Source organism: Stenella coeruleoalba, assembly GCF_951394435.1.
Source record: "Stenella coeruleoalba genome assembly, chromosome: 2".
NCBI classification, from domain to species: Eukaryota; Metazoa; Chordata; class Mammalia; order Artiodactyla; family Delphinidae; genus Stenella; species Stenella coeruleoalba.
This window is the reverse complement of record NC_137147.1, coordinates 7,924,016-8,212,373: the sequence shown is the minus strand read 5'-3', so window position 1 is coordinate 8,212,373 and position 288,358 is coordinate 7,924,016. Positions and strand designations below refer to the sequence as shown.

The 288,358-nt window shown below is 41.2% G+C and overlaps 6 protein-coding genes and 1 pseudogene across 22 annotated transcripts; 5 read left to right on the top strand and 2 right to left on the bottom strand.

Annotated features, from left to right (window-relative positions):
* Nucleotides 1-13,012: 13,012 nt before the first annotated feature.
* BDKRB2 (bradykinin receptor B2) lies at nucleotides 13,013-15,743 on the top strand. Its single transcript, XM_079913832.1, has one exon. It carries the CDS (start codon nucleotides 13,824-13,826, stop codon nucleotides 14,874-14,876), a length of 1,053 nt encoding a protein of 350 aa, XP_079769958.1. The 5' UTR covers nucleotides 13,013-13,823; the 3' UTR covers nucleotides 14,877-15,743.
* A 21,608-nt stretch (nucleotides 15,744-37,351) lies between these two features.
* Nucleotides 37,352-38,715, top strand: BDKRB1 (bradykinin receptor B1). Its single transcript, XM_079913831.1, has one exon. It carries the CDS (start codon nucleotides 37,360-37,362, stop codon nucleotides 38,476-38,478), a length of 1,119 nt encoding a protein of 372 aa, XP_079769957.1. The 5' UTR covers nucleotides 37,352-37,359; the 3' UTR covers nucleotides 38,479-38,715.
* Nucleotides 38,716-60,862: 22,147 nt separating this feature from the next.
* On the bottom strand, nucleotides 60,863-139,524 carry ATG2B (autophagy related 2B). 5 transcript variants are annotated; one of them, XM_079915017.1, is made up of 42 exons: nucleotides 138,886-139,524; nucleotides 131,386-131,548; nucleotides 127,800-127,952; nucleotides 126,723-126,825; nucleotides 124,843-125,005; nucleotides 123,903-124,082; nucleotides 121,674-121,770; nucleotides 120,573-120,758; nucleotides 119,437-119,591; nucleotides 119,239-119,344; nucleotides 118,222-118,483; nucleotides 116,544-116,694; nucleotides 115,475-115,567; nucleotides 115,142-115,330; nucleotides 113,069-113,342; nucleotides 111,592-111,694; nucleotides 108,190-108,385; nucleotides 107,761-107,903; nucleotides 103,195-103,352; nucleotides 102,638-102,810; nucleotides 102,002-102,152; nucleotides 94,647-94,846; nucleotides 94,399-94,479; nucleotides 93,120-93,226; nucleotides 92,862-92,954; nucleotides 91,927-91,997; nucleotides 91,448-91,524; nucleotides 90,999-91,202; nucleotides 89,095-89,236; nucleotides 86,674-86,876; nucleotides 85,713-85,939; nucleotides 84,184-84,292; nucleotides 83,044-83,238; nucleotides 82,122-82,223; nucleotides 77,113-77,191; nucleotides 75,788-75,995; nucleotides 73,220-73,289; nucleotides 72,846-72,928; nucleotides 71,678-71,799; nucleotides 71,281-71,435; nucleotides 70,432-70,581; nucleotides 60,863-65,907 (listed from the first exon to the last, which is right to left on the bottom strand). In XM_079915017.1, exons 1-42 carry the CDS (start codon nucleotides 139,045-139,047, stop codon nucleotides 65,677-65,679), a joined length of 6,270 nt encoding a protein of 2,089 aa, XP_079771143.1. In that variant the 5' UTR covers nucleotides 139,048-139,524; the 3' UTR covers nucleotides 60,863-65,676. The 5 variants fall into 5 exon arrangements, 4 of the variants coding, with proteins under 4 accessions (XP_079771143.1, XP_079771145.1, XP_079771144.1 ...); XM_079915019.1 differs by having other exon boundaries at nucleotides 90,999-91,169; XM_079915018.1 differs by having other exon boundaries at nucleotides 119,437-119,588.
* A 90-nt stretch (nucleotides 139,525-139,614) lies between these two features.
* GSKIP (GSK3B interacting protein) lies at nucleotides 139,615-158,562 on the top strand. 2 transcript variants are annotated; one of them, XM_079912798.1, is made up of 3 exons: nucleotides 139,615-139,693; nucleotides 154,171-154,439; nucleotides 156,776-158,562. In XM_079912798.1, the coding sequence occupies exons 1-3, from the start codon at nucleotides 139,666-139,668 to the stop codon at nucleotides 156,935-156,937; spliced, it is 459 nt and encodes a 152-aa protein (XP_079768924.1). In that variant the 5' UTR covers nucleotides 139,615-139,665; the 3' UTR covers nucleotides 156,938-158,562. The 2 variants fall into 2 exon arrangements, with proteins under 2 accessions (XP_079768924.1, XP_079768925.1); XM_079912799.1 differs by lacking the exon at nucleotides 139,615-139,693 and adding an exon at nucleotides 139,846-140,431 and having other exon boundaries at nucleotides 154,181-154,439.
* A 3,216-nt stretch (nucleotides 158,563-161,778) lies between these two features.
* On the top strand, nucleotides 161,779-216,228 carry AK7 (adenylate kinase 7; the record flags this gene model as incomplete). Of its 4 annotated transcripts, XM_079913102.1 has the most annotated exons (18): nucleotides 161,779-161,941; nucleotides 164,727-164,915; nucleotides 170,093-170,201; nucleotides 176,855-176,949; nucleotides 181,408-181,518; nucleotides 185,100-185,180; nucleotides 189,259-189,347; nucleotides 191,461-191,551; nucleotides 192,379-192,456; nucleotides 193,577-193,726; nucleotides 197,330-197,458; nucleotides 199,527-199,659; nucleotides 205,102-205,230; nucleotides 205,664-205,732; nucleotides 210,003-210,200; nucleotides 212,624-212,844; nucleotides 215,740-215,898; nucleotides 216,190-216,228. In XM_079913102.1, the coding sequence occupies exons 1-18, from the start codon at nucleotides 161,837-161,839 to the stop codon at nucleotides 216,226-216,228; spliced, it is 2,175 nt and encodes a 724-aa protein (XP_079769228.1). In that variant the 5' UTR covers nucleotides 161,779-161,836. The 4 variants fall into 4 exon arrangements, with proteins under 4 accessions (XP_079769228.1, XP_079769229.1, XP_079769230.1 ...); XM_079913103.1 differs by lacking the exon at nucleotides 192,379-192,456; XM_079913104.1 differs by lacking the exon at nucleotides 205,664-205,732.
* LOC307181832 lies at nucleotides 167,726-169,092 on the bottom strand (annotated as a pseudogene). Its single transcript has 2 exons — nucleotides 169,028-169,092; nucleotides 167,726-168,112 (listed from the first exon to the last, which is right to left on the bottom strand). The product of its transcript is annotated as an uncharacterized misc_RNA (transcript).
* A 10,479-nt stretch (nucleotides 216,229-226,707) lies between the features above and the next one.
* PAPOLA (poly(A) polymerase alpha) lies at nucleotides 226,708-287,460 on the top strand. Of its 8 annotated transcripts, none has more exons than XM_079908172.1 (22): nucleotides 226,709-227,635; nucleotides 242,036-242,221; nucleotides 242,738-242,804; nucleotides 247,218-247,299; nucleotides 248,942-249,051; nucleotides 249,508-249,561; nucleotides 253,187-253,298; nucleotides 254,005-254,094; nucleotides 254,185-254,323; nucleotides 255,827-255,899; nucleotides 257,223-257,343; nucleotides 258,301-258,385; nucleotides 262,955-263,008; nucleotides 263,546-263,665; nucleotides 264,954-265,063; nucleotides 268,348-268,469; nucleotides 271,894-272,036; nucleotides 274,131-274,228; nucleotides 274,442-274,662; nucleotides 278,606-278,668; nucleotides 280,537-280,611; nucleotides 282,711-287,460. In XM_079908172.1, the coding sequence occupies exons 1-22, from the start codon at nucleotides 227,628-227,630 to the stop codon at nucleotides 282,804-282,806; spliced, it is 2,229 nt and encodes a 742-aa protein (XP_079764298.1). In that variant the 5' UTR covers nucleotides 226,709-227,627; the 3' UTR covers nucleotides 282,807-287,460. The 8 variants fall into 8 exon arrangements, with proteins under 8 accessions (XP_079764301.1, XP_079764303.1, XP_079764298.1 ...); XM_079908171.1 differs by having other exon boundaries at nucleotides 226,711-227,635; nucleotides 274,128-274,228; XM_079908173.1 differs by having other exon boundaries at nucleotides 226,713-227,635; nucleotides 242,048-242,221; nucleotides 274,128-274,228.
* The last annotated feature ends 898 nt before the right edge of the window (nucleotides 287,461-288,358 follow it).

Here is a 288,358-nt window from a genome sequence, read left to right as displayed (position 1 = left end):
GATGATGCCAGTCACCCAGCAACAGCGTCATGCTTTGGCTGTGTCAGGCGTCCTAGCAGAGAAGCCAAGGAAACAGAGCTGTACATGAGCGCTGCACAGTTGAGATCACCTGGTGCTCTTGGGCAGGGTCCAAATCTTCCCCAGGAATCCTCCCGTGCTCCCACCCTTGGGCATACTCCCGGTCACCTGGGAGACACCTGAGGGCAGGTGCCAGCTCTCGTTTACCACTGTCCTCACACCACAGAGACAGTGTCGTGAGGTTCCAGTGTCAAATCCCAGCTCCACCAGTTACTAGCTGTGTGACTCTAGACCAGTCACTTCACCTGTCTATGCCTCTGTTTTCTCATCTGTAAAATGGGGATAATGATAGTACCTCCATTTAAGATAGGTGTGGATCACCTGAATTAATTCATGGGAAGCACTTAGACTGCTGCTTGGCAATCAGAGTGAGACAACTGGAAACTGGAATAGTTGCCTGGATAGTTGATGCTGCTAAGGATTTATTGTTGATTTCTTTTAGATGGAATAAGGGGTATGCGATTATGCTTTTTGAAAAAAAGAGTCCTTATCTTTTAGAGATGCACCCTGAAAGATGTACAGGTTAATGACAGGCATGTGAGATTTGCTTCAAATCATACAGAAGAGCTGGGGTGGGGTTTGGTATGGAAGAAACAAGATTGACCGTGACTTGACAATTATTGAAGCTGGGTGGTAGGTACGTGGAGTTTCATGATGCTAGTCTATCTACTTGTGTGCATATTCAAAACTTCCATAATACTAAGCTAAAAAACAAAATCAAAAATCAAATCTGGGGGTCTGGCCTAGACCACCTGGGCTTAAAATCCCAGCTCCACCATGCAGGCTATGCCTCGGTTTGCCCATCTGTAAAATAGGGATGATAATAATAATAGTTCCTACATGCAGAGGTCACTCTATAATGTACTTAGAAACATGCAAACAAAGTGGCAGGCACTTTACACATTGCTGCCAGTCTTCACAACACCCTTTTCAGGGGAAGCTATGCCCATTTTACCAAGAGGCTACGTCGGCTGCCCCAGGTCGTCCAGCCAGACAAAAACAAAGACACATCCCAGGCTTGTGTAGCTCTTGCGTCCAGGCAGGATGTGAGTGGCGGAGCTGGGGACATGGGCCCAACGTTTCCCTTCCTCTCTACTTCTCTGTTCTTGGGGAATTCCAAGCTCTGCAGATCAACTCTAAGAAATATGTACCTCTCCCACTCTTTTCTAAAAAACGTATCATACTGACAGAGCCCAGAGCTCTGGAATTCTGAAGGTTGACTCCCTGGATTCCAAGGAGATCAGCCTCCCTCAGTGGAATTGGGCAGAGGGTAGCAGTCATGTGGCTAGGGCAAGGCTGGGTTTTTTTTGGAAGTATAGTTGATTTACAATGCTGTGTTAATTTCTGCTGTACAGCAAAGTGATGCAGTTATGCATATATTTCCATTCTTTTTCACATTCTTTTCTATTTATCACAGGATATGGAATATAGTTCCCTGACTATTCAGTAAGACCTTGTTGTTTATCCATTCTATATATACTAGCTTGCATCGGCTAATCCCAAACTTCCACTCCATCTCCCACCCCCCTCCCCCTTGGCAACCATAAGTCTGTTCTCTATGTCTGTGAGTCTGTTTCTGTTTCATAGATAAGTTCATTTGTATCATATTTTACATTCCATATATAAGCAATATCATATGGTATTTGTTTTTCTTTTTCTGACTTACTTAACTTACTGTGATAATCTCTAGGTCCATCCACGTTGCTGCAAATGGCAACATTGCCTCTGCTTGCATGCTTCTTAGAATGGGGAGCTCACTGCTTCCCCACAGCAGCTCATTTTCCCTCTAGGGACATGGTTCTACAAAGGTCTCCAGAACCACCTAGTACAATCTCTCATTCTCTCAATGAGGAAATGAAGTCCCAGCGTTGTCAAAGCATTTGTCCAAGATCACATGTGGCACTCAGTGATGGAGGCATGACTAGAACCCAGGGCTCTGATGCCCAGAGGCTTGCACCCTTCCATTTCTTTGCTATAGAGTCTCGGACAAGGGAGAGATCTCTGCTGGCTGAGAGGTCAAGGAAGGCTTCTCAAAGGAGGTGACATTTGAGATGGTCCTTGAAGGACGGCACTAGGTTGTGTCTTGATGTCCAAATTCTTTTTGTCCTGCCCACCATGCCTGTACCCTTCCCATGATATCTTACACTGAGCATGGCAAACACATGGGGAATAGAAGTTTGTTGACTGAATGAATGAATGAATGAATGGGCAGGAAGGCCACTCCCGGGAATTGAACAGGTACCAGTCCCTTAGGAGCCAAGTGCATCTTGTGGGGACCCTGTGCAGGAAGGGATAAAACTCCACCTGCCTCAAATATGGTGTTCACCACTCCTTTTGCACGCATCTTAGGCAGGACCCAAATCCCTTCATGCCACGAAGGAGTCTTTTCTCTGTGGTTGGCTCAGAGGTTCCATGGTGTTTTCCTCCCCCATGTTTTATAAACTGGGCTGGATGGGAAGACAGGTCATGGCACACACTTGCATGTGGCCAAAGCCCCAGGTCAGCCACCCTCTCCTCCCGCCCCAGCAGGGCCAGGGCCACCCCCGGGGCCACCAGGACATTCAAGGAGCTGGAGTGTCTACGGGGAAATGAGCATCTTCAGCTCACCAAGTCCGAGCCGTTCCTGAGCAAAGGCTTTTCTGGAAAACACACTCCCGCTGGACCCTGAATGGTTTCTCCTTTACCCTTTTGCAAAGATTTCTATTTCTTCCCATTATAAATTATTTACATGCTTGTAACAGAAACCCCAGAACATACAGGAAAGTGGGAAGAGAACATCATTCTTTCAAAACATTTTTAATTGGAGTATAACTGATTTACAATATTGTGCTAGTTTCTGGTGTACAACAAAGTGATTCAGTTATATATATATATACGTATTTCCTTTTCCAGATTATTTTCTGTTATAGTTTATTATAAGATATTGAATATCTGTGCTATACAACAGGACCTTGTTTATCTATTTTATATATGGTAGTGTGTGTCTGTTAATCCCCAACTCCTAATTTATCCCTCTCCCACTTCCCCTTTGGTAACTATGAGTTTGTTTTCTATGTCTGTGAATCTGTTTCTGTTTTGTAAATAAGTTCATTTGTATAATTTTTTAGATTCCACATAAAGGTGATATCATATGATATTTGTCTTTCTCTGACTTAATATGATAATCTCTAGGTCCGTCCATTTTGCTGCAAATGGCATTAGTTCATTCTTTTTGATGGCTAATATTCCATTGTATATATACACCACATCTTTATCCATTCATCTGTCAATGAACATTTAGGCTGCTTCCATGTCTTGGCTATTGTAAATAGTGCTGCTATGAACATTGGGGCACATGTATCTTTTTGGATTAGAATTTTCTCCAGATATATGCCCAGAAGTGGGATTGCTGGTTCATATGGTAACTCTATTTTTAGTTTTTTAAGGAACCTCCACACCGTCGTCCATAGTGGCTGCACCAACTTACATTCCCACCAACGGTGTAGGAGGGTTCCCTTTTCTCCACATCTTCTCCAGCGTGTATTATGTGTAGTCTTTTTGATGACGGTCATTCCGACTGTGTGAGGTGATACCTCATTGTAGTTTTGATTTGCATTTCTCTAATGATTAGTGATGTCGAGCATCTTTTCATGTGCCTATTGGCCGTCTGTAGGTCTTCTTTAGAGAAATGTCTATTTAGGTCTTCTGCCCATTTTTGGATTGAGTTGTTTGGTTTTTGTTATTGAGTTGTATGAGCTCTTTGTACACTTTGGAGATTAAGCCCTGTCGGTCACATCGTTTTGCACATATTTTCTCCCAGAAAGACATCTTTCTAATCACATAAAGGCAGCAGCTCGTAATGTTTTGGCGTGTGCCCTCACCATTCCTTTGCATGGGCTGTGGGTATGAGTTTGGGGTTTTGAACATGTTCACAATCAGACATTAGCACACAGCCCTGTCTCTACATGGGATGGGAGCAGCTGTAGGATGATAAAAACAAAAACAACAAAAAAAACACAAAACAAACAAACAAAAAAAACACAGGGGGCTTAGATACCGTAATTCCAGGACCTGGGTTCAAGGTCGAGCTCTGCCACTAACTGGCTGTGTGTCCTGGGATAATGTCCACCATCTCTGGGCCTCCGTGCCCACTTATATAACAGGGGCCTGATGAAGCAGTGTCCAAGAGCCCTTCCCACCCTAATAGTCCAGGATCCTGTCATGTTAACCCAGGAGGGGTTTCCGGAGCAGGAGAAGGAAGGAGGAATATGCTGGGTATAGGAACCCATGCTTCCATTAAGACGGCCACTTGGGCTCTGTCCCCAGTGGCCCCAGACCTGTGAGTGTGTCCCAACCCCTGGTCACCTCTGGCCTGGAAGAGACCCCTAAAAGGCCACTCCAGGAGGAGACAGGCCAGGCCGTGGCTGGCATTTACTCGCTGTGTGGCTTTAGGCATCTCCTCACCTCTCTGAGCCTCAGTTTCCCCCTTTGTCATGAGGGGTTGGAGGTAGACTGAACATTTTCTTTTTAAGTAGAACTTTTTTTCCAATAAAATTGTTTGCATAAACCTAATACAGAGCAGAGAGGAAGGAAACCGTGACATGCATAGAGCATTTAAAGTGTGTCAGGCATTGTTCTAAGCACTTAATATTCATTAACCTTCCTATCCTCACAGCAACCCCACAAAGTGGGTGCTCTTAGCTTCCCATTTGACAGATGAAGAAGCTGAGACCCTGAGGGGTTGGGCTGCTCGTCCAAGGTTATACACAGCTAGTAAGTGTTGGGATTGGGATTCTGAGCTGGTTGTATCTCAGTCATGAAACCCCAGGTCCCTTGTCTTTCCAACCCCTTAGGGACATCTCGGGGCACCCAACCCATGCTCTTACACACACACACACACACACACACACACACACACACACACACACACACACACACACTGTGTCTTGCCCTCTGCAGTTCCAATCAAGGTCCAAACCACAAGTGACTGGCGAGGTTGAGACACTGAGGTTTCCTGCCTCCAAAACCCGCATTACCAAAAGGTCCCAGGGACCGAGTCCCACGAACTGCCAATTTCTAGCCCTGTGCGAATCCCCCTGCCACCTCCACATGGCCAGCTGAGCCCTCGTCTGAGCTGCCCGCCTGCAGCTGCCTGCACAACACTTCTTCCCTTGAGGAATGAAGTCACAGTGCCCCCTCCAGGCCAGGGACAGCCAAGCCTGCAAGCCCACTTAATCCCTCAACTATTCCGAGGGTGGGGGGCCTCGCACCTGGACCTTCGACGACGGGGAGGGGCTTTCTGAGGCCTCGGGGTTTGGAGTCAGGCAGACCTGGGTTTGAATCCTGGCCCTGCCTAGCTAGGCCCTGCCTAGCTTCCCCTGGCTAGCTTTGTGAACTTGAACTATCTCAGGTTACCTAGCTAAACCTCTGCCTTCGTGTCTGGTATATGGGAATAATGATGTATCAACCACACAGTACAGTCTTGAGGATGTAGCAGGAAGGGCACACAGTAAGTTCTTCCATTTCCCTTCGCCTCTACCCTGCAGATGTGTCTGCTGGGGAGAAAAAGAAAAGTAGGGATCGCCCTGCCCTCTATCAGGTCAGTCAATGATCATTTATTGAGCACCTAATAGGCGTCGGGCACGGAACAGAGAAAAGAAGAAGCAACATAAGCACCTCTGATAGACCTGCCCTAAATGAATGTCACGGAGAAGGAGGGGGAAAGAGAAGGAAGCGAACTCTACTGCTCAAGGGCGTTCAGCAGAGAAGAAGAGCCAGTGGGAGAAATGTATTAACAGCTTTATTGCAAGGAGCTGGATTACTTAATTGCAGGGCTGGCTAGGCAGGTCCAGAATCCATAGGTAAGGCGGTCAGGAGAGGCAGGCCAGTACTCTTGGATATGCACTAAGGCTGCTGTCCCCAAGTGGAATTTCTTCTTCTGGGAAACCTCAGTTCCGCTCTTAAGGCCTTTCAACTGATTAAGCCAGGCCCACCCAGATACTGGAGGATAATCTCCCTTAATTAAAGTCTGATGAGGGACTTCAATAACATCTGCAAAGCCTTTACAGTGACACCTAGACCAGTATTAGATTGAATAACTGGGGGCTGTAGCCTAGACACGTTGACACATAACACCGGCCATTGTAGGGCACTTAAGGAGGAGGTTCCATGGAAGGATTGGGGACTCAGCTGGTGTCACCTTCAGGCAGAGGGCCGAGAAGGGCACTCAGGCAGGAGGGGCAGCCCCAGCAGAGGCAGGGGTGGTGGGAACCTAGGAAATATCCTTGGGATGATCCCGATGGAGCCCCATGGAAATACCTTACGTACGAAGGGATCGGAATCGAGGAACGGGTTCATAAACCACAATATACCAATACGATGCATTCCTTTAAAGGCAACCTTATGACAACAATGGGACAACATGGAAAAATCCCCTTGATGCGATATTCTACGTAAAGCCACAGGAGATGCAAAGCCTGTTGAGTGTGGATATAAAAAGAGCTGTTTGGGGATAGAACTCTGAGAGATTCTAGCATTTTTAAAAAATATTTATTTATTTATTTAGCTGCATGGGGTCTTAGTTGCAGCAGGCAGGCTCCTTCGTTGTGGTATGCAAACTCTTAGTTGCAGCATATGGGACCTAGTTCCCTGACCCGGGATCGAACCCAGGACCCCTGCGCTGGGAGCGTGGAGTCATCCACTGTGCCACCAGGGAAGTCCCAAGATGCTAGTATTTTTAAATGCTCTTTACTGTGGTCATATATCTTTTAAGACAAAAAGGGAGATGTTATTTTTTTTTTAAGGGGAAGGATTGGTATTAGGATATCAGATAAAGTTGCTCATTTCGTTAAAACTACAGAACGGCAAGGTGAGGGAAACAGGATGTGCTGAACAGAATAAGCGAACAGTAAGAAACGAGAAACAGATGAAGCCCAGCAGGAGCCCCGGGGTGTGTGAGGGGGAACAGTCAGGGAGGCACACCCCGTCCTCGGCTGCAGAAAGCAGGTGGGGAGAGGGGCTCCGCTTCTCAAGGCTCCCCCCCCCCCCCGCTTCCCGCCACCCCACCTCCGCTCCTGTAAGTGTTTCCAAAACGTTCCAGGCCCACAAAGTGTCCAAACGCAAGAAGGGCCCACGTGGATGTCTAAGGTTGAATGGATCTTCTGATTCAGCTCTTTAGGTGTTCCTGGAACCTAGGTTGAATTCCCAGAACCCCATCCTTCCCCGACAGACAGCTCGGACCTTTTCTCAGGGAAAAGGAGAAAAAGCCCCTTGGAAACTGAACTCAGGCCACACTTCTCCCTACAGACAGCATCCGTACTCAGTGATCACATAAAGGCAGATTTTAGAGGAAAACATTTATTCCGGGGAGAAGTCCAGGGAAGGGCTCTGAGCTGAGATTCGGGAGACCTTGGTTCTTTGTAGCTCTGGCCTTGACTCCAATTTGCTGGGTGGTCTGAGAGATTTTACTTATTCATGGAGTAAATGTTTTCCAAGAGACTGGGATGTGCAAAACACAGCAGCAGGCACGGCGGAGGGTGGAAAGACGAGCAAGGCAGGTGTAGAGTAGAGGCGGGAGGCTGCATGGGTCCATCCCCCCCGCCCCACCCCCGCTCCCACCCCCAGCTGTGTCGATGAGGACTCCGAGGCGCAGGGAGCTAAAGGGACTCCCTCAAATAACACCCAGAACTGCACACCTGATCGCCACCACCCTCAGCGCCGATGTGCCCGCCACACCACGCCCGCGCCCTCCCCCCAACAGTCCCTTAAACAGGTTCTCTGACATCTGAGTTTATAATCCCAAGATATATTAGTCAGCGTCCAGTAGGAAAGAGAGGGCACATTCAAACCAGCTAATACTGGTTAGCGGAAGAGAATTTTAACAGAGGGTCTATTTTCTGCCTGTAGACAGTGCGTGGGGACACTGCCAGGGCCTCAGAGCTAGAGCAGCAGAGGTCTCGGCAGACGACCCACTCGTCCCTCCCTCCCTCCCTCCGGGCCTGAGGCCTGAGTGGCAAGAGGAGGTGGCATCTATCAGCATCACTGGACAGCGAGTTGGAAAGGGCCCCGATAGGAGCTGTGAATCGGGCCAGGCCCAGCCAGCCCCTGGAGGCCCCCAAAGGAGGGAGCTGGGAGCCGGCATCCCATCCTCATTCTCCTCCCTCCCTCGGCCTCCTGCTGGTGCCCCCATGGGCCAAAACCCATGGGAAGCCAGATGGCAGCCATCTCATCCCCAGGGAGTGGTCCCCGCACTCCCGGGACAGGGCTGGGGAGAAGCAGGGGGTGAAGGATGCTCCCACACGTGGAGCAGATGCAGCGAATCTAGAGTCGCCTCAGACTCCTACCTTCTCCCTGGTCCTCAAACTGCCTGCTCTCTGCACATCTGAAAGAGAAAAGCCCTCAGCTTTGTTTTGAACGGGAGAGCAATGCTGACAGTCATTAGCAAACAATTAGGGTCCAGTTGGGCTGATCCTGCCAGATCTGGGGGCACCTGGCCGTGCAGACCCATGACAGAGGGCAGTGAGGGAGGGCTGCCACCCCCGCAGGGTGACCGAGTTGGGAGACCCTGGGTTAGCTATGCGGCTGTCTTGGTGGAAATGGTGACCTCAGCAGGCAGGCTGAGGTCCCTCGGCTGGACAGAGAGCCCCTTGGGGCAGGGGAAGCTCGGCTTCACTCTTCCCCACCTAATCTCCAGCACCAGAAAAACACTGAATAATTGCTGTTGAGGAATGAATGATCTGAATACATGACCTCTGACCCCTAGTTGAATTTTCTTTCCCTGGGCCCAGCTGGGCCCCTCAGAAAAGCATTCTACCAGGTCTTTCTTCCCTTCTCCTAACCCCCCTCCTCGAAAAATCAAAAGGACTTGCTGTGCATTGCGTCTGTTGCAAGTTCTAAATCCTGACCTCAGCTCAGCTTGGGGGTTTGGGGAAACCTTTTCTGGGCGTTAACTGAAGATCTTTGGCTTTATTTCCTGCTTACCAACCCAGTCTTTTATTTTATTTTTCCTAATGTGTTCAAATTTCCAGAATTGTCTGCTAACTGATCTCCACCTCCCACAACTGCATTGGGAGAGCTGGGCTTCTGGAAGCCGGGTGCGCAGGGTCTGCACAGACTCCTCTAGCGGAGAAGCTGCTGAAACCTAGGGCAGGGCAGATCCGTGGCTAAACACACGCACACACGCACACACACACACGTGCATGCGCCCAGCTTTTCACACCCTTCCCAGACAGCCAGAGGTCACGTGGGTTACTGGTCCGAGCTCCAGGTCTGGCACCAGAAGGGTTGAAGTCCCACCTCCACCTCTTACCAGCAACGGCACTTGGATAAGTCACCCCACCTCTCTGCACTTCGTTTCTTCCTCTGCAAGGCAAGCGTACAGCCAATGCCTACCTCCCTGGATGAGAATGCAGTTGAACTTGAAGGGGGCGAGGGAGGTTGCATCAGCGCAAGCCCCACGGGGCAGAAAGGCCGTCACTTTTCCCCGGGGCTCAGGTGAGGACCCGGCTCAGAACTTGAGAGCACGTCGCAGCACTGACCAGAGCTGTGGATTGGAAACACTCCTCTGTATTTGTCTGTTAGGCTCGAAGGCCCCGGAGATCCTGTGTCTAATTCATCTCCATTGCATCAGGGCGAGCCTGTCCTCCAGCCCAGCCCCCTCCCCTGAGCTCCAGACCCACGTGCAAGTCTCTACGCACGTCAAACCTTACAGGTTCAAGTCTAAACACATGATCCTGTCTCTCCAAGTTAGCCCTTCCCATTCATCCCCTTCATAGGAGACAGCAGCACCGGGACGGGGGTGGCAGCATCCTTGATCCCTTCCTTACCCTCATTTCCAACCTCTCCATGTCCCAATTTTGCTCCAGACATGTCAGTGTTCCTCCCTAAACACCTCTGGAATCGATCCTCTACAGTCTCCATCATCCTGTGCCTAGAAAAACAGGCAGCAACTGCCCCTGGCTCCCCCACAATCCAGCCACCAGGGCCTAACACACATCCGCACCCAGCGTCTTCCTGCCCCAGGGCCTTTGCACCTGCTGCTCCTTCTGTCCAGACATCCTCCACCACCATCCTTTCACCCAGCTTACTCCTGCTCACCCTCGGGTCTCATAATAAATATCCACTCAGCCCCTGCCTGTAGCTGGATTAGACCCCTACCTTCCATGCTGTCACGGGACCTTGCATTTTATTTCATAGGATTTATGTCAGTTTTCGGTAACTTAGTGACTGGGTCATGTCTGGCTTCTCCATGAGACCATAAGCCCCCGGAGGACAGACGCTGTGCCTGTTCTCACATTACGTCCTGGCACCCAGTGTGTGATGGACGCTTAATAAATATTTGTTAAGCGAAGGCCTCCATTTCTCTCCCCTAGTGGAGAATGCGTGTGTTTTATGGTCCCTGGTCCCACCACCTAACTGTCTTTTCTCCTCCAGTCAGCCTGGGCAGCCCGTTACTCACGTCCCCCTCTGAGTCCAAGTGTTCTCTGCCTGGAAGAGATCAATGATCCAATCTGTTCATGAGGACGCCGTGCCCACCACTGCGTCTTTCAGCTGAGTCAAAGGGATTCCTCGATTTACTATTTATGGGGCAGAGGGGAGGGGGCAAGCCGGAGAACACCTGGGAGAGCACGCCCTTCCTCTCCGGGACAACACGTGAAGCACCAGGCAACGTTAAACCCAAAGACAAAAGTTCTCAAGGGCTGGGGAGGCTGGCGTTCCAATCCCCAAAGGCCTGTCGGGGGCGGAGGGCATGGATTGTTCTGTTTGAGGGAGGGGTGTGCAGGAGGAGAAGCACACATTACACAGGTGGTCACGTGTGAATGGCCCCAGGTGAACGTGAAAAGAAAGATTGAAATTCTGAAGTCAACACAAGAAATCAGACAGAGATGTGGCATGTCTCCAATGGAGACGGGACGTCTCAACACAAGGCTGACCTCTGGGGAAGGTCTGAACACTCTAAAGAGAGAATGTGGGGGGAATTGATCCCGAGTGGAAGCAGAGGAAAGGGAGAGTCAGTCCTGAGGGGGGCAGTGTTAGGAAGACAAAGGGGGAGCTGGGCCCAGCTGGGCCTCTAGGTCCTGTGTCAGGTGTGACCTGCTATGGACATGACCAGATGGCCATCTCAGCTGGGGCCATAGAACACGAGCCCTATAGCTCCCAGTCAAGCACTCCCCAGGCCACCTTCTAACGATCCTGTGGCTTCTCAGAGCAGGTATGGGCCAGGTGCCATCCTGTTGGCTAGGGGCTACCTTGTGGGGGAAATTAACAAGCAGCATGTGGTGTGACACTTGAGTGTCTAGAGAGCTGGACCATGAGAGACAACAGCGCCCCAGGTGTGGGGCACTAAGTAAACAAGTTTTTTGTGCCTGCAGAAATCGGGCCAAAGCCTGGACCAAGGGGACCACGTAGGGGAGGTCTTACTTTCAGAGGCTCTGCAGAGAAGCCTGCAAGTTTCCATGGGTCAGAAATTTAGGGTCCAGTGGGGATGGCTTGTCTCTCTTCTGTGATGTCTGGGGCCTCAGCTGGAAGACTCACAGGCCGAGGGAACAGAATCTAACCGAAGGCTTCACTGGGGCCGGAGGCTCCATGACCAAGGTGGCAAGTCGGTTCCTCTCCATGGAGCCCCTCCATGTGGCCGCTTGAGTGTCCTCACAACATGGCGGCTAGCCTCCCCCTGAGTAAGCAACCCAAGAGGCCAAGGAGGGAGCTGCAGAGCCTCTTATGCCTTAGTCTTGGATGTCACACACTGTCACTGCCACCACGGGTGGGAAGCAAGTCACTAAGTCTGGCCACATTCACTGGAAGAGGAATTAGACTCCACCCTTTGAAAGGAGGAGTATCGAAGAATTTGTGGACATATTAAAACCACCCTCCACTAGGAGCGTATTTCCAATAGGGACAAAGCCTCACTTTCTCAGCACCCATTGAAGACTGTCCTTATCCCCTTATTCAACCCCATCACTTGCCACTTCCCACCTCCCCATCCAACATCTAGTCCACCTGCCAGGACACACCAGCGGCTTCCCCACTTCTGTGCCTCTGCTCAAGCTGCTGCTTCTGCCTGATCTGCCCTCGTCCTTCTTGGCCCCTGCTGACATGCTCTTCATCCTCTGAGACCCAGCTCCAGAGTTACCTCCAACCTCCTCCCCCGACATCTGTGTCCCTTGCCCCTCCTCCCACCCCTCGGCGCTCATCGCGCACACTGGGTGGCAGGTGTTGGGAGCTCGGGCAGGGCAGGAGACGTGTGGGGTTCCCCTCCGGGTCCCTAGAGCCAAGGTGGAGCTCAGCACAGAGGAGAAGCTCAAGAAGCATTTAAAGATAAATTGCATCAATGAATGAGTTCATCACAGTCTCCAGTCTGGCCCCTCAAAGCCAGCCAGCTGCTCCAGGACGTTTTCTGGGAAATCCCAGAGATGATCAGCAGATTCTTTCCCATGATCTATTGCTCAGCTCCTCCCCCACGAGCCTACCCAACAATCAATTGCCCAGGAAGAGCCCCTCCACCTCCACCTTCCTTCATCCACCCCACGGAGCACTAGGAAAGTGCCCAATTAGTCCTGCCCTTTGCATTGTGCTTTTAGTTTTTCAATGTGTCTTCATACCTACTCTTTGATTTAAACCTTGCAAGAGCCATGCAAGGCAAGCCAGGGAGAGAGCAAGACTCTACGACAATAAGGTGGAAGCTCAGAAAGGTCAAGCAATTTACCCAAGACAGCACAGCTAGGGTTGGAGCCAACGTCTATTGAAACCCCATGCCTCTTGGCTGAAGTCGGAGAGGAACTCCCAGAAAGTGAACTGCCCCCTGGGCTGAGTCTCACTGCTGGCCTGAGTCTCAGAGTGAAAGAGGAGCCAGTGGGTTAATGATGGAATCACCAATATAAGAGCAAGAATCTGCCAGCAGTGGTGCTGGAGTTTGACATTGGTTATTTTAATAAGTTCACAAAAAACAGGTAATTATTCATGTTTATTGAATCAAGTACAGTGCTTGGGGCTTTCTGCACCTTGTCTCAGGTCCCCACCACAACCCTGAGAAGATTTTGTTATTCCCATTTTACAAGGTAGAACATTAAGGTTCAGAGAGGTTAATTAACTTACGCAAGGTCACACAGCTAATGAATGAGCCAGGACTGAACCCAGAGGACTGTCTGGCTCCAAAGCCCCTTCCCCTCCCTTTTCATCAAGCAACCTCTGCTCATCATCAATGCTACGCTGATGGAAGGTATGGAAGCATGATGCTGCCCTCTGCCAGAAGGAGACAGGGAGTGGGCAGATGGACTGTGGTCTCCGAGCCAGGTTGGAATCTCCCTGTCTGACATGATATCACTTTTCTCTTCTAATAAATTGCTCACCCATGGCCAGGCCACAAGAGGCTGAAAGAGACCAGCGCCCTTGTGGGGGTGGGAGCCTGTGATAAGGAAGGAATATGCTGTGTATCCTCCCATCATGGAAGCTTCGAGGAGGTCCAGGGTCTAACGCTCACACTTGTTAGTCTGGGTGACGGATGCTGGTCAAGTACACATCCCAGTGGAGCCTGGAGGCGAAGAACAAGAGCTCCCAGTTTAAGTCCAAGGAGCAGAGACGCCTTTCTAAGCCCCTGGGGACACAGGTGTGCCTGAACCGCCTCTGAACACCGCACAGAAAGGGTCTGGGTTTCACCCCTGACTTTGCCTTCTGGAAGCATCCCCCTCTCCTTCTGCACCGGTTGTTTCTCCTTCCTCTTGTGACCTTGAGGTGTAACTGCCTCTTTTCCACTTTCTTGCAGCGCCAAAATGTTCAACGTCACCTTGCAAGCCCTTGAACCTGCTCTCAACGGGACCCCTCCCCAGAGCAGCAGCTGCGTCCACTCCGACTGGTGGAGCTCGCTGAACACCATCCAGCCCCCCTTCCTCTGGGTCCTCTTCATACTGGCAGCTCTCGAGAACGCCTTCGTCCTCAGCGTCTTCTGCCTGCACAGGAGCAGCTGCACGGTGGCGGAGGTCTACCTGGGCAATCTGGCCGCGGCCGACCTGCTCTTGGCCTGCGGGCTGCCCTTCTGGGCCATCACCATCGCCAACAACTTCGACTGGCTCTTTGGGGAAGTCCTCTGCCGCGTGGTGAACACCGTGCTCTACATGAATCTCTACAGCAGCATCTGCTTCCTCATGCTGGTGAGCATTGACCGCTACCTGGCCCTGGTGAAGACCATGTCCATGGGCCGGATGCGCGGGGTGCGCTGGGCCAGACTCTACAGCCTGGTGATCTGGGGCTGCTCACTCTTCCTGAGCTTGCCCATGCTGGTCTTCCGGACCATGCGGGAGTACGGGGCCGAGGGCCACAACGTCACCGCCTGCATCATCATCTACCCGTCCCGCAGCTGGGAGGTCTTCACCAACAGCCTCCTGAACTCCGTGGGCTTCCTGCTGCCCCTGAGCGTCATCATCTTCTGCACCGTGCACATCATACGCGTGCTGCGCAACAACGAGATGCAGAAGTTCAAGGAGATCCAGACGGAGAGGAAAGCCACTGTGCTGGTCCTGGCCGTGCTGCTACTGTTCGTCGTCTGCTGGCTGCCCTTCCAGCTCAGCACCTTCCTGGACACGCTGCAGCGCCTCGGCATCCTCTCCAGCTGCTGGGACGAGCACGTGGTCGACGTCTTCACGCAGATCGCGTCCTACGTGGCCTATAGCAACAGCTGCCTCAACCCGCTGGTGTACGTGATCGTGGGCAAGAGCTTCCGCAAGAAGTCGCGGGAGGTGTACGGGCGGCTGTGCCGGCAAGGGTGCTGCGGGGCAGAGCCCAGCCAGACGGAGACCTCCATGGGCACACTGCGGACCTCCATCTAGTGGAACGCCAGATTCACAAACTGTCGTAGTGGGTGGGAAGCAGCCAGTGAGCAGATGTCACCAGGGCTACTAACGCGGGTGACGATTATTGGACAGTGATTCTCAGGATGTGACCCAGGAGGAATGGAAGGAATCCCAAGTGTGACCTTGGACAGTGAGCCGGTGTCTCCAGTAAATTCCTTCCCGGCTCCAGTTGCAGATAACAAGGCTGTGAGGTTGGAGTGATCTGGTACACAGCCAGGGGCTCCAGAAACACAAGAGTATTATTGTTCTTATTTGCTGCCACCCCTAGACCAGTCTGCTGCTTCCCAGGAGTGGAGGGAGCCTGGGGGTAGGGACAGGAGTGACCGAGCTTCCCTCCCATGTGGTGTCCCACCTTGCCCCAGCACGACAGCTCAGATCTCCAGAAATGCCACCCAGCTTTGGTGCAGCTGCTGAGTGCCCATGCGGGGCTCAGCTGAAGTTCTGCCTTGGGTTTCTTTAATCCACTCAGCTAGGACTTTGGAGGATGATTTCTCAGGTCAATGAAGGTTAAACTCTGAGACATCCACGGTGTGAATCCGGAGACCAGGATTCTTTCATTCCCCTCATGGAAAGACAAGTGGTCTGTGCCAAAGAAGAACCCAATCAGCACTTATCCAGCACTTGCTGTATACGCAGCCTTGAGCACTGTGGGTAAGAGAAGAAAAAGAAAGTACAGCCTCGGTCTTGAAGGAACTTGCAGACTCATGTGGGGATAAGTCAGCACCTGAAGCCAAGGTCAAGCAAGGCACTGTGGGCGGGGCAGGGCAGAGGGGTGAGGAGAGCCCGCCCCAGCTCAGCCTATAACTGGTTGCACGGGGCTGTGTCCCTGTCTCGGTTTCCTCCTCTGTAACACGAGGCTGTTGGGGGATTAAAGGAGCTAACAGGCATAAAAGTACTTTGACAAATGAAAGGTGCTATATAAATGTGAGGCATTATTACGCCCACAGAACAGGAATAAATTTATTATAAGGAGAAAGACACAGGTTCAGCAAAAGGTCCGTAGAGGAGGATCGGTAGCTAATGGTGGGGTGTAAAGCACCCATCAGTGTCTGACACATACTAGGTGCTCGATATGTTAGCTCCCTTCCACCACCTGTCCTTCCCATCAACGTGCACACACACACACACACACACACACACACACACACACACACACGCGCGCGCGCGCGCGCACACAAGCATCTTCAGTGGAGGTGGCAGAACGCCCTCCCCAACCCGTAGATCAGAAGCAACTGCAGAGGGGTCCGCGGCTCTGCCTCCTGTGGGCGGGGCAGGGGCGGGTCGTTGTGCCGAAGGGCGGGGTGGGCAGTGATGGACGGGGCGGAAAGCCGGTACCAGGTGTCAGGCAGGATGAAGCTGGACCAGCATCCTTGGCCAGAGACTTAAGACACAGCCTTAGCCCCAAGCCCGAGGTCCTCCAGGCGGAATTCGTTTCTTCTTTTTCTACATGTTTTATAATCTGCCTTCTGTGGCCGGCCCACGTGGAGATAACGGAGAACGCACCACCCAGGCGCCAACATCAAGCCCTCAGAGCCAAGGCAGCGAGGCACGCTCAGTAGCAATGGAGTTCGGGACGCGTAGTGCAGGCAGCGCCCTGGAAGCACTCACTCGATCAGTAAATGGGTGATTTGTTAGCGGGCCGTCTCTGGAGAGCATAGAACCTGTGGGACCAGGAGGATTTAGATGGCAAAGAGCCCATAAATACTGCCCAATCCAGCTCTGGATTTTAAAAGAAAAAGAGTCACAGAAGATTTCTTCCCCATCTCAGCCTTTGTTTTCTGCTATGCATACCCCTCTGCCCAAATAAACATACACACTTCAAGCTGGAGAAAGAAAACAGAAGAAATAAGAAATAGGAACCATTTCGCATTAGAACGAAGTAGGAACCATTCAGTATTAGAATGAAGTTAAACCATGTGCATATTGTGAGTGGGGTAACACACAAGGAGGCTGGGCTTTGGAATGTGTACCACTCATTCATCAGTGGGTGTGTATGGTCTGAAGGTCTCCTATGAGCAGAGCCGCATCACAGCCCTGGGCCCCTAATGGTCATTTAGGGTCGACCCGTGGGCTAAGGAGCAATCGGTCTGTGGGAAGGGAGCTGCCCCGTGGGCTGTGTTGGTACCATGATACAGAACATCTGTCCTGTGAAAGGTCCAAAGAGCTACTACATTGTAAAGAGGGAGCATTTCACAAACAAGGAGAAATGAATGAACGGCGTAAACGTGTTTTTTCCAGCGTAATAAAGGGATGAGGCATTTTTGCGTAGTTCTTTCATTTGTTACAACTCCCGAAAACCTGTGTCTTGTCACAGACACTGCCGTGGCGGTTAGAAGTCTTTGGCCTGGGGGTTCCATTTATTTCCACTCAACCTAATTTAGGGCTTCTGTCCTATAAATCAGTGGTGTCCAAGCTATAGTAATTGCATATCCATATAAGTAAAAAAATTTTGATTATACGTACCCAATACGTACACTTATTTACATGTATTAAAAGGTACACTCTAAAATATACTCAAGTACAATCTAAGAAATTTCAACAGCGTTTGAATATTTTCTCCCATCCCATATTCCTACATTGGTGACTCATTACCAAGTACCCATCAGGTGTGCATGAGGTCCCATGAGGCCTTAGAATCATAAGGATGACTGTAATTCAATCATTCGTGCATGTGATATATATCTATTAGGTGCCTTCCATTTGACAAGGTCTAGATCAAACAGTTGTCTAACTACTGCTTGCATACTACCAGTGACGGGGAACTCATTACCCACTCCATTTTGAGGTTCCTTCATTATTCATGCATTCATTCACTCATTCATTTTAAAAAAACTTGCTTTCTGTGTCTACAGAAATGACACTGCTCTGTCTCCGCACCCATCAATCCATGCTAGAAACCTGGGGCTCATGGTAAAGAGAAATAACCCTCTCTGTTATTCCTTACACCTAGTGAATCAGCACCTCTTTTACATTCCACCTAAGTGTTTCCTGGATCTATCTGCTTCTTTCTATGTCTAACCATCATCTCTTATTGGTCTCCCCATCTCTGATATTAACTACCACCATCTCCCAATTCATATTCTCCACTATGCAGCCAATGACGTCTTTTAAGAAGGCAAAGACAATGATAGGGAAGCTATACATGTAAAGAACATGTAAAGAACAGTGTTTAAGAGCAAAGGCTTTGGGATCAGGCAGACCTGGATTCCAGTTCTGCTTCTGGCTCAGACTCATTTGCTGTGTGGTCTTGGGCATCTCAGTTATCCTTTCTGAGTCTACATTTCCTCATCTGTAAAATGATGATAGTAATGGCATCCACATCATAGAACTGTTAGCAGAATTAGTGTATGAAAGTGTTTAGCTTGGTACAGAGTTGGCAGTCAACATGATGAGCTGCCATGATGGTGATGATGTTGGTGATGGTGATGATGATGGTGATGATGATGGTGATAATGTTGGTGATGATGGTGTTGATGATGGTGATGATGATGGTGATGATGTTGGTGATGGTGATGATGATGGTGATGATGACGGCTGTGATGGTTATGATGGTGGTGGTGAAGGTGATGGCTGTAATGAAGATGATGGTGAGGATGATGATGGCCCTCTCTAACAGGAAGCCTTTCAGTAGTGTCCCACCACTCTTGGGATAAAGCTCCACTTCCATAAGGTGGCTCGCAAGACCCTTCACGAGCTGGCCCCTGCCTTGTCTCTTTCCCTCTCTCCAGTTCCTGGCTCATTCTCTACCCTCCAGCCGCATTGGACCCAGGTGCCTGGTAGATATTCAGTTCTCTGTCCAGTGCCCACACTTCCCATCCAGCCTGCACCCCACCAAGGCCTTGAGCTTGAAGAAAGTTGCCCACAAGCAAGGGAGCTAACTCATCCGAGGGACTTCGCTCACGGATGGGGCATGACTCAGGGAAGTCTGCAATCTGGAGGAGTCTGAGCGGGGCTCTCAGCAGGTGTAAACAGGCTGGAAGGCCTCCCTCTCAGCTCCCTCCCACCCCAGCCAGGCAGCACGAGCGGCCCTCAACTCCTGACCCTCCTTGGCCCCAGCGAGCTGGTGAGATGGGGAGAAGCCCAGAGGGGCCTGTGGTGGCCTCAGAACCAAGCGCTGGGCCCAGCTCCTGAGTCTGTCCTGGCCAGAGCGGGTGAGGGCCCAGTGCAGGAGTGCCAACTGCCCACCAGGTGCCCCAACGGGAGCTAGTGCTGGTGATGCAGGCTCCCGCCGATGAGGCAGCCGCTGATGAGTCAAAGGTGCAGTCTCCACCTGTGACCCGCACAGCACACGCCATATCTCCTCGTTACTCAACCCCCGGGCCCGCTGCAGAGCCCCACACAGCCCTGACCTCTGAGCAAAGCCCCTGAGAATGTTGGCGTCAGGGTTGAGCAAGGAGCACACAATTTGGCAATAGCCGTGGCTGAAAGTTTAATGGTTTGTTCGTGGGGTTTTTTTGGCTGAGGTCAAAGGGGCTCCATGAAAATATCTCTCACTCTGCTGAGCTCTAATTTATTTATTTTCTTTTCCTTTATGGTTAATTATAGGATATTGACTATAGTTCCCTGTGCTATACAATAGGACCTTGTTGTTTATCCATTGCTGAGCTCTTTTTGGAATTGACCCTCACGACCACTCAGGTAGGGAGGTGCCTGTATCATTGCCAGTTCGGGATGTGGGAACTTAGGCCCAGAGAGGGAAATAACCTGCTAAGGCCATGCGGTTCTGCAGGAGCGTGGTCAGAAGCCCACCTGCTTTCTGTGTGTTTGTGCCTTAACAGGGGGATGCAAATTGCCACAGAAGCAGCTCCCAAGGTGCCTTCTTGCAGGAAGAGCATCCGGCCTCAGCTTGGGCTGTTTCTGCCCCGATAGGCAGACTTTGCACCTTCTGGGGCTTGTGAGTTCTTGCTTCCTGAAGAACCGTCTCCAGTGGCGGGGGGCTGACACCTTCCAGTGAGATCTTTACTAGAGCGGCTTTATTGAGATAGGAGTTCTGTGCCTCGCCCCTTCCAGTGGCTTTTAGTGTATTCACAGGGTTGTGCAACCATCGCTGCCCCCTAATTCCAGAACACCTTCATCCTTCCACATCCATGAGCAGTCATTTCCTCCTTATAGCCTCTGGGATCCACTCATTTTCTCTCTGTCTCTAGGTCTGCCTATTCTGACCATTTCATAGAGATGGAATCACACAATATGTGTCTTTTGTGTCTGGCGTCTTTCACCTGACCCACACGGAGATATAATATTGAATTGGAGGGGAAGAACCATGGAGTCCAGGCCTTGAGTCCCTGCCATGCCACCTACTCACCGTCTGATCTTTACAAACCACTTGACTCATTTCCCCCACACCGGCCTTTGGCCTCAGTTTCCTCATCTGTGAAATGGGCAGATAATACAATAAGTATACCTGAGTCGCACAGAGCTAATGACTCTGGAAAGGGGGCTTTGTAAACTGTAAAGGGTGGCACCAGCGTGGCAGGGACTGCCCTGGACTTGGAGCCAGGTGTCTGGTTCACAGCGCTACCGCTTTCTGGCTGTGGGAATTTGGACGAGATCAGTTAACATCTCTGAGTTTCTGGGTGGCAGGGGTGTTGCCTATAAAGTGAGGATCCAGGCCTTGTGAAGATTAAGTGAGATAAAGGTGTTCTCATGGGTTGAATAGTGTCCCCTCCCTCCCCCAATTCACATCCACTTGGAACTTCAGAATATGACCTCATTTGGGAATAGGATCTTTGCAGAAGTAATTAAGATGAGGTCATACTGGATAAAGATGGGCCCTAAATCCAGTGACTGGGATCCTGATAAGAAGAGAAGAGGATGCACACAGACACAGAGACAAGGCCATAAGGAGATGGAGGCAGAGATTGTAGTGACGCTTCTACAAGCTGAGGGATGCCCAGGATTGCCGCCCAAAGCCAGGCAGAGATCAGACTCCCCCTCAGAGCCTCCAGGAGGAACCAGCCCTGCAGACACCTTGCTTTTGAACTTCTGGCCTCCTGCACCGTGAGAGAATAAATTTCTGTTCCTTTAAGCCACCCTGTCTGTGGTACTTCGATCCGGCCGCTCTAGGAGACGAATACAGATGTTGTAACAATTCTGAGTGTGTGCTCACCCACGAGGTGCCCGTCACAGTCCCAACACTCACTCCTTCCCCCAGCAATGGAGGAGGGAACCAGACACTTTCTTCACGCCTCCTGGGGTTTAGAGATGCTACTTGGTGATAGAAGGTGTCCTAAGAAAGAATGGGATACACCATCTTACAGAATTTTAGAGATTTCTTCACAGGGAAGATACTGAGGCCTCTCTCAAGGTAACATAGCGTGTTGGGGGCTGCCCAGGCCCCCAGAGTGTGTGCACCACAGGCCTCGACACACCATCTCTACCGACCCGGGGCTGGGGCTGCCCTGTTTCTCTCCTTCCCCCTAAGGCAGGCCAATTCCAGGAGTCTCAGACCAGTTTAAGAAGAGGCCACAGGGCCCAGCTCCCAGCTTCCTGACAGCTTCACCGCCAAGCCCACCTTGGTGGGACATTGTTTATAAACAATCCTGAAAAATGGCCCAAGATGGAGCTCTGAGGCTCCTCTGGACGCCCCCCTCCACGCTGAGTCACCGCACGGCCCACTCAGGGCAGTCAAGTATGCCTGCCTATTCCCCTCCCCAGTCCTGGCCAAGGCAGAGGACAGCTTACGTAACCCTGCTGTGCTCACACCACCGCCGCCTTGTGCAACGACCAAGTGATGAAACCTCTTGCTGGCTGCTGACCAAGGGCCTTCTCCATCGCCATCTCACCTGATCCCCCAACTCGGAGAAGAGGCCACTTCACAGATTAAGAGACTGGGTCTCCTTGGGGGGCTGGGGGAGAGATAAATTAGGAGTTTGGGATTACATATACACACTACTGTATATAAAATAGATTAAAAAACAAGGACCTACTGTATAGCACAAGGGACTATATTCAGTATTTTGTAATAACCTCTAAGGGAACAGAATCTGAGAAAGAATAGACATATTTATGTGTACAACTGAATCACTTTGCCGTACACCTGAATCTAACACAACATTGTAATTTAACTATACTTCAATTTTTAAAAGCGGTTTTAAATATCCAGAAAAAAAAATAATGAAGAGACCGAGGCCCCAGGAGATGGTATAAAAAATGGCCCAATGTCACCCAGCTCAACCGTGATGGAGCTGGGATTAAACCCCCGTGACGTGGTTCCTCGGCCAGACCTGCCCACCCTGACTTCCGCAACAGACCTCAAGGACCAGGGTCTTGCTTTGGAATCAGATTCTTTCACAAAGGACCAGTCCCCTTGAGGAAGACGAAGCAGTGAGACCGCTGACAGCTGGACAGCTGAATGGCCTTCTGGGCTAGTCCGACCCCTCCCCCTCGGTCTCCAGCGGGAAGAAGAGAACCTCTCATTTGGCAACCCCTCCCCACTCCATTAGTTGCCCAAATTCTTTCTCTTCCACTCAGTCCTGACCTCGTTTTCTTCTAGAGCTGCAGGGCTCCCCTTCCAATGTTTAAGCTCTTTTGATGCCATTATTTCCTTCTGTAGAGTTTCCGAAAGTTTCTCAAAAAACAAAAACAAAAACAACAACAGAAGAGTCTGGCTCCTGATTGCTCAAAAGAGTCTGAGAGGGCGTCCCTGGTGGCGCAGTGGTTGAAAGTCCGCCTGCCGATGCAGAGGACACGGGTTCGTGCCCCGGTCCGGGAAGATCCCACATGCCGCGGAGCGGCTGGGCCCGTGAGCCACGGCTGCTGAGCCTGCGCGTCTGGAGCCTGTGCTCCGCAACGGGAGAGGCCACAACAGTGAGAAGCCCGCGTACCGCAAAAAAAAAAAAAAAGTCTGAGAAATGAAACTACTACATCTTTCTTGTGGGGCTGCATAGATGCATATTAAAGGCCCTGGGAAGACCTGCAGGCAAGAGGTCAGTCACTCTGCTTTGTCTAATGCAAGGCTTTGTCTAACCCATGGGCTCCCGGACTTGATGGGCACAGAACCTGGTCTTCACTGCCTACTCCTTCCTACTCTGCTTGCCCAGTGTCTCCTTCTCCACGTGAAGTTGAAAGGTTGGAATTCCTCAGGCTTCAATCCTAAGCCCTCTTCTCATCTCTCTACATGGCCCACCTAACTAATCCCAGCCAGGATCATGACTCCAAATATCATCTGTGATGCTTAGTCTTATGTGTCAACGTGCCTGGGCTCCAGCACCCAGTTATTTAATCAAACACAAATCTAGGTGCTGCTGTGAAGGAATTCTGTGGATGTGGTAAACATCTCCAATCGATGGACTTTAAGTAAAAGAGATCATCCTCGATCACGTGGGTGGGCCTCCTCTAAGCAGTGGGAAGGCTCAGGAGCCCAAACTGTGGTTTCTTGAAAAAGAATAAATTCTGCCCCAAGACTGGAGCTTCAGCTCCTGCTTGAGTTTCCAGCCTGCTGACCTGACCTACAGATTTTGGACTTGTCAACCCCTACAATGATGTGAGCCAATTCCTTGAAATAAATCCATAGATAGATAGAGAGATAGATAGATGATAGATAGATAGATAGATAGATATGATAGGTAGATGATAGATATGATAGATGATAGATAGACAGATGATAGATAGGTAGGTGATAGATAGATAGATGGGTGATAGATAGATGATAGATAGATAGATAGATAGATAGATAGATGATAGGTGATAGACAGACAGATGGGTGACAGATGATAGATAGATAGATAGACAGTTAGATGATAGCTAGCTAGCTAGATAGATGATAGATGATAGATAGATACATAGACAGATGGATGATAGATGATAGATAGATAGAAAAATAGATAGATGATAGATAGATGATAGATGATAGATAGATACATAGACAGATGGATGATAGATAGATAGAAAAATAGATAGATGATAGATAGATAGGTAGATGATAGATAGATACATAGACAGATGGATGATAGATAAATAGAAAAATAGATAGATGATAGATAGATGATAGATTGATAGATAGATGATAGATAGATAGATAGATGATAGATAGATGATAGATAGATACATAGACAGATGGATGATAGATGATAGATAGATAGATAGATGATAGATGATAGATAGATGATAGATAGATAGATAGATGATAGATAGATACATACACAGATGGATGATAGACAGATGATAGATAGATAGACAGATGGATGATAGATAGATCTTATTTGTTCTGCTTCTCTGGAGAGCCCTGACTGATACACATCTATGCCAACAACTCTCTTCTGAAAAATCTTCTCTGATCCAAATGCCTACTGGAAAGCCATTTAGGTATTTCACATGCATCTCCAACTTAAGTCCCAAACCAGCCTTTTTGATTCTCTTTTTAAGAGACATATTCCTCCCTTCATCTCCCCCATCTCGGTTAATGGTACCACCCAGTTACTCCTAGAAAAATCTTTGACGCTTCCCTCTGCCCCATGCACCACGAGGCACTCCCGGCCCTACCTCCAAACAGCATCTCAGACCCATCCCCATCTCTGGCTCCTCTTCCAGCCTTGAACCCTTCCAGCCCATCCGCCACACAAGAGCTAGGCTGACCATTCTAGATGGTTAGAACACTTTGGTGGTTTCCTATTTCTGGTCGATGTGCTATCTGGACGCTCCTTAGGGAATGAGGGACCTGCTACCCCAGCTGCCAGGGAAGCTGCCGGCAGGTAGTGCTTACCTTAAGCGCTGCTTCTTCCAGGGCATCCTGCATCCAGTGACTGAGAGAAGGTAGGAAGCCCAGCCATCTTGCCCCAACTCAGACAGCTTTGAAGGGTCATCCCATCCAGGAATTTTCACAGGTCTTCGGAGGCTTCTCTTAAGACTACGCTGCAGCTCCGTTCTCCCTTTGCCCCAAATCCTTCCTTCCTTTTACTCTCACAGGTCCTGATCCCTTGGACCTCCTGCACCCTGCAATGCCACTGGACCTGGGAAGCTCCAAACTCCATCAGCCGCTGTCCCAGGCTCCGTCTGGTCTGGCCCTGCCCAGCGTCCACCTCCGCTCCAGCCCTTCCACCTTCTGTGTTCGCTTCTTCAGTTCCTCAGGCAGAGGGAGCTGTCACAGCCTCAGGGCCCTTGTTTATGCTGTTCCCTCTGCCCTCACTCAGCTCCTCTGGCTCTGCAATTGGTTTCTCCTGTTGCTCCCAGTTTTCCCTCTGCCTCCCTGACCTCCCTCGGTACAAGTCCTCACACCCTCTCCATTTTGTGGAACACTGCATCCTGAGCTGTTTCTTCATAGAACGCACCACAATTACAATCACAGGTGGTTTTCTCTGTTTGCTTGTCTGTCAAGGGTGACCCTGAGTCTTACAGGAAAGGTAAAAGTTATCTTCCGCATTCAGTTCCCCTGTACCCAGAGTCTGCAGCTCAAAGAAGCGTCCCCCATCATGGGGGCCAACATGATCTATGTTAAAGACAAAGGCTCACAGCATCAATTCCATCTCCATTAAATACACCATATGAGAACTACTGGTTTCAAAGGAAGAGGAATTTTACTTCATGGTCCCATTTTTTGTGGTACATGTGGGCCAGTTAGGCATCTAGGCTGACTAGAAAATGGGTACTTTCTCCTAGATTACACAGAGAAAAGTCATAAAAGTGGGAAAACTACATCAATCTATAAACATTCATCTTACCCTGTGAACATCTGTATAAAGTGATATTGACAGGTTCCATGCATATGTATGACCTTCAGAACTGCTCTCAAAGTAGGGCATGATCTCAGATAAAGAAACCGAGGGTCAGAGCATTCCCAGGGTTGTGTGGGTTACCCAGCTCCCTTCCAGGAGCATTGCAGGTGGACAGCCTCCCCCTCTGTACCCACTCTCTCAGATCTGAAACTGTTTAATTCCTTTCCTGCACCAAACCAAGAGCCTTTGGGGGCACACCTGCACAGGGCCTGCCCCAGGGTAGGAGCTATGTGATTTCACATAAAGAAAGACTAAATGGGGCGGGCTAGGGGAATGGCTAGAACCTGGGCTTTCTGACTGCAAGTTCCAAGTGAGTGTTCCACAAACACATCTGTGCACATGTGTGTTTATGGTATGCATGCGGGTCCTTCCATCTACAATATTTTTCTCAGCTTGCCTGACTTCCAAACTCCTATTCATCTCTCAAAACCCCACTCAAATATCCTTCCACCATGAAACTTTCCCAACTCTGCCTTGAGCAGAATTAAATCCTTTCAGTCTTGACACTCAGACAGAAGCTTGGCACTTCATTGCCACTTTGCATTCCACAAAGTATAGTCACTGGATGTCTGCCTGTCTTTGTGCTCAGCCAGACCAAGAGCTGCTCAAGGGGACAGCATTCACCTTTGTCCCTCCAGTGCCCACACAGGACCTGGCACCCACAAGGGGTTTGGGACATGCATGTTGATACAGAGACAAGCTGTTGATATTCTTGTATATAAATAAATAGAGTTATGAAGTCATTCAGCAAATATTTATTAAGCATGTGAGCCCTGTTGTAGGAGCTGGGAACATGACTCTAATCAAAAGAGATAAACCCTTTGCCCGGTGCAGCTCACATTCTGCTGGGAGAGACAGGAAGTAAAAGATAAACGGACGAACATATCCAGGTGATGATAACGGCTGTAACAAACAGTGAAGCTGGGCAGGCGGAGGGAAGGCTATTTCAGGGGAGGGCTCTCTGATAAGGGGGGGGATGTGTGGGAACCAGAAGGACCTGAGGGAGTGAGCGTGCAGGTCCCTATGGGAAGGGCGCTCCAGGCAGAGAGAATGGCCAGTGCAAAGGCCCTGAGGTAGGAGACAGCACGGCTTGTTCAAAAGAGAGCGAGGAGGCCAGGGAACAGGTGGAAAGAGTGAAAGGGGTGTTCAGAAATGCATCAGGGGGTGGGGCGCTGTGGCCTTGAGGGCCACTGTCCAATCTTAGTGTCCTCCTGGGCCCGAGACAGGACATGCCATGGTCTGACTTGGGCTGTAGAACACCGAGGAACATAGCTGACCATCCTCTGGCAGACCCCTTCTGAGTGCTGCCCCTGGGGGCATTTCCTGAGTGCCAGCATGTGCCAAGCTCCAGGCTGTGTTAGCTCATGGGATCCTCCCAGCTTCCCTAAGAGGAGGTTTCTAGTGAGCCCACTACCCAGCTGAGAAAACCTGATCTCCCAGAGCAAGACCAACGTGGGGATGGAGAGTTTTCTGTGGACTTTCTTAAACTTTCGTGGTCCATGGAACCCCTGTCCCAGCGGAGTTTTCTCTGCAGAGTGACAGGCCCCAAGAACCCTTAGCTTCTAAACGGCCATGAACTCAGGCCAGGGCAGTGCCTGCACCGCCTGAATGCCCAGGACACACTCAAGTTGGCAGCTGTCTCCCTGTTGATTTCTGGGTCTTTGCGTTTTGTTAAACTTACACGGAGGAGTTTATTTTTATTTCCCTGGCATCATGACCCGTTACTCCAGCCCCGCCCCGCCCTGCCCCCTTCGTGCTGCAGCTGTGCGGTGCTCTTCTGCCGTGGCCTTTGCCACACAGGGCTGCAGGTGTCTGCTTGCTCACCTGCTAGATCCACCCGAGCGTGAGTGGTCCAGCACAGATGCTGAGACGTCCTCTTTGCCCCCCGCCCCCAGTTCGCCCCTGGCCCCATGGAGCTGCTCCCCACGTGTTCGCAGAACAGGAAGAAAAACGTTCAGACCTGCGCTTACAAAGCAGCAGAGCTTACAATGGGATTTGAATGATGCATGCACGTGAAGCAGAAAGAGAGGATTGGGAGGGTGATTTCTAGCGAACGCTCACAGGTCGGTGAGTCCAGATGCATTAGGCCCATGGGACTTCCCTCTCAGCCAGAATGGAAGAACCAGGTAGAGGTGGCTCTGGGTGATACAGCAGGACTGCCAAGGAGTCTGTGAATTCCAGGGGGGTTGAAGTGACAAAATCCAAGTCCCTCGGGAATATTCATCTAGCCCAAGGATAAACTGAAGGGGAAAAAATCAGAAAGCAAGGAGATTGGTTTGGGGTTCTTTGTTGCAGGCTTATTTGCTGCATGAGTGTCTAAAACCAAGATGGGAAGGAAGGCTTGGGCAGAGGGGAAGAGCACTAGCTAGACGGAAACGAAAACGCTGCCTTTCATCCTGGTGGGAAGTCGCCCCGCGGTCATTTTCTTTCCTTAACTGCAGTGGAGGTTGTAAGAGAGATGCCAGCTATTTTAAGGGCTGAGTAGGACCCTCGCCCACACCCCCGCGCAAGAGGCTAGTCATATAGATATCATTCGTAGAGTTGCGCTGGATGAAATATACCAGAGTCTTTGACCTTGAAGAAGCTGCTGGATGTGACTAGAAAGGAGAAGAGACCAAGTGACTCCAGGGCTTAGCGGCTGGAGAGCCGGAAAGTGATTCTGAATGCCAGAGCGGGGACATAACCTCTTCGTCCCCAAGTTCCTACAACTCCGGCGCATCCTTTCCTTGAATCTGCATCGAGCATAGTCCGAGCCCAACCGTACCTGCCTGGGGTCCCGCTGCGTTAACACTGAGGGCGATTTCAGGGAGGGTCGGTCTGTCCCGCCCAGCTGGCCAGGCTGTCCTCTGTTTCTGGGTCTTCCACCAGCCACCTCTTTGTGCCTTATAACGGTCTCTGTTGTAAATCATTTTAAATTAGTTAAAATAATCATTTTAAATCTGTTAAAATAATTTTTAACGCATTAAAAAACAGCTTTAGGGGGCTTCCCTGGTGGCGCAGTGGTTGCGAGTCCGCCTGCCGATGCAGGGGACACGGGTTCGTGCCCCGGTCCGGGAAGATCCCACGTGCCGCGGAGCGGCTGGGCCCGTGAGCCATGACCGCTGAGCCTGCGCGTCCGGAGCCTGTGCTCCGCAACGGGAGAGGCCACAGCAGTGAGAGGCCCGTGTACTGCAAAAAAATAAAAAAGAATCAGTTTTATTAACTAACGTATATTAAGTTCACATACTTAGTGAACAAAGCACTTCACAGTCCACTGTACGATCCTCAATCAGAATACAGATTTCACAGGAACTCGGAGGCATTCTTCTTCTGGTATAATGATCGGAGAATTGTGATTTCTATGGTTCACAAAACGGGGCCTAATTATTTAGTAAACGTGGATGAACATTACTTTTACTACCTCTTAGGGATGGGTTACTATACTTTTCTTGGGTATCTATGAAGATGTCTTCATTTCAGCCATGTCAACTAATATTTGTGACTTCTATCTATTGCTTTTATGAATACCTATGCCCACGTCCCCACAAGGGTCCCAGTGCCCAGGGGACTTCCACCCAGAACAGCTCACACCAGGCCTTTGCCATGTCACTCTCAGCCTCCTCCCATCTTCTCCACGTTCCAGGGATCTGTGGTCCCTTCCTACACGTGGGGTTCCCTCACCCTGCCCTCAGACCCCAGAATTCAGGCTCCCACACCCCACAGCCCCAGAGGCAGAAGGAAACCCTCTCCTCCCTGCACCAAGGCCCACTTCCCTTTTCCCATCCCAGAAAGCAACAGTGGAAGCAACCATTTTCTTCAGAGAACTTTCCATTCCACCACAGGGTGGGGCTCCCCAAGGCCTCAGCAGGGCTGTCACAGTGCCACTTACTCAGCCCTCACTAGTGGCATGTGACATACTGACAGTCCTGGCCACGTGGCCCTGCCACGCACAGGCCACTTCTCACAGTCTGTCCTCCACGTGAGGCAAAGCCAAGGTCAGGCCTGTGTACCCCACCTCCCGGCAGGGCTGGAGTCATGATATCCTGTGGGTAAACCTGTGTTGGAGCCGGCAGACATCTCCTGAGAGCAGATACTTCTCAGAAACAATCCTGTGTAAACTCACATCAAAGGGAGAAAAGCCAACCACCTTCTGCAAAGGCGGGTCTGGCTGGTGAGACTCTGATCTACGTTACTAATTAGGAAGGACTGACGACCGGGATTTGGAGACATTTCTCCAGTTAAAATCTACCCCAAAATGATGGCAGGCACTCACCTAACATCTGCATGACTAAAAAGTCCCCGATCTCTCCTGATACAAAGGGCCCTTCCCCAGAGATAAATTCCAGCTTCCTCCCTAAAATACACATCTGATCCTTGGGGTGTCCTTTTTTTTTTTCAACCTGCTTCCACAATTTTAAGATGTCCAGCAATGGGAGAAAACTGCTAGGAAATTCAAAAGTGCAGTTTATCTCCAGTGAGGTGTTAGTAATAGAAAAGGGAAACACGGTGAGGAGGCCAGATTCTGAGGTCAAAGGGGACATTTTCTGCTCCAGACACGGCAGGCTCAAGGTGACATCAAGAAGTACAAGCAGAGCGTCCAAGAGGCAGGACTAGGGTGTAGGGAGGACTGAGGCCTGAGATCTGGGAGTCACTTTCCAGAAGCTGGAATCAAGCCCTGGTGTGGCAGCATTCTCCTGCACTTAGGGAGGGAGATTAGAACATCTTCATTTTTAAGGGCTAAGATAGAAAGTAGGCGGCATCCGGTCAAAGGCTCTTGAGGTCTGACTCTCAAAAAGGCCAGAAATGTCAGACTGTCCGAACACGAGGCCCTGAGTGGTCCAACTTGATATCCGCAGACTTACATCAAAAACAGACTTCAGAACTGCCGGGGAAGATGATGGAAAAGTGCATCTGACCTTACTCAGCTCTGCCTATTGCATGAGTCAAGCTCTTTGTGGCTCACTGTTTGTTTAATGGGGTCCACAGTGATGGATTCTTGGTGATGTACCCTTCGTGACCCAAATTCAAAAGTGGACATTCAAGTCAGCTCCCACAAAAGCTGCTGCAGAGCCCCAAGCGTTCAGGTCCCCAGTGCGAATGGGTAGAATCATCACTCAGGCTTGTGGGGACTCAGCGACGCCCAAATGTGTTTTAAGGGCATGTTGGTCACCATATCATTCTTGGGCAGGACCGCGGGACCTTCCCAGATGTTACGAAATTAAAGATGGAGATGGTAGTTGAGTAATCACTTTTCAGCCCTAAAGTGCAAAGTTGTTTTTCTTTCAAAATTCCAGCTTGTCTCCTCTGTCTGAAAGACTCATTTTTTCAGCAGTCCAGCCGATGACATCACTGGAGTAGGAGTTATGTAATTTAAGGCCACCACACTTCCACAGGGCTTCCCAGAACAGAAGATACCTCCAGAGGCCACTCTCACCATCAGAAAGCCCAGCTGAAGTTGCGACCTCTTTCACTTTGGGTAAGTAAATGACCATCTTTTTTTCCTCTCTTATCAGAGTAAAATATAAGAGAAGATTCATATCTCAGGGGAAAAAATTTTCCTTTTACAACTAATATTGGCAGAGTTTTCAGCTTTCTGTTTCAGCTGTCTGTTCTGTTGTTTCTGTTGTTGTAATCCTGAATCCATTGAAGAGACTGTGTTCCATGCCTACTTTGGGTTTTAGATGCTTTTCCAGAAGAGGAGGAGGAAGGATGTTTGAAACAGGAGAGTACATCCGGCAGCTCTTTACCTCAAGGTCGCATGAAACATGGAGAAGCTGAATACAGTCATCAGAGCTCCGTGTGGACTCTGACCAGTTACAGTCTACAAATTCCAATTTATAAAAATCAAATTGGTCTCCCCAGGATCGCTTACAAAATTTCATAATGCCAATAACTGGTTGGGTTATTTGTGGATTGAAAACAGTATCTTATGATGTGATTGGGTTGACATCCTTTAATATCTATGTCTGTATTTCAAATGCCTTTATCATCACCTCACTGTTGAAGTTGGAATTAATTTGAAGAAGGCTAATTTGTTGAAGAAGTAGCACGCACCAGTGTTCTAATGTGCAGAACTCAGAAAGTATCACATAGAAATTACAGAATCGATCATGTCTAGTAGACTTGCCCAATGTCACTCTTGACTTTTTCAGGTAAGATCAAATATGACTAATCATATCAATAGCTGCTGGGTTTTGACCACGTACTACGTGCCAGGCAAATATCAGAGCTAAGACTCGGAACCAACAAAGGAAGCTTTCTCCTCTCTGGCCAACTTTACGTAAACACAGGCAGCAGCTGGTAAAGACGACCTCCTGAAAATAGGCTCGGCTTGAGCAAACACGTGTCGTGGCCACGGACCCAGCCGGGTCCCATGGGATGGCGGGCAGTGTCTGCTGAACCAATCAGATTCAAGCTGAAGTAAGAGGTTTCTGCTGGTGGCATAGGTGACAGTTCCTGGTTTCCTGGGCAGGGTGAAGCCTTGACCCGTGTATTACTGTCCATTTGCTGTTGTAACAAATTAGCACAAAGCTAGCGGCTTCAAACAACACAAGTGTGTTATCTGATATTCCTGGAGGTCAGAGGTTCAAAATCAGCCTCACTGGGCTAAAGCCAAGGTGTTGGCTGGGGTTGTGCTCCTTCTGGAGGCTCGAAGGGAGAAGCCGTTCCTTGCTTTTTCTGGCTTCTAGAGGCTGCCTGTGCTCCTTAGCTCACGGCGCCTTCTCCACCTTCCAAGCCAATGGCATAGCATCTTCTACTCTCTTCCTGCCTTTGACCGCCCGCTACCTCCCTCTTTTACTTATAAATGAAATCACTTTCACTCGTGATGACGTCAAGCCCACCTCCATAATCCAGCATCATCTCCCCATCTCAAGATTCTTACCTCAACCCCATCTGCAAAGTCCCCTTTACCATGTAAGGGAACATATTTGCAGGTTCCAGGGACTAGGATGTGGACACCTTTGGGGACCATCATTCTGCCGACTGCACGGCTCTGGGGTACAGCCCATGTTTTTGTCTGGTGGTGCCCGGGCTGCCCCTGCCTCTTGCTGACCTGTGGTCCCTCAGGAGCACACAGGAGCCAGGCCCCCTCCACTGCCTCCCCAAGCCACCCTTTCCTGCCCAGACACCCACACTTCAGAGGGGACTCGACCCCTGTCTCACACGTTCAAGGTGACCTGGAGGAGGAAAGGGAGGGAAGCAAAGCAGACCACATCCGGGGTCTGTCTCAGCATCCACAACGAACTGCTCCCCTCCTTCCAGCTTCTCCTTAAACCTCCTGGTGGTGAAAGCTCCAAGGCTGGAGACGAACGAGAATCCCACTGCCAAGAAGCCAGGCCCTCCTGGAACTCGGCTCTCCGGAATTTTAGTTCCTTAGTTTCCTAGTGTGCTAGGTGCCAGGTAATCCCTGAACTGTTCCGCAGCTCAGGAAGAGCAGAAAAGGGGTCTCTTGGTACTTTCCAACCTCGTATTCTGACACCAGAGTAGCCCACATGAAGGAGAGGTTGCTTACACTCGGAGGGACCAGGACACATTATCATCACATTATTACTACCGTAGTCATCACCATTATTATTGTCGTGGTGGTCATCATCATCTGAGCTTCATGTTTGATGCTTTGCAGCCTACAAGGGGATTCTACAGGTATAATCTCCTTCAAGCTTCACCATGACTCTTTGTAATAACTGCCGTCATTCCCATTCTACAGACAAACAAACTGAGGCTCAGAGAAGTTATCTGACTTGCCCAGAATCACAGTTTGGTGACCCCAGGACCCAAGCCCAGGCTCCCTAACACCAGGCCCATTCTCTTTACGGTCATAGCACGCTAGGTAAAAGAGGCCTGACCCTGAGCTGGGCCTGGAAGAAGAGCCATGTATAAACAGACTGGCTCCTATCGCCGTATGAATGTAGGCAAGTCACTTCACTTCTCTTCACCTCTGTTTGCCCATCTGTACAATGGGCACAAGACAGCCATCCCTCCTCCCAGGCATGTTGTCAGGGTCAGGTTACCTAAAGCCCAGCACAGCCCACAGATCACAGGTGTGGCTGACAGTGAAGGGTCGGGTCTGGCACCAGGGGCTTACTCTGCAGCCCCAGCGTCAGTGGGAGATTGGGGCTGAGACGAAGATGCTCGGGTTTTCCATGGCACATAGAGCTTCCTTAGCACGTGCAGAGAAGCACACGGGAAGGAATGGCATGAGGCCCAACGGCAGTCTTAGGAAGCAGTTCCCACATGTGTGCGTAGTACAAGGGGGCTGCCAGGGGGAGGGGGCGTGGAGGGGCCCCCAGGTAGCTGAGTGTATTGCTTTCCTGTGGCTGTCAAAGCAAATTACTACAAGACACTTAAACCTGATTATATTATGTTGATGGAGTTACCAAGTAGTTCTAATCAAAAGCTATTTTTAAAAAATATGTATATTTAATTATATATACATGTATGCATATGTACACACCCCCCCCAACTGATTGGTTATATTACATTAATGGAGCTATAAAGTAGCTCTAGTCAAAAATATTTTTTCCAGAAAAGTCTAAATGTATTCATCCATCTACATATATTAAGGCAAAAGGAAAGATTTTCTTTATGCTAATTAACTGAACATTGAAAAATAACATAAGCAAAATAATTAGTTTGGGTACCTATGCAAGTGCTACAATTAGCTTCTTGGGCTTGTACCTGACTCTCATATGTCTTTGGCATTTTCCCGAGAATGTATTTTTCTCTCAATATGGTCTTATTATTTTTAATGGTTCCATATAATTGCCTGAACTTTTTTTCCTTCAAATTTTATGGTTAATAAATTTAAATTAGCACCTTCAATTGACTCTTCTCTTGGACCAGAAAATATTTAATGAAGAAAATGTTCTCTCTGCAGGTGTTGAGGTATCTGATAAACTCTGAGCAATTCTGCCAAGCAGAGGCTATTCTCAAGTCTAATTCTTTGCATATGGAATTATGTAAATATTTCAGCCCAGATATTTTCACGGGTGCTGTCTTTTTGCCTTAGTTCGAGTTCCTTCAACAAATATTTTCACCACATTAAACTCTTCAGATAAGTTGTAGCTATTTATAAGTTTTGATTGCTTTGTCAGATTTAGATGTGGCAGATCAGGGACTGTCCCAATTTCATCTCAATTTTGTACAAAATATGAACTTCTCCAATTGAAAAGATGCTTCCCACAAATTGAGACATTCCAAAGCTCATTATAAAATTCAACAATTAAATCTTGTGCACCATTTGACCACTCATCGCTCAGTTTGATCATTTTCTCCCTTGCCTTTTTAGCTATAAATTTCGATTATTTTCTGCATAAAATTTTGTTTTCAATAACTACAATCTGCTAAAAGCTGCTGCTTCAGTGCTCCACTCATCGAATACTTGTTCGAAGATTCCTCATCGATTTGGAATAAAATTCTACAAAATTTCTCAACTCTGCTGTAACAAATAGTTGAGTAACATTTTACAGCACTTAGTGTCTTCTGAAATTGATTTACGATGGGCGGCAGAGAAAGAAAATGCACGCTAGAGTTGCTTTAATTCCTCATCAAGGGAATTCCCTGGCGGTCCAGTGTGTAGGACTCTGTGCTTTAATTGCCGAGGGCATGGGTTTGATCCCTGGTTGGGGAACTTCACAAAGATTTCACAAGCCTCACGGCACGGCCAAAAAAAAATTCCTCATCAACTTCAGCACAAAAGTTCATAGCTCAGTAATTCTGAACTACAAATCTTATGTTTTAGGATTTTGTAAATCTTGTCAAATATAACCTCCATATCAATTGGTAAAATACTGAAACTCGTTTATATGCAATTACAAATTGTGTGTGCAAAGTTACACATTCATCATTGACTTCCCTGAGAGACAGAAGTTCAGGACTTAAATTGTCATTAAACGTTCTTTTTTTGCTCATTGTTGCCAGAAGGACTCATTGCAAAATTGAAAAGTATTGCCAAATAACAAAATAAATACTTCATTGTGGATTTATGCCCTGAAATCAATGACAGAAGAAGAGTGTCCTTTCTCCTCCATATGCTCTGGGTCAGAACCCTGTAAGCCACAGATATGTCATAGCCTCCTAACCCTTCATTTCCCGTGTCCTCTGCTGACCTGTCAACTGGCAGCCCAGCAGCTGATTCTCTTCTCTGCCTGCACTCTCCCTTGGTGATTTCATCCAGTCCTGTGGCTTTAAATACCAAATACCATCCATGTGATTACAACTCCCAATGATGTATCACTGTCTCAGACGTGGTCTCTCAACACCAGTGCTGTGTAGCCAACTGCCCCAGTATCCCCACCTGATGTCCGACAGACAGCTCAGCCTTCACACGTCCAGATGTGAACCCCTGATCTTCCCCGCCAAGAAACCTGCTCCACCGTCACTCTGTCGTCTCCAGTTCAGTTGACTGCAGCTTCCTATTTCCGGGGGCTCAGGCCAAACATCTAAGCATCATGCAATTCCTCTTTTGTCATAACCCATATCCGACTGGAAATCATGGTGATTCTATCTTCAGACCATACCTAGAGCCTGATCACATCTCACCGCTCCCAAGGCTGCCCCTCCCCGGCTAACAGGTTTATTCAGTATACTTATTGTCATCGCCTCTCTCCTCCCTAAGGCTAGAAGCACCTTGAGGGCAGGGGGTGTTGCTCATTTGATTCACGGCTATGTCCCAAACACCTAGAACAGTGCCTAGCACATAGTGTGTGCTCAGTACATACCTGTCCAGTGGATGAATGAATGGAGGGACCCGTGGATTTTACCCAATGTGAATGGCACAGTGTGTGGGTTAGAGTGTCACAGCGAGAAGGTCATCACGTCCTCCGCAGATGAGGAAAGTCGGGCTCAGAGACACAAAGTGATTGCCTAAGACTGCAGAGCCGAATAGATTTTCCCGAGATCAGCTCTCTTACGCGATATCTTGTGTTGGATGCTATGAGTTTCGCCGAGTTGAAGGGAAGGACTGTTAGGCATCACTAAGGATAACGATGATGATAACAGTAGCTAACGGGTAGCAAGTGCCTACAAAGAGCCAGGAACGCTTTGAAGCACTTTGCATATATTAACACATCCAGGTGGGAGGAGGGATTTTAGGTGTGGAGTGCCAGAAACCCCCCACCTTCCACTACTGCCCTCACCTCCTCCACCTGACTGGTCCCCGTCCCAGTGGATCAGCATCCCTGAGGGCCGGGCCTCTTCCTTGCTTCATTCCATCTTCGGTCATCGACCACTGTCTCCATGTCTGCCTCCCTCTAGATGGCGAGCACCTCCAGGGGGCCGGGCCCCGTTCCCCGGATCTCCAGCACCTGGCAGAGTGCTGGCGCAAAGTAGGTGCTTCTTCAATCACACACGAGCACCTACTTTGTGCCAGTACTTTGTGTAATGAAACACTGCTAATAACAACGGTATGGTTGTAAGTAAGACTCGTCCTCCCTTTCCACTGAGCGCTTCCTCTAAGCCAGGCGACCAGGCCAAGCTCTCCACAGATACACTCGCCAGTCCTTGCCACAATCCCACAAGAGGGATACAATTAGGTCCAATGTTCAAAAAGGAAAATAAAAGTCAGTTGGTCTAAGTGGCCCACAACAAGTAGTTACGTCAAGATTTGAACTCGGGTTTCAAAAGCCCTGGTCCTTTCCTTTATACCCGGGGTCAGCATACTTTTCCTCTAAGGGAATAGGGGGTAAGTATTTTCAGTTTGGCAGGCCAAAGGGCCACTGTTGCAACCACTCAACTCTGCTGTTGTAACACAAAAGGTAAATGAATGGATGCGGCTGTGTGCCAATAAAACTTTATTTTCCAAAACTGGGGACACACTGGCTGGGCTGCGGGCTAGAATGGCCGCCTCCCGTGTGATGCTCTGTGATGTTCATTGCAGGTCACCGTGGATGGCCTCCCGGACCCTCCTGGAGTTCCAGTCCTCCAACCAGAGCCAGCTCCCGCCTCCAAATGCCACGTCCTGCGACAGTGCTCAGGAAGCCTGGGACCTGCTGCATAGAGTCTTACCCACATTTATCATCACCATCTGCTTCTGTGGGTTGCTGGGAAACCTCTTTGTGCTGTCCATCTTTCTTTTGGCCCGACGGCGTCTGAACGCGGCAGAAATCTACCTGGCCAACCTGGCGGCTTCCGACCTGGTGTTCATCTTGGGCTTGCCCTTCTGGGCAGAGAACATCTGGAAGGAATTCAACTGGCCTTTTGGAGCCCTCCTCTGCCGCGTGGTCAACGGTGTCATCAAGGCCAATCTCTTCATCAGCATCTTCCTGGTGGTGGCCATCAGCCAGGACCGCTACCGCGTGCTGGTGCACCCCATGGCCAGCCGGAGGCGGCGGCGACGGCGGTGGGCTCAGGCCACCTGCGTGCTCATCTGGGCCATGGGGGGCCTCCTAAGTATCCCCACGTTCCTGCTGCGCTCCGTCCAAGCTGTCCCGGAACTGAACATCTCCGCCTGTGTGTTGCTGTACCCCAGCGAGGCCTGGCCCTTTGCAAGGATGGTGGAGTTAAACGTGCTGGGGTTCCTCCTCCCACTGGTTGCAATTGTCTTCTTCAACTGTCACATCCTGGCAGCCCTGCGAGGGCGGGGGCAGGTCAGAAAGACAAGGCACGGGGGGCCCACGGATGGCAAGACCACGGCCCTGATCCTCTTGCTTGTGGCTGCCTTCCTGCTCTGCTGGACCCCCTACCACTTCTTTGCCTTCCTGGAATTCCTGCTCGAGGTGCGGGCTGTCAGAGGCTGCTTCTGGGAGAATTTCACCGACCTGGGCCTGCAATGGGCCAACTTCTTTGCTTTCATGAACAGCTGCCTGAATCCAGTGATTTATGTCTTTTTGGGCCGGCTTTTCAGGACCAAGGTCTGGGAACTTTATAAACGATGCATCCCTAGATGACTGACTCCAATATCCACGTCCCATAGAAAAGAAATCCTTCAACTTTTCTGGCAGAATTAAAACAGCGGGGAGGGACTTCCCTGGTGGCACAGTGGTTTAGAATCCTCCTGCCAATGCAGGGGACACGGGTTCGAGCCCTGGTCCGGGAAGATCCCACATGCCGCGGAGCAACTAAGCCTGTGCGCTACAACTACTGAGCCTGCGCTCTGGAGCCGGAGAGCCACAACTACTGAAGCCCGCGCACCTAGAGCCCGTGCTCCGCAACAAGAGAAGCCACCGCAATGAGAAGCCCGCGCACTGCAACGAAGAGTGGCCCCCGCTCGCCGCAACTAGAGAAAGCCTGCGCGCAGCAACGAAGACCCAACACAACCAAAAATAAATAAATAAAATAAATAAATTTATTTTAAAAAGTAAGCATCAGGGAGCCAAGAAGTGTGACTTCCTCATCAACTATTACTGACGTAATAAATACTACTGTAATAAGCTGAATGATGGTCCCCCAAGATCACCAGGACCTAGTCCCTGGAACCTGTAAATGTGTATAGGGTAATGGGGACTTTGCAGATGTAATTAAGCAAAGGATCTTGAGATGGAAAATTATCCTGGGTTATCTGGGTGACCCAATGTCATCACAAGGGTCTTTATAAAAAGAGGAGGCAGAAGTGTCAGAGACAGAGACGGCTGGAGGGATACAATGAAGGGGCCACAGGCCAAGAATTGCAGGTCCCCTGTCGAGACGTGAAATGGCAAAGAAATGGATCCTCCCTGGAGCCTCCTTCTGGAACCAGCCCTGCTGACATCTTGATTTCAGCCCAGTGATGCCTGGTCTCCAGAACCAGAAGATAATAAATCTGTGTTGTTTTTAAGTCACCAAGTTTATGGTTAATTTGTCACAGCGGCAGGAAACAAGTTTCCAGTAAGCATCTCTTGTTGCATTTCCACTTGCCTGTCCATCCAAAATGTTCTAAGTTAACTGCTAGGACTACAGAGATGACCTAGCTAGAGAGCCTATCCACAAGGAGCTTGCGTAGATCGAAATAATTATAGTATAAAAAAAAAGTAAATGAGAAATCGCATGCGTGTGACACAGACCCAGTACCTGCAGCATTCAGAGGGAAAGGGGATGATCTCCTTCCAGGGTTATCAAAAAAGAGGCTGTGGACTCTACTCGGAAGATGGCGGAAGAGTAAGACGCGGAGATCACCTTCCTCCCCACACATACATGAGAAATACATCTACACGTGGAATAACTCCTACAGAACACCTACTGAATGCAGGCAGAAGACCTCAGACCTCCCGAAAGGTAAGAAACTCCCCACGTACCTGGGTACGGCCAAAGAAAAAAGAATAAACAGAGACAGAAGGATAGGGATGGGACCTGCACCAGTGGGAGGGAGCTGTGAAAGAGGAAAGGTTTCCACACACCAGGAAGCCCCTTCGCAGGCGGAGACTGTGGGTGGCGGGGGCGGGGGGGAGCTTTGGAGCCGTGGAGGAGAGCACAGCCACAGGGGTGCAGAGGGCGAAGCAGAGAGATTCCCGCACAGAGGATCAGGGCCGATCGGCACTCACCAGCCCGAAAGGCTTGTCTGCTCACCCGCCGGGGCGGGCGGGACTGGGAGCTGAGGCTCGGGCTTTGGTCGGAGTGCCGGGAGAGGACTGGGGTTGGCGACGTGAACACAGCCTGCAGGGGTTAGTGCGCCACGGCTGGCCGGGAGGAAGTCCGGGAAAAGGTCTGGACCTGCCAAAGAGGCAAGAGACTTTTTCTTGCCTCTTTGTTTCCTGGTGCGCGAGGAGAGGGGATTAAGAGCGCTGCTTAAATGAGCTCCAGAGATGGGCACGAGCCGCGGCTAACAGCGCGGACCCCAGAGACGGGCATAAGACGCTAAGGCTGCTGCTGCCGCCGCCACCAAGAAGCCTGTATGCGACCACAGGTCAGTCTCCACACCTCCCCTCCCGGAGCCTGTGCAGCCCGCCACTGCCAGGGTCCCAGGATCCAGGGACAACTTGCCCGGGAGAACGCATGGCGCACCTCAGGCTGGTGCAACGTCATGATGGCCTCTGTCGCCGCAGGTCCACCCCGCACTCCGTACCCCTCCCTCTCCCCGGCCTGAGTGATCCAGAGCCCCCGAAGCAGCTTCTCCTTTAACCCCGTCCTGTCTGAGCGAAGAACAGACGCCCTCAGGCGACCTACACGCAGAGGCGGGGCCAAATCCAAAGCTGAACCCTGGGAGCTGTGCGAACAAAGAAGAGAAAGAGAAATCTCTCCCAGCAGCCTCAGGAGCAGTGGATTAAATCTCCACAATCAACTTGATGTACCTGCATCTGTGGAATACATGAATAGACAACGAATCATCCCAAATTGAGGAGGTGGATTTTGAGAACAAGATATATTATTTGTTCCCCTTTTCCTCGTTTTGTGAGTGTGTATGTGTATGCTTCTGTGTGAGATTTTGTCTGTATAGCTTTGCTTTCACCATTTGTCCTAGGGTTCTATCCGTCTGTTTTTGTCTTTTACTTAAAAAATTTTTTTTTCTTAATAATTATTATTTTATTTTTAATAACTTTATTTTATTTTACCTTATTTTATTTTATCCTCTTTCTTTCTTTCTTTCTTTCTACTTTTTCTCCCTTTTATTCTGAGCCGTGTGGACGAAAGGCTCTTGGTGCTGCAGCCAGGAGTCAGTGCTGTGCCTCTGAGGTGGGAGAGCCAACTTCAGGACACTGGTCCACAAGAGACCTCCCAGCTCCACATAATATCAAATGGCGAAAATCTCCCAGAGATCTCCATCTCAACACCAACACCCAGCTTCACTCAACGACCAGCAAGCTACAGTGCTGGACACCCTATGCCAAACAACTAGCAAGACAGGAACACAACCCCACCCATTCGCAGAGAGGCTGCCTAAAATCATAATAAGTCCACAGACACCCCAAAACACACCACCAGACGTGGACCTGCCCACCAGAAAGACAAGATCCAGCCTCTTCCACCAGAACACAGGCACTAGTCCCCTCCACCAGGAAGCCTACACAACCCACTGAACCAACCTTAGCTCCTGGGGACAGACACCAAAAACAACAGGAACTACAAACCTGCAGCCTGTGAAAAGAAGACCCCAAACACAGTAGGCTAAGCAAAATGAGAATACAGAGAAATGCACAGCAGATGAAGGAGCAAGATAAAAACCCACCAGAGCTAACAAATGAAGAGGAAATAGGCAGTCTACTTGAAAAAGAATTCAGAATAATGATAGTAAAGATGATCCAAAATCTTGGAAATAGAATGGAGAAAATGCAAGAAACGTTTAACAAGGACCTAGAAGAACTAAAGATGAAACAAGCAACGATGAACAACACAATAAATGAAATTTAAAATACTCTAGATGGGATCAAAAGCAGAATAACTGAGGCAGAAGAACGGATAAGTGACCTGGAAGATAAAATAGTGGAAATAACTACTGCAGAGCAGAATAAAGAAAAAAGAATGAAAAGAAATAAGGACAATCTCAGAGACCTCTGGCACAACATTAAACGCACCAACATTCGAATTATAGGGGTTCCGGAAGAAGAAGAGAAAAAGAAAGGGACTGAGAAAATATTGGAAGAGATTATAGTTGAAAACTTCCCTAATATGGGAAAGGAAATAGTTAATCAAGTCCAGGAAGCACAGAGAGTCCCATACAGGACAAATCCAAGGAGAAACATGCCAAGACACATATTAATCAAACTGTCAAAAATTAAATACAAAGAAAACGTGTTAAAAGCAGCAAGGGAAAAACAACAAATAACACACAAGGGAATCCCCATAGGGTTAACAGCTGATCTTTCAGCAGAAACTCTGCAAGCCAGAAGGGACTGGCAGGACATATTTAAAGTGATGAAGGAGAAAAACCTACAACCAAGATTACTCTACCCAGCAAGGATCTCATTCAGATTTGATGGAGAAATTAAAACCTTTACAGACAAGCAAAAGCGGAGGAAGTTCAGCACCACCAAACCAGCTTTACAACAAATGCTAAAGGATCTTCTCTAGGCAAGAAACACAAGAGAAGGAAAAGACCTACAATAACAAACCCAAAAAAATTAAGAAAATGGGAAAAGGAACATACATAATGGTAATTACCTTAAATGTAAATGGATTAAATGCTCCCACCAAAAGACACAGATTGGCTGAATGGATACAGAAACAAGACCCATATATCTGCTGTCTACAAGAGACCCACTTCAGACCTAGAGACACATACAGACTGAAAGTAAGGGGATGGAAAAAGTTATTCCATGCAAATGGAAACCAAAAGAAAGCTGGAGTAGCAATTCTCATATCAGACAAAATAGACTTTAAAATAAAGACTATTAGAAGAGACAAAGAAGGACACTACATAATGATCAAGGGATCGATCCAAGAAAAAGATATAACAATTGTAAATATTTATGCACCCAACATAGGAGCACCTCAATACATAAGGCAAATACTAACAGCCATAAAAGGGGAAATCGACAGTAACACATTCATAGTAGGGGACTTTAACACCCCACTTTCACCAATGGACAGGTCATCCAAAATGAAAATAAATAAGGAAACACAAACTTTAAATGATACATTAAACAAGATGGACTTAATTGATATTTATAGGACATTCCATCCAAAAACAACAGAATACACATTTTTCTCAAGCACTCATGGAACATTCTCCAGGATAGATCATAACTTGGGTCACAAATCAAGCCTTGGTAAAGTTAAGAAAATTGGAATTGTATCAAGTATCTTTTCCGACCACAATGCTATGAGACTAGATATCAATTACAGGAAAAGATCTGTAAAAAATACAAACACATGGAGGCTAAACAATACACTACTTAATAACGAAGTGATCACTGAAGAAATCAAAGAGGAAATCAAAAAATACCCAGAAAAAAATGACAATGGAGACACGACGACCCAAAACCTATGGGATGCAGCAAAAGCAGTTCTAAGAGGGAAGTTTATAGCAACACAACCCTACCTTAAGGAACAGGAAACATCTTGAATAAACAACCTAACCTTGCACCTAAAGCAATTAGAGAGAGAAGAACAAAAGAACCCCAAAGTTAGCAGAAGGAAAGAAATCATAAAGATCATATCAGAAATAAATGAAAAAGAAATGAAGGAAACGATAACAAAGATCAATAAAACTAAAAGCTGGTTCTTTGAGAAGATAAACAAAATTGATAAACCATTAGCCAGACTCATCGAGAAAAGAAGGGAGGGGCTTCCCTGGTGGCGCAGTGGTTGATAGTCCTCCTGCCGATGCAGGGGACACAGATTCGTGCCCCGGTCCGGGAGGATCCCACATGCCGCAGAGCGACTGAGCCCGTGAGCTATGGCCGCTGAGCCTGCATGTCCAGAGCCTGTGCTCTGCAACGGGAGAGGCCACAACAGTGAGAGGCCCGCATACCACAACAACAAAAAAAAAAAAGGGAGAAGACTCAAATCAGTAGAATTAGAAATGAAAAAGGAGGAGTAACAACTGACGCTGCAGAAATACAAAGGATCATGAGAGATTACTACAAGCAACTCTATGCCAATAAAATGGACAACCTGAAAGAAATGGACAAATTCTTAGAAATGCACAACCTGCCAAGACTGAATCAGGAAGAAATAGAAAATATGAACAGACCAATCACAAGCACTGAAATTGACACTGTGATTAAAAATCTTCCAACAAACCAAAGGCCAGGACCAGATGGCTTCACAGGCGAATTCTTTCAAACATTTACAGAAGAACTAACACCTATCCTTCTCAAACTCTTCCAAAATATAGCAGAGGGAGGAACACTCCCAAACTCATTCTATGAGGCCACCATCACCCTGATACCAAAACCAGACAAGAATGTCACAAAGAAAGAAACCTACAGGCCAATATCACTGATGAACATAGATGCAAAAATCCTCAACAAAATACTAGCAAACAGAATCCAACAGCACATTAAAAGGATCATACACCGTGATTAAGTGGGGTTTATTCCAGGAATGCAAGGATTCTTCAATATATGCAAATCAATCAACGTGATACACCATATTGACAAATTGAAGGAGAAAAACCATATGATCATTTCAATAGATGCAGAGAAAGCTTTTGACAAAATTCAACACCCATTTATGATGAAAACCCTGCAGAAAGTAGGCATAGAGGTAACTTTCCTCAAAATAATAAAGGCCATATATGACAAACCCACAGCCAACATCATCCTCAATGGTGAAAAACTGAAAGCATTTCCACTAAGATCAGGAAGAAGACAAGGTTGCCCACTCTCACCACACTTATTCAATATAGTTTTGGAAGTTTTAGCCACAGCAATCAGAGAAGAAAAGGAAATAAAAGGAATCCAAATCAGAAAAGAAGAAGTAAAGCTGTCTCTGTTTGCAGATGACATGATACTATACATAGAGAATCCTAAAGATGCTACCAGAAAACTACTAGAGCTAATCAATGAATTTGGTAAAGTAGCAAGATACAAAATTAATGCACAGAAATCTCTGGCATTCCTATACACTAAGGATGAAAAATCTGAAAGTGAAATCAAGAAAACACTCCCATTTACGACTGCAACAAAAAGAATAAAATATCTAGGAATAAACCTACCTAAGGAGACAAAAGACCTGTATACAGAAAATTATAAGACACTGATGAAAGAAATTAAAGATGATACAAATAGATGGAGAGATATACCATGTTCTTGGATTGGAAGATTCAACATTGTGAAAATGACTCTACTACCCAAAGCAATCTACAGATTCAATGCAATCCCTATCAAACTATCACTGGCATTTTTCACAGAACTAGAACAAAAAATTTCACAATTTGTATGGAAACACAAAAGACCCCGAATAGCCAAAGCAATCTTGAGAACGAAAGAAGGAACTGGAGGAATCAGGCTCCCTGACTTCAGACTATACTACAAAGCTACAGTCATCAAGACGGTATGGTACTGGCACAAAAACAGAAATATAGATCAATGGAACAGGATAGAAAGCCCAGAGATAAACCCATGCACATATGGACACCTTATCTTTGATAAAGGTGGCAGTAATGTACAATGGAGAAAGGACAGCCTCTTCAATAAGTGGTGCTGGGAAAACTGGACAGGTACATGTAAAAGTATGAGATTAGATCACTCCCTAACACCATACACAAAAATAAGCTCAAAATGGATTAAAGACCTAAATGTAAGGCCAGAAACTATCAAACTCTTAGAGGAAAACATAGGCAGAACACTCTATGACATAAATCAAAGCAAGATCCTTTCTGACCCACCTCCTAGAGTAATGGAAATAAAAACAAAAATAAACAAATGGGACCTAATGAAACTTCAAAGCTTTTGCACAGCAAAGGAAACCATAAACAAGACCAAAAGACAACCCTCAGAATGGGAGAAAATATTTGCAAATGAAGCAACCGACAAAGGATTAATCTCCAAAATTTACAAGCAGCTCATGCAGCTCAATAACAAGAAAACAAACAACCCAATCCAAAAATGGGCAGAAGACCTAAATAGACATTTCTCCAAAGAAGATATACAGACTGCCAACAAACACATGAAAGAATGCTCAACATCATTAATCATTAGAGAAATGCAAATCAAAACTACAATGAGATATCATCTCACACCAGTCAGAATGGCCATCATCAAAAAATCTAGAAACAATAAATGCTGGAGAGGGTGTGGAGAAAAGGGAACACTCTTGCACTGCTGGTGGGAATGTAAATTGATACAGCCACTGTGGAGAACAGTATAGAGGTTCCTTAAAAAACTACAAATAGAACTACCATATGACCCAGCAATCCCACTACTGGGCATATACCCTGAGAAAACCAAAATTCAAAAAGAGTCATGTACCAAAATGTTCATTGCAGGTCTATTTACAATAGCCCGGAGATGGAAACAACCTAAGTGCCCGTCATCGGATGAATGGATAAAGAAGATGTGGCACATATATACAATGGAATATTACTCAGCCATAAAAAGAAACGAAATTGAGCTATATGTAATGAGGTGGATAGACCTAGAGTCTGTCATACAGAGTGAAGTAAGTCAGAAAGAAAAAGACAAATACCGTATGCTAACACATATATATGGAATTTAAGAAAAAAATGTCATGAAGAACCTAGGGGTAAAGCAGGAATAAAGACGCAGACCTCTTAGAGAACGGACTTGAGGTTATGGGGTGGGGAAGGGTGAGCTGTGACAGGGCGAGAGAGAGTCATGGGCATATACACACTAACAAAAGCAGTAAGGTAGATAGCTAGTGGGAAGCAGCCGCATGGCACAGGGATATTGGCTCGGTGCTTTGTGACCGCCTGGAGGGGTGGGATGGGGAGGGTGGGAGGGAGGGAGACGCAACAGGGAAGACATATGGGAACATATGTTTATGTATGACTGATTCACTTTGTTATAAAGCAGAAACTAACACACCATTGTAAAGCAATTATACCCCAATAAAGATGTTAAAAAATAAATAAATAAAATAAAGGAGAGATGATTAAAAAAAAAAAAAAAAAAAAAAACAAACAACCCAATCCAAAAATGGGCAGAAGACCTAAATAGACATTTCTCCAAAGAAGATATACAGATTGCCAACAGACACATGAAAGAATGCTCAACATCATTAATCATTAGAGAAATGCAAATCAAAACTACAATGAGATATCATGTCACCCCAGTCAGAATGGCCATCATCAAAAAATCTAGAAACAATAAATGCTGGAGAGGGTGTGGAGAAAAGGGAACACTCTTGCACTGCTGGTGGGAATGTGAATTGGTACAGCCACTATGGAGAACAGTATGGAGGTTCCTTCAAAATCTACAAATAGAACTACCATATGACCCAGCAATCCCACTACTGGGCATATACCCTGAGAAAACCATAATTCAAAAAGAGTCATGTACCAAAATGTTCATGGCAGCTCTATTTACAATAGCCAGGACATGGAAACAACCTAAGTGCCCATCATCGGATGAATGGATAAAGAAGATGTGGCACATATATACAATGGAATATTACTCAGACATAAAAAGAAACGAAATTGAGCTATTTGTAATGAGGTGGATGGACCTAGAGTCTGTCATACAGAGTGAAATAAGTCAGAAAGAGAAAGACAAATACCGTATGCTAACACATATATATGGAATTTAAGAAAAAAAATGTCATGAAGAACCTAGGGGTAAGACAGGAATAAAGACACAGACCTACTAGAGAATGGACTTGAGGATATGGGGAGGGGGAAGGGTAAGCTGTGACAAAGTGAGAGAGAGGCATGGACATATATACACTACCAAATGTAAAATAGATAGCTTGTGGGAAGCAGCCGCATGGCACAGGGAGATAAGCTCAGTGGTTTGTGACCACCTAGAGGGGTGGGATAGGGAGGGTGGGAGGGAGGGAGACGCAAGAGGGAGGAGATATGGGAACATATGTATATGTATAACTGATTCACTTTGTTATAAAGCAGAAACTAACACACCATTGTAAAGCAATTATACCGCAATAAAGATGTAAATAAAAAAGAGGCTGTGAAGGGAGTGAACTGTGAGCTGAGTTTGACAGGGGTTAGAATCTGGTACATGGAGAGAGGGAGAAAGGGCTGGTAGAGGCAGAACCGCATACACAGGTAAAAAGCGTAGGCTGCAGGTGAAAGGATATCTACTGAACACTTAATGCTTCAGTATCTTTCTTGCTGCGAGGGTCCCAGCAGTGAACCTGAGCAAGTCTGTCTTCCAGGAGGCCGTGGCAACAGGGACGATAATTAGGACAGTGTCACAGAGTAGGGTGATCCAGTGTCAGGTGAGAGCAGGTGCTCTGGGAGCAGAGAGAAGGGGTGTCCAGCCTGGGGTGCTGGGAGGGGACGGCTCGAGAGGGTTTCCCAGAGGAAGAGACATAGAAGCTGAGTCCCAAAGGACAAGCAAAATGGGGGAAAGGAGTGTTCCAGAGAAAAGAAACTAATCAGATCCGGAGACAGGATGGTTCATAGGTTAAGGAGGAGGATGAAGGAAGGAAGGAAGGAAGGATGAGGCGGCCCTGGAAGGATTCGAGGTTTGAGGAGGATGCAGGTGTTGGGAGGATACATGATGGTCAAGGGCAGGGAGGGAAGCCTGAAGGTCTTCCAGCGGCTTTGAGGGCCCGGCTGGAGCCAGGAGGCATGCATTTCTTATGTGAATTACTCTAGCCAAGCTCAGTGGGCCCGAGAACGGTAGACAGTGGATTGCTCCAGAGTTGGGGATTTGCCAGATGGGCAGCCAACGTTCAAGAGTGTTGGGGATTCTGGTTATACTACGGGAAATGGCTCAGTTGGGGAAGAAAATGAACACAGGAGATGAGGGAAGCGGATTACTGTTGATACGGTTAAAGAACAGGCGTAGCAGGCGTACCTAGATGAGAGGGCAAGAAAAATAGGAGGCTGTGGCCACAAGTAAGAATGTTTGCACAGAACCTTCCGAAGGTGGGGCCATCCCAGGAGATGACAAGGACCAAGGACAGCCATGGCAATGCACGGTTGGAATAGAAGGACAAGACGGTCAAAGACTAGCGAGGTGAGGGATGGGTTATCAGGCAGGCAAGATGATGGAAGGACCTGGGGAGGAGAGGCCAGTAGGCCAGGTGCCAAGGCCAGTCTCCACGGAGCAGTGCGGGACGGGGGAGGGGCAGCCTCTCCTGCTGCACGGGAAGGACTTGTCCTTATGCGATAGCAGCAAAGACCCAGATTCATTCAAGAAATGGAAAGGACGCCGGTGTTGCTGGAGCCTGGTGATGGAGAAGCTGGCGGGGCTGGGCCACCAGGCCCTCATAAGCTATCAGGGACAACACTCTGATCAGCGCCCCAGCCCCTGTAGGTTTCCTGGAGAGCAGAGAGAGGCTCAGGTGGCCTGGATTTAGGTCAACAAGCAGGATCCCGCCTCCACACGTACCTAATCTGGACCACACGGTGTTTAACAAATAGTTAAATTCCATACAAAAAATCCATCTTCGGGGCTTCCCTTGAACACTTGGAAGCTCTTGCAATGCTGAATCTGCCCTCATTCCTTCATCTGATATTTATTGAGCCTCTGCTTTTGCCAGGCACTTAAGTAGGGAACTTAAGCAGGAAACAAGACAGAGGAGCATCCCTGGTCCTCTTGGAGCTGACCTCCTGGGGCTTCCCCAGGGAGCCGAGGAGCAGCGCCCCTGCTGACAGATCAGCCTCTTCCCCAGGGGCGGAGGCTACACTCACTGGGCTTGCTTGCCTCCAGCGCAATGCAATTTCTGAGCCCCTGCACAGGAATCCAGAGAGCAAAGCCCCGTAACAAAGTGGCCAGAATAGGCAGAAGCATCCGGCAAGAAGAGAGAGTTGGAAAGAGAAAATAACATCGTCTCTTGCGCAGTGACCCAATATGCCCTCTTTCCTTCTTTCTCAGCCCCTGCTTTAAAGCTGTAGCTTACAACAATCCTTACAGGGCTTGCACGTTCTAGAAGAGTGTGCTGGCCTGAGAAATCAGAACATTGCTCGTCGGCCTGAAGTTCAACAGTAGACTGTCAACACGGGCTCTGATAAGTAAACACCTGACTTATGGAATGCCCGTCATGTTTACCAAAGCAGAGTGCACGGTCCTACAGCAGGACAGAAATTGGCAAACCCCACAATTAGGATTCTGTTCTTCTACTGGGAAGGTCAATTATTCATTTGCAGATGAGGAAATTCCTGCCTTGGTTAAGAGGATCAATGCTGAGGGAGACATTAATATTTTTGAGTTCCCATGAGTGGACGTGCCTGCCTGGAATATTTCACACCTGGGTCCAGGCCCAGACCTCACCTTGTAGGGCTAACGAACACCTGGCATGGCGGGTTAGCAAAGGGTCTCCTAGCATCGCCAGCTCCAGCGCCCCAGCTCCCACTCTCTCTCTCTCTCTCTGTCTCTCTCTCTCTCTCTCTGAAGGGCCGAGTACAGACATGGAGCTTCTTCTCCAATCCACTTCCAGCTTTGGGCCTGTCATGTGGGTCCACGGCTGCTGGCCTCCCTCCCCTGCCGCATCCACCATCCCATCCATCACGGGCACTGAGAAGTGCTAAGCCCCACTAAATCCCAGCCTGGGGAGACTCCCCGGTGTCACAGGCAGTTTCTTGTTCTCCGGAGGTGAGTCACAAGTTCGATAAAGAGCAGGTGGGAATTCCCCTCCTATGACCTAGAAGAGGCTTTAAATATCATCAATATGAGTGCATGTCAAACTGGTACCATCTGAATAAAAGCTGAACAGTTATATCCCGTCAGCTTCCTGGCTGTGACATTGTACCATACTGAGGTAAGACAGTACCACTGAGGGATACTGAGTAAAGAGTACGAGGGAGCTATGAATCTAATAACAAGTTTTAAAAAGAAAATATCATCAAGCTCAGCCCCTCCATTTCACAGACAAGGACACCAAGGCCCGGAGATGGGTGGAGAATTACCCAAGGTTACCTGGTGAGCTGGACTCCTGGGGCAGGGCTCTGTCCAGACCAGGGATGCCCACGAGTCTGGGAGTTCAGAGAAGAGACCTGAGTGCCAGGGACGCCACCATTTGAGTTGCCTTGATGGTGGCAGAGCTCCCTGTGTCTGGGGTTGGATTTAAGGCAATGAGCAAGAGGCCAGGCTTACTTTCCAGGAGTTTCGGGAGACAGAAAACTATCAGAAGGCCATGCCAGTCAATGGAGGCTCTGAGCAGGGGAGTGTCATATTCAGGCCTGCGTTTCAGAGAGATCACTTCATTAGAACATGGACGATAGCCTGAAGAGCGTATCGGTCATCTATCGCTGAAAAAAAACCACCCCCAAACTTAATGATTTAAAACAAGCACCTTAGCTCATAGTTCCGTAGTTGACCACTTGGGCTGGGTTCAGCTGGGCGGTTCTTCCGCTGGTCTTGGCTGGGTTCACCCACCCACCTGTGATAGGCAGCCAGTCAGCTAGTGGCTCTGCTTCTGGGGGTCGAGCAGGGGGGAGCAGTAGGCACAGAGCTGACCTTGGATAGAGTTAAAAACCACAGTGGGATAGGCGTAATGATGGTGGGCTGGGAGCACCCCAACCGTGACCTTCCCAAACTCAGATGGAATCAGAGCAGCTAATTCATTCAGTGCTTTGACTACACATACTGAGTGTTCAATCCAGGGCGGGTATTGTGCGAGGCATAGGGGTGCAGAGTAAATAAGACTTTTGGTCCCTTCGGAGAGTTCACAGGACGTGGAAGAGATCAGCCAGTGCAGCCTGTTTAATTTATTGACGGAAAAACTGAGGCCCAGAATGCTTTGCCCATCCCAAGGTGACACCATCCATGTGGGGTCTGGGATCAGGGCCAGCTCTTCTCCTGCCATGTCTAGTCCTCCAGCCCTGTCAAGTGGCTCCCTGGAAAACACTCCCTGAGATAACCTTGTCTTTCCAATGGAAGTGCCTTTGACCAGTGTTGATGGAGGCAGTGGGAGGGGCAGGAAACCCTTCGTCACTCTTCTGCGCGAGACATGACTGCTGCTCTCCAACAATTCTAGTTCCCTGTCCTTCTGGGAAGTGGGAGGACTGAACTTCCTCACCCTGTTGAAGCTAAGAGTTGCCTTCGCACTTCTTTGGCCAATGTGAGGGCACCCGTGTGTCACTTATAGGCAGGAGCACTTAAGAGCAGAATTCTTTGTGACCTCCTTTCCTCTGCCATAGCGAACCCTGGGGACTTGTGTCAAGACCGTGGTGTCATTAAGATGTACAGCCCATCAGCCTGGACCCCTGAAGGACTAGAAGAGCAGGGCCCCTGTGTTAAACATGCAGCATGAGTGAGAAATCAACCTTTGTTGCTCTTAAGCTACAGAGTTGGGGGATGTTTTTTACTGCAGCAGAACCTAGCTCATCCTCACTGATTCAGCAGGTTTCAATGAGGAGGGACTGCTCCCTAAACTCTGGGCCTCTTGCCCACCCCTTGCTCCTCTCCAAGGAAGAAAAGTGATTTATCTGATTGATCAGTTTCATAAAAAAAGAACTGAGCCTACAGAGTGCAGTTCCCTCCTCCGTACTCACTCTTTGGGAAGTGCTGTCTGCAGATCCCGGGCTTCTCTCAGCCATGAGGTTCCTCCTCAGAGGCGGGAAACTGTCAGCACTCTCTGGGCCTGTGTGGGTAAGTCAGCCTGATCCTGGGATTCAGAACTAAGAAGCCCATTGTTGTCACATGCCTGAGTGACACTGTCCAAGTGAGTTCTTCTCAGTAACAAAGATAACGGGCTTCCCTGGTGGTGCAGTGGTTGAGAGTCCGCCTGCCGGTGCAGGGGACGCGGGTTCGTGCCCCGGTCCGGGAAGATCCCACGTGCTGCGGAGCGGTTGGGCCCGTGAGCCATGGCCGCTGAGTCTGCGTGTCCGGCCATAGCAGTGAGAGGCCTGCATACGGCAAAAAAAAAAAAAAAAAAAAAAAAAAAAAAAAGATGACGTGGTGGCCCCATCTGCTGAGCCCTGTTGCCTCCTTTAGTTCAGAACTGAGGCAGGAAGACAGGAGTGTCCTCAAATCCCAGCTCCTACTACCTTGCCCATCCCTTACTCCACAGGACTCAAGTTCCAAACATCTTGCATAAAAACATGAAAGCCTGTTGGTGAAATGCAAATCTGATTCTTGAGTTTTCACAAAATACCTTAGCAAGGTTGATGCAGGGTTCTTGGCCCTGAGGACATTTGGGCCCAGATAGCTCTCTGTTGTGCGGGCTGGCCTGGGCGTTGTAGGAAGTTTAGCAGCATCTCAGGACTCTACCCACTAGACGCCAGGAGCATCCGCCCTCCCCCAGTGTGACGACCAAAATGTCTCCAGATACGACCAAATGTCCTCTGGGAGCAAATCATCCCCCATGCCCAGCTGAGAACCACATTTTGGCTGATCTGATCCAGTTACTCAACAAAGACTTCTAGGAAAGGCTAGTGATCTGGGGGGACTTCCTGGAGGTGGTAGAATTTCAGCCCTTGAAGGACTGAACTTAACAAAGGGAAGGGGAGAAGCCATGGCGCTAGGAAAGTGTGAGCAAAGGGAGGCTAGGAGGCCGGCACGCTTGGAGATGGGGCGGTGGGGAGTGGGGACTCTGCACAAACAACAGTTGGAATGATTAAATAGCCAAACACAGAGAATCACTCAGCATTGTACATGCAATAAATGTTTGCTAATATCAGCAGAAGCTCTCCTCCAGTCCGAACAGTGACATCGTTTATAGCAACTGGCCATCATTGATTCTGGCATCATTCCCAGTGTTTAACAATAAATACCCCTCACCTTCGCCCTGTGGCTTCTTCCAATGTTATTTTCCCCACATGATACTATAGCCAACCTTGTGATGGGGGTGGAGGGGCGGGTAAGACTGGGAAAGAGGGAGCAAAGGGAAGAATGTGATTCAGTCATAATGAGCAAAACATCACATTTTAAGGAAAGACAGGGTCCAGCAGACCTGGCCGAGAGGGAGGCCACTGAGATGAGCATGGAGGTGCATGGGTCATCCTGTCTTTATTTAAAATGTCACTCTTTTGTTCATCATGGGTGTTTGGCATTCATTTTGAGTTTTGAAAAACATTGCATTGAATTATTATCTTGATTACTGCTGTGCTCCTGTACTCACCCCGCCTTCCTTAAACTTTGTGCCCAAGGCGAGGGCCTCAGCCGCCACACCCTAGCCCCAGCCTTGAGTGGCAGGATTCAGGGCTGGGGCTGCATTCCCAGTAGAGGAATGAATTAGCAGAGAAGCTTAAATAGGCTTCTGTTTCAGACTCACCTTTACATACCGCCTGCTGGGAAAACACAACAGAAATCTTTATCTGGTGCTTCCATGGTGGTGCAGTGGTTGAGAGTCCGCCTGCCGATGCAGGGGACGCGGGTTCGTGCCCTGGTCCGGGAAGATCCCACATGCCGCGGAGCGGCTGGGCCCGTGAGCCATGGCCGCTGAGCCTGCGAGTCCGGAGCCTGTGCTCCGCAACGGGAGAGGCCACAGCAGTGAGAGGGCTGTGTACCGCAAAAAAAAAAAAAAAAAAAACTTTATCTGAATATAAAGCACATTTCTGTTGTCTCAGGTCCCAAATATTCCCTTATCAACCTGTTGTGAAAATTGCACCAGGGCAACTTTCACAAGCCTCGGGGATTGAGAGAGGGGCTGGCTGTGCTTTACCGCTCAAACCAGTATTTACAGGGAGAAACTAATTGTGAAATCAAATGACATTTTCATTTTAAATTTAAGCTATTTCCTCGACCAAGAGGACGCTGCCACAGACGAGCCTTGCGAAAGGGTAGGGATAGGATTTTTCCGAAACCTTCCCACCGTGCGCGGGGTCAGAATTTGCGCAGGCTCAGATGGGCTGCAGAGGCTTTGTAGGGGGCAAATGCTGGAAACCAAAGTTCCACTCAGGAGGGGAGCGGGCGTCCCCTGCTGGCCTCGAAGAAGAGTGCTCTTTCCCCAGAAGTGTTTCTGCACAAATTTTCAAAGCAGGTCCTTGAATGGGTTACAACAGATAGGTTACAAAGCTTAACAAAACATGGAAACGTGGAAAGGCAACAATTGCTCTTGAGCCCTGTTGGTGGGTACGTCAGAAGGTACAACTTCTATAAGAGGGCAATTGGCAAGAGCCACTCCAATTTTAAATGGGTGTTACGTATCGTTGATTCAGTGTTTCCCCTTGTAGTGATCCATCCAACAGATAAACTGAGACAGGCTGATCTTGGGTGGCCTCGGCCAGCAGCGGCTTGAAGCAGGGTTTCAGTTCCCAGCCAGTGCTTGAGGTCAGGTCGCGGCAGTGAGAGCACCGAATCCTAGCCACTAGACCAGTGGTCAGCGACAAGGCTCTGGCCCTACGGCTTTGCAGAAAAAGAATTCCCACAAAGAAGGAAAGTAGGGAAACAAGTAAATTATTTATTAGGAAAAAAAATGTACAGTACATGTGGATAGACACACAGGCAGGCTCCAAGAGAGAGTCGTGCCCTTGTGGCAGTTTGAATCACTTTTATGGGGCATTTCTTCTGGGTTTCCTTTTGCCAATCATTTTGATTTGCTTAGTTCAAAAAGTCCATATTTGGTGTATCTCAGTATCTTCCCACGTGTGCGTGTGCATCTCTTAGCCAAGATGGATTCTACTGAAGAGGACTATGGGTAGATTTAGCCACTTAGCATCACTTCCCTTTTGACCTCCAACGAGCCTTTCTGTTCATGTGTAGTTGGGGAGGTCTCCTGACTTTGAGAATGAGGAATATGTGGTCTCTTAACTTCTGTCTGGGCAGGGCCCAGCCTCCTCTCTCAATTGTCCTGTTATTCTTGTCTCGGAGTATAGGTCCACAGGACCAAACTCAGACTGTTCGCCCCGGGGGCCCATCTATCTCCTGCCTCAAGGCTGGAACCTGGGACCCTTTGCTGCAGTGCTGCAATGCTTGCACCTGGACAAACATCTCCTCGAGATACAAAATACAAAGAATCTATAACAGACTAAAAAATAACTGCGGGTATGCACAGTTGGGGCAAATTCTGGACAAAAGATACAAAAAGACCAAAAAACCCAACTGCCACTTCTGAAGAACTGGGAGCAAAAGCAGGGTACTGCCCCCTGCACTCAACACCACCAAAGGGGTGGGCAACCCAGCTAAGCCACCCTCTAGCCTGACCCTTGGACACAACCCTACCCTCACCGCATGTAAGGAATGAGCTTGCCTCCGCTCAGGGAGCAAACAAGGGAACCTGTTACTAGTTCGCAGTCCCTCCTGTGACCACATGGGCCCCAATAAACCTTGCCCGAATTTCTTGTCTGGCCTCTTGTCAATTTCTGTTGATTGGAGAAGGCCAAGAACCCTGATTGGTATCAAAACCACTGAGAAACTGAAGTGCAGCCAAGTTCAGTGATTTGCTCAAGGTCAATCCTTGGGGTAGTGAGTTGGCTGAAACCCCAGCTCAGCAAATAAGACATAAAGACTAAGAAGATAGCTTTCAAAATGAAATCTGGTATGAAGGATTAAGGAGGGTTTTGAAGAAAAGAATATTTTAAAGAAAATGGGGGTGGGGTGAGGGGAAGTAAGTAAAGCTTAAGTTTAAACTGAAATGGAGAAGAAAGGGAGGTATTTAATTGGCCTTAGAAGTGCTTGTTGTAAATGGAAAGAGGATGTCTAACTATAGAGCTATGACATTGATACTGATTTTTAAATAGCATATTTGGGGGGGGTGGTATTGTGCTTAACTTTTACTAAATGTTAAGTGTTTTTTGAGTTGTAGCCTTGAGGTCCATCACTCTAAAAATAAATGGGCCACATCTGGGCTGACAAATGCTCACATTAGGTTTTGGAAGCAATGGTAGTACTTGGCAACGAGCAGTCGTGTTTTCCTTTATACCTCAGTGAAATCTAAATTTAAAAGAATGTTTTACCCTCTTCTGACAGCCTTAGAAATTCTTACTGTAAGGTTGTGCTAATACTCATTTTTCTCAGCAAACCCAAAACCCCAAAGACTTTGCCTCCAGCACCCTCCTTGACTTTTATTTCCAGATGCTACCCAAGATGTCCCCTTCAACTCAAATTTCCCTGTAACCAGTCAATCCTGAACATCAGGCTAAAAAGGGAAGCGGCTCCCCCAGCTTTCCCAAGCCTGCCCCAGATCTGTGTTTAACGCCAGGGAAGCAGATGTCTGGATGGCAGTGAAAGAGGAGACCAGGTGGTGTCTTCAAAACCAGGAATTCCAATTCTAAAACTGCCCTGAGCAGCTTCTGCTCCTTTCCTCGGCTTCGTAAAATGCCATTCAATTTCCCAGAAGCAAAACAAATTGATTTCCATTTATAAGGAACAAATGGCTGGAATGATTAGCTGTGTCTAAGCTGTTTTATATTAGAGTCTGATGTATTCCCACTGGGTTCTGAGTTCCCCCCAAATCGAGGACCATATCTTTCATCTCTGGCCCAGGGCGTTGCTCATAGTAGGCATTCGAGGAACAGTAACAGTATCTAACACTTAGATGGTACTTACTCTGTGTCAGACACTGTTCTGATTAACTCGCGTAATCCTCATAACAACACTATTATTAGCTCCATTTTACAGAGGAGGAAACTGAAGCACAGAAAGGTTAAGCAACTTCCCCAAGGCCACACAGCTAACAAGTAATGCAGCCTGGGTTCACACCCGGGCAGTCTGACTCAAAAATATATATTCTTAGCCACTATACCAGCAGTTCCCCAACTTGTCTGCAATTAGTCACCTAGGGAGCTTCAAAAGTACACCTTCAAAAAGTACATTTAATACATTATATTGTGATTTAATTGGTCTCGGGTGTGGTATGGGTTTTGGAATTTTTAAAAGCTCCTCAGCTGATTCCCATACACGGACTCATTTTGAGAACCACTACGTTATACTATCCTGCCTCATTACTCAGCAACGTTTGCTGAATTGAATGTGTTTGCTACAGCAGGAACTGCTTTCAGGAATGTAAACAAACAAGGAGGAAAAAATAATATCCAAACTTTGGTTGTATCAAATTATCCTGGAGTGTAACTGATTGTAATTCCAACAGAGTCTGTGCTAAGAGCATGGGTCTGGAGTCAAGACATTCTTGGATTAACATCTCTGCACGTAGCAGTGTGAGTGGAAAATGTTGCCTGCCATATTACTGAACAAAGGATGTTGCAGCCACCGAGCCACTACAGCTGCCCTGATGGTGAGCCCTGAGGGAACTCAGGATGGAGACAAATGACCTCGCTGCCAGCCCTCAGCCATGGCATCTGCCCCCAGTGGTGTACCCTGAGGGGAATCAGGATGGGAAAGCAGGGGATACTGGTCCCAGATAGCTGAGGTGCACATCAAAGGAATGGTTTCAAGGAGCCCAGACTCTTGCATCTTCCCATACACAGAAAAGTGCTGAAGTCCTTAACTTGAGAGACCTGATTTTCTTTAATTAACAGTAATCTTTTGAAGTCCAACTACCTGGTCTTCATTGCAAAAACTCCTATGTATCCTGGCTCCTCCCTTACCTCTTCAGAGCAGTCCCTCAGAGCTAACTGAGGGGCTGTCTTCTGGGCTTGAAGTCCTCAGAAAGACTGCCAAATAAAACATAATTCTCTACTTTGAGGTTGTGCATTATTTTTTCCAGTGGATAAGAGTCTGGCTACGTGCCCACCAACCTCCATTTCCTTCCTGCCTAGGTGCACAGCAAGACTACATTACCCAGCTTCCCTTGAAGCCAAGTGTGATCATGTGACAGGATTCTGACCAATAGAATGTGGGCAAAAGTCTCCAGCACTAGGCTGTCCTCTTTCCTGTGAGGCAGATTCTGAATGGGGAGGCAGAGCCACAAGATGGAAGGGGCCTGGGCTATTCCAGCACCACTTAGGGGAGAGCTGCCAGATATTCAGGAGCACTGACTGGACTTGATGTAAATGAGAAATAATTTTTTTGTTAAGCTGCTGGGATTCGGGGGGTTATCTGTCATCAGTGACTAGTGTTCCTTAACTAGTACATTGTGTGGCTTTGGGGAGGTCACTTATCCTAAGCCTCAGTGTTGTCATCTGCAGAATGAAGACAATAGTACAAATACAAATCATGTCCGAGTGCTGGACAGCTTTCATTTGCCCCTCCAGATCCACTCTCCACCCCCCTCTCCCCTGCTCTCTGCAGGGGAGGCTGAGCCTGACATGCTGCAGTAAGTTAGGCTCAACCTATGGGAGGCTCCAGCAGGAGGTGGGAAAGCAGGAGCCCGAGGGTGGGATTTAGTGGTCTGGGCCCCTCTGGCTACTTGGCTCCACCTAAGGCCACAGCTGTATCAGGCAGCCCTCTCCTTCAGCTACGGGTTCTGTGAATCACTCTATCTCTTTGTCCCCTCAGGCCTGTGGTGAGGCTTAGCACTGCTTCAGTCTCCTGATAGATGGGATGGGAAAGGGGGAGCAGCCTCGTGTTCCTGTGTCCAAGGTCAGCGGGAAAAAGTCAGACACCACCACTGACTCACAGAGCTGAGGCCGAGTCAGCTCCCGAGGTGCCAGTGGATCTCCCTTGCCCCTGCCCACCTATGCTAAATCAAGTCCCTTCCTTACACCTCCTTCAGTCGCCCCAGTGGCCGGCCATCTGCTTCCTGCCAGGACCCTGGCTGGTACGGAATGTGAATGCCATGTTGTTGAGGTTTGAACAAAGTAGTAATCACACAGGAAATACTTAACAAATGTTGAATTTAAAATGAGAGAAATGCCACAAAGTTTGTTGAGAGGAGTGTGTGCTATAATGAATAATGAGGTAATAAAGAGGTAAGGGTGGCTGGGCCTGAGAAGGGTAATCTTTAAGCTGAGATAAGGAGGAACCAGGCAGAATATTCCAGAAAGGAATGTGGGGAGGCTCTTACGCACTGTGCTCGCTCCATGCCGCACATGATTTTCACCAGGGGAGCTTTTGGCCCAGTGGTTTGCACCAGTGGGCTTTTGCCACCCAGGGGACATTTGCCACCCAGGGGACACTTGGCCATGTCTGAAGACATTTTTGGTTTACACAAGTGGGGATGGGGTGCTACTTGCATGTACTGGGTAAGGCCAAGGACGCTGCTAAACATCCTACAGTGCACAGGACAGCCCCACAGCAAAAGCTTATCCAGCCCCAAGGGTAAGATTTCTAAAGTGGAGAGAATCTAACTTAGCCCTGCTCCCAGACTTAACGACTGTGGCTGGAGCCCAGCCTGGAGAGGGGAGAGGGGTGGAGATGCAAGATAAGCAAGTTTGGCTGACTAAAGTATTCTGAGAGCCTATAATCTCCATTTTCTAGCAAAATTCCTTCCTTGGTTTCCTAATTAGTGAAGAGTTGTCACTAATTTAGACAACGGTACAAGTTCCTCTTAAAATAAAATCCTAGAATGAGCATGGGCTTTGGGAATCAAACCATGGGACCTTAAGAAACTTCCTTGACCTCTCTGAACCTCAGTCTCCTCCTCTGGAAAAGAGGGATTATTACAAGCACCCCTCAGAGGGGCTATTGGGGTTCTATAAAGAACCTGGCTCACAGCAAGCACCTCACAAAGGTTCCCTTCCCTCTCTCACAAGAGTCATGTGTGAAGTGTGTTGTGACTCACGATTTTTCCATGATTGCTCACAGTGGATGGTCATATAATGACATCTGTCACATCAAAACTTATTTTACAGTACTGTCTTTAAGAATAAATATTTCTTTTAAATATTCCTTTTATAAATAATAATATTCCTCCAAAAAGAACAGGTTTTTCAAGTATTTATCTAGGTCCCTAAGACCAAAACTATAAGATGTGTTTGCTGCAAGTCTACATTGTGGAGATAAGATAACTAATGCAGTGATTAATATCCCAAAGGGGGAAGGAGTGGCAAATTCTAACATTATATGCCCTACGTGTCTCAGAAGGCAGCAGCAGGTGGCTACAAGAGTTGCTATTAGACGTACTTATCAGCACAGGATCATAGGAACACCATTCACAGCAACAGGATCTGACACAGACCTACCCTCTGCCTCAAGAAGTATTTTATACAGGCTTTTTATACAGGGAACATTTCTTGGTGAAAGACAATAGTGTTTAGAGCAAACTCCAAAGAGTAAATATTTTAATTTTCTTCAAGAATATTCTTAAATTCGTAATAGTCACACTAACAAGTTAACATTTCCACAAAAATACTCATATAGCATCAGTATTCTTAAAGTATTCATATCCATAATTACCTCAATTAGGAAACTTAGCAACGACAGTCAACATATACAACATATGCTTTTTACTTCTGGTGAGATCAATTCAATGTCTAAAATAAATCAGGATGGATTAACATAAGAGCTGAATTGGCGTCCCTACCAAATTTCGCAATGAAAAAGCAAACAGTCCTGTGTGACCGGCAAGTTACACAAACAATGTAAGACAAATCCAACTAGAAATTGGAAGCTGCCATTTCATATACACAAAGTACATGTGAAACAGCAAAGTAAACATGTTTCTTAAAGGAGGGGCTGCTATTTCAACACCCCCAGAGCATTAGAGATGTCACTGAGTCAGCCGACATCACATCTACAATCTCTTGAAATACATCAGATAGCCATCTGGTGCTTTTTATGAAGCAATATGCTTGAAACCAAGGGGCCAACACTGGTTACAGGAAGCAAAAATGTCTAACACCTCTGTTTTTAAAAATTGCTGACATTTCAAAATATGAATTGTTGAAACTCAAGTTTCGCATCTCCAAAGAAGCCGATCGTGGTGTGTTAGAATGCCTTCTCTCTCTCTCATTTGCAGACACTACAATGAAAGGAAAATACTTCTGATTAAAACTAGCTGACTTGCCACTGTGCATGTAAAGTCTACTGCAGGGAGCAATGCCTAGCATGATCCTGAAACTTCTGAGATAAAACTAAATTGGCATTAAAGCACTCGGTTATTCTCAATGAAGAGACTGACTATACCTTCCGGGACACAGAAATAAGATTTCTTGGTAATGGAAAAAAAATTTTCTTTCCTTCATTATCTATATACTACCCAAATAACCTTCCTTTTTAACCTAAGACTCACAAATTTATATTGATATTTGAGTTATTCAATTTAGTACCAATGGGTATGTCCAGTTGATGCATTTGCAGATGCAAAGTATCGCTTTGCATCTGCACAGGCCCTTCCTTTCACGACGCTTAAAGAACTTTATAGACATTTTCTCTCGTGTCTTAAGTAGGTCAAGAGGATATGAAGGGAAACAGGGAACAGACTGCTCACCACGGGCCACTAGCCCTGCCACACTGCCACAAGCTGAGAGTTCATTTACACCCCACTCAGGTGTGAGAAAACTGAGGCGGGGCAAAGGTAAATGATTGCTCTTAAGCTGAGTCATGCAGCTTTTTACATATACAAGATCTAAATTCGTGGTAAGATAATTAATTGTTAATCCTAAAACTACTTAGTGCAAGTGTGGATTCCTCGTTTAAAACTGCTTAACTTGCCTCTGCCCTCTGTCTCTCGTCTCCCGTCTCTGGTGAGAGCACACACGGTGCACAGAACCTGAATCAACAGTACCCGAGGGTGGCGAGCGGCCCCCGAGGAGCAGACGTAGTTGTTTGGACTGTTTGGGAACTGAACAAAGGCACCAAACCTACAAAACACAGTTTTTAAAGGAGAGGGAAGTGACGCATAGCATGTCGCAGGAAATACTGGTTTTTAGTCGGCACATTGCTATTTGGGAAGATTTTTTTTTTTTTTTCTTAAAGGGAGTTCTGCATTATAAAAATATTGATGTTAAATATATGTGCTTAAGTGGGACTCCAAATTGGACCCAAGCTTTACTAAAATGAAAGTCTTCGCTATGATGTCTAGAAAAAAACATTGCATCCTATCTGTCCTAAAAGGCAAATGCTGAGCGGACATTCTACCTGTAAATAACAGCAATCTGTGGACAGACAGGAAGGGAAACTGGGGGATCCTAATCAAGAGGAGATGTCACCATGGCCTCTGCTGCCTGTATAACGTAAAGTGGTCTTAACATGTTCCTGCAACACTGTGAGGTTCTGAAACTCACAAACGTATCCTGATCAAGCTCGCTGACCTGGACCCCTCGGGGAGAAACGTAACGTGGACTCAATGCAGCAGTACGTGGACATGCTCAGTTTGCTCCATTCGGAAGTCAGCCTTGAAGGCACCATGGCCGTTCAGAGACACGTTACTCTAAGAGATCAGAGATCTGAAGGAGCCGTGGCTACTGTGGGTGCGATGTGGCCAGTGCTCTCGTTCGACACCACCACCCGTCCCAGGTGCCAGAGGCCTGGGGCACTCAACGGAGTGCCACATCCCACGTCATCATTCACATGCATACACACACACGCTCTACTCATCCGAAAATCTCTGTTGGGCTTTGTCGTAAGAAACCCCTTCATTTACAGAGAGGGACCCAGAGGCACAAAGAAACTCAATGTCTTGGCAAAAGCATCCACTTGGTAAGTCACAGATCTGGCAACACGAGGATCCTGCCAACACTCTCTACTGTGTCATGGTGACGTAAAAGCTCGAAAAGACACTATAGAAAAAATTAAGGACATTTAACAATGCCTAAGTATTCAAATATAGAAAGGACCTCTATGTAAACATCTCAAGTAAAGAGCATCTTGGTTAAACTGACAATGACTAGACCCTGACACTGAATCTTTCTGAGACACAAGGTTTCTGTTCCCAAACATGGAGTCTATTAAAAGCAGGTGCAGGAGGGCAGAACAGAGAGCCATGGAAATTACACTATAAAGACATATGTTTAAATGGGACTTATAAACCCAATTTGTCAAAAAAAACAGATCCATTTGCAACTCAGAGTACAAAGAAGAGGATGATTATTTCTCCCTATACTAATTATTTAAGTTCAATGAGATGTAGTACGGAAAATATATTTAATAAAGAGATTTTATATTTTTAAATTTGAGCAAGTGTTTTCCAGTTTGATTAATCATCACAGATATCACACACAGCATGTTCCCTTATAAGGGAAAATACTGGTGTCAATGCGGGGGTGCCTGGAAAGCACCCCGGAAGCAGGCTGAAGCTTCATACAATCAACAGCCGTGGCTAGCGTTCAGGACCACGTTCTGGCTGGACTCCATCTAACTAGGGCCGAGTAATAAACGGTCCTGTGATGCTTAAACAGGTGGTTTTCTGAGCACTATCCTTTTAAGTTTTTCAGCAGTAAACAGAAAACAAAATTAAATCAAATGCTATTTAACATCATTTTATAAATTTTAAATGTTCAGATTTTTGGTTTACATTTGCTTTCTTGTTTAGAAAGTTTAGAGAATGAAATTGATACAACGTCATTTTCCAAACCCCAGAGTGAAAGCAGTTGTGAAATCCAAATTCACCTCGATGACATCCCCCCACTCTAGAAAATGAGGATGTACATCGTGCAACTTTAAACAGTGGATGAATACAAAGTCCTATATTTTCTTTCTGCTAGATTAATCTAAAGTTAGAGGCTGAGTTCTTGAGAACAATTTCCCTCTCACTCCTAGGTAATGATTTACTTGATATTAACCAAAATCAATTTTGAGAAAGTGTTCCCAAGGGTCTTGGAATAAATTCTAGTATTGCATCTATGAATATGCTCTAAGAGAAGCAAAATATTCATGGAAGCATAAAACAATTTTACCTTTCAATAAAAATATTTTATTCATTCCTGACAGATTATCAAAATGTACATTGTTAACCAAGTAAAAATGGTACTTCGAAATAGCTGACTAGGGCATATTTGGAGGATTTTTGGTTAATTTCAAAAGAGTAAAAACCACTTTCAATCTCCCTTTCCACACATTCCTAATAACCTTGCACTACACCTGCTTATAATTGAATATATAAACAATTAGATGGGCCCCAGTTCATTATAGAATGCACACTTTCATTTACACTCAGAATGAATGAAAGTTATTACATTTGAGTTACCTTCCTTTGCCAAAAACCTTCAGACTTACCCCTCTTTATATTTTGTGTAACTCTATAAATTACACGTAGAATATAGCACATAACTTGTATTAATCTAAACACACACACACACACACACACACACACACAGACACACACACACACAATAAAGTGCAACACAACAGAACAAGTCTGCGACATTCACGTTCTCAAACTCCCACAGAAGGCTCTTCTGAGCAAATGGAAACGACATTGTTCGCGAGTGCGGGAACACTAAATCCAACAGACTAGGTTATTTTTCCCTCACGGGTATTTATATTGAAAATCCTATTTGTTTTACTTTCCCTGTGGCTTCTGTCTCTCATTTTCAATGAAAGTTTCGAAGCTGTGATTCTCTTCAAACCTGGAGAAAAATCAACTCCTTAGAGCAACGTAAATAGTGCTTTCAAAGTGCTCCAATGTTTCTGAGCACTCTGTACTGTAAAAGGAGGTTTCCAATGACAGCTGTCTGTAACACGGAAAAGTACAGTCATTTTAATAAAAGCAAACATTCCACTAACTGGGCAGCAAATGCTTCATGGACTTTTGACACCAGCCACCAAACGTTTCTATCCTACAGGCAAGTACCAAACTAGCCCTAAAATGTCAAAAGGTTTTGGTTGCATGTTGTTTTGATACTAAATTATTTCACTAAGAAATGGTTTTGTTCCTGAGATGAGCACAATAAAATTAAGCGAGTTCCCCCTGAAGCTGCCAGTGGGATACTCTGTTCCTTATTTCCACCCTCATTATCTTCATGAAGAACCACGTCTGAAACGTCAGTCTTCTCCGTGGCGCCATTTCTGTGACTCGTCTTGCCGAACGTCTGGTCTGATTTGGTTTCTCATGCCACCTAAGACGCTGGATGTTGCTTCTGTGGCAACGATCAGAGGTTTCACCACGGCTGGAGGGATCTGGCGCAGGACCTCGCCCACGGCGCCAGTCACCCCTCTGCTCTCGTGCTCCCGGGCTGCGGTTTCGTAAATGGTCTGAGCCGTGTCTGCAATTCCCTGAAAGGGGGGAGGGGAGAGAAGGGGAGCAAATCACTGGTCAGAAAACTCTCTAAATTCTCTCATAATACACACTTTAGTCGAGTTAATCAACAGCAGGTTTGTAACTAGACAAAAAACAAAACAAAACAGAACCTGTACTTTTGAGATAAGCCAGGATAATTATTTTTATGACAATTCTAATTATAAGGGAAAGTAAGATGCAATTATTATGATTTAGCATTTTATTGTGACAGTTGTGTACACTACAATTGTAAACTACAGTTTCACGTGGGGAAGCTTACAGAAATAGTCAATAATCCAAGAGCAGCTCTTCTGGCACCAGTAATCACTCTAGTTAAATCAAACTTAGCAAACAAAGCTTCTTGAATAAATATAATCACTAAATGAATATGGGGATAGCACCTGTGATTCAACTGTAACAAAAAACCTAATTTGACTAAGCTCCAGAAAGTAACTTAATTTGTTTTAAATTACTGGCTATGTACTAGAAGAGATAACTGTGGACCATTCAATTAAGATAAAAGGCTAAATAGAACATTTTACTGGATTAAACAGAGAAAATTCTGAGAACATAAAGCAGGACCATGTTTAATAATTAGAAACAAAGCTTCTGCAGCATTTTTCATCTTTCTTCTAACTGTGTAACATTAAAATAATCATGAGTGCTGAGCTTTAGAGCTGAATACGTAAATGAGTAGGTCAAGCCAGAGTGGTAAAACGCCATACATGACTTTCAAGTCTCTACCATTTGTCTAACTCAAAATCCCTTAGGGGCCACGAGGCACTATTCCACTGTGACCATTTCAGTGACAGGCACAACGAGAGGAACTTTGGGCTCTCCAGGGAAATCAAGGAGCTTTGCCCTAGTCCAAAGTCTAGCCCTCACTTTGACAACCTGATGCGAGTATCATTTTTACACAGCACAGCAGGCAAAAAACATGTAATACCGTGGCGGGGAGGGGGTTACAGAAGAGCTAAAAAAAAAATGTAAGTGCTATTGTTCAAACTATCTACAGAATAACAGCCAACAAGTAAAACCGTCACCACAGTGAAGATGCTTACAATTTACACATTTGCCCACATCCTCCTCCTGCCTGCTCCCAGGTCCCCTCCCTAACCCACAAACAGTCGCTGTTAGTGTGTCAGAACGTGGTGATCAGCACCACCAAGCAAATTCAAACCTCAGCTCCATCATTTAGCTGTGTGACCTGACACAAGTGCTTTAAGAGGGGAATGAAAATGCTGTAGTGATTGTTAGAGTTAAATGAAATACTGCACCTAAAGAGCCCGGTACAACTCAGCAGGTACTAAGTGCTCACCGAACAGCTCCTACAACTACTACTTCCCTCACCACTGCTCCCCAACCACCACGAGACCTGATCATGCAGAGCAGGGCTCGGCAAACTGTCCCTGCAAAGGGCCAGGTGGTAAGTATTTGCGGGCTGCACAGTCTCTGTCATATACTCTTCTTCTTCCTTCTTGTTTTCTTCTTTTTACAAGCCTTTAAGACTGTAAAAATCATTCTTACTAGACGGTCCATATAAAAACAGGCATGGGCCAGATCTGACCTGAGACCTATCATTTGCCAACCCCTGATCTTGTGAAACACATGTGATGTTTCCTCTTGATCTCTGAGTTACCAACATATAATACAAAAAGAGACAGTATTTTTTTTATAAATTTATTTATTTATTTTTGGCTGCGTTGGGTCTTTGTTGCTGTGCGCGGGTTTTTCTCTAGTTGCAGTGAGTGGGGGCCACTCTTCATTGTGGTGCATGGGCTTCTCACTGCGGTGGCTTCTCTTGTTGTGGAGCACAGGCTCTAGGTACGTAGGCTTCAGCAGTTGTGGCACGCGGGCTCAGTAGTTGTAGCTCGCGGGCTCAGTCGTTCCATGGCATGTGGGATCTTCCCGGACCAGGGCTTGAACCCGTGCCCCCTGCACTGGCAGGAAGATTCTTAACCACTGCGCCACCAGGGAAGCCCAAGAGATAGTATTTATCACCACCTAGGAACGTCTATTTCAAAAGTTTTCTAATACAGAATTCAGACTCCGTCTAATCAAGCACACCTACCACATCAAATCATGCTCACCTTCCTTCCTCCCTTCTTCACACAGATGGTTTTAGAGAACTAAACATTAGACCCAAATACCTGGGTTCCGATCCAGGCTCCACTACCGTCTCGCCACGGTACAGTGGGGAAGCCATTCTTGCTGACCCCGTTTCCTCATCTCTAAGTCAGGAAAACCACCTATCTTTTAAGGGTTACTATACTCTTGGCACAGAATAAGCACACAAATACTTTTATTTAAATGAGCATAGATTAAGTTAGGGAAGAATTTTGTGAACTGCAAAGTGCTACGTACCCAAGTGCTATTATATCCTGCTGCAAACTGCCCCTGCTACGCCTTGAAGCCCAGGATAATTTTTACAAACCTAATTTCTAACATGTCTGCTGATTACTGGCCCAATCCTGACATCTGTAGGAACAGGTCTGACTGGTAATTATCTCTCTTTATTCTCCCGACTAAACCTCTTTTTAAGAGAGGTGATCCGTGGTCTTGCCTTTATTTATCCACTAACACATTTCTTGGGGGCCTCACTTCAGTCTTCTTCCCACCATTTGGGACCACGTGGGCTTCTTTTGTCACGTAAAAGACTGTCCTAAGGCACTTCTGCCTGTCAGAATATGACAGGGAAAAATATCATTAATGAAGTCTTAACACACAAATCATAAGTAAAATGACCTCAAACTTCATGTCCTATGTCAAAAAAAAAAAAAAAAAAGATTAAGACAAGGAATGCTAACAAAAGGAAAAAAAACTAATACTAAACTTTCTTTGGGTTATTTGTATGGAAATATGTTAATATTAATGTTTCAGACATTACATGAAATTCCTAAAAATCTTATATGTTCTGGTATAATGTTATAAGTCATAATTCTAGTTATTATTTTAAAATGTATATCTCAGAAATAACTAAATTTCCTTGTCAATTGCATTATTATGAACTTTCATCAAATCTTTAACCGTGGTCATTTTTAAGTCTTTTGTCATTTACAGACAGTTCTGGGTGTACTCTGATGCTTTTGCAAAAATGTTCCTATAAAAGGGTTTCACCTTCAAGGAATTCATGGAAAAGACTCTGACAAGTACAGGTTTCTGGTAACTGACTATACTGCTGAACTGAATGAATAAGTATTCTCAGAACTCTAATGGAAAACTGATGAATTCACAAAAGTGCTAAGAAAAGATCAAGATGAAACAAATTAATTACATGGGACTGAGTGAACTGATGAGGATGATTATAATTTTTGTGACTTTCTGTTTGAATAAGAAAAAAAAAGAAAGAAAAAAAAAAAGACAAGGAATGCTCCTGTCAACACCCATAAAGAACCAGGATTCACTGGTGCAACTAAATTACAATTTGTTAATGCTTAATAAGTGTCAAGATTCAAATAGTTACAAATCACCAATTCTACCCTTAACAACTTCTTGCACATACAAACAAAGGGGCGTTTATATGAACATTCCAATAGCCGTATTTCAGGGGAAAAAATGGAATCTGGGACTTCCCTGGTGGCGCAGTGGTTAAGAATCCGCCTGCCAATGCAGGGGACATGGGTTCAATCCCTGGTCTGGGAAGATCCCACATGCTATGGAGCAACTAAGTCTGTTCGCCACAACTACTGAGCCCACACGCCTTAACTACTGAAGCCCGCACACCTAGAACCCATGGTCTGCAACAAGAGAAGCCACTGCAGTGAGAAGCCCGCGCACCGCAATGAAGAGTAGCCCCCGCTTGCCGCAACTAGAGAAAGCCCACGCGCAGCAACGACGACCCAACGCAGTCAACAAGAAGTAAATAAATTAATTAATTTTTTTAAAAAGGAAACTGTCCACTAATAGGAAGATAAATAAATTATGCTATATTCATACAGTGAAATACTATACAAGTTTAAATTAGATCTACATATATCAATGTGGATATATCTTGAAAGACAAAAGTTACAGAATGGTACAGATGATACCATTTATGTTAACTTTTAAAATATAAGCAATTATTTGCTTATGAATACATACTTACATGAAACTATAAAAAACATGCACAGAAAAAATATCTACCATCTTCAGGATAGTGAAGGCATGGGAATGGGGTCAGCATTTGTGATTAACCTGAAAAATTTTATTTTTTAAACAAATCTGCGGAAAATACAGCAAAATATAAACATATGTTAACTCCACTGGTGAGTCCATGGCGTGTTTCTACTACTCCTTGTTTGCTTCTGTATGTAAAGAGATCAGTCTTCCCACTAGATCACTACTCTTCTCGTGAGCCTGCAGGACAGGACACAGCCTCCTCTCTTACCTCATGCAGATATCTGCACTCACCAGCGACAGAACAGTCCCAAGTCCACCCCAGGGGTTTCTTTGGGACAAAGCCCAAGTGCCGCTGCTCTTTAGATGAACGTCAGGAAAGCACGCAAACTGCTTCTGGCCTGTCCCCTCGGGTGCCCACTCACCTCCTTCACGACACTGTAGGCCTTGGCCACACCTTCCCTCAGGTCCACTGGCTGGTGGGCTAAGCGGTGATGAGGGAACCTTTTGACCTTCTTGGGCTCGATAGAAAGGGTACCAGGAGACACCATGTCATAAGCAGTCTCTGCCGCCGCCTGGATCATTTTATCAGAGAGTGAAAAGTGAATCAGAAAACAAAAAAGAAATCAGAAGAAAGTCTGGAGGGTTAAGCTCCAACAGTGCACTTCCTACGGGGAGAGAGGAAGAGGAGAGGGACTCACACACCCTCAGACCGGCCCTTCTGCAGCATTTGAATTCTTTACAAGAATGTATCACTTTTATAACGAGAATGTTAAAGTGTACACTAATGACTCGTATCTGGATTGAGCTGAACTTTTCAGCCCCTCCTCTGCCTTCTGAGGACACTCTCCGTGTTACCAAGGTTAGACAAGAATGCATGTCTGTGAACAACTGGATAAGGCCAAATGGAGCTTAATACTTAATATAACAAACCTCAATACAACCACTATTAGATCCCTAATGCCTTCTTTACATTCAGCTATGATCTTTTCACATAAATGTGGTGAAATAAATCCTTGGCTAACTTAATAGTTATAATTTACCTGAAAGAGGCAAACGAATTTGACACTGTAGTCCACTGCTTTATTATTTAACTACTTATTTAACACTGGACAGCTAATCAAAAAAAAAAGTTAATGATATGAAATCATTACAAATAAAATATTCTCAATATTTTATACACTTTCACAGTACATTTTGAGAACAAAATAACCCAACTGCTTACAACAGCTCTTCCTCTTTGTATAGATCAAGCTGGTCTTTGGAAAAGATACCTGTATGGTTTGAACCATTCTGTTCGTGAGTTCTAGAGCAGCCATCGCTGTCGAGGTGCCAAAGGAGGCAGCGCCTCTCTGAAACCCTCTGACGATGCGGCCGCCCTTCCGGTACTGCTCAACTGGCAACCAGACCAAGTCCTTCAGGCCTTGCACTAGAACAGCAGCCAACACACAGAAATCAAGAGGCGTGCTGGAGCTTAGATCTCTGCTATCATTCCAACCCTCGGGTTTTTAACTCCTAAAATGGGAGGCAAAATTTTGTACGACTAACATGTAGGTTTTTCTAGAAAGATGATCCTCACGTAGATTCTCAAAGGCATCCATAACCCCAAAAGAGTTAAGAATCACTGATCAGGCAAAATATATTATCTTCTAATTAAAAAAGAACACTCACCTAATTGCACTAGTGAATGCATAGGCCCAACGCCTCCCAGAATTCCTGGCAGCTGGTTCTTCTTAATGTCAGTAAGCCATTCAGTGATTGCATATGAGAATAATTTGTCAACACCTAGCAAACTAGAGCAAATGACTGTAAGTATATAGGAAGGAAAATGAAATTTATAGGTTTAGACAAGTTTGGGGAATTTTTTTACTTAAGACAAAAAAAGAGGGCTTCCCTGGTGGCACAGTGGTTAAGAATCCGCCTGCCAATGCAGGGGACATGGGTTCGAGCCCTGGTCCGGGAAGATCTCACATGCCGCGGAGCAACGAAGCTCGTGCGCCACAACTACCGAGCCTGTGCTCTAGAGCCCGCGAGTCACAGCTACTGAGCCCACGCACCTAGAGCCCGTGCTCCACAGCAGGAGAAGCCACTGCAATGAGAAGCCCACACACTGCAACAAGAGCGGCCCCCCCGCACCGCAGCTAAAGAAAGCCCGTGGTGCAGCAACAAAGACCCAACACAGCCAAAAATAAATAAATAGATAAATAAATAAGTTTATTAAAAAAAAACAAAAAAGAAAACGTACAAATTATAAGGACAAAATTTTATAGATTTTCAATTTAAGTATATAAATACATCTATGTATACACATACATTTAACCCAATGCTAATGCTAATGCTAATCACTTCTATATAAGGCTTAGGCAGTATATGTAAGTGCTAATAATTTAGCACTTATAATGCTAATAATTTCTATATAAGGCTTAGGTAGTATATATAAGTGTGCTTTTCCACTGTTCTTACTTCTTCAACATCTAAAGCTTTGGCACAGGGTTAACTCAGTGTCTATAAATCGCCAGACAGTTCTTAGCTACTAAGAACCATTTACCTTGTGAACTTCCAGTCTTTTCACTGAATAGGCTAATTTATAACTTTGGGAAATTATTTAAAAATCCTAACTATAGCTGTTTTTTGAAAAATACTACTCTCTTCAAACTACTTCTATTCTCTCAGAATAAAAATTAGTCCCTAGCCACTAAAAATCCTCTAAAAATGAGGTCTCTGCAAACAACACTGTAAAGTAAATTATGTATGCTTGCTAAGAAAACTCAATTTTCAGTTTGCTGTAAACTAACGTTAGTAACTACATCTTAAAGTCTCATGTAATAAATCAACTTACCCATGCCGATAGAAAAGCCTCTTCAGCTTTAGTTCAGAGCAGTTTAACTGGGCCAGACCAATCAAAATCCCAGCTAACGTACCCTTTAAAATTAAAAAAAAAAAAAAAAAATCGCTATTAAAGGTAAAACACCTAAAATACTTAGAGCAAAAAAGTACATGTATTTTATATGACCCAATTTATATCAAATTTTACTCATGGGTTCTTAAGTAAAATTATACTTTATTTACTTTAAAAGCAGAATTAAATTTTAAAATCTTACACTGCATTTCACATATACAAACTATAAGGGAAAAAAGTTTTTAAAAAATTGAGTCCACTAGAAAAACAAATGAGATAATTTTGTAGAGTATATTTGTGCAAAGTTTCCAGACCTGATCCATTGATACGTGTTTGCCATGATAATCAAGTCGAATAGGAACTTCTGATGTGAATCTAAATTCTCTAAAGATAAAGAAAGGAGGGGAGTTATTTATATTCAAAATTACTAAGAGCTGAAATTAGATATAAATGAATTTGTTCAATTGGAGAATAAAAACAAAGCCACAAAATAAATAATGTGAATATACTAAGGCCTAAATAAAAGAGAATGTCTTTTAGCTCTACCTTTTCTTAAGGCAATGTAACAACTAAACAGATGTTAATCATCTTATGAATCTTATTTATTTCATTATATATTAAATTTCTCACAAAAACCTTTTCCTAGTTTACTAAACAATGTTTATCTTAGGAAAATTTATTCTGGCACATATTCCATTCATACAGAGAACGAACTAATAAAGACAACTTTCAAGATTAAACCAAATGACATAATCATTACCGAAAAGTAAAAAAGGGCTAAGGTATTCATTTTAGCTCTGTGATAGAGCAGAAAGATCCAGAAGACCTAGACATGAACCCTAGTGTTATCAGTTACATGGGATGCAGTCGAGGCAAGTAACTTAAACTCTCTGAGCCTAAATGTCTTCATCAGTAAATTTTTAAATGCCATCTACATTGGTGAATTTTAGTGGACAGTCATGAAATTAACGCTTGCAAATAGGTTACTGACACACAAATATTGGGAATTCTGAATGAAATTATAATTATACATTTATGGTACACATCAAACAAAAGCAGTTGGCTTCCAAAAGTTGGACTGTAAATTGAAAGCTGAAACACATTTTTACTACAGAATTAATGTCGGTGGTTATATACTAAGTCATCCCAAGTCATCCCACAAAAGTCCATTTAACCTACAGTAAAATGGAAGTGCTGTATTTATATCAATCACTACAAGAAGTCTGGGTTCCCAGGTCATCCCTCATCTTCCGAACACTCATCTGCACTGGGTTCTCTGGGCGACAGCCCCTCGACACCTGCCTCCTCCATTCTCACTCTTTCCTCCATGGCATGTACGTAATAGGCCAAATCATATATTTTTATTATCTATAAGCTCAATTAAATAGGGATTTTCTCTACTTTGTTCACCTAGAACAAAATCTGACATACATATAATAAATGTTCAATAAATATCTGCGGGATGAATAAATGTCTGCAGGAGAGGGGACTATTATGCCATTACTTGGAAAATGCACTGGATTTGGGATTCAGAAGACCTCTGTTCTAGTCCTGGCTTGGCCACTAACTGTGTGGCCTTGAGCAAGTCACCTCTCCTCTCTGTGCATTAACTTCCTCATCTGTAAAGTGAGTAATTTGAACTATATCACCAAGTACCACCCCAGGGTCCTAGATACACTAGGAGCTTTTGAGAGTAGAAACAGAAATCTACAAACTATTTTAAGTAGTCTAAATGGAAAAAAACAAATATTTACCTAAGTAAGTGAGGTTACGTAGTCTGACTAAAAAGTGTCAAACTTCTGTGCTTTCAGGCCAGAATTATAACAATTCAATTTATACTGGTTATCCAGTGTTCACAAAAACCAAATTGGTAGCTTATATGAAATGAGAATTCAAATTATTACTTAAGATACACAATGTTTTTGTTAGAAAAACATTTTTAAATAAAAAAGAAATGTGGGAAAATAATAAAAGAGATTCTTCTTTTATGGTAGAAAAGTTCAGAGCCACCAGGGATCCTCTCTCCCAGGATCGTTCCAATTCTCACATTCTATTTTCTAACTATTTTCATCAATATACAAGATATTTAAAACATGAAAACACTTTAAAACAGTTATACTGCCTACTTTGGGTCACATTCTAAACTCAGAACTTAGAAAGACAGAACTTGGGGACCACTGATGTCAACAAGAGAGGACTATAGAAAACCAGGGAAAGGAGCTAACTGTCCCTCACAACACAGGTGGTTTCGATCTTCAACCTCTCTCCTTCCAATAGAGCCAAGGCTCCATCCCTACCATCAAGGGCTGGGAAAGAAAGAAAACGGTTAGAATGAATGGATCTGGAAATGAGGATAAACTCCAATGTACAACCAGCTAGTTGTTGGCTGTAGTCAACAGGGACATGGGTTTCCTGATGATTCCAACTCAGCCAGTTAGCAGCAGGTCAGGAAGGACACAACAGTGATAGAGAAGGGCAGAGAAAGTAGACAGAAAATCCCCATAAGGGAAAAGGGAGGAATGCTGAAGGTGAGGCGTTTGAGGGAGAAGGACAGCATCATGCTCAAGGACACACAAGCAGGCCATAATAAGTGACTGGAAAGCGAGGGACAAGTGAAGGAAAAAAGAAGGAAGAATCTAAGGGGAAGAGAAAATTCCTGCTACAGAATCAATAGGAAGATGAATCCTGAGCCAGGGTTACTATGTGTAAAAGTGGGAGGTGCAAGTACGTGGGGCCCGCATACAAATAAATACACCGGCTGATGATTTGCCAGTGCACAGAAACGCTGATGCGACCTCCTGATTTCCGGTACACAAACACATTAAAGAACAATCTTCATACTCTAAAATAACTTCATTTGTTATCAAAATTAAATGATTTACCTAAAAAACACAGGCTGATCACTAAACGACGCTTCTTCAGCAGAGAAGTCCTTCTCTTCTTCCCCATTGACCACTTGCACTGAATTGGCACTGCCATTTGGGGAAGGCTGCTTTGGCCCAGGGAAAGAAATAACTAGATTTGGCTCCTTTGAGGTGCTTAAATGCCTTGGCAAACTGCAGGTGACGTCAGCTCCAGGAGACTTTTTAACTGAAAGTGCACATTTGAAAAATTAGCTATACGTCTTTAAAGCAACAATTTAAGTCAATGTACACTTAACTTGCTTTGCTACATTTCGTTTAATAAATACAGCTACTGCTAGAGAAACCTTTCACCTTTTAAATTATTACAGTAGTCCCTCATCTTCAGTTTCACTTTCCAAGATCAACTGCGGTCCAAAAATATGAAATGGAAAATTCCAGAAATAAACAATTCCTAAGTTTTAAACTGCACACCATTCTGAGTAGCATGATGAAATCTTGCCTCGTCATACTCTATCCCACCAGAATGTGAATCATCCCTTTGTCCAGCATATCTCACCGGTGAGTCACTGAGTGGCCATCTCAGTTATCAGGTCGACTGTTGGGGTATTGCAGTGCTTGTGTTAAGTAACCCTTATTTTATTAATAATGGCCCCAAAGTACAAGAACAGCGATGCTGGCCATTCGGATACACCAAAGAGAAGCCGCAGCATGCTTCCTCTAAGTGAAAAGGTGAAAGCTCTTGACTTAATAAGGAAAAAAAAAAATTGTATGCTCAGGCCGCTAAGATCTACAGTAAGAACAAATCTGTAAAACTGTGATGAAGGAAAAAGAAATTCGCACTCATTTTGCTGTCGTACCTCAAAGGTTACAGCCACAGTGCAAGATAAGTGCTTAGTTAAGACGGAAAAGGCATTAAATTTGTACAAGACATTTTGAGAGACAGAAAGATCATGCTCACCTAACTTTTATTACAGTATATTGTTATAATTGTTTTATTTTATTACTAGTTACTGTTGTTAATCTCTTACTGCGCCTAATTTATAAATTAAATTTTATCATAGGCATGTACGTATAGAAAGAAAAACTTAGTATATTTAGGGCTTGGTACTATCTGCAGTTTCAGGCAGCCACTGGGGGTCCTGGAAGGTACTTCTGGAGGATAAGGGGGGACTCCTGTACTTTTACATAAACTACATTTGTACAACTTAACAAAAATGAGCACAGAACACATTTATATAAATGAGAATAAAGATTTGTAAGTACATTCTCAAAAAGGCCTCATAACAATCAAACTCAATCCAAGTACTTGTTATAGACTTTTTCAAACTCTACATATTTAATACCTTCTGGATCTGGAGCCATGAGAAGCTCTACTTCTGTGGAAACACTTGTGAAGAAATCCTTCAGGAAGAACAAGGCATCCTAAAATGGAAAGATGTCATTATATCTAAAGGGCTCTAAAACTATGAAACGAAGTGTCTTGAAGTCTTGTATTTCACTCATTGTTCATATACAGCTATAATTTATTCAGTCCCTACTCTGTGTCAAGCACTGTTCCTATTCTCAATCTCTCCCTCTCTCTCACACATAAACACACACACACACACACACACACACATACACTTCCTTGTTAATTCTCACAACTCGGAGAAAATTAATTTATAGATGCAGAAATTACGACAGATAAGTTAGAAATTAAACTGCTATTTCTAAATCAAAGTACATTTTGGTTTTCTTAGAAATATAGTAGTCTCATTCTTAATTTGGCATTAGTTCTCACTCTGAATTGGTAGCAGTGATATTACTAAACAATAACAGCAGCTAGCATGTACTGGATACTCAGATGTGCCTTAAAAGTTCTTAATGTCTTATTTCTGCCTTTACCACTATGTTATGTTGCCTTAAACATTTTCTTCATTAGACATGATATTCAAAATAAAAATTGAAAATAAATAAAATCACCCAATCAGTGTGGTCTTTTCTGAAATTCTATGGTATGGACCATTCTTGGTGCTGTGTATGCAAGCCACATTTGCCCATTATTAGCAGCTTCATTAAGCCTTACTGAGACTGACAAATCCATTTTGGAGAATATGAAAATTAAATACCAGAGCCTGTTCTTTCTTACTCTTCCCTCCCATTTTAAAAAACTTTAATTAATATAAAACGTTAATATTGTACCAAACCGCAATGCGAAAGTGAAATACAGGGTCACAGTAAGTGGCAGCGCACCAAGTGCCTGACTGGCAATTCCAAAGGATCCGATCTACTACTGATCACACTTGTCAGAAGTATAAATGATGGAAGTTAGAAAGGTATTTTTCTAGATAACATGGCATATGGGAGACTGAGGGCTAGGACTGAAGAACAAACAGGCGGTTTCAACAGTATTAGAAATATTCTGGATCTGCAGTTGGGGAGTAAGTTCATGAATTGTTCACTATATTATTATGCTTTACACATACGTATTTAAGTATATATTTATATATTATTTACACTACATACATTTATTATAAATCACTATATATGTGTATATTTACATATATCCAATATTACATGTTGACAGTTAATAGTATATAAAATGTTATCCTTTGGCCACCAGATGGCGATATTTTAATACTATGAATGTTTTGCCTCCAAAAAAAAAACAAAGAGAAAATTCCAGGTATAAATGTGCCCTTATTTAAAAAAAGGGAAGACTAAAGAGACAGTGGTTTTTACACATTTTTACTACAAACAACAGACAAAGGGATACTGATCATCAGCTTTTCAAAATGTTCTCTAAATTTTTAATTTTGGTATTTATGCTGAACTCTTTACAACTCAATAAGACAAACAACCTAACTCTAAAACTAGAAAGACACAGGGATTTCCCTGGTGGTGCAGTGGTTAAGAATCTGCCTGCCAATGCAGAGGACATGAGTTGATCCCTGGTCCAGGAAGATCCCTCGTGCTGCGGAGGAACTAAGCCCGTGCGCCACAACTACTGAGCCTGCGCTCTAGAGCCCGCGAGCCACAAATGCTGAAGCCCGCACACCTAGAGTCCGTGTTCCCCAACAAGACAAGCCACCAAAAAGAGAAGCCCGCGCATGGCAACAAAGAGTAGCCCCCGCTCGCCGCAACTAGAAAGCCCACACGCAGCAACGAAGACCCAACAGAGCCAAAGATAAATAACTAAAATTTTAAAAAATCACTTAAAAAAAAAACTAGAAAGACACACACTTCAAAAAAAGAAGATATACAAATGTCAAATAAGCTCACGAAAAGATGCTCAGCATCATTAGTCATCAGGGAAATCCAAATTAAAACCAAAATGAACACCAAGTAAGGTAGCGAAAATTAAAAAGACAACACCAAGTTTGGTCAGAGCGTGAAGCAGCTGCTGCCCTCATCTGTTCCCGATGGGAGCCTACAATGGTACAACCACTGTGGAGAACTATTCGGCGGCTTCTTATGATGGTAAACACACATCTACTCTATGACCCAGACATTCGGTGTATAATTACCCAGGAAAACTGAAAACTTATGTCCATAAAAGACTTGTACACAGATTTCATAGCAGCTTTATTCATTAAGAGCCAAAACAAGAAATATTTGTCAAGCTCAAACTGTACACCTAAAATCTCTGCATTTTATTATATGCAAATAATACTTCAATAAAATCAATTTTTAACTTTAAAAAATATGGTTTATTATTTTTGTTAAAACTTCACTATAAAATAGTTATTTCTAGCTTTAAGGTCCCATGGTAAAGGATATTAACAGTGTGATATGACTTAAGGTATTGAAAGAAATGCTTTCAATGTCATGCTCAGGTGATGCTGAAAAGAATCACAAACATGCCAACTGGTACTGCTACATGTTCATCACTTCCAACCTCAGCCAAGCACCTGTCCTACCCAACGGCCTCACATTGCATCTCACAACCTGAATTAGGCTCTCAATGCCTTTACAAAAATTCATAATTTTTATTATGACCCTTAAGACCCAGCTCGATTGTCATCTCCTCCAGAAAGCCTTTACTGCTCACCCCTCATCTTCCAAACTCCCAGCCCGGCTTAGGAGCCCTCTTCTGGTGGGACACATCTTCATGCCTATCTTCATCACAGGGTGTTAAAGTCATTTGTCTCTTTGTCTCCCCCACTAAACAGAGATCTCTGAGGATGGGATGTTTCTTCCTCTTTGTATTCCCAGCATCCTACTTCAGACCTGGGACAAGGGTGGCATTCAGCAAATGATTTGGAATTAACATATTTTCCTACACAGATTTCCAGGTAGTTCAATACTAAAATGAACATCAGACCAGGAAATCTGGCCCCTTCAGATTTCGGATCTCAAATCGCCTAGTTACACAACCTCCATCATCTACTTAGCTCCCTACATGGCAATCACTCCATCTGCCTAGTGTCCTGCCTGCCCTACAGGTACGCTGCGCTTCACAAGCAACTGCACCGACTTTCAACAGCAATGCAGCTTCTTAGAAACAAGAGAAAGCAACACATTGCTTTCATACTTACTGTCTATGATCCAGTGAAGATAAAGTCAGAGATATGCTTGGTAAGAAAAACATTACTCAAAGCATTCTCATTCATCAACTGATATGTTTTCAAAAGAAAAACTAAAGAACACAAATATTTGGCTTCCTATTCAGATGACCATTTGGTATGGTATGTCAATCTTAGAAGACACAAACTAGAAAGGACTCTTTTGTATCATAATATTCCTAGTTAAGGCATACGTATTTGCAGCATGGCTTTGTTTCCCTCGATCCCATACCTTGGGGAATTATTTCCCATTCCTTCTCAGTTTAGTCATAACATTTATTTCTCTGATTGTTTTTGCTAAGGTTAATATTCCTCCATTTTAAAATCATAATGCTTTATAGTTCTAAAGAAGAAATTAAGCTCAATATTAAAGAAAAGGTCTATTAAAGAAAACTGGGCTTGATAAGTCTGGTAAAGTCATGCCATAAAGATAAATCTCAAATTCTTGCTCACACTGGTGATTTTCACAGATCAAATTTCCCATAAATACTTCATCATATTCCTACTAGGCCAATATGGATAAATTAAATTAAAATATGGGTTTCAAAAGATATTCTTCTCATAATGAGAAAACATAAATCTAAAATACTCACTGGCAAGACTGACCCAGCTCAGAAGCTACAAATATTAACATAAAGTTGTGCTAAACTTCTGTGCTTCACAACACATCTTCTCTGAGATATTCCTATATTTTGTTTACAATATAAACATTACTTTAGATTATCCCTGATACATCTATTACTTATTTAAATAATGAATTGACATTATTCAATCAATGTTATTTAATCAAACAAATAATACCACCCCACATATACTCCACTTCCAAACCTGAGCTCACACCAATATGTAAGGTATAAGGGGAGGGTTTTGCTATTTCAAAAGCAGATTATTATAAAAACTCCACTTATTTTCTGTAGTTGTTATATGCTTCAGTTAATAATAACTGCTAACACTTCTGCTCGCTAACAGTGTGTGCCAGGCACCAAGCTAAATGTTTTACATACACCAGTCTCCTTTAATCCTCATTTTAAAAAAAATGACGCTACATGTACTATTACTTTTTCCATTTTACCAGTGAAGAAACTGAGGCTTGGGGAAATTAAGTTACCTACCAAAAGCCACACAGTTAGTAAAAGAGAACTGAGATTTAAGCCCAGGTCTGACTCTAAACCCACACTCTTCACTACACTGCACTACTACCAAGTATCACACCTTCATACACCGAACAAAGCTTGTAAAACACCAACTATGCTTTAAACAGTTCTCTGGGAAGGCAAAACCCAGGATCATTTGATGGGGTGCTTGCTAGGATATAGGAAAGTGGATTTCTTTACCTCTTTCCATAAATCTCTGCTTTGTTTGTGACCTGTTCAAGTGCCAATTTACTAATTTGTCATTGTGCCCAGGGCAGGGAATTCTCTTCCAGATGCTGTGATTACAATCCCCTGTATCTTTCAGTAGTGTATATCGAGGAGTCCCTTCATCCTCTGAAAATACCTGTATATCTGCATTAGGAGTACGTATGTAAAGATCAGAGAACATGAGAAGCAGGTATTAAGCGCTATGTCACGTAGACAGTGCGCAGGAAACTGGAGGACAAAATCTAATAACGTTTATTCACTAATAATTCAGATTCCAAACAGCTAATGAATTTGCCCTATTCTTTACCAGCAGAAGTCTGTTTTAATTATGCAACTTCCATAAAAGTTAAATAATAATAAACATAATTCTACTAAATTAAATCTCTTACTCTGAATGTGGGATATATATTTAAACATAATTCCATGCCTTATGCTTGTAATACAAACCTGGTCAATATTGAGGCGAAGTGGCATTAGTGACACTCTGAGGCAGCATTCCTGTGGTGACCTGCCAGACTCCGGGCGCACATGTAATGCTTTCACTGTCAGCTACGAGATGAGACAGACAAACACATTTTTTCCCTAGTGATAATATGACCTTGTTTTCATTAAAAAAAAAGAAAAGCAAAAAAGAGGAAAAAAAATCCTGTATCTAGTCCGTATATCAGAACAAAAACTGGAACTGTTTACCCTCTTCCCTTAGAATCCTGAATCTAACTTTTTTGGGTCACACACTCTTTAAAGAATCTGATGAAAGATATAAATTCTCTTTAGAGGAAAAAACGCAAATGATAATGTTGTACTCGCGTCTCAAAGAAGTTTGCTAAGCCCCAGTAGCTAATCCATAGACCCACACTCCAGAGACAACTTCTGTGACGTCTTCTTCTGCAAGTCCTGAGCTGATCATTTCTATTCTAAGAAAATTTAAAAGTTAGAAATGTGGAATACTGCCAACAATTTCGTTTAAATATTTCGTGTTAAGTGTTTTGTTTTTTTGGCCATGCCGCGTGGCTTGTGGGATCTTAGCTCCCCAACCAGGGATCGAACCAGGGCCCTTGGCAGTGAGAGCATGGAGTCCTAACCACCGGACCGCCAGGGAATTCCTTGTGTAAGTGTTTTGTGTAGATCACTATGGACTTCTGGTTTTCCTCAGGTATTGATATATTGGCAATTATAGAAACAACATGCAAAATAATTTTTAAAACATAAAACTTTAAGCAGCGTATTTAAAAGGGATTTTCATATAAAAATGAGAAAAAAAATCCCATAATTTTCCCTAATCTAAAATAAATCTTCTGCAGTTAGATACAATAAAAATACTTTTCTGAAACTAATACAACAACAAAATATATGAAGTTTTAAATCTTACCATGTTGGAATGAGCTTTTCGAGGCATTTCTTTACTGCAATACAGGTACAAAAACTTATTCATCTGTGATGTTGCCAGACGATCTCGAATTTCAAGATCCTGCACGATGAACACCTGCCGGGAGACCGGGTGTTCCAAGAGGCTAGAATCGCATTCTGGTTTGCATGGGGGGTAGACCTCGTGCTGAAACTTCACCTTTACAGAAGAGAAAGAACACAGAACAATCTCTACATTTTATTTAAATCAGATTTTCTCTTTAAAATGTAACACATCACTCATTTTCTTTGAATTCTCAGCTTTCGATTCCACTTTCAGAGAACAGCATAACATTCCTACATTTGTTCACGTATTTATTTATTAATCCACGTGTTCAGGACCATACAAGGAAAAGCCTGACTGACATTTCTTATTTGACCTTGGTAAAATCCCTATCCTTTTCAAGCAAAACGCTCAATAGGCATAAGTCATAAAATTATTATCTTGCATACCTATGAAACTGCTTGGAGGCAAGGTTCAAGTTCCAAAAGGGCGCAAGGATACAATTTAGTATATGGAGCTGTCATCACTGCACTGTTTCTATGATAAGCGCCCTAATATTCGACCCTTGGCACAATCCCAGACAAGCTGACAGAATTAACTGCATCAATGGCACTGGCAGCCTGGGCTCCTGGTCTCTAGATGCTCACAAAGGACCTGAGACCTGTGTGCTATCCAATGGCAGGCCTTCCCAGAGACAGGCTCCAGCGCAGTGGTTCCCCAAGCACAGTCCTGGGTAAAGTGGTATCACAATCACCTGGGAACTCATTAAAAATGCAAATTCATGGGCCCTACCTCAGACCTACTGAATCAAGAACTCTGGGGCCCAGCAACCTGTGTTTTAACAAGCCCTCAAGGGGATTCTGATGCTTGTTCAACTCTGCGAGACACTGCTCTAGGGGTAGCCTGGGAAAACAAAAACAAAAACCCTAAATTTTCTTAGAGTATTTGAGAAAGAAAAAGAGGCAAGAGTTTCTATACAAGATCCCTGCACTTTTCCTCTTACACCCCAAGACCACATGGGGGAGGGGACAGGGAGTAACCAAAGAACACCCACTAATGCTCCTACTTCGGTGGATTTTTCCTTTCAAAATGTCACATTACCTTGCTTAATTGTATTTCCATTAAAAAGTCATGGTTTCTTCCTTTTCCCCCACATACCACATTACGTCCATGTCTTGCAGGTGTGTGAGAAGGTGAGCTGTGGGGACTACTATAAATGAAAAATAAAACCTTTTGTTAAAGGAATAGTCAAAGAAAGGCAATGAATGACACCAGAAAAAATAACAGGATGAAAAAAGAAAAGATTACAGAACTAGCAAAACACTGCCACAAACTGTATTGCTATAAATCAAAACCGCATCTTTTATCTCTTGGAGACACTGAGAACATAAATGTTATTACTGCCGTTACAGCAATCATCTACTTGCTAAATATTTAAAACTACAGAAAACGCTAACTATGATGTTGGTGTGCATATCACAAGATAGACTTAGAAATGAGACCTCCGTGTAAGTTCCTTATTACTTCAGAAACCCCTGTGAGTCAGAGGACAAGTCCTAGAAATTCCAATTAACATGGAAAAGAATTATAGTAAAGTTATAAGTTTTTTTAAAAGCACTTTTAAATAGAAAAAGTCATTACAATGCTATGCCAAAGGTTCCTACCCCGTGAAGCCTTTCCTGACCCTCCCCACCCCACTGAGAGTGTTTACCCTTAGTCTCTGCCTCCTCTTTCCATCCAGTTCCCTTCTAGAACCATGGAATAAGGCACTCATTAGCAGGTACTTCAGCAGCATCCACTCTGTGCTGGGCACCCTGCTGGGTGCTAGAGAATCAGGGGCACGCGTGGTCCCCACCTCCTGACGCACACACTTCACTTCATTGCCCTCACTGGCTCACGTAACTCTCTCTCCCTTCTGAACTTAGGACAGGGTCTGGGTCGTATTCATTTTAATGAACGTGCCTCTAACACAGGCTCTGGCACATGGTAGGTACCCGAAAAATTTTGCTGAATGGAAATGCCTTAGGTCATCATATTTTAGGAAAAAAATACAAAGAATGCAAACAAGTTTTCAAATGCAAAACTTTAACATTAAAAGAGTAACATTTAAATTACAGTTTTTAATATTACTTATTAATAATTCTTAAAAGGATAAATTCTATGTATTTTTAGCGAAAAGAATATATTGGTCTGGTGGTCCAGTGGTTAAGAATCCGCCTTCCATGGGCTTCCCTGGTGGCGCAGTGGTTGAGAGTCCGCCTGCCGATGCAGGGGACATGGGTTCGTGCCCCGGTCCGGGAAGATCCCACATGCTGCGGAGTGGCTGGGCCCGTGAGCCATGGCCGCTGAGCCTGCGCGTCCGGAGCCTGTGCTCCGCAACGGGAGAGGCCACAACAGTGAGAGGCCCACGTACCGCAAAAAAAAAAAAAAAAAAAAAAAGAATCCACCTTCCAATGCAGGGGACGCGAGTTCGATCCCTGGTCGGGGAACTAAGATCCCACACGCTGCGGGGCAACAAAGCCCTTGTGCCACAACTACTAAGCCCACGCGCCACAACTAGAGAAGCCCGTGCGCCACAACAAAGAGAGTATATTGGTCCGCCAAATAAACTTATGTAGAAATTAACTTACATATAACTTTTAGCTGGAGAAGCAGGAGGGGCTGTTCCAAAATCTTTTCCTCCAAAAAGATGCCAGACAAGAGAGACTTCTTTAACCAGGTACCGAATTTCAGGAATAGGAAAGTGTAACGGGGCTTTGCTCGTATCTGTCTTCTTAACAGGCAGACTAAAATAATTATCTCTTATCACAATCGCATCATCAACCATTATTTTTACAACTGGTTCTTCTTCCTTCTCCTAAGACAAAGGAAGAGGTGACACATACTCTCTTATTTAAGTAGAAACCACTGATTATGGTGCGCATCTCAAGGGGATTTGATTCTGCATTCTTTCTAATAATTTCAATATATAGTGGAATAATAAATACTGACGATAATCACCGCATAAGATACTCTGCTTTATTAACAATAAAATGAACTCTCTCTTCTATGTGAATCACTCCATAAGAATTTTTTATAGTCTACGATTTGGCTTTTGCTACTCGTTTGACAATAAAAAGGTACAGATTCAATGCTTTACCATTTTGTTTAGTGAACTGTGGATTCATTAAATCCAGACCATGCTTTTTCAATGTGAGCATGATTCTAAAAAGGAAATTATATATACATTAACCAAGCATTAGCCTTCTCACAAATCACATCTTATCTTTCCCAATTCTGGTGTTAACAACTCTGTACAGAACTCCTTTCTGCCATTTAATTTCACAACCCTGAAGAGGTATCTTACTACATACTTACTCTGTAGTTCAATAAACAATGCAGGAGACTTTGCAAGTAGAGAGTCTCTGAGAGATGTTCATAAAAAGAGTAAAGTATAACAAACATTTACAAAGTCTCAAGAGTAAATTACAAAAGGAAGTAATTCTGAACTGTAAAGAGTTAACAAAACCTAAAGAATCTTTTCAGGTGCCCTTTGGTCAATTCAATTTATAACACTATTTTAAGACATTAATTATATCATCAATTTATTACCTGAATGGTTGCTCTTGGTGCAAAGAGAATGCAAAAGTCGTCATTTTCTGTGGGCACGCCTGTCACCGCATCACTCATCAAGTGGTGTGTGAATGAGGCGTAAGTGGGTCCAGGCTCCTGGGACACGTTTCCACTCTCATCAGGAAACAGGAAGAGGTCTGAACAACATGGCTCCTGAATTTGAGATTTTTCATCCAAAACACCTAGGTGAAAAGATTACAACATTCAATTTTGGCATATTTTAAACATCAACAACAATAACATTTATGAAGCATTTTAGGACTTCCCTCGTGGCACAGTGGTAAAAATCCACCTGCCAATGCAGGGGACACAGGTTCAATCCGTGGTCCAGGAAGATCCCACATGCCATGGAGCAACTAAGCCTGTGCACCACAACTACTGAGCCCCTGCACTGCAACTACTGAAGCTCATGCACACTAGGGCCCACGTGCCGCAACTACTGAGCCCGCGTGCTGCAACCAAGGAAGCCCGCGCACCTAGAGCCCGTGCTCTGCAACAAGAGAAGCCAACGCAACGAGAAGCCCGCGCACCGCAGCAAAGAGTAGCCTCCGCTCGCCACAACCAGAGAAAGCCTGCACGCGGCAACGAAGACCCAACACAGCCAAAAATTTTTAAAAAACAGTATCTCACTTATTTCTTACAATAACCTTCTGACTACTAATAAAAAGACTAGTAAGTATGAAGTTTTCTAAGAAACAGTAAATGATGGACTCATAAAGTTACAGACAGTCTCCTCTTAGTTATTCAGTGTCAAAGAAATTCAGGAATTCAGCAGCAGCTAGTTAGTGAGGACTGGAGTTCCATTTTAGCCAGCATTTCATATTGACAATTATGTGCTGTAGGTGGAGTTCTAGAAGAAACTCCTTGGACAATATGGCAAGGAGAGGGGAAATAGTTACATGTAGCAGCGTCTCACCTAAAACTATAGGAAATCTCTGCTCGGGGAAGGGGTGGGGGAAACAGTTGCCAAGCATGTCTTAGGCCAGGGAATGAGTCCAAGCAATAAAAAGACTCCTTGGGGGCACTGGATACCCAAATGGGACACCTGTTCTCAGGTAGCTCTCACAATATGAAGTTCACAAAAGGCTGCATGTGTGCAAAAATCTGTATGTGAACATATTTTTTTTATACATTTATATTATATATTAGATTCACTCATTCTTTTCTTTTCTTTTTTTGTGGCCGCACTGCATAGTATGCGGGATCTTAGTTCCTCCCACTGGGGATCAAACCCATGCCCCCTGTGGTGGAAGCATGGAGTCCTAACCACGGGACTGCCAGGGAATTCCACAGATTCACTAATTCTTTCTCCATTCATTCATCCAAACCAAACCCTGTGATTTGAACTAAGAATACTACGATGAATGCGGTGACATCTTAGCCCGGAAGGCTCTCAGACTAGACATTCTCCTGTGGCAGTACTTTGAACCCACTCATCCTTGTAAGTGCTCAGTGTACAGTACAGAGTCCTGTGTGTTGAAGCTGCTCGGTAAATATTCATTAAACATTCTTTCCCACATGAGTAGGTTAGCTGCTAACGTTTATTACAAATAATGTTAGTACACAGGGAGCTAAAAGTTCCCATTTGCTTCCTGAGCTCTAAGTTATTCTAAATTAGAATGAAAGCAACACTGAATGCTAAACTTCTATAACACTATGAAATAATTTTTAAAAATCAAGATCTCACAACATATAGAAATAGCTATGTTCAGCCAATTAGAAAAAAAATATTTTTAGATAGATACTTCAAAATACTTAGATGCTTCCACTTGGCTGTAAAGCTCTCTCACTGTCTGGTTCCTCCCTGCTTATCTAACATTACTGCCTAATTCTTTTCGACAAGAAGGGAACTTTTGTTCCAGTATTAACAGCCTGAGTTACTAGATCATTAAGGCTCATACACGCCTCTGGGCCTCTGTTGATGTTAGTGACCTAGCCAAGATTATCTTCTCTCTCCCCTCCACACGCCTAGGTCCCACACACTTTTTAAAAGCCAACTCATCTCATTTTCACTGAAGTCTAATGAAGGGATTCCAAATCCTTTCCGACCAGTGATTAGAGTGTACACTACATTCTGAAGTGTCTTCTTATATCACCTCTGGATGGTTCTAAGCACTAGCCTCAGTCTGGTTCAGGGCCAGTTTGCTGCACTAGACCACGAGCTACCAGCTACATAAGCCTTGCCTTCCACTTTATCTGTCGCCGCCCCCCAACACTCTGGCCAGTATTATTTATCTACTAAACATTGAATGAACACAAGCTGACTAATAAATACCCACCAAAACTCAGACCTGTCTTTTCCTTAGTAAGCTGCTTACTGAGGACTCTGTAAGAACACAAACAATGTCAGCCTCAACTACAACATCACAGCTCCCAGGAAGAAGTCCTGGTCTGTCTCACCATTAGACTGTGGTTTTACAGACGCAGCAGCCTCTTGTGTGTCAATTTCCTCCATAGCGTCACTCATCAAATCTCGTAATATTTGTTGATCTGCTTCAGGAAGCACTGGACCACGTGAGGATGACCGACCAGCGGAATCTACCTACAGCCAAAAACCCTAATTAAAATCAACTTGAAAATGATCTAAAAAGCAAATTACTCAACGTTTATTTTGTCCTAGAAATATACTACATTTCACAAAAACATCAAAAACAGGAACACATTCATTTTTCTATATTCTCTCAGCAGGTGTTACATTTTCATTTTAAGTCTTTAGTATTTTCACCCCAACAACTACAGGTAAATAGAAATAAATGTGTTATCATCTCAAAGCCGACACAGTGAACTGAATCTTGAAGACGTAATACATTCGAAAAGAAGGAAGGTGAAAAACACTGCAGTGAAGCTGGGGGAGAGGGGGGTCTCTCTGTAAAGAGTCCGATCTGCTCAAACCTGATGGCTGCCATGACCACCCTCTGAGACAAAGCCACTGTAGGCAGAGCCTCATTTCTTGGAACGAATAGACACCTAAAGACAGTAGCAGGTACACGTGAGAGGGGAAATCTACTAAAAGGTGATTTGTGGAGTTCAATTCCAACATTGATGCTTAACCATTTTTGTTAGTGAATCGTGGATTCATTAAATCCAAACCATGCTTTTAAAATGTCAGCATGGGGCTTCCCTGGTGGTGCAGTGGTTGGGAGTCCGCCTGCCGATGCGGTGGACGCGGGTTCGTGCCCCGGTCGGGGAGGATCCCACATGCCACTGAGCCTGCGCGTCTGGAGCCTGTGCTCCGCAACGGGAGAGACCACAACAGTGAGAGGCCCTCGTACCGCAAAAAAATAATAATAATAAAAAATAAATAAATAAAATGTCAGCATGACTCTAAAATGGAAAGATCTTATTTGAAAGGGATAATTTAAAATAACTTTTAATAAACTGGAGAATAAAAGAGAAGAAACAGTAGAGAGAGAGTATCATAAATCACTTCATTATCAGGGAGAATACAGCAGGAGCAAGGAAACAAAAACAGAAGCGTAACACAAATGAGGTGTAAGATCAGCGTGAACGAAAGATAATGCAAGGCCTGTCAGACCCTTACTGAAGGATCCATTGACCTAAGGGGACTGAGAATTCTGTTCACAGAAGAGGCCATGAAGAAGAATAAAAAGACTGATAAAAAGTAAATGCTAAACAAACTGGACATTGTTCTATCTGGACATATGAGAGGGCAGAGAGGTGACAGCTGGGGGCATAAGAAAGCAATGAACTGGAAATCCAAATACCTGCATATTGTTGCTGCTACTAATTAGGGCAAATTACCTAAATTCTCTGGGTCTTATTCATCTACTAAACAGAGATGATAACCTTTAACCTCTCAACTGCACTGGGTAAGAGGAAATCACATATGAGAAAGTATACTGAAAACTGGATAGAATTGTAGATAACAAATATGAAAGATAATGTCATATAAATAAGTCTTCTGGTAATAATACTAATTCCTGCCACCTTCTCATAGCATTTTTACATACAACTTGCATATAACAGACTCTCACATGATAAATGTTTTCTTTCTTCCCTGAGGACATATGAAAATAACTTAAGTCTGGGAAAATGTATGTTGGTTGAGAATATTAATGTTCTGAAACTGAGAGCATCAAACAGTAGAATGGTTTTCCAAAAAGGTCCATGGAATCACCTTTCTAGACCCCATCACCCTGAAAGTAAGAATAGATAGATGATTATTCAAAGTTGCCTTTCTACCCTATGACTGTCAAGAAGACCTCGCCAATGTACAGGTCACTTGCATGTCTGGAATGAGGAGGGGTTGAGTGAGTTCTAATGAATGAGGCTGGCGGCTGTACCTTCATCTTTCTTTGCGGGGCTCCGGACTTCACGTCCGCCTTGTTAGCCACATGTAAGTCCCCGTAGCTTGCAATGTACTGAATGAGATTCATTAATGCAGCACAAGAGTCCGAGCACGTTCTAATATGGACAACGTCACTCGAACAGTGTAATTCAAAGTGCGGCTCAGTCTGGACAGGACACGGAAAAAAGGATAAAAATGTCTACCAAAACAAGAGAAAAAAATGTTTGCATCGGTTTACATTAAATAAAATATAATATGATAATTTGTCTTGCCACAGGAAACATGCATTTATAATAACTCAATCTTAACTTTAAAATATTTTATCTATTTCTGACTAAAATTAGGTAAGTGGAAAAATAATTTTACAGTAAGTTCAGTATGTTTTTAGTCTCTTCTATAAAAAAAAAAGGGCTTAAAAAATATCCATTTATTTTAATAACTTACTTGCTCTCCATCAGAATCAGACTTCACTGCAGTTATGGTTAATTCCAAAAGCCCCATATCCATCACACGAACATAATCTAAAATTGTTTTAAGTAATTAATAAAATATCTGAGTATAACTTTCAAAAAATGCTTATCCAACAAACACCTAATAAAACTTGTGTTTCTTTAAAATTCATGGCAGGTAGTAGTACAAATACTTATAATGTAATGGAAACATAGTTTCATCCTACAAAAATCCTACAGTTCACTTTATTTTTAATTAGAAACAAAATCTGCCTTCTATTAAATAAACCAGAGTATATATAATTTAATGCATTTCACCAATGTTATTGATATTACAAACTGGTATTACAATATTCAGACTGATAAGATCCTTAGTTCACTGGCATTATTCTAGAATTAAAATGCTTAAAAATATTCAGATGCAAAAAATAAAAGAGGATTCATCTATCCCAGATTTTGTTTTTTAACTCTTACCTCTATTCAGGTTTACAGTGACAGTATTACACTTGTCAGACAGGTGTAAAGCAGCTTCATCCAAGATTATTCTGGGCAAAAAAAAGATAAAATCAAGATCTAAAAAACTAACCTTGAATATATGCTGCATGATCACTATATACTTAGCTGTACCATTCTTTCTGATATAAATATGATCAAAGTCATATGCAGTTTCTAACTTACAAATGTCACCTAACATTTCTTTGTTTTTGTAATATTTATTTATTTTTTTATCTATCTTTGGCTGTGTTGGGTCTTAGTCGCGGCACACGGGAACTGCAAAATGCGGCATCTTTCGTTGCAGTGTGTGGGCTTCTCTCTAGTTGTGGTGTGCAGGCTCCAGAGCACGTGGGCTCTCTAGCTGTGGTGTGGGCTTAGCTGCCCCGCAGCATGTGGGATCCTAGTTCCCTGACCAGGGATTGAACCCATGTCCCCTGCATTGGAAGGCAGATTCTTAACCACTGGACCACCAGGTAAGCCCTAACATTTCTTTAAAACTCACTGTTTATGAGTACTAGAAACATTTAAATGGCATAAATGAGATTAAATCATCTGCTCGAATCAATTTTAAATTTTCAGCAATTTTAACAGATGCCCAAATTCACAAGGTTTAAATTAGGAAAATGAAGTGTATCAGGTATTATGGGAAGTTTACATATAAATGTTTTAAAAAGTTAGCCAATAATCTCAAGAATTAATTTCCTCCCTAAAAATGAAATACAGTAATGAATTAAAGAGGTGGGACGAATCATCTGAGAAAGAAAAACTGAAAACTTGAATAAAGGAACATGACTAATAGTAAAAGCATGTTGCTTTTAACAAAGATTGAGACTTTAATCAAAGGGTTGAGATAAAGCTCTGTCAGTATGTTTTGAACAGCTGCATTTAGTAGACAGAGAGGCTTAACACGGTACCTGAGAGTAGAAGATGATTTATCCAAGGCAACACTACTTGAAATGCTGAATGTTTCAACAGTAAGAAGAGATCGGATTGGCAAATAAAGAGGCCTATTACCACAAAGAAACAAGAGAACATTAGTCTGCTGCAAAAGAAAAGAAACTCCCTTTAAAGAGCATTTTGAACCTTAACTCTACTGAATTACATATTTTTCCTCAAAACTTAGTACATATTTTAAAGACTAAAACTGTATTTTGCTCCATTTGTGAACTAACCTATAATCAAGTGCACAGCTCCAGAGATGAACATGAAAGGTTGTAAATGAAGTTGGAGGATTGTATCCCAGAACAGGTTCATCAGCAATATTCAAGAAGTATAAAATCTATAATCACAAAAATATAAAATGCCCTGCTTTAGAAGAAAAAAAAAGTTTTGATATGATATCCTTAATACCAACATGAAATAAAATAGCTCACAAAAAAACCAACCATTTAGTGGAAAATCATAATGTTAAAAGAAAATCATCATTTGAAGGAATTCATTTCAAAAAGTATTTGCATAACTAGAATTTGAAATGAAGAGGCCCGTGTAACAACTGCAATGCTACAGAGATCTTGGAAAAATCATATCCTATGAAACTAACAAAGTATGTATAATATACTTTCAACATTACTTTGCTTGGAATAATTCTTTTGAAAAAAACAAATTTTGCCGAAGACTGTTTAAAACTCTCCATCTGGTTTTCTATAAAATCCACTGTTGGGAGAAGTTCCTGTTCCTTAATTTATACCCAGATCTGTCTGAAAACCAGTCCTTCTCACCAACATCTACTCTATATTTCTATCTAAATAAAAAAGTTAGGCTAAATCTCTCCCTTACAGCCAGCCAGTTGACTAACCATCTCTCTACCCCCCGCTCCATTCATTCTCTCTCTCTCTATATTTTATGTTTCAGAATGTTTCTGAAAGCATTCAAGTTTAAAATAATTTATTATTTTCCAAGCACAAAGAAAAGGTTTCTCTTTCTAAGGAAAATGAACAAGAATCACAGTGTGCTAGTTTTCATTCTCATATAAAGAAGAGTTAACTTCTTACCCAAAGTTTCCTTTGAAAAAATGTAATTAACCAAATACAGTTATTACACCGGAAATTGATTACAGAATTCCTTATAAATGCCTCAGTGTATATTGTTGGCCTAGGGGATAATTCTGAAATTACGGCACTTAAAGAATACACAGTTATAAGTGCAAGTCAACACTCCTTTATTCTCCTCTATGCCAGGCACTCGATAGGTCCCTTCCCTTTAATGATAAAACATAACTTTGTCTTTGAGATGTTTAAGGACCAAACTTTAAGGTAAAAAATCAATTACATTCTGGGGTGGTGATAATGTTCTATTTCCTAACATAAGAGGTGGTATTTATATAGGAGTATTTATTTCATGGAAATTTGATGAGCACTGAATATTTATGATTTGTGAACTTCTCACTATGTGTATTATATGTTAACATAAAGTAAAAAATAAATCAATAAATATACATCACAGCTCTCTTACCTGCTCATGCCAGCTAAACCCGGAAGGAAGCATTCTGTGCTGGAGAGTGGCTCCTTTCAGTCCCACAGCAATGAGAAATTCCTACAGAGCAACACGAAGAATTATATTTATCACCTACATAACCCTCTGGCTCAAAACTTGAAAAGTTTCTAAGAAAATAAATGTGTTACATTTATGCAATCATTTTTATTAACTAGTAATCAAATCAGCAGCAAGTATTTAATGGTATAAAAGTACAAAACACACACCTTTGTATTGGACTCTGATTTATCAGACAATATTTTAACTGCAACAGAGAGCATATTCAAAGTGTCTCCTCCAACACCATCTGAAGAAGCTCGACTGAGGCCATCTTCTTCAGAGGAATAAATAGTAGGTTCTAACCAATGTGGTCGGGTTGAACTGGGCAGTCGTGTTTCTGTAGAAGGAATTGCTCCATCCACTATGCCTATATCCACAATGAGGTGACAAGATAACAAAATGATTACTTGAAATTAATTCACAAACTTCTATAACTCAAAACAAAAATCCATGTACTTCCATTGAATATAACATACCCTGGAGGCAAAATGACCAAGAACCAGCTTGACATTAATAATTCACTCTCCTCTACTAATGTTGGTATAAGTGACTATCCAAGTTAAAAAAAAAAAAAATTTGAGATCTGAAATGCTAGAAAAGTTAAATTTAAATAGGGAAATCTAATAAACATTAAGAATGTGCAAGTATGTCATTTCTATTCACAAAGTAACACAAGGAATGTGCTCAAAGAGCAAATTCTGTATGTTACCAAAAGGAAACACCACTTAAGAGAAAATAAAGAATGTAAAGTCCCATCAACTGATCAATGTATACTAAGATATGGTATATCCAATTCCTTGGCAGTAAAAAGGAATAAAACACTGATACATTTGGATTAACCTTGAAAACATCATGCCAAGATGCCAATCACAAAAGACCTTCTATTGTATGAAACCATGTATACGAAACAGCCAGAATATGTAAATCCATAGACACAGAGAGTAAATCAGTGGTTTCCTGAGGCCAGAGGGGACTGCAGGGCTCGGGGTTTATAGCTCAAAGATGCAGACTTCTTCTGAGGGGTTGATGAAAATGCTCTAAAGTTGACTATGATGATGGTTACACAGCTCTATGGAATACTAAAAACCATTGAAATGTATATTTTAAATGGGTGAATTACATGGTATGTGAATTATATCTCAATATGTTGTTGCAAAAAAAACCATAAAGTCAACTTCTAATTTACAATAATTATTACCTTGCCAGTGGAATCAGAACACCCTATAGAAAATAATTTCTAACGTTCAGAGTTCTGTTCTCTGGGGGCAGGCTGAGCCAGGACACGCACCCAGCGTTTGGGGGCTGGAGCAGTACGTGGACGCCACGCCGGCCTTGCCACTGACCCACCGGAACACGGCCTGAGAGAGGCGTGAGGTGTGGGTGCCACATCTCGGGGCTATGGGGGTGACCGGGTAGAGAGGTGGAGCCAGCAGGGAAAATGACTTTGAGGAGGTGATGGTGAAATTGAAGTCAAGAAAATGAGGAGACAGCTTTGGGAAAAGCCAAGCAGAGACATTCCAAGTCAAGAACAGTTTGTGCCAAGGCCCTGAGACAGCCGTGTGGATGAAAGGCTCTTGGTGCTGCAGCAAGGAGTCAGTGCTGTGGCTCTGAGGAGGGAGAGCCAACTTCAGGACTCTGGTCCACAAGAGACCTCCCAGCTCCACATAATATCAAACGGCGAAAATCTCCCAGAGATCTCCATCTCAACAACAGCACCCAGCTTCACTCAACGACCAGCAAGCTACAGTGCTGGACACCCTATGCCAAACAACTAGCAAGACAGGAACACAACCCCACCCATTAGCAGACAGACTGCCTAAAATCAACTGCCTAAAATCATAATCATAATCACAGACACCCCAAACCACACCACCAGACGTAGACCTGCCCACCAGAAAGACAAGATCCAGCCTCTTCCACCAGAACACAGGCACTAGTCCCCTCCACCAGGAAGCCTACACAACCCACTGAACCAACTTTAGCCACTGGGGACAGACACCAAAAACAACGGGAACTACGAACCTGCAGCCTGCAAAAAGAAGACCCCAAACACAGTAAGATAAGCAAAATGAGAACACAGAAAAACACACAGCAGATGAAGGAACAAGGTAAAAACCCACCAGGCCTAACAAATGAAGAGGAAATACGTAGTCTACTTGAAAAAGAATTCAGAATAATGATAGTAAAGATGATCCAAAATCTTGGAAATAGAATAGACAAAATGCAAGAAACATTTAACAAGGACCTAGAAGAACTAAAGATGACACAAGCAACGATGAACAACACAATAAATGAAATTTAAAATACTCTAGATGGGATCAATAGCAGAATAACTGAGGCAGAAGAACGGATAAGTGACCTGGAAGATAAAATAGTGGAAATAACTACTGCAGAGCAGAATAAAGAAAAAAGAATGAAAAGAACTGAGTACAGTCTCAGAGACCTCTGGGACAACATTAAATGCACCAACATTCGAATCATAGGGGTTCCAGAAGAAGAGAAAAAGAAGGGACTGAGAAAATATTGTAAGAGATTATAGTTGAAAACTTCCCTAATATGGGAAAGGAAATAGTTAATCAAGTCCAGAAAGCACAGAGAGTCCCATACAGGATAAATCCAAGGAGAAATATGCCAAGACACATATTAATAAAAGTGTCAAAAATTAAATACAAAGAAAACATATTAAAAGCAGCAAGGGAAAAACAACAAATAACACACAAGGGAATCCCCATAGGGTTAACAGCTGATCTTTCAGCAGAAACTCTGCAAGCCAGAAGGGACTGGCAGGACATATTTAAAGTGATGAAGGAGAAAAACCTGCAACCAAGATTACTCTACCCAGCAAGGATCTCATTCAGATTTGATGGAGAAATTAAAACCTTTACAGACAAGCAAAAGCTGAGGGAGTTCAGCACCACCAAACCAGCTTTACAACAAATGCTAAAGGAACTTCTATAGGCAAGAAACACAAGAGAAGGAAAGGACCTACAATAACGAATCCAAAACAATTAAGAAAATGGGAATAGGAACATACATATTGCTAATTACCTTAAATGTAAATGGACTAAATGCTCCCACCAAAAGACACAGATTGGCTGAATGGATACAAAAACAGGACTCATATATATGCTGTCTACAAGAGACCCACTTCAGACCTAGAGACACATACAGACTGAAAGTAAGGGGATAGAAAAAGATATTCCATGCAAATGGAAACCAAAAGAAAGCTGGAGTAGCAATTCACATATCAGACAAAAGAGACTTTAAAATAAAGACTATTATAAGAGACAAAGAAGGACACTACATAATGATCAAGGGATCGATCCAAGAAGAAGATATAACAATTGTAAATATTTATGCACCCAACATAGGAGCACCTCAATGCATAAGGCAAATACTAACAGCCATAAAAGGGGAAATCGACCGTAACACAATCATAGTAGAGGACTTTAACACCCCACTTTCACCAATGGACAGGTCATCCAAAATGAAAATAAATAAGGAAACACAAGCTTTAAATGATACATTAAACAAGATGGACTTAATTGATATTTATAGGACATTCCATCCAAAAACAACAGAATACACATTTTTCTCAAGTGCTCATGGAACATTCTCCAGGATAGGTCATATCTTGGGTCACAAATCAAGCCTTGGTAAATTTAAGAAAATTGAAATTGTATCAAGTATCTTTTCCGACCACAACGCTATGAGACTAGATATCAATTACAGGAAAAGATCTGTAAAAAATACAAACACATGGAGGCTAAACAATACACTACTTAATAACAAAGTGATCACTGAAGAAATCAAACAGGAAATCAAAAAATACCTAGAAACAAATGACAATGGAGACACGACGACCCAAAACCTATGGGATGCAGCAAAAGCAGTTCTAAGAGGGAAGTTTATAGCAACACAACCCTACCTTAAGAAACAGGAAACATCTTGAATAAACAACCTAACCTTGCACCTAAGGCAATTAGAGAGAGAAGAACAGAAAAACCCCAAAGTTAGCAGAAGAAAAAAAATCATAAAGATCAGATCAGAAATAAATGAAAAAGAAATGAAGGAAACGATAGCAAAGATCAATAAAACTAAAAGCTGGTTCTTTGAGAAGGTAAACAAAGTTGATAAACCATTAGCCAGACTCATCAAGAAAAAAAGGGAGAAGACTCAAATCAATAGAATTAGAAATGAAAAAGGAGAAGTAACAACTGACACTGCAGAAATACAAAAGATCATGAGAGATTACTACAAGCAACTCTATGCCAATAAAATGGAAAACCTGGAAGAAATGGACAAATTCTTAGAAAGGCACAACCTTCCGAGACTGAATCAGAAAGAAACAGAAAATATGACCAATCACAGGCACTGAAAATGAAACTGTGATTAAAAATCTTCCAACAAACCAAAGCCCAGGACCAGATGGCTTCACAGGCGAATTCTAGCAAACATTTAGAGAAGAGCTAACACCTATCCTTCTCAAACTCTTCCAATATATAGCAGAGGGAGGAACACTCCCAAACTGATTCTATGAGGCCACCATCACCTTGGTACCAAAACCAGACAAGGATGTCACAAAGAAAGAAAACTACAGGCCAATATCACTGATGAACATAGATGCAAAAATCCTCAACAAAATACTAGCAAACAGAATCCAACAGCACATTAAAAGGATCATACACCATGATTAAGTGGGGTTTATTCCACGAATGCAAGGATTCTTCAAGATATGCAAATCAATCAACATGATACACACTATTAACAAATTGAAAGAGAAAAAACATATGATCATCTCAATAGATGCAGAGAAAGCTTTCGACAAAATTCAACACCCATTTATGATAAAAGCCCTGCAGATGGGCTTCCCCGGTGGCGCAGTGGTTGAGAGTCTGCCTGCCTATGCAGGGGACATGGGTTCGTGCCCCGGTCTGGGAAGATCCCACATGCCGCGGAGCGGCTGGGCCTGTGAGCCATGGTGCTGAGCCTGTGCGTCCGGAGCCTGTGCTCCGCAATGGGAGAGGCCACAATAGTGAGAGGCCCGCATAATGAAAACAAACAAACAAACAAACAAACAAAAAAACCCCTGCAGAAAGTAGGCATAGAGGGAACTTTCCTCAACATAATGAAGGCCATATATGACAAACCCACAGCCAACATCATCCTCAATGGTGAAAAACTGAAAGCATTTCCACTAAGATCAGGAAGAAGACAAGGTTGCCCACTCTCACAGCTCTTACTCAACATGATTTTGGAACTTTTAGCCACAGCAATCAGAGAAGAAAAGGAAATAAAAGGAATCCAAATCGGAAAAGAAGAAGTAAAGCTGTCACTCTTTGCAGATGACATGATACTATACATAGAGAATCCTAAAGATGCTACCAGAAAACTACTAGAGCTAATCAATCAACTTGGTAAAGTAGCAGGATACAAAATTAATGCACAGAAATCTCTGGCATTCCTATACACTAATGATGAAAACTCTGAAAGTGAAATCAAGGAAACACTCCCATTTACCACTGCAACAAAAAGAATAAAATATCTAGGAATAAACCTACTTAAGGACACAAAAGACCTGTATGCAGAAAATTATAAGACACTGATGAAAGAAATTAAAGATGATACAAATAGATGGAGAGATATACCATGTTCTTGGATTGGAAGAATCAACATTGGGAAAATGACTCTAGTACCCAAAGCAATCTACAGATTCAATGCAATCCCTATCAAACTACCACTGGCATTTTTCACAGAACTAGAACAAAAAATTTCACAATTTGTATGGGAATACAGAAGACCCCGAATAGCCAAAGCAATCTTGAGAACAAAAAACGGAGCTGGAGTAATCAGGCTCCCTGACTTCAGACTATACTACAAAGCTACAGTAATCAAGACAGTATGGCACTGGCACAAAAACAGAAAGACAGATCAATGGAATAGGATAGAAAGCCCAGAGATAAACCCACGCACATATGGTCACCTTATCTTTGATAAAGGAGGCAGGAATGTACAGTGAAGAAAGGACAGCCTCTTCAATAAGTGGTGCTGGGAAAACTGGACAGGTACATATAAAAGTATGAGATTAGATCACTCCCTAACACAAAAATAAGCTCAAAATGGATTAAAGACCTAAATGTAAGGCCAGAAACTATCAAACTCTTAGAGGAAAATACAGGCAGAACACTCTATAACATAAATCACAGCAAGATCCTTTTTGACCCACCTCCTAGAAAAATGGAAATAAAAACAAAAATAAACAAATGGGATCTAATGAAACCCCAAAGCTTTTGCACAGCAAAGGAAATCATAAACAAGACCAAAAGACAACCCTCAGAATGGGAGAAAATATTTGCAAATGAAGCAACTGACAAAGGATTAATTTCCAAAATTTACAAGCAGCTCATGCAGCTCAATAACAAAAAAAAACCAACAACCCAATCTTAAAATGGGCAGAATACCTAAATAGACATTTCTCCAAAGAAGATATACAGACTGCCAACAAACACATGAAAGAATGCTCAACATCACTAATCATTAGAGAAATGCAAATCAAAACTACAATGAGATATCATGTCACACCAGTCAGAATGGCCATCATCAAAAAATCTACAAACAATAAATGCTGGAGAGGGTGTGGAGAAAAGGGAACACTCTTGCACTGCTGTTGGGAATGTGAATTGGTACAGCCACTATGGAGAAGAGTATGGAGGTTTCTTAAAAAACTACAACTAGAACTACGATATGACCCAGCAATCCCACTACTGGGCATATACCCTGAGAAAACCATAATTCAAAAAGAGTCATGTACCAAAATGTTCATTGCAGCTCTATTTACAATAGCCAGGACATGGAAACAACCTAAGTGTCCATCATCGGATGAATGGATAAAGAAGATGTGGCACATATATACAATGCAATATTACTCAGCCATAAAAAGAAACGAAATTGAGTTATTTCTAATGAGGTGGATGGACCTAGAGTCTGTCATACAGAGTGAAGTAAGTCAGAGAGAGACAAATACTGTATGCTAACACATATATATGGAATTTAAGAAAAAAAAATGTCATGAAGAATCTAGGGGTAGACAGGAATAAAGACAGAGACCTACTACAGAATGGACTTGAAGATATGGGGAGGGGGAAGGGTAAGCTGTGACAAAGTGAGAGAGTGTCATGGACATATATACACTACCAAACGTAAAATAGATAGCTAGTGGGAAGCAGCCGCATAGCACAGGGAGATCAGCTCGGTGCTTTGTGACCACCTAGAGGGGTGGGATAGGGAGGGTGGGAGGGAGGGAGACGCAAGAGGGAAGAGATATGGGAACATATGTATATGTATAACTGATTCACTTTGTTATAAAGCAGAAACTAACACACCATTGTAAAGCAATTATACTCCAATAAAGATGTAAAAAAAAAAAAAGAATTCTGTTCTCAGTAGATTTTCTTTATTAAGCAAAATTTAAACATGTCTAACCAGAAGTGAACAAAACACACATATTTAACATTTGTCCTACCTTTGTGATAGAGACTGAAACTGCTACAATGAAGGCAGATATAGTGCTTGTCATCAAAACCTTCATATTTTGTCACACAAAATAATGAACCACTGTTGAATTCTAACCAGAATTCACCATGCTTGTTTTCCAACAGATCTCCATTATCTTGCTAATAAGAAGATCAGAAAAAACAGAGAAGTCATTAATTAAAAACAGAAAAGTAAGAACGACCCTTGAGATGCTCCTCCTTGATTCAGGTTAGGAGGATCTCCCACACTGCAGCAAAGCGGTCTGATTCTTGAACCATCCAACATGGTGGTATTAAGAACTGCATAATTAAACACTAGGCTGGGCCTCTTCTGCCAAATGAACCTTGGTACTTCACCACCCTTTGGAATAGATAAATTACTGTTACCACCGCAGGAGTGGGACCAGCACATTTTCCAAAAGAAGGTCCGTGTAATGTTTGTCTTTTGATCTGCAACGAAAGCTAAATTTCCCAAGCTGCTGTCAGCGTGGTGTGCCTCAGAAAACTGACCTTCATCATCAGTCACTGAAACAACCTCGAACTACCTCAACTATTGAATGCGTATATCATGCTAGATTTATAATAAGATGCACTTGAAAAATCACTTTGGATTTGTAAATCCTTACCTTTACATCTGTAAACACTGCCATTAATCCATGATTAATGCTCAGAAGAACTGAGAGAAAACTCTGCGAGTTCTTGTTCTGAGAGTCTAGTTTTTTCTTCCTACGAGAACGATAATTGGGATCAACAGTGGAAAAATACTGCAAAGTCTCCTCCTCAGATCCACTTTCCTCATCTATGAGAAATAAATTGCACAATTACAGCTGTTCTAACAGCTTATTAACACAAAACAGCATTCAACCTTGAACGTTATCACAAGAATATTTACTTATTTTACAACCTGTTTATTTTTACAAAGAATCTGGTATAAAAATGTACTGTCTTTCTCTTTACCACTGAACTTCAGACAGTGAATATACTATAAAATAACACTTAATTAATAACTCTTAAAAAATAGCTAGAAGTGGGGAAATACTGTAAATTACTAAAAGATATTATAAAATAGTTATAAATGGAAAACGCCAAAGAAACATTTTTAAATCCATCAATTTGAAAGGTTACTACTTTGTTTATTGATAAACCAGGCATTTTAATTCAGAAGAAATTTAAAACATATTACCATAGTGAACTGTAGATTTCAATGGACTAAAACTATCTTTGTTGAAGGTATTAATCAGTTGACTGGCTACTGAAAGCCCAATACCATATGAAATATTTTCAAATGTCTCTACTGGTGAAGGAGCTGTTGGTTCCCAGAGCAGCAAATCATTAAAGATCCTATAAAGACAAAAGTTGAAAAATAAATACGTAACTCCTACTTCAACTGAAGGCAAACTAAAGAATATCCCTTTAAGAAATCACATGAATAATAAATTTTCCAAATGGTGAAATGGAATTTCTTTCAATGGAAAAATAACTGCTTATGGCTATCAGGGCAGTGAGAAAGGAATCTGGACAATTAGATACCTAATTAGATATCCTCCTAGTTTCACCAGTGTTATATGCATCAAATTACATACATCTAAATGCACTTAAAGGAGGAGGTTTATTAAAAATAAAACCCATAAAGAACAAAAGGACTGTTCACGTATATGAGAACACTCTATAAACTATAACGGATTATGCACTGTCTCATTTGACTCCCCTCAATCCTCTGGGGAAGCCAAGGCAGAATTATTATTCTCACTTTACACTTGGAAGAAACTGCATCATAAAGGTTAAGTGACCCGCCCAAGGTCACACAGCTAATTAGTGGGAGAAGTGGAACCAGAGCCCAGATTATGTCCAGCTCCCAATTCAGTTCTCTTCCATTACTCACTTTCTCTAGGGATATCTGCTTTTTCTTTCTTCCACAGAAAGCACAGCTTCGCTGGGAAGCTTGCATGAGATAAAGCAGCATACAGAACAGGGAATAAAGAGAGGAAACCCTTCTAACTAACGCAACAGACAAACAGCCAAGTCAATACTGGTGACCACTGGGGTGATACATGTCAAGCTAGGCCACCACCGCATCCTAGTTTTTCAAAGAAATATTTGTCACTTCTCAGATACCACCACCCCCACCACTCACCTCTATGTTGTCATGAAAACTGAGACTTTACAATGTTCTCTACAAAGATCTTTGTTAGGCTTGGACCCATAGCATATCCTTCTCATGCATAATGCAATCACTGCACCTATAACACTACTCCATCTTCTTGTTTCCCTTTCCTAGACTAAGACTTGTGTCTTAGTCATCTTTATATGTGCCTAGCACAGTGGCTGTCACACAGCAGGCTCTGAGGGTTTGAAGAAAGGACCAGTGGATGACTCACATGGAAGGACTGCCAAAAGCACAGACTCGTCATAAAGCCTAGTGTGAACACCAATCAAGGTGCCAAGCGATGATGTAGCCCTGACCCCTTCCTGTGAGAAGCCACTTGTCTAGGAACATCCCGGGCCAATTCCTGAGCTTCTGAGGGCCTAGAAAGTATAAACGAGGACTGAGTACTGTCACTCTCAGTAGATTGTAATCCCCACCCAAAAGGTCTCTTTTTGGAAGCATCACTGGATGAAGAATACCAGGGACACAGGGCAGACGCATGTCTCGCCTCAGACACACTGACAGCGATGCCCAGAACTGTGTGGTACTCATTTGGCTCGCTGCCTCTTGGGTGTATCACTCACAGAACAAAGAAACTAGAGTCTAGGACTTCCCTGGTGGCGCAGTGGTTAAGAATCCGCCTGCCAATACAGGGGACAAGTTCAAGCCCTGGTCTGGGAAGATCCCACATGCCGCGGAGCAATTAAGCCCACGAGCCACAACTACTGAGCCCACGTGCCTAGAGCCCATGCTCTGCAACAAGAGAAGCCACTGCAATGAGAAGCCCAAGCTCCACAATGAAGAGCAGCTCCCGCTCGCCACAACTAGAAAACGCCCGCGCACAGCAACGAAGACCCAACACAGCCAAAAATAAATAAATTTATTGAAAAAAAAGAAACAAGAGTCTAAATCCAGATCTTAGTCTAAATTCCTATATGAATAAATAGTGAAAGTATAAAATGAAGAATTTTCTCAGGAAATTTTTCTTTACCTTATTCCCTCCAACCATTCTCTTATCTTCACAGGTTAAAGAGAAACTATTAGTTTAAATAAAACCTGGAGTTCATTGTATATGACCTGCAAATATGTTTCATATGATTTTACTATTTTTCCTTATTTACATTTTGGTCTAAACACAGTCTTGATACCATAATACTATAAAACACTGAATGACGTTTCTAATATCAAGAAAAAAAAACACTTAAGATGTTTAAGGACACATCACCATGATTCTGTGCCAATGAGCTTGAAACATTATAGAAGCTCAAAGATATCTGATTTAATAAAACCAGGTAGAATATTTTTTATATTCTATTCTAAAGGATTTTTGACATAGAAAAAAAATCTACCTGTACCTGAGACTATCTTTCTGAAAAGAGCCAGTTGATGAAGAAATAAACCAATATTTCAAATGTATGAAGTAAAGGCAGAATTGGTTATAATTCCTGCTCAGAAAGATACCTGTAAATTTTATGTATAATAAAGGGTATTATTAAGACATTTAGCAAAACATGAATGGGGTCTGAGGATTAGATGCTAATGTATAATATTAATTTTCTTGTTTTAATGGCTGAATTATGGTCATATAGAAGAATGTCCCTGTTTGTGAGAAATACACATTCAACTGCTCAAAGCTCAAGGGACATCAAGTCAGCAACTTACTCTCAAATGGTTCAGGGAAAAAACGTTCTTTGTACTGTACTTGCAACTTACCTATAAGTCTGAGAATGTCTGAAAATTAAAAGAAAAAAGTATGTGTATGTATATATAGACCAAGCCAAACAGAGGGCAAAGAATTCACCTGCTAACTTAGATATATGATTTATATGACCCACAGCCGGGGAACACTGCGGTATTTATATAAGTCTAGGGGCCTAAGACACAGAGCAGTGGGCAGGGTAAGAGAGAACAGAAACTCTCGTGAGCAACACCCCTGAACCAGCTCCCCAGATGAGCAGATGCTCTCCAGTTCCCTGATTTAAGCTACCCTGCCTGCCATACTGACTGACGTCCCCCACATGCTACCTGCTTGCTGCTGGTAGACAACTCCCTAGCCCACCTGAGAACTTCTGCTCCCACCAGCTGAATTATACGTTTTGTATAGTCACCACGGGTAAATCGTGCTTGGCCCCAAATCTGCTCATCCCAGCTGTATGTTATCGTAAGCATAGTTTAATTCAATCTTGTGCTAACTGATGACTTTTAAGTATATACACTGAAGTGAGAAAAAAATCTTAAAAACCTGGAAGGATTCTACACTCAGACTGCTTTGAAACTATTTTTTCACTCCACTTCAAAGAAACTGAAACTGAGAATTGTAGACAAAGCCTTCTGGGTACACATTAAGCAAAAATTCTAACCAGTGGCTTGTAATCAAAAAAAGGCCCTGTCCTATATTTTAAAAAGAAGTGGTAAATGAACATATATTCATAAATGGAATGTTTAAGGTATGTTTTACTATTCTGATGTTGCAATCTAACCAATAGCCACCTGTTCAATCAATGCATAAGGAGAAAGAAATGGACGAAGCCCTTCTGACCTCTGGGATGGACCTTGAACTAGTAGTTTCATTTTGCTCAGTCTTAGCCTTGCACATTCGTTAGCTCTTGGTAGATATCCCTCAACTATAAAATAAGGAGAGCAGTCTAGAGATCAGTGGTTTCCTGTATAAATCCGAATCCTATTTGGTACCAAGTAAATCTACAGCAGAAACAACGGTCTGCAGTTTCTGCAGATTAACAAAAATTTCGATGACTTGTCTACAAGTGGGAAGCTAGCAATAACAGACACTAAGGATGTGTCTTTTTCCAGAAACCCACATGACCACCTTTCAGCTATGCCCGAGTGGGTAGGAATGATAACATTCTTACCTACTATTCGCCAGGCACTGTTCTCAGAACTTTCCCAAATGTTATATCATTTAATGCTCCAAACAACCCACTGAGGCCTGTACAAGTATCATCTCCAATTTATATGTGAGGAAATGGAGCTCACGGGGACTAGGTAAATCGTCCAAGATCTTCAGAGTCTATGACCTTTCTACTCTAGAATGCCATTTATTTCAACATATTTTCTTGGTATATATGTTTAAGGGTATTTAAATGTAATAAATTTAAGTTTTTATAGACAAGTTTATAAGTTAGAGTTTCTAATTCTAACAAGATGCTTTTTTTTTAGACTCTGAGAAGGGATGCTCCTTGTACAAAGACTCTAGGACTCTGACTTTACACCAGTATCTCTTGGCCCTCTATACAAGTATATCCCAACTCTTTTCATGTCATTATACACAAAGCGATACTTTCTCAGTACTCTGTGGTAAGGTGACAGAGGGCAACCAGCCAACCTAGGATGGAGGGAATACATCTCACACACAAGAAACCCAGTTACCAGACACACTGGTTAGGAAAATCTGCTATGACAATAGCTCATCATAACGGTAATAGGTCTATAATCAACACCATACAAAGTACACTGAAATAGTTGGTAATATTAAAACAAGGAAAGAAAAGGAGGAAGAGGGAAAACAAGGAGATAGGACAGTAGAGAGGCAGTTAGACAGGAAAGTTTGATCCCAAAGATTCAACTAAATGAGTTTAAACTCACCTATTATAAAGCTTCTCATAAAAGCTTTTATTAGGTAGTGTTATATGAATATTGGGTAATGTAAGTTCCAGCACATAGTGAGAATTGCTGATTGCTTTATCTTGAAACTCTGTCATTTCTACAGGGTCTCCTGGCATCACCATCTAAAACATAACAGTTTAGTGCAAAAAAAAGAAGAAAAAAAGCATCAAATAACCATTTTATATTTAAAACAGTAGTAGCATCTTCTTACCCGACCCATACGACTTGTATGTGGGCAAATAAATAAGCATGTGACTTTTAACCAAGGGAAAGAAATAGATATTATTCAATCTTGGAGCTAAAAATATGGCAAAAAACAGTATACAAAGTATGTTTTTAAAGAGAAAGCATTAAGAGCTATCTGATAGAGGGTAACTCCTTTGTTGCTTGCTCACACTGTTACTTTACCTGTTCATTTTCAAACATCACCCTACGAGAAGAGAAGGGAGACGGGGCTGGTCTTCTCAGATCACAAACGTCTTTCAGGGAATGAGCGCCTCCTTCCTCTTCTTCCTGGTAGTGGCCATCACTCTCTTCTGCTTCCTCAGCTGCTATTCTCTCCAAAATGGAATGCATGGCTGGTGGGTTTACTTTCAGTACAATTCTGATAGCAAAGACAATTTTAAAAATCAAGATCTAAGTGTAAACTGCAAAACTAACTTGTATACAAACTAATACAGGGCTTCCCTGGTGGCACAGTGGTTGAGAGTCCGCCTGCCGATGCAGGGGACACGGGTTCGTGCCCCGGTCCGGGAAGATCCCACATACCGCGGAGCGGCTGGGCCCGTGAGCCATGGCCGCTGAGCCTGCGTGTCTGGAGCCTGTGCTCCGCAACGGGAGAGGCCACAACAGTGAGAGGCCCGCGTACCGCAGAAACAAAAACAAACTAATAGAAAGCCTGCTGATTAAATCATTACTGATAGGCGTCAACTTCTCTACAAAGTCTAATTATATCTAACGCAACCCACTCCTGAGCATGCTGTAAACTTAAAAGTGTGGAATTGATGAAACAAGCAAATAAAAGAAGGGCATTAACATTTTATACTTGGATAACTGGAAAATCTGATCTTTTGAGAACAAAAGGGTTATTTTAAAATTTCATTACCAAACTTACAAAACAGAAACAGACTCACAGACGTAGAAAACAAATTTATGGTTACCAAAGGGGTAAGGGGGTGGGGGAGAGATAAATAAGGAGTAGCAGATACACACTACTATATATAAAGTAGACAAACAACAAGATCCTACTGTATAGCAAAGGCAACTATATTCAATATCCTGTAATAAACCATAATGGAAAAGAATATGATAAAGAATATGTGTGTCTGTGTGTGTGTATGTGTAATATATATATATATATACATATACACATACATATATATATATATATCTCTGAATCACTTTGCCATACACCAGAAACTAACACAGTATTGTAAATCAACTATACATCAGTTAAACAAAAATTTTTTTTTAATTTCATTAACAGCGAGCAAATTTTACCTAAGAATTCTATTTATTATCATTAAACCAAATCCTTCTACATTCCAGCTGTTCGGCTATTATGAAATACTTGCATACCTAAGAAACCTCATGCTATATAAATTGTCCAAATGGAAGAAGGAGAGTTTGATTAGAGAATATTTTCAGAACTGCAACAACAAAGTAATCTTTTCCTTTAGGAATTTCAATAATAAAAGACTTGTGTTATTGGTGGTGTTTTGTAGCTACAAACTCAAAATATCAAGAGCTAACAGGCTTTGATGACATTAGCTTCTGCCCCAGAGTAATGCCAGTCCTTTCCTAATTCTCTGCAGCATGTCACTAGCACAAGGCTTTGTAGCCTCCTTTTTATCCCACCAGCCTGCCGTCATGATGAGACATGGCACGCTCAAACAAAACAGCTGTGTAGCATCTATAATAGCTTTCTTTTTCCTAAGAAGGTATTGCCAGTTGGTTCTAGTTATAAACTAAAACAACTGTTTCCTAATTTACAGATATCCTAATGTAAACTGTGCTTTCAAATTACTTAATTGAAGTAGATTCGTTTCTTATGATGAAAACTCCTGCTCATGATCAGCTGTGCGCCGACCAGGCCTGTCCTAGGAGTCTGATAGGTCAGACACATAGGGTACGGGGGTGTAAAAGAAGGCAGGTAGAAAGTGGCACAAGAAAGATCACTTTAATTCTTAAGAGAGGATTCATGAACTCAGTTTTCAATATAATAAAGGATCATTATTTTGGGTAAACTAAGTTCTTTTAAATGTAATCCAAGGGACTTCCCTGGTGGCACAGTGGTTAAGAATTTGTCTGACAATGCAGGGGACATGGGTTCAGAGCCCTGGTCTGGTAAGATCCCACATGCCGTGGAGCAACTAAGCCCGTGTACCACAACTACTGAGCCTGTGCTCTGGAGCCCGTGAGCCACAACTACTGAGCCCACGTGCCGCAACTAATGAAGGCCACACGCCTACAGCCCGTGCTCCACAACAAGAGAAGCCACCGCAATCAGAAGCCTGTGCACCACAACGAAGAGTAGCCCTCGCTCGCCGCATCTAGAGAAAGGCCGCGCGCAGCAACAAAAACCCAACGCAGCCAAAAAACAAATAAATAAATTTTTAAAAAGAGAAAAAAAAAAGTAATCCAAGCCCACTATCAGGCTAATTTAAAGAATGATTTCTCCTGCCCAAGAAATCCTGAAGCAGTGGTTCTCTAAATCCAACTGCACATTGGTATCACCTACTGTAGTTTCATTTTTTTAATTGCAGTATAGTTGATTTACAATGTTTTGTTAATTTACAGCAAAGTGATTCAGTTATACATATACATGTATAGATATATATTCTTGTTCATATTCTTTTCCACTATGGTTTATCACGGGATATTGAATATAGTTCCCTGTGCTATACAGTAGGCCCTTGTTGCTTATTCATTCTATATATAATAGTTTGCATCTGCTAATCCCAAACTCCCATTCCATCCCTCCCCCATCCCACCTCCCCCTTATCAACCACAAGTCTGTTCTCTATGTCAGTGAGTCTATTTCTGTTTCCTAGTTAAGTTCATTTGTGTCATATTTTAGATTCCACATATAAATGATATCATTGGTATGTCCTTCTCTTTCTGACTCACTTCACTTAGTATGATAATCTCTAGTTCCATCCATGTTGCTGCAAATGGCATTATTTCATTCTTTTTTATGGCTGGGAAGTATTCCATTGTATATATGCTCCACATCTTCTTTATCCATTCATCTGTCAGTGTACATTGAGGTTGTTTCCATGTCTTGGCTATTGTGAATAGTGCTGCTATGAACATATCACCTGGTGTATTTTTAAACTGTACTGATGCCCAGGTTCTATCTCAGAATCTCAACGTGGGGCGCAAGAATCAGTGCTTTGTAAAAGCTCCCCAGATTTGAAAATACTTTCCTAAAACAATCACTGACTATAAAATTCATCTGAAAATTAACCAAATGGTGCTGTATGATACCACTTGTACTAAATCCCTTTTCAAAAATGAACTGCTTTTAGAATGGTTATGATTCTTTTGTCCATCTAATTAGGCTAAGTAACTTGAGGCCGGAGAACACATTTTATATGTCCACCTCTGTCAGTATCTCACAGGCACCTCTGATAAAGTAGTACATATTTTTTATTTAATTTTTCCATCTTCCTCGGGGTTTTCTCATCAAGGCTGGATATTTTTAGCTTAAATTTAATAGCCAAAATGTCAGTCAAAAAAGCTATAGCAACTTGCTTCTGAAAGGAAAGTCTCATTAAATGTATGTATCATGTCCATTTGCTTACTCACCGCGGCCAGTCAAAGTCATCTGATGACGCTGTGTCTCCATCTCCCCCACTAGTCACGTGGAAAAAGTTAATGGATGGTTCTCCTTTACCCTCCTGGAATGACCCTAATAAAACAAGACTGATTCATGGAGATGCACTTCTTCTCCAACACTAAGAGAAAAGATACTTTCCTCCTTCGAGGAGCAAAGATCCTCTAAATCAGGGACATAATGCAGTGTTAAGTTCTACAACATGTATTCATTTATTCCTGCTGCACGTGTACATGTGGGGAGACAGGATAAGCAGATAAATTAAATTAAATGCTCTTTTCTGCTCAAACTCAAATTCTTAGGTATGAATGTTTAACGTGTACGGTGCATAATCATAACATATTAAATATAAGGGACTTCCCTGGCAGTCCAGTGGTTAAGACTCTGTTCTCCCAATGCAGGGGGCAAGGTTCAATCCCTGGTCAGGGAACTAAGATCCCGCATGGCACGGCCAAATAAATAAATAAGCATAACATATTAAATATAGTAGTTACCACTTACTGAGTGCCACTTAGTGATTATTCTTCATAAAAGTTTATGCAGTTAGTCTAGGAACAGATTTTTTTAATGTAGTTATTTTAAGAAATAACTACATTTCTTAAATGTCTATTTTGTACCAAGCACTGTAAGAATTACTTCTTCACAATAACCCCATATATGTTTTTTCATTCCATTTTACAAAGAATGACTTTCCACCAGAATAATGAGTTTCTTATCACTAGAGATAAGGGAAGATTCCAGATAACCCCTAAAGGCCTTTCCATGAAATCATAACTGGCAAGTCAATTTTAAATACCTCTAATGATATGTAAAACTCAGAGAAAACAAGGGAAGGAAAACTGCAGCCTACAGAGAAGGAGGCGAGCAGAAAGAGGAGGAGAGGGTTACTTAAAACAGATTTTACAAAGAAAAGTCACTATTAGTATGATGGTTGAAAGCTCAAGCTCTAGGGTCAGACTTGGGTTTGAATCTTGATTCCACCATTTATTACTACATTGACCTTGGGACGTACCTCTTCGGAAGTCGACAGATTCCTCACTTATAAATGATAAAAATAATTGGAAATAATAAGCCTACCGTAACTATGATGATTAAAGGAAACAAGATAATGTGTGTGAAGTGCTCAGCACACAGCAAACATAGAGTGGCACTCAATAAATTTTGGCTACTATTAGCCCTACAACAAGTAAGTAGTAGGTGGTATTAAAATGTAGGCTAAAGCACTATATTCTCAAAGTGAATAAATCATCACGCATTGTAGTTTCTTTTCAAAAACTGACAGATATCACGTTTGCATACAGTATTAGAAAAAAGCTGTTACACCTGCTTTCTAACATATGTTCTTTAACTTTATTGTATTGGGGGCTGTCATATACTTTTCTTAATGTAAGTTTCAGTAGCAGTTGTTAGTTTCTAGTCTGGCTCTTTTACAGGCATGGTCAATCTTACCAACTAGCTCTCTAAAGGTAAGTTCCAATTTAACTTGTTCAGGGGTTGATCCTCCTAGGAATTCAGTCTTAAATTCTAGATCTGTGAATGTTAAATGAAGAATCTCCTTCTGAAGTGACTTCTTAAACCATGGTCCTCTCTCTTGATCTGAGCGAAGATCAGGTATTGGGAAGCGAACAGAAAGGTTTAATACTGGCGTGGCAACTTGTACTGATATCCGACAATTTGCAGGATTATGTGAATCATCTAGAAATACTTCAGTGAAAGCTTTGTGCTAAAACACAAAACAACAAAAATATGCCAAAATGTTAAATTAAGCAAATAAACATAAATGACACTAGTATTCAACATTACAATATACATAATCACTATTTCCTCATTCAGGATAATGTATTAACACACAATTCATATTAACTACTATCATATTAATTTAGTGTAATGAAATTTTGTAATGCAACAGCTACTGACAAAAGTCAAAACTACTGGCAAAAGTTAAATCATCACATAAAAAAATTAATTAAAAACTGAACCAAAGTGAAGACACAGGTGCTATACATGTATATGCATCTTACTACAGACTATAAAGAATAATGCGTAAATTAGCTTATCAACAATCTCAATATGGTTAAAAATCACTATAGTACCCAGCATTCAATTTGAAGGATTTATCCACCAACATGCTACTGAAAGACTTCAGTGTGAAATCCCATGTATTATGCCAAATGCAAAGGCCCATCCCTGACTCATCTTTGTATTTCCAGGACTAAGCCCAGGCCTGGCACATCACAGGTTCTAAATAAATATTCCCTAAATGACTCACTCTGAGTTCCCCCCTAATTGGCTCACTCTGAGCTCCCATCCAACCCAAGGGTATGATGCCATCAAATGACTCTTAGAAACCAAAACACGTATGCACCAGTTACTTAAAGCCACATTATAATAAAAGGGTCAAAGAACATGCCCTTCAGATAAAAGTCTATTTCTATTTTTTCTCTAAAATGAATTAAAACTTATGAAGCTTTAGTCCAGCGTACAGTGTAGGTGATAACAATCCTCAATTTCGCGGATCAGTCTCTAACCACCTAGATTAGAAAGTTCCATTTTTATGCTAAGACTTGGATCCTGTTTTTTCTCTCCCTTATTTGACTTTCTAATACTAACCCCCACTCTCAGCAAAAACTGCTCAAGAGATAAAATCATCATCCCAGTACATCTATGGCTAACAGCAAATATAAACACTTGCCCCACAGAACTTAATATAGCAATTGTTGACAATAAAAATGAAAGAATCTTGATTTAATGTGAATACTCACCACTAATTAAGGGAGAGGCAAATATGTAGAAAAATATCTTTTCCCTTTTCTTTTTAGACAAAGTTGTCTCTGTCTGTGCCTAATCCTAAAATTCCTAACAGATACCTTACAAACCTGACTTCCTTGATTAGCTTAGAAAAGACTCCAGGTACCAGATCTAAGTAAAAGTGATACAATGTGATGCGCCATAACACAATATGATAAATTATGTTCCCAATTTCAAGAGTATATTCTATATTATATGGGCTGCATTTTACAGGAGATTCAACTAGTTCATTATATGTGTGAATAAAGTTTTATCAAGATATTATAGTCAGTTTATAAAATTCAGATAAACACAGAAAAGGAAATCTAATTTTACTACTCTTACATAATCAATGCTACCAAATGGTATATTTCCATCCAGTCTTTTTCTATACAATTTTATTTACACAGTTGTAATAAAAGTTTATGTGGAATAATATATTCTACATTTTCACTTCACACTTCTTCATGAGCCTTCTTCATGTTGCTGTACCCTCTTTATAGCCATCATTTAAAGTGGCAGCATAAAATTGTACTCAGTACATTAGCACAACTTATTTAGCTAGTCTACTATGTAGACATTAAAGATACCTCCTTTTTTCATTATTACAAATGATGCCGTTTTAATAACATATGCTATTTAACTTAGTAAGAATACTTCAGCTCAGAAATCATCCAATAAGCCTATTAGCTAGCTATGATCACGATGTGTATTTGCAACTTTTTAAATACTTACCAGACTAATATGCTTATTATATGAAGTATACATGTGTGATGCCATCATCTCTACTGTAGTGAGCTTCTGTGGTTGAAGCAAAGAATTCAACCTGTCCACAATACTGATATCCAGCTCGCAAAACACTGGATTTAACTTAACTTGTAATTCTGCCTTCTGAGGAACAGAACTAAGTCTTGCCTGACTACCCTAAAAAGAAAAAAAAAAAAGAAAAAGAAAGCATTAATATGATCACTAACAATTCTATAAAATTAAATTAAAACCTTGTGATTGTGATAAAATATACATCAAATGAAAATTTACAGGTGCTAATCACACAAAAAGATCTCTTACCTGGGGTCCTTTATTCTCAGAATGCTTATAATGAAGCTGAAGACACACAGGGGGGTGAGAATCAGTTTGTTCTTTGGAATGGAACATTAAAAGCTTAAAAACAAAGATGAAGATAAATGAAATGTACAATATTAAGCTATAATTAATCACATGAATTAACAGAGGAACTAATATAATAGTGGAAAGAGCTTTTTGAAGTCAGGAAGGCTGGTTTAAGCTTTAGTTTTGTCACTTACTAGCAACGTGACTTTTAGACAAATTAGTTAACTTCTGAAATACTTAGTATCACATCTGCAAAATGTATGTGAGGATTCAAATAAAGCGCTTTGAAAATAAAATAAGTCACAAGGGCAAAGTAACAGCAATAAAAATGTCATTTTGATAGCTTCTAAAAGTTTCTCTAGGACATGCTTTTAGGATAGGAAAAAATCAGATTAACGATAAACGGGCACAAGACGTTTCACTTATCTTGAACAGTGCTTAGCACATAGTAGGCATTCAGTAACTATTTGTTGAATAATAGAATTCTTCTGAAATTAAGAGTGCTTGGAAAATGAGTGAAATTAAGTCATTTGTCCCATAACCTGACTCTAAAACAAGTCAACTCTAAAAATGTAACACACTCTTATAATGGCCTTAAAGGCCACACTTAAAAATCTGTTTCAGGACTTCACTGGTGGCGCAGTGGGTAAGACTCTGTACTCCCAATGCAGGGGGCCCAGGTTCCATCCCTGGTCAGGGAACTAGATCCCACATGCATGCTGCAACTAAGAGTTCACATGCCACAACTAAGGAGCCCGCCTGTCGCAACTAAGGAACCCATGTGCCACAACTAAGGAGCCCTGGAGCCGCAAATAAGGAGCCCGCCTGCCACAACTAAAACCTGCTGCAACCAAATAAATAAATTTTTTTTTACTCTGTTTCAACAAAATATAAATGCAAACGCCACAAAAAACTTCTTCCTATACAACTTCCTATGCCTTTTTAAAGAAAATCATTGCTGTTCACACAATTCTTAACAAGCAAGACATTTAAAGACTAATCCTAAAAGAACAGTATCAGCATTTACCTCTGTATAGTGAGGAGGAACAGAATGAAAATCAGTCGGAAACAGGCATTCCAAAAGTTCCATTTGCCCTATGGACATATCAGTACTGAAATATCTAGAAGCTGATCTTTGTCTTTGTTCATAGGATACTTTGATGCCAGTACCTATAAATCTGTTATAAAAAAATGCATCATTTAAGAGTATCCATATATTTCTAGATTAAACAATGTGTCAAAGAATAGTACACAACTGTTAATACCTACCTGTTCTGACAAGTTCAAATTGTTAGTAATAACTAATATTCTTAAGGATATTAACCAGAAAGACTGCTTCAAATTCCCCATTCCCTGACATAAGATAAAGAAATCAGATCTGCTGATAAGAAATCACCCAGGATATATTTCCCAACACTGCCCTTCCCTCTTCTACATTTTAAAATTTACACTTCAGGGCTTCCCTGGTGGCGCAGTGGTTGAGAGTCCGCCTGCCAATGCAGGAGACACGGGTTCGTGCCGCGGTCCGGGAGGATCCTACATGCCGCGGAGCGGCTGGGCCCGTGATCCATGGCCGCTGGGCCTGTGTGTCCGGAGCCTGTGCTCCGTAACGGGAGAGGCCACAACAGTGAGAGCCCCGCGTACCGCAAAAAAAAAAAAAATTTATGCTTCAGTGGATAAAATCTTTCAAATCTGTAAAATATATGTACATAGTTTCTTAAACTTATCTAGAAGGATCATGCAACATTTTTAAAACTTTAGTCAGTGGAACTCAAATGAAGGTCTACCTCTAGTTTTTGTTGCATTTATTATATTTCCTACTGGCAGATATTTGAAACCTTATCAAAAATATGAAGAAAAAATGTTTTTGCAGCTTTATTATAAATATTATGGTCCTAACCTGCAGAGTTTCTGTTGCTAGATATAAAAACTACTTTGTATATTAATTTTAATACTTCAAAAAAGTTAAAGTTAAAATGAAAGCCCAAAGCGTTCTCTAAAAATAGTAATACATGTGCCTAAGCCATTACATAAAATAACATATGAATGGACAATTTATAGGTCACTCTCATGTTAAAATGAATAGTATTTGCACATTAACAATATTATATGTACTTATAAACTTAATTATCTCCTCATCTATTAGGACTCAACCCATAAAAAGAACAGTGGCTATTTGAACAGCTTTGTTTTTTGTTTTTTTTTAAGCAGAAGTTGAAAATGTAGCGTCCAAGCTCAGGATGAGCCTTGGTATCATTTCCCACCCCATGGCCAGCAGCGTATGAATCACTTTCAAGTTCCTTTGCATTAGCCCATTCTACGCTCACCACCACTGCCATCTCTACTAAACCTGTGACAGTAAGAACTATTTTTATGATCATAATGGTGTCAGTGGGGAATGAAGGCAAAATGTGGGCAAAGAAACTTGACAAGAGCAGGGCAGGGAACTAAAGAAAAGATAATTTAGACAACCCCAAATTATATAGATCTTATATCTGAATGCTTCACACGCCAAATAACCTGAATGAGAGATTCTATGGTAAACATCTTTGCAGCACTGCAAGAAAACCACACTCACTCCACTCATTTACAAATATTTAAAATGTGAATTGGAAAAACAAATGGAGATAGGTAGGTATTGTAGATAAATGAAAAGTCCACATTTGGTTCTTTTTCAAGGATCATTAATAAATATAAGAGTTTACCTAAGGTGATCATGTGAGCAAGCTTCTGCAAATACCGCTCGGAAAGACTTAAAATCTTCTGTTGAAAATCTTGCTGGATCAATCTTTTCTATACAAGTAAAGAAAGCTATCGCCATAGGTGTCAATGGATTAAGGTTCAATGATGTTTCAGGTGGAGATAAAGGATCGATGTGAAGCACAGAGATTGAAAAAGTTGCCACAGCTAGTCTAAAAATAAATTCAGGCCTGGATTCATCCACTGAAACAGATCTAGAGGGGAGAGCTGAAATACATGTGTTAAAATTATATTCATAAAAAAGTTAATACTTAAAACAATCCATTATATCAAAATAGTAAAACATTATAAAACATTTACTCATGTGTTAATTATAAAACATTTACTCGTGTGTTAATTTTAAAATTAAACCTGAGGTTTTAGTCTCAAAAAACATGTGATCACACATTTTGAGTGATAGTAAACGAGTAAAATAAACTAATCTTTCTGCATTTTATATCCAGGATCCTTGATACTTGAAGTACAAAAAAAAAATTGTTACAATAGGAAACATATGAACAAAACTTTTGCATTAATAAAACTGTATTGGAAAAAGTCAGAGATTAACCAAAAGCTGCTCTTCAAATTTTCCTTTAAGCCTGTGTCTATTTCAATCAAATTTTGCAGAAAAGAAACTTGAGGTTCTCTTTCAAGGAAAGTGTAAACGTGAAACAAAAATCAGATAGTTGATTGAGACCCCTAAACTGTAATAATAATATGAAACTTCTGGTGTACTTTTTACTAAAAATATTTAAGTATTTAAATACACAAAGAATACAATAAATAGGCACCTATTCTGAAACACTTCACAGTGAATTGTTCAACAATGCTTCATTTTGTTTCTAAATTTTGTTAAATAGCCAGACCAAAGAAAATTTTATGAAAAAGAATAGAATGGCATTTTTTAAAAACAATTTTTTTTAATTTTTAAGTTTTTAAAAATTCCGGGGGAAACTATCAACAAATGTCTTTTTTTTACTTACCAGTCTTCTGTAAAGATGCTGGGTGAACTAGGCTGGATGGTAATGCTGACCCTCTTACTGGCTGTTCTTTATGATGATCAAGGAAATCTCCCCAAGTTGGCTGAAGCTATAAAATAATTTTTTTAAAGCACATGAATAAAGTGCAAAATTTTAGAAGCAACTTTTCAAGAACAGAACAAAAATTAATTAATACTTTACCACAGTAGTACTTAACGGAGATCCTGCTGGTGTGTTTGTATATGTACTAGTTAATGATAACTCAAGGTCCATATTTGGGGGTTCCCCAAGGGGTGGAAGAGAAGAGAGACTATGAGACATGTCCATATCAGCCATGGAGAAGAAAACTTCTTCTTCTAGACAGAATTAAACTTTGTCAGTTTTATTATAATTCCAATTCACATCTTTAAATAAGTTCATATATATTAATATCATATTCTTCCCTCAGGTTATCTGAGATCTAGTGATGTCCTAAATTTTATGTTACTTCAAATGGGGTAATTTCTTTGGAACCAAGATATTAATGTCATAGTAAAAACTCAACTGAATATAGATTAACAAAAGGTTAAGCTAGCCCACTGGTGAACTTTTTAAAAAAATATATGATAAGCTGCATTACATGGTATAATGTAATGTCATTAACTGTCATATGATTTTAAAATAATCCAGATTTTTAAATAGTATAAATATCTTGCAATCTCTGGTTTCATATGGATACAGCTATTTCTTAAAAAAAAAAAGAGTTGAATATTTTATTTAGAATTCTATTTATGTTTTACTTCTTTCTAGAGACTGTTTTACCCTCATGCAAATGAAGTTTCTTATGGCCAAAATTTCTTGAGTAGACTTGAATTTTTTATTTAGTTCAACATTCCATACTTAAATTGATTCTTATTATTCGTGGTATTAGTGCTTACACATTCTGAAATGCAAAGTAAACTGGGTAAAGATTATATTTACATTTAACTGATAGAAAGATTAATGGACAAAGGTTTCTATGTAAAGAAAACTACTGTAAATCATTATGTGAGCACATAAGAATTTGACAAAATGAATAACTACCCCCAATTTATCTTCTGTGTAAATCCACATTTTTAATTGACTTTCCTTAGAATAAATCATGATTTACAAAACAAAACTATACAATCAAAAGGGATACTGCAGCACATGTGTGCCAGTGCATCACTGTAAGGCTGTGGTAGATCAACTTATAAATTTAAACCTTGGATCTTCAGTTTTTTCATTACTAAACTCCATTTTACAGCAGCCAAAATTAAGTTTACCTTGCTCTATGATGATAATGTATGATTCTGAAGTCAATTTTTTGAGTTGCTTACCCCGGCTAGAAGGTGTACGAGCTGTTTCTGTCTCATAAAAGCTTTGCTCTGAGGATACACCCGCAGAGAGGGAATCTTTCCTCAAATAATACCGGTTTAATTCCATCTGAATTCGATATTCATCTTCTTGCTGCATGGGTCGATTTTTTCTGTCTTTATTAGCTAACCCGATTTTGCTTGAATTTTCTACAAGTATACAAAAGTAAAGCAAAACAGTAATTAAATTTGGAGTTAATTAATCATTTCTCTCCCAACCCACTTATCCAATATCAATGGCAACTCAGTACCACAGTCAGTGCAAAACCAGCACTATTTAATATTAACTGGAGATCTAAGCAATAGCTCTAAGCAGCTAGCTAGGAATCAGAAGATCTGATCTCTGATAGATAAGTCATTAAAAATTTTAAGTGCGTGCTATTGAATGTGTTTAAGAATTACACCTTCTCAGTTGTATGAAGTACTACCCCCAACCAAGGAAGTAAGCCAGTCAGTTCTGAAAATGTTATGTATATGATACAAAGAATTTTAACTCCAATTTGTGCCAGGATAATACAATTTGAAAGATCCAATCAAATTTAACTATTGAGGATTCTTATTCACAATACAATACAGCTTTTTTTTCTTTTTTGGCTGCATTGGGTCTTCGTTGAAAGAAAGCCAGGCACGGGCTTTCTCTAGTTGCAGCGAGCAGGGGCTACTCTTCATTGCCGTGCGTGGGCTTCTCATTGCAGTGGCTTCTTTTCTTGCGGAGCACGGGCTCCAGGCATGTGGGCTTCAATAGTTGCAGCACACGGGCTCAGTAGTTTCAGCATGCAGGCCCTAGAGTGCGTGGGCTTCAGTAGTTGCAGCACGCAGGCTCAGTAGTTGCGGTGCACAGGCTTAGTTGCTCCGTGCTTGTGGGATCTTCCCAGACCAGGGATCGAACCTGTGTCCCCTGCATTGGCAGGCGGACTCTTAACCACTGTGCCACCAGGGAAGTCCCTACAATACAGCTTTAAGTTCACACATTTCCTATATGGTAATACAATTCCCTATTTGTATGCTATACATTTTAGCTAAAAAGGTTTAAAGAATTAGAAATAATAACAGAGTTATACTTGCCTGGTCCAGCAATAGCTGCTAACATATCCAAAAGCAAGTGCACCTGCCTTGGCGACAGGAATAGATGTATAGAGTCTATCTGTCCATCAATATCCAACTTGAAAAAAAAAAGAAAGAAAACTACTCAGGATGAATACTCTTTATAAACTCATCATGACAAATCCCAGTACATTTTAATGCACTAAGAGGAATACTGATCATTTAGCCTTGGATTCCTTTACCTAAGGTTCTCTCTACTAATCCACACAACCTAAATGAAAAGATATAAGGCCAACAACTGTTGTTTTAAGAGGGAAAATCCTCCTCAGAAATTCCATGTTGGCAAGTCCAATGTCATACTTTGTGTCTCTCTGAGTTTTCTGAGTATTTAAGGTATTTGAGGAGGCCTTAAGATACAGTCTCCAAGAAAGAATATCTATAGCAGTAACAGAGTAATCATTCCCATCATGATTTCAAAAGACCCAAATCATAATCTTTAAAGCTTGATTCAAGCCAAGAGCAAATAAAGTTGGCTTTCATAAGTTTGCCCACAGATCACACTCCTTTGTAGAACATGCAAGGACCTTCTCTATCAACAGTGTGTCCCTGTGAATGCCCTCTGTGCTCCACAAAGCCCACTCTCCACTGGGCATGGAGCCACAGCAGAAAGAGGGGGCTCATGTGGAATTCCCTTCTCTTTTCCAACTCCCTGTCCATTTTTCCTTCTAGAAATAAAAGCCCGATCCCACTCTCACCCTGATTCTTTTGGAGTATACTCTGACAAAAGCAATTACCCTGTTCTCTACATCACATTCTGGAAAGTTGAATATGCTCGCCTTACTTTTCATTCACCTCCTCTTATTTCTAATGTTAACACGGACTCCTATTATCTTTATGCCATTATACAATTTAAAAATAATTCAATTAAGAAAATACTTATATTTGGGAAATGGCATCTTTCCCAGGCGAAAAACAAATTTCTTCTGATTGTAAGAACAAAAAATAAAATAAATTACATAGTGACTTTGAGAAATTTCCATGATCTAACTAATAAAATAATACATTCTCCAATAATAATAATAATCATTATTACCAACTTTTTTTTGCGTACTGGGGCACTGTGTTAGATGCTTTTATTTCCTCTAATTCTTAGTACTGTTCCTGTCTTACAGATGAGAAAACAGTTCACAAAGATTAAGTGATTTGCGCAAGGCCATCTAACAGATCCAGAGCCAGGATTTTAAGCTAAGCTGACCCGCGGAGTGCTGGTTTCATGGGGCCTCCTTACTGACTGCTGACATCCCAGGCCATAAATCAACAACGAGTTAAGGCTGGGGACAGTGGGAAGATCTCTTTTTGATTATATGCTGAACTTAAAACCTTTCTATGTATGTTCACATGTACTCAGTGGCTCCCTCTTCCACATTCCCACAGCCATGTCTATGCCCTTATTTTATCTTTTATTAAGACAAAGATTGCATTCCGTTCATCTCTGCATCTGTCCCAAGAACTTGTATGGGGTCTGGCATACAGTAGTCACTCAAATGTCTAGAGCTAGTTAGATAAGTGAATATACAAATAAATAAACCCTGATATCTTCTCAAACTACATTTTACACAGATTATATGGAAGATTAGTTTTCAGAGTCTGAAAATAATACCTGACAGACACATTGTTAACTGACTAAATACATGCAAGTTTCCTGATTCTCCAGACTGTTCAATATTGTTCCCTAAGAAATGAGTACAGTTGTCTTTACACTGTCTTCAAAAAGCTATGAGACATCATGGAAAAAATCAATCTCTTTTCATAAGTATTATAAAAATGGACATTCCATTCAACATACACATAGGTGGATAGCTTTACATACATGTGATTAAACATCCCCTTCAGTCAACTTGCTTTCCCAATCTCTCCTTCCTTTAACTTTATCATTTGATGACGATAGAGATTCTTTAAGATAGTCCCAGTTATCTGAACTAATGAATGTTTCTGAAAGTGGAGGAAAGTAAGCATAGGAGACAGCTTCAAATCCTGAGCTGCAGCAGATGGGCAGAAAGCCCGTCTTCACCCGAACTCTGTCACCTAAAGACAGAAGCACCAGCTGAGAGTAAAAACGCTGACTCCAAGGCCGTGGCCCCCTCATCACAGGGTAATTTACAGCAACCAATCAGTGGGTCCCCGCATAGAGTAAAGGATGCCTGTGGCTTTCCTCTGTTTTTATCTACAGAAAATAGAACAAATACTTACCTTAGCTCCAGGAAGTACCTCATTCTGTTTCAATGTGAGACTCAACCCCAAACTACCGACTAGCCCTCCAATCTGCACCGGGTCAGAGGGTGCTGCCTCTGGCAAACTCCTAGTTAGTTGTGGGTGTGGCTCATAAACAATTCTGGGACTCCAGCTAGGGGACAGCTTTGGCTCAGCTTCCTACAGTAAGGCAATAAGAAAAAAAGCAATTCTTTAAAATACCTTAATGTAAAGAAACTGAAATGCAAAATACAATTGTCAGTTTAAGAAGAATAAAGTATTTGACATGAAAACTGTATGATGTGACAATGGATACACCAGTATTGTAGAGCTACCATGAAACAGCACAGTACCTTAATAAAGGCAAATCATGGAAAAGGACTTTATGAATAAAGCAAGTCTCTGTTCAAGTTCCATAATAAGAAAATTTAATAGACATTCTATAATTAAGAAAATAAGATTTGTGAAATAAAGTAAAAGAAAAATCATTGAGTGACTAATTTATAAAAGGACTCTCCAATCTTAGAAGGGATTAACAAAGAGTTCCTTAATTATAAAACTTCTTTAAGATATGACTTGTAAGATACATTTTCAGTAATACATTCAGCATGTAAGGTAAATGTGAACATTACTTGATTTTATGTCTTTACTGTAAAAAGGGTATTAGATGTTAATATATCATTTCCCTCTAAGACACAGAATCCAGTGTTTATCTAAGTAATACATAGCAAACTGGCAGAAATGGCATTAATTATAAATGTGAGTATTCTTAAATCTCCAAAATATATGCCCCCATTACTGAATATTTGTGTTAACTCTCACATCAGACAGAAACCTATTAGTACATATTACATATCCTAGGAAATTTTAAAAACCCTCATGTAAACCTTTCAAAAATCTATGATCTTGGTTTTTTGATTTTTTGTTTTGTTTTCCTTACCGCTGGTGCAGTTGAACAAACTGGGGAAGATTTTGCTGATGCAGAAAACTCATCCCAGAAGAGAGACACTCCAGAGAGCTGAAGTAACTTGTGAGCAAAAGCTGTGGGTTGATGTACATTAATACCTGAGGACTCGTCAGCAGTTTCATCACAGTACATGGTTCTGAAAGTTAAAGACAAAAAGAGCATTTGCATAAAACTCCTAGGAAAACCTACTTGCAATTATAAGAAATGCACATCGCTGTTGAAGTTAAAGGAATTTTTCAAGTGTTAGCTCTTCTTAGAATATCTAAAAGGTGGGTCAGCATTACCATGCTTTACTACAGTAAATATTTTCATGAAGAGACATTAAGCCCAACAAGGTAATGTTTTGAGGCTCCTAAATTTGGGGGGAAAAATTAATAACTTCCTAAAGTTAGTTTCAAGGAAAACAACTCCTGTCTCCCTCACAAACATCTCTTGGTTAGGAATTTTTCAAGTGTTAGCTCTTCTTAGAATATCTAAAAGGTGGGTCAGCATTACCATGCTTTACTACAGTAAATATTTTCATGAAGAGACATTAAGCCCAACAAGGTAATGTTTTGAGGCTCCTAAATTTGGGGGGAAAAATTAATAACTTCCTAAAGTTAGTTTCAAGGAAAATAACTCCTGTCTCCCTCACAAACATCTCTTGGTTAACAGTGACAGCATTTGGCTCCAAGTCACAAGTCTGACATGACATTTCTTTTTTTTTTTTTTCGCGGTACGCGGGCCTCTCACTGTTGTGGCCTCTCCCGTTGCGGGGCACGGGCTCCGGACGCGCAGGCTCAGCGGCCATGGCTCGCGGGCCCAGCCGCTCCGCGGCACGTGGGATCTTCCCGGACCGGGGCACGAACCCGTGTCCCCTGCATCGGCAGGCGGACTCTCAACCACTGCGCCACCAGAGAAGCCCCTGACATGACATTTCTTGAATTCCTGTAACTATTCTATGAGTCCTTATGACTCATCTTCAGCTTAAGTAAAATATTGTGGTGCTAAATGCATGAGATTTTAGAAGTTTTTTAAATATACCATTTTAAGGTAATGCAACCTAATTTCAAAGATCTGTTAACAGTAACTGTTTCACTAATAGCTATGTTTTGTGAAAGACAGAAACCAGAACTCAATAAAGGCCCCCAACAGATCCACATACAAAGTATCTTTGGTGCTCGGTGTACCTACTTCTTTCTGCTTATCTCTGCTGGCAGCTCATGTGGCATTAAGACACAGGTGAAGAGTTACTACCTCAAAACAACACTCAGTAGTGGGTATGTAAATCAATCCCTGTTTTAGAGCTATTTATAGGTGCTCCAAGTGGGCAAACACAGAAAACGAAAAGTGATGTGTTTACATCTTGTTAAGTAAATCACTATTGTACATATTGACCTTAAAATACCCTCACAGAATCTTCAAAGAAAACAACAGTCTTAGCCTAAAGCAGCACATAGACCAAATAAAGCAAAGCAAAAAAGCCTATCACATTAATGAGACACATCTAAATAGTACATTGTTCATATGGAAAAACTGAAACTCTCCAACAGGAGTACCTTAAATTTAGTACCACTCAAATAGTCATTATTTCAATTTGATATTAACTAAAAGAGAATTACCTGCTTTGTGAAATCAAATATTCAGAGCATTATATTATACACAATTATACCCCAACTGGTACTTTCAGTTTTCAATAATGGGATTAGACCACAACTTGGAGAAAAGCACTTTACTCAGAAATAATGTAATATATTAACTTAATACAAGCACCTCTAAACTCCAAAAGCATCCTGAAATCTAATGAGAGTCAGATTTTATTATTTACAAAGAAAAGAACAGGGTAATTTGCTTTCAGATATAAGAAGTCTTACCTTTCTATTCGAATTTCAAGTGCAGTTCCAGTTTTGGAATTTTCTGGCACATGTTCAATTCTCAAGACAGTGTCTATAAAAGTGACTTTTACTCTTCTTAGTACTAGAGTAAACAGGTAACCGTCAACATGAGACCATGTGTATACTAAATAAAAACTTCTAATGAAAGGAATAAATACTAAATTAGTTTAAAAAGAACTTACAAAATAAAAGTTGAATTTCTTTCCTTTAAAAAATCCCCAAATCTTGAGCTTTGTAATAGATATTTTGCCTTGCTGAGCACTTACCCATGTTACATCTCAACCTGGGCAATGACTAACACTATCTGTTGAATTCTAATCCCTTCATTATGCAAGCATAATAAAATAAACAGAGGAGAAACTAGGGTAAAAAAGAACATGAAATTTAATTGAATACAGTAAGTCCCCTACATATGAACGAATTCCATTCCGAGAGCGAGTCCAATTTTTTCCTAAGTCCAACAAAGTTAGCCTAGGTACCCAACTAACACAATCGGCCATATAGTACTGTACTGTAATAGGTTTCTAACACTTTTCACACAAATAATACATAAAAAAACAAACACAAAAAATAAAGAAAACATTTTTAATCTTACAGTACAGTACCTTGAAAAGTACAGTAGTCCAGCACAACAGCTGGCACACAGGGGCTGGTAGTAGTACCAGCAGCTACATCACTGCTGTTTTTATGCTTGCTTCCAGACATCCTGGGCTTGAAATAAAGATACTGTATTCCTGTACTCTATATAGTACTGTGCAGTAAAGTACACAAAAGCACAGCCACTTGAAGAGGATGCACACACGTGACAATGTACACCAGACACGTGAACTAACTTACGTGATTGGACATGTGAACGCAGGTTCACATCTTTGAAAGTTCGCAACTTGAAGGTTTGTATGTGGGGGATTTACTGTACAATTTTTAAAATAACCTCAATTCTAAAGTTCTGAAGTAAGAATAACAATTCTTTTAAAATCACTCAAATGAGTTTTTCTTATACAAGCCTTACTACTAAGTAAAATCTAAAATTTTTGAAAATACTCAATAATGCCAAACCTGTTTCAATGGTTTCAGCAAACTTTTCAAGTCCTTCAAAAGGCTGGGATCCTTCTCCTTGTTCATCTGTTAGTTTCTGGCTAAGACATTCTTTTGCCAATTGCATACTGCTGGTCATGAAACTTGACCAATACATAGGCTCAGAACCAGTTGCTGCAGAAAATATAGATTAATCCTAAATAACTTCTCACAGTTACAACAAAGCCATTTCTTAAAATCACACATTTCAAACAGATAAATTCTTAATCCTCCAAGAGATATTCAGCATCATGGTGTCACCCAGGGATACAATAGTCTAGAAATTACTCCTAAGATTTAAACATCACCTTATAAAAACTGAGAAGGAAAAAAAAAAATCACAAAGTCCAGAGACACATGTTCTCATTACATGATATATATCTGACAAATATTAATTCACATATTCATTCAAGTATTTAATGGATATTTTATATGAGTGGTATTGTTCAAAATACTGTAGAGCAGGGGTCAACAAAATTCCTGCAAAGGATCAGACAGTAAATATTTTAGGCTTTGTGGGCCATATGGTCTCTATCACAACTACTCAACTCTCTCACTCTAGTACAAAAGCAGCCAGAGAGAATGAATGAATGAATATGTATATATGGTGATGTTCCAATAAAAATTTATTTACAAAAACAGATGACAGACCAGATTTGGTGTGCAGGCCATAGTTAGCTGACCCTGCTATAAAAGAAAGAAAAATAAAATAATTATTAATTCTGCCCTCAAAGAGACTACAAGATAGTAGAAGAAATGAGATAAAATTAAGAAGAATTAATAGCCAACTACTGAGTGTCAACAGAAAATATTATGCTAGCTAAGAGAAGAGGCTAAATCTTCTAGCTGAGGGAATTCACAGGAAAGGAGAGATAGCAGTTGACCTAGGCTTTAGAAGGTTACTATAAATGCAGATAAAACAGAAGAGCATCCTTGGAGAAGGAACACACGAACTGCGAAGAGTCCTTTCCAGATCCTCCCTTATGAGAGAATTCCACCACACTTCCTTATGTTATTCAAAACAAACTGACAGAGATTACTAGAATTATTGTCTTCTAAAATTAGAAGTCCTTTTAATGAAATATTTTTAAAATAAGGGTAAAATATTTGACTTTCCTTAGTAAAGTATTACTATATCTACTCAGCTTGGTTAAAATATAAAATATTCCTGTTAATTAAATACCAGATTATTAAGAATTTCCATGCATAGGTTACCAATTTTAAAAATACAGATACTAAACTTTACTAAGCATAACTTAAACGGTGTTTCAGGCAGCACTTGGGATCATAATTCTTCAAATATATCTTTACAAACATCACTTGTCACTGAAAGAATTTAAGTTCATAATTTAACATGATTCACCATCATAACTTTACTAGCTTATACATAAACACACACTCTTTGCAGTAGACAATCCAAGACACAACATAGCACAGTGGTTAAGAATAGGGGCTCCAGAACTAGACTGCCTAGATCCAGATCCCATCTTTTCCATTTAATTAGCTATAACCTTGGACAAGTTATTAAACCTAGTATTTATGCTTCAATTTCCTATTTGGCAAAATGGAGATAATTAAAAGTATCTATGTCAAAGAGCTACTGTGAGGATAGTACTTGTAAACCACCCAGAACAGTATCTGGCATGCAAGAAGCACAGTACACATGTTTGATAAATCAGAAAACATCATATGTGTAACTAAAGCTACCACACGCATATATTTGTAAACAATGACTTGCTACTACTTTAAATCTTTTCCTTCCCAAAGTTTTCTTCTGAAAATTTTCAGTCCTAAGAAAGAGGTGTACAGTGAACACCTGCATACCCTACACCTAGATTCATCAAGATTACACACACACTGAGACTTCCCTGGTGGTCCAGTGGTTAAGAATCCACCTTCCAATGCAGGGGACGTGGGCTCAATCCCTGGTCGGGGAACTAAGATCCCATATGCTGCGGGGCAACTAAGCCCACGTGCCACACCTAGAGAGTCCATACGCCGCAACTACTGAGCCCGCGTGCTCTGGAACCCGCATGCCACACCCAGAGAAGTCCGCGCACCGCAATGAAGAGCCCGCGCACCGCAACGAAGAGCCCACACACCGCAACAAAGACCCAGTGCAGCCAGGAAAAAAAAAAAAAAAGATTACATACACACTCTCAAACTTTCACTGAACTATTTGAAGGTAAACTGCAGACATCATAACACTCACTCCTAATGACTTCAGCATGTAACTCCTAAGAACAGGACCAGTCTCCTGCAAAAGCTCAATACCATTAACACACCCAAGCAACGTAACATTGACAAAATATCATACATACATTCAATACCCAAATTTCCCCAGCTGCCTCAATAACACCCTTCATAGGAAAGAAAGAGAGAGAAAGAGAATTATGTACTGCAATTAGTTATTCGTGTCTTTAGTCTCCTTTGATCTGAACAGTTCCTCTACCTTCATTGTCTTTCATGACATTTTTTTAACAGTACCAACCAGTTAGTTTATAGAATTTCCCTTATTTTGGATTTGTCTGACTGCTTCCTCGTGATTTGATTCAGATTAAGCACTTTTAGCAGGAATAATACATAAGTGATCACGTCTTTCTCAGTCCCTCAGTCAGGACACACATGATGTCAGGTTAACCCATTATTGATGAGGTTAAGCTTGATCACTCAGTTATGGTGGTGATTGTCAATTTTCTGCACGGTAAAAGAAACTTTTTCCCTCTGCAAATAATATGTAAACAGTGGGAGATATTCTGATACTGTCTAAATATCTATCCAGTTTTTCAACAACCCTTCACCGAACGGTATCAGCGTTCATTGATGATCTTGATACCATTAATTTTTACTATGGTGGCTGAAAACATGGGAATATTCCACCATTTTTTTTATGTTTCTAAGTAGTAGCAATGAAGAGCTTTCCCTTCTCCTTGCCCCCCTTACATACTTATTTGTATTGACATGGACTTAGGGGTTGTTTTTATTTAGTGTGTTATAATCCATTATTTTCATTATCCTTTTTGATGCCCAAGTTTTCCAGATTTGGCCAATGGGAGCTCCTTCAAGCCCAATTCTGTGTCCTTTTAACCTTTCTCCATCAATCTTGGAGCACCTCCTTGCTTTCTGGCACAATACTTTGAATCTTTAAAACATAAGTCGCTTTTTATTCAGTATTGTGTAATAACTGATAATGGAAAAGAATTTGAACAATAATATATATACATATAAACATAAAAATATGTATAACAATCACTTTGCTGTACAATGCTGTGCATTGTAAATCAACTATACTTCAAGTAAAAAAAAAGCATAAGTCACTTTAGATAATTGGTAACGAACAATTAAACCAATCATTATATACTAAAGTTCCTGTAGGTAAATAGAGACAGAAATAACTCTGAAGATACAATCACACGCCCCCCACATGGACCACGCCCTAATATTTTATCTACTGAAAATCTCACAAATACAATGCAAAATTAATGCTGAATTTAACGCAATCAGGTTACTTTCCCAATCTCTGAAAATTAAAAATAGAAACAAACAGAAACACATAATATACACCTACCTAGGCGAGGTCTAGGTCGGAAGACCAGTTCTAACCCTTTCACTTCCAGTGCACAATTATCCTGCAGCAAGGAGCCCCACGGAACGGACAGAGAAATGGACTGTATGAATCCTTCAGTGACTTCTAAAGGCGCATCTGCTGACTCCAGGATCTCATTGAGACACTAAAGACAAAAAAAAAGTGCATTTTGAAATCACAAGAACAAGAACTTAAAATTGTTGGCTTATTCAGAGATGTAAATATGCTCATGCATGTGTCAGGCACCAAGGATAAAGAAAGCAGAGACCAAGATAAGGATGAGTCCCGGCCCTCCCTAAGCTGACAAAACAGCTTACCACGAAAGACGCATTTAACTAAAGTGGGATAAGTTGCCTGACAGAGGAAATACACTGTACTGTTTGAACGTGTAAAAGAACCTAGCCTAGAGATACAAGGCAGGCCACCTGAGGAAGTGCTATTTAAAGCTGAGACCAGAAGGCTGAGGAGTTAACTGGACACAGTGGTCCAGAGAGAGACAGTAGCATGTAGAAGGATTCAAAGAAGGCAGACGTCAGAGTGTACAAGCACACATATTTGAGATACAAGAGTTTTGGGCGGGGTGGGGGGCAGGTGTGGAAAAAGCTGCTTTAGGCTTTCCTGTAGCATGCCAGGGTGATGAGCATGCCAGGGTGACGAGCATGCCAGGGTGATGAGCCAGAGATAAGGCTACATAGATAAGGGTGAATGGGATCCAAAAAGCCTTGTAATTAATGTTAAAGAGTCTGAAATTTATCTCAAGGGCAATGTGAAGCCAGTGAAAGATTTTAAGCAAGGGTGCCATGATGAGGATAGAACTTTTAGTGAGCCACTCCTGCTGTCATGTACAGCATGCACTGGAGGAAAGCAAAACTCAAGCAGAAAGGATGTTATAAGTAAGAGAAACTAAAGTTTGGTTTGGCAAGGATAGTGACAATGAGGCAAGTTAGAGGAAGATGGATTTCTGTAATATATTAGGAAGTAGAATTAATTGTCATCCTGAAGGGTAAAGACAAGAAGGAATGAAGAATGACTCGCTGGGTGCTGGCTTGGGCAACGGCTTAGATAGGGGTGCCATATACTGAGACAGGGGAAGGGGAAGATGAAGAATTCAGTTCCAAAGAGAATATCTGAGCAGACATCAAGGTGGAGATGTCTAGGAGGTCCAGAGCTCAGGAGAGCCATCTAGGCTTATAATACAGAAGGGCTTTATAAACACAGAGGGTAAATGAAACCACAGGGGTGAGCAGAGACAGCCTTTGGGAACTAATGCAGAGTAAAAAGACAAGAGGCTTAGGACAGAATCCTGATAAACACCAACATTTAAGAAAAAGGTTAAGAAAGAGGAACCTGCAAAGTAACCAACAACAACAAAAAAGCAAACAGAGAAGTAGAAAGAAAATCAAGAGCCTCTTGCCCCAGAAAGTTGTGGAAAGACAACATAAAGAGTGGTCAAGTGCAACAAGAACCAACAAGAAGTCAAAGATTTTTAAATGTCCACTGAATTTAGTGACATTTAGCGTATAGGTGATCCCACTGACAGCAATTTCAGTGAAGTTTTAACTACAACAAAAGGAAGACAGATGGATGTAAATACAGTTAGTAGAATCATTAAATGGGTTTTTTTTGACAGACAATATACTTTTTAAATTAAAATAACAAAAATTTATTAAATGCCAGCCTACACGTAATGTGCTTCCTGTATGCTATGTTGCATAAGGGTAGTGTTGTAATTCTTTGTCTACAAACCTAACGTTGAACACTGAGATCTAGACTGGCTCACGTTCTATCACTGGAGGTTACTACTTTGATTTTTTTTTTTTTTTTTTTTTTTTTGCTGCACCACAGCATGCGGGATCTTACTTCCCCAGCCAGGGACCCGTGCCCCCTGCAATGGAAGCACACAGTCTTAACCACTGGACCACCAGGGAAGTCACTGGAAGTTACTATTTTAATAGACTTTCTTCACAATGGTGTTTGTGTGATCCTACAGACTTCCTAAAGAGTATATGGGCATGGATGGTTTTAAGGTATAAAATTCCAGATCCCCAATCTCCAAATACATTCTTTCCTAAAATGGACCTTCCTGAGAAGGGTACTTAAAGCACTGGCATCATGTTGGGTCTCCTTTCCCGTACTCCCTTGTACAGTCTCCCTTCTTCCACTGAGCCAAAAATGGCATATCTTTTTCCCTTCCTGAACCCTCCCTTACGCACTGCCTAGGATATAAAAATCTTCAGGCAGGACCAGCAATAAGTTTTCTGGTCTTTCCTCACCTTATACGTATTTTTGGCATTGCCATTCAAAGAAATTCAAAGAACTAAGTGATACTGCTACTGCAAAATCCCTATAATTCTCACCTACTTATTTAGGACAGCAGTGTTTCTCAAGCTTATAACTATTTTAAAAATTTGGAGTGAAATTTATGCTGAACCCTATCAAATTCTAGTTGTAAGTATATTCATCTATGGATACATGAACAAATCAGGGAAGAGGGGGAAACATACCCATAACATCAATAAATATATTTCCAATAAGTTTTTATGTTTAGTTATTCAAATATATAATATATTTACATTGTTTTGATCAACTGCCCTTAACATTGTAATAACAGAACAATCCAGGGGAAAAATTCACTTAAAACCCAATGATTATGTGAAGGAGATACTGATAAGATCAATATGGTAAAAGCCCTAGACCAACCACTAAAAAACTCAAAAAAAAAGAATCAATAGTGAAGAAATCATTATGGGAATTAAAATGTTACACTAGGGCTTCCCTGGTGGCGCAGTGGTTGAGAGTCCGCCTGCCAATGCAGGGGACACGGGCTCGTGCCCCAGTCCGGGAAGATCCCACATGCCGCGGAGCGGCTGGGCCCACGAGCCGTGGCCGCTGAGCCTGCGCTCCAAAGCGGGAGAGGCCACAGCAGTGAGAGGCCCGCGTACCGCAAAAAAAAAAAAAAAAAAAAAAAAAAAGGTACACTAGAAAATATTCGCTTAATGCAAAAGAAAGTTGAATTGTGACACAAATTTTTAGTATGATCGATTTCAATTTAGTTACATGTTTTTATTATAGAGAAATGACAGCATGATCAATAAAAGATATAAGCATAAAATATACAAATTACGATAAAATCTTGCAGAGGAAGTTGGACGGACATATGAGTTCAATGGGAAAACATACAATGTTAAATTTCCAACTATTAATGGTGACCTTGTTCAAGCATATTTAAATATATAATGGCAGGTATTTAGATCTTACTGGGTAAAAAAACTATATTTTTATTATATCAGTATTTACATTATCCTTACAACTATTTAAACTTATAATGAAAACATTTTAAAGTCAATTTTAAAATGTACAAGGAATATGTTAGTGTTTCAAAAATTTTTTAAAGAAAACTGGGCAAACATATTTGAAGAATAGTCTTCTAAAACACAGTCTTTTAAAAGACAGTAGCTCGGTCACTTACTAGCTGGGTGGCTTTGGACAAGGTTTTAACCTGAATCACAATTTCCTCATCCATAAAATAGCGATACTACCAGTTTAAGGTTATTGTGAGTGTAAACGAAATAACGTGTAAAGCTACCAACATGGTTCCTGGTACCAAGTAAACACTCTGTAAATGCTGATTATTGTTCTTTGCCTTCCACAGTGCCTACCTAGTACAATGATGAGCACTACTAGGAATTCAAGGTGTGCTTGGCGGGATGAAGAAAAGCTAACATTACGTTATACGCTTCTTTTTGATACCGTAAGACTAACTAGGAAAAGAATACATCCTTATTAGTTTAAGCCCAGGCGTAAGAATTCAAATAAAACAGACTTAAAAGTTGTACTATACTTAATGTACAAATGGGCATTGCATTCTCACTCAGGCCATACATCAGACTGGAACAAAGAGAAGACTAGCAGTTCCACAGTGGGAAGGGTGGTACCTTTGGCTGGATGGTCCATTTCAGTGCACTGACACTTGAGAATACAGTCTACATAAGAAAAACAGACTTTTAAACTGAATCTTTGTGAGGGACAGAAAATGACAGTAACTTTCTGATCTCCTGGGTTTTCTTATGACCAAACATTTAGGAGTTGAATTTAAAGATAATAAGTAATTTTCTTCTTCACAAAGATTAGAATTTTAAATATGCCTACCTTTTATGTGATGACAAATGGCTATCAGTAGTACATGCTACCTAGCAGGTATAATCCAAAACACAAAACACACTTAATCTGTCTTTTCAAAGTAAAGATACCACTTTATTAATGAGTGAGAAAAGTAGCTGCTTTTCAAAGGATTTTTGTACTATGGAGAGGACATTTTGAAAAATTATATTTGGAAATGTTTCCACTGTTACATGATCTTGTTGCTGAAAAAATGTCTATTAAAAACACTATTTTTTTAAGTCGTTACCTACACAGGTTACAAAGGTTTGAAAACATGAAAAATTAACTCAGTAAATTTAAAGTCTTCTTAAAACTTTTTTTTTTTTTTTGCGGTATGCGGGCCTCTCACTGTCGTGGCCCCTCCCTCCGCGGAGCACAGGCTCCAGATGCGCAGGCCCAGCGGCCATGGCTCACAGGCCCAGCCGCTCCGCGGCATGGGGGATCCTACCGGACCGGGGCACGAAGCCGCGTCCGCTGCATCGGCAGGCGGACTCCCAACCACTGCGCCACCAGGGAAGCCCTTTAAAACAGTTTTTTGAAAGGAGTTTTAAAGTTAACTATATATATATATGTATATATATATATACATATATATATAAATGCAACATGTCCCAATTAGCAAGAATAATTGACTGAGATCAAGGAAGAAGGGAATCTCACAGGCGATTTCAACACAATCCTGCGCATAATTGATGACTGAGATCTGAAACATTAGGAATGTTGTCAATAATAGGATTCTCCCGTTTGGATCTCTGAATCTTTGTGAGGTATCTTTTTATCTGTCATGAAAGTCCTTCAAATCAAATGTCAAAAGTAACTGAATTTGCAATCAGAAGTTTAAATAGTTGTACCTAAACGTCACACCAAGATTTATCTTAGTCATAAACACAGCACACTATAATGAAATAAAGAAACCAGCAACAGCCAATGTTTACTGGATACTTTATTTGACATTATTATCATTTTGGCTGGGCATATCCCTCACCTTCAAGAAGCAGAACAAAATATAACCTTCAGATTAAGTCCAACCATAATTTACTTTTCCAATGATCCTGAAGTCAAACTGTAAAACTGAAATATTACCACCTCTGATTTCCTATGAAGATTAAATAAAACCTCGTAAATAACAGTGCCTAGTACAGTGCCTGAAATAAACAAATGCTCAGTTACATTAACTGCTCTTTCCTTGGCTTGAAGCCATGTGATTAATAAAGAAATAATAGGCTTAGGAGGGAGACTTGAATTCTCACTATACCACTTGCTAGCTGTGTGACTTGAGGCAAATTATTTAACTCCATCTGTAAAATAGATATAATACCCACCTTATAGGGTTAATGTGAAAAGTCATTAAAGAATAATGCAGGGGCTTCCCTGGTGGCACAGTGGTTAAGAATCCGCCTGCCAATGCAGGGGACACGGGTTCGAGCCCTGGTCCGGGAAGATCCCACATGCCGCGGAGCAACTAAGCCCGTTCACCACAACTACTGAACCTGTGCCCTAGAGCCGGCAAGCCACAACTACTGAGTCTGCGTGCCCATGCTCTGCAACAAGAGAAACCACCGCAATGAAAAGCTCACGCACCACAACGAAGAGTAGCCCCTGCTTGCCACAACTAGAGAAAGCCCGCGCTCAGCAACAAAGACCCAACGCAGCCAAAAATAAATAAATAAATTAAAAAAAAAAGAATAATGCATACGCACAACATTGTAAATCAACTACACTTCAATAAATAAATAATTAAAAAAGAATAATGCAGCCAAGTCCTTCAACCCAAAAAAGACTGTTAATAAATATCCAACCCTCCTCCTTAAAGACAGTCTATTCATAACTGTACCCAAAGGATAGACTTATGGGTCAATGAATTTTAAAATACCCATCAGAATCCTTATCTTTTGGTAAGAATTACAGCAATGCAGTACCCTGACACAGTGCCTGGCACGGAGTGGATACTCCATTAATGTTTACTGAACTCGGGTGAATTACTATGTCCAACGTCACTTGGTTAACTGTGGCAGCATGGGCTAGCCTGGGTTGGAACTAGGTCCTTCTGCTACTCAAGCCAAGGCTTTTCCCACTATCCTGTGTACTCTCCCTAGTTTAGGTCATCCACTTGCTGATAAAATTACATGCTTATTTACACCAGTACAAATTAATTTAAGGGTCATAGTAAGGTGTCAGCATAATTTGAGTTTTTCAGGTTTCTACGGCTAAAGAAGTCACTACTCTGTTAAAATACTTTTACATAAAAGAAAAACAAACAAAAAAAACCCACAAGCTTTTTACACAGCTTAAATCAAGAAAAAAAAATGTTTCCTTTTGTTTTGCCCAGCTACCACAGGAAAGTTACCTATATTGATGATTTCCTAAATGTAAACCGTGTTGGAATGTTTTCAGAATAGTAATACTTTAGAATGGTACAACCAACACAAACTGTAAGCCACAAACGCTAGTGGAACAAATAAGAGTTGGGGGAAGTGGGAGAGCCACTCCATTCTTGCCAAACTCAAGGCTGAATACACATGAAGTAAAATACTATGCACTGAAAACATACAGACGCAGGTTCAACTGTACATGAAGCACCTGTTAAGACGAGTCAACTCACAACCTCTGGATGACAAGCGGAAAACAGGTTTTTAAATGTCTGAACGCTGCGGCTTCAGCGCTTTTGCAACACCCGCTGTTATGATCTGTCACGTGAAGCAAACAGGCACAACCAAGCATCACTATTAGAGCCACACTACCGTTCACCGACTGGCCTTCTACACAGTATCAAGCAAAAGCAGGCAAACCGGCAGAGGAGGCCTTCGCCTAACTTTCTTCCAGATGCCAAACGCTGTACGGAGGCCGCGGTGCGCAAGTAACCAACCCCAAGTAAATCAATGAATACCTAGGCATTCTGACATCCCCAAAGGTCCTCCTCATCCGTAATCTTTCCAGAGTGTCATCCCATGAAATACGACTTGTTTGCACAGAACCCTGAGACCCGTCCTTCCCCAAAGGGGCAGCACTGATCACCTCCTTCCATGGACCCCTTTCAGCCAGATTCACAGACACCCACCCCCGCCCAAACCACTGACTCCGCTGATTCCCACAGGGTAGACTCCATTACCTGTGTTAAGTTTCTGAACACGTGATTTGGGAGAGCAAACTTGCTAGAAACAGATTACACGACACTTGAACACATTTCTCGGAGTACTGCCCCACCTGGAGCCAAACAATCCCCAGGGAGGGACTGAACGTCACCAATCTTGGATGACACTCGTTCGAATCGCGCTAAAGAGAAGACTGAGTCCCTCCCGGCTGGCCGCCGGCAGCTCTTACCCATTTGTCCAAGGGAACTTGGGCGAGGGACCCGGTGCCCTGGTACAGGTCCAGACTGAGCTGCTCCAGGCTCAGCTTCTCCTGCAGAAAGTGGCCCAGGTACCTCTGCAGGAGGTACCGACAGGCCCTCTTCTTGATGGACTCCGAAAACGGCCAAGGCATGACGAGGGCTGGCAGCTGGGCCGGCGGGGGCTGCGGACGGCTCCGGCCTGGGGGTCCAGGCTCCGGCTCCAGGCCGCTGCTGTGGCTGCAGCGGCGTCTCAGGTCCCGGCCGGCGAGCCCAGGCCGCGGCGAAGCCTAAGCCCGGGGAGGCCCCTCCATGCCCGCTCGGGGCCGGGAATCCCTCAGGGAGACCCCATCACCTGTGCCGCGCCGCTCGCGCTAGGCCTGGCGGGGACAAGGCGCGGAGGAGTCCCCGTCACCCCAAGTCCGGGGGCTTCCGAGGGGGTCCTAGTCGGCCCAGAGAGAGGATGCAAGAGATCACGCGGGGAGACGGAAAGGCCTGAGGCCGGGGCTGAGGCGGACACCTCCACCGCCGCTGCGCGACGAATTTGTTGTCATCCACGGGGCGCGCTCCCGACTGCGGGACGCTACCGGCGCGTCCGCGAGACCCGGACTCCAGCGCGCGGCCGGGCAAGGTGGAAGTGACGCCACACAGGGGGCCGAAGGAGGCGAGGAAAAGGACCCGGAAGGGGGCAGTTCCGGCTCCGAGGGGGCGGGGCGAGGGCGGGGAGGAGATGGGGTGGCGCCGCAGGTCGCTTCCAGAGGCCTGGGGAGGGAATGAGAGAAGGACGCGGGGCGTGCGCAGGTGAGCAGTCGCGGGGCCGGCGGCGAGAGGCCGGCCGGGGGTCGAGGGGGGTTCGAGGGCGACCTGGGGGCCCTCTGAGGGCTCTGCAGGCCGGGCCGTGAGGGGCGACGGCAGAAGCGGCCCGGTGCCCGGGCTGAGAGGGGGTGGGGTTGGGGGCGGATCCGGCCTGGGCCGTCCCAGGCAGCTTAGACCCCGACCCCGGAAACGGGCGCTCGGACGCCGCCGGCTTTACGGGGAGGGCTGCAGCCCCTCTCGAGCATCCCTCTCCCCCCCACGCCCACCCCCCGTATTGGCCGGTGCCCATAGTCAGCAAGTTATTCGTCGCCCGCCTCATTCAGGTATTGTTTTCCGGAGCTTCAGCTTCGCTGTCTGTCTAGAGGCTTGCAGTTTCCAAAGCGCTTTATTCATCCTGCGTGTGCTGCGCCAGCGACCAAGACACTTGAGCTTTCTAGGCAGAACTGCTCTCTCTGATCGATAACAGAACCTTCCGACCCCGCGGAAACCTGGGCAAAGTACTTGTGCGGTTCTGGGAATCTGCGCAGCCGTGTTTCTGCCTTTTAGGCGGCAACTCCTGCAGAGGCGGAGCCGGCCCTTAACTTTGGTCCACCCCCGAGAAGGCCTGCGTGCCGCTGTTCCGTGGCCCGGAAGCCAAGTGTCCTGGGTTAGAATCCCGCCCCTGGCGCTCATTAGCCGAGCCCCCTCGAAGCGGCCGCTGCCCTCTCGGAGTCTTCGCCAACTGTGAGCACATTAGTAATATCTTATCTCCAGATATTGTTAGGAAACTTAAACGATATACGTAGGGAACCAGCGGAGTCCCGATACATCCAGTTTAATCAAGAATAGTGAATTAAACCCGACTTTCGCTTTACCAGTTGGACTCCTGTCTTTCTTGGTTATTCCGGGGAAGCAAAGGAAATACCCTTTTAAAACTCAAGCAGACTGGGTGTTTGTCTTGTAACCTGTCAGACGAAACAAACTGTAATAAGCTTACTGGAAAGTCTTGTGGAGTTTGTCACTAAGCAGTTCTAGTATTCGGAGTGTAGAAAGTTTAATTAAAGTTGTAAATTTTATTAGCCGTCCGGTTTTGCTTAAATTATTTGGTATTTCTACCAAATAATTGAGTCTGTCACCTCATTAGAAGAGAGCTTAAAAGTGGGGATGTTTGCCTCAAGGCCCCGTTCAGTAAGATTTAGTAAATGATTTTAAATTTGCCAACACTGTTGATTTATCCTATCTGTGGGTAAAAAGGTTCATGGTTACTTAATAAATGAAACTGTCGAAAGAAAAAAAAATAGTGAATTAAGACGACCGGGTTAAGAAGATTTTGTTTGTATGCTGATAACTTTCACCAGTGCCTTAGAAATACTAACAGCCCACAAGTGTTGGCAAATGGAGAAAGCTCTGGTTCCCCTTTCCACCTTTTCACCTTTTCATTTTGGAACGAGCGTGCCTTCCACTGTACGTAGGTGCTGGGATTGTTGCTACCCCTCATTCTTTGTAGACTTGTCCCAAGCATTCTTGGTAACTTCAGTTCCCTTGCTCTTCATGCATGTTTAAATGTTTGTTAAGGGTCCTTTGAATGAAAGTCTCCACAGTTGGTGATGTGAAAAAGGTAAAGAGGCATTCAAGGAGCTTATGTTCTATAGTGAAGGGGTCACTCCTTAATTCAGTAAATATTTACTGATTGTCTGCTATGTGCCAGGGATTGTTCTAGGTACTGGGGATACAGCAGTGACCAGATTAAGTCCCTGCCCTCATGGAGTGCTTACATTTTATTGAAGGGAGGGGAAACAGACAGTAATCAAACATGTCATATGCCATGTGGTGATAAGTGCTGTAGAAAAAAATAAAGTAATATAAAGGGAATGGAGAGCAGAGAGATTTGCCACTTTTCTTTTTTTTTTTTTTTTTTTTTTTTGCGGTACGCGGGCCTCTCACTGTTGCGGCCTCTCCCGTTGCGGAGCACAGGCTCCGGACGCGCAGGCTCAGCGGCCATGGCTCACGGGCCCAGCCGCTCCGTGGCATGTGGGATCTTCCCGGACCGGGGCACAAACCCATGTCCCCTGCATCAGCAGGCGGACTCTCAACCACTGCGCCACCAGGAAAGCCCTTGCCACTTTTATATAGGGGATAAAGGAAGGCCTCTCTTGTTTAATAGGTGACATTTTAGCAGAGACTTAGGGAAAGCTGGGGAGCAAGGCAAGTGAATACCTGCAAGAGTTTTCTGGGCAGGGGGAACAGCAGAACGCAAGGCCCGTGGCAAGATCGTGCTTAGCGAGTTCAAGGAACCTCAGGAGGGAGTGAAGGAAAGAGGAGAAGCTGGGGGTTTGCGGGGGGAGGGGTCATATAGGGCCTTGTAGGCCACTATAAGGTCTTTGCCTTTTTATTCAGTCGGTGAATGGGTTTGAGGAAAGCAGTGCCATAATCTGGCCAAAATGTTTACAGGATCAATGCTAACTGCTGTGTTGGGAATAGACTTGTGGAGGGGAGAGGACCAAAGGAGAAAAAGCAAGACCAGTTAGAAAGATACTGCAGTAATACAGGCAGAGATGACAGTGGCTTGGACTAGAGTGATAGAAGTGAAGATGGGAAAAAGCAGTTGGATTCTGGATATATTGGAAGATAATAAGTCATGTTTATGAATAATTATAATGCTTACCATAAAAGGAGTGTAAACAAAGTGGTATGAAACTGGGATCCAATCTGGCAGGGAGTTAGACTAGACCTTGGGAGGTTTGAACCAGACTTTTGATGAATGAGTACAGTTGACTTCAGGTTGAAATGTTAAGTAAGTGATTTCTTTTGGAATACAGAATTACATTCAGACTGTTCATAGAATGTGTGAGATTTCAAATATCAGAAAAGGGACATAAAAATTAGAAGATTTTGTAAAAACAAACATGCTCCCTTCACAGTCTTAAGTGTGTTGCCGGGTACGTTTTATGCTTCGTAGGAGAAATTCAGCATAAATTGTTAAGGTTTGGGATCTGTCATTATTATACCTCTAGCTCAAATAGAGTACAGACTCATCCTAACAGTGTTTTGTGTTTTATCAAAGACAAAGTACTATCACAAAATGTTAACAGCTAACACTAATTAAGGGAGGACGATGAAGGTAATTACCAACCAAACATTGTCAACTTCCAAAAAATTCTAGAAAAGATTTGAAATGACAGGTTAGAGGCTATATACCAGAGGCTGAATGAGTCATGTCAAAAAATCATCCATGAAAGAAATCCACGTTAACATGTGAAAGAAAAAAAAAGCTGAGATGTTTTTGTCCTTCTAAGACTTGTGCCTGAGGTAACAGGAATAAGATAATAGTGTTCCTGCGTCTCATGCTTCTCAGAGCCGTGAAAGGCCGCAGCTGCAGCCACTCCACATACTGTAAAGGGCACGGAACTTGGAGTCAAAGGGCTTAGGTCAGAGTTTACTCTTTCTTCTTTAAAGATATTTAAATACTCTATTTTTAACAATTAACAGATAATATTTCTTGAGCTTATTGCGTGTCCAGCACCATGCTAAGCATTTTCCATATATTCACTCATTTAGTTCTCTTGGGATCCCTTTAAGGTAGATGCTCTTGTTGGCTTCATTTTAGGGCGGCGGAATGTGTGACTAGAGGGATTAAGATATCTTGCCTCAAGTCGCAGAGTAAGTGGCAGAACTGAGATTCTAGCCCCGATCAGTCTGTTCAAAAGAGCCCTTTAACCATCACACCATATGGCCACTTCTTATTCATGTTGAGAGGATTTTCCAGACTGTGATGTATGATATAAATAAAAGTACAGTTGACCCTTGAACAACGCTGGGGTTAAGGACGCCAACCCCCCCAAAACTGAAAATCCACGTGTAACTTGTAGTCAGCCCTGTATATACACAGTTCCACATCCGCCAATTCAATCAACATGGATAGTGTAATACTGTAGTATTTACTATTGAAAAAAATCTATGCGTAAGTGGACCTGTGCAGTTCAAACCTGCGTTGTTCAAGGGTCAGCTGTAATCATCATTAAGATATTACATTCTAACCCTCAGCTGACTGTTGTAATGGCAACTGAAAAATCGAACTTTCTTTCAAAATGTAAATTTGACATCTGTATACTGCTCTTGAAGTCATTCTGGCTCTGTTCTTTTGCCATGCTGTAGACATGCAGACAGTCGTGTATGTCTTTCTACGCCTGTTCTTTTGTCATCAAGGACAAATCTAGTCTTTTGCTAGCTCTTTAATGCTGTAAATTTGTGATGAAACAAAACAAAGTCTACTAAATTAAGAAGTAGAGAATAAAGAATTCAGTGAACAATATCTTGATAACTAGTTTCATGAATTCTCCCCAGACCACTAACACAGTCCAAAAATTATACCAACAGATGAAGTAAGAGCGGTTCCTAAATAATTTATGGATGATGTTATAAGGAATCATTTGGAAACTTTTTGCAAGGTGATGCAATCTACCAGAATAACTAAAAGCAACCATAAGGTATTCCAATTTTTGAAGGTGCTGGCAACAGAATATTGCTCAGAGTCTGGTAGAGAGCCAATTTAGAGTTTAAATGGAAAACAAAGAGGTTTTCTATTTCATATCTCTTTAGATAATGATTTATGTTGGTTAGAATGTACCTTATATTAAATATAATACCAAATCCTCTATATAACCTAGTGGGTTATATAGAAACAAAAAACTAATTCCTGGAGTTATTTTGGTTTTAGTTCTTAAGCATTCAATTTTTTAGTCTTGGAATCTCATTTACTATTTCTGGTTTCAAAGGAAAGGTTGTTTACAGGGTTGTAGTGTTCTTGCCTATTTTTTACAGTTTAAAAGACTTCTCCAGGAGTACCGCTCTAGTTGCCAGATGGGATTCTGCCTGATTCATGAACTGCCTAATAAAGCCAATTAAATCTTTAAAAAAAAAAGACTTCTCAAATGAACATTATATATTTCTTCACCATCACCTTCCTCTTTAATCAGCTGAAGCACAATACAATTCTGGTGGCTTGATTTGTTATTACTAGGTTGTGTATGTGTGCCTTTGTTGAAAGTGGGGTGCAGAGTAATTTTATAAATCAGTGTACAAATGGAAAGATAAGCCCTTTTTATTTGAATTACAAATAATGTATGTCTGTAATGCAAATGATTCTGATTTAAAATTTTTAATTTCAAAATAAGCATCTCAGAGCTATTGAAAACATTAAATGTTATGTGTTACAGAAAATAAAGTTTAAACTAGCTTTAGCTTCGCCTGAATTCTACATGTTGCGAATTAATCAACTTTATTCATCTTTACTTTCAAAACAGTAGTTTGAAATTCAGATAAATTCAAAGCTCTCATTTCATTTGAAACTGAAGCTGCCAGTTACTTTAACTGTCTTAGGACTTCCCTGGTGGTGCAGTGGTTAAGAATCTGCCTGCCAGTGCAGGGGACACGGGTTCGATCCCTAGTCTGGGAAGATTCCACATACTGAGGAGCAACTAAGCCCTTGTGACACAACTACTGATCCTGCACTGTAGAGCCCACGAGCCACAACTGCTGAGCCCACGAGCCACAACTGCTGAGCCCACGTGCCACAACTACTGAAGCCCATGCACCCTAGAGCCCACGTGCTGCAACTACTGAGCCCACGCACCGCAACTACTGAAGCCCGTGCGCCTAGAGCCCATTCTCCACAACAAGAGAAGCCACTGCAACAAGAAGCCCATGCACCACAACAAAGAGTAGCCCCCGCTCGCCACAACTAGAGAAAGCCCACACACAGCAGCGAAGACCCAACGCAGCCAAAAAGAACCAACAAGATGGTGAAGTTGATTCAAAATAATATAGGAGAGACCAAAATCAATGAAAGAAAAACTGATGAAATAAGATTCCAAAATTAGCTGAAAACTGGTTAATAAGCCTTCCACTCCTGGCTAAGATAGAGTAACAGGGACCAGATTTACCCTTCCACCTGAAACAACAAAAAAAGTGGGCAACAATACATGAAACAATGGTTTTAAGACTTTGGACATTAGGCAGTGAAGGACAGTGATCCCTGAGAGACAAGATGCAAACTGTTGCCCCAGATTATTGCCTGGAGAGAATTTCTAGGCATGGCCTTGGGAGGAGAAACCCAGGTAGAACTGGCAGTCTACCTGAATTGAGGATAAGAAGCTAGGATTCCAGGAAGGCCAAGGCAGCTAGGACAGAGTACTAGAAGGAGGGGAGCTTCTTAGAGCCGTGGATAAATACAGAGGATCCCCCTCCCGTCTGCAGCTGAATACTGATCAACACATAGTTGTGAGGAAACTCCCCAGGGCTGGGGAAGAGACTACCCAAAAGAATTAGAGGAATTTTCAGAGCTCAAACAGGACCAGTGATAGTTCCAGTTCCTCTCACCCAGAATGAAAAATCTCATAATTCATAGGCCATCCGGTAGAGTGCTCAGAAAGGTTTTGTCTCTGTAGTTGGGAAAAAAATTAACCAGAGACTAAATGAGTTTTGATACTGCCTTAAAAAGCCTAAGAGCAAGACCTGAAAGGATCAAGCTTTTCCCAGTTAACTACATCCCAGAGCAATACTCAGTAATATTTATAGGAATATAAAAATATCAAGCACCATGAAAGGTAAAATCCACACAGTCTGGCATCCAATCAAAAAATATCAGGCATACAAAGAAGCAGTATGCAACCCATAACGATTAGAAAAATCTATCAATTGAAACTAACCCAGAAATAACAGTGACATTAAAACATTTATTATAATTATTCCATATGTTTAAAAGAATTAGAGAAAAGATTGAGCAAATGAAGTAGATACATAAAAAATATGTTTTTTAAAGAAGAATCCAAGTATAAGAGATTAGATACAGCAAAGAAAAGGTTAGAAAAGAACTTTAAATAGCAATAGAAACTATTCAAAGTGAAACACAAAGAGGAAAAGAGTGAAAAAATGAGCATAGGGGTAGGACAACTTCACTTGGACTAATATTCATGAAATTGGACTCTCCAGAGAGAGGAGAGACAAATGTTAGAAGAAATAATGGCCAAAATTTTTCCAAATTTGCTAAAATCTATGAACCCACAGATGGAAGAGGCTCAATGAACCCCAAGCAAAAGAAACATGAAGGAAAACTACACCAAGAGGAACAAAGATAACAGTGACATCACATTTCTCACAGGAAACTGCGAATAAGATGACGGTAGAGAAACATCTTTGATTTTTTGCTTGAAGGAAACATTTTTTTCTTGAAAGAAAAAAAGTCAGCCTAGGATTCTATACCCAGCAAAAATATCTTTTAAAAATGAAAGTGAGGCTTCCCTGGTGGCACAGTGGTTAAGAATCTGCCTGCCAATGCAGGGGACACGGGTTTGAGCCCTGGTCCAGGAAGATCCCACGTGCCGTGGAGCAGCTAAGTCCATGTGCCACAACTGCTGAGCCTGCGCTCTAGAGCCCATGAGCCACAACTTCTGAGCCTGCGTGCTACAACTACTGAAGCCCATGCGCCTCGAGCCTGTGCTCTGCAACAAGAGAAGCCACTGCAATGAGAAGCCTGTGTACTGCAATGAAGAGTAGCCCCTGCTTGCCGCCACTAGGGAAAGCCTGTGCACAGCAACAAAGACCCAGTGCAGCCAAAAATAAATAAATAAAATAAGTTTATAAAAAAAAAAATGAAAGTGATAGGAAGACTTGTTCAGACATAGAAAAGCTGAAAGAATTCATCAACAGCAGACCTACACTACAGGAAATGTTTAAGGAAATCATCAGGCAGAAGAAAAATTATACAGATTATAGATGTAGATCAACACAAAGAAATGAGGAGCATCAGAAATAGTAACCATATGGTTAAATATAAAATGCATTTTTCTTACTACCTAAGTCTCTTTGAAAAGTAACTGGCTATTTAAAGCAAAAATAATGGAAATTCCCTGGTGGCCTAGTGGTTACAATTCCAGGCTTTCACTGCTGTAGCCTGGGTTCAATCCCTGGTCAGGGAACTGAGATCCCACAAGCCATGACGTGTAGCCAAAAAACAAACAAAAAAACACTGTTAAAAACAATAATAATGAAACAAAAATAACATGTATTATGAAGTTTGTAACATATGTAGAAGTAAAATGTATGACAAAAATAGCACAAAGACTGTATAATATACTCTTGTAAGGTTCTTATATTATTCATGAAGTGGTATAAGAACACTTGAAGGTGTGATAAATTAAAGATGTATATTATAAACTCTAAAGCAACCACCAAAAACGTTCAACAAAGAGTCAATAAACCACCAAAGGATGTAAAAAAAGAATCCTAAAAAGTGGTCAGTCCAAAAGTAGGCAGAAAAATAAGGAAAAGGGAATAAAGTACAGATGGGACAAATAGAAAACAAACAGCAAGATAGTAACCACATCAATCATAGTAATCATATCAATAATCATAGTAATCATATTAAACGTAAATGGTCTAAACACTCCAATTAAAAGGTAGAGATTATCGGATTGGATGAAAAAGCAGGACCAAACTATATACTGCCTACAAGGAACCTACTTTAAATATAAAGACATTGCTCTTCCCATTCTCAAGAGCTTAAAACAGCCTGTTGTACCAAAATCAAATTCTGTTGTCTAGGTATTAGCACCTTGTCACATTGGGCCATTCCTATCTGTTATTCTCTTAGCATTTTCCTTGTAGTAGACTACCTAGTCCAGTTTCCTTACAATTCCTGCCACACCCTGGGCCTTGTTTATGCATTGTTCCCTCTGAAGAATCCTTCACAACTCTCAAGTCTTCTCTGCTTATCCATAACTTTTCATCTGTGCTCATTCAAGCCCAATTTTGACTGACCTGTTCCATGAGTCAAGCCCCATAGTAACTTAACAATTATGTCATAAATCATGGAATGTCAGAGCTCTCAAGAACAGTAAAGAATTTCCCATTCATTCCCCCTTATTCTGTAAGTGAGAAAACCAATGAGGTTACATGGCCAGCCCAAGTTTATACAAGTTGAGTGGTAAGATTGTTGTAGGACCAAGACATTTTGTTTTCTCTAATTATACATTTTTTGTGTTATGATTCATGTGCGTGGCATTAATATTTGTGTACGTATTTCATGTGCCTGTCTTATTTCTCAAATTAGGCAGTAAACTACCAGTAAACATACTTAATTAGTATTCTAATGCTTAGAAAAGTGCTAGATAAATAAACTTAGAGTCTAAATTGAAAAGGTAAAAAAATGAAGTAATTCATTGATTTTTACCAATGAAACACTGACAGTTAATTTCCCTCCATAGATTAGCTAAGATTCAAAATAGATTTTCTAACATACCTATTTCCAAATCTTGGTACTCATATAAAATAAGCTGAATTTAGTACCTTTATATCTTGATTGTTTTCAACAGTAATATAAACTCAGTTCATTATATTATCCACAAGTATTCACAAAGGTCTAGTCCTGTGCTATGTGATACAGTAGCCACTAGCTTTTTAAATTTAAATGAATGAAAATTAAATAAAATTTGAAGTTCAGTTCCTCAGTCGCTCTAGCGAAACTTCAAGTGCTTAATAGCTACGTGTGCCTAGTAGCCACTGTATTGGACAGCATAGATAAAGAACATTTCCATCATTGCACGGAGTTCTACTGGTCTAGAATTTCTCATACAATGATAAGTTGTTTAGCCTACAGAAGAATCCAGGGATTTTTACAGGAATCACATTGATGAGTCAACCATTCTGGTAACCTGACAGCATCTCTAATGTTTCATTAGTAATTTTAGCAGTTGTCCCTTCACCAACATGGACGTATATGTCCCCATCCTCAATGGCTTCTACAGGCTTCTACACTTGGGTACACAAGATAATCCATTGAGAAGTAAGAAGAAAATAAGCTTATATTTCATAGTTTACCTTCTCTTTAAATTCATATTTATGTGTTTTGATACGCTAATTGTGATATGTAAATAAATATACATATGATGAGGTATCTGCTCAAAATATTTTTGGTTATTGGGATGAATAATCAAAGTATAGAAACCACTTCTCTAGTGCCCCATTGGTAAGGCTACCCAGTTGCTCCCTGCTTTGCTTCTGTAGCTCCTTTCATCACACACTGAATTCATGTTTTTTGGCTCTGTGTTCATACTCCTCAAAAGAGGATCTGATTGGATGAACCAGTCACCATCCAGAATCGGGTAGTTGGACAGAGCTCTTGATTCAAGACAATTCATAAACCCCTTGCCAGCCTCGAAATGGTGACTTTAATTATAACACCCAAATCCAGTTCATTTCGCTGTATCACGGTGCTGGAGTTACAGAATACAAATCATGAAAGCTGTAACTAAGGAACCTTTCCAAAGAAGGCAGTGAGCTTGACAAGTACGCTGGACCTCCTTTTAAAAGTAAACTATGACTGTTCCAAAAAGGAAAGTCAGAAAATGAAGTCTCTTTGACTACCTTTATACTCCTTTCCCTGCTGATAGGGTATGGATACTGGTAGGCAGAATAATGACCGCCCCCCCAAAGATGTCCATGTCCTAATCCCCAGAAACTGTGAATGTATTATCAGTACCTTATATGGCAAAAGGAACTTTGCAGGTTTGTTCAAGTTAAGGGCCTTGGATGGGGAAATTATCCTGGAATGTTCAAGTGGGTCCAATATAATCAATCACAAAGGTCCTTATAAAAGAGTGCGGGTGCCAGGAGTCAGAAAAAGGAGATAATGTGACCACAGAACCAGAGATTGGAGTGATGTGCTTTGAAGGTGGAGGGAGAAGGGACCATGAGCCAAGGAATGCAGGAGGCTTCCAGAAGCTAGAGAGGCAAGGAAACAGATTCTCCCCTGAAGGCTCCAAAAGGAATGCAGCCTTGCTAACGCCTTGGTTTTAGATTTCTCACGTCCAGAATTGTAAGAAAATTAATTCATGTTATTTTAAGCCAGTAAGTTTGTGGTAATTTGTTACAGCAGCAATAGGAAACTAATACACATGTTGATACTCAGTCTACAAAGCTTTTATTAAGTACTTTCTACATGACAGACACAAAAATATCATCATGGTTCCATTTTTTTTAAACCTCTTGTGTAAAGCTGTTGAAGAGTGAGATTAATGAGTGCTTTTTATTTTAGGTAACTCCTAATTCAGTATGCTTTCAGTTGCCAGTAAAATAATGAATTTATTGGCTGCAATAACTGAAAAGTACAAAGGTTGGGCAGCTGTCAGGGCTCGGGCTTCATTTCTCTGTGAATCTCTTGGCTCTGTTTTCCCATTGTCAGCATCATCCTTGAGTTTCCCTCATCTTGGGATGGCTACCAGGGACAGCCGGGGCTGTGTGCTGTAAACTATTTTGCATTAAAGTGTGTGCTGTAAACTATTCTGCATTAAAGAAAAGGGACTTCCCTGGTGGTCCAGTGGTAAAGAATCCGCCTTCCAGTGCTGGGGGCATGGGTTTGATCCTTGGTCAGGGAACTGAGATCTCGCATGCCATGGGGCAACTAAGCCCGTATGCCACAACTACTGAGCTTGCGTGCCTCAATGAGAGAGCCTGTGTGCCGTAAACTACAGAGTGCACGCACTCTGGACCCCGTATACCACAACTACAGAGCCCATGTGCCCTGGAGCCTGCGCGTCACAACTAGAGAAAACCCGCATGCCACAACTAGAGAGAAGCCCGTGCTGCAACAAAAGATCCCGCATGCCTCAATGAAGACCACGGGTGCTGCAACTAAAACCTGACGCAGCAAAACATAAATAAATGAATAAATAAATTTTAAAAATAAAATGACTAGGAAGAATTCAGTGTATTGATAAGTTCAGGACAGTCTTCAGTTGGGATTGGGGTCAATCTCATGCAAATTGCTTGGTTACTTTACTCAATAGGGGAAGGGGGGACTTCCCCGGCAGTCCAGTGGTTAAGACTCTTCCTTCCAATGCAGGAGGCGTGGGTTCAGTCCCTGGTTGGGGAACTAAGATCCCACATGCCGTGGGGTGCAGCCAAAACCTTAAAAAAAAAAATAGGGGAAGGGGAGGTATTATGATTCCTCTTGGAAAATCTGGGTGCTGTTAGGAAGGGGAAAGGGTATTGATAAATAATCAAGAGCTTGTCATACCAACAAAAGATAATTGTAATAATACCTTAAAATACTGATAGCTTAAAATGTTAACTTGTATAATGCTTCAGTACTAAAATCTGTCAATTCTTATGTATCATCAGAGGTTCTGGATGTGTCTGCTATTTAATGCATCGTTCAAAAGCATTTCAGAGAAAAATCTCCTGAAAATTCACAGTCTCAGGAAAGGTGTCTTTCTCTTTTTTTGCCCCTTGGTGCTAACTACTACCCACAGTTTGATGACCTGCTTTACTGACCTGTGAGGTCTTATATTCTAGTATTGGATTCTTTGGCTTATCATATCACTAGGGTCCTAGTTGCAATGAATTAGGCTCTTTCTTTAAAAGCTTTCTCATATAAACATCTTTTTCATGTAACAGTTACTATTTCTGTCATCTGTAGTTAAGGTACTTGATTACTTGAGCAAAATAAAGATGTTTGCCATTCAGGATGTTAAGAGATTTATGGTAGACAGTCACATTTCAAAATCTTCAGAACTGACTTTGTAAAAAAATAAAATGGTCTCATTTCTTATACATAAAACCAAGTGTAATATTAAGGAATATAATGATTATTTCTAGAGAAGGTAGACATTTTTAGAAAATCAAATATTTTCACTTTCATATATACTAAGTCAATATTAGATTTCAGTTACCTGACAAATTCCTCCAGCAATAATCGATAAATTTATAATTAACTTGTATTGTTAGTAGTGAGTGACTAATCCTATGAAGTGCTGTGGGAGACAAGATAAAGGACCCTTAAAACGTATCATTAGTTGAAATAGGATTGGAGGATTATATTATTTGTACCAGTTTTCTATGTAGTTTTTTGAAAGAGCTTTACATAGTTTATCATAAGTTGCCTTTAGCAAATAGTTTTGACTTTTATAATGTGCAAATGACTTGCAGCTATAGGAACTCTAGCACCTTAAGATTTTTGCTAATAATTCAGATCATTGGCTGTACAGTAGAATCACCCAGAAACTCTGAAAAAATACCCAGAAAAATCTCCCAGAGGTTTTGATTCAGTTTCTCAGGTGGGGTTTTTGGCCACAATTGAGGACCACTAATTTAAAGGATTTTGAACATCACACAGATAGGGCACAAGTTGGTAACTTTAGAAAAAGGGATGAAATTTGTAAGGTAATAGACAAACAGTACAAATAAATGTTCATAACAAGTTGAACAGTCGTCCTGCATTTAGGACAGTGGGTGCTTAATCCATATCAGAGAAATGAAATCTTAATTTACTTTTAAAGCCTACAGGTAAAAAGAAAGTATATCTTATTCTGAAAAGCTGTTTTTACATTCCAAAGCAATCTCACATTTATTAACTTTTCTCATCCATACATTTAGAATTTTTAACAAAACTGCTCCCCCAGTCACAGAAGAGAAGCAAGAACTACATAGCAGACTGGCGGTAATATTGGGTCAAGTTAGCACAAGAAATAATATTTTCCAGTGTATAATATGGGAGCCAGTTCAAGTAAATAGTAAAAAGAGTTATTCAGTAAGTGGTGTTGGGACAATAGGCTATCCACTTGGAAAATAAAGCTACACAGAATAAATTCCAGATGGATCAAAGAATTAAATATAGAGAATGAGAATTCAAAAGATAATTTAGAGCATTTTAAAATGTAATCGTGGAATGGGGAAGATTGCTTCTTAGGCAAAACCCCAAATTGAGAAGTCATAAAAGGAACTATTGAGGGTGTACCTTAGTAAGTAAAGACTTAAACTTTGATTTCAGACTACTTAGTTCATTTTTATTTGTTTTTTTTAATAGCTGTATGATCTTAGAACTAAAAATATCCTATAAATACCCAAAGGTTGTTTAATCAAGGATATACATATTCAAACAATGAGACATCATTCTTTGCCTCTCAAGTTGGCAAATGTTAAAAAGGGTTGGAAAGGGTGTGGTGAAAAAGAGCACAGTCCTTCATATTCTGTTGGTGGAGTATCAGTCAGTACAGCCTTTTTTGAAGGGTGACTCAGCAGTATCTATTAAAAGTTAAAATGAGTATATACTTTGACTCAGCAATTCCAGTTCTAAATATCTATCCTAGAAAAATAATAATACATTTAAAAAGAAGTAGGTACTAGGAGTTTTACATTGGCATTGTTTGAAATAGCTAAAAACTGATATTCTGAATTCGTACCAATATGGGGATTAACCTTTTGAGGAGAAGTGGAGAACAAGAGTTTTTTGTTTTTGGGGGGTTTTTTAATCTATAGGTATCTGTAATTTTGCTGTGAAAAACTACTGAAAATGGTTTTAGGCAATATTTTCCCTAAAAGTTGTTAACTCATTAATGTTTTCCAATAAGTAGCAGTTGTAAGGCATAACTGCTTTTAATCAAACATTAGTATGTGGAGTGTCTTTCTATAAGCCGTTTTATATCCAGATTTTTGCAGAATGGAAACAGACTGTAATCCCATGGAGCTGAGCAGTGTGTCAGGATTTGAAGAAGATGCAGAGCTTAATGGCTTTGAAGGAACAGATATGAAAGACATGAGACTGGAAGCTGAAGCAGTTGTAAATGATGTTCTCTTTGCTGTTAACACCATGTTTGTCTCAAAAACCCTGCGCTGTGCAGACGATGTGGCCTATATCAATGTGGAAACAAGAGAAAGGAATAGATACTGCCTGGAGCTCACTGAAGCCGGGCTCAGGGTAAGTCATTTTCTCTTTAGGAAAAAAAAAAAAAATTACATCTTTACCACTTAATCAAAAAGGGCAGGGAGTCAGGGAGTGGGAAAGAGTGTTAGATGAGAACTTGACACTCAGTAGCTTCTAAGTTTTTTTAAGGAAAGCTTTTTTCCCTAGGAATTTTTATTAATACTAAAGTCTTTCAGCCAACATGGGAAAATTGGATTTTTTGAAAAAGAAGAAACAGATTTGATTTGCAGAGTTATTTTGTCGTAACCATCACCCCCCAGATTAACTTATTTCTTATCTCTAGCTAAATATGTTTACCAGAATAATGCATTCTCTGCATTGGATGAGTTTTGCAGCCACTGTGTTGAATATTTTCCCACCTCTTATAAATGTCTCTTCTATTGAAACAACATACTTGAGGGAATTCCCTGGAGGTCCAGTGGTTAGAACTCCTTACTTTCACTGCCAAGGGCCCAGGTTCAACCCCTGGTCAGGGAATTAAGATCCCGCAGGCCGTGCGGCACAGCCAAAATAAATAAATAACCTTCTGTCTTGGTCAAAAATCTCTGACTTTTCTGTTTCTACAGATAGTTCTCCCAAAGATACGCAGTATCATAAAGTAGAGCACAGGGTTTAAGCAAGTAAAACTGTCATGTGGTACATTAAACAAGCACATGAACATCTCTTTATTTCACTAGATTCAGTTTACCTAAGATGTATGTGACCGTGTGTTCTGTGTATCCCTTGATAGAGGATCACTTACATTGAAGCCGATTGCAAGGCCAGCATCGTCACTACCCTTAGTTCCCCAACGGATGAGGCTTGGCTTTGGGAGTAGTCCCGGAATTAACTAATCTTTGTGCTCCCCTTCCTAAATTTGTACCAAAAACTTGCAATCTTTAGAAGTGGATGTTAAATAGAAATAGGCAAATCAAAAGTAGAGATAAATGACCCCAGGTAAATTAATTCTGTCTGACACTGTTTAATTCTGGTGAGGTAGGAAACGTTCTAATGAGAGTCAGAAGTCTTACATGTGAATTTGAGTGACCTTGGGTGAGTCAGTCAACCTGAGTCCCTACTTCTTTATCTGTAAGTTGGAGATTAAAAAAAAAAAAAACTGAAAAGGATTCGGGGGATGGTTATGTGAATAAAGTTTGCAGAAAGATCTGGATCAGTTATAAAACCTGACATGTAAGTACTCAAATATTTATTTTTTCAGTCTAATTCAGTTAACATTTACTGAGTAACTATCCTGTGTCAGGAATTAGAAATCAAACCATGCGAATAAGACATGATCCCTGTCCCCAGGTAGACCACAGTCTAGTGGGGATAAGAGAGGGGCAAACAAAATTGTAATATGTTGTAGAAAGTGCTGGGACAGAGCATGGTTCCGAAGTGGTGCAATAACAACTCTGCTTCTGTTTCTAGCATAAACTTGCGTCTCCTATGGCTTGAATAGATGTCATAAAATGTGGGGTTCATATGGGGAATTCACAAGCTTTCATGAAGTCAGCAAAACCTAAGTTGATTTTGCCCTACACTGTGCTGGTGAACCATGATATAGGTCTTATAATCCTGTTGAAGAAACAATCTTTAGCTGTGTTTAAGGGGAAAAAACACACAGAGAAGCACACAGAATAACATTCCCTTTTATCTCACAGAGTTGAGCAGATAAGTAATGTATTAGTAATGAAAGTGGCATTTCAGATAACTAATTATAAGGCAGAATTAAAACTTCAAATAAATTTTAGAATTCTTTATACAAAGTCCAAATCACATAAATTATAACAATATGGACTAATAACACTGTAGTAATAATAAGTATAATTATTTATTATAGTACCTTTATAAAAAGACCCTCAATGTATGTGGAATTAAATAGAAGCATGGGGACTTCCCTGGCGGTCCAGCGGTTAAGACTCCGTGCTTCCAATGCAGGGCGCACGGGTTCGTTCCCTGGTCAGGGAACTAAGATCCCACATGCCGTGTGGTGCAGCCCCAAAAAACCCAAAATAAATAGAAGTATGTTTTAGACCATGAAAATGAAATACTATTTTTATATAGCTTTTTAAATTCTTTCTGTATTTTACATTCCTTTAGGATCAAAAGTAGGTAAAACAGACCTTTTAAATTTTGAGAAAAAAATTATAACGAGAGCATTTTGCTGGTGGTATTCCTGTATGTTACGAATTGCTTAAATATTACAGGTTGTATTAAAAATGTGTATTCTAACTATTGATGGAGAAACGCATAATGTCAGAGAATGACCCATGTAAAAACTTGGGGGTTTTTTTGCTTTCTGTACCAAGATGAAATCTGATTATTTATTCACTACTGCATTTCTTTTGTAGGTGGTAGGTTATGCTTTTGACCAGGTGGACGATCATTTACAGACTCCCTACCATGAAACAGTCTACTCCTTGTTGGATACACTTAGCCCTGCCTACCGGGAAGCATTTGGAAATGCACTCCTTCAAAGACTGGAAGCTTTGAAAAGGGATGGACAGTCATGACTAAGTTTTTTCCTGTTAGAGAGGCTGCTGCTGGTACACAATGTTGACCTAAAGCTTGAAATTCTTCCAGGTGGTCATAGTAGAAAATGCATCTTTGATTTTGTGTCTTTATGATTTTTTGCTTCACATTTAGGCTTTTGATTGAGAACTTTATTGACTAATGAATTGTCTTTCTTAGTTTGTGATTCATTAAGGAAATCCTGAGGCCATTGCTGTGACACCATCATTAAGACATTCAGATTTCTTCATATAGTATCTCTGGCATTCTGAAAACCTAATCAGTATTTCATTCTCTTATTGCAGGACTTTGATGCTGCCAGCACTCTCTCTTACATAGGAAATTCTAGATTTGCACAGTAATATAGGAAATAAACTAACTTCAAACTTTGATTCAGCTTGCTAAATCAGGGGTTTGCTACTAGCTTGGACTGACTTTGTAGTAATTATTTTGCTACTAGCCTTATTGGAAACAAATTAGCAACTAGTTTCTCCTGCACAAATTTTGAAATTCACTGCTTCATGTAATCTATTTATATTATTAATATGGACTGATAAAGATGAATTAATTCTATATTACGTAGCTAGTATTACGTGAAGAACAGGTACTGAAATAGTACTGTATTCCTGTTTGCAACAGCCAGCCAAGTAAGAGGACAAACCATTAGCAAATGAATGCAACAATTACTTGTTTCCAAGATATTTAAGCACATAAGCAAATATAGGAACAGGCTCCATTCTTTTCCTAACAAAAAGCATCTTCAGTGTGTGTGATTTAAAAGAAAAAAGACTCTGATTTCCTAGAAAACAGTATTTTGGCCTGTGTTGATTCTTATTATGAATGTTTGTTTACATAATGTACAGTATATATTCAGAAAGTATTTTTGCTTCAACGTTTCCTTTCTATGATGTAGCACTTTGGTATTCCCACAGCACCCCTCCTTCCCCAACAGATGTACAGTGTTCTGTCTGAATGCTAAATCTGCAATGTCATATGAGTGCATCGTATGGGTTTGAAACCAAAGGATGAATGAAGCATTCAGAGACTTAATATTTGAAAAACGGAGACTCTGTATTTTATATTTTATTACAGGTACTAATATTTATAAAAATAAACTATACCATGCTGCTACATGTTTTCAAGTACATGTTGAATAATAAGGATTGGGGAGTTGTTTTTTTAATACTAGTCTAAAGCAGCAACTATAGAAATGTTGAACTAAAATTCCACATCTGGACACACCTTCATAATTTGTCATTTGAAGACATTTTAAAATCATTATTAAATAATAGGTACTTCTAGGCTCTGAAGATCATGTAGACCAGAGCAAGTTAAAGTTTGGTTTGGGTCACTATTCATTGTCAGAGTTTACTGGAATGCTTAAATTATGTTTGATAAATGAACATTCATCCTCAGCTTTATTTTCAGATGCTGACGTGTTTGGGTAATGAAGTCTAACTTCAGGTTGAACTTTCTCATGCTTAATCTCAGGCTGAATGTAAAGGATATTTGTAAAGTCTGAATAAAATTCTGTTTACTAATTTTGAGTTAAGTATGAAGAAAAGTGATTGTATGTTTAAAAATTGAAAGCGTTCATTTTGTGATAAATGTTTGATTCCGAGAGATTCCGTTTCCATTTTTGAATTCTGTATTGTTCCATTTCGGTGTGAAGTGATTTGCTCTTTTTATTACTATGAAAGAGCAACAGAGAGAGAAGACATTAATAGAACTACACATATCAGAACCTCCACTAGATATTAAAACCTTTATTTTACCTAGATTTGTAAAAGAATTTAACCAGATAAATTAACCCTTGATTTCACTTCCAAAAGAAAAAGAAAGAACCTCCAAATAAGTAGCTATTATAAGTCAGTAAGAAAAAAATGAGAATAAGGGGCAAATAATATGATCAACTCAGAAAAATATACAAATGTCCAGTAATCACTTGAAGGATGTTCGACCAGACCAGTAATTCAAGAAAGGAAAATAGGCTTAGCTATGTTGAGCCATTTTACCTAATAATTTAATAGTTTCTCTTATTTAAATATAATGATATCAATAAAGATTTAGTGAGAGGCATAGTTACACTCTATTGGAAGATATATTGGTGAAACCTTTCTGGAAAATAGTGGTAATAAAGCCTTTACAAAGCTTATAACTTCTGTGCTGGTAATAGCCTAGAAATCTAGCATAGTGACATAATTCAGCAGAAGATATACAACAAGGATGTCATTTTCGCTAATGAAACATTGAAAAGGCTCTAAAAAGTGGTTAAGTTATGCCAGATCCTCCTGATGGAAAACTATGCAGCCATTAAAATTGGAGAAAATTATACTACAGGAAAAAAGGGATTTAAAACTACATCTTGAAAAATAATATGTAACAGAAGGAAAAATGAAATAATATAGTAGCTATCACTAGGTGGTAAGATAAGTGATTTCCTTTTTCGTATTTTCTACATTAGCTTTTATATACTAATTAGAGAAGGGAAATGCAATAGATAACGGTGTTCAAACCAGCTGAAGAACATCCCTTTGTAGCAAAAGCACCAATCTGTGCTGAGCTGTGCCTGCTCCCAGGATCCTTGAAGCGGCAGTATGACTATGAAGAGAATGCACACCTCATTTCCCACAATGACACGCTCCCCACCTTTCCTCGAGGTCCAGAATCAATCATTACACATCCCACACAGCTAATCAGCAGCTACTGGGGTACTGAGCATTCATTCCCTGCCCCCATCACAACACTGCACTATTCTCTCGCCAGTGTTGAAAAACACGAAATGTGTGGTTTGATTGTTAAGGGGGAACAGGGTAGGAAAACATTCTGATATGTGCCAGGTTGACTTAAGAACTCTGCCCTTTACCCCTTCATTTTGTGTGTGACGTGTCCAGCTGAGACTTGGACAGGTTGCGGCACTTGCTCAGCAGCCCACCTGTGAGCAGGAGGGTACGGTCAGAACCCAAGCCTTCTGACTCCGCCAACCATCCCCATATGTGTCAATAAAAGCATCCCCTGAACTTTGTGGTTACATGAAAGCAGATTTTGAAAGAGGAACAGGGAACTGTACTCAATATCTCGTAATAACCTATATATTTAACTGAATCACTCTGCTGTACACCTGAAACTAACACAGCATTGTAAATCAACTATACTTCAATGAAAACTAAAATATTAAAAAAAATTTTAAAGAGGAAAGGAATAACAGAAGAAAGATCCCTTAGTTGGCATAATAGAATTGATCAATAGAATCTCCTTTCCTAACACACCAATATGATACAAAATTCTCTGCAAGCCATCCCCTTGTAACTAGCTCATTTACATGTTATCAGTAATGTAAACAAGAATGAAACAAAAATGAGTTAAAGTAGCATGACCGGTTGAATAAAAGTACTTACCTGCTTAACTGCGTGTCAGTAGGGTCAAACTGAAAATCTGGAAATGAGGCAACTAGTGAACTCTAGAATATTTGATATAATAGACCTTTTGAAAGAATGCTGAAGAGTACTTACTCCATCAAGTTTTGTACTGGTCTTACATGAGTATTTTTACATTTAAATTGACAGCACTTTCTTGTTGATACTAAAAAAAAGAATGTTGCTGTGAGCAAGCTGTTCCCAAATTAAATCTGCAAAATTTCAAAGTGTTATTTTATCAAAACAAGTTTTAATGAGACATATGTATAAAAGGAAAGGGAGTCGGGGTGGGGACGAAAAAAGGAATGAAAAACTCCCATTGGTAGAAGCGTGCTTCAGCGTTGCAGAAAAAAAGCAATTTCACTTATGGAGACCACTTCAGAAGATGCTTTCGTATATCTTGTTTGATCCTGACCGCCCTGTTAGGTTGGTGGTTTCACCCCTGTTTTACAGCCAATTTCACAGCTTGGGTAAAGTTAAAAGGTTGGCCCCAGTCTCCCACAAATGGCTGCAGAGCTGGAAGTCAAAGCCTAGTCTCCCAAATGCCTGAGTGCCCAGAACCTCCAGGCTGTCTGGAGCTCCCTGGCCATCTCCAATTTCTGAGGCAATCAGTATTTAAAAAAAAAAAAAAAAGGTACACAGTCAATCCATGTGTTAAATATGTACATTCAACAAGTTAATGTTTAAAGCACAAAAATATTTACTATTCTAAGATAACAGGATATATATATATCTAGTCCACCGTTACCTTTGTGGTTCTGTGATAAGACAAATCGAATGGCATCTTTTAATTTGTCGGTTTATCTGGGCAACTGCGTGTCTAACCTGATTTGGAAAGGGCAAAGTCTGAATTCTATCCCTTTGTGAATGGGGGTGAATCCCCAGCACAAATGGCTGCTAGTCACTCCCACCCCAGCCCTGGAACTGCTAAACCAGTTGAGCCCAGTGGACCAAGCAGCGACCGGCAGCACAGTGGGGACCACACCATGACCCCGAAACTCCATGGCAACAGCCCTTCTTTACAGTAGAGGATTATGTCACGCCCGCCTGGTCAGACCGCCCCAGAGGGGCACGTTAATTCACTCCGACATTTCAGGGGAAGCCTAGGCTTGCGGTTTTACCTTTTCCTCAGATTCATCAGTATTTTTAGTGCTCCGTGTCAGGTGGACACTGGGACGTGTTTCCGGAGTTACCGAATGAACGAGAGGAAAGGGACGGAGGATGCGCCCTGCCCGAGGGCCCCCGGCGTGAAGCAGGGGAGAGTGGGGCTCGGGCGGCGACGCAGGCCTGCCTGGCGCCCTGGGCAGGGAGAGCCCTCCTGGCCTCGGAAACCGGAGGCCCCGCCCCCCGCCCCGGGAACGCCCCGCCCCGCGCCCTAGCCCCAACCCCGGAGGGCAGCCTGGCCCCGCGGTCCTAGGGCCGCGGCTCCATCTCCTTGGCAACCAAAGGGACGCTTTCTCCTTAGCAACCAGCGAGGCTCCCACCATGGCTGAAGAAGAGGAAGTTGCTGTCCGGACGGAGAAAGTTAAACGGATCCAGAGGGTGTTTATAAACCTGCTGGACTCATACAGCAGCAGAAACATCGGGAAGGTGAGCGGCGGTGGATGACAGGAGAACCCAAGCCCCCAACTCCCAGTCCCCCGCCCCAGCCCCGGAACCCAGCGAGGGCCTGCACCACCGGACGCTATCAGGGCCTCCCCTAAGGGACCCTCCCTCGTCCTGGGCACGGCCAATGGCCCCTGCTCCCCAGTCTGCACCCAGGCTAGACAAGCGCCCCACTTGGAAGCCCAGGTGTTTGGAGATCTCCGTTCCAGCCGGGGTTCCTCCCCTGTTAGTAAGAGGAAACTGAGGCTTCGAGGCAGAAAGGGGCTTGCCCAAGATCACTTAGCGAGTTGGGGGCAGGACCTGGACATAGGGCCAGGTCTCCGACCTCCTAACCGGGTTCTCTTTCCATTCCCGGCAACTCGTCTGTATCAGGCAACTGACGGAAAAAGAAGTCCAAAACTAAATGCAATAGCAAAGCATTAAAAAGACAGGGGTAGTATGAACTTACTTGTGTCTTTCAAAAAGATAGATACAAATATAGAGAAGATAGATAGATAGATAGATAGATAGATAGATAGACAACCTAAATACAGAAAAACGTCTCAAAGGATACACAAGACACTTAACCATTATCACCTCTGGAAGATGGGAGTCACTCGTTCATGAACTCCTACTAAAAGGCTGGCACAGTAAATAAGACCAAAAAAGGTTTTGACCCTTGAAGACCCTGCCCCTCTGGAAGGAGACAGACAATAAATAATTACTAGAATAAACAAGATATTTCAATAGGTGATAAGTACTCTGAAGGAAAGAGAATAGAAGAGGTGGACTGGGGAAGAGCGCAGCTGCTTTCAATAGAGTTGCATGAAAGCGCTCTCTTGAAAGGTGACATTTAATCTGACACACACAAGATGAGGGTCCAGCCCGAGGAAATAGTTCCCAGAGGGCACGGCAAAGGCAAAGGTTGCAGAGGACAGAGTGGTGAGGCTGCAGTGAACCAGGGGCTCCAGGGGACAGCAGACACCATGCCCAGGACCCATGTGGCTTTGGGGCCCGCACAAATGTTATAATTTCTCTTAAAATAGGAAGGAAGCAAATTAAATTTTACAGTCAAAGATAGTGTGTCATTATAGATATACAGTCATAAAATATCATTTTTAATATACTTTTGGCGGAAAGGGGCTGTGAAAGTCAAAATGTGGCCCAGCTCAGCAACTAAACAGTGCCTCACACGTGGTCAGCAGTTCATCGATATTTATTGTGTAAATTAGCAAAGCAGAGTCAAGCCCAAAGGCCCAGATCTTGTGGGGCTTTGGTCAGGAATTTGGTTTATGTTCTAAATCCATTGATAGCCATTGGAGTACTTAAAAAGGGACGTGACATGATTGAAATTAGGAGGGAGGGAGGGAAGAGAATTTAACTTTTTACTTTATCCCCTTTTGAGCTCTGATTATTTTTTACGACATAATATTTTTACAATAAAACTTTTTGTTGGGAGAGATTTTTTCCAAAGCTTATCAATAACAGAATTTCCGGTTATTCCTTAACAAACCAGGACTTGACTTTCTCAAATTCCAAGTAATTGCTATTGTCTGCACCAAGCAATATGGGAGTAGAAATATAAAGCATCTAAAAAAACGTGGAAGCCATGTCTCTTGTCCTCAGGCCTAGCTGAGCAGTGCCACCACAGCCCCTTCTCCCCCGGTCTCTGGGTAGTGTGTCAGGGCGGGGCACCTGTACAGCCGGGGTGTCATTATCAGAAGGTCCAACTTCACCCCTTCCTGCCTATGCGATCTTGGGCAAATTACTTATTGCTGGGCCTCAATCTCCTCATCTGTGAAATGGGATAATAAATTGAATATGTGTGTTTGAGAGGTAAATGAAAATATATATGGCATACTTGGGAAAAATAGATTCCAATAAGAGATTGAACCTGACACCTTGTCTATTAACTTGGACTGTTTTTTTATCAAAATAAAGGAGGTGGGGCATTCTGTTGTGTTTTTACTCCCAAGGGGTGATATCGTCATGATTATTTACGCATGTTTAAACTATAAATTATATGTCTAATATATAAATTAAAATTATTTCTCTTTATATATGAAACCCATGAACATTGCATAAACAACTCACAAAGACAGCTTTTGTAAAACCAAAAAAAGAAACTTTGCCAACCTCATTCTATTTCATTATTCATAGCCACTGGTCCCATGTGGTTATGGAACGTTTAAAAGTGTCTAGTCCAAATGGAGATGCACTGTAAGTGTAAAATACACATCAAATTTCAAACACTTACTATGGGAAAAGAAAACAATATATAATATCTCAATAATGTTTATATTGATGACATGTTAAACTGATAATGTTTTGGATATATTGAGTTAAATAAAATGTTACCTAAATTCTTAAAAATTTAAACTTTACCTAAGTTAACTTCACCTGTTTCTTTCTCCTTTTGTTAATGCGGTACTAGCAAATTTAAGTTACCTAAGCCGATCGCATTACATTTCTACCTATCTGTTAGACAAAACAACCATCGTGAATTTAGCCCAGCTCTGCCTGGTGCTAGGGAAGGATAATACCCTTAACGAGCTTTTAAGCTCTCCGAGCCTGAGTTCCTCGCCTATGAAATGGGGAGTCATAATAGTGAATAGACACTTCACTGTGTCTTTGCGGGAATTAAACCAATTTCAATGAGATACTGGTGTACAAAGCGTGAGTGGCACTGCTAGCAAGCCTTCAGTAAAGGTCAGGTTTTAGAATCGTCATTCATTGACTGGCCTTACTCTCCGTTGTTCTTAGTATTCAGGAAATTCCTGTTTGCTTGCAGTTTCTCTCTACCTCTGTGGTCGGGGCTTCACTTGAAGAAATTACCGAAGAGGAGGAAAAGCACGATGAAGATAAATCAGCCGTGCCAGAAGCCTCCTCAGCCAACCTGAAGGAAGGCACGTTCCAGATAGTGGGCACGCTTTCCACGCTCGAAACCCCCTGCCCCAACTTTGCCATGGAGACCTACTATGTAAGTCCAGAGGGACTGCTGAGAGGGGGCGAAGGAGCAGGGGGAGCAGGGGCCCCACCCCCTGCTCCGATGCCCTGCCACTGTGTTTGCTCCTTGTCTCCTCTCTCCTGCCAATGTGAGAAGGTGGGGAAGTTGAGGAGAGAGGTGAGGGCAGGTCTTCCTCCTGCGATGGAAATTAACAACCCTTGTCTCTCCACTTTCAAGTCTTGCCTGCAGCAGAGAACTTAAATGAGATATTCTTAGAAAGTATGGATCTCATTTGGACTTTCAGACTCATAAAGTTCTCTGCCCTGTATTTAGAATGTATTCTGCCCTGCACCACCCCAACATGGCTCTGGGCCATGGCCGGCGCAATCTGTGAAAGAGACATCTCCTTTGGTAATAAGCCACTCAAGGATAACACCATTATATTGCTGTCTTACTGAGAAATACTGCTGCCTTCACATGACAAATTCTACACAGTCCTCATCCAAGGACTTAAATACCTGCAAGAAGGGTGACCCTCCCAGCCTAATTCCTCCCATCACCCTGCCTGCAGCCCTCTAGATCCTAGGAGACAGCTTTGCACATGCTGTACCCTGGAATAGCCTTCCCTCTTCCCTCCTCCAACCAGCCCTATTCATCCTTCACGATTTAATTCGGGTTGTCTTCTCCTCCAGGAAGCCCTCCATGATTCCCCACTCCCAGTTTAGATTCTGAGCTCTCTACCTGCCTAGATTCTTACACTTTTCTCACTCCATTGTTATTATCTGTCTATTGTGGGTCACATGATTAGTATCTGTTCCTTGAGAGTAGAGACAGCACCCCATTTATTCTCATGTGTATCCTTGCACGGTGACGGACAGCACTGGCCCTCAATAAGTATTTGTCAATGAATGAATGAGTCCCCTCCTACCATCTTTGGGAACTTTCTTCACCACTTACCCCCTTTTACCCTCTTCTGGATCTTGACTCGCCACTGGCTTCTTTCTTTCCACGTCTACGTATGCTCACATCTTTCTCGCTGGAAACACACACACACACACACACATACTCTTACTTTGGCCTCCCTGCCTCTTTCTCTGCCCATGGCCCCTGCCACCACTGAACTTGAGAGAGGGCTCAGCCACCTTTGCAGGCCTCACTCCTGCACTCTCCAGCCCCCACCCCTTCACAGGAGATGCCCTGGCCATTGTCACCAGCCAGCCCCTCATTACCAAGGGCCTCTCTTCCCTGCTTCCCAGGAGCAGCAGCTGGCAGACTGCCCTTACGCATCCACTCCTTCCCTTTAAATGCAGTTTTTCTCAGAGCTCCCTCCCTTCTCCTAATAGGCATCCTTTCTAAATCTTATTCAGTCCTATAGCTCCAGCTCCCCTGTACAAGCCAACGCCTTTCAAATCCTTCTCCAGCCCTGTTGACCAACCTGCACATCCAACTGCTTCCTAGTCTACTCCCCGAGATGTCCTGCAGCACTTCTATATCAATTTACCCAGGATGAAGTCTCTCACACTCCTCTACAAAACTACTCTGCCCTGGGGCTTCCCTGGTGGCGCAGTGGTTGAGAGTCTGCCTGCCGATGCAGGGGACACGGGTTTGCGCCCCGGTCCAGGAAGATCCCACATGCCGCGGAGCGGCTGGGCCCGTGAGCCATGGCCGCTGAGCCTGTGCGTCCGGAGCCTGTGCTCCGCAACGGGAGAGGCCACAACAGTGAGAGGCCCGTGTACCGCAAAAAACAAAACAAAACAAAACAAAAACAAAACACTACTCTGCCCTAATTTGTATTAAGGGCCTTGCTGTCTATTATCAGTTTAGGCTGTTTGGGGCTGCAAGTAATAGGAAAAAAAAAAAGGCAATGCAAATCAGTAACCAATAAGGAATTCATCAACTTATGTGGCTGGTGGTCTCAAGGAAGCACCTGCTTCAGGCCTGGCATGACCCAGGGGCTGCAGCTCCTTTTCCAGCCCTTTTCTGGGCTCTGTCTTCCTCTGGGAGGGACTTCATCCTCAGGTTGGCAGCAAGGCGGCAACATTCCAGGGCTTTGCACACAAACGCAGCAACACTCTGATGAAGAGAACTTCCAGAAGTTCTCAGAAAAAGGAGGATGAACATTCCAGCAGCACACCACAGGTGCCTTGAATCTCAGTGTCTTAAGTTGAGTCACTCGCTGATTCCTGAACCAATCACTTACCCTGAGATCAGTAAGGCCCATCCCTTAAACTAGAAGGTGGAGTTAATTTCCCACAGGCTGAGAAGGGGCGTATCTGCACAAAATTGGGGTTCTGTTGGGAAAGAAGAAAAGGAGATGGATGATTGTAGACAAGCAAGAGTGTCGTTTCCACCATTCATCACGCACTTGCCCCCATCACAACTGCAAGCCTGGCATTGCTGTGGGCTCTTGGCTTCCCAGTATAGACTGGAAAACACACACACGCGCACACATACACACGCACACATACACACACACACACACACACACTGCGAGTGCTGTGCGTTCAGTTTTATTTGGGGTTGACTGAGGGCTATAGCCTGGGAGACAGCCTCTCAGAGAGCTCTGAGGAACTGCTCCAAAGAGGTTGGGGTGTGGGGAGTCAGTACGCGTGTGATTTGGGTGAAGGGGCCACGTGCAAGCAAGTACACGTCTCAGCAAAAGGTCAGTTCTGGTCACAAGGAGCAGATCTCTCCAGTCATGCCTTTGGTGCTTTTCTAGGTACGAGAAGACACACGATATTGGGTTCATAAAAATTTCTCCTGCAAATGTCTGTCTGAAGTCCTTTCCTGCCAGATTTTTCCAGAGCACAGAGGGCCTCCTTGCTGACCTCAAATTAAAGAGCTCAGCTTCTTATTGAACATGTTACTAAAGAGGTTTCGTCAAAAAGACCAAAGCCCCTGTCATCGTCAGACTCTTCAGATTCTTCTTTCTTTGCGTCTACTTTCTGCTCCTCAGCGGGGGCAGCAGCGGTGGAGGAGGCAGGACCTCCTGCTGGGGCAGCTCCACCAGCCCCTGCACTGCCGATGAGGCTCCCTGTGTGCTGACCTTGGCCAAAGCCTTTGCAAACAATCCTGGCCAGAAAGGTTCAACATTGACACCGGCTGCTTAATGAGAGCATAGATCTTGTCCTCTGTGACCATCACCTCATCATCATGCGGGATGAGGGCCGAGAAGATGCAGGCGAGCTCCGAGACGGAGGCCGTGGTGCGGGGCCAGTGCTAGGCGGGGGCTGCCGGACAGATGAAGTGAGGGCCTCGCCCCAACGCGGCCTTAGCTTCCTTGGAAGGACGGAGCACCTTAGCGGCAGCTGAAGGAAGGGAGGCCTCAGCTCGTGTCTTTAATCGCTCTCGAAAGAATGCCTACTTTCCATTCTCCTGGCTATCTGCGTTGCTTCAGATCTCCATCACTGATCACTCTTTATACCTGAATTTGATTCAGTGAATGAGTATTGAGCACTTTGAAGACCCGCAGAAAAACACGGAGCTCGCAGCCTAGCAGGAACTCTGCAATGTCAACTAGTGGCTACAGAGCAGGACAGTGACATGATGACAGAGGTGTGCGCACAGCCGCGTGCAGAGCACTCTGAACAGGGCAGTATGAATTCTCAGTCTTATCTATAGCGCCAGGCAAACGGAGCTTCAGACGCCTCCCTGCCACACAGAGCAAGACCCCCTAACCTCCTCTGATCGGGAGATTCTGCACAGCTGGCCCTCCTTTGGGAGCTTGGGGTCTACTGGTGATGCTGGGACTGAGGCTGAACCTGCAGGACTGAATAGAGCTTTCCAAGCAGATAAAAGGACAAGGAAATGACACACAAGGGGGCATCTGGCAAAGTGTATGGTGTGCTTTGGAATAGAAAGCATCGGTATAGCTAGAGCTTGGGTTCTGGGCAGCCAAGGGGAAGAAGCAAGAGTGGCATGAAAGGTGAGAGAGAATGGAGGATGGAAAAACATTAGGCTGGTCCAGGTTGTCAAAGGTGCTTTTGCCTGGCTCAGCAAATGGCCTGCTAGTCCGTGAACTTCCCAGGCTCTGCTGAGTGAGCTTGTATTCAGCCCAGCTCAAATGTCAACTCCTATGAGCCATAGTCCCATACTTCACCTAGTCCATCAAACCTCAAATGTCCTTCTATGATAGCCCTTTCTACATCGGGGGCTGCCACGTAGGGCTGTACGGATTGCACACTGCGCAAGGTTGCCCAGCTATGGGCATGGGTAGGAGCTGAAAAGCGATGTGTTCTGCTGGCTACAGTGTGTCCCAGACTGGGTGCCTTATAATTTTTCCACCAAGAGCAGGTTTCCTTTTTCTAATTTGTACAAAGGCTTCATATGTGCTTAGTTGCGCCCTCGTCCACATTAGACCCTAGTTATTTGTTAAAATTTTGCCAACAACACACACACACACATGTGCGCACGCACGCGCGCGCGCTAATCTGTAATATCAACAATCATACATTATTTATTTTGCCTTTCCCCTTGGGGTGAAAATGAGGGCCCACAAATATTTACTGGGGGAACAAATGAATGCACAATCATGGTCACTCAATATCTGGTCAGGATGACCATTCTCTTGAAAACGTGCCTGTTTCATCCTCAATCATTCCAATCATGATTTACCAAGTGTGCGTGTTTTCCTTTGGACACAGTGATCACCAAAGTTACTTTCATCCCATATAAGAACTTGGTATTTTTAACCATTAAAAGTTTCTGTTTTTTTTAAAATACTCCCTGCTGTCAACTGTAATAAGGTACCTTACATCTCGAATGAGACCAGATTAATTCCATTTTGAGGATTCTGAAATAATCCATATTAATCACTTATCAGCATTTCTGAGTGATTCATGATCTATAGTTGCTCAAAGAATCTTGCATAGAGCTTGAGTTTGTTTTAAATGCCTCACACATTTTCTTCCAGTGTGTTCTAATTCTTTCTTCCTGAATCGGGGTTTAAACAGCATGCAGAAATAGTACCTAAGATCATTATGCAATTTTCTTATTCATCTGTTCCAGGCTATTTACATAAACTTTGTTACTTGAAAACTACACACAGAAGAGAGCCAAAATTTCATTTTAAATAAAAAAATCCTTCTGCGAATGTTTCCTGTGGGACTCTCCAGGCAACATATCTCATTTGGAAATTGTCACTCCCATCTAAATATTAAGGTTACTTTGTGCGCTTCTTGCAACAAATGACTGTCAACTTTCTTTTTCAGGCTATCTCTCGAGAAGACCTTCTCATGCACCTGCTGGAGTGTGATGTTATCATTTATAACATCACTGAGAACCCCCAGCAAGTGGAGGAAGCCATCTGGGCAGTCTCTGGTCAGTGAGATGCACCCTTGATCTCCAGGGACGGGACTTTTTTACTTTACCTAAGAGTCATCTCAGGAACACTAGGCAAATTAGGACCGTGGAAGAACTGATCTGAAATTCACCTAAAACAGGAAGTGAAATCAGACTAGTGGATACGCCTGTGGATAGCATTAAAACATAAAGGGAGGCATATGAAAATATGTAAGAGTTTATGTGAGGGACTTCCCTGGTGGTCCAGTGGTTAGGACTTTGTGCTTCCAGTGCAGGGGGCATGGGTTCCATCCCTGGTTGGGGAAATAAGATCCCACATCCCACATAATGTGCAGGGTGGCCAAAATAAATAAATACATAAAAATAAAGTTGATGTTTACTGCATTTGACAGTGTTTCTTATTATATATAAAAAAAAGAAGAGTTTATATGAACAAAACTCAATTCATATTGGGAATTCCCTGGCGGTCCAGTGGTTAGGACTGTTTGTGATTAGCTGTTCTTAGGTTTGGGTTTGCTTATTTATGCTGCTAAGCTATTAGGACCACCTCAATCTAATGGCTTCCTTGTTTAATTAATTTAGCAACAGGAGCTTCCAAAGAATAGAATTTTTTAAATTGAAATATAGTTAATGTACGATATTATAAGTTATAGGTGTACAGTACAGTGATTCAAAATGTTTAAAGGTTATACTCCGTTTATAGTTGTTATAAAATACTGCCTGTTCCCTGTGTTGTACATCATATCCTTGTAGCTTATTTTATACCTAATAGTTTGTACCTCTTAATCCTCTACCGCATAAAGCCCTTCCCCCTTCCTCTCCCCACTGGTAACCACTAGCTCGTTCTCTATATCTGTGAGTCTGCTTCTTTTTTGTTGTAGTCACTAGTTTGTTGTATTTTTTAGTAATATCATACAGTATTTATCCTTCTCTGTCTGACTTATTTTACTTGGCATAATATGTCCATCCATGTTGTTGCAAATGGCAAAATTTCATTCTTTTTTATAGCTGAGTAGTATTCCATTGTATATATATTCACCAATTTTTCTGTATCCATTCATCTGTTGATGGACCTTAGGTTGCTTCCATATCTTGCCAATTATAAATAATGCTGCTAGGAACATTGGGGTACACGTATCTTTTGGAATTAGTGTTTTCATTATTTTAGATATAGACCCAAGAGTGGAGTTGCTGGGTCATATGGTAGTTCTGTTTTTGGTTTTTTGAGAAACCGCCATACTGTTTTCCACAATGGCTGCACCAATGTACATTCCCACCAACAGTGCATGAAGGGTTCCCTTTTCTCCACATCTTCGCCAACACTTGTTATTTGTTGTCTTTTTGATGATGGCCATTCTGACAGTTGTGAGGTGGTATCTCTGTGGTTTTGATTTGCCTCTCCCTGATGATTAGCCATGTTGAGCATCTTTTCATGTGCCTGTTGGCCATCTGTATGTCTTCTTTGGAAAGATGTCTACTTAGTTCTTCTGCCCATTTTTTAATCTGGGTCGTTTGTTTTTTTGATGTTGGGTTGTATGAGCTGTTTATATATGTTGGCTATTAACCCCTTATCATTTATATCATTTGCAAATATTTTCTCCCATTCAGTAGGTTGTCTTTTCATTTTGTCAGTGTTTTCCTTTGTTGTGCAAGAGCTTTTAAATTTAATTAGGTCCCATTTGTTTATTTTTGCTTTTATTTCCTTTGCTTCAGGAGAGAGATCCAAAAAACTACTGCTACAATTTATGTCAAAGAGTGTTCCGCCTATGTTTTCCTCTAGGAGTTTTATGGTTTCTGGTCTTACATTTAGGTCTTTAATCCATTTTGAGTTTATTTTTGTATATGATGTCAGAGAATGTTCTAATTTCATTCTTTTACATGTAGCTGTCCAGTTTTCCCAACACCATTTATTGAAGAGACTGTCTTTTCTTGCCTCCTTTGTCATAGATGAACTGACCATAAGTGCATGGGTTTATTTCTGGGCTGTCTATTCTGTTCCATTGATTTATGTGTCCAAAGAATAGAATATTTTTGATCATTAAAAGAAACATTAACTTTCAAAATTCAACCTTTATTCATTCCACAGGCATGGCTTAAGGAGGTGGGGTTGAACGTATTGGGAAGATACAAAGACAAATTTAAAAAAAAAGATACCCTCAAGGCTCTTGTAGGCCCACAAGAGAGCTAAGGGACTCGGGAGAAACTTTCATGCAGGGCAGAGAATGACATGTTGACACAAAAGCTATCACAAGATGGATGTGACTTTAGGAGGAGAGGAATTATTTAGTTTTAAAATTTTTTTATTTTTGGCTGTGTTGGGTCTTTGTTGCTGCACGGTGGCTTTTCTCTAGTTGCAGCAAGCGGGGGCTGCTCTTCATTGCGGTGCGCGGGCTTCTCATCGCAGTGGCTTCTCTTGTTGCAGAGCACGGGCTCTAGGCACGCGGGCTTCAGTAGTTGTGGCGTGCAGCCTCAGTAGTTGTGGCTTGCGGGCTCTAGAGTGCAGGTTCAGTAGTTGTGGCGCACGGGCTTAGTCGCTCTGCAGCATGTGGGATCTTCCCAGACCAGGGCTTGAACCTGTGTCCCCTGCATTGGCAGGTGGATTCTTAACCACTGCACCACCCGGGAAACCCCAGGAGAAAAGGAATTATTTCTAACTGTGAGGATTTGATTCAGTTCAACAAGCGTTCCCCAATAGCAAGGGTCAGGAAGGGGTCGCAGAGAACACGTTCATATTTTAAATGCATTGAAAAAGGTAATGAACTCTAAGGGACAAGATGAAGTTTAGCAATTTGGTGCTTTGTGATTCATCCCCTTATTAAGTCCGGATCAAAGGAGAGAGCAAATCAGCTTATTTGAATTGCCATTCTAGGCTAGGAGGACAGCCAAAAAGACACAAGCACCTTACTTTGCAGTATTTTTTACACTTCAGTATGTTGGTTTTTGGCAGATGAGTTCAGGCGTCAGCAAACTTTTTCTGTTAAAGGCCAGATAGTAAGTATGTTTAGCTTTTCAAGCCAACTCCTCTGCTGTTGTAGCAAGAATGCAACTATAGACAATATGTAAATGAATGGGCCGGGTTCCAATAAAACTTTATTTACAAAAAACAGGCGGTACATTGCCAACCCCTGAATAAGACCAATAGCAAAGCTATATTTTGGCTCATGTTCAGAGAAATGGAATGAAGCCTCAGTCATATCTGTACCATATTCAGAGAAATCATGATGAAAAAGTACTCTCTGTGGATGTGCTGGAGTCCTCAGGAGCTCAGAATGTTTGATTTCTCATTTATCCCTGTGGGCCTAAGTTTCATTCAGTAAGAGACAAATCAATAACATGAACAATGTGTCATCTTTTGAAACAGAGCTTTTTAAACACCTACTGTCCACATGTTTATCCCTTTGCAAATATTTACAGATGATGTGTAATTGCACTTTCTAAGATAATTTCACCACCTAAAATAATAATCAGACCTAATGTTTACTGAGTTCTTATTTTGTGCCAGTCTTTGGAAATTGATTTTTTTCTATATCATGTATACTCACAATTTTCTTTACATTTTAATTTTTTTTCTGAAATAAAACCTGGACATGTTTTTAAAGTTAAAAAGCACAGTAGGATTTAGAATAAAAAGCAACAATTCCCTGCATTTCTTTTCCATCCCATCTCTACTGTTCAAAAGGAACCTCGGGCTTCCCTGGTGGTGCAGTGATTGGGGATCTGTGTCCCGGTCCGGGAGGATCCCACATGCCGCGGAGCGGCTGGGCCCGTGGACCATGTCCGCTGGGCCTGTGCATCCGGAGCCTGTGCTCTGCAGTGGGAGAGGCCGCAGCGGTGAGAGGCCCGCGTACCGCAAAAACAAACAAACAAAAAAGGAACCTCATTTAACCCACTTGTTCCTTTTAATACACAAAAATGCCTGCACTGATGTCCTCCGATTATGAACTTTAGACATTAACCACTGAGCTCCTGCTATGACAGATGAGCTTCAGTACCTAATAAGATGTCTCCCACTAATCATCAAGGGAAGATAGTAGTTCTCAAACTTTGACACTGCATTTCCTTTCATGAGCTTTAACATGTAGAGTATGTTCTATATTGCTTCCTTCTTCATTCTAATAAAGAGCTTTAAATAATTAGGACAATTTTATTCTCTATTTGGTGAAAAACTTTTAAATGTGTTACCTCTTTTTTGGGATATAAAGTGTTTGTGTCTGTAAGAAAGTATAGCCCTTGGTCAGTCATGGGGGACTGGGTGAGTGGGGAGGACATGGGGTGGGTGGGGCTATAGAGAGAATAGTAGAGGGAACTTTCTCACTTTACCTCATGTACTTTCTGAGATTTGGGGAGTTTTTTGTTTTTACAGTGGATATGTATTACTTCTTAATGATGTTTTATGGAACTATTTTCAAATATTTTAATATAAAAGAATTCCTCTACCTTGCCTTTCACAGATACTATCAAAGGAAGGCAAAACTGGAGAAAGAAATGAAGTGTAAGAAATGCAAGAAAACATTTGTATATATGGATAAAATGTGCTGCTTGTTCACAAGTGAACGAGCAGATCATTTTAGACCCATTAAAATGATCACAAATAAAAAAGGATAACCCAGTTAGAAGACCTCTGAGTGTGCCAAGCGTTCACAAAATAGGCCAATCTGAGGCACAGCAGAGCAGGAAGGGTAAAGAACAAAATTAAATTGAAGAGGCGGTTTTTGTTAATAGAATAAAAATAGAAACTAAAGTTAACATTTCATTGGGATTAATATGTGGACATAGTGTTCTTTTTTTTTTTAAATCTTTACTGGAGTATAATTGCTTTACAATGGTGTGTTAGTTTCTGCTTTATAACAAAGTGAACCAGCTACACATATACACATATCCCCATATCTCTTCCCTCTTGAGTCTCCCTCCCTATCCCACCCCTCTAGGTGGTCACAAAGCACTGAGCTGATCTCCCTGTGCTATGTGGCTGCTTCCCACTAGCTATCTATTTCCCGTCTGGCAGTGTATATATATGTCCATGCCACTCTCTCACTTTGTCCCAGCTTACCCTTCCCCCTCCCCGTGTCCTCAAGTCCACTCTCTAGTAGGTCTGTGGACATAGTGTTCCTAGACTTAATTCAATAATACTCTCTCACCTTACCGTTGGATTCCATGAGTTTATTAGATTCAGGATATCAGTATTTTATTGTTTTCCTTTTTGTTTCGAGATTGATTTCGAGAAATCAGCTCATGAGACTAAAATTTACCATGACTACTGTGTCGCTTAGATCCTCTGACAATTTAAGTATATCTCATTTTAGTTTTTGTTTTTTCCTGGAAAGTTATACATTATGAAAAATATTTTAGTGGAATCACATGCCAGAAAGTATTCAAGGAGATTCAGTGCTTAAATGTGTGGGGAGCCCTCCTGGGGAATGACAAACCCTTTAGAAACCAAACACTCCCAGGTCCAGGCCACCACTATTCTAAATTCCCATCTCTACAGATGGTTCCTAATCAAGCATTGGAGTGTTACCAAAGCCCTCCCTCCACACACAGCCCACAGCCCCCAACGCATAAGCTGCTCTCCCCCAGCCAGGGGGAGTGGAGGGGGAGGGAATTACTTCCTTCTGCAAGCGCTTAGGCTAAATAGCACTGCTTTATGTGAAATCGTGAGAGGGCCTTGCCCATAAAAAAGAATGAAATCGTGCCATTTGCAGCAACATGGATGGACCTAGAGATGATCATACTAAGTGAAGTAAGTCAGACAGAGAAAGACAAATATCACATGATATCACTTATACGTGAAATGGAAAAAAATCATGTAAGTGAACTTATTTACAAACTGGAAATAGGCTCACAGACATAGAGAACAAACTTATGGTTACCAGAGGGGGGGGAAGGTAAGGAGATAAATTAGGAGTTTGGGATTAGCATATACACACTACTATATACAAACTAGATAAAGAGCAAGGATTTACTGTATGGCACCGGGAACTATATTCAAGGTCTTGTAATAACCTATAATGGAAAAGAATCTGAAAAAGAATATATTAGATATAGATATAGATAGATATAACTGAATCACTTTTCTGTACACCTGAAGCTAACACAACATTGTAAATTAGCTATACTTTAATTTTTTTAAATGGTTAAAAAGGAAAAAGAGGGCCTTGCTTTCTGATTTGGGGCCTCCACTCCATTCTCCATGCAGCTGGAGGGGGTGCATAGGCCGGGCAACCAGGCTTCCTGGATCGGACTCTATACCACCACCTCACTCCGTGATCCTGGGCAAACTGTGCCTCAGCTCCCTTAGAAGGTAGAAACAGAGATGAGAGTATCTATCCCCCGATGGTGAGAATTCGATAAAGCCCATGAACTGTTCCCATCCGTGTCAGCTATTATCAGTATCACGAGCCCTCCCCAAAAGTGAAAGCACACCGCTGCAGGCCAGGAAATAGGAAGGGGCTGAAGATTTGAGCTGGGCTCAGAAGAGGTCGGGTAGCTGGAGTGGGGCAGCTAGGGACAAAGATGGGGAGGGGGCAGCATCAGAGGGGATGCCCCCCTGGGGTAAAGCCACTCCTTGAAAGAGGAGTCACTTCAAGTCCCGCTGGTGATTAAAAGTACACATGATTTTAAAACACGTTCTAAATGGATCCAAGTAACTGCTTGGCTTTTCGGCCCTACAGCCCTGAATGAAGAAATCAGCCATTTCGAAAAGCGGAAGGTGTTTATTTTAGTGTCCACGGTGATGACCTGGGCGCGGTCCAAACCCCTGGACCCAGTAAGTAGTGTGCCGGCTTTTCCTTTATGCAACATTTCACCCCCGATTCCTTGTAATCTGCACGCGAGAACTTTCTACAGTGGATGGTGTATTCTTACACTCCTGAACCCTACCCCGTAATAAACACTCTGCAGAGTTCACGGGCTCAAAGAACACTCCATTCTAAGGGGCCACATTGTTTTACATGCCCCTTAGAAAAAAGAAGAAAATGCCGCCTAGTCAAGTATAACAATGCTTATCACTTTTTATTTTAAATGTATTGAAAGCCCTCTCTTTTAGACTTATTTAGACCTATATCTTTGTCATATACATTCCTGTGCATACATTAAAAGGAAAAATATAAGCAAAATACGGTGGTTATAGTATTCCCCAAACTTCTTCAAACTCAGAGTCCAGTTTCTCTGAATCACACCTGCATTCTGTCTGTTTTCACACAATAACTTAGTATAAAACCTGAGTCATGTCATTTATTTCTAGGTAGTTTCCTATAAAGCTCATGGTTATCATTTTGCAAAAAATATGGATTCAGAGTCATTCTTCTAGTATTGCTTATTTTCTCCCCTGAGACCAGATTTCCATTTGCTTCTCTGCCCCAGTGCCTCTGTGCCTATGAACTACCTTTTCATCTCAGTGCTGAGTCACACTCTAATCTTTTTAAAGACATCTGCGAAAGGCAATTAGACCAAAATGCATAGTACCTAACTCAGTTTAAGGATGACAGTATGTGCTCAAGGTGACCTGAAGGTGACCCAGGCTCCAGCGAGGACAGCACCGTTGCTTCTTGACTGAAGCATCGGATGCTCCTCTACATTGTGATAAACCATGGATGACAAGACACATTCTAATTTCAGAGATGTTAAAATGTGAAAAAAAAAATACACGTGTTAGACTCAATGGAATACATTATTTATAGTAAGGAAATATTTAGGGATTTATCATACTTACTGCATCAAAGGCCGTTTGTTTGTTTAATTATCTCTCCCTCAGTGGACTGGGAGGTCTTTGAGGGCAGGGACCAGAGGTTTCCTGACCTTTTCCTATAAAGCTCTCCCACCTACTACTCCATTTGGTTGCTATCATCTCAAGGAGCAGGCCAGTCATTTTATTCCTGTTGAATTCTATCCCTCAAAGAGTCTAGTAAGTGTCTGCTACAAAACAGTCATTGGCCATTTGACTGGACGATCATTTTGCTGGCCTGATCATCATCACTCCTTCAGTTATAAACTAACTTGTACTGACTAAACGAAATGGGGATTAATTGACTCATATAACTGGTAAGTCCAATAATGGACTTCAGGCACAGCTGGATCTAGAGGCTTAAAGAGTGTTCTCAGAAATCACCTACTCTTTTTCTCTATTCACCTGCTTCTTTTCCTCTCTGAGTAGGCTTCATTCTCAGGTAAGCTGTCCCCTCCTTCTGGCCCCCAGGAGCTCCCAGGCTTACATCCCTAGAACTTCGAGTGTCTTTTCCATTTTGACCATGTCCCAACCCAGCACTGGAATATGCTGTTTTTCCAGGTCTTAGGTCACAGGCCAAACCCTAAAGCAGTCATTGTGGCCAGGGAAATGTAGAGCTCTGATTGGCCAGACCTGGGATCACGTACCCACTTCTAGAGGCAGGGGTGATCACCCAGCCCTGACCTCGCGTCCAGATTGGCAAGCAACCTTGCCCTCTGCTTCCCATTGGGTTTGGCCAGTGGGAAGCGCCAGTGAAGGATGGGGAAAATGAAAAGAGTGAGGTCACGGTATTACCCCTCCAACTCCTTTCTGCCCAGTTGCTACTGGCCGGCTGAGCCCTTCAACCAAAGTCACTGCTTCTGCCAGGCAGCCCTCTCCACGCTGCTTACCCCCAGGTCCTAATTATCGCTTGCGCCCTCTACACTCTGGGACCTTCGAGCGGTCCAGAGCACCCTGTTACTGACTCCAGGGTATGTGATTTCCCTATACCTGCCCACATCTTTGTAAATAGTCCTATTATTAAACCCTCCTCAAATTACCCACGTTGAGTGTGCCATTTCTTTCATGCTAGGACCCTGACTGATACTTCATGGTTCACTGAAGTCAGCTGAGCTTGTGAAAAGTCATGACTTCGTAATGCCACTCAAAAGAGAAAAGTGAATACTAGGTTGGGGTAGATGCTGCTGTTTTCCGGTCAGACAGCCATCCTCCTGTCTTCCCATCAGAGTCCTGATTTGTTCAGGTGTCCACGCTGCCCACGAGACCCAGGGAAGGAAGTCTCTATCCCCAGCTCCAGGGGAAAAAATCCTAATTAATTCAAATGATCCATTGCCTCCTTCCAGTCCAATCTCCAGCAAACAGCTTAAGTGATCTTGTTAAAATATAATTCAGGGATTTCCCTGGTGGCGCAGTGGTTAAGAGTCTGCCTGCTAAATCAGGGGACACGGGTTCTTTCCCTGGTCTGGGCAGATCCCACATGCCACGGAGCGACTAGGCCTGTGCACCACAACTACTGAAGCCCGCACTCCCTAGAGCCTGTGTGCTGCAACTACTGAGCCCATGCACCGCAACTGCTGAAACCCGCGTGCCTGGAGCCCGTGCTCCACAGCGGGAGAAGCCACCACAGTGAGAAGCCCATGCACCGCAGCTAAGAGTAGCCCCCGCTCACCACAACTAGAGAAAGACCCAACGCAGCCAAATAAGTAAAATAAAATATAATTCACATTGTGTTATAGTCCTGCTTAAAATGCTTAAGACCCTCCTATGCTCCTAGAATGAATCTAAACTCCTTTACATGGTCCACAAACCCTGGCAACCTGGCATTGCCTACCCTTTTTTTTTTAAAAGGTTTTTATTTTAAATATTTATTTGGCTGTGCTGGGTCTTAGTTGCGGCACGTGGGATCTTTAGTTGTGGCATGAGGGATCTAGTTCCCTGACCAGGGATCGAACCCAGGCCCCCTGCATTGGGAGCGTGGAGTCTTAAACACTGCACCACCAGGGAAGTCCCCTGGCATTACCTACCTCCTCCTCTACCAATCCCCAGCTTGGCTCCAGTCATTTCAGCCCTTCTTCCCATTTCTCAAATCTGCAATGATTGTTCTACCTCAGGGTCCTCATCCTTGTGTTTCTTCTGCCTCTCTGATTAATTTTGTGTAAGCCCTGGACTCAGATGCTTTGGGCTGGTTATTTAACTTATACCAATGTGATGTGATTGAAAGGCTCCTGACTGGACTGTATATTTTAGAAATCCTACTCCAAATAGGACCTCTAAATCTGGACGGATTTGGGGGAAATCACTCTGTATCATGGATCTCAGTTTCTCCCTTTGATTCTCCAGGAAGTTTTTATTTAATTGTCCTTCCATGGGAGGAGTGTACAGCAGAGTGAGTTGTGGAGAGACTGAGTGATGAACAGCTCAGTACACGGATATATTTTTCTTTTTCTTTCCTGATTCTTAGGGCAAACTGATATCTTTTTTTTTTTTTTTTTTTTTTTTTTTGCAGTATGCGGGCCTCTCACTGCTGTGGCCTCTCTCCTTGCGGAGCACAGGCTCCGAACGCGCAGGCTCAGCGGCCATGGCTCACGGGCCCAGCCGCTCCGCGGCATGTGCGATCTTCCCGCACTGGGGCACGAACCCGTGTCCCCTGCATTGGCAGGCGGATTCTTAACCACTGCGCCACCAGGAAACCCACAAACTGATATCTTATCCGATGAAGACAGTTTTTAAAGCCTGAGACAGAAACTTGCACATGGTATGTTCTCATTAATGTGGGATGAATTTTAGGGACAGAGGCAATGTGGAAGAGAGAAAAAACACACATAATTTAGATTTAAAAAATGAGGGCTTCCCTGGTGGCACAGTGGTTAAGAATCCGCCTGCCAATGCAGGGGACACGGGATCGAGCCCTGGTTCTGGAAGATCCCACATGCCGCGGAGCAGCTAAGCCTGTGCGCCACAACTACTGAATTCCGAGCACCTAGAGCCCATGCTCTGCAACAAGAGAAGCCACCGCAATGAGAAGCCCGCGCACCACAGCGAAGAGTGGCCCCCTCTCTCCACAACTAGAGAAAGCCCGCGTGCAGCAAGGAAGACCAAACACAGCCAAAAATAAATTAATTACTTAATTAAAAATAAATAAATAAATAAAAGAACTAAAACTTTTTTTTAAGACACATTAAAAAAAAAGAAACTACACACATCGCAAGAGCTATCAAGAAATGGGTTTTTTAATGCCTTTATGGAATCACAGTGACAACATGTCACTGTCTCTACAAAATAAAAGAAGACATTTAAATATTTTATTTTGTTTAAATTAAGTTTAAATGATAGAATCTGGCTAGCTAAAGCATTTTCAAGAAAATTAAATCACTATAAAAATAAGCAGTAGTTTTTAGAATGCTTTATTTGAGCTTAAAGGAACATAGTCTCCCTGGCATCTGTGGGCTTAGCAGTTTCCGTAGCTCTAACACGTGGAGTCTGGTCTTTTCTCTCTCATAGGGTGATTCCGAGATTCCATTTACTGAAGAGGATTATCGAAGAAGAAAACACCATCCTAATTTTCTGGACCACATAAATGCTGAAAAACTGGTTCTCAAGTTAGGGAAAAAGGTAAATCTCGAGTAGTAGAACCTTTAGGGTAAGAAAAGCTCTTTTGGAAGCAGCTTACAATGCACATGGTCAGGACTGTTCCACATACTCTGTGTGTATCATGTCAGCTCGCTCCCCACCTCTGTATTTAGTTCCCGCGTCCTTATACCCACAGAGCTCCAAGCTTCAGGCTCCCCCAAAAGGCACTGTCCCAGGTCCTGCCCCACGTTCTTTTCCAGCCCCCTAAGATGGAAGGCTTGTATGGAGTCCCCAGCAGAGCTCAAGCCCTCACCTCCTAAGGGGTCTGTTGGTCCAAAGAGTCCCTTGGTCCAGAAGAGTCAAAAAGCTGAGAGTGGGAATGGGGAAGAGGGAACCACATTTTCCCTTCTTCCAGACTCTATCTCATTAGTTTCTTACAGCAGCTCTGAAAAGTGCATATAAACCTCATTTTACAGGGAATTCCCTGCTGGTCCAGTGATTAGGACTCAGCGCTTTCATTGCTGATGGCCCGGGTTCAATCCCTGGTCAGGGAACTAAAATCCCACAAGCCGAGCCGCCAAAATAAATAAATAAAAATAAACTTCATCTTACAAACAAGGAGACAGAAACTTCCAGAGGTTAAGTAATTTGCTCGAGGTCGCATAGCTAGCGTTTGCTGAGCACCGTGCTGAGCGCTTCTTAGCCTCATCTGATCTACTCCTTGCAGCAACTGTCTCGTGTACATACATAATTATTCCCATTTCACAGATGCAGACACTGTGGGAAAGAGCAGAGCTGGGATTCAAACCTGGATCCATCAGATACCAAATCCTGTGGGTTTTGTTCTTATTTTCTCCTGACTCCAAAGCTCCGTCATTCAGTAGAGTTGATCCTGACGCATCCGTGTCACTGATTACTGACATGCCTCTAGCTGGGAAGTTCACGTAAACAAAAAGAATAGCTTATTAGCCTTCTGTTGCAGCAAAAGTTATCATTTTGAAATCCATATATTATAAAATTGTTTTATTTCTCTTTAATCAAAATAGATGACAGGAATGCCCTGGTGATGAATAAGTAGTAACAACTAAAAATTATTGAGGGCTTGCTTACCAGGTACCAGGCACTGAGCCAGATGTATTACTTACAGTACCTCATGTAATCCTCCTATATCTCATATGTAATCCTCACAATTCTGTGAATTTAGTGCTATCATCATCATCCTCATTTAAGTTAGGTAGAATTTATACAGAACCCCTAAACCTCTAGAGGTTCCATCCACTGCATTTTTTCCCATTATCGGAAGACCTACGATAGTGATATGTAATGATAGTTCTAAGGTGACACCTAGTGGTCTCAGAGGATATTACAGTAGGAACTTGGTCCTTAAATTCTGTCCTACTAGTAAATGTTTTTATTTTATTAAAAAAAATTTTTTTTTACTTGGCAATACAAACACTGTGAGTATAAAATATTTGAAGGAAAAGACATGGGATTAGGCATTCTAGTCCCTTTTCTACCCATTAATTTATGACCTTAGCCAAGTCATTCAACTTTTGGAGTTAAATAAGTAAAATAAAGGGGTTAGATTAGAAAATTAAATTTCTTCCAACTCCAAATCCTACAGCTATATTATTTTATTAAACTTTGAACATTGCCCCAAATAGAAAATTCATGATTTCTTCATCATTTATTTCAAATTCACTGATTGAGAAGACATGATCACACATGCAAAAATAATAGATGTGAATGATAGTCTAAAATGGAGAAATAAGGAATTCCCTGGTAGTCCAGTGGTTAGGACTCTGCACTTCCATTGCAGGGGCCACGGGTTTGACCCCTGGTCTGGGAACTAAGATCCCACAAGCTGTGTGGCACAGCCAAAATAAATAAATAAATTTAATTAAATAGAGAAATAGTGTCATCTTAATATCTTTATTTTATCATAAAAACGTTAAGTATGTCCCATGCTCTAAATTATACGATCAAAATTTAATTTCAAAAAAAAGTTTTTTTAAGCCCAAGCTTTCCTAATCACTCTTTTCTGAACAATTAATAAGATAAGGTTGATCTGGCCAACTCGGTCATCTTAATAACCCTTCTGTAACCTAGTGTTTTTCATCAAATAGGTAGAACCTTGGAAGGAATCATTTAACTCATATCCGTTAAGATCTTGCTATGTAACAGGCACTGTGGCTAAGAGTTGACCTCACAGCCATGAACAAAACAGATGTGGTCTCTGCCCTCCTGGGGCTGGTTGTCCAGTGTTCATCAACTGTCACCACATTTGCAGTAATCACATTTATATTCACATGCTATATTATAAACACAAGAAGGTGGACCAGTTTAGTTTTTGAGGCAAGTTCATAGGCTTTTTAAATCCTTTGGGGCATTTTCACTTATCACTTTCCCTAGGACAGGTAGGAAAAACCAGGGGACGGGGTCACCTTGTCCTTGCCTCTCTTATCCACTCGTCCAGATGTACAGGAATGTAGATCAATTATGATGATATGGTTCCTCCTCAAAAAGCTCACTCAGAGACCCCAGTTCTCTCATATCAGGGATGAGGGTGTGTGTGGGGGGGACTTTCTGGTCTCTACTTGGGTTCCATCCTCAGTACATGATTATCTCTTCAACTTACCAACATCCAACCTTCCCAAATCGAATCACAGTGGTGATGGAGGGTGTCTGTATTGATAATTCTACTTCTGACACCAACTACAGCGTTCTAATTGGATGAAGAATTAGCAAGAAGAGGCCAGTCAGAGCACACATATGCTCACAAATCATACTGTCTCGAGTTAGATTAAATCCCCGATGTAATTAACCAAAGATTAAAAATCTCAAGTGGGACGGCTCATGAGTCCAGTGTTTCACGGAACCTAAACAGATCTCCGTGGGTCATTGCACCTTTTATACTTGGACCTCACATTAGCAATACAGAAAAAATTGCACCAACCATTGCACGAGTCTCTCTGGATTGTTAAGTTAAACATCATCAAAGCCACGTGGTTATTGGATTATGAGAGTGGAGAGCATCAGGGGAAGAGAATCAGTGCCCGGGTATCCCTAAGTATTACCTCTGCCTTAAGCTTTTCAACATGCCGAAAAGCCTGTTTCTACACAGCGTAGCTGCTAGTACCTTGATGACAGTAAAAAATAGTTGAGTATTGAGGCAAATTCTCCCAGGACCTAAATTACTCCTCCTGGATGAAGGGAACTCCATGTCTATTAATATCCTCATATTAAGGCCCATCACGAAATTCCTTGGTTCTATGTATGCCCCCTCCCCCACTCGGTAATTAAAGACCATCATGGATGGACAGATTTTTACATCTTCCTTTGCCTTTAGGTGCCCGGCATAGCACTTAAAGGTGGTAAGTCTTCACAATAATAAACTCTGGCTTTCATTTAATTGAGTCCCAATTAAATTTTAATGGTGGTCAGTGGGGTTGAGTTCCCTGCCTTTTAAGAGATACTCTTTTTGTCCTAAACAGTACATTAGGAGCTTGAAAGAGGTGATGAGACTTACTGAAGTGCTCATTTAAAATAATCAATAAAAATAATCTGATTCAACGTGGTTCATAGTAATATATTTAGCTTTTTTCTTGTATTTTATCTAATAGGTCAGAAAATTTGCCACTTACGTAGTTGCTGCCGGACTTCAGTATGGAATGGAAGGAGGCATCTTACATGCTTTTTTTAAGGTATGACTTTTCCATGACTATAACTTTTTTTTTTTACGTGTTTTACACTAAGGTTACACAATTCGAAGGTTATGTACTGGCTAGGCCCATTTAATAGCAGAAAGTTAAGGAAAATATGGATGTCCAACATAACTACCTCTTTTTCTTGTATTTCCCACTCTCAGAATAACAAAGAAAAAAATGGATCTCCTTTCATTCATGAGGCAAATGTTGATCCAGTGCCTACCATGTACCAGAAACTACTGTAGATACTGGGAACACAACATGATAAAGTCCCTGCCCTTGTGGAGCTTACATTCTAGTGGGTGGAGAAGAAGAGCAAAAGATAATGAACAAATTAGCCAGTAAACAGAGTATTTCAGATGTTGAAAAATAAACTGGAAAACAATGAAGCAGAGAAAGGTAGATCGAGCATGTGGGGCTAGGGTTGGGGGGTTAACATGTCTTTAAATGATGGGTGAGGAAGGCCTTTCTTTTTTTACTTTATTTTATATTTATTTTACTGTAGTATAGTTGATTTACAATGTTGTGTCAATTTCTGCTGTACAGCACAGTGATTCAGATATATATGTGTATATATAGATAATGTTTTTCATATTCTTTTCCATTATGGTTAATCACCAGATATTGAATCTAGTTTCCTGTGCTATATGGTGGGACCTTGTTGTTTATCCATTCTGCATATAATAGTTTGCATCTGCTAATCCCAAACTCCCACTCCATCCCTCCCACATGCCTCCTCTCCCTCGGCAACCACAAATCTGTTCTCTATGTCTGTGAGTCTGTTTCTGTTTCGTAGATAAATTCATTTGTGTCATGTTTTAGATTCCACACATAAGTGATATCATATGGTATTTGTCTTTCTCTTTCCGACTTACTTCGCTTAGTATGATCATCTCTAGGTCCATCCATGTTGCTGCAAATGGCATTATTTCATTCTTTTTTATGCCTGAGTAGTATTCCATTGTATATATGTCGCACATCTTTATTCATTCATCTATCGATGGGCATTGAGGTTGTTTCCACGTCGTGGCTATTGTGAATAGTGCTGCTACAAACACAGGGGTGCACGTATCTTTCTGAGTAATAGTTTTGTCTGGATATACGCCCAGGATTGCTGGATCATATGGCAGCTCTATTTTTAGTTTTTTGAGGAACCTCCGTACTGTTCTCCACAGTGGCTGCACCCATTTACATTCCTGCCAGCAGTGCAGGAGGGTTCCCTTTTCTCCACACGCTTTCCAGCATCTGTTATATGTAGACTTTTTAATGATGGCCATTCTGACCAGTGTGAGGTGGTACCTCATTGTAGTTTTGATTTGCATTTCTCTAGTAATTAGTTGAGCATCTTTTCATGTGAGGAAGGCCTTTCTAATGATGTGACATTTGAGCAGACAGTGAAAGGCAATGGGGAGCCAGCTAAGTGGCTTCCTGGGGAGAGGCACTGGGCACTGCAAGTGCAAAGAACCAAGGCAGGGGCTTCCCTGGTGGTGCAGTGGTTGAGAGTCCGCCTGCCGATGAAGGGGACACGGGTTCGTGCCCCAGTCCGGGAAGATCCCACATGCCGCGGAGCGGCTGTGCCCGTGAGCCATGGCCACTGAGCCTGCGCGTCCGGAGCCTGTGCTCCGCAACGGGAGAGGCCACAACAGTGAGAGGCTGGTGTACCAAAAACAAAGAACCAAGGCAGAAACGTGCTGGCTGGGTTAAGGAGCAGCAAGAAGACCAATGTGGCTGAAAGTGCTGGAGGATGGGGGGTGATGGAGTCAAAGAGGTGATGGAGGAGTCAGATGGATCCCAGCTTTGTAGCCCATTGTGAGGGTTTGGGCTTTTATTCTGAGTGGGTTGGGGAACAGACTATTTTGAGCATAGAAGTGGCCTAATCTGTCTTAAGTTTTCAAGGGTAACGCTGTTCTTCTGCTGAGTTGAGAATGTACTGTAGGGGGCCAAGAGCAGGGTCGTACCTAAGACCTAGGTGGAAATGGTGGAGACACTGAAGATGTTGGGATTTGGGATGTTTTGAAGATGAGGCCAATGGGATTGGCTCCAAGCTTGGATGTAAGGGTGACAGAAAGAAAGTAAAAATGACTTTAAGGATTTTGGTGCAAGTAACCAGAAGTAGGAAGTTGCCGTTTACTGAGATGGGGAAAACTGGGAAGGGACAGATTAGGGTGAAGCATGCAATCAGTGGGAAGTTCAGGAGCTCAGCTTAGACACGTTGAGTTTGAGATGGCTGACATCCAAGTATCGATACTCAGCAGGGAGGGAGTTGGACGTTGCACTGGAAGGTGGGAGGTGTGTTTGGAGATTATGGAGGTAGTCAGGACTAGAGTTATAACCTTGGAAGCCATCAGCGTATGGGTGGAATTTAAAACCACAAGACTGGATGACATCACCTAGAGAATGAGTATGGAGAAGAGAAGAGGTCTGAGGACTGAGTCCTGGGACACTCCTATATTTGGAGATTTACAAGGATATGGGAGGGAGTCGGGAAAGGCAGCTGAGGAGGAGTTCCCAGTGAACCAAGAGGGGAGTGTGGAAAAAGACACATGAAAAAAGTGTTTCTAAAACGAAATAATGACCAACCATATCACACACGGCAGATAATCAAGTAAGATGAGACTGGAGGATTGACCTGGATATTTTTGGAATCGGGTAGAACAAAAGCCTGATATGTGTAGGTTCAAGGAGGGAGCACGAAGAGAGGAAGTGGAGATGGTGAGAACAGAGGAGCATTCTGAGAGATTTTACTGTAACATGGGGCAGAAAAAGAAGGCAGGAACTAGCAAAAGCAGTTTCGGGAAAGTGTTGGCTGGTTGGTTTTTTAATACAAGGGGTATGACAGCTGAAGAGGATGAGCTAAAGAAAGCTCTTTCTCTTTGCCCGTGCTCAGCTACCTTTTACCTAACTGGCCACCGGATGCTGGCCTTCCAGGCCTCTGCCCAGGGCCCTCTTGTCTTCTCCATCTACACTCTTTCCCTGGGTTGGGCTGTTCAATCCCATGACTGGTGCCAATGACTCTCAAACATCAGTCTCCAGCGGGACTCCCTCTCCTTAGTTCTCACTCTGCAGATCCATCACCTCAACTTGGATGTTTCACAAATCCAAACTACATCGACAATCACCCCCATACCCGCAGCTCCTCCAGGGCCCCACCTCAGGAAATTGGACCATCTTCTACCCAGCTGCACCAATCAGAACCCAACTCCTTCCTCTATCTCATCCATCACAAGATCCCCAAGTCCTCTAGAGATGACCTCCCCAATATCTCCCTTCTCTCCAGCCCAGCGCCTCCAACTCCCCACCCAAAGGCTAGGAAAAACCCTCTCTTGTCCTCACCTGTCATGACCTCCGTCTCTTCATTTAAACTCTTACTTCTCATCATCCCTTCACAAGGCAACCAAAGCAAATCCAGTGATGTCACTTCCCTGCTTAAAACCCTTCAAAGGTTTCCCCAAGTCCAAAATATCTTACAAGATCCAGTGGTCTGCTGTGGCCCCCACTCCTACCTCTTTCACTCTTGAAAAGCGATATAAAATCATCTAGTGCATGACAGTTAAACAGTACCCAGACTATCTATTTATTTACTGAAATATTTAATGAAGGGAAAAGACAAAGATTTGGACTCTGAAGATCAGGGTTCAAATCCAGTCAAAGGGACTCATCGGAAGTGTAATGTCCTGGAGGATACTTTATGCACTAAGCATTTCATCTACAAACTGACGATAATTACCCCCAGCCAGTGGGGGTAATTTAAATTTTAATTCTCACTTTTATGAGAATTAAAGACACCGTGAATACTAAAGAATTTCCTTTCTATACAGATGACCACTAAAGACAGCTGATGACATTATGATTTCTTGAAAAGTATTTCAGCCCTGAGGTTGCACTTTATTTCTCTTAATAGGATTTGATCAGCAACTAAATCTCATCAGAACTGATTTACAAAACCTCTGGAGGCTATTATTTCATCGGATAGACAGATCTTTTTGGATGCCTCTGACTATGGCTCTGTCTGGGAGCTGTAATAGTCAGGCACACATAACTGGGGAAAACATGCTTTTGCTTTTCTTTCTTTTAGCTAGCTTGGTCGGGTGAGGTCCCTGCATTACCAGTTTTTGGAGATGGAACAAATGTAATTCCAGCAATTCATGTTCTTGATCTAGCAGGGTAAGTATTCTACCAGATATATGACTTCCCGAGAATTAGCTGACTACCATGTTTGTTTCTTACCGAGTGCTAAGACCCCCACGTGTATTATTGTATTTCTTCTTCACAACGACCCTAAGCAGAAGGTACTTTTATCATCTCCACTTTGCATCTGATGAAATTGTGTCCATCACCTAAAAGCACCACACTTCTGATAGCAAGTTCAAGTTCACCTTTTAGAAACCTTACCAGCAGAATAGCATGTCTTCCAGTTTGGGAAAAGAACTCTTTATATGCGTTCTGGGGACCTGGTCCTTTGTCCCAGATGAGATTGCTATGTCCAGCCCACCAACTTAAATTCCAGAAATTTGTGAACTATAAACCAGAAGCTTTTTTTCTTTTTGGCAATTGTTAAGTGACGCTAACACGTGTTTTTCAGACTCACAGAGTATCCCCAGGTCCCCTTCTCCTTCTTTGCAGACACTGACTTAAACACTAACTCAAAGATAGGGTTCACTTTATTTGTAGTTCATCGCTTGTACATTTCGAGTTCCAGGGGCTTTATTCTGTCAACCCCTCAGCTCACCCCACAGGAGGGAGCAGCACCTCTCTGAGATTCTTTCTGGTTTCTAGATCCCCCCTCTTTCTCTCATCCACCAGCCACTATTAAATTAGTCTCAATCCCAAGCAGATTTACAGACTTACTGGGAAACAATGAAGCTTAAACTTCAAGACCCTCCCCTGCATGGGTCCCTTCCACGATCCTAAACTTCATTTTTATTATTGTTCTCAAAGAGGGATTCCCTAAGTTGTCTGAGCTTCAGACTCTACATAAAACCTGGATCTGGGCTTCCCTGGTGGCGCAGTGGTTGCGAGTCCGCCTGCCGATGCGGGGGACGCGGGTTCGTGCCCCGGTCCGGGAAGATCCCACGTGCCGCCGAGTGGCTGCGCCCGTGAGCCATGGCTGCTGGGCCTGCGTATCCGGAGCCTGTGCTCCGCAACGGGAGAGGCCACAACAGTGAGAGGCCCACATACCGCAAAAAAAAACAAACCTAGATCTGCTCCAGCCAACATTGACACTGGACGCGGCAGGGCTGACACGGACCCTTTTTTCCTGCAGAGATTTTACATGATTACATTATCAGGTTTTAAAGTTGTGAAAGAATCTTACATTATTAAATTAATTAAATTATTCCCATTACACAAGGACTCGGGGGCCCTTGCGGTAGCATTTTTTTCCAACAAGTTTCTTGAAGACTGTCAACTAGTTAACAAAGAAAGAAGCTACAAGAGGAAATGTTCTGTGAAATTAATATAAAACAAATATGAAATGGATATTTAGACAGGTGCGTTTGTTTTATTATCGTTTGACTGAAAAGGAAGCTGAGATGGAGGTAGGATCTACAGTCTTGTGACAGTCTTCCATTCACTATTGTCTCTCTGGAAATTTTTTCATCTGTATTCAAATCCCTGTTCTGCCCCTCACTAGCTGTGTGAATTTGGGAAAGTTGCTTAACCCCTTCGGGTCTGATTTTCTCATTTGTGAGATGCGGATGATAATAGCCTTCCCTGAGAGGGTTGTTCTGAGAATTCCATGGGGTAACACCTGGAAAGCCCAGAGCACAGGCCTGACGGAGTTAAGCCCTCAGACACGTTGGCCATCATTCATAATTAATCCAGGGCAGGAAATCTAAGCCACTCCATGCTATGTGACTTAAGGAGCCACAGCTTCTGTGAATCTGTGTTTTACTTTGTGAAACACCTTCCCCAAAGCATTGTTTGGGGACTTTAATGAGCCACTGGGTAAGCGGGCTTCATCAACGCAAGTCCTGTCGGGGCTCAGCTACTCTTGTACCTGGGGCGAATCTGGAGCCAGGTGGACCTGGCTTCCAATCTCGGCCCTTCTACCTTCCCATTAGCCCTTCAGCCCAAGAAATGTCACTTAACTCTTTACTAGCTTCCTTCACTGTAGAGTGGGGACCATCACCCCAACCCTGACCTTGTTGGAAAATAAGGTAATTGCTAAATCAGCAAACCTGGCATCTGGTCCATGAGGGTGGCATCCATTGAATTCTATTTACTACATCTCCTTTGTTTATTCCCTCTGGGGGCCATGTTCCCTGGTGGTCTGCAGAGTGATACAGAACGTCATAGACCACGTGCCAAAGTTCCATTACCTGGTGGCTGTGGACGAGTCAGTTCATACTCTGGAAGACTTTGTCAAGGTATAGCCATGTCATCCCAGCCAGACTGGATGGCATCTCTTAAATCATTTTACCCACCTCCCACCCCGCCAAAGTATTGTAATTATGGAATCAGGAGTGCTAACAAGACCGGGGACTCCTAAAATACAATATCCTTAAACCCAAGCTTGCTATTTGTATCTGCAGTATATGTATTGGGAAATTACAACCACAATGTTTTTATCTCCAGTATACGCACAGAGGGGAGCAAAAAAAGTCCACTGTAGGACTCACACACACACAAATCACACACCGCGATACTAAAATCTATCTGTGAATTGTTCCCCAAAGTACTCATGTGGTCAAGTTCACCAAACCTACTGGCGGCTTCCAGGAGATCTGGGTTTCTGAGGGCCCCCTTTCCTATCTGGGCTGCTCTGGTTAAAGCCACCTGTCACCTTATGGCCCAGCTGGCCCAGCCAGTGCAGCCTTCTCTCGCCCTTTCCCTGGCCACCCCCACTAATTCTTAAGATTCAGCTCAGACATCTTCCTCTGCACCCTCCTGGCTCCATCCCACCTCCCCCATGGGCAAGCCCCTCTTTTCCAGACGCCTAGATCAGACAATACACACAAGCATCTGTCTCTCCCTTTTCAGGCTGGGGGCTGCCTGAGGGCAGAGATGGGGCCTTATTCATCTCTGTGCTCTTTAACCATGTGTGGAAAAAATACACCAGTGAATACCCTCAGTGTTCTCCCCCGTTGCTTTGCAAATTTTTTTTTTGTATTCAGTTATGTTTATATTCATTTGAGAAATTTTATATTGAAATCTTACAGGTCAACCAAATAATAATTCTATGTTTCTCTAACAGTGCATCAGTAAAAGTACTGGCCCTGGGAAAATCCAGAAAGTACCCAAAGAAAATGCTTTCCTAACAAAGGACTTAAGAGTTAGTATATAAGAGATTCTTTTTTTCTACTCTTGTCCTAAAGGTGTTGGTTCTTGAGGGATTTGGAGTCAGAAGACCTGGCTTCCAAGTTCATTTCACCTCCTCCTGCACAGCTGGCCATCTTAGCTATCGCAACTTCCTCTTCACCTCTGTGAGCCTGTTGGTTTCTGTTTTTTCTTTTTTTGAAAACCCTCAGAGGTTGTGGTCAGAAAATGTATTTGAAAGCTGTCTGATGTGTAAAATGCTAGACAAACACTGGGTGTTGCTCTCTTCGGCCTCTTTCAAAAATTCAAACAGGAGGCTGAATTTCTGATTCCATCACAGCAGCGCCGAAAGTACGGTTTTAGTCATACAGTGCATTCTTCCAGCTTGTTTTGGAATATAATATTTTTAGGAATAAATTGCAACAAAACGGTGCATTGGAACATGTTTCTGAAAGAACTGATATCGTTGGTTGCCTCTGAGGAGCAGAACTGGATGGGTGGTGATGGGGACCAAAGGGAGTGCTTTCCCCTCTACGTTTCTTTTTAATTGAAGTATAGTTGATTTCCAGTGTTCTGTTAGTTTCAGGTGTACAGCAAAGTGATTCAGTTATACATATATATATTTTTTTCCAGATTCTTTTCCCTTATAGGTTATTACAAAATACCGAGTAGAGTTCCCTGTGCTATACAGTAGGTCCTTGTTGGTTATCTATTTTATATATGGTAGTGTGTATAAGTTTCCCCTATATTTTTTGTTCTTTTGGATTTTGAACCGTGTAATTGCACTACTCAAAAAATAGGTAGTATTAAAATTTGTAAAAAAAAAAAAAAAAAAAAAAGGAAGAAGGAAACCTTCCACTTGGGCTTCTAGTATCTCCCTACTCTTTGAGTTGCTTGTGTCACTGTACCAGCCAGGATGCTGCCCGTCACAAGAGAGCAGATGTGAGGGAAGTTTAGGGTCACAGAGTCTCACAGCAGGTGGTCTGTCAAAACTTAGAGCTGCCTTAGTTGACGGCCATCTTTAGTGAATGTGTTCATATTTTTTTCTTCAGTAACTTCAGTGATTTGGGTCTGTTATAACTCTCAAGTGGAAAAAAAAAAAAAGGACAAATCTCTAATGTTCCTTTATCTCTTAGCAAGAGGATATTGACCATTTACTCGTCAATTTGAGAATGGAAACACTCATTGTGAAGGAAAATTTTAACATTCGATGGTTCGCCCAAGCAGGATTTGTGGAAAATATCAACAGTATCCTCAAAGAGTACAAGCAAAGCAGAAGATTATTGGTAACTATAACCACTTCCTGTGTAAGCTTCTGATTTAAGCAAAGTAAACGAAACTTTTGGTGTAATTACACCAATGAAAGTACTTTTTCAAATGTCTGAATTTCTAAATTCAAGTTCTTTTTCAATCTTTTTTTTTTTTTTGGCCACACCACGCAGCTTGCGGGATCCTAATTCCCCAAACAGGGATCAAACCCGTGCCCCCTGCAGTGAAAGCATGGAGTCCTAACCACTGGACCGCCAGGGAATTCCCTCAAGTTCTTTTTCAAATTTGACCTATTGCTCAGGCCAAAAAAATCTACCTCTATATTCTATTGATACTTGCCAACTGAATATTAAAAATTTTTAAGTTGACAGAGATGGTTGTTATGCTAGACACAAATTGAACATGACAGGAAGCCCCAGACTGATGGTCACAGAGTTGTCCCTATAAGGGAAAGTGTCTGGTACCTGACTGGCCTGCCTGTTTCACCCCGGGTATACATCTGGAAAAGGGTAGGTAGGAGGTGGGGACGTCTGATGATTACTTTGACCTTTTCTTGTTGGCCACGGGATTTGCCAGTCATTTTAATCACCACAACTTCCCATAGATATTCTTATCTACATATATAGACGAGGAAGCCAAGGCTCAGAAGATGGAGCAATTTCTTCAAGGTCACACAGCTAGTCAGGGATTCAAATTAGCTAAGATGCCAACTTAGCTAGAATGGCCTTACTATGGGAGCCTCCACACACCCGTCTCTGAAATCAGGCAAATGCATCCCTTGCCCACATCTTTGGATTTATCCCAGGGAGGCATTCCAAAGATGAGAGTAAATGTGACAGGAGAAGGCATTTCGAAAGCTATAGTCTATGAGTGACAGGTGCCGTCATAGTTGAATTGCCGTCGTGCATGGAAATACTGCGTAAAAGCAAGTAGAGTTGCCATTGTATCCTAAGAACAATATTCTCGGGCAAAGCATGCCTTGTTGAGAAGCAGTAAAAGATGTGCCACTTTAAAACCTAGAAAGAAAAAATTTAAAAAAATTTTTAAGTAAGTAATTAAAAAAAAAAGGTGTACCACTTTACAAAAAAAAAATGATTGGAGACTTCCCTGGTGGTTCAGTGGTTAAGACTCTGCGCTTCCAGCGCTTCCACTGTAGGGGGCGCGGGTTTGATGCCTGGCTGGAGAACTAAGATCCCACATGCTGTGTGGCACGGCCAAAAAGTTTTTTTAAAAATAAAAAAAAAAAGAAACAATGATCCTTTTAAGCATCTGAGACACCCATGACGGCTCTACTTGGAGGCTGTCCCGAGGCACAGAGCAACCTGAGAGGTTAGACTAGTGTTGTCGTTTGTGGGTCAACGTAAAACAACACCCAGTCAGAGTAGGGATGGGACAAGACACCTTAAAGAGACCATACGGTTCCTGATTAGCAAAACTGGACAGGACATGATAGAAGGAGTAAGCATATCTAAAAATTAAACTGAGTCTATCCATCCCTGGGGGCATTGGTCAGCTTGGCAGCATAGAACAGGAAACACGACCAAGGACAATGTAGACAGTGCCACACCAGCGACATCCAGCAAGATGGAGCCTCAAGCCAAGGGCCTCCACAACTCCAGTTCCTTTAGCAAGGCAAAGTCATCCCTGTGCAGAGACAGGTGCATCCAATCACCTTGACCTAATACCATTCAACAGTCCATCCATCCAACTCTCCTTGGTCTGATCAAAGCTCATCAAGCTACTTTCTAAACGTGTCCGCCTTGAGGGGTAAATGTGCCAGACACGTGCACTTGGAGTGTTCTGAGTTCAGTGGCAACCCTACTTCTCATTATAACTGAATAAACTACCATTCTGGTTTTGTACCCAGATGAGGTGAGCTTACCCCAGGAGACAGATCCGCCCTCGGTGTGTGGATGAAACAAGGCATATGAACCTGCCCAGTTGACAGCCGCACAACAGGCCTTGGTGACTGCACCATGCCTACTTCGGAGCCCAGCCCTGTCCATCAAGACTCAGCTCCAGAGATGCTCTCCTGACCGCTGCCACCCTCCACTGCCCGCCATCTTGGTCATTGCCATCACCCTGAGAGAGCCTGTCCCTAAGCAGACAGGGTCATTCACGTCCACCAAGCCTTACCCAGTACCACTGCAGTAGCCCTGCTCCCTCCCTTCACAGCCTTGGCTGCCTCATCTGACAAATAGTAATAATAACAATAGTAGTAGTATTAATAATAATGATAGTAGTAATAATAACAATAACCAACTCTGTGCATGAAATTATGTAGTCTTTAAACACATGGACACTCTGCCCATGGAAATGCTTTTCAATGGCATGATTTAAATAAAAAAATTTTTTCATTTAAAATTTAAAAAATTTGCCTTGCAAAATACCAGGCTTTAGTTTCACAACTGTTTGGGCCATTCCGAAAGAAATGACTATTTGTCACTGATGTTTTTATTTCTATTAGAAATAAACAAACATTTGCACACCAGTTATGAATGTGATGAACTTCTAGAAACTTTTTTAAAAAATGAGTGTATTTTTCAGATGTAGAGAACAAACGTATGGACACCAAGGGCGGGAAAGCGGGGGGTTCAGGGGTGGGGTGGTGGTGGTGGGATGAACTGGGAGATTGGGATTGACATATATACACTAATATGTATAAGATAGATAACTAATAAAAAATAAAATTAGGGGTTCCCTGGTGGCGCAGTGGTTGAGAGTCCGCCTGCCGATGCAGGGGACGCGGGTTCGTGACCCGGTCCGGGAAGATCCCACGTGCCGCGGAGCGGCTGGGCCCGTGAGCCACGGCCGCTGGGCCTGCGCGTCCGGAGCCTGTGCTCGGCAACGGGAGAGGCCACAACAGTGAGAGGCCCGCGTACCAGAAAAAAAATAAATAAATAAAATTAAATAAAATTTAAAAAATGAGTGTATTTTTAAAAACTAGGATAAATTAACTGTTTTCATTTATTTTTTTATTATTATTATTATTATTTATTTATTTATTTATTTTTTGCATTACGCGGGCCCCTCACTGTTGTGGCCTCTCCCGTTGCGGAGCACAGGCTCCGGACGCGCAGGCTCAGCGGCCGTGGCTCACGGGCCCAGCCGCTCCGCGGCATGTGGGATCTTCCCGGACCGGGGCACGAACCCGTGTCCCCTGCATCGGCAGGCGGACTCTCAACCACTGTGTCACCAGGGAAGCCCTATTTTTTTTTAATTAACTGTTTTTAAAAAGAAAAGTTTAATTAAAGACCAAGTTTAGTCCAGAAACAATGTTTATCAGTCAGTAAATTAAGCACCCTGCATAGTGGACCAGAAATTCTATTTCTCTGCTGTCTTTACAGGAGTAGCACCACAGAGATGAAACTGGTAGCATGTGATGCTTGAGTACTCGGTTCACATCCTGCTGAGTGTCGTGTGCCCCGTGCCCAGCTCAGGGCACGTAGTGGATGCTCATTAAACACCAGGAGGAAGTGACTCTGGGGTCTTGATGGAGGAGTGAGAGTCAGCCTGCAGGATCCCGAGACTTAAAAGGGCCGCGACCCTTGAAATAAAGAACACTGTCTAGCTACAGATGGTTCAGAGCTCCCTGTATGACGCTTATTCTCCTCTTTTAGCCCATCAAGATTTGCATTCTTGGTCCTCCTGCTGTGGGAAAATCCAGCATCGCTGAAGTGTTGTCCAAATACTACAAACTGCATCACATTAAACTGAAGGATGTCATTTCCGAAGCCATAGCAAAACTGGTAACACTTTTAACTACTTTACTGTGAATTTTTATATTTTAAAAATGCTTTGTCTTACTCATAATTAAGAAATCACTAATTTTCCATGGCATATCCTACAAAGAGATTTGTTATTTTAATTGGATTTTGTTGTTGGCTCCATTATGAAAACACAGAAACCCACATGGCTTTTCCTCTGGAAGCCTCTTTCATGGGTCGCCCTTAAAATTTAGTCTTTCTCCAGCTATTGCTCAAAATATATCTTGCATTCTCTCTATTGACTGGAACATTTTCATTTGTTTCTTTATTCTTTTTTTTTTAATTGAAGTATAGTTGATGTACAATATTATATAACTTACAGTTGTACAGTGTAGTGATTCACAATTTTTAAAGCTTATACTCCATTTATAGTTATTAAAATGCATTGTCTACATTCCCCATGTTGTACAATATATCCTTACTGTAGTTTATTTTATACCTAATAGTTTGTACCTCTTAATCCCCTGCCCCCTACCTAGCCCATTTCCCCTTCCATCTCCTCACCAGTAACCACTAGTTTGTTCTCTACATCTGTGAGTCTGCTTCCTTTTTGTTATATACACTAGTTTGTTTGTTTTTTTTTCCGGTACGCGGGCCTCTCACTTTTGTGGCCCCTCCCGCTGCGGAGCACAGGCTCCGGACGCACAGGCTCAGCGGCCATGGCTCACGTGCCCAGCCGCTCTGCGGCATGTGGGATCTTCCCAGACCGGGGCACGAACCCGCGTCCCCTGCATCGGCAGGCGGACTCTCAAACACTGCGCCACCAGGGAAGCCCCACTAGTTGTATTTTTTAGATGCCACATATAAGTGATATCATACAGTATTTGTCTTTCTCTGTCTGACTTATTTCACTTAGCATAATGCCCTCCAAGTCCATCCATGTTGCTGCAAATGGCAACATTTCATTCGTTTTTATGGCTAAGTAGTATTTCATTGTATGCATGTGTATGCGTGTGTGTATATATATATATACATATACACACCATATCTTGTTTATCCATTTATCTGTTGATGGACAGTTAGTCTGCTTCCATATTTTGGCTACTGTAAATAATGCTGCTATGAACTTTGGGGTGCACATATCTTTTTGAATTAGAGTTTTTGTTTTTTTCGGATATATACCCAGGTTTTTTTTTATTCTTGATGTATGTTTCTCAGGGTATTATCAGACAATTTATCAACAGCTTAAAAAAAAAAGACTATTTTCTTAGTGCAGTTTTAGGTTCACAGCAAAGTTGAGAGGAAGGTACAGAGATTTCCCCTACATCCCTTATCCCTTGCACAGGCAGCCTCCCCCATTATCATTAAACCCCACCAGAGTGGCACATTTGTTACATCAATGAACTTATATTCACGTACCATATCACCTAAAGTCCGTAGCTGACATTAGGGTTCACTCTTGCTGTTGTACATTCTATGGGTTTGGACAAATGTCTAATGAAATGTGTCCACCATTATAGTATCATACAGAGTAGTTTTCCCTGCCCTGAAAAGTCTCTGTGCTCTGCTGTCCCTCCTTCTCCCTAAATAGCTGCTTTTTATCATTTTATTGGGAATGGTAGGTACTGAGGTACATTTCCAAAGATGATTATTAAAAGTCTTGATTTCTACAAAATGTGTGTCCCCCAAGTAAGATCCAACCTGATACTTGGAAAAGTGTTGATTCTTTTTTGTTTGTTTGTTTTTGGGCTACATCATGCAGCTTGCAGGATTAGGATTAGTTCCCCAACCAGGGATCCAACCTGGGCCCTCTGCAGTGGAAGCTCGGAGTCCTAACCACTGGACCGCCAGGGAATTCCTAGAAAAGTGTTGATTCTTAAGTAGTTCTGGCGTTAGCACAGAAATAGATTATTCTCCTAAAATAGAGTAAGAAACCCCCCGGAGACTCTTATCTGTCTTCGTAGATAGATAGACGCATCCTGACCACTTTTGCACAGCTGTCCTTGAGCACCTCCCCTGTTTGGGTACCAGCCTTTTCCAGGATCACTCGCCAGATAGCAGCCAATCAACGCAGGGCATCATCTGATTTGAATATCCCTGTGGTATGTAGGAGGCGATCGTTACACCTAAGCATGTAGGGGAAGGAGGAGAAGAAGAAGGTGAAGAGGAGGAGGAAGCGGAGACCGTGGAGGATGCTCAGGAGTTCTTGGATGGCATCAAGGAAAGCCTGGAGCACAACGCAGGTAACCGCACAGCACACGGCTGCACTGCTTTTGTGACGGTGGGATTGATTTCCTTGTTATAAAAAACTACTTGTTTGCTATTAAAAGTAAAGTACAGAAATTATAACAACCACACACACACACACACACACACATACACACACAAAATCATTCACTATCTCAACCCTGGGGGAAAAAATCCCCATTAATATATATACATATATATTTTTTTGCGGTACGCGGGCCTCTCACTGCTGTGGCCTCTCCCGTTGCGGAGCACAGGCTCCGGACGCGCAGGCTCAGCGGCCATGACTCATGGGCCCAGCCGCTCTGCGGCATGTGGGATCTTCCCGGACCGGGGCACGAACCCGCGTCCCCTGCATTGGCAGGCGGACTCTCAACCACTGCGCCACCAGGGAACCCCCCCCCCATTAACGTTTTGTTGACTATTGGTTATACGATGGGAAAGAATTACCTAAGTTTTAAAACAATCAAATGTGTAGTCATAAATATTTATAAAGCATCAAAAAACATTAATTAAAAGGCAAAGGGCAAATCAGGAAAAAGTATTTGCCACCAATATGACAAAGAGTTAATAGCCTTCATGCATAAAACGCTCTGGCAAACTAATTAGAAAATCATGAAACCCCGAAGAGAAAAAAATGGATGAATAACTTGGACCAATAATTAATTCATTCAGGAAGAAATACAAATAAATAGAAAAATATTCTTGCCCACGGGGTAATTTGAACCAGTTTGTTGAACACTGCATCCCAGTGAGGTGTCCCTTTAAACTCAAGCTTCGGACTCATTCTTTCCCCACCCTTGGATGGAATCTCAGGCTGGTCCCACTGCAGCTCTTAGATAATAAGTAAGTGGGCTCTCTGTTTATTCATGCTTTCAGAAGTCCATTCCAATCACAAACTAAGTTTTGAACTGAGATGTCTTTAAGGGAGCTTGCCACCCATCAGGAAAGCAGTCAGCAGCAGTTATGAGAAAAATAAAACCATTTCATTTTTTACAGCTAGATAGTTGAGAACCTCCATCAAACTGGTAATACTGGCATTGGCTATAAACCAGTCCAACGTGTAAGCAAGTTTGGACTCTGACTCAGTGGAGAATTTCCCCCCCTCCCATCCTATCAAGCACATCTGGTTTCCTGCCTCTTACTTTTCCCATCTTGCTGGTGGCTGTCTCTGATCCTCCAGGGTTGAGCTGGGGCCAGTCGGGGTCAGGGAAGAAGGACAGAGGTACAAACTGGCCCTCCCCCTGAGGACCGCCCACTGCATTCCCCTGGGCCCCCCCCCACCCCGCTCTGGACCGCCCTCCCCTCTCGGGTCTTCTGGCACCCCACCCTTTGTCCCTCAAGGCGTAGTCTTAGACCCAGCTGCTCTTCGTCAGGAGTAATCCCTTCACACCCTCCTCTGAAGTCCTGTTTACCCCTTTTCCTCTCCTTCCCCCAGGCCACTCCAATCTAGTTTATGGAGTGGAGAAAATGTTTTTGTCTGCATACACTGAGCATTCACTTAAACCAGCTCACCGTCTGAGTCTGGGTTTCTGCTTTGGTGTGGGCTGGGCCAGGAGGATATGGAATTTGGAATCCCAGATCAATGGCCCAGAGGAAAAGGTACGCAGAAAACGCAGATCAACACTTTGAGATATGACACTGCCCCTGCCTCGCCTGTGACACTGGGGAATCACTATCTTGGTTTTAGAGTTTAATAGCATCCTGGCTCCTACCTTTTGGGAGAGGGGAAAAAACAAAATAAGACACTCCATTGTGAGGACACCTGTGGAAGGAAGTCTGGCAGGCCACACGAAAGGGCAGGGGACTGGGAGTTTTAGGAATCCACAGGTGAACATGGCCATGTGTACATACGCTGTAAGCCTGGGGCGTAGGGCCAGAAACAAACATGGGACAGCATTTGCTGACAGGAACATATAACTGGTCTCTGCAAGGACCCAAAAGTCTTATCCAAGGACTTCGTGTAACAGGATGACGTGAAGTACTGACTGGGCTCTTTTCACGTCCAGGGAGGTGACCACACAGAACAAGAATTATGGCTAAGAGCAGTCACTGCGTCACCCAAGTTCAAGAAGGGCCTGTCCTTGGCAGCAGAGTCTGTTCTTCCCGCAGATGCAAGAGAGGCCAAACTGGGTCAGCAGCCTCTGTCTTCAGAGGGGAACGGGGAGGGAGACAAACCTGCCTACTGTCAGTATGCCCTCCCACCCACTTCCTACAAGGTGGCGATGGTGCAGTCAGTCCCCTTTAACCTTAGGAAAGTACTTTTTTTCTTCAAGTTTGTCCCAAACTCCTTCCTATTCATATTTACCTGAAACTAGAAACACGGACCCCGGTCATGTTTAAACAAAATAACACCTGTGAACCCATGGCATTAACCTATGTAGAAATTTCACAGAACGAGGACGCAGAGGTTAGCACACTTCTCCCTCACGTGAACCAATGTGTCATCATGTGATTCTAAGGGTTCCAGCAGGACAGATCTCACAATCCCACAGTGAGACACCTCCGTATCCTCTTCTATTCATGATTCCACTCCCGTCGGCCCCTGACCGTTCAGCTAAACTAGGGACTCGGTGAATGCACTAGAAGGCACGGAATCCCACTGGTTGGTGGGATTCCAGGTGATCATTGAACCAGTCTTTCAACTTTTCTGTGAGTTTGAAAATGAAAAGTTGGGGAGGGGGATGTATGTGAATGTATCAACTTTTATGTCGATAGCATTGTGTCTCTACTGTGTGTGGATTATTTTAAAAACCTTGGTTGCAGCTATCTGTTTTTAAACTAAGTTTTAGTAATTATGAATATGCATTAATATTAGTATTTTAAACATTACTGTTATTTGAAAGGCAGACTTAACATTTAAAAAAAAGAAGAAGAAGCAGTGTGGTGTTTTAAAGGCCATCCAGCAGGGCTGTGCTCATTCACTTTAAAACAGAAGTGACCATCCCCTTCCGAGATGCTCAACGCCACCGGCCAAGATCACGAGTGTATCTCCAGGAGGTCACAGTTCTCTAGAAAAAGGCGCTTGGGCTTGGCCCTTTGCGTACTCACATTCCATAGTTATCATAAACTGCCCCTCAAGCTCCCTTCTGGCGTAATGAACACATTTCTAAAACAAACCAATGAATGGCAAAGCTCACTGCCTGAAATAAACCAAAGGATGCCTTGGAGGGGGCCGAAGCTAGATTTCCGAGTATGTGCCTTTCCTTACCAACGAAGCTTTTGAACATTGAAGATAGAATGTTTAAATAAAAATTGTCTTTTGATATTAGTGTATCCCTCAGTAGGGCTCAGTAGTTGCGGCACATGGGCTCCAGAGCGCATGGGCTCAGTAGTTGCGGCACACAGGCTCTCTAGTTGTGGGGTGCGGGCTCAGTTGCCCCATGGCATGTGGGAGCTTAGTTCCCAGACCAGGGATTGAACCTGAATCCCTTGCATTGGAAGCCGGATTCTTAACCACTGGACCACCAGGGAAGTCCCCCCTTGACATTTTTAAAATGTGGGTTTAGGGACTTCCCTGGAGGTCCAGTGGTTAGGACTCTGAACTTCCACTGCAGGGGGCATGGGTTTGATTCCTGGTTGGGGAACTAAGATCTCGCATGCACTGCGTGGCGGAAAAAAAAAAAACAAGAAAAGAATGTGACTTTATTCCTTTACAGCATTTTGAACCTTCCTGAGAAGTAACATCAAATCATTTTGAGGAATTTCATTATGTTAAATAACACCTTTGATTATTTTTTTTGTCTCTGCCATAATATTTAAATTTCTGAAAGACACAGTTATTTTCTGAATCAGTTACTGCCTAATGATTCGTGTGGCAATGAAAGGTAGAAGAAAGGAGAGGTGTTTTAATGAGATCATTTTACTGTCATTAACAGAGTAATAAAAAGAGACCCCAAATTATTTTATATTGTAGACCCACCAATAAACTGAAAGTATAGTGCTACCCTAGAAAGAGCTTTGGAGATCAATTTCTCAAACTCGTCAAGCTTGTATTGCTGTAATGCATACACTAAGCCACGTAAGGGCAGGGCTGTGTCTCGGAAATGATAGCTGTTCAACAATTACATGATAGATGAATATTTTGGAGGAGTTACATCATATTGTCTTGGAAACACTGTGATAGCTTTAGAACAAACTCCTCCGTCCTCAGCCCCCCCCCCCCAAGCAACTGCAGGAACCCTGTGCCCATGGCTGGAGAGGGAACTGTCCAGTGGGGTGAAGGTCTGCAGTGCCCACTGGAAAAGGCAGGGAAGAGGGGGCCACGCTCCTTTCTGCAGCCTTAAAGAGAACAGTGCCTTTAAGGGTCAAGATCAAGGTTGATTCTTATTCAAATGTAGCAAATATTTATTGGGCACCTACTATTAATAAATTGTGTGTAGGGAATTCCCTGACGGTCCAGTGATTAGGACTCTGGGGTTTCACTGCCCGAGGGCCATGGTTTGATCCCTGGTCGGGGAACTAAGATCCCACAAGCCGTGCAGTGCAGCCAAAATAAAAAATAAAAATAAATCATGTGGCATCAGCATGCATGAATACTGTCCCACCAAATTCTCACAACAGAAGCATTTATTTTCACGTACTAAGGTTATAGAAGCATATATCAAAAGAGAATTGAGTAAATCCTGCTGGCAAGTGAGAACACCCTGGATTCCTCCAATTATTCCTCATTCAACTTCAACCAAAAGTTGTGACCACGGAAGAACATTCTGGAAGCGCAGACATAAGCATCCGATTGTGTTCTTTCCTGCAGACAGGCTCACTGGGTTCTCCTACTTTATTGGGCATGAGAGTTCATGTGTTGTGCTCAAAATACAAAACCACATATTTTTCACTTTAATGCAAAAATAAGAGATTTTCAATAGTAATTTTGACTACACAAGAATTTTTGAGATCACTTTACTTTTTAAATTTTTTTTAACATCTTTATTGGAGTATAATTGCTTTACAATGGTGTGTTAGTTTCTGCTTGATAACAAAGTGAATCAGTTATACATATACATATGTTCCCATATTTCTTCCCTCTTGCGTCTCCCTCCCTCCCACCCTCCCTATCCCACCCCTCTAGGTGGTCACAAAGCACCGAGCTGATCTCCCTGTGCTATGTGGCTGCTTCCCACTAGCTATCTATTTCACGTTTGGTAGTGTATATATGTCCATGCCACTCTCTCACTTTGTCCCTGCTTACCCTTCCCCCTCCCCATATCCTCAAGTCCATTCTCAAGTAGGTCTGCATCTTTTTTCCCGTCTTGCCCCTAGGTTCTTCATGAACATTTTTTTTTTTTAGATTCCGTAGTTAGCATATGGTATTTGTTTTTCTCCTTCTGACTTACTTCACTCCGTATGACAGACTCTAGGCCCATCCACCTCACTACAAATAACTCAATTTAGTTATGTAGAATGTGACTGCACAGTAATATTTTTTTTCTTTTTATTAGGTCGACTAGAAGATGAATATATAATTAGATTTATAAGAGAAAAGCTAAAATCCATGCCTTGCAAAAATCAAGGTTACATTTTGGATGGATTCCCAAAGACCTATGATCAAGCCAAAGACCTGTTCAACCGTAAGTGTGGGTGTTACCTTTATTTTGAATGTTTACATTCAAATAAGTCACAGCTTTATTGTTCAGAGTAACAGTAGTCACAATTAAAATAAACAAAAAAATCGGAGCGACTATACCTAAAATGCAGGCTTCCCTAGTTATGGCTAGTTTTCATTAGTGACTACTAGTTAAAATATTTAATTATTTTAAAAATAATTTTTTTTATTTATTTATTGGCTGGGCCGGTTCTTAGTTGCAGCATGCGGACTTCTTAGTTGCGGCATGCATGCAAGATCTAGTTCTCCAACCAGAGATTGACCCAGGCCCCCTGCATTGGGAGTGTGGAGTCTTAACCACTGGACCACCAGGGAAGTCCCAAAGTATTTAAATTTTTTTGCACAATCCTTAGTAATAATATGTAATAAACTTGACGATGTATATTTTGTTTTACCAGAAGAAGAGGAAGAGGAAGAGGAAGAAGCCAGAGGCAAAAGGTTTCCCTTTGATAAATTAATCATACCTGGTAAGTTTAAAAGACTTCTCCAAGGTCATATTTAAAGGAATGCCATTTGATATCTCTTTTGTACCAAAACAATCCTTTTGATGTGAATAAAATAGCTTTGTTTGTTTGTTTTAGGAACAAAGTAAAACGATACACTTAAAATCAAACTTCCAAACTAAAGAATTCACTGGGGGTAAATATCAGGGATATTAAAATTCTGAAATGGACAGAAGTCCCTTTGAGAGCATTCATTTCTGCTGTTCCTTCCTGTAAGAGAGCAAAAGATTAGCCAATCTGTTGGTGCCCTGACTTTTTTCTTTCTGTATTTAAAAAAAATTGAGGTATAGTTAATTTACAATATTATATGTTTCAGGTGTACAACATAGTCATTCACAAGTTTTAAAGATTATACGCCATTTGTAGTTATTATAAAATATTGGCTCTATTCCCTGTGCTGTACAGTGTCTTGGCTTCTGAGTCAGTTGGCAAGACCCCCAGGGACTAGATCACTGCCCCTCCTTTCTGTTCTGCTTCAGGTGCTAGCCATGCCATAATCTTTTCTGGAGGACATTCAGAATCCAGAACTGGGGCTTCCCTGGTGGCGCAGTGGTTGAGAGTCCGCCTGCCGATGCAGGGGACGCGGGTTCGTGCCCCGGTCCAGGAAGATCCCACATGCCGCGGAGCGGCTGGGCCCGTGGGTCATGGCCGCTGAGCCTGCGCGTCCGGAGCCTGTGCTCCGCAACGGGAGAGGCCACAGCAGTGAGAGGCCCGCGTACAGCAAAAAAAAAAAAAAAAAAAAAAAAGCATCCAGAATTGAGGCTGGGCAGGTAAAAGCTGCTTGGGTCCCTAACTCCACAGCAAGTTTATCCTATTACATATTTACACAGAGCTTTCACAACATACCCTTGAAAGAGAAATATAAACAACTTATTCCACAAAAAAGGATTTGCTGAGCAGGCATTTCTTGTGACTTTGCCATGAACTTTAAAGGTTTTTTTCTTTTTTTTATCAGTTTGCATGAGGTTTAATCAAGTTTTGGTCATATGGTGAATACAAGAACAGCTATTTTCAGGAACTTAGCCCAAGGCTGTGACTCGGAAGGGCCTGCTTGCTCACCGTGTCAAAGTCCCCAGGAGGGTCGGTTCACAGCTGTAATCCTCTCCTGCCCCTGGTCCAGGCACAGCTTGTGATGAAGCTTCTGGAAGCAGAGAGCATCAGAGAGCAGTCATCCTCAGGGCTGGATATTTACCATTTGCCTGAGGCAGGAACATGAAATGCCGGAGGAATGGGCTGTCTTAGATTTCCTATTAATTTATGTGTTTGCCTCAGAAAAAGTTAAAAAGTAAAGTTGATTAGTCTAAATAACCAGGTCTGTCCAGTTTATGAGAGCTGATCACTTCTGGGCGACAGTCATTCATTGCAAACCCCGTGGTAAATCCTCCCGTTCCCCCTGAGGCAGCTGGATAAAATTCACCCCAACCCAACATCTGTCATGCACCAGGCACCACACAAGATGGGAGCTTATTGAGCCTTTCCACGAGCCTGTGAGGTAGGAATTACTCCCATGTTTACTTGATCCAGAGCCTGAAGCCCAGAGACTAATGCAAGTCCGCTTCGCTGGTAAACGGCAGGGCTTGGATTCAAACTCAGGTCTTCTCATGCCACTGCCTCCAAAAACCAGAATGACTGAAACCCCTCCCTAAGATAAGAAAATGGAAACACAGGAGGTAAAATGGTGCATTATTCTTAGTCCTGATCCCCTGGGCTGCCCTCTCTGTCGGATGCGGTCCAAACATGTCTAAGATGTAATCTCTTTGGAATGTTTAGTCTGTTCTTTTCAATTAGCCTCTTTCTAGAAATTGTCATTATTTTCTATCTTCCTGAAAGAAATCAGATCCTTGTCTCATTTGTGCTGCGGGATTTTAGCTTGTGGCAGTGACTGAGACACGTGAGGCTAATGCCATTGAAAGAAGAAGTTATTACTCACATTTCCCCAGAGAAGGAAGTGTGGCAACCATGCAGGGCCACGTGGGGCAGCACCAGGCTTGGTCAGGAGGAGGGGAAAGTCGAGGACACAGCCTCTCTTGGGGTTTCCATGGGGAAGGCAAAGCAGGGCAGAGTAAACAGCTTTTTTAGAGGATTGACTAGTGTGAGTAGTTGCAGTGGGCTTTGGTCTCTAGTTGCCTGGTCCTGGCCCTGGGATGAGTGAAGGCAGGAGGAATATTGGCTTGTTATCTGAGTTATATAAAGGGCGTGGTTGGCTCGCATATGTGAGGCATGCTCTCATTTCAAATGAATTGTTTACTATCTTCAGAGGTAGCCCTGGGAGGGGCATTCTCTCCCTAGGTCTGTAAGCAAAAACATCATAAGATACAGAAAATAAAAAGCATGCTTAATATCAGCATCAGTGCTTGATCTGAATGATGAAACATTTGATTGTACAGCAATTCAGTCCTAGGTGGTATTATCTCTCATTGATAAATCATTGCATTTTATCACTGTTAGCGTATATCCATTTTGATCCTTTTCAGATCTGTTAGTTGAAGGAGACAAGTTTAAAGCTATACCTATGTGATGAATATGGAAAAATGTGTTAAGACATAGATTTTTCACATGGCTCCAGATAGACCTCTTTGTCGTATACAACCTCACCAAGCAGAAATCTATTCCTTGTTATCTACAGTCAGCCAGTTCAAGGACAGTAGATGTCCTGAATAATTATCTTGAGACACTGCAAAATCTTGAAGTTCTTTCTGAATCACAAAAGAGAAAGGACTTTAAAAAATATATCATCTAGTGGGAAACATATTTCATCATATTAAAACTCTGAAAATTAGAAGCCAAGTATATCACTTATTATTTGCAATATTGTATTAACTAGAATCTTCCATCCCCCCCAATCACTGGAAAAAAAGATACAGTACTACATCATGAAATTCTTAGATTATGAACAGAATTATTAAGTTTTGATCTACATGTCTTAGATCATAGAGCTTAAATAGATTCAATTTCTGGTGAATTTATTGACATAATTTCAATTTAAGTACTGTACCAGCATGTGGGGCTCCAGATGTCTCCTTTCTTTTGAAAAATATAGTTACTCGTGCAAATCAAATGGTGAAGGATGAGCATTGAAATTAAAGTAAAATAGGTCAGAAGAGTGGTAATATCAGACAATGATTATGAGTTTATAGGATCTTATTCTGTAAGCTCTGTCCTCAGCCTTTGTTTTCGCTATTTGCTTTCACACGAAGCAGATGAAGTTCACACGTGTTCCACGCCCCCTGGTCAGCACCACACTATGGACTCTACCCGATACACTTATTTTTCTCACCCACTCAAGAAAGCTTATTAGAATGCAGTTAAGTGAGAATGGCATTTTTATGTGGCAAACCAATCCAATTTTAGAATAAAAATTAAATCAGTCCCAAGCTTTGCCAGGCTCTTATAGGCAGCAAGTTATTTTCGATACACCTGGTTACTGATCTGGGCGCCAGGGTACTCTGGTCCTGTTGAGAACAGCTGAGAACAGTAACTCGCCTAGAAAGCTTGTTACACAGATCTACACTTTAATTATTCACTCATTCATTCATTCACTCCACAAATATCCACTGAATTTGTGCTAGGCACTGGAGAAACAGCTGCTCTTACAGTTTAAAAGAAAATTGCAGGTGGGTGAAATGATCACTGTCATTAATATGATCCGTGCATCAAATATTCGATAAGCGTTGGCCATGTTTTACTGACCATAGATGTTTCATAGCCCATGGCATGAAGTGAGGGAAGAGCTCAACTCATGGAAAATTAAAATCCCAGGGGAGTCTCTATTTTTATTAAGTTGGCGAATCAGCCGTGAAGGTATTTCCCTTATAGCCTTGAGTCTCTTTGGGAGCCTGTGATATTGTACTGGGAAAGTGACAAGATGATGACAGGTATCATAGGGTTATTAGAGATTTGCATTTACAATTTCTGCTGTTTTTATTTAAAATAAAAAGAAGAAGGAAGGAAGGAAAGCAGAAGGGAAGGGAGGAAGGAAGGGAAAGAAAAATAATAGATCTCACAAAATGCCCACTGATTGGGCTTCACAGTGTGGTCTCTGGAAGCATGGGTGATCGGCATGCATCTGTCCTCCATGAGAGGCAGCAAGGCGGCCAACTTGTCAGGCCCTTTGCCGTGACAGGAGATCCCACCTGGTAACCAGACATTCGGTCGAGCAGTGGCCCGTCCACCAGCACATGCTTGCAAGCTCCGCAGTCACGGTGTTAACTCACGAGCTTCTCCTTCTCTCCAGAATTCGTTTGTTCGCTGGATGCCTCAGATGAGTTCCTCAAGGAGCGGGTGATGAATCTCCCCGAGAGCATCGTGGCGGGGACCCACTACAGCCAGGGCCAGTTCCTCCGGGCTCTGAGCAGCTACCGGGACAGGAACACTGAAGATGAGACTGTCCTCAACTACTTTGACGAACTTGAAATCTATCCGATACATATTGGTACGAAATAAACTCAAGGATAACCTGCAAGTGGAGCAGGGCTGCCCGGTGTCAGGACCCCCGGCCAACTGCGTGCACGCTTTCATAGGGCTGGGGGAGGGCGGGTCAGTGTAACCGTGTGCCCGGGGCCTGGGAAGTCACAGGATAAGACAGAGGAGTTGTCTACTTGAGGATTTGGTGGTGTGGCGGGTGTTATTGTCATATGAAAACATGCGGATATATTATGAAGTTGAATACCAAATTGGCATTTTTTATTTATTTTTAATTTTTTACCAAATTGGCTTTTTTTTTTTTTTTTTGCGGTACGTGGGCCTCTCACTGCTGTGGCCTCTCCCGTTGCGGAGCACAGTCTCCGGACGCGCAGGCCCAGCGGCCATGGCTCACGGGCCCAGCCGCTCTGCGGCATGTGGGATCTTCCCGGACTGGGGCACGAACCCGTGTCCCCTGCATCGGCAGGCGGACTCTCAACCACTGCGCCACCAGGGAAGCCCCCAAATTGGCATTTTTTAAAGGGCACTTCAAAGATATGTGGTTTGCTGCCAGCTGCTTTGGGCCATTTCCCCAGTGTCCTTGGGGGCAGCGTCCTGTCCCCCTAGCATTGCAGGACACTGGTGCTCTTCAGAGAGCCGCTCCTGGCCTTTAAGACCAGCCAGCTGGCCCCTTAGCTACTCAGAAATCAAATAGCTCTTCATCGCATTCCTCCTGTTTCCTGTAAACACTTAACTCAGGGCTGAGCACCCAGCAGGCATCCAGTGAATATGATCTCTCATCAGCCTCACCTCCGCCATCATCGTCCCTGCCTCCAAATCCAATCTGCTGTAGCTGTTTCTCCTCCCCTTGGCTTGATGGGCCCCTGAACTTCCTTTCTGATTTTCTGGGTCTTGACACCTCTTCTTTGGGTTTGGTGAGAAACTGCTAGCCTGGTGGAAGCTTAGCAGCCAGGCTGACCTTTGGGATCTCCCGAGGCCTCTCTTCATCCCCCAGAACCAGCTGAGACAGCATCTGGATCCTGGAGTCCTGGGAGGCTTAGAGCTCCTCCACTCCTCCCCTGCCCTCCCCCCTCCTTTTCCTTCTCCTTCTTTTGGTCTTAATATTGACATTAGTCACATATTCTGGAGTTTGGACTTTTTTCTATTCGAGTAGGTTAACTGAAACAGTTAATTTTTTATGAATTGGAAATGTATCCTAGGGATTTGCCTGGTGATCCAGTGGTTAAGACTCCGTGTTTCCACTGCAGGGGGCATGGGTTCGATCCCTGGTCTTGTCCGGGAACTAAGATCCCGCATGCCGGGTGGTGCGGCCAAAAAATTAAAATAAAATAAAATAAAATAATAATCCCAGAATCAGGACTTCCCTGGTGGTGCAGTGCTTAAGAATCCGTCTGCCAATGCAGGGAACATGGTTCGATCCCTGGTCCGGGAAGATCACACATGCCGCGGAGCAGCTAAGCCCGTGCGCTACAAGTACTGAGCCTGTGCTCTAGAGCCCATGAGCCACAACTACTGAAGCCCTCGCACCTAGAGCCCGTGCTCGGCAACAAGAGAAGCTAACGCAATGAGAAGCCTGCGCACCGCAACGAAGAGTAGCCCCAGCTCGCTGCAACTAGAGAAAAGCCCATGTGCAGCAATGAAGACCCAAAGCGGCCAAAATAAATTAAAAAAAAAAAAAAGTGTCCCAGAATCATTGATTCTCAGAAACAGAAAACAAAAGAAACCTGGAGGTCACCCAGCCCAGCCTCCAAGTACAGGACTTCCTTCTGTGGAAACCCCCAAGTGAAGTGCCCCAGTCTCTGCTTGAATGCTTCCCGGGGTGGAGAACTCATTCCTTTTGAGGAGGTCCACACGCCCATCCATCCATTCAAATCAGCGGTGACCGTCACAGCTCAGACCTGAGCCCCAGTCTTGCTCCCTGTGACCCCCAGAGACCAGTCTGATATTTGCCAGTGAGACCAGAAATTCTAAACTGTGCTGGTAACTAGAAAAGGAAACACTCATATGGTAATTTACGCAATCTACCATCACAAGATTATAGTAATAGAATTTTCCCAAAAATGGATTCAGAATAGATTGCAGGCAGGACCAGATTATATATTTTTTTAAAATTTATTTTTGGCTGCATTGGGTCTTCCTTGCTGCACGCAGGCTTTCTCTAGTTGCAGTGTGCGGGCTTCTCATTGGTGGCTTCTCTTGTTGCAGAGCACAGGCTCTAGGCACGTGGGCTTCAGTGGTTGCAGCACGTGGGCTCAGTAGTTGTGGCGCACGGGCTTAGTTGCTCCGCGGCATGTGGGATCTTCCCGGATCAGGGCTCGAACCCGTGTCCCCAGCACTGGTAGGCGGATTCTTAACCTCTGCACCCCCAGGGAAGCCCCAGGACCAGATTATAAATGTCTGTATTGCTCTCTTCCTCTCTTCTGGTTTTTAAAGATGTAGGAAAACTCGAAGACGCTCAGAACAGACTTGCTATCAAACAGCTCATCAAAGAGATTGGGGAGCCTCGCAATTATGGTTTAACGGATGAAGAAAAGGCAGAAGAGGAGCGGAGGGCTGCTGAGGAACGGCTGGCCAAGGAGGCCATGGAGGAGGCAGAGCGACAGCACAAGGAGGCTGCGGAGATGGCAGAGAAGATCGCTCGCTGGGAGGAGTGGGTGAGTGTGTGCACACGCGTCGGGGCGGGCGAGTGGGTGGGGGATGGGGGCTGGGGGCTGGCAAGACCATTCCGGCCTCTCGCGCTTCCCATCCGGCTAATAGAGAAATGTCTCGGAAATACCCCAAACAAATTTTTGTTGTTTTTTTGTTTTTGTTTGTTTTGTCATATGTACCATTTCTTTTTCTTTTTTTAAAATTTCTTTCATATGTACCATTTTTTAAAAGATGCCCCGGTCTTTTGCTTAGGGTAAATAACAAGGATAATAACAGCTAGCCATTGACATAGCATTAACAATACACATCGTTGTGAAAGTGTGCCATTTGCTGCCTGTCAACCTGGTGATTTCATCTGGTTTTCCTCCATTTACCCATCCAACTTGGGTGGTCAGCCTCATTCTACCCTCCTTCTCCAAATCACTGAGTCTTATCTATTCTGCCTCCTAAAACAGCACTCACATCCACCTGCAGGGCTCCCTTCTCCTGACCAGGGTGCCAGAATGATGTGATGCCTTCTGGCTGGTCTCCCCAGCTCCACCCTCCATCTCCAGTGTGTTTCCCTGCTGCTGCCAGGTGATCCTTCTAAAATACAGATCTAGGCTTCCCTGGTGGTGCAGTGGTCAAGAATCCACCTGCCAACGCAGGGGACACGGGTTTGAGCCCTGGTCCGGGAAGATCCCACATGCCACGGAGCAACTAAGCCCGTGCACCACAACTACTGAGCCTGCACGCCTAGAGCCCATGCTCTGCAACGAGAGAAGCCACTGCAGTGAGAAAATGGCGCACTGCAACAAAGAGTAGCCCCCGCTCGCTGCACCTAGAGAAAGCCCGGCGCAGCAACAAAGACCCAACGCAGCCAAAAATAAATAAATAATTAAATAAATTTATTAAAAAAAAACAAAAAGTAAAATACAGATCTGGACTTCCCTGGCAGTCCAGTGGTTAAGACTCCATGCTCCCAATGCAGGGGGCACAGGTTCCATCCCTCGTCGGGGGAGATCCCACATGCCTCTTGGCAGGGCCAAAAAAAAAGAAAAATACAGATTCAGCACGTCCATTCTCTGTTTAAACGCTTCACAGGCTGTTCATCGCTGTTCGATGAAAGTCCAAACTCCTTACCGTGGCCCCCAAGGTCCTCTGTGACCTGGCTGCCTCTGACATCTCCGTGCATTTAAATAAAGTTCCATCTGTGTGATTAACTTCTTCCCTTGCTTCAAGTCTTTGCTAAAAGTCATCTTTCTAATGAGGCCTTTCCTGGACACCGTATTTAAAATTTCAGCACCTGCCCCACTGCATAACACGTCCTATCCCTTTCTATACTTTTAAATTTCCCTCTTGGGACTTCCCTGGAGGCCCCATGGTGAAGGCTCCTCGTTTCCCGATGCAGGGGACACAGGTTCAATTCCCTAGTGGGGGAACTAAGATCCTGCATGCCAAAAAAACACAAAAACAAAAAAAATAGATTTCCCTCTTTGCATTTATTCTACCTAAGGCAGTAAATGTATTTTATATCTTTATCTTGTTTCTTGTCTTTTGGCTGCACATTTAACTAATGTCCATGGCCAGGAGTGGGCCGGACTGATGGGCTTAAGTCCCACCCAATCCACTAGGCTGAGAAGGGAGATTTCTCAAAGGAAATCTGGAATTATTAGTCCTGAGAGAGGGGGGCTGTATGCTGAGCATAACACAAGTCCACCAGATCAATACCTTCGAGAGTTTCTACTAGCACTTTTTTTTTTTTTTTTGGCTGCGTTGGGTCTTCGTTGCTGCGCGCAGGCTTTCTCTAGTTGCGGCGAGCGGGGGCTACTCCTCATTGAGGTGCGCGGGCTTCTCATTGCTGTGGCTCCTCTCTTGTTGCAGAGCACAGGCTCTAGAGTGCGCGGGCTTCAGTAGTTGTGGCGTGCAGGCTTAGTTTCTCTGCGGCATGTGGGATCTTCCCCAACCAGGGCTCGAACCCATGTCCCCTGCATTGGCAGGTGGATTCTTAACCACTGGGCCACCAGGGAAGTCCCTATTAGCACTTCTATGATTCTGTGATCCTTCCTTCCTTCCTTCCTTCCTTCCTTCCTCTTTCTTTCCTTCTTTCTTCCTTCCTCCCTTTCTTTCTCTCTTTCTTTCTTTCTTTCTCTCTTTCTCTCACTTTGCTTCATCTGGGCAGCTAGAAATTATTTTGGTTTAAGAAGTGAGGTAGGATCATCATCATCATTATCATCATCACCATCATCATCATCATATCATCAGCATCATCTTTTTGCCTGTCCTAGAGGGATTTGGATTGCCTAAGTAATTAAGAAAGTGAACATACTAGAGAATGGACTTGAGGATATGGGGAGGGGGAAGGGTAAGCTGTGACAAAGTGAGAGAGTGGCATGGACATATATACACTACCAAAGGTAAAATAGATAGCTAGTGGGAAGCAGCTGCATAGCACAGGGAGATCAGCTTGGTGCTTTGTGACCACCTAGAGGGGTGGGATAGGGAGGGTGGGAGGGAGGGAGACACAAGAGGGAAGAGATATGGGAACATATGTATATGTATAACTGATTCACTTTGTTATAAAGCAGAAACTAACACACCATTGTAAAGCAATTATACTCCAATAAAGATGTTGAAAAAGAAAAGAAAGTGAACAAAATGGGTGATTAATAAAGATAAATCATGCTGGAAAAAAGAAAAAAAGAAGTGAAGTAGGGGTCCAGTTTATTATTTTCTATATGACTAGGCAGTTGTTAAAACACCACTTACATATTTTCCCTGTCAATTGGAAATACCATCTTTATCATAACATGATGAACATTTATAGCAGTATCTACTTCTAGTGCACTCTGGGGTGAGTCGTATGAAACCGTTCTTCTTTTTCCCTCTATTTATTGCACCCCCGAATGTTCTATTTGTAGAGTAAACGACTAGAGGAAGTTAAAAGAGAAGAAAAAGAATTACTGGAGGCCCAGTCTATTCCCTTGAGAAACTATTTAATGACCCACGTCATGCCAACGCTTATGCAAGGTCTGAATGAGTGTTGTAAGATCAGACCCGATGATCCTGTTGATTTTCTGGTAAGAGATTGAAGGCTTTTTTTTTTATATCAATTTGAAAATAAAATATACCCAAATCTAAATGAAAAGCCAGTTGAGACAGAGAAATTGTGTGTCTGGTTATTTGGGAAATAGCCTCTAACACCTTCATCACATTTTATAATAAGATTTTTGTTACTCATTTCAAAGAAAAAATTTGTGCACTTTCATTTTTAAATTGTAAACATTAATAGTACAAATTAATGTACTATTAATTCTAAATTAATAGTACATTCTAAATTGTTGACTTTTTTTCTTTTTTCTCAATTACAGGCAGAGTATCTTTTCAAGAACAATCCTGAAATGCAGTGAAATTTTAAAGATCTCATGTCATATACTTTTACAGAGCTGGAGATGACTTTAACATTGTAATTTGAAAAATTTCTTTAAAAAATGATTTTCTGGTTTTGGGGAAATTCTTTTTTTCTCCCTGCAAACAAATATTTTATTAAGTAGATTCATTATAAAAAGCTCTATGGCAACGAGTCACTACTTCATTAAAACCATATTTTGAGAGGTAAATTGTTAAAGTATCTGTGCATAGCTCATGGGATAAATATTGATTTAATATTTCATTCTTTGTCTGAGTATTCTGTACACTAATGTTTATAGTAATTTAATTTATAGCGTGAAGAAAATCAGACTATGTATTATTCTAACATGTAAGCTAATGAATTTATGTGATTTGTTATGTCCCCAATATTAGTGGTGTTAGAAACGGAAATAAATTAGAACAGTTTATGCTTTCTGAGTCACAGTAAGTCAGACATGTTTGTTTTCTGCAAGGTTGCTTTTTGAGTTCAAGGTCAGCACCCAACCTACGAGTCAGAGAGAATTCTAAACTGCTTGGTAGAAAGATTCATGTAACAAGATGAATAATTTTTAATATCTGTGATAATTAGAAAGTTGCTAAATATTTTTAACCAACTAACTTTACCACTATGGCCTTTTCAGCTCTAAAAATCCTATAATTCCCAGAATTACACTGGATGAGAAATCAGTTTAGGTTTGTCTTAATGGCATATATATTTCATTTCTTTAAATAATGAAATCCGAATATAACTGCACTCTTTTTTTGTGTGGCAAAATACACACAACATAAATTTACCATTGCAACCATGTGAAGGTGTACAGTTCGGTGGCACTAAGTACATTCATGATACTGTCCACTCATCACCGCAATCTAGCTCCGGAACTTTTCCATCACCCCAGTTGGAAGCCCTGTACCCATTAATCAGTCACTCCCCATTATCCGCTCCCCTCAGGCTCCTAGCAAACACTAATCTGCTTCCTATCTCTATGGATTTGTCTAGTTTGGATATTTTATATAAATGGAATGATGCAATATGTGGCCTTCTGTGCCTGGCTTCTTTCACTTAGCATGTTTTCAAAGTTCATTCATGTTGTAGCATCTATCAATACTTCATTCCTTTTTATGGCTGAAAAATATTCCACTGTACAGATAGACCATATTTTGTTTAATCATTCATGTGTTGATGGACAGTTAAGTTGTTTCCACCTTTTGGCTGTTGTGAATAGAGCGGCTATGAACATTTGAGTACAGCTTCCTGTTTGAACCCCTGTTGTCAATTTTCGGTAGAAACCTAGGAGTGGAAATATCGTCACACGGTAATTCTGTATGGGGAACCACCAGACGAGTGGGTGTGTAGCAGTACCACGTTGTAACTAAGCATCTTTTCATGTGCTTGCTGACCAGTTGTGTATCTTCTTTGGAGAAATCTATACTCGAGTCCTTTGCTCACTTTTTATTTGGGCTGCCTTTTTGTTACTGAATTGTAAGAGTTCTTTATATATTCTGGATAGAAGATCCTTATCAGATATGTGATTGGCAAATATTTTCTCCCGTTCTGTGGCTTGTCTTTTCACTCTCTTGATAATGCCCTTTAATGCACAAAAACTTTAAATTTTGATGAAGTCAATTTACCTATTTTTCCTTTACTTCACTGCACTATTTTTGATCCTTATTTTAATCGAAAACACTAAGTAACTAAAGAGAATACCTTTTGGACAGTTTGAAATCACTGGTCTTTATAATAGTTACATTTTCAGGCCTTCAGGATGGTTACATCTGGTGACCTTGCTTCTCAGTTCACTGAGAAAACCCAAGCAACCGAAAGAGAACTTCTACATCCTCCCACTGCAAACCTACCCCTGCCTTCCCTTCTGCTGCAGAGAACGGTCTGTGCTCCCACCTAAGATCAACCTGTGCCCTGAATCCCACCTCTTCTCACATAATCCAATTCTTCTCCTGTAATCATCCCTTCTCTCTCACAGCTTGCTTTTTCCCTCTCCTCTGGATCATCACCCTTAGCTTCAAACTTATTCTCCTACTAACTCTCATACGTCAAAACAAGACAAGACAAAAACCCAATTCAAATGAAAAATCCCTCCTAGACCTCCACATCTTCCTCCAACCGCGGGCACAAAATTCCTGTCCTCCTTACAGCCGGGTTACCAGTGACGTCCACATTTCCAAACCTAATTGTTAGTTCTCAGTCCTCATCTTCCTTGCCCTCTCCGATCATCTGACACATTTGATCATTTCCTCCTGAAACCCTCTCTTCCCCTCACCTGAACGTCTAACAGCCCCTCGAACTTTAGCATAGCCAGTCTAGCTGCAGATCCCTGTCTTCCTTCCCCTCACCTGCTGCTCCCACAATTTCCAATCTCAGGTATTGGCAACTCCATCCTTCCAGCCACTCAGGCCCTAAACTGTGGAGGCATCCCTGGTTCTTTTCTTATTCTCTTACCCCATATTCCATGCATCAGTTCATCACATTGGCCCAACTTTCAAAACATATCCGAACTCTGTCTGCTTCTTACCCCTCCAACGTTACTGTCCTGGCCTGCTCCTTTCTGTGACTTCTTTCAACATCCCAACAGGGGAATCTTGTTAAAACACAAGTCAGATCTGCTTAAAAGCCCCTCAGTGCCTTCCGATCTCACACGGACGGGGAGGCAAAGTCCTGACCTGGGCCTTCGAGGCCTGATACAGTCTGACTCCTCGTGACCTCACTGCCCCCTCACTAAAATCCTCACTGCCAAGTGCACTCCGTGTTGGGGCCTTGGCCTGGAAAACTTGGCTCCCACATATCCACGTGGCTTACCCTCACTTCCTCTGCGGCTCAGCTCAAATATCACCTCCTCAGAGAGGCCCCCCAGATTGTCCTCCCAATGACATCCCACGCTGTTCCTTTTCTCTGCTGACACTCGACATCATTTTATATGCCCATGTACTTATTGTCTATATCCCTCACTAAAATGTAGCCTCCACGGAGGCAGGGATTTTGTTTTGTTTTTCTGTCTCTCTACAGACTACAAAATTGCATAGCACATGGTAGAGGTATGATAAATATCAGTGTATGAAGCTGTTTAGCTGAAATTTTGCTGCACAGCTATGTTTTTTATAACTAAATCAAATCTCTAGTTCTTCAACAAAGTCCGTAGTCTATTTACATTTCTATATGGCTGTGACAGAACCCTTAAGTAACTCTGAGGGTCACCAAGATGCTTCACTAAGTGGCATCAATTTCGGTGAATTCACTATGGAGTCTGGCCCTCAGCCATGCAAGTTTAGAAGAGTGATCTCAGTAGCGTTTAAGGATAGATAGGACCCTGAGACGCTGACATGTCTTAACAAATCTCCTAAGAGACCAGCAGAGAAGACAGAGTACCAATTTATTTACAATGAGAAACACAGTTGAGGGAGCTGAGACTGGCACCCGCTTCAGCAGTACATTCTCTTCTTGGAAGCAGGTTACAGCAGAAGCCAAATGATCAGAAGTGCTTGGTGAATGCAAAACCAAGACGAGGCATGAGTGCAGGCTGGCTTGATAGATCCACGCCTGCCGTGCCGGCCAAGCTGCTCTAGTCCTTGCCGACAAGATGCGCTTTCCCAGACGTCGTTTGGATGGGCAGCGATGATGTTTACCCCTGTGACTCCCCTTGACATGTTCTTGTTTCAGATATATTAATATATTCACTCTCCCAGGTCTTTGTAGGTTAGGAGGCATTTACTTTCTTTAAGGTGACTTTTCATATTTCTGGTTTGATCCATTGTGTCATTTTATAATTAGGCTCTCTGAAGTCAATTCCTGCCTCCCCCCCAAATCTGAGTAGGCCAGCTTGTCACTGCTAAGCCTCCTCTGTATATACCTGTAATTTTTTTAAATTGAAGTATAGTTTATTTACAATGTTGTGTTAGTTTCGGGTGTACAGTAAAGTGATTCAGTTATACATACATATATATCTATTTTTTTTCAGATTCTTCTCCCTATAGGTTATTACAGAATACTGAGTATAATTCCCTGTGCTGTACAGTATGTCCTATATACCTGTAATTTTGATAGACATTATTATATATACCTACATTTTGGATAAGCATATTCCTATATTACTTATAAAGAGCTGGTATCATTTACAATAACATAGCTAGGGACAAGCTAAGAAAGATGTATAAGTCCTCTACATTGAAAATTTAAAAACACTGCTGATAGTAATTAAAAGTGAAATAAATGGAGTGATACACTGTTTTTTTAAAAATATTTATTTATTTACGTGGCTGCGTCAGGTCTTAATTGCAGCATGTGGGATCCTCGTTGTGGCATGAAGGGTCTTTTGTTGCAGTACGTGGGCTTCTCTCTAGTTGTGGTGCACGGGCTCCAGAATGCAAGGGCTTCGTAGTTGTGGTGCTGGGCCTTAGTTGCCCCACAGCATGTGGGATCTTAGTTCCCCGACCAGGGATCGAACCTGCGTTCCCTGCATTGGAAGGCGGATTCTTAACCACTGGACCACCAGGGAAGTCCCAAGATATACTGTTAATGGCTTATAAAGCTCTCTCTCTCTCTATATATATTTTTTGCGGTACGCGGGCCTCTCACTGTTGTGGCCTCTCCCATTGCGGAGCACAGACTCCGGACGCGCAGGCTCAGCGGCCATGGCTCACAAGGGCCCAGCTGCTCCGCAGCATGTGGGATCCTCCCGGACCGGGGCACGAACCCATGTCCCCTGCATCGGCAGGCGGACTCTCAACCACTGCGCCACCAGGGAAGCCCCGAAAGCTCAATATTTTTAATACTTCAACTTTTCTCCAAAATGATCTGTAGAGTCAATGCAGTCCCAATCAAAATCCCAGTGTGTTCCTTCCTTCCTTCCTTCCTCCCTCCCTCCCTCCCTCCCTCTCTCTCTCTTTTTGGTAGAAATTGATCATCTGTTTCTGAAATATATATGGTAATGCAAAGGACCTAGAATATAGAATAGTCTAGACAGTTTTGAGGAACAGCAAACCTGGAAGACTTCATTCTAAATATTAAGATTTATTATAAAGCTACAGTAATTAAGACAGACACATAGATCAATTGAACAGAATAAGGAGTCCAGAAACAGATCCACGTATTTACAATCACTTGATTTACAACAAAGGCCCTATTGCAATTCAATGGGGAAAGTATGGTCTTGTCAATAAATTCTGCAGGTCATTAGGAGATCTATATATTAAAAACAAATAAACAAACAACCCCCCCCAAATAAAAACACCTTGACCTCTACCTCACAGTGTATATAAAATTACTTTGAGATGGATCTTAGACCAAAATGTGAAAGCCAGAATAATAAAGCTTCTAGAATAGAATAAAACATAAGAGGAATTCTTCGTAACCCTGGAGTGGGCAAAGATTTCTCAAGACAACATTAAGAGTGAAAAGACAAGCCTCAGAATGGGGAAGATATTTGCAATACATACAAATGACAGAGGTCTTGTACTCAGAATATGTTAAAAACTCCTACAAGTCAATAAGACTGAAAACTCAATTTAAAGGTAGGCAGAAGACTTGAGTATCCACTCCATGAAAGGGAATATCCAAATGATCAATCAGCATATTGAAAAAGGCTGAAAGTCATTAATCATCAGAGAAATACAAATGAAAACTACAATAAGATTCCATTATGATACTACTCTTTGGCCAAAATTAAATGAACTGATAACACCAAGTGTTGATGAGGATGTGGAGCAACTGGAACCCACCTATAGAGTGGAATATAGATTGGTGCTCTCACTTTGAAAACCATTTGGGAGGACTTAATAAAGTCAAATATGGGTATACACATGACCCAGCAATTCCATTCCTGGGTATATACCCAAGACTGCTTATATCTTCAAAAAGACACGTACAAAAATGTTCAGAGCAACATTACTCACAAAAGCCCCAAACTAGAAACAACCAAAATGTCCATGAATAGGAGAAAGACATGCTGTGGTATCTACAATAGGAGAAAGATGTATCATCGTAGTATAGAGTACCACATTGAAATGAAAAAGAGTGACTCTTACCTCTGACAACATGAAGAATCTTACAGATGAAATGTTGAGTGAAAGAAGTTAGATACAAGGGTAAATACTGTATCTGAAGTTGAAAAACAGATATAACTAGTCCATAGTGGACTAGTCAGAAGAGTGATTACCAGGTAATGGTGGTGTTGGTGGCAATAGAGGGTTATCCACTGGGAGGAAGCCTGCTGGGAGACTGGACATTTTCTACATCTTGATTTAAGTGATAATTACATTGGCGTGTACATGGATAAAACTTCATTCCACTAAGTAGGGAGTGCTACAGAGATGGGGAACAAGTACAGATGCCTTAGTATTTGTAAACTTTACTGTATAAGTCGTACTTTAATAATCTTTTAAAAAGGAGTTGGTACTCTACCTTAAAAAATACTAAAGTATACTATGTTTCCTTAAAGTTAAAAAAATAACAAACCCAGAAACTCTTCCTTAAAATATGGATTTGTTCATAGAGTTCCTTAGATCCACTTCAGGAAAGAAAAATACCAGTTGAATACCCATAAAATTTGTTTGGAGTACTTTATATTAAAAAAAAAGGAAGTTAATCAAAACACCATTCAAATTCTTTATTTAGAGTGTATTTGGGAGTGGCACAAAGTCAGTTTAGTTGGTATGGCAGGCAAGACATCCCCCAGTGCTCTCTGATTGCAGGCAGAGAGGGCCCCCAGGTACTGAAAGCGAGTGAGGCCTGGGCACGGAGGCCTCCTTTTGTCCACCATTTCTTACAGGCAAGACTCCAGCCTCTGTGACCTTCCCTGAGTTCTTCCAAAGGGCAGATTTGAACAGTTGCTAATCAAGGAAGGAGCAGCCGAGAAACCACCTGGGGCAAGATTAAAGGGACCAGAGAAGCTCATCAAGATTAAGAGACAAGGGACTTCCCTCCTGGCGCAGTGGTAAGAATCTGCCTGCCAAAGCAAGGGACACGGGTTCGAGCCCTGGTCCGGGAAGATCCCACATGCTGCGGAGCAACTAAGCCATTGCGCCACAACTCCTGAGCCTGCGCTCTAGAGCCCGCGAGCCACAACTGCTGAGCCTGCGCTCTAGAGCCCGCGAGCCACAACTGCTGAGCCTGCGCTCTAGAGCCCGCGAGCCACAACTGCTGAGCCTGCGCTCTAGAGCCCGCGAGCCACAACTGCTGAGCCCGTGTGCTGCAGCTACTGAAGCCAGCGTGCCTAGAGCCCGTCCTCCGCAACAAGAGAAGCCACCGCAACACAACTAGAGAAAGTCCGCACATAGCAACAAAGACCCAATGCAGCCAAAAAAAAAAAAAAACCACAAAAGATTAAGAGAAGACCACCTGACACGAGATTAAGGGAGTGCAAGCCATGCTCACGCTCGAATCTTGTCAGATAAACCCTTTGTCAAACCCTCTGGGGTTGGGACACATAGCTTTTCGAGGCAGAAGCCTGGTGTGTCCCCCTTTGCCTGGCAAAGCAATAAAGATATTCTTTTCTACTTCACCCAAAACTCTGTTTCCAGGATTTGATTTGGCACCGGTATACAGAGAGGCCAAGCTTTTGGTAACACTTCCTTTCATGCAAATGATAGAAGACACGTTCTTCAAAACATCAACATCTAAAAGAGGAATGAGAATTTAATAAAAAGACAGCTCATGAGTACAGAACTATTAGATGGAAGTGCTTATGTTATTATTTTGACTTTAGTGACTCATAAGTCTGCTTTTTGATTGGAATTTTTTTTCCTTTTTTTTTGGCCACACCAGACAGCATGCAGGATCTTAGTTCCCCCACCAGGGATCAAACCCGCCCCCGCTGCAGTGGACGCACAGAATCTTAACCACTGGACCACGAGGGAAGTCCCTGATTGAAATTTTTAAAAAGTATGCACCATTAGTAGCCAAATGAGTCATTATAGTTTATTATTCGGATAAAAATCTCCGTATCGTACAGTATCTCCAACGATCACCTCCTAAATGCCACTGAAACAATCCAGGTAGTTCCCAATATGTGAAGAGATTCAAAAATATTTTCTGTGCATTTTTGTGATTTGCATGCTCTGTGGTCCTAAGAGACCCAGTCTAGAAATCTTCCCACTATTTATGACATTGTTGTGTGGAAAATGCAATGTGAATACTTCAGACATCAGTAGAAAACATCTGCCCCTTCTCTTAGCTGCCGGTGGAAAGCAGGCCCTGGGGCAGGGCAAAGTCTGCAGCTATAAAGCAGCCTCAGCAGCAGCTGGAGGGAGTGGGCAGGGACTCTAAGAACATGTACAGCAAGGCTACCACAACGTGGATATTGTCTTAACCAAAACACTGGTAACTGGCTTTATTTCACTCTCCACTTTCCTTGGCTCAAATTATATCCTTAATTGGGTTCTAAACGTTGGGGATTTGTGACCACCTAGCTCGTTACTCATTTGTGAAACAGGAGTTGGGTCAGATTGTAGTGGCCAGGTGTGTGTAAGGCCCTTCCAGAACTGAAACAGGATTCCGAAATATGAGCAAGTTGCTTTCAGAGTTTAGAATCTCTGTTTCCAGCCCTGACTTCTCTCCTCAGGTCCTGGAGTATGTTTTCAATAGCCTCAGAGACTTTTCGGAAGGTCCCACAAGCACTTCAGAATCAACCCATATCAAACCACTCTCACAACCTCATCCCCGTGCCCCGTTATCCTCTTGTTTCCTATTTCATTTAATCCCCCCCCACCCCGGCCAGAACCTTCATAATCATCTTTGTCTTCTTCCTCCCCTCCCCTCTTGAAACTAGGATTAACCACATTGCCTAAATCTCTCTCAAATTGGTCCCTTCTTTTTTATTTCAAGCTTCATCATCTCTTACCTGAATATGGCAAGAGCCACCTCATCTTTCCTCCAACTTCAAAACATCTGGCAGTTCACAGCATATTTTTAAAAAATTTTTATTTTATTTATTTTTGGCTGCGTTGGGTCTTCGTTGTTGCATGCGGGCTTTCTCTAGTTGTGGAGAGCGGGGGCTACTCTTCGTTGCGGTGTGTGGGCTACCCTTCGTTGCGGTGGCTTCTCTTGTTGCAGAGCACGGGCTCTAGAGTGTGCCGGCTTCAGTAGTTGTGGCGTAAGGGTATAGTTGCTCCGCGGTATGTGGGAATCTTCCTGGATTGGGGCTCAAACCGTGTCCCCTGCATTGGCAGTCGGATTCTTAACCACTGCGCCACCAGGGAAGTTCCTGTCTGGGAAGTTCAAATTGATTCCCTACCCTTTTATCTTCCCACAAATATCAATGTAATCTTCCCGTTTTAAAACTTCCAATGTCTTCCCCATTCACAAAAAGATAAAATCCAAATCTCTCAGAAAGGCTTCAGGTCTCAGGTCAAAGATCAGCTCCTCTGAGAGGCCTAGTTTGACCACCGTATCTAAAGTTGAACTGCCCCGTAATTTTATCATCTGATTTATTTTATTCATGGTTCTTATTACAATCTATAATTCCCTTACCTCTTCAAGTGTTTATCTGCTCCCACCCCACAGAATCTAAGTGGGACAGTGTTAGTATTTGACAATCATCAGTGCCTATCTTTATGAGCAATTTTTAAGACCATAGCTTTAATATTTTTTTGATTCCACTGGACCTCAGATTTTCAAAAATTTTGACAGGTCTATTGCTGGGCCCCCACCTAAAGCCACAAGAGGGTAAGGGAATAAGTAGAATTGAGAATCAAATACAAGTCTGTCTCCAGATCATTGCTGTTCCGTAGAAATGATGGGCACATACATAATTAAAATTTTTCTAGTAGCCACATTTTAAAAAGTAAAAAGGAACAGTTGAAATTTTCACATTTTCTTTAATGCACTATATCCAAAACACAAAATAAAAAAATTGTCAGTGAGGTATTTCATTCTTTTGTTCATAGTAAGATCTCTGAAATGTGCGCGTGATTTGAACTTACATCTTAAATGAACGAGCCTCATTTCAAGTGCCGGCAAGCCGCATGTGACAAATGGCTACCTTATTGGACAATGCGGGTTTGGATCCTGTGCTTTTCCCACTGAGCCCCTCATTAGTCCTAGAACGCTAGTCCCACTAGACTTTCTGTGAAAAAATGGAAATCTTTTGTCAAATTTCCTGAAGAGTTACAAGTGCATATTTAAAGAATTTAGAACTTTAACTTTCCCATATGTGATGCCCCCCTTTCCCTCCATTAATCTTCTGTGTGACACTTTGGAACGCGTTCTATATTCGAAGAGGGAAAGAATATCAGAGTCAAGTCAGTCTCAGGTATTCTTTATTCAACTTTTGCTGGAGGTGTGCAGGTAACTCCCAGGTCCCACCCCACGGAGAGAAGGGGTTGCAAAACACAACCTCAGGGAAACTATGGGCGAAACGGCCTTTGCTATTATCCCAAGGCTTACTGCCACCTACGTTTCTACTGAATGACAGCTTTACAGTGAGTTCCAGTGCACCAACTGTTAGAAATAAATTTAGCTCCTGTTCTCGAATCTGCTGTCATCACAATCCTATCCAGCAAATTTATTCATTCAACAGATATTTCCTGAGCGCCTGTGTACACCTCAGTGGACAGAACAACTCCAAAGCTCCGTGCCGGGGGAACCGAGTTTAGCGGGTAAGGCGGGAGTCCTAGTGACGTCTCTGCGCCCTCTGTCCCCCGCAGTGCCAAGCACCCTTATTGCATTATCACATTAAATAGGCGCCACTACCCTAGGAAGCAGGCATTACTCTCACTTTGCAAAAAATAAGAGGTTGAGTAACCTGTTACAACCCAGTGTCCCCGTGCTGAGCCCAGCGCCCGGGTCACGCGTGGGCGCCTCGGTCCCCTCCAAGCGCCTCCACCGACGCGGTCCGAGGGGAAGCGCAGCCGCCGCGACCTCGGGCTGAGAGAACGGCGGGACCTCACAATGCACCGGAAGCGGCGCCTCTCCGGGGCCTTCCTCGCGCCGTCCGGGCTGCATCGCCCCCATCGGCGACAAGAGCGGCCCGGCAGGAGGGACACCCCCGAGCCCAGAGCCTCCCAATCGGATACCTCCCATACCCGCTACGTGTGCCGCGGAAGCCCGACACAACTGCGGCGGAAGCCGCCGGAGCGCCTGCCGGCGCACGAACTACCCTTCCCGTGAGGCTTCGCGGCGGGCCGGGCGGCTGCTGCGCAGGCGCACGCATAGCGTGTGTAGCGGCGTCAGCGGTTCTAGAACGTTGCTGTGGTAGCGCTCGGGCGCCATGTTAGGACGAAGGGGAAGGAGGAGAAGCGCTTAAAGCGGCGGGAGCGGGTGCGGGAGTGGGGTTGGACCCAGGGCTGAGGCAGGCCCCCCCCTCCCTCCCGCCTCAGTGGATCATGCCCAGGGCGGCAGCGGCGGCGGTTGCGGGGGGGAAGTGACTGGGCGGTGCCGGCGCCGGAGACGATGCCGTTGTAAGTGATTTGTATTCTGTTTTCTCTCGCACGCCGGCGGGGCCTTGGGGGCGTCGGGGGAGGGGAGGGGGGAGGGGGGCGCGCGAGCCGGGCCCTCGCCCCGAGGGGAGGCGGGCGGGACTGGGGCTCTTCCTGTTTCCTCTCCCACTCGCCGCCGCACTTCCCCTTGTGTTCGGTTCCCGCTTCCCCCCACCCCTTCCTGGCTTCGGCGGCTGTCGGGCCGGGGGCCTTCCCCTTCCGGAAGGGCCGGAGGAGCTTCTAACCTTACTGCTCCCGCTCCTCCGCCTCGTCCGATAAAAGAAAGGTGGGGGGGAACCCGGTGCCCAGCTGCCGGGGAGAAAGGCCCTGCTCCTCGCGGGGTCTGCACACGGGGTTCGGGCTCGTCCCCCGGCGCCTCTCGGGCTCGTTTCGCTGCTTCTGTTCCCGGCCTAGCTCTCCCTCACGTTTCCTAGATGCCCACTTTGTACGCCAGTGTTAACCCACTTCCGCGTCCCAGCCTGCCTGAGCGCGAGTTAAAAGCCCAGTTTTGAGCGTCGAGTCCAGCTGTTCGAACATCCCCTCCCCCCGCCTCCGTTCCCTCCAGCCTTTCGGCTGCCAGGAGAGGGGCACTTTCCCGGGTGCCCCCCGTCGAAAGGCGTTGCGTTACGTGTTGCTCTCCCGGTTTTGTTTCGATAGGGTCGCCGGATTTCATCTTGCTTCCGTCTTTCCATGTGCAGTGATACTTTCTGTTCTTCTGATGGTAGACTTTTTCTTATTGTAGTCCATCTGTGCCTTCTAATCTCACTAGGCCTGTATCTTATACTTTTTTCCCCTTGTTGGGTTTTTTAAATAAGTTTTCCTTTTCTTTTCTCTCTCAAAGAATGGGATGTAACTTGAGAACTCATTGTTGATCGAAAGATTACAGCCTTTTTTTCTGCGTGTATACAGCAGAGTAGAGGCCTAAATCGTGAGACTGCATTTCTTCCATTTTTGAAGATTTAAGGGTGAGAGATGGGGGGCCGAGTTCTCTTTGTAGCCCCGAAGCATGTAATTGACCCTTGAAGTTTTACTTGAACGCAGAATAAAGATTTTGGGGTTTCTAGACACCTAACGGTCACCTTACGCTTATTTTATTTTATTTTTTTAAGTAAAAACACCTTCTTTTCTGCAAATATCACTGATTATAGTTTTACAGTTTTATTTATGTATGTGTATATGTGTGTATGTCTCTGTTTACAGGTGAGGCTCTAAGTTTGAAACAGGCTTTAAAGACATCTGTCCCATTTTACACGATATTTTAAAAAGGAATTTCATGCTCCTTCCTTCTCACCCACTCTAGTCATTTTGTTAAGAGGCCTATCAACATATTTCTGTAATGAGGATATTTGTTAATTTTAATTAAATATAGCAGACCTAAAATCTTATAAGATGCAAGGTCCCTGTTAATTGAATCATACTTTTATGGAACAATGAAAAGGGTTACTAGGAGAACCGAGTCTAAGCAAGATTTTTGTGGCATTTTTCAATTCAGCAGCAATTAAAGTAAACCTAAATGTTTGCAGTAATGCCATGTGACTTCTTTGTGTTAGCTCACATTTTATTGCTGTTTCTGATAATCATGTCAGTATTAAAAATTGATCAGTAATAGGAAATGTATGCCTTAAAGGGCTTTAATGAAGAAATAATTTATGTCTTTTTAGAAATTAAAAGTTCTTTTATACCTGCTTTTTCCCAGCATGCTTTGAGGAAGGGAGATATACCTTTCCTTTAAAGACCTAAGTGCTTCACATTGTTTGGAAGTTAGTGCAGATGTTTAAAATGGAAGACAAAGTGAAGGCAGCAGATTCTCACACACGGATATTGTCTTTCTAGTGTGTTTCTTGAAATGTGAACAATATGGCCAGTTTTTCATTAGCTTTTCTCTTACTGTTAACCCTATGTGTACTATAGTCCTTTTAAAGTAAACTAAAAGACTATAGACTGCCTAGTTAAGTAGGCCTTTTTTCTCATTAGTTTGCTTTCTTTGTTTTTCATGTTCTGGTATCATTAATTTTATTTCTTTGATGTTTTGAATTGTGATTTCCAGACTGTATTGTGTTTGACTTCCACTTTCCTGTTTGGTGTGGCTGTTAAGTCTTTGTGAGTGGGTGGGGGGGTTAAGGTATAGGTAAATTGTCAGAATGGATGAAATCAAAACAGATTACTGAAGTTACGTCGTTAGAAAACATTGTGAGCAGGTCTCCATATATTGTCCAAAAGCATATGTAATTGCATATATAGTTTTGAAAAGCTGGTATGGTTTAAGAGCCATGGTGATTAAGCTTCCAAAATTTTGGTAGTCTTAGGATCTGTTAATACCAGATTTCTCATGGTGGTACTATTCACATTTTAGGCTGATAATTCTGTCCTGTGTATTGCAGGGTGTTTAACAGCATGCCTGACTTCTACCTACTAGATTGTGGGAGTCCCACCCCCCATGTCCTGGTAATGAAAATCAAAAGTGTGTCCAGATATTGCCAGATGTACCTTGGGGGCCAACATCTTGTTGACAACTACTGCATTAATACAGTGTATAAGACCTGTATGAGAACTATATTCCAGTTTCTGCCTTACTCTGTGCTGGTCAGATCATTATTTGCATCAGCTCAGTTCTAGTTATCACACTGGTAATAAAAAAGACTTTAAGGGGAGTAAACATTATCAGTGACTTAGCATTCATGGCACATTTGTAGAATGTTATTGGAAGAGATATTTAGCAAGACTTGGGGGAGACAATAGCTTTTCTTCCATATTTTTGGGGTTGTCACAAAAAAAGAGGGAATTGGAGTAGTTTCATGTAGTGATAAGAGGTAGAACTGAGACCTTTTGGTGGGTAGTAATATCGTGTAGCAGTGGTTCTCAGAGTGTGATTTGTAGAAGCCTGGATGTCAGGGGTCCTTGAGATCCTTTTAGGGAGTACATAAAATCCAAACTTTTCATAATATTGAGATGTTATGTCTTTTTAGTCTGTTGACATTTGCACCAGTGGTGCAAAAGCAGTGGTGGGTAGTGATGCTTTAGGAAGAATCAGGGCAGAGGCACTGTATTCTACTAGTTGTCATTGTATTACTTCACTACACACATGCACACAAACACACACAGTTTGAAAAAAAAGTCCTTGATGAAGCAGTAAAAAATGTTGATTTTATTAAGTCTTGACCCTTGAGTTTTTTGAGTATGTTGTGATAAAATGGGAAGTACACTTAAAGCTGTATGCTAAAAAGTAGGATGGTTGTTTTGCGAAGAGCACATGTATGATTGATTTGTGAGCTAAGCTAGTGCTTTTCTCATTGAGCTCTGTTTTTACCTGAAAGAACAATTGATGAACTATGATGTTCATACTTGACTACTTAGCATTTACTTGAAAAATGGAGCCTGTCTCTTTAAGAACAACTGACAGTGTTTGTGGCCAGTGATAAAATTTGAGCTTTCAAGCAAAAATTAGAATTTTAGAATGCTTGTTTCTGTCATTGTGAGCTTGACAGCCTCCCAGTAATTAAAAATGTTTCTGATTTGATCGATGGTGATATTAGTGAACTTTTTTTGATTTTGTATAATAATGTGCCAACATTTGGAAGATATGCGTATCTTAAGTGAACCCACATTTTCCAAACCACCAATCATGATGTAATAAAATCATGCATGGGTAAAGGTACATTTAAAGTGCAAGGTGGACCAGTCGATTTTAATGCAAGAGTGCAAAGGGTTTATTGCTGTAGTTTCTGCTTTCATACTGCAACTAGTCTCTAAGAAATTACCACTTGCGGCATTTTGGTGTAATATCAAAGAAGAATATCCAAAGTTATTTGAAAAGGCTATTAGAACACTGTTTTCTAGTTATAATGGTGTAATGCCAGGTTTTATTCCTGTGCATCTACCAAAACAACTTATCAAAAGGGATTACATGCAGAAGCAGATGTGGGAACCAGCTTTTTTTTTTTTTTTTTTTTTTTTGGTACACGGGCTTCTCACTGTTGTGGCCTCTCCCGTTGCGGAGCACAGGCTCCGGACGCGCAGGCTCAGCGGCCATGGCTCACGGGCGCAGCCACTCCGCGGCATGTGGGATCTTCCCGGACCGGGGCACGAACCCGCGTCCCCTGCATCGGCAGGCGGACTCTCAACCACTGCGCCACCAGGGAAGCCCGGGAACCAGCTATTTTTGATTAAGCCAGAGTTAAGAGATCTGCAAAAATGTAAAATAGTGCTGTTCTTCTCACTAAGTTTTTTTTTTGGAAACCAGTTATTTTTAAAAAAGTCATTTATGTTAACATGTAATAGATTTCTTGTTACTGTACAAAAATTTCCCTGTTGTAATTTCTAATGTAGTAAATAATGGCAGACATAATCCATATAAACAAAAGGTCATTGGAGTCCTCAATAAATTTTAAGAGTTGTGAAAGGGTCCTAAGACCCAAAAGTTCGAGAAACTGATGTATAGTAACAACTGACAGCTGCCCCAAGCTGCGCTGTTTCCAGTGGTGGTGTCTGTGCAGCATCTCTGGTGGTTTTTGAATGGTCTGGAGGAATGGACACACACATGATTTAAAGATATTTTTTGTTGTCAATGAAAAGCAATGTATTAGATAACCTTTGAAAGGTAACTTCTAACTGAGAGATTTTGATTCTCAGATTTTAAGATGTAGAGATTTTGTAATGAATTTCTTGCTGCTTAATAAAAGTTATGGTTTTGAAATGTGGTATTTTACTTTAAGCATGTTGTCGGTTCATGCTTTTTGATGGAGAAGTTGGGAGGGAAGATAATTGGATTTGAGTGAATTTGTAAGTCAGTTCCCACTCCCTGACACCCCCTCCCTCAACCCCTCAAAGCCTTCTGGCTTGAAAACATATAACTTTTGATTCATCAGAATATTCCATTTCTTGGTAACTAAGCTACTTCAAGTTAACATTACAATTAAATTTCACCTTGAGTTGCATCTAGGCAGGTTTATAAAAGCTACTCTCTGGCAAAATGAGGCCAGTTGGAGTCCCAGCTATTTTTCATTTTTGGTTGGTGGAAGAGGCATGTCTTTTATTTGGTATGTTCATCGTTCTGATTATTCAGCAGCTTTTAAATAAGTGTACAATCTGAGTCTGTGATTCATAAAACAGCACCATTGCAGGAGATATTAGTTCTTGTAAAGTGAGGCTCAAAGTCGTCACTCTAAGGTCTTAAGGGTGCTAAGTTATAGACTGCAGCCGAATTCAACTCTGGGTTCCATGTTTCATTCTCATTCTAGTACTGTGCCATTTACTGTGTATCTTGTTGAGAACTATGTTTCATCAGCTCAATGGGAGTCTGTTTGTATGTCTTAAGTATACTTAATTTTCAAGATCAAGTTGTGTGGAAGATAGTTGTTTTTTAGTCGTTGGATTGCAGGTCTGCAGAATTTTATAGCATTCTCACTTGAAAATTTAAGGATTTGCAGAAGAAAAAAATGTAGGAGTTTAAATTTGATATTTTTATTCCTCTTCTGTCACAGAATTGTCTCACATTTCTGTTCCCTCTATATTTCGTTCAGAAACCAGCTTCTTGCATTTTACAGTAGTCTTTATAGTTTTAAATAAGTTTTTATTTAAGAATAGTGTTCCTGTCATTTTGGTTATCAGAAACATCTAAATTGCATTTCCTGTTTATAATACTATGATTTAATATATTTTTGACTATTATTTTCTGATACATTTTTGTACTTTTTAGATTCTCTAGTTACATTTCTTTCATTTTCAAATTGTGCTTGACAAATACTGATGCAGGAATGCTGTGGTTTGGCTGTTTTTTGTTTTTGCTTCTAGCCCCTCTTGGAGAGAGGGCAGAGGGACAGTTGGAAGTGCCCTTAGGAAGGAAGGAAAAATAACCTGGCCATTGTTACAATTCAGTAACAAGTACCTTTTCTCTGTATAATCAACCTTTTATTTCCAAAGTTTGGCGTTGGGATTCATCATAATTTATTCCCCTTGAGCGTAAACTATTGCTTCATCTATACTTGAGCCTCTGCTGCTGACTAAATATTGGCTGGATGATCCACCTGGAATACATATTTTAAGACTATAGTTAGGTTCTAACTATGTTTAGTACCAGTTACACAGGATGGCAGGTGAATTAGCCATCCTTAGAATAATGTCTTAGTGAGCAAATACGTTGTCTTGTCTAAGCTACAGGTAAAATTTAAATATGTGTTAAACTTCTTGTGAAAGAGGAGATTGTATTATTTCTGGTAAGAATTAATATTTAATGCATATTCAGATACTTTAGAGAGATCCCATATTCCTATTCTGTTCAATGTCCTTTTTTCCTGCTTAATTTGAATGGGCACATTACGTTTAAGGTTAAGGCCTTTGAACAGCAAATTACATACTGTGGTTTTTAAAAAAATATTTATTTTTTGGCTGTGTTGGGTCTTAGTTGTGGCATGTGGGATCTTTTGTTGCTGTGCGCCGTCTCTTTGTTGCGGTGCGCAGGCTTCTCTCTAGTTGTGGTGCGTGGGCTCTGTAGTTGTGGCGTGCGGGCTCAGTAGTTGCAGTGCATGGGCTCAGTAGTTGCTGAGCGTGGGCTTGGCTGCTCTGTGGCATGTGGGTTCTTAGTTCCCGGACCAGGGATTGAACCGGCATCCCCTGCATTGCAAGATGGATTCTTAACTACTGGACCACCTGGGATGTACCCATTAAGTGTTACTGTGATTTATCTGATTACTTCTAAAGAAGAATATCAAGTAAGTTAAGCTTTCAGTTTTAACTTCACTGACTAATAAAACTAGCAAGAAATGACAGTGTTTTCTGTTGTCTAGGATCTATATATTTTGAGGCAATTGACCCTTTTAGTACTACGTGCCACCAATTCCGTATGCCCAATGTGAGGAGGCAGAGATTCATCAGTAGCATGAGCTTTGTTTAAATTGGGAAGAAAGTCGTTAAATATTAACTATTTCAGAAAACACCATTGGTGATTTGTTGTCCTTTCCTTTGTGTGTTAGTCATCTGCAGAGACTGCTCCTTTCCCCTTCTGCAAGTCATTTAGAGTACATACCTCCTTAACCTTTTCCTTTGGTATATCCTTGATTCTTTGTTTCTGTAATGTTTATTTTAAGCTTTTACTTTGCACTGATCTGTTCTTTAAAGATCTGAATCCCAGACCAAATTTGAGATTGTCACTGAGGTTAGAGACTATTTTTGTATTCCTGATTTTAGCATTGTCTTTCATACATATTTAGGATCCTAGTTCAGTAAATTTCAGCCTAATAAAATACTTTCTGGGAAAAATAACTTAAATGAGGAAAAGGTGCTTTTAGGAAAATTGGATTGATGAAGTTTGATAGATAGCTTTGGTGCTTTACCAGTTTTCTAGAGCTGTAAATCATGATTTGCTTTGTATTTAATTTTCTAATCACAAAGCGTTACACTGAAAAATCCATTTTAAGGTTTTTCAGTTCTTTAAAATAACATTTTGATTAGCATAAACTACAAAGCTAATAATCAAAAAGCTAATTATTGATTTAAATTGAACATTTGTTTGCTGTCCCTTGCTGTTGGGGAATGATTTTAGGGGGTGGTTTTAGTCTCTTTACTATCACAAGCTTAATGGTGAATAGTAGAATTAGATGATTTTCAACTTTTGTATGACTTCATTAATATTTATCTTTAAAAGTACTTTAACAAATGGAAACAAAATCCTAGAAGATGGAATTCTTCCAACAATCAGTTTTGCTTCGTGTGTTTCTATGCATGTATAGACATAATACACAAATAACTTTTAAAGGTACAAGACTGTATGTTGTGAAAGATGTATAGAGGCTTATGATTATAGTCAGATGCCTGAGATCATATCCTGACCCAGTGAATAGAGTCGTTGGAATAGTCAGGAATAATGTAAAGTGCTTGCCACACTAACTGGAATATGTTGAGGTTTCAGTAAATATTTGCTATTATCATAATTATATTCTACAACTTCTTTCACCTGACATATTGTGGCCATGTTTCCATGCTACTACATGGGATAACCACCTCATTCTTTTTATATAGCATAGTATTAAGTTGTAAGAATGTACTGTAATTCGCCAGTCCTATATCATATTAATGGATATTTAGGTGGTTTCCAGTTTGTTGGTGCATTGTATACAGTGCTCCAGTGAACAGCCTTGGGTATCTTTTGTATTATTCCTATAATAAGGGTCAAATTCCAGAATCTGTAGGGTCAAGAGAGGTATTTATTTACAAATACCAAGCATGCTCCCTCTATAAAGTATAATGCTGGGGTAGACATTGTTCATTTCAAGCTTATTGTTGCTGAACAGGATTTTGGGCCCGTATTTGGCCTGTCTTCTAAGCCATTGTATTTGTACCCCAGGAGCAGTAGAAATTTGTGCTTTAATGTACACATTTAATATACTAAAAATGTGTTGTAAATTAAAGAGGCTATGTCTTCCAACATCAGGACCTTCAGTTTGAGTCCTTGTGTCCTAGTGTTTCTGTAAGAGATTGCTAGAGATGAAGTTGCTAGACATAAGCTTTAAAAAAAATTTGATGAATATTGCCAGATTGCTTTTTAAAATGATATACCATGTTCACATCCTTTGTGATGGCTAAGAGTGCTCATTTTTGGAGGTTTATAATAAGTCTTTCATTTTTTACCAGATGTACATCAGCTTTGTTTTTCTCCAGTCTGACAGAAAAAGTGATCGTCTTAATGTGCTTCCTTGATTTGCAGTGAAACTTTTAAAAGTTGATTTAAGAACATATTAAGAATACAGGTTTCCCTCCCTATCCAAAAGTAGAAAGGTCCTGTGAAAGTTTTTGTAAGCCAAAACGCATAAAATGAAGAAGCAACTACCTTATACACATCTTGCTAACAGGTGCATAGAATAAATTGAGATAAAGCATTGCTGCTCACAGACACAGTTCCAGGCTATGGTAGTTTGATGCTGAGTATACGTATATCCTGGGGAAGAAGCTTGTTAGTGTCGCTCTTGCTACTCAGGGCGCACGCTGCCTCTGAAACCGCTTGCAAAACAAACGAAGAGTGCTTTTGCTTTTTGCCTTTTTTTCGTAAAAGTGAAAGTCCTCTTTGGATTTCATTCACTTAGTGAAAACAGGTACTAATATAGGTCTTTCATTTGAGTATTCCTTAACTTTCCTCACTGGCTTGAAGTGGTCATCAATATGATACATCCAAAGATTGATCATACTTCGACTATTTGAATGTAGGGCTACTAAACTATAGTTTACAAATCATAGGAACTTGCACTATTTGAGTTAGCTTTATAGTTACTGTAATCAAAGTGGTTCTTGATATTTCAGAGCACATGTATTGGTTAAATTGGATGCCTAAACTTTTGAAACAAGTATCTGGCCAAAATAAGCAGCCTACAGTCATATGCCAGTTTCACAAAAATGTTGCCATTTCTGAGTACCAAAATATTTATACTAATTAGAGTTAGGTCTTAGCCTAGCACGAGGAAAGGATGGACCTTTCTTTTGAGTATTGGTTTAAAAACTTTCTGTGTTTGGGAACTGGACTTTCATGTCATAAACATGTTATAGTATTTAAATTTCTAGTTTGCCATCCAAAGTAGAGAAGAGATGTAATAAATTCTAAGGTAAATCCATAGAGTTACAACTTAACAAGAATCACATAACTAGTGGCAGAAGTGAAACCAGAGTGGTATAACTAGTAGAAGTGAAATCAGGCCTGCTTTGTCTCTTTTCAGATTGCTTCTGGGTTGAGAGCAGTTTTTGTGGACAGTTTTGAATGCCAGTACCAGAAGTCATGTGGGTTTTTAAGGAAGCTGTGTGTTAGGAAGGTAACACTTGGTAGCAGTATGAATGGTAGTTTGGCATAGCAGGGGAGTAGAAAGATTGGGACCAAGATGCCAAGAGGCAGAACAAGTGTAGTTGGAATGGATTTGTTATATAGAATGTTGTTGAAATTAAAAATAATAAAAAAGGAAAGGTGGGTATATGTCCTGGGTAAGCTTTGCCTTGATGAAAATTATTTTAAATATTATAAAGAAAATGCCTTATGTTCTAAGAGAGAGAAGAATTCTGAAAATATTTAGTATTGTGCCCTCTTCGTTTCTCCCTTCTTACTCCCAAAAAAGTGGGGTGGGGGGAAGAGTGTTTGGCTGTCTTTTGTAATTTTGGAGGGGGGCAAGATTCGTATATGTACTGTATGTATAGGTATTTATATCTTGCTCTGACCCAGAAAGGACTGAGACTTTTAAGAGTACTTTAGTCACATTTTAAAACTAGCACGGTGTTTGCATTAAAGGTGGATGACAAGGGAGAATCAGGATAGAGATATAAAACAGCAAGAAATTAGGGTACTAAAACAGTTCTTACAGAAGTACAGTGATTTTTGGATTTTTGTAGAGAACTTGCTGGATGGCCACCAGTTTTGCTCTAAGAATTCAGGCAGTAGCCTAAAGGTAAGTACAGATATGTTCATGAGATGAAAATGAGCCAGTTACTCAGGAAAAGCACAGCTGTTCTTGATATTTAAATTGAAAACCAGAAAGAAATTTCAGTGGATCACAAATACTGTGGCTCCGTATCTAGTTTTTTTCTCATTGTTTTATATCATTGTAGAAGTTATTTTTAAAATCATGTCTGAAGAAAACTAAATACTGGTAAAAATGTCTCTAGAAAGTGACGGACATGGGCAGGTGTCTCATGTGTTCAAAAATTTGAGGGAGAGCTTTGCATTCTTGGGATTGATAGCTAGCTGTCTGGTGTATAGTTCCAGGAGAAAGTCTGTAAAGCAGAGTCCTTCACATTACCTGATATTGGAGTGTGTATATTTGTTTTGTTAGAAACAGAACAGCAACAAAAAGATCCTTAAATTGTTTTATCACTCTACTTAATTTCTAATATTAAAAATTAAATGGAAAATTTTGACTTCTTCCATTTAAAGCTCAATCATAGCTAATATTTCTACATTTTGGACATTCAGAGCATCTGGCAGCCTAGAATTCCTAGTCTAGCCACTTAGCGTAAGATTAAGCCATTTCTATTGGAGACACAGGTATCTTGTACCTTTTAAAACATGTATTTGTTTCTTTCCTTTTATTTGGTTGTGATTTACTTTTATTTCTTTTCATATGTGTTCTTGAATTAGTATATGTTCTATATGTAATTTGTATTAGATATGTATACATACAGAGATATGTGATACATGTGTTCTTTCTCTCTCTTTTTTTTTTTTTTTTTTTTTAGTTGCGGCAGGCGGGATCTTTCCTTGCAGCTCATGGGCTTCTCTGTAGTCGTGGCATGTGGGCTCATTAGTTGTGGCACGTGCGCTCAGTAGTTGCGGTGTGCAGGCTTAGTTGCCCTGAGGCATGTGGGATCTTAGTTCCCCCACCAGGGATCGAACTGGCGTCCCCTGCATTGCAAGACGGATTCTCAACCACTGGACCACCAGGAATGTCCCCCTATAATGTTCTGTTTTGAATTAGATGGGACAAGTAAATGTGGTTTTATATGATGTGACTACATTTTGAATAAATAAACATTTACAACCGGAGTATGATTTGTTTCCCCATCAAAATGTTCATGTGGAAACTAATGTAGACATCAATTTTTTTTTTTTCAAATTAAAGTAGACAAACTTGGTGTGAATTTAGAAATCTGAGTCTAGGACTTCCCTGGTGGCCAGTGCAGGGGACACGGGTTCGAGCCCTGGTCCGGGAAGACCCCACATGCCGTGGAGCAACTAAGCCCGTGCGCCACAACTACTGAGCCTGCACTCTAGAGCCTGTGAGCCACAACTACTGAGCCCTTGTGCCACAACTGCTGAAGCCTGTGCGCCTAGAGCCTGTGCTCTGCAACAAGAGAAACCACGGCAATGAGAAGCCCGCGCACCGCAACGAAGAGTAGACCCTGCTTACCGCAGCTAGAGAAAGCCCACACACAGCAACAAAGACCCAATGCAGCCAAAAATAAATAAATAAATTGATTTTTTAAAAAAAGAAAGAAATCTGAGTCTATATCCAATATTCTGGTAATACAGGTGAAGTAGACAAGGATCTTTCCAAGCATTGATTTTTGTATGACAATGAAGAACCTGAATATTTGAGAAAGAAAAAATGGGAATCTGCAAGAAAGCTTAACCCCACAGAGAATGGGCAGTCATTTTGGTGATCATCCAAACTCAACTGGTAATGAATTTAGCCCCTTCAGAAAGGAAAAGAATGCAGATGTTTGCTCAAAACAAAACAATCCAATAGAGGTTTATTATTTTAAGGTAGGAAAACATGAATTCAATTTACATTTGACTTGAAAGCTCTCCTTGCATGAACCAAGTCTAGCTAGAAAGGATTTTACACTTGTTTTCATATCTGGCTCTACTTATGTTAAAATCATTTATAAAAAGTATTCATAATCCTGGGGTGGTCATGAAGGGCTATAGTTTACTTGGAGAAACTCACATGAAGCAATGAACAATGCAAGAAAATATAATTATACTAAGATATGTGTTAAGTGTATTTTTTTAAACAATACATAATTTATCTGGAATCTATTAGAGCGTGGTGTGAAGAAATGGTAGGCAGTTTTGAGGGCCACCTTTTTGGTGTCAGCTTGGTGGAACCTGATGATAACTATTTGTTGATTGACGAAAATATGTATTAACCAAGATATTATGAATGCATTTACACTTAATGTTAATTTGTATATTCTAATCATGGGAGATGCTACATAAATTTGAAAAATAGAACATTAAGATATTTAGTCTTTGAGGATGCTTGGTGCTCATGTGGATCCACAGCTCTGAATTAACACCATAGCCTTGTATAGCTGTGCAATTTAAAGTAGTAGGAGGAAGTGATGAGACATAAGTTAATTGCTGTAAGAGATAATAAATCTGACTCATATTTATTCAGCAAATGTTACTATAAAATCTGAATTAAAATTGAGACAATGTATAACTAGTTTAGGAAGCATTGATTAAATGCTATACAGCCTAGTGACTAATTAGTAACAAACACTATGGGCTTCCTGGCATTCTTAGGTTTTCTGTTGATATCAGAAGACAATATAAAATGTAGTCCTGCAGTCATAGTATAAACCAGAACCCAGGGATAGGTAGTAAATACATAATGGGACTTACCTGCCATGGGATTCTGGCATCTTATTGCTTTAGTAGATTATTGCACTTTAATTAAAAGTATATATATATATTTTTAGAACTTGAAAAAAAGTAGGGGTGTGTGTGTATAAATTATTTCTTAAGGAACAGAATTTGGGGCAAATAACTGATTCAGATGTTAGCTTCTTCCTTAGTCCTTACCTGGTTCTGTATGTTATTTGACCAGGTAGTTTTTAGTTAATAATTGTGCTGCTTATCTTTAGAGTCCCTGTCCATTGATTTAAAAAGGGAGAAAAAGAAAACAAGAATTGGTTTCACCAAAAAATAATTGAGTCAGATTAATTTCCTAAAACCTTTCTTTAGAGCATGCCATACCTTTTCACCAGTTAAAACCCTATTGGTTGTAAAAATCAGGAATTGCTCTTAAAACAGAAAAACTTTTGATTAGTCATTGTTGAAGTGTAAATCTCTTACCAAAAATTCTGTAACAAGCTTAGTGTGAATATAGTTCTTCCCCTCCAAGTTATGTTTATGTTATTTGCCTCATTATCTAGAGTTTTATTCATTGCAAGTCAGATGTGAAATTCCATTTGGGGAGTCTGTTGTATTGGTAAAATAGTGTTTTTATATATATCCTCATCTCTTTAGAAACAACAATTTAATAGACTTTGGCTCCTTTTCAAGAAGTAAGGAGTAAGTAAAATTTCTAAGAAGTCCACTATATCCTAGATTGCATTTTCTCTAGCAATTTATTTGATCTGGATTTTTTTTTTTTTTTTTTTTGGGTCTGCATTGGGTCTTTGTTGCTGCGTGTGGGTTTTCTCTAGTTGTGGCAAGCGGGGGCTACTCTTCGTTGTGGTGCGCAGGCTTCTCATTGCAGTGGCTTCTCTTGCTGCGGAGCACAGGCTCTAGGCATGTGGGCTTCAGTAGTTGTGGCGCAAGGCCTTAATTGCTTCTCAGCATGTGGGATCTTCCCGGACCAGGACTCAACCTGTGTCCCCTGCGTTGGCAGGTGGATTCTTAACCACTTTGCCACCAGGGAATTCCCTGATCTGGATTCTTATTTATAGTTTATTTAGATATTTAGATAGTGACAAAGTTAAAATCCTTGGAGTGGGAGGAGAACTAATGTTTTCATCACTTAATTTTTGTGTTACTTTTTGTTTTAAAACGAACAAAATGTATTGAAAGTTTTTTGGGGTAAGGCAGGGAACCAACTATGTTTAGAAATGCATTTTACTAAAGCATTTTTTTCTAGTCATCTGATTAGTTTTAAATTGTAGAAATTTTTTGACAGTAATTTTATCCAGTTCTGTTTGCAGTCCAGTTACAACGCAGGGATCACAGCAAACACAGCCGCCACAGAAGCACTATGGCATTACCTCTCCCATCAGCTTAGCAGCCCCCAAGGAGACTGACTGCCTACTTACCCAGAAACTAATTGAGACTCTGAAGCCTTTTGGCGTTTTTGAAGAGGAAGAGGAACTGCAGCGCAGGTCAGTGTGTGTATATATCTTTCTTTTTTTGAATTTTATTTTATTTTATTTTTTATACAGCAGGTTCTTATTAGTTATTCATTTTATACATATTAGTGTATATGTATATCTTTTTTTAAGTTACAATTTTTTATTAACATAATAAACTAGTTTTGAGGAACTCAGCAAGTCAGAATTATTCTCCCCAATATATGTCTGTTTCAAACAAGAATGATAACTAGAAAAAACTTTTCGTCTATATAAAGTTCTATTCCCTTAATTTTGATTTGTGATACTTTTGGTTAGTATAGTATTACAGCATTGTCAGGAGAAAGGGGAATGCCCTGCTAAGCTAGAGGAATGCCTCACCCAGTGTAACAGTGCTTACATACAGCTAATACTATAAACTTCTTTTCTGATAACTTAAAGACTGGTTAAAATTTAGGAAGCCACCTATTAAAGCTTTTTCATTTTAATTAGTAGTGATCTAGAATAACAAACAACTTGATACTTGATTGATATTTGCTCTATCAACAGGATTTTAATTTTGGGAAAATTAAATAACCTGGTAAAAGAGTGGATACGAGAAATCAGTGAAATCAAGGTAAGGTGACTTAATTGTCTAGGAAGTAATTTGCCAGCTGAACGCAGCAATTGTCTTATATAAGTATTTAGAGTCTTGAATGTGGAAGGTGTTTTAGACTGTTGACAGCAGAATTTGTGTTTGGTATGTAGCTTTTTTGGGGGTTATTTTTGGCCATACCGTGCAGCATGTGGGATCTTAGTCCCCCAGCCAGGGATCAAACTCGAGTCCTCTGCATTGGGCAGAGTCTTAACCACTGGACCGCCAGGAAGGTCCCGGTACCTAGCTATTTTGAAAGCAGGAAAAACTGAACTGAATTCAGTGATTTTATAAATACTTTTGGTTGTAACACTTCAAAGCTCAGTAATTACTTACACGCTTTACAGAAATAATGTTTCCCACAAAAGGTGCTTTAAAAAATGTGTTAAACACGGTTGTTACAGACAGATGAGTGTGCTTAATTTTGAGGCAAAGTAGTGAAATGTTTTTCATGTTATCAAGAAAAAAAATTGACTGGTTTTGAGTCTCCCTTATATGCTGGACCACATTCACGCACAGCACGAAATAAGTCAGGTTCTTTACAGATGGTATTTTGATAGATGCTGGATTGTGTCTGTGCCATCTTTGTGCCCACTCTTTTAAGAACAATGTAGCATTGTCATTTGGATAAATTGTGATTTGACAATTGATTTCGATAAAACGTTTGCTTCACTTAGGAAAAAAAATGTATTAAACATGTTTATTAAGTATTTGAGAATCTTGTTACCTTTTAAGGAATTCTGCAACGATGAGCATTTTTTAGGCCTTCAGATGTTAGACTCAAACTGAATTATCTATTCAGTTTTTTATAATAATATTCTTTGAGTTTCTAATAACTTTTTAAAAGAATATCATACAACTGTTGAATCCATGAATAGGCTTCTGGTAAAGGAAATGTAGTTTTTTGTGGTTTTTTTGAATTTTATTTTATTTATTTTTTTATACAGCAGGTTCTTATTAGTTATGTATTTTATACTTATTAGTGTATATATGTCAATCCCAATCTCCCAATTCACCCCCACCCCAGCCACTTTCTCCCCTTGGTGTCCATATGTTTGTTCTCTGGAAATGTATTCGTAAAGTTGTGTTTAGAAGCCATTTTTTAAAAACTCTGTAAATAGTGGTCATTTTTCCAGGATAGTACAAAATGCATATTTAGTCTATAATACAGCTGAAAAATTGATAGTAAGAGAACCAGAGGTAGAAGAAAACCTGAGAGAAGGTATCAAGGTAGGAGAAAACCAAAGGTAGAAGAAAACCTGAGAGAAGGTATCAAGGTAGAAGAAAAGTAAGTTAAAGTCTTCTGGCTTTAGTCAAATTTATAATACTGTTTTCTTAAAGCAGTGTATATATATTTCAAAGCAACTGATTAAAACTTCAGCAGCCAGAATATTCTAAACTGGGGACTCCATGTATACTACATGTTTGTCATTGGTAGAATTTTGATAAAAATGATATTTTGAAAAGGATTTCTTTTTGAGCTGAGCAAAGGATGTCCAGGTTTAAGTATTTTTACTCATTTATTGAACTTAGTGATTCTTTAATCTTGCATAGGAAACACAGCTTTGTTTTTAATGGCTTTTTCTTAGACATTTAAGTTGAAAACTGTTATAAGGCCAGAACTTAGATTTATTTAATGTGAAACGAGTACTGTCTCATTGATAGTTTTGTTTCAGTAATTGAGTGCCTGGTTAGTTTCTTTAACTGGTAATTCTATTTTTAATAATTAATTAATTAATTGGCTGTGTTGGGTCTTTGTTGCTGCGTGTGGGTTTTCTGTAGTTGCGGCGAGCGGGGGCTACTCTTCCTTGCGGTGCGTGGGCTTCTCATTGCGGTGGCTTCTCTTGTTGCGGAGCACGGGCTCTAGGTGTGCGGGCTTCAGCAGTTGTGGCTCGCGGACTCTAGAGCGCAGGCTCAGTAGTTGTGGCACACGGGCTTAGTTGCTCCGCAGCATGTGGAATCTTCCTGGACCAGGGCTCGAACCCGTGTCCCCTGCATTGGCAGGCGGATTCGTAACCTCTGCGCCACCAAGGAAGCCCTATCTGGTAACTCTTGATACAGTTCTTCCTGCTGGTTTTCTTGAGGGTAAGAAAAATTATTTGGATTAATGAAATTAATGCTCATTCCTAATCAAATTTGTCAGTGTTCTTTTCTCTGTAGCCTAACTCTGGAGGTAGTAAATTGGTTAGAGAGTGGGACTTTAGGGGCTTTACAAGTTTGATCTTTTTTTTTTTTTTTTTTTTGCGGTACGCGGGCCTCTCACTGCTGTGGCCTCTCCCGTTGCGGAGCACAGGCTCCGGACGTGCAGGCTCAGCGGCCATGGCTCACGGGCCCAGCCGTTCCGCGGCATGCGGGATCCTCCCGGACTGGGGCACGAACCCGTGTCCCCTGAATCGGCAGGCGGACTCTCAACCACTGCGCCACCAGAGAAGCCCTACAAGTTTGATCTTTCATATCTGTTTTCCTAGGGAGAATTTCTTCCTCAGCTGCTTGGTTTTAAGACCTGATACAGGATGTCTTGATGTTGACACTATTGATATTTTGGGACCACGTATTTTTTTCATTTCTGGCCACGCCGCGCGGCTTGTGGGATCTTAAGTTCCCTGACCAGGGAATTGAACCCGCGTCCTCTGCAGTGAAAGTGTGGAGTCCTAACCACTGGACCACCAGGGAATTCCTCACATATTTCTTTTTTAGGGACTGTCCTGGAAGCTGTTAAGCAGCACTCTTCCAACTAGATGCACTGCCTGTCTGCTCTCCCCAGATTGTGACAACCAAAAATATCTCCAGTTAAATCAGTAGCAAACCACTGATTTTTCTGGGGGTGGCATGTGGGATCTTAGTTCCCTGACCAGGGATTGAACCCGCACCCCCTACAGTGGAAGCATGGAATCTTAACCACTGCACCACCAGGAAAGTCCTAAGAACCACTGGTTTTTGATGTATAGTTACAATTAATTTATAATATTTTGGGGAAAATTTATATACAATATGAATTTTATTTAAGTTGTTTGACTTGTTTGCCATCTAATATCCTGAGACTTAAAAAAGATTTGCAATTGAAAAGTTCTTCTGTGATGTTAATTAAAAATCTTAATTTCTGGATTACAACTGTAATAGCTATAAACATACTAATGTCTAATACAGTAGCCACCAGCCACACTTGGCCATTTCAGTTTAAATTAAAATTAAACATTCAGCTCCTCAGCCACCCTAGCTACATTTCAAGTGGTAGTGAAATATAGCTAGTGCCTACCGTATTGGACAGTTCTCCTGGAGAGCGCTTATCCGAAAGATTTGTATTTTACTAGAGATGTCCACAGAACATTGTTCTCAGGTAGTTTTTTCCTATCTTCCTTTGTAGGCATATTTCTGTACACACCTTGCTGGCTTAACTTAAATAACCAAGCCAGCTGTACAGGTGGTTTCTAAAATATCTAAACGTAGGAAGAGGTGGTGGCGCCTCCTTTTAGAAATGTAATGCCGCACATTTAGATTGCCTGTTCCTATAAGTGATGACTGCGTGTGCCCTTAAAAGCAAGGGAGTCCCCTGAGCCTTTTACAGTTTATTTTTAGGGTTGTTGGAATATGAAGTAACAATTTATGTCACTTTGGGAGGTGGTGGGGAAGAGTGGTCTCTTTTACGTTCTGCTACTGAGTAAGACTTTACTGAGGAATTAGAAAGGAGAGAGAAACATGGATCTAGCACACATTAAGATTTGGTGGTTTTTTTTGTGGACAGACATTATCCTTACCACGAAGGGTGGTTAAACGTATTCTCCATAGTACTTTACAGTCATACCAGGGTCAGAAAGATGATTTCTAAGTGCTTTCCTTTCTCCTCATTCCTGGTGTTTTTACTCTAAGAAATCATCAATAAGTTTAGTTCTGCTCAAAATCATCCCACTAAAGCCTACTAAACTATTAAACGTAGCCTTATTGGCCTTAAAGTCACTTTGGATACAGTAAAATTATAGTCTAATGTACTGCGACATATTTGGTATAATCACTGAATACAGTCTTTTAAGCAATCAGAATGTGTTTTTGTTATATTCTAACATTCATGATTTATGCGGCACCTTATCATGAATAAAATTTCTGATTCTAACATTGCTTCTGTGGAATCACATGATTTCCTCTACCACAGTCTTTGTAGCAGTTTCCAAAAATGTGGCAAAATTCTAACACTAATTGAAAGTTGAAAATTGCTTAAATTTCAAGTTAGGTTGATCTGTGAAGGCCTGGTATTTTGTAGAGCTTATAGTTTGTTTACCCTCTGTATAAATTTGCATAGAAATCTTACTTGGTTTTTTTTTTTTTAAAATGTAGTGTTATTTGAAATAGTTACCTTTGTGCTCCACTGGCAAAATAACTATTTTTTGTTTGCTTCAACAGAATCTTCCACAATCTGTAATTGAAAATGTTGGTGGAAAAATATTTACATTTGGATCTTATAGATTAGGAGTACATACAAAAGGTAAATATTGTTTATATTGTTTTAATTATCTTGAGAAGGAATACTTCTTTAATTTTTTAAAAATTATAATGACACATCCATCTCAGTTACTTGCAGTGTATTATACAGCTTAGGTTTGCATGGAAGAGACGACTTCAGGGAGCCTAAATTTGGTAAAAGAAGAAAGATATAAAATGATACCTTTCATACCTGTGCCCTCCAGTGCAGTATTAAGTAAAATAAAAAATTCAGTTTCTCAGTAGTAGTAGCCACATTTTCATTGTTAAATAATCACATATGGTTAGTGGCTACCGTACTGGAAAGTGCGCATGAAGTACACTTTTCCCCTTGGGGAGTCATTTTGGACAGTGCTGCTCTGTATATCATTTCCGCTACCTGAAGAATATCAGAAGAAAATGATATTAAAATAATGATATCTTCTTCTGGAAATCAGAAGAAAAATGAATTAAAGCTTGAAAAAAATCTGTATTATAGTCGTGAAATATAGTTAAGGAAAAAACAAACCAAAAAAATGTGTATCTGCAACACAGTAACAATCACTAATAATACTTTCTTAGTTACATTTGTAGTTTTTCTCCCCTGTGTAAATAAATATACAATAAGAATGTTATCATGGCAGAGAATATTATTGAACTCTTTCTTTTTTACTGAGCATAGTTAGTAATCTTTTGGTCTTCATAATCTTATTTATTCTTATGTAACAGATAGAGGAGTCTGAGACTTAAAAAGGCAATACAACTTGAACGGTTGCTCCCAGCCATCTCCTGGCAGAGCTAGCATTCTAACTCTGGCAGTCTGAGGCTGTACTCTTCAACCATTAGCCACTAGCCTCTGTTAAAAGTATCTGCCAGTCTCTGGTTCTCTCTGTTGTGGCATTATTCCTTCTCCCCATCTCCCACTACTCTGTGCTGGAAGTAGTACATTTGCTTTTGATGTGTCCTGTGAACTGTATGCCCTTCTCCCCCTTCATGAATATGCCAGATAAACAGCCTTCAGAGTTAGTGCCTCAGGTATTGAGTCTTTTAGGAAAATGATTATGTTGACCAGATTCCATATTGATCTCTTCTTTTTATGATCCCAGTTATTGATTTTAATCATCTTTTTTGTGCTCTCCCTATGTACTCAGTGCTGGCCTCCTATCAAGCACTAAATTAATAACAACTGTTCTTACCATGGTCTGCCTCTTTGGATTCTTGCCATTGGTCCTTCTTGAAGTGCATAGGTCCCATTTAGGTGCAGGTAGGAGCCTGGAAGCACCAGTCACAATGTATAAATGATAACTGTATTTTTTTGTTTCACTAATGAACATGGCTGTGACTAAGGACACCAAGATGTTGGGTGTATTCTTGCATAATTGCCTCTCTTACCATAAGAGTTCCTATCTGAGTCACCTTCCTTTGACTCCCAGTTCACCTGGGCCACTACAAATAGAAGATGCTGCAGGAAAAAGTATATCCCATCGATTAGGGTCATGTTTTTCTTATACTGACAGGTAATTTTATTTTTAAGGAGAGGGGTGCATTTAGAGGCTCATCAGTGTAACATTAACAGGTTTTCAACATCAAATACTGCCATGATAAGATGCAAAATAATTTTCTTGTAATGGTAACTAGTGGTTGATGGGCTTAATTTTTTTTTTTAGGTGCCGATATTGATGCGTTGTGTGTTGCACCAAGACATGTTGATCGAAGTGACTTTTTCACCTCGTTCTATGATAAGTTGAAATTACAGGAAGAAGTAAAAGATTTAAGAGTGCGTAAATGTTCAGAGTGAAAGGGGAGGAGTTATAAAAATCAGTTTAGTCAATTGAGTGAGTTTTATGGTATAGCCATTAATTTATTGAACTCTTGCAATTTGCCAGACCCTTTTAAGCTTAATGTGTATGCTTGCATTTTATTCTTTACAGCAGTCTAAAATCATAAATCTGTAATCTCATGTACAGAGTAGGAAGTGAGGCAAACAAAGTAAATATTAAGCAACTTGGCCACCGTCACATATCCGAGTGGCAGAGATCAAGAATTTGAACCTAGGCTTGTGCGACTTAGGATTCTCGAGTCTTAAACCTGTTTACTGAGAACCTAGTCTGTGTCAGGTGTTGTGGTAAATTATGTTTAAGCTATGTCAGTACTGCATTCATTTAAGAGCACTAAAGCTAGTGTAGCCCTAAGGTATACTTTCAGAGACACTGATTTTTAAATTTTCCCACAGGCTGTTGAAGAGGCATTTGTACCAGTTATCAAACTGTGTTTTGATGGGATAGAGGTAAGGTTCACATAGACAGTTCTTACTGTGTGTTATTTTGATAGGTGTAGGTTAAAAATTTGATTTATTTCAGAGGTTTATAATTGGTGAGTTGGTATGATATTAATACGAATTAAGTTTTTTTTGAAATGGAAGTGACAGCCTATTCTTTGTAGTCTCTTTTAAAAAAGACCCTAGTGAAACCAGGAGTTAAAATATAGACAGAAATGTACTGACTGTGAAGTGGCTGCTACAGAACAGCTTAATTGATAGTTTTTCCATAGGCAGATTTTATATGCTTTTAGTCTCCTTAAGGTAATATAACTATATTTTTGCAAGTGGAACTTTGGCTTCATTTAAATTAAATATTTAAGAGTTGAGAGAAAATTGTGACCTGATGTCATGTATGCTGAAATATTTTCTGATAGGGAAGGATATATGAGCTCAGATTCTTTTTTTTAAATTTATTTATAAATTTATTTATTTATTTATTTGTTTTTATTTTTGGCTGCTTTGGGTCTTTGTTGCTGCGCGCGGGCTTTCTCTAGTTGTGGCAAGCAGGGGCTACTCTTCGTTGCGGTGCAGTGGCTTCTCTTGTTGTGGAGCACGGGCTCCACATGCAGGCTTTAGTAGTTGTGGCATACAGGCTCAGTAGTTGGGGCATGCGGGCTCAGTAGTTGTGGCACACGGACTTAGTTGCTCTGCGGCATGTGCGATCTTCCCGGACGAGGGGCTTGAACCCGTGTCCCCTGCATTGGCAGGCGGATTCTTTTTTTTGGCAGGCTGATTCTTAACCACCATGCCACCACCAGGGAAGCTCTGAGTTCAGGTTCTTGAGATGATGTGCAGTTCTCTTTGATGTTTTCAATGTGTGTAATGAAAGTAGTTGTAACAAAGCTGACCCTGAAGCAACTTTATTTATGTTACTTCTGCCATACATAATGGTGCTGGAAAGTCACTCATAGTAATAATGACGGTTATAAAATTTCAGAAATGGAAGAATAATACTTCATTGTTCTGCAAAAAAAGGTGGTTTCTATAATTGTTGCATAAGGTGCCCAACTCTATCTTGTATGAAATATGAGTAATCTTAATAAGTAGACATAAAATGTTAAATTTAGTAAAGGATTATCAAGTTCAGGCAGCTTTGATTTACTGTCAGTGTTTAAATAAATATAAAACAACCATAATGTAGGTGATGCCTTTTTTTCCCGAAAAGAACATTAACCAACAAAGGGGAGATTTTTTTGGGTGGAGAACCAACTCAATTGTGTAAACTTTTCAGGATGGAGATAAAAGTCAAATGGTTACTAGAAATATTTAATGTGCTTGTTATTACTGAGTTGCTTTTTGAGTTACCTGGGTTTTTTGTTTTTTTTTTTTCCTGTGAGCATATAGTCTTTATTTCTGTCTAAATTAGGAGCGATGCTGGATTTTGGAATGTGTATCATTGGAAAATTTAGGCTATACCACAGGTACTTATTTGTGTAAATGTACAATCTTTTCCTGTCTTGTAGGTGCACGTTTAAATGATTTTTCACAGCAAGCTCTTAAAATACAGATTTTTTTTTAACGTCTTTATTGGAGTATAATTGCTTTACAATGGTGTGTTAGTTTCTGCTGTATAACAAAGTGAGTCAACTATACATATACATATATCCCCCTATCTCCTCCCTCTTGTGTCTCCCTCCCACCCTCCCTATCCCACCCCTCTAGGTGGTCACAAAGCACCCAGTTGATCTCCCTGTGCTATGCGGCTCCTTCCCACTAGATATCTGTTTTACATTTGGTAGTGTATATATGTCCATGCCACTCTCTCACTTCGTCTCAGGTTACCCTTCCCCCTCCAGGTATCCTTAAGTTCATTCTCTACGTCTGCGTCTTTGTTCCTATCCTGCCCCTAGGTTCTTCAGAACCTTTTTTTTCCCATATATATGTGTTAGCATACAGTGTTTTTCTCTCTCTGACTTACTTCACTCTGTATGACAGACTCTAGGTCCATCCGCCTCGCTACAAATAACTCAATTTCATTTCTTTTTATGGCTGAGTAATATTCCATTGTACATATGTGCCACATCTTCTTTATCCATTCATCCGTTGATGGACACTTAGGTTGCTTCCATGTCCTGGCTATTGTGAATAGAGCTGCAATGAACATTTTGGTACATGACTCTTTTTGAATTATGGTTTTCTCAGGGTGTATGCCCAGTAGTGGGATTGCTGGGTCGTATGGTAGTTCTATTTTTAGTTTTTTAAGGAACCTCCATACTGTTCTCCATAGTGGCTGTATCAGTTTACATTCCCACCAACAGTGCAAGAGGGTTCCCTTTTCTCCACACCCTCTCCAGCATTTATTGTTTGTAGATTTGTTGATGATGGCCATTCTGACCAGTGTGAGGTGATACCTCATTGTGGTTTTGATTTCCCTTTTTCTAATGATTAGTGATCTGTATATCTTCTTTGGAGAAATGTCTGTTTAAGTCTTCTGCCCGTTTTTGGATTGGGTTGTTTGTTTTTTTGATATTGAGCTGCATGAGCTGCTTGTATATTTTGGAGATTAATCCTTTGTCAGTTGCTTCATTTGCAAATATTTTCTCCCATTCTGAGGGTTGTCTTTTCCTCTTGTTTATGGTTTCCTTTGCTGTGCAAAAGCCTTTAAGTCTCATTAGGTCCCATTTGTTTATTTTTGTTTTTGTTTCCATTTCTCTAGGAGGTGGGTCAAAAAGGATCTTGCTGTGATTTATGTCATAGAGTGTTCTGCCTATGCTTTCCTCTAAGAGTTTGATAGTGTCTGGCCTTACATTTAGGTCTTTAATCCATTTTGAGTTTATTTTTGTGTATGGTGTTAGGGAGTGTTCTAATTTCATTCTTTCCCATGTAGCTGTACAGTTTTTTTTATATTGAGCTGCATGAGCTGCTTGTATATTTTATTTATATTTTATTAATCCTTTGTCAGTTGCTTCATTTGCAAATATAAAATACTGATTTCTAAAGTGATCTTATAAAAGGCTTGTTTCTCTAGCAGCATTCAAAGGTTGGAACCATGAAATCAGACCCTCAGGAATAATTACCGAATGTGTGCCAAATTTCTTTTGCCCCCAGCCTTTCCTTGAAAAAAAGGAAAAAAACAATTTTGTCAGTTGCATTCTATAAGTCTTCAAAATTAGCCAGTTTTTGTTTTGTTTCTATTTAGTCAAAACTAAGTTGGAGAAACAGACTGGAATATTATAGATACATAAGTTCTTAAATATAAGAAGTTCCCTTTTTTACTGACAGGTATATTTGGGCTACATATAACTATATTGGCCTTATATTTGAGCACCTTTTAGGATATAATTCACAGTTCATATAGGTGGAGAACTAAACAGTTAGTTTTAAATAATCCAGTATATCTGCATTTAGCAAACTTAGTATGATTAAAATGACAAGTAGCTATTTATACAAGTTCTGTTTATTTAGTATTACCATGTTTTAACATCTGGTTAAAATACCTGTGGTAAGAATTTTGTTTGAACTTTTGGAGGTGTTGTCATGTTAACAGCTGATGAGAAGATCCTGGTCTTAAGGAGTTAATAGTGTTTTCTTTTTTAAAGAAATGCCTTAAAAATAGGCAGACATGGAATGTTTTGTTTTGTTTTCGTTTTAGATTGATATTTTGTTTGCAAGATTAGCACTGCAGACTATTCCAGAAGACTTGGACTTAAGAGATGACAGTCTGCTTAAAAATTTAGATATAAGATGCATAAGAAGTCTTAACGGTATGTAAAAACCTACTTCCTTTTGCATAGTAGCAGTTTTGGTCAAATATGAAATAGTTTTTAACTCAAGCTTCATAATGAAGCTTTTAATGGCCATATTGTTTATCCATAGTGAGTCAAATAAAATGAACTTTTTGCTTAATAGTTAGACTGCAGTGGAGCATTTAGTAATTTGTTAAATCATTGGTATCTTGCATTATTATTTCTTTTCTTCCTGGGATGTTTAAATACTGTCTGACGTTTGTACTCTATTGCTAGTGGCTCAGGTTTCACCTTGTAACTCTATTAATTTTGATCCTGATAACCTTTGTAACATTTTCAACTGTTGTGCTTTTAAAAGGGTTACATTTGAACACTTATTTTAGCATTGTTTTGTTAATATGCTCTTGAAGAACAATTCCTGGAAACTTAAATGGATCAAGCCCTATTCACCATCTCTGAACTGGAGCACATTTTAATTATGGGTTGAAAGTTTTTGAAATAAAGCAGATTACAGTTCAGATTATTTGGTTTTAGAGTAGTGTTTGTGATAGAAGGTAAAAGTTTTATATTTTTTATTTGCCTCTTCATTAACATTACTGATTTTACAAAGTAAATTTTTATTTAATTTGACATTAGTCTCAGAAAATTTAAAAGAAATATTATCATTAAACTTTTGATAATTTAATGTTCTGTTTTTTTTTTTTTCTTTACTCCTATTAATCAGGTTGCAGGGTAACCGATGAAATTTTACATCTAGTACCAAACATTGACAACTTCAGGTTAACCCTGAGAGCTATCAAACTGTGGGCCAAACGTGAGTTCCGAATTTGTTGGCTAGCTTATTAAAAATGTTTAAGCTTTTGTTCAACACTAACTTTTCTTTTTGCTTTTCCCTTATCAACAGGCCACAACATCTATTCCAATATATTAGGTTTCCTCGGTGGTGTTTCCTGGGCTATGCTAGTAGCAAGAACTTGCCAGCTTTATCCAAATGCAATAGCATCAACTCTTGTACATAAATTTTTCTTGGTATTTTCTAAATGGTATGTGTTTAGATTATATTAAAATAAAATTGATTGTAGACACTGAAGTTTAGTCTTATTTCTATGACATTTCTGCAGCTGGTCTCAGATTCAAATTTTAGTTCATGATGTAGCAGTATAGGTAGCCTTGGGGAGATCATGTTGTGTATAAAATGGCAAACCTAAATTCCATTCCTTTTCCCTAGCTTTCCCGGGATAGCAAGGCAGGTGCTGTTTGTACTTCCATGCGTAAACTTACTCTCTAAATAAACTGAATTTTAGCTATAATGTCTGCTAAAATCCAATGAGTTGGTAGGTTGGGATATCAGTTACTTTGGATAAAGCTTTATATATACCACCTCTTTTAATTTACTCTTTGAATTCTTCTAGATCTATAGACCATTAATTTCCTGTGGTTGTTTTTTGCTTTCAGCTGCCCATTTATCTTTGGTAGAATGTTAAGGATGTAAATGTATATAAAGCTTTTAAGGATAACTGTAAGTGCTTGGAAAGCAATTGAGCATCCCTTTGAGATTAGTCATTAACCCAGGAGAGATTTTTTTTTAATGCTCTCCTTCATTTCAGCCTGGTCACATTTGTCAACCATTATTTCTTTTAAGTAATATAAAAGATTGCTATTTCACATTAGTTGCTTTGGCCCAAAAGGTTAGAGTTCTTGGTTTTTAATCAAATTGATCTGAAAGATTTGTCTTCCCTATTTGTGCCAACCTCTGTACCTCCTCCCTCTGAAAAAAGAGTTTTAGTTATTTTATAAGAATTAGAGTTATTGGAGACAGTTTATAATTTAGAACTGTGCCACCCTTTTCAATACACATTCTGTAATTCTGGATTTGATAGCCCTTAATTATATATAACCAGGTTTGATGAGAAAAATGTCAGAATTTCTCTTAATGCTACACATACATGGCAAATAATATATTTAAGAAGCTAACCTTGATACTAAAGATGGCAAATGTTTTCCAGTTTTTAATCTCTTCTATAAAGGACTGAAGTAGCTAACTCACAAAACATATCTTGAAAACAGTGTGTTCACATCATTACACATATTCACATTAATAACCTTTGTCATGAGATAGAGAAAAATTTTCCTAATCAATTTTTATAATTATTCATGCTCCTTTGCCTATAATGAATTAAAGACAGGATCTTTGTCTTTTCAAGGGAGATTTTATCCTGTTCAAGTTTGCAGTGAACACATCAGATGTCTCGGAATAGTACTTTTAAATTTGAATAGTGCTTTATCAGTTCTTCTCTGCGAGGCAGAGAAGATATTTGACTTCAGTCTGAGAAAGCTACCAAATGGTTTAAGTTACTTTCATAGAGGAAATGTAATTCAAGTAGTCTAACGTCGACAGAAAGGAATAAAGGAATAAAAGATTATATATACCAAGAGTGCAAAATGAATGAAGAAGGATCACATTCACAAATGCTGTATGTTTAACAAAATACGTGTAGATGGTAATATCCAATAGTCTTATCAAGTGCTACAATCTTTTTAAACAGGGAATGGCCAAATCCAGTCCTATTGAAACAGCCTGAAGAATGCAATCTTAATTTGCCTGTATGGGACCCAAGGGTTAGTGTATTATTTTTTCCCCTACAAATTCACACTGTGCAATAACAAGTAAAAATCATCTGCATAAACTTCAGGGAGACTTCCCATCCTGTTACGTATGAGTGGACATGTTCGTATTACACTTTCTTTTTAATCTCAACTATAATTTTCCTCTGATGTGAGAAGCATAATTATGTACCCTGTAAACTACATTTAATTGTACATAGTTTATAATATCAAGATCACTAATTTTAATTTATTCTATATAGAACTACCTTGTAAGTCAAAGTTGTGTGGGCATTTGTGCTTAAAAGAAAAAATAAAAGGATACTAAAAATCCCTGTATTTTTTTTTGTTTGATCTAAATATTCTGTTAAAATTGGGTTATTGTAGGAAAACTGTTGCTTAATGTTTAACCGTGGCAGATAACTTCTAAGCAATATCACTTTAATTACTGTGATGTAATTGTAAAAATTGGTTTGGTTAATTCAGATTACAAAAGCATGGTTGGGCTGAAGAGGAGCTTCCATTCTGCTTCTTTGGAAGTTACGACCTTTACTGCTTACTCAGTTTAAATGTTTTACATGCACTTTATTAATTGATAAAATAAATTTAGGTTTGAATAAGGCTTTCTAGGTTTATAAAATTCTGTTTTTCTACATTAATTTGCTATTTTATTACAACATCAAAAATTTTGTCAGTTTTAAGCTTTGTTAATGACATCAAGCTGTGAATTTTTAAGTTTTCCGAACCTCAAGACATTTAATTTTGGAGGGATGTGAATTTACAGTTTCCTCTGTGGAAATATGCCACTTTTATCATTAGTATACAGATTAAAATTAATAGTTATTAATCATTTCATTATACCTTAAAATGATACCAACATGGATAAAGTAGTTTTACCATGTGTTAATAAGCTTCTACTCCTGATAAATTAAGGGTATATTAAAAACTAAGTTTAAAATTCGTTTTACACAGAACATACTATGACATTTCTCAAAAGTATAATTGTGTGTACATCCCTATTTCTGTTGTAGAAAAAAGAAAAACTAAACATCAGTAGATGCCCAATTAGAACCTTTTTTTGCTTGACAGGCACACTATTTCTAGTAAGATTGCCAAAACAGTCATGCCCAAATGATTGAAACAAAACATTAGACCAAATCACAGATTCTGTAAAGAATTCCTGTAAAAACAGTGTCTCTCTACATGGTTTTTCTTTCTCAACTCCAGCTGTGAAATGAAATAAAATTTAATCATTGGTTCAGTTTAACAAGGGGTAAAAAGTCCAAGTATCTGTTGCATATGTACTTGAAGAAACTGATTGGCTGTTGTTGTATGTAGGTAAACCCCAGTGATAGGTACCATCTTATGCCTATAATTACACCAGCATACCCACAACAGAACTCCACGTACAATGTGTCCGTTTCAACACGGATGGTCATGGTTGAGGAGTTTAAACAAGGTAAGTGTTTATCCTTATGCTCTCCTTTATACACAAAGGATTTACATACCATTGTACACCCCGTAGTCGGGTATTCAATTAAATTGGAGAAAGCATTCACCGAAGTGGATTTTGGTGTTTATTTATTGATTACAGATTATATTTGAAAATTAACTTGGAAAACTCAGTTTAATTTCTTTTAAGCAATTTATATTTGATTATATATTGGAAGATGAACCAAAATTGAAAATTGTATCCTTAGCTGGGCCTTTATGGTTTAGTTCCATACTATTGCCATGTGAAATTTTAAATGATGTCATAGTTTCTCTCTAGTGGGTGACATGAGAGGCTTTTAGCAGGCAGTATACTTGAAAAGAGCTTTGAGCAGGATTTTGACCAAACTGCCTACTGTTTTGGAATAACCTCTAAACTTCTGAATCCCAGTAGTACTGCTAATTTGAAGGAGTAGCTATTGCTAAATGGTCTTTAAGGGGAGTAGCTAGAACTGGATTGTTTAATTTGACACAAGTCAAGGAAGTAGAATCAGCTGTATGACTGCCAGCGTCAAACTCAGAAGTGTGAAGTTCTTTTCTGTAGTCTGCAGGGGCTCTTCATGGGAAGATGTCGCTGTCCTTCTATGGGAAACTTGTTTTTTAGAAAGGCAGGAAGCAAAGCTTATGGGAAAGTTTTCTTTCTTGGGTAACTCCAGTGCTTCAGTTTTAGGAGAGAGTCATTCTATGAGCATGGCATTTTAGAGTAATGGCAATTTGCCAGAAAACTGGATCTGAAAGGAGCCCTCCAGGTTTTTTGAAAAGAGTGTATGTAAGAATCTGTATGCTCTAGAGTCATAGACTAAACTTGCTATGTTAAAATTATGATTTTAGGAATATAGTGAATGCATGTGGTATATTTAAGATCTTTAAAATTACAGATTCTTAGACTGAAGCATGCAAACATTTTAATATGTTTTTAATTTAGGTCTTGCTATCACAGATGAAATTTTGCTGAGTAAGGCAGAGTGGTCCAAACTTTTTGAAGCTCCAAACTTCTTTCAAAAGTACAAGTATGTATTTTAAGGCATGTCGGACATGTTGCTCTCTTAAGTAATGGTTTAATGGTAGCATACGTGACATCTCTTTTTGCTAGACTAATGTAGTCTTGAATTTTCCTTTAAACATCTTCTATACAAGTTTTCTTCCTGTCACAAAGGGCATACTGTTTTTAGTAAACCCCTTATTATTTCTTTATCAAGGTAAAGTGTAGTCCATACAGTTTTGCTGCCTGATGTAACCGAATTTCTACACTTGTAGCAACATCAGTTCTGAAGGCTTGTTAGTCATCCCCAAAACTCTAACTCTGTATACCTTGGCAAAGGAGTGAACTGTTAAAATCTGTAGTTAATGGTGTCTGTTAAGTAACCATTTTCAGCCAGTTCTGGAAACTTATTTATCATTAAGATTCTCTATAACATAGGCAAAGCTAATAAAATGTCAGTGTATGTAGTCAGTAAAATGTTTTCAGTAGTTACAGCACATGATTGGCCTACCATTTCCCCCTAATGTTAATAAATCCCCTTCAAATATTTCTACAGATAATTTTCATGGAATCTCAGTGGGTGTAATATTTTTTTACTAATGGTTTTAGTATAATGGTTTAATACCGTAGTACAGGTTAATAGCCTGATTGTGTTGGTTTTGATGAAAACTGTAAGTTATAATAAATCTTACTTTTAAAAAAATGGACTTGCACTTTTATTTGCCCTGAGCTGAAAACTTGCCAAAGTCCCACTTAAAAAAATTTTTTTTCTTTAATGCTTGAAATTTTCCTGACCATTTGATCTTGTGTTGGATTGTGTTTTGTAATAATCTAAGCAAGATTGCTCTATGCTATTTCCCCAATTAAAAACAAGAATGATGACCTTCATGATGTCTCTGTGTTTTGTTTCTGTATCTTTTGCATGAAAAAGCAATAATGGAGCCAGCTTAATTGTTGTGTTCTGGGAGCACTGCATTGTCAGTAAAAATTTAAATAGCATAACATTGAATGTTCTTGTTTATTACTTATTCCCCATAAGTTGTGCTTTTCCATTTGGCAGATAATTTTCCATTGTTTTTTATTTTAACCACTGTTGAGGAAGTACCTTTGAACTTTTAAACTAATAAATACATATTCTGATGCTTTAAAAACTACATCATGAAAGAGTACATGATTACTTGTAAGGAGAATAAAGAAATTGGTCTCATAGAAAAGTGCCAGCATCTCTTAATCCCCGAGAATCCAAGAGGAAGCTAGATAATTTTTCCTGTCTCACTTTCTTGTAGGAGTAAGAGGTGGGTAGAATGAAGTTCTTCTAAGTACCCACTTAACTGGTTTCTTTCACTTTAAGAAAGACTAGTGTTGAAATTGAAGAAACCTTGATAATGTCATCTATTTGAATCAATTTGTATTAACTAGAACTTGGAAGTTTTTTTTTTTTTTTTAAAGCTTGCTTAAATCTTTCTTTTGAAACTTTTAGGCTGTCCTTCAGTCTATGCCAAATAGTACATATAAGGTCTTCAGTTGACTGATGAAAAGATTTATAGATTACTGTCTTTACTGAATTCTCTTGAAACAATCAAATTATTTTAGGTTATTAAAAACAACTTTAAACATAATTAGATATGAGGATGTAGCAACAAATAGAGGAAATTATATCAGGAAAATTTAAATTTCAGCTGTGACTCCTGCGAAAAAGGATTTGAAAACGTGACAACAATGAGCTAATTTTACCTATACCAAATTCTACTTATGTTTTTAACTTATTTCAAAAATTTTTCCTGTTAAAGAATTAGTGATTGCTATCATTATACTGAAGTATTCCCAGATTTGAATTTTTCTTTTAACATACGAATTACCCCAAAGATTAGCTGTACAACTGAACTGAAATCCTTAGTTTTGCCTTGAGTCAGAGTTGGCTAAGCTTATTTCAAGTATATCCTGAAAGTATTGTGTTTGTTATGTGAAATATTTTAAGTCATATAGTATACCTGCCTGCCTTTCTTGGAAGGGAAGAATCCGTGAAGGAAATTTCAGTTGTCTTAGAAAGCAGACCATGTTTCAGAAGATATCAGTGTTCTTGTGAAGAAGGGAGAACACTGCCTTGTGAAATTTTATAGTTCTAAGAAAATATTTTTCATGTTTTACCTTTAATATATTCAAGCTCACATAAGTAAGTAACCAGAAGTAAAATAAATCATTATTGACGTAGGAAATGCGAATACTTATTTCAGATGTTCCATTTCCTTAGGAAACGAGGAAGCAAAGGTATTAGGGAAAAAAGCCAAATGTTCTCAGGAATAGGATTAATAATTTATAATTTCAAGGAGTATGTATGTATAGAATAATTTAACCTCATAATGTTTTAAAGGCTTTAAAAATAGTGAACTGTAATTCTTGGACCTGAGTTACTTGAAGATGGAATTGCAAGGATTTTTGTCTAAGATAATTAGATTTTCGGTGCACATATCTGAGCTGTTACCTACCCAGGGAAAAATATTAATGTGATGAAATGGCCAGGAAACCTACTTACAAAATGCTTTTTTGGAGTAAATATTTGTGAGGTAATAATAGCAACTAAATTAAGTGTTTTTAGAAGCTTTTAAAGAGGTTTTAATTCAACTGTGGTACATTTTTATAGTTAAATTTTTTTTATTGGAAACTGATAATCTTTAAATTTTGGGGAAAGTTAATCATTATTTAATTGGCTTCAGTGTTTCATGAAGGCATTTGAGTACCCGAAGCATGATAGTGGCACTGTAAAGTAGGGGATGGCGTTTTTTGCAGCAGCAACAAAATAGTCTAAATTTAGACCTATTTCTGCTTGGTCTCTGTGCTCTGATAGGTAACTTAAGAATTAATGACAGGTTATTTCTATTAAACATGATTACTGTATTTTGTCTCATTTCACATTTGCTTAAATTTGGCTGAGTGAAGGACATTTGACTTCACATACATACTTGCTAAACTGTTTAAAACTTTGAGCTTTATTTAAACAGGTGCCTTTATCATAAACGATGTGCAGAGTAGACACCCCCCCCCCCCTTTCCACTGGATTTCAGTAAGAACCAAAGTTGAACTCTAAGCTTTAAAACTTTAAACTTTGAATTACCAACAAGATTATGTTCAGATGGATTTTATATTTTGCATAAGTAGAGAACATTATATATCATTTAAGTTTTTGTTCAAGACTCAGGTGGTCATTAAGAGTATCCATTTCTCTAAAAGAGTGATTTAGAGACTTGAGTTTTGTCCTCATATTAGGTGAACCCAGACAGCTTTGCTGTTTTGAGTTTTTGTGTGCATGCCTGCTTTTTATACTTTGTCTTATCCTCTTATAAGTTGTTATACTTTAGTCAGAGTTTTTCTCCATCCCCTCTCCGCCCCCCCCCTTTTAAAATCTGTTGTCCATTTTCAAACTCCCAGGGAACTGGAAATCAGGTTACTGAGCTTATTAGGATTTTGTTTGATTTGTAAGAGAGTTTAGGGCCCCAAGAGCGTTTTCTGTATATGTAAAATGCATGAGCTTTTAGTGCTTTTATTAACTTTTATTTATTTGGGCTGTGTTTGTTCTGTATATTTGGTTTGCTCTAAATAATTGCTGAACAGATTAAACTGGTAAAGGAAACGAAGTATTGGTTGGTCTGTATGGATTTGGACTGCACATTTACTTTTCTGTCTACGTGTTTTCATATTTATGTATATTACCTCTGTTACCTTAAGTTTATAAATACTTGAAGTTAATTTAAAATTCTTAGTCATAATTCTGACTTTTCCACCTACTATCAGTTTGCTTTTTGAGGTAAAGTTTCTGGTGAGAAGTTTGATTTCTATCACTTCTAAAATGGATTTTGTAGAAAAGTATGTTGGATTGGACTTTTTTTTTTTTAGTCTTACGAAATTCTTCAGTTGTAAATAGTTTGTTTCAAAGAGATTTAAAATAGTCATGATGGTGTTTTTCTGAAATGAAAACTTGATTTTGCTCTAATTTGAATGGAATTGGATTCTGCATAGAAATCACATTTCTTTGTTGCTCTCACATTAATGATGTCTGCATCTTTGTTATAGAAACTCATACTGTTGCTTGAAAAAAATCATGAGGCCTAACTTAAGTATTCAGTTTAATTTTTGCTACCTTTGAATTAAAAAGCATGATGTGTTTGATACTATTTTTTAAGTTACTGATGTGTGTATATTTAGTGACCCTGTTTTTGTGGCTAAAGCCTTGGTGCTTTATTTCCATCAAAGCAATTTTGCTTTAATAGGTTATATTTTAGTGAGGTAGCTCTTTATAGAAAAAGCACTCCACCAGAATCATTGAACCAAGTTATCAGTTGATATTTAGTCATCGTTTTTGAATTAAGCTTCTTTTTGGGTAATTATTCATAAAATTACTATCTTTTTCAGAAGAATTAAACTTGCCAGTAGTTAGAAACTTGTGGAATTTAGCATTTATGATTTTATGTGCAAACTGAGATTGCAGTTCTCTCTTGCTAAATTGATCTGTAACTGTCAAAAAGCTTATTACATTATGGTGTTAATATCCAGCACAAAGCACTTAAATGAAATAAATAGCATGTTGTCTTTATCTTCAAAGGCATTATATTGTACTTCTAGCAAGTGCACCAACTGAAAAACAACGCCTAGAATGGTGAGTATAAGATTAGATTTTACAAAACAAAAAACAACAAAAACAAAACTTCAGAATGAATCAGATAGCCACAGCACACAGTAGGAGGTGGAAGTCCTTAAAACAGCACATTTGGTTTTGTTCATAAATGGAGCTTTACTACTTGTAATGGAAGTGTAGGAATTTGGAGATCCATATGTACAATTGTTTTTATTTGCCTTATAGAGATCCATGTATTATTTCTTAACTGTATATTTAAAGTGCTTTGTTTTAGTTTACTGATTTTTTTCTTTAAATATTTGTGGGGTTGTCTTTTGTAACCTTCCTGGCTTGAAATGTGGCTTGATTCTCTTCTTCCAGCAGTTTTCACTTCATTTTTGGGGTAGAACATAAGGCTTTCATTTTATCTATGGGAGTTTAGACAGTTGAACTGCCCTTATATGTGTGTTTTATGATCTTCATATTACAGCTTTACACAAACATACTTGATTTTCTGCATTTTATTTTATTTTTAAAATTAACCAGAATTTTCATTAATAATGAGTGACATTTGTTCAGGGTGGGCTTGGTGGAATCAAAAATCCGAATCCTGGTTGGAAGTTTGGAGAAGAATGAATTTATTACACTGGCTCATGTGAATCCCCAGTCATTTCCAGCACCCAAAGAAAATCCTGACAAGTAAGCAGTCCTCTAATTTAATCCAGTTTCCTCATCCCCTTTTCAACTTTTGCTCATGGAAGTTTTATAGGCAATTTTTATTAACTCAAGTTACTATTCTGTTGATTACATATGGGTCAGACCAAGTTGAAATTTATGGTTTAGGGTTTCCTGATCAGAAACACTGAAGAGAAACACTGTTTTTTTGCAAAAAATCACCCCTGAAATAAGTTGTAATGATGAGGTGCCTATTAACTAATTTGAGTTCAGATTCTGTAGGTCTGCACTTTAGCATTTCTGAACACACGTCCCCTTTTTTGTAGAGTGGTTTTCAGGATAGCTGCTATATCAAACATCGATCTTTGCTTTTTATCTTAATTTTTTGAAAAAGAAAACATGCTTTGATATGACCTTGCAAAAATTTGATTTGTGATAGGTTCTGGAACATTGAGAAGATATGTTATTAAAAGCTGCCTTGCCTTATTCTTTTAAGGATCTTTTTGTAGGTCAATTTCTGGTTTGATTGTTGCTGTGTTATTACCTATATGAAATTCTACTTTGCCTATAACCACTTGGTTTTATTTAGAGGGTGAGGGGAGTTTTAATAGTGAGCTTTTTCAAAAAAATGCAGTAGCATTAAAGATTGAACAATATTAGTGAATGGATCATTTAAGATTGTGCTGTAATAGAATAGCTATTTCTCTGATTCTACAGATTATTTCCTTTTGCATTCATGTAAAAGAGTTGGCATTTGAGCTTTTTATAAATTTTTTTGTTGCTGCGATCTTAATTATTAAAAGACTGATCCATTCAGTAGATATATCATTAAATGTTGAAAAGTAGCTGAATCACCCATTATTATTATGCTGTGGTCAGATTTCTGTACATGTGGCCTTTTCATTTGAGTTTAAAAGTTTAAGGAATGTATGTTAAGGTCTAGTTAAATTTTTATATCTACACTACTTTTCTTTGTTTCAAATTTTTGTAAAACATGTCATTCATTAGTATGAACATAATTTTTCTTTGCAGTGCCTTTGGTACTTAGGATTATCATTAAGAATATTGACTGTCAGTACATAGATAATGAAGAGTATATTTGTCCTAGGACTCCAGTTTTTTATATAGCAATAGGAATATAGAGGGCAGGTATGGAGGAGGAATTTGAGTTTTGATGCAGTTTGGTTTAGAACTTAGTTTGTTTATATATTTGTCTTCTGAGTATTTCCATGTATCTCAGGTTGTCAACCACATTGATAACTGTTTTCATGAAATCCTGATAAACTATAGTAATACGCTTCTTATTTTACAGGGAAGAATTTCGCACGATGTGGGTGATTGGGTTAGTGTTTAAAAAAACAGAAAACTCTGAAAATCTCAGTGTTGATCTCACCTACGATATTCAGTCTTTCACAGATACAGGTATATCTCTACTTAGATAATCAAAACATGTACTTGCATATTTGAATTTGTCTTCATGTGTACCATAGTGGAATTTGCAATAACTGTTAAAATTACTTGGGAATATTTTACAATGATCATCAAAATTACCTTAATATTTTTGAATTAGTTATTAGTTTCAGTCATGTCTAATATATAAATGATTTTTTTCCTCTTATGGTAGACCTAAAGTTAAATGGTTGAACCACTTTAATTTGCCCACGATTACTTATGAAATTAGAAACCACCTGAATATTTGATTGTCTTAAAAGACTGAATCTGTGTCTGATTGCCTTAATAATCTTGAACCTTAGAAATTTGTGAAGCTAAACTTCTGGTGACATGAGAAAATTTATCCTCTATGTCATTTATAGACTCAAATGTTAATTCATGGGTGGGAAATACAATGATGAAGGCTTCATTTTGGATTGACCTGTACCCTGAGATACAAGGTAGTATGTTTTAACTAAAGACCAGATGGTGGATATAGTTGACAGAAGCTAAGACTCTATGTAGATACGCAAATTTTCAAGGGAATGGTGAATGTACTTAGCGACAACGATGAATGTGCGTCTTCTTTAGGGACTAATTATTTTTTCTTTCGTACATCTCTCCTTTCCATTTAAAAAAATTTTAGTGTGTGTTTTTCTCACCTGTCCACAATAAGGAGTCTTCACCTAAGGACATTCAGACGTAACAGTAAAAGTTTTTTTACCTCCTTGGAGAAGGAGAGACAAAAATCGGTACATTTTTTAAAAATGTCAGTATCATACAGTAAATGTAAAGGAGAAATAAAAGCAAAAGAATGTATTTCAGTATGTAAATGCTTAGGTACAGTGACTAGAAGACATACCTAAGTAGGTAATTGCAGCCATATGAAGAATCACTAGCAGTGTGGTAGCTGAATTCCTATGATACAGGTGTTACCTGTTGTGATTCAGAGACCATCAGCAGCATTGCCATTGGTGACATGAATTTTCCTAGAAAATTCAGCTTAAAAATACTTTGTTTTTATGTAAAATTGAGTTGAGTTCTTATTCAAATAATTGATAAAGTAGGTTTTTCATCTTTAGGAATGTAAGTAGGACGTGGTACAGCGCATTGCAAAGAACTGTCCACGTTCAAGGATATTTAGTGTCCCTATCATGTAGTAGCCCTTAACCATTATGACAACAAAAGCACTTATACATATTTTATAGGATGTGATTTGGAGTGTGAAAACTCCACTTGCTGAACACCAGAGTAGCGGTTTTTTCCAAAGTAAAAATTCTGATGTCAACTTAAACTATTTATGAACTAACAAATCATGTAGAGATATTTAGACTAGAAAATTTGTTTTGGACATTATACCTAATTGAACTGCTTATCAAAGATTGTGCTAATGAACCATCAAGATTTTAAAGCAACTTTCAGATATTTGGGGAAGGAAATATTTAGTTGCCCTGTATCTTGAAACATTTTAATGGAATACTTTGTGGGATTTTCTAATAAAACATATTTAACATGTTGAAAACTCAAAGTTCTTACTCCCGGTCTCCTCTAGCTTCTCTTCAAATCTTCTTGATCTCAGGCAGTGACAGCTGTGTCCTTGTAGTTGCTCAAGCTAGAAGTCTTGCAGTCTTCCTTGAATCCTGTTTTCCCCATACTTGGTATTAATCTATTAAAAAATCCTCCTGTCCCTACTTTCAGAGTATGTTGAGATTTCTGCTACCAATTGCTGTTTATACCCCTAGTCCAAGCCACTTATCACTGGTCTTTTGGATTACTGTCATTTAGTTTTCTTGTTCTGCCTTCAGCTGTTCTTAGTCAGCATCCAAAATGACATTAAGCCAAATCATGTCTCACCTGCTTAAAACCTATAATGGCTACCCATCTCACTCTGGATCAGTCCAGATCTTTACTGTGGTTTGCAAGCCTTTATGGGATCTAGTCGTCTTATTATGTCTCTGACCTCATTTCTTATATTGATAATAAGAAATATATAGACATATATAAAACTTAATAAGTTCAGAATCCTTTATCCATATGTCTTGAGGCCAGTAAGGTAACAAAGTTAGTAAATAATATTCCCAGTGGGGTCTGGAGTGACATTTGGTAGTCAAAGGCCGTAACATTTCTGTAAGATATTTACATAAGGTATAGGTAGAGAGATTAAATAGCTACAAATAGTTCAAATCAGGGTTTGTTGCCAGTTGAGGTTTGGTGCCAGTCTTAGGAAAAACTTCTATTTTGGGGAGCTTTTGGGATTTTACAACTGCAGATAAGGGATTATGGATCTTCTACTTTCCCTTCTCCCCGTGGCCTTTTTGTTGCTCCTCAAACATCCCAGGCATGCTTGGGACCTTTTGCCCTTGATGTTTGCTCTTCCTAGAGTAGATTCCACCAGGTATTCACAGTTTATTTACTCACTTTAATTTGAGTCTTCACTCAATTGTAATCTCAGTTTCCAGGCTGAGCTTCCTGTCGTCTTCCCTACTCAAATTTTTTCTCCATAGCTCTTATCACCGATCTGATATGAAATATATTTTACCTTTTTTTCTGTTGTGTTTCTCCCCTAGAATGTGGACTCTGAAGTTTTTGATCTCTTATTTCCTGCTATATCCCCCACGTCTAGAACATGTGATACAGTATAGGTGCCCAGTGAATCGTTTTATGACTGAGTGAATGAAATTTTCCACTTTGTTGTTTTGCTGTGGTTGTTACATACTCGAGCTAGAATTTTAAATTATACTGGTAGCATATATAAGTATGAATTTAAGAAACCCCTTTTGTCCAGTTCTGTCATTTCTTTTTTTTTTTTTTTTTTTTTTGGTACGCGGGCCTCTCACTGTTGTGGCCTCTGCCATTGCGGAGCACAGGCTCCGGACGCACAGGCTCAGCGGCCATGGCTCACGGGCCCAGCCACTCCGCGGCATGTGGGATCTTCCCGGACCGGGGCACGAACCCGTGTTCCCTGCATTGGCAGGCGGACTCTCAGCCACTGCGCCACCAGGGAAGCCCTCCAGTTCTGTCATTTCTTAAGGAGTTAACTCTTTTATTACTTCAAGAGTTTTTACACTGGAAGAATTAATATACTATGTGTTCTTATTCATTATGTACACCTGGTGGTAAGAGACACTTGTGAGATAGGTTTTGACCTGATAATTTTATAGATAGGCAATATTGATGGAAAACGGATCCATACTTTAGAATAGCTTCTCCTGGGTTAGTTTAACTGCCTTTATGAAGATGTTTCTATTTCTTGTAACAATTTCCTAATTGTACAGTTTATAGGCAAGCAATAAACAGCAAGATGTTTGAGGTTGACATGAAAATTGCTGCAATGCATGTAAGAAGAAAGCAACTCCATCAACTACTGCCTAATCATGTGCTTCAGAAAAAGAAAAAGGTAAATTGAGAAAGTACTTTAAAAAGCATTACTAACATAATGTTTTATGTATCCAGCCTATCAATATTTCAGAATTTAGGCTGAGTTAATAAGTCATATTTGAAATAGATCACAGCATTTTGAAAACCTATTACATGGAGAAATTCCATTATGTGAAACCTTGCTCCTAATCAGGTTTCTTGCACACACTTCCTTCAGACTTCAGATTAGTGGCAATGCTTCATATCCTTAATTTATATATATTTATATTCTCTTTTCAATGTCTCTTATTGGTATCCATTTAATAGCCCACATCAGTATGTAATTTCCTTTCCTTTTAAAGGTAAAGAGAGTTAAATTAGGTAATATGTGGATCAAGTAAGTTGTGTGACTTTTTAAATGAAAATCATTTTAGTTTCATAAGGATTATACACGTATATTATTTAAAAATTAAAAGTTATTGGCTATAAGATCACTGACAGTGGTAACCTCAAGTATGATGTTCTGGTGTTGATGCTTCCTGTTGTATAACTTATTAGCCATGATTTTCTTATTTGGACTTTTAAATTTGAAATTGTATTGAAATTTTAGTGCAGAAATAAATAATAAAAATAATATTTTTACTTTAAGTGGTTTCAAAAGTGGCTTATTCTTTATAACTTTAAAAAATTATTTCTTTTATTTATTTATTTTTGGCTGCATTGGGTCTTTGTTGCTCTGCGTGGGCTTTCTCTAGTTGTGGTGAGCAAGGGCTGCTCTTTGTTGCGGTGCACGGGTTTCTCATTGCTGTGGCTTCTCTTGTTGCAGAGCACGGGCTCTAGGAGCCTGGGCTTCAGGAGTTGTGGCTCACGGGCTCTGGAGTGCAGGCTCAGTAGTTGTGGCGTATGGGCTTAGTTGCTCCGTGGCATGTGGGATCTTCCCGGACCAGGGCTTGAACCTGAAAAAGTGGCTTATTCTTAAAATGGAATACTTAGATCAGTGAAAATACATGAGTTAGAGATACATATATGAATGTATTGGGTTAAAAAGTACAGATAGGACTTCCCTGGTGGCGAAGTGGTTGAGAGTCCGCCTGCCGTTGCAGGGGACACGGGTTTGTGCCCCAGTCTGGGAAGTTCCCACATGCCGTGGAGTGGCTAGGCCCGTGAGCCATGGCCGCTGAGCCTGCGCGTCCAAAGCCTGTTGCTCCGCAACGGGAGAGGCCACAACAGTGAGAGGCCCGCGTACCGCGAAAAAAAAAAAAAGTACAGATAAATATATATCATTTGATACTTTTATATAAAGTTTACAATATATCTTTTAAGATAGAATATGAAATACAAGTATGCATTAGAGCATGAAAACTGCTGCATTCTGTGATGATGGTTCATTATCTGGGGCTGGGATTGGGAGGAGAGGAATGAAGTTAATATAACTTCATAATGTTTTGTTTCTTAAAACATAGAATATATTATGATACAAAAGTAGCTAAATCAAGGGCAAGGATTTTGCAGTAGACTACCTGGTTCAGGTTCAGGTTCCATTGCATCCTAGCTGTGAGACTTTGGCAAGTTGTATTACAAATACCATGTTCTTGATTTGCCTTAAAATCACAATTCTAATTTTACCTACCTCGTTATGTATTTTGTGAGGTTAAAATGAGCCAGTGCCTGTAAGAGGTAGTTTAGATGGGTGCCTGGCACACACTAAATGCTCTTTTCTTTGCACTCTTATTAATAGTTTCCTTTTATTAACTGCTATTTGCAAAGCACTGTACCAGTAAAGAAGATGGATATTCTATATTTAATGATACAGTAACCTGTAGCTATTGTCTCTATTATAGAAGAAACAGAGTGATTCAAATATTTGCCCAGGGTCATGTACTATGAGATGTGAATTGGACCTAAGTCTGCATGCAAAGAATGTGTGTTTATTTCTCTGTCGTATGTTCTGTCTTTGTTTGTCTTTATTAGAAAGTTTGATAGAATATTTATGATTTTGTGGCATTGAAGTCTCTTGTGCCAAACTTGATACAGACACAGAGGCAAAGCAAAGCAGCTTGAAGGTTATGTGTTCAGACGAACCAGTTAAAACCTTCATGTTCACTGATCATCCCCAACACTGGCTTGTTACTTCACAGGTTATTTTTTGATCACCTGGTCAGGCAGGTAACTATGTGAAATGGAGTATAATTTACTCACTGAACAAATTTTTTGTCTGGTGGGGAGAGAGAGTGGTAGCTTTTTGCATAGGAAAGATGCTTATTTTACAATATTAAGAAAACTGGTTTTACAGCTGACTTCATAGACGAAAGGCATTCCTTTCTCTCCTCTCCCTTCTCCCAAATCTCATCTTCCCCATTTGATTAATATTGATTTATGTACACAGGTGGTGTCTCTGTAGTGCTAACTCAAAGATTTAGATTATCTTGTCATTTGGGGAATTGGAGTGTGGGTGTATACATGCACGCACACACACACACACACACACACACACACACACATATGGGGTATGGGTTTTTATTAATAATGCAAATTATTTCCATTAAAATGTTTTTGTAGGTAAGCGAACACTTGAAACTAAAAGTGTTCTGGAAAAAAAAGCTGAAGAGATCAATTTGATGTTATAATAGCATTGATTGCAAAAACAGAAACTTTGGTCAATTTAGAAATCAACTTTTATCCCATAGCACCATTTATAGTTTTTTAGCTTTTGGTTTTTCCTGCACCATGTAGCTGTTTTTGAGTGCTTTGATTTTTAAGAAGCAGGACCAACATTAGGATTTATATGTGGTCATGAAGTTTAGTTTTCAGAAAATTAGTTTTGCTTTTATTCTAACAGGATAGTTAACACTATTAAATGTACCATGTTAAAATCCTAAGTTGCAGATAGAGCACTGGAAATCTCTTGCTTTTGAGAGACTCATACAAATAGCTAGGAGTGGCACTAAATTGTACCTACGTGATAGTTTTTTTAGAAATTACACATTTTTATCTTCATTGTAAAACAATTTGAAATCTATAAACAAAAAGTTACTTCTAATCCGACTGGCCAGAGGTACTCATTGTTACTATCGTGTTTTACCATTGACTTTTTTTCTAATATATATGTGAGTGTGTGTATGTATTAATAGTCCTCTGATTTAAGATACATGTGTTTTCATATTAAAGTGCTTTTTAATTTGCAGTGTATTTTACATTCAGTGTGCAGGTTTATTATAGCATTTTTTTCTCGCTTTTTCTCCCACTGAAGAACTGTAGTTAAGTTGAGCATCCTTAGAAGTCAGGAAGTATGTGTGTCCCAGCTCTTCACCTTTTATAGTCAGCATGACACTTCTGATTATCATAAACATATTGATTTGTGCTCTTTAGTAGAAATCATTTATCAGTTAAGTAAAAGATGTTTATGTTTTAAAAGGTCTAGATAAAATAAAGGTATATTTGATTAAATATTTTATTAATTGCAGCATTCAACAGAAGGTGTCAGGTTGACACCTCTGAATGACAGCAGCCTCGACTTGTCTATGGACAGTGATAACAGCATGTCTGTGCCTTCACCTACCAGTGCTATGAAGACCAGTCCATTGAACAGTTCTGGCAGCTCTCAGGGGTAAGGAAAAAGGGAAAGGAAGTGGAGTGACTGTTTAAATAACCCCTCCAGTTTCATATGTTGAAATACCTACTGCCTGTGGTGAACTGTATGGTGTGCTAAGGAGAACCAGACAAGAGGGACAAGATCACGTTTCTGTCCTGGAGATGCTTATTACCTGTGTAGCAGGGGGAAAATATCTATGAAAAATATTAGGGGTCTTCTAAAGAAGGTGAGATTTATGTGGGCTGGTTTTAGTGGAAATTTCTTTTGAAGAATTAAGTGTCTTTTCAGGAACATTTAAAGCAGCTAAACATTTTTATTTCAAAAGAAAAACATGGCCTGTGTTGGCAAAAATTAAAACACAAAAAGCCATATTTAACTTCCATAAATCCTTATAGTGTTATCATTGCAGATTTATTTTTTAATGGATATACTACTGTATTTTCAAAGGGAGCTGTTTATTATAGATTCTGGTGGTACTGCTGTTATTTTAAATTGTGACGGTTATGCCCATCCCTTTGTTCAATGAGTTGACACTTAAACCATGAACACTTTTATGAATGCATGTTATATTTTAATGTTTTGAAAAAAGCAGTTTTAAAAATTGGATTGTTAAAGTATAACCAATGGCAAAGATGAAGGTTGGGATGAATCTTTGGATTCGTATGAAATAGAACATGCCGAGGTGCAGTAGATGATGAATTTAGTTTTATTCTCTTGGACTTTGAATGTGTGATATGTTTTTAGACCAGTCATATGTAACCCGAAGACTTTAGGCATCAACGTGGCCCCTAAATCTTGTAGTTTTAAAACAATTCTTCATTTGTACAGCATTAGCTTCCAGATTTTTATTTTTAATGGTTTCATCATCTTTTTTTTGAGTGAAGCAAAAATTTTAACAAGAATTTTGGGAGTTATATAAAAGCCTTTCTGTACTTTTGAGTTTGTGCACATGAATGTAAAATAGATGTGTATTTGCTCAACAAATACTGAGTATTTATTATGTACTAGCCGCTTTGCTATTTCAGGTTTTCTCCTGAATCTGTGGTGGTTCTCTGACCAGTTCTTCTTTTCTGTTTAATCGTTAGATGTTTGTGCCTTTCGGGGCTCTCTCGTTAGTCCTTTATGCCTTCTTTGTATTATTGGGGGTGTGGCATCACCCACTCTCTTGACCTCATTTACTTCCATATAGCAGTGAGCTCCAAAGCTCTGTGGAGCTTTGTGAATGTCATGTATGCACCAAAAATCTAAGTCCTCTAGCTTTGCCCACCTTTTCATGGCATCATCATTCAACAGTTGGGAGTTGAATAAGCTGTAGTTGAAGGAGACTGAATAACCACAGAGGACTTTTCGCTTTTTTCTTTCAGGAGATAATAAAAATGAGATTATTTAAACGCTAATGTATAGGATTTATTTGAGACAGAAAAGTTGAATGGATAGGACAGTGAAGGAGGGGTGATTTGAGTTTCCTGAGATGACAGGAGTGAGTGGGATCCAGAACATTGAAGGAGGGATTGGATTTTGAGATCCTTTGTTGTTTATATGGGCCACTGGATGGGCTTTTAGGGTTTCATGAACCTTTACGTTTTGTATGCAGAAACTTATTTCTAATTCTCAGACCATTTTCTTCTTTACAGATTTTGATCGTATTTTCTTATACCCCAAATCATTTAAGTCAGTTACCCCAAGTCAAATAAGAACAGATTTTTTTTAGCTGTTCTGTCAAATACGTTAGTCACTAGCCACATGCGGCAGTTTAAACTTAATTAATATTAAATGAAATTAAACATTCCATTTCCCACTAGTTCTGTTTCAAGTGTAGAGTAGCTACATCGATATAGTGGCCACCATATTGGGTAGCGTAGGTACATAGGTCATAGTTATAGGAAGTTCTGTTGACTAGCACTGCTTTAGAATGTTTCTGTGTTTTTGATTGTTGATTATATTTTATGAAATAAAGTTAGTTACTGATGTATATATACGTATGAGAAGTAAAACTAAAGAATCATTTACTTTAGAGAATAACTTCTGCACATACTACATTTTATTATTGAATTTTATACATCTCTCTTTGCTTTTTTCACTTTTTAATTTTTTCCCCGTTTTTAGCAGAAACAGTCCTGCTCCAGCTGTAACAGCAGCATCTGTGACCAACATACAGGCTACTGAAGTTTCTGTGCCACAAGTAAATTCCAGTGAAAGCTCAGGGGGTAAGGAGATTGACAGATTTGAAAATACTTGCATTATATTTGGTTTTCGCCTTCATTTTGAAAGATGGCTTCGTTAGTTAAGTAGCTTGAATTCAGTTTTTTAATACCATTTTATTATTTACCTGTAAACTTATGAATAAAATAAAAAAGCTTTACTTGTAACTTGATGTTGATATGATTTAACTTTTATGTATTTATGTACTTACTACTTAGGTACATCGAGTGAAAGCATTCCTCAAACTGCCACACAACCAGCCATTTCGTCACCACCAAAGCCTACGGTCTCCAGAGTTGTTTCTTCAACACGTCTGGTAAACCCACCACCAAGACCTTCAGGAAATGCAGCAACAAAGACACCTAATCCTATAGTAGGAGTCAAGAGGACATCCTCACCTCATAAAGAGGAGAGTCCCAAGAAAACCAAAACAGAAGAGGTATCTATATGTTAGTTAGCCATGGGAATACCACCTTACCTGTTTTAAAATCCAGTGGAAGAAAACCTTTGTGAGCCCAAGTTGAGAGGCAGCATGGAGGAAAGCTTTTAGATTATTTTTAGGTAGTGCTTTAGTGCCAGAGTTCTTTTCACCCTTTTCTACTCTTTTCAGTGTCTAACTCTTTCATAAAGCTGTGTTTCTTGTTTAAATTTCTGTAGCATGTCTAGGCTGTAACACAACTTAGCATGGATTTACATCTCATCTTAATTTATTATTCTCTCATAACTGTATGTTTCATGTGTACCAATTCTTTGGTGGCCCCTTTGGACACAGTTTTCTGCTTCTTTGATCCAGGTGGAGTTTTGGAGCCTCTACACTGTACTTGATATTACGGGGTCACTGAATATGAGAGGTTCTCAGGGAATTCTTATTGAATGACTGACCATAAGCTGCGAAGTCAGATTAGTTTTGGTACCTTGAATGATTGTGTCCTCCAGCCCTTCAGGAAATTTTCTAACAATACTTCCACTTTTTATAGTAGCTGGTTTACCTTGTCAAAGTCTCAGATAGTTTTAGGAAAACCATTAAAAGTGTACACTGATTTTGATGTTTGTGTTAAAATAGAAGTAGCCTTATAACACACTTTCATTGTTCCCTGGAGTCACTCTCATTGTGTTTTTCTATTAATTAAACTTTCACCATTGTCCAAGAGATGATAGCCCAAAAAACACCAATTTTGTTGTGATTTTTGGTTGATAATTTTTTATTTAGGAATTTGTGCGTTACATGAAGGTTTCTTTAGTATGGTGGAAAAAACTAGGTATCTTATGCAGTGTTTTGATTTTTAATAGTGAAAGATTATTGTCTTTATAAGTATTACTCCTAGCTTATTCTGAATCCTTTTGTTTTACATTTTTGGAAACAGTCACTGTTAACCACACATGAATAATTTAATGAATTTTGTCACTCTGATGATGCTAAATGCAAATGAAAAATGGGCATAGTATATCATATCTTACACCGTGTATTCTGAAATACATTTGTCTCTGTAATTATCTCTTAAGGCAGTGATTTTCAACCACAGTTGTACATCAGAATTAGTTTTTCAGGGTTTGTTGTTTTGTTTTTCTTTTGTTTTTGTTTTTGTTTTTTGCGGTACACGGGCCTCTCACTGTTGTGGCCTCTCCCGTTGCGGAGCACAGGCTCCGGACGCGCAGGCCCAGCGGCCATGGCTCACGGGCCCAGCCGCTCCGCGGCATGTGAGATCTTCCCTGACCGGGGCACGAACCCGTGTCCCCTGCATTGGCAGGTGGATTCTCAACCACTGCACCACCAGGGAAGCCCTTGTTTTTGTTTTATAAAATACAGATTTTAGGGCCTCCTCCAGATACACTGAATCAGACTCTCCAGGCCTAGTAATCTTTTATTAAAAGCCCCCATTCTACATGATTGTGTTGTACAGCAACCTAAGAATGTAGTTTTGGTGTAATGCCACTTTCTGTTTATTGATATTTGTTGGGAGTTGTCAGAGCATTTCAGAATTCACGTTTCTTTTTGCCTTAGTAAGGTATATGTAAGCATAACTCTAGATACCTGTCATTCTGTTTCCTTAATGTTAATGGCTTCATTCCTTACCCTGTGAGAGTTCCAAAATATATATCAGTACAATGCTTATAATTTCGTTAGCACTTACCTTGGTAGAAAACACTCATGTTTCATGTCTAGTTTAGAGAGGCAATAGGAATATAGGATTTTTTAATTTAGTACAGAAAAATTTAAATATACACAAGAGAATCATTTCATGTACCCATGTACCCATCATGCAATTTCAGGTGTAGTGAATTCAGCCACTATACCCTTAATTATTTTTCCTTTCCATTTTCCCTGTACTTGCATTATTTAGATGCAAAATCCAGACTTCAGTCATATCATTTCCTTAGTATTTTTAAAATCGTGTATCTAAAAGATAATAATTACAAAGAGAAAAGAATAAACAAAGTAAACCCACCTAAAAAAGTGAACAATTCATTAATATCAAATATCTAGTCGGGGCTCAAATGTCCCTGATTATGTCATTGCTTTTTTTTTTTTAATAGTTTTTATTTGTTCAAATCTGTAAGTAAATTAAGATCCTTGATTCATGTTTCTTAAGTATCTTTAAAAATACAGGTTCATCACTCCCCGCCCCCTGCCCCCAGCAATCTTCTGTGCTTTGTGTTTTCTCACAGTTTGAGTCCTGCTTATGGCAGCTCCATGGTTGACTAACAAAAGTAGCATTTTAAGATATGTAAGGGATCTTAGGACTTCAGGTTATCTCATAGACTAATCTCGTTTCCCAGAAGAACTGGAGGTTCAATAGCTTTCCTGTTTACAAAGCTAATTAAAGTCAGAGCCAGGATTAGAACCCAGGCCTAAATCTCATGGTGCTAAAGCTGAAGAAGATTATTACAAATATTCTGATTTTGAAGGCCTCCTACTGGGTCGTTCATTCTCCGTTAATGAGTATTTGGTATTAGAAATTCTAGTAAACCAGAAAGAAACACTGGTCCTACTCAATTAATAATATACTAACATGTATACAGATAGGAGAGTTTCAGGTATTGTCAACTACTTTAGTTCTACTTAATTTTTATCACATACTAAAGCTTTTCAAATACATATAGATGGTAGAAATGTAAAATAAAAATAGAAAAAAAGTTTGCCTTGTCACCTGAATTATATGGCTAAATGATGTTATATGTATATATATATATTTAAAGTTATGGAATATTTCAAACATGTACAAAATTGTAATGAACAAGTTATATTTACATCACTTAGCTTTAATGGTTAACAACTCAAGGCCAGTCTTCTTTCATCTGTAAATCTATTCCCTTTCCCATTGTTATGAAGCAAATCCCAGGCATGTCATTTCAGCCATAAATATTTCAAAAACACATCTACAGTATATTATCACCATATATATTTGTGTGTGATATATATATCGGTACCTATACTGATCGGTGTATGTATACACCGATCAGTATATGTACCGATACTAATAATGATTGCATAGTGTCACATATCCAGTCGGTACTGAAATTTGCCCAGTTGTAACTTACGTTACTATTTTTTAAGTTTGTATGTTTGCAGGATACAAATAAAGTTCTTATGGGAATTGGTTGATATTGGTGTTAAATCTTTTCTACTCTGTAGGTTAGCCGTGGTTTCTATGTCTTGTTTTAAAGCCACATTTAAAATTAAATTTTAGTTCTACCTAGTAAAGAGAGCAGAGAAATTAGTGCCGAAATTGTTTTTCTTAAGAAAGTGATGTTTATTGCAAGTCACTGCAGGAATGGGAAAGTATAACCATTTTTGGTTTCCCATTTTCCCTCTTTACCAAAAAAATACGTTGTTTGTTTTAAACAGCATTATAATAAATCAAAAAAATAAGACCTGAGGAGAACATTTTTCAGACCTCCTTCAGGATGTTAATAAGACATACTAAGCCAGGGGGATTCTATGGTTAAGTTTAGGAAAGTTAAAAGATTCTTTCTAGAACTTCTCAGAACCTTTTATGTGCTAATGTGTGTGAATCTCCCAGAAAGGGGGTGATAGTATTCCAAGTTCCTAAGTTGTTTGATTAAGGAACTCTTTTTTTTCTCTTCCTTACAAAAAATATTTTATGAACTTAGTGGTTTGGGGAATATACTTCAGGTGGTGATGATCAACAATAACAGTTTTCCTCGTGTTCTTTTTTAAAATTTTGGTAGAAAGTGAAGCCAAATTGGTTAAAATGAAAAAAAAAATTTAAGTGAACCAGTAACCTATTTTAAGGACATACTTGATCGATCTTACAGGTTAATTATTTTTATACTTTAAAAAATTTTATAAATTAAAGCATTGATTGGCAAATAATCTAAATTTTCATTTTAGAGAATAAAGCTTTTTTTTTTAAAAACAGGATGAAACAAGTGAAGATGCTAACTGTCTTGCTTTGAGTGGACATGATAAAACAGAAACAAAGGTATACTAATTTAGCCTTGGAATACATACACAATTAAGAGTACAGAGATGTGATAGAAATGTCTATAACATTGCACTGTATTTCGTTCTATAGGTTTTAGGTTTTCAGTATTGTTTTTAGAGAAGTGTTTGTCCCTTTTTAGTGTTAATGTGTAGCACTGAAATTTAATTCCTCAAGTGTATGAGGTCCTACTAGATGCGAGGTTATCTGGTGGATACCAAATGGGATAGAGTGATGAGTGAGATGTTCCTGTTTTCAATGGAACTTATATTTAAGTAGAGAAGATAAGGGGTAGAAGTGGTTAATTACGTTATCAGAGAAAAAGTAATTGAGGATGGTAGGGGTGGTGAGAGGCAAGACTGCAGAATTAGTAAAGGCTTCATAGAAGGAAGACATAGGATTTGGGGTAGTCCTTGAAGGATACAGAGGATTTGGGGTAGGACAGGATGAGAAGTTCATCTCACTATTGGGGTAAGAGTGTGGTATGTTTAGAGAACCAGTTTTTGGCACACAGTGCTGGCTAGAAGCTGTGGCGCAAGGGGCTTGAATCAAGGTAAATGGGGTAGGAAAGATTGGTTTAGCCAACGTATTAGACTTTGAACGTCATTTTTTCAGAAACTGAAATGTACTGAAGACTTCTAACTTTTTTGTCCTTGTTGTAGAAAAACTGGAAATCTTCCTCCTTTCCCCAAATTATCCTGATTTCCATGATAGATATTTTAGCAAGTATTCTTTTGGTGTCTTTATAGATTTTGTGTGTGCATATATATACCAGTGCGTTTTGCTTTCAAATCTTTATTCACTCTGTAAACCAAGAAAAATTGTTCATGCCATTGAATAATCGACAAATATTACTAATAGCTGCATGGAATGCTGTCTTAAGGCTGTTACCATATTTTATTCAACCAGTTCCCTATTGTTAGCAGTTGTTTCTGTTAAAAAAGGAAGTTGCCCTTTTCTACTGTAATGTTGGCTGTAGCTAAATACCTGCCATCCATTTATGTTTATTAGGATAAATTAATGAAAGAGGAATTACTGGGACAAATAGATGCTTTTAAAACTTAATATGTATTGCTAAGTTGTGCTTCAGAGAGACTGCAGTCTTCCATTTCTAGTACACTGTTTACCCTTTTCAATTTCATAGGAGAAATTTGGTATTTCATTGTATTATTATTATATAGTTTTATAGAAATTCAAATTTTTGTATGTTTATTTTCATTTGTGTGTGTGTGTATATGTATTATTTTGGGGCACTGCTTTAAAAAAGGTTAGAGCAGTGGAATGACAACAGTTCACCCTGTATTTTCTGATGATTCTTAGAGTAGAATCAGTGCATTGGTTATTGAGAAGGGCAAGAGAAACCAAAAGGAAGGAGGAATGTTTTAGAGACATTTTCTACTTTTAATTAAAGGCCTGGGAGCCGTTTTTGTGCTTCTGGGTAGTTTCATTTAATAATACTGAATGAGTTTTATTTTTTTCACATAGCTAAAGCTGAGCTTGGGTTTATATTCTGTTAATTATTGTCTGGGCAACGTTTTATAATATGCATGTACGTGTCTTTAATTAGTGCTTGTTTACAATGTCCAAGTTGGAGTTGGTTGGAAGAGTCATGAGATATTTTGACCATGCCTTATAAGGTTTAAGTAGGCAGATAGACATTTATGTGTATCTGAAATGGTTAAGTAACCTACAAGGCTTTTTTTGATGATTAACCCTTTGATGATGATAGATGATTTTGTAATGTAGTCACATCTTTCTCTTGATCCCTCCTGTCTTCTAATTCGTCTTTTTTATTAGCCACCAAACCCAGTTATGTTCTTTTATCCTTTTTTAAGTCTCTTTCCTCCCCCGTCCTCTTTGTCTCACAGGAACAACTTGATACAGAGACAAGTACAACTCAATCAGAAACCATTCAGACAGCGGCTTCCCTGTTGGCCTCTCAGGTACTAAGTGCAAAAAGCAAGGAGAATTTTATAAATGTTGTTAAGATTAGTGTTGTATAATGAATTAAAATGAGCATATCCAGAAGTTGAATAAAGTTATCTTTGTGAAAGTAATTGCCAGCCTGCAGATGTATTTATTGTATTCAGAGGTAGAGCACTGGATATGATGGGACCGTTCTTCCGCACTGTCAGGATGCTAACTCCTCCCCTTACATGCTGTTTGATATTGCAGATCATTTAAATTGTCACTGCACAATGTGTAGTCTTCACGTAGAGGTTTTGTTCATGGGTCAGAGAGTGAAATTTAAGTTAGAACTTAAAACCATTCTTCATGGATTTTTAAAAAAATACCTTTTAATTTTCAAAATGTGCTTCTGCCTCACTTTTCACCTCCGGTTTTCAATTATTAATTTAGTGTAATCCATAGTTCTTTAAAATTATTTTTTCATTTGTCCTAGAAATTCTACTTGTGACAGTCCCTTGCATACAGTAGGCACCTGGACTCTTTTCATTGATTAGTGAACCTTCATTTTGTTTGTGAAATAATTGTTTTCTTCTTGAATCCTTTCAAATTAAATACACTCCAAAGTCTAGGTCAAACTCTGACATAAAGGAAATATTTTCTTTAAGTAGACATTAGACTGGTTACAAAATAACTGCGATGACAACTGCCGCCCAGTGATGCTGCTGAACTGATGATACAGTGATGCTGTGCTGCTTTGTGGTTCAGAGTTATTTTAATGTGATCATTTTACAACATGTTTTTGCTGGCTGTTAACATTCATAGTCCCTAGTGATATAAATATTATGACTACTTTCTGAAATGTCTTTTATTTTCATAGCCTTTACCAAATAAAAATTTTGTGGGGTGGAGTAACTCCCAACAACATTAGGAAGTGTTGTGCTTGATACTGATACATGGACAAACTTGTTTGTCAAACTTAAGTTCTGTGGTTATAATTGCATGCCTTTTGGTTTGCCACATTAATCTCTAGGGAACTATTTTCATAGTTTGTCTTATTGACTTCATCACTATCATGATTCGTACCTGTGGGTGTTTGCCTTTTAGATATTTTTATAAGGAATTAGAATTTTCTTTCTAATGAAAAGATCCCTAGAGCCATTGAGAGAAAAATCACCCAGTTATATAATATAAAAGGAATGATTATATTGATTTTAAAAGTTTTTAAAAAATGCATCCCTATATTTGGTGATATAAGGGTCATATTTATTTCTGGGGAGGTGATTATAATATTGTGACTGTGTCTAACAGTGAATCCTTGTTTTGAGATAAACTTGAAATATTTACAGATGAAATGATAGGATCTCTGGGATTTGCTTCAGAATAATCTGGGAGTGAAGGTGTGAGGACTGTGGATTGGCTTTGATTTGACAGTTGATGAAGTTGGATAATGAATACATAGATGTTCGTTATATAATGCTCTTATTTTTGTGTATGTTTGGAATTTTCCATAATAAAACACTTAAAAATGCCATCTCTATGTTTTTGGATGTTAAAGAAGGCTTTGTGATTTAATTGTTTTTAACATAATAAAACCTTCCTAAACTTTGAATAATCAAATTATTGCTCAGTTGTGTAGATTTAATTTTTAATTTACAGGGTCAGAAAATAATACATTCCCTACTGTTAACTGCTACTGCTGCTCCTGTGTGTAAGGTGAACTTTAAGTATTCTCCCACATGGGGGTGCTCCGATGCCAGTTAATATTACAGCTGTTAGTGTTATTACAAGTAAACGTAACTTAACATGAACTTAATAAGTATATTATAGGTGGTTGTTGGAGGAGTGTGTTTATTAAAGCTGTATTTGAAATTAGTTTTTGTATATTGCTAAAATATTACTAAAATATTGCTACTTACTTGAAAATTTCTACAAGTGTTAGAACAAACAATTTCATAGTAATAGGCATGTTTATTTACACTCCATTTTGAAAACATTTTGGAGTGTTTTTCTTTAAATTTTTAATAGTTATGTTAAGGTCCTATCTATTTCTTAGGAAGTAAAGCAGTGGGAAGTAAATCTCATTGTTAAGTTATAGTACTTTGAACAATGTTGTGTTCTTTGCTTTTATTCTCAGAAAACATCCAGTACAGACCTTTCTGATATCCCTGCTCTCCCTGCAAATCCTATTCCTGTTATCAAGAATTCAATAAAACTGAGATTGAATCGGTAAAAACAACCTCAGGGGTCCATAAACAATATCTGCCAACTCAACCTGTTGTCTTCAAATGCTAAGAAAGGAGAATGGAGGGTACAAGACTAGACACGACTGAAAATGGATTTAGGTTTTTTTTGTGACCTCCCTTACTGGGCTAATCAGCACTTGATCGGAAGTCCAGGTTAGTATGTGAAGCCAGGAGTACTATTATTATTGTGTTAGCAACAGTTACATTAACTATTTCAAAAAATTACTGCCTTTAAAAAAAAAAAAAAACCTCAAGCTATATTTGTATTCATAATTGACATCTGGACTGGGTTTATGTTTGCTGCATTGTTTGGAAAATTTGCAATACAAACTGGCATAAGAATTCCTTATTGTGATGATGCACTTTTATGTATTTTTTTTTATTAGAAAGTAGAACTAATTTTAGATTTTCAGCTTGATGGATTTTCACTTTTTCCTGAAGAATTTCCTTTACCATTAGTCTTCAAATTGGATGCCACTGTGCAGTGGTGTACTGTTATACTTCAGAGAAAGGATAAGAGTACATCTATGAGGTAGCTGTAACCTTTAAAAATGAAATGTCGACTCTAGGGTATATATTTGACATTGAAAGAATAATTAGGAGATACTTCGTTTTGATGGGGGTCATGATTAAGAAATGCTATATTGGTTTTATTTATAGAATTGTTTAGAGTGCATACAAATCAGCGATCAGCCAACGAATATTTTTCTTTGAGCTTGTTAAAGCTCCGTATTCTTTTGCCTTCAGTATCTTGTCTTTGAAACAAAGGTTTCGCTCCCTCCCCATTCTTTTTCTTTTCCCCTTTCTGCTTGTATGTATAAGGTAGGACTTCTTTCATAAAAAACAAAATGCCAGTATTTTCTTAAGCCATGGTGTGAATGAAACCAGTGACCCTGTGGCCACATGGCACAGAACACTAAATTTTGGTCCCATGGCTGAAATTCTAGGGTGACTAAAAATAATGCCTGTGAAACATGATATCTATCTTGGACGGCCATTTGATCTCTAAATATGAGGAATTTTGTACACTCCACAGAACTCCTGACTATAGTAAAGTTGATTTTCAATTTTAAACATGTGGGCAAAAAGGCATTTTCTCCAAGAATTTTAAACAAATTTTTATTTTTAAATGGTTGACCAAAATTTGTCAGTAAATTTTACATGTAGAAACATTTAAAAATCATTTCTAGCAAGCACTTGACATCTAGTCAGCTCTCTACTCCTTTTTTCGTTTTGTTTTATCCTATCAATAAATAATTCCACATAATTAAGCAGCAGAGCATTCATCTTTACAGGATATGAGGGATGCCAGATGTTGATAAGCTTAGTTATTCTTTCTTAATCTGGACAAAGCAAACCTAACAGATTTTTCTGATGAGCATGTTTTATGAATCCTCCATTGTGCTCCATTCTATCACACGTGCATTTTTCATGTTAAACTGCAATTACTTAAACTCTTCCCCTATCCTTCTAAATTAATTTTCCGAAGTTGGAGTGTAGTCTTTTCCCCCTTAGGCTATGCATTAATTGAGGCTTTCTTTTCACCATACTTTGTAATGTCTAGTATACAGTATTTCTACTTCCCACATCTTTGCTCTGCACAGTCACCTTGCCCTTCCTCCTACCACCGAAGAAGAAAAGATGGTCAGACTAACAGGTGAAGTCTACAAGGTGTCTGTGTGTTCTGTGTAGCTTCAGAGTTAGATTGAAATTGCCAGGCACAGATTTAGTCTTGTCATTTTGTTTACACATTGGGGAAAAAGAATTCAGTTTATTAAATGTTTCATGTAACTGAACCCAAGTTTTGCCAAGCTGGGAACTTGGACCTTTTCTGTGTAGTGACTTTTTAATTCTAGTTTTCATAACTTGGAGATCAGACTGTTGCTTTCGCATGATGTACGTAGTGTCTCATGACTGGAGTTTGCTTTGTTTTATAGTATCTGTACTCCTTGTATTTTTCAAGAGCTATTTTGTAAACAGATGATGTATTTCTCCATTGAAAACACAATAAAAAAAAAAAAACAGCACAATCCCACAGTTGGCTGGTTTCTTTTGACTGTTTTTGGTTTTTTCAGTGATATTATTATTTCTACTTGTAAGTTATAGCTCTAAGTGAAGATTTGCAAAAGAATTTACTTTGGTTACATTTAGAAAAGATCTATATCTGGTTAATTGTGCCGTTAGCAGCAGCCTAGTGTTAATTGATATCTCACATAATCAGGTATTTGTTTTTCATATAATTGATCATTAGGGAGGAAAACATGAATGTAGTACTTAATAATTAACTTTTAACTGACCCACTCTTCAAAATATTTATTCTGTTTATATAGACACTGTATCTTTTCTTTGTATTTATTCCATGCATGTAGACAGTGTACTGTTGATATGCTTCCTCTTCAGAGCTGGTGGTTTTCAAAGCAGTTGGTGCTTTATCTCCAATGTCAGCAGGTGGCACTGTTGTTTTTCAGTGAATTTAGGATCCTCTGTTTCTCATTTTACTAAACGCAAATCAGATTCTACATTTCTTAAACCCTTAAATGGTCAACATACTTAACTGTGGGTTAGCAGGGTTAGGAATGAACTGCTCTGTATGCATGTGATGGCCAGCTTTTGAGTATGGTTATCTTAAATGCTTTGAATGGAGGGATGGACCTCCTTATGTTAGGTTATTTCAAGGGACATGCAATTGTGCATATTTTCATTCCTGAAATTCCAAATTCTAATACCTTTAGTATATGTAAAAATATATGACAGCAATGCAGAATAACCTTTTATTAAAATAACACTTAACTTTTGGGACTATTCAGTAAGAGGGAAAATATTGTAAAAATTACCCTCGATGCCATTGTTAACACCTACAGGATAGAGCTTGCCATACTTCCTCTACTTTGACAGACACCTAAACATGGGGATGAATATCACAGCTTTCTGAGTTCTATCACCCACATAGACTTTCGGCATTTCATGGTTCTTGCTGAATTAGTAAAATGATAATTGAAAGTTGTGTTTTGTGGCTTTGGGTATATTCTGGAATAAAGTTTGTATTTTTCTAATTAACACCTCTTTTTTTCTCCACACAGAAAATGTTTTAGAGCTCTGCGTAGTATTAATTCTGGCTGCACTCAAGGTGGCGATAAATGATCAGCAGCTCCAAATAGTAATTGATATATGAAAGGATAAATCATTAACACACACAAACTCATAGACCAAGCCCTGAAAATATTAACTGTTAGTGCACTTCAGTGCATTCAAACAAAAAGATAAACTGTTTACCTAAAATGGCATTGAACAATCCTTCGGTTATACTTTTGCCTATTTTAATTCTAATAAAAGAATAGTACAAGGAAAGTTAGTTACCTTTTAGCCTGAATTGTATGTTTTGCTTTTTTAAAAAAATTCTCCACTCTGTTTCTTTTCTGTTAGCTTTTCTTCAAACCAAACTCACAAATGGATGCTGTCTCAGTGCAGACCTGAACTTGGCAAGTGAAATACTAAGCGTGTTCTATAATAAACATGACCTTCAGTCATATAGAGAGAAGTGGTCTGTTTAATTCTGTGTGATATGTTTCTCATTTGTAGAATCAGTTTATTCATCCTTTCTCCGTACTCATCAGTTTAAAAATTCTTGTGACATTTTATATAGCTTTATTGGCGCCAAGAAAGATGGCATCAACATTTCTGAGCCATGTATTTTGGAAGTGATCGTATGTACTTAATTCTAGAAGTGATTTCATATACTTGGGAAGTCATTTAAACTTCTGCTTTTCTTCCTTAGAGACATGCTTTTGTCTTAATGTTCTGGGAACATCATTGCAGCTGATCAAACCATACACATATTTGTTGAAAAGGATTGAACTTTAAGTGCATTGTTCCTTTCCTCACCGCCTCCCAGTTCACAGGACTTTCCTTGAAAGGGTAGAATTGAGGCTGTACTCAAGTTCACATTTCAGAAAGCTCACATTGTTTCGTGAAGGGTTGTGACTGTAATTGTACTTTATTCTCCAGTTATCACCTTTTTAAATACTTCACGTTTTCAGATAGCTAAAAATCATATCTACAAAGGGCATAGTATTGTTTAGGGTTTATAGAGTTTAACCACCTGATATTTAAAATGTTAATGTTGAAAATATTCTTACTTTAACATAATGTAAATAAGACACTTTTTTCCTGTTTTGAGTATCTTTAAATTTCACTAGTAGGTGAAATGAAGAACAGAACAGTCTGTGTGTGTGCTCCAATCAAAGCTTTATAGTTTTTGCTATGATATTTCTAAGGTAAAGGATAATGCCTTTAATCAAAAATAGTCTCCTCCTTGCCACCCAGCTTAGAGTTTTTGTTTAAGTGTTGTTTTTGTTTTTTAGTGGGGAGAATGGATTTATGCTAAACCCTCCACAGTCCATCTTATGGGTTCCAGCATTGACCAGGGAAAGCCTAAGGGTGTGTTGGTTTTGTTTCACATTGTAGAATAAACTGAGGTCTAGAAGCCCCAGAGCTGATTGACCCTGGCCTTCAACTTAACACTACCACTTTGATCATAGCAGGTCCTTTTCCACCTGAGCACAGACATCACAGCCCTCAGATAGTTTACCTAAGACGCACTACAGCAAAATGCATTATTTAGAACAGTGTAAATTCAGTTGTATAGTATCAGAATCTTGAAAAACATAAAAATTTGTTTTACTTATAGATACGGAATATTTTTCAAACAATCACATCAATAGATTGAAATACAAAACAGATTAAAGGGAAACCCATTAAAGGTAAATTCTGCCCTATGGTGGGTTTAAGTCTTGGGCTGAGTGTAATGTAATTAACAGTTGCAATGATAAAGTATCACTCTAAGTACCGTGCATCTCAGTATTTGGAACTATCTAGACAGTATACGCAGTTTTTACTTCACTTGGATGTTTTAAATTTCATATTAGTCATGTGATTATGACCCAATTAAAAAAAATATTTAAGTCCCTTACAAATTCTTTGCAAGCTTTTTAGAAGCCATTTCCTTTCATTATTTTGTAAGATGCTATTTTTTGACCAACAGATTTCAATCCGAAAATATGTATTTTGAATAATTCAAAATTTCAGTTTTATGGGTTTCAGGTCATTGCAGACATTTATCTCAGCCTTGTATGTTTTCTAATGTCATATAGTCCTTAAAGATATTTTCAGGGGATATGATACATTTTATGGAAATGCAAAATAATACAGTCATCTCTGGAGAGTAAAATGATCTTGTTCCACTGCTGTGCCCCTCTCCAGTCGCCATGCACACACACGTGTGAATATTTGGGTTCTTTTCAGATTTTAGGCGTAAGAAAGTGGGTAGATGTGTTTTAGTATAAGAATGTAAAATGTCCCAGCCTTGTGCTTGTTCCTCGTGGAGGCTGTCTCTCCCTCGGCAGAACAGCCCCTACACGCTTTCACACTGTGTGGGACCTGGCGCTGTGCGCTTTCCAGAAGTCTGGCATGAAAATTGCTCCTTGTTTGCGTTTTCTGACTGCAGCGGAGCTGTTAATAAAGAGATTGATGATAAAGTTGT

Excerpts from the sequence above, each read along its gene's own strand:
- BDKRB2 (XM_079913832.1), top strand. The coding sequence starts at position 13,824 with ATGTTCAACGTCACCTTGCAAGCCCTTGAACCTGCTCTCAACGGGACC.
- BDKRB1 (XM_079913831.1), top strand. The coding sequence starts at position 37,360 with ATGCGGCTGTGTGCCAATAAAACTTTATTTTCCAAAACTGGGGACACA.
- ATG2B (XM_079915017.1), bottom strand. The coding sequence starts at position 139,047 with ATGCCTTGGCCGTTTTCGGAGTCCATCAAGAAGAGGGCCTGTCGGTAC. Across the intron at positions 119,345-119,436 it reads CTCCGTTAAGTACTACTGTG|CTTCAGCCAACTTGGGGAGA; the intron begins GTAAAGTATTAA and ends ATTATTTTATAG. Across the intron at positions 75,996-77,112 it reads CATGGCTCCAGATCCAGAAG|TTAAAAAGTCTCCTGGAGCT; the intron begins GTATTAAATATG and ends GTGCACTTTCAG.
- GSKIP (XM_079912798.1), top strand. The coding sequence starts at position 139,666 with ATGAGAGAAGGACGCGGGGCGTGCGCAG. Across the intron at positions 139,694-154,170 it reads AGGACGCGGGGCGTGCGCAG|ATTTTTGCAGAATGGAAACA; the intron begins GTGAGCAGTCGC and ends TTTTATATCCAG. Across the intron at positions 154,440-156,775 it reads TCACTGAAGCCGGGCTCAGG|GTGGTAGGTTATGCTTTTGA; the intron begins GTAAGTCATTTT and ends TTTCTTTTGTAG.
- PAPOLA (XM_079908171.1), top strand. Across the intron at positions 257,344-258,300 it reads GGTTGAGGAGTTTAAACAAG|GTCTTGCTATCACAGATGAA; the intron begins GTAAGTGTTTAT and ends TTTTTAATTTAG. Across the intron at positions 278,669-280,536 it reads ATGATAAAACAGAAACAAAG|GAACAACTTGATACAGAGAC; the intron begins GTATACTAATTT and ends TTTGTCTCACAG.